This window comes from Grus americana, chromosome 8 (genome assembly GCF_028858705.1).
Source record: "Grus americana isolate bGruAme1 chromosome 8, bGruAme1.mat, whole genome shotgun sequence".
Lineage (NCBI taxonomy): Eukaryota > Metazoa > Chordata > Aves > Gruiformes > Gruidae > Grus > Grus americana.
In genome coordinates, this window is record NC_072859.1 from 29647563 (window position 1) to 29863466 (window position 215904).

A 215904-nucleotide genomic window follows, 5' to 3' on the forward strand; every position below is an offset into this window, starting at 1 on the left:
GGTTCGGCCCCATGCAGCCAGTGCACGCCTGGCTCTCCTCACCAGGACTGGTTTGTTGAGTAAGCCTCACCACTGGTGGCCTGAAGTCCGAGAGTGAATGGACTGGTGGTAATGTTTGCCTTTTTGCTCTTTCTTTGGGGAACTGCTGAGAGAAAGGAAATGGCCAGAGACATGGCCTTTTGTAAAATATTCCCTTCTGAAAGGAAAATTTAGAAATAGGGTGGGTTTTGCATTGATCCCTAGAAGGGGCACTTTTTATTGAGGACGCTGAATGGGGGAGGACATTTTGTACTGTGGTAGTACCGAAAATGGATTTTACAATGATGAATTTGATGTCATTTAGGTGGTGCTGTGTCACATCCCAGGTGTAGGCAGTTAGTGCAGGTCTAATGAAGTTCACTCAGCTTACTTTAGAGTTACAGCAAGATTAAGTCTGGCAATATTTACTATTATGAACTGCTTCCAGGTTGAATTGGTCCATGGAAATAACATAGTCTTTGGTATGGTAATGTGTAAACGAGCAAATACACCTTTTGATCTCAGTTAATTCTGCATGGAGGAAAGCCCTAGGTGTCCACATCTGGACATCATTCATACATAAACTGACTAACCCCCCCCTCCATGATAGGTCAGATTTGGCTGTAGTTTGTATTTCAGGAGCACTGTTTGTTTTGTGATCTTGCTTCCTCTTCTGACTACGTACTGTCTCAGCTTTCACTAGCACGATCAAAACCAAAAGATGTTGGGATTGATGGTTGATTTCATTTAACATAAATTATTGCAGTGAGAGGCAATACAGTAATTTTCTGGAAGAATACAAATGTTTAAATGTAGGCACTCACAAATTAGGGTTAATGAACTACTTTCGATATATTTTAGGACTTCATTGGATTAAAATAATGGAGCAAAGAAATTGCATCTTTGTCTCATTTAACTTAATTTACTATTTGCTTGGACCTAAAGACAGTATTCACTGGACACACACAAAATAAAGAACAATTTATTATACACTCACCAAGAGTGAGAGAATAAAATAAAAAGCTAGGTATAGGAAGACGAAGTATTTAAGGCTCACTCTTGAACAGATCATGGGACTCCTAGTGTCATTCACTGTGTGGTAATAGGTCAAACTCCTTCTCCTCTGCATCAGTTAGACAGCTTCTCTTATGTTCTTTTCCCAAGGGAATTGGAGGGTGTTGAGGGACAATGATTAGTAGTCTGGAGAAATCTATTTATTAATAAAGATTAAAAACTAAATATGTACAGCTCAGCTACATGATGAAGTTGAGCACTTTTTCTTAAGTCTAATGTGGAAGTACTCATTGCATTTGTATTGGAGTTTGATTGTTCTGTATGATGTGGCATGTGACATGCTATGTTGTACTGTGTTTATTCAGAGTAAATTTAGTCCTTACCTGCAGTTAAAAGTTAATACAACGATATCTTCAGAGTTCTGCCAGATGTCATTACAAAAGCGAAGACATCTTTTGACGCTAAAGTTTTTTCTGTTTCTATGGTTCATTTTGAAGTAAACTCCACAGAAACACCTCAGAAGGTGTTAACAAAACAAGACAGAAGTTCGGCAAACTGAAATAGCATTAGGTTAAAGATGTTCACTAAAGAAACTGTAAAGGGTTGGGTTTTTTTGAAGTTTCACAATATATAAAGGGAGATTTGAGTGTAAATTTTAAAATAAATGCTAAATCACTTTTCTTCTTGCATTTTACATTACAGTTAGGAATACTGGAAATATTAAATCTGGCCGGGTTTGACTGGAAGATATATTTGACGTCAGAATGTACGTGAGTCTTTTCTGTTCACAGCAGAGATGCTGGGAGGCAAAGTCAGAACTGTAAAGGAAAGCTGACCTGCACGAGGAAGTTACATTGCCTGACTTTATGTCTAGTTTACTTCAGTTTAGCTTCTCATGGTTGACTGGCATATGTAAAAGATATTCACATAGTGCACTCACTCCTCTTTAACAAAGACTGATGTTACACTAATCTAATTAAATGGCTTTCTGTAAGGCTCATAGACTTCTCTGGTTTACAGCTTCCTAACATTTAGTCTCTTTGGGTGTCATAGTCCCACTAGAGCAGTTATGGTAAGGAAGACCTCAACTTCTGTGAATTAAAAAAAATAGTACTTAGCCTGTTCTGCATATTTGCCCTAAGTGTATGCATAAGAAGAGGTTCAGTGTTTTGCAGGAAATGTTGAAATTCCTTTTTTGCTGTTAAAAGTAAGTTGGACTTGCAGTCTCTCACAGCATTTAAGGATCAAACAAATGCCTTTTCATTCCATTTCTTCTTCCTGAGTTTTTCTATGTAAAAAAGATGTAATGTGGTTATATTGCCTTATTCTGTTACTGTCTGTCTACTTCTAGCACTGACAGGAAGTTGATGCGGTTCATTGCTGTTGCGTCTATCCAGTCAGAAGCACTTTCAGTGTCACTCCATGTACGGTGTGAATCTTTGTTTAAATAGGATTGTCCTTTTCTAGGAATATTGTCTTGAAACTGATCACTTAACACAGTTCTAATTCTTTAAAACTAACAGAGTACCAGCTAGCAAAGCCCTCTGATGCAAACAGATGGGAGCTGCTGCTAGGAAGCCTTGCCAGACCTGGGCGTCTGATGAGAGATCTTTTCTGGGGTGAGTTCTGTCTAAATGACTGGGACAAAGTCATGCCTGTCCTGCTGGGCTTAGTAGCTTGGGCTATTGAATCAAAGGTCCCCATATCTTTCCATCACAATAAACCTATCCGTCTGTCATTCTGTCACTTAGGGCACCTTTCTGGTAAAATTTTTGAGTTTTTCTCCGGTCCTCTCACAATTTAACTGGCTATAGATAGTATCCAAAGTGTTTTCATTCAAGATAAGTGTGTTCTTTTGGAATCTCAAAGGGCTGTTTATAATTAAAATAGGTGGTTTAAAATTACTGATTTATTTGCCATAGTTTCACGGGTTTAGGCAGACTCTTGGTAATAGCTATATAAACGTGAAGAAGGATTCATTATTTTTCATATCTTTGGGCTTGAATATTCACAGTTGCATTCTGCATTCTTTTTGAATTTCCATTCTACAAAATATGTAAAAGTTGGGCTTGAGTAGAAGAGTCCTACTGATACAGAAATAGCTAACCATGGCTTTCTAATGTTTACAGGTAGTGCAAAGAAATTAGAACATGAGCCTAAAAAAAGTAACATTCATATTTACACTAGGTTGAAGGACTTTTGGCAGAACTATTACCCTGCTCATTATATGAACTCGGTTGTCTGATCTAAAGGTAATACCAAGTACAAACTTTGTATGTTGCTCAAGTGCTGTCTGGTTTGACTTCAAGTTCAGATTTTTTTGTGAGAGAATGACTCCACTGTCATTGTCTAAATTGTTTTATAAACCTTTTTAGGAATATCGGTGCTTAATGCGTTGTTCTTTAAATTACTGTGTTGGAAGGAAGATTAATCTGGAATATGAGTTATCCTGAGAACCTGCATTTTAATTCATCTGGGAGGTGTCAACTGTCTTTGAGTTCTGTATACTAATTCTAACATATTTTTTGATGAATGCATATTATGGGTGAGATAAAAATGTTTTTTGCTGTGTGTGTATTTTTTTTTTGTCTTCTTAAAATAAATGTCATGTTTGATGGCATTACAATAGATAGTGTATTGCTACGACAGTGGTGTTTGGGTTATCTTGACACATTTATGATCAAAAGGCATGCTATGCTTGAATGCATTGGCTTAGGGTTGTATTTGTGAAAGAGAAATGTGTGCATATACAAACAGTAATTGTTCTGTCTCTGAAGAAAATATCTCTATAAATACACATTTTTAGCATATTTAGATACAATAGAAGGACTGTAATATAACAATGTGCATATCAAATCTTGATACTGGTTTATTAGGTTTTTGGGTTTTTTTGTTGTTGTTTTAAGAAGAGCAAAATTTACATGATTTTCACTTCTGACCTGTGGGGAGCAGGTATCTATGGGACTTGGCAAAATGGGAGAAATCAGATAATCATGCTCTGAATATTTCTGTTGTGTTGTTTGTTTGTTTCTTTCTTTCTTTATTTTCACATATCAGCGAAAGCTGGCAGAAAGCTCTAATAAATCAACCTACTTTGGATCTCTAATTTAGGGATCCAAAAACAGTTTTAAGGTTGCAAGATTTGCAAATTGTTTGTATTTTCCTGAAATCTTGCTCATGCCATTGAAATAGTTGTATTTCTGCTATTTTTTTCTCTTCACAAGAAATGTTGAACCCTTTGGAGAAATGAGTGACAAATTTTTTTTCCACAGATTCCAAATAAGTCTGGTTCTTTTCTGATATTTTTCATGCCTGTAAGCTGTGAAACTATGTTCTAAACAGGCAGAATTTTATGCAGTTGGTTTCCTTATATCTACAGAAGCTTTAATTCTTATTGATTCCCTTATCAAAGAAACTACTTTCACTGACTAAATTAAGACAGTATAGTCTTTGGAAGTTAATAAATTCATAAAATGTTTATTTAAAATATATTTGATAGCATTTAATGTGTTCCAGGGTGTGGATCTTGACTTTACACATAGATCCCTGTTATACCTGTTACTTCTTTAGTTGCTGGGAAGAGAATTATATTCTAGCTTTGAAGAATGTTAATTTGTATGCCTCTGCATTGTGTGAAAGATAATTAGTATCAAAATAGAGCTGAGTCAGCAGTCTGTTGTGGCCATTAGAGACAAACTGAGTGTGGGTTTCTATGTTAATACTAAGCTATTCATTGTAATCTGCTGTTTAGAAAGGATGTCCCTTTTTGTATCTTGAAACTGCAATATGGATAAGTTTTATCTACTTGGTTAAAAATATAGCTCTGTAAGAAGTAACATCTACTGTTTTGGTGCCAAGTAAAATGACTTTATTACTCTCTGAGTTCAGGTTTTTCTCTGCTGTGCTATGCTGCTGTTGCCAGCTATTGACTGAAAGATATTCTTTGCAAATGCACATCCTTGCTTACAAAACAATACTCCCTGAGTAAAAAAAAAAGCAGTGTATCGACAGCCATATTAGAAGAACAAAAATCCTAAGCCTAGCATGAACTCAGATGTGTAAGTGAGTGTTTGAAAAGGCAAAAGATTAGTGGAAATTATTATAAAACAAGACTGGAAGGGACTGTCATAGTTGCGACGTTCATCCCTCTGTCCTCAGCCAAGATCAGCTGTCTCTCATGTGAATCTTTTTGTGAATTATAATGAAGCTTTTTGATTGATTCTGATTCTGCTTTTTCTATAGGTTGTTTTTGTGGTAAATGCAAGTATCATGTAATTTGCTTTCTCATTTGAAAAGTCAGGACCCATATGAATCTGTTTGGTTCTACCCTGTTTGGTTTGGCAATGCTAGAAGTTGGTGTACTAGAACTGCTATCTGTAAAGAGTAACAGGGGTGTGGTCCAGATGAATCCACCTCATTATAGTTTATTTCCACAGATAATTAAAAAATAAGTATTATTTAAATTGGCTTTTCTCATGGTAGAACTGAGGCTTCAACATACACAAAATATTATTTGCTCTTACTTTAAAATAGATGTGTGTTAATTGTCACTTCAAAATTTTACAGAGATATTTACAAGGGCTAACATGGGGAAACTTGTCTGCAGTGGTTTCTTCTGAGATGCAGAAAGAATCTGGCATATCTTGACTGAAGTTAGTCTTTGTTTATTGTCCTCTAAGTAGTTCCCCCAAAATGTTGGTGTTACATAAGAAAGAGTATCTTACGTCACTGCATGTTTCAAGCTCTTCTTTAGAAATTATCCAAGTGCTGTATTCTATTAATGTATTTCTGTGGAAGCTGATTTTTTTAAAATAAATCTGCCAAACTGTTTGAAGGTTCCCCAAGTGGAAGGGATCAAAGGTATTTAACCGTTAGCCCACGACCTTCCTATAGGGACAGGTTATGTCTACAAAAGGGCTGTATGTCTGTGGAAATAATCAAAGGGTTGAACATTTTACCCCTTTAATTGGAATGTCTAGGTTCTAGTCCATGTCACTTGAAACAATACCTTACTTGTGTCAAGCTGCTCCAGATGATGCTTCAGATCTGGGCTATTAAGCAGCTGTTGTTTGCTTCCATGTGGCCTTGCTTTGTGTTCAGTAAACATTGTGCTAATTTTTTTTCTTTTATTTGAAGTGGTTTGCCAAATCTGAGTTTTGATCATCTGAAAGAGCCTGTTGACACAGAAGAATTTCACAAACTTTACAGAGGTGACAGACGTGGGGTAGTGTGTATAAAAGAGAAACTTTTAAATTTTACCTTTAGAGACGTGCTTATGCTGCTCTGAGTGGACCTCATGTTCTCTGTTATGCTTTGACATGAAGTTGAATTGAATGTTATTTCTTTCTACCATTTTAACCTGTGTTTCTGCATACTTTTAAATTGTTTTTGCATTTCCTTTTTCCTCATGCTTGTCATCTCTAAAAAACACATTCTTCCAACATCTTTGATATTTGGTTCTTTCCTTTTCCCTTATTCTATAAAGAAGGAAACTAATCTAGTAGGTCAGGAAATCCAAACATAAGTCTTCATTAGCAAAAAGGTAGAGACCTCTGGCATGTCCTGTCTTCTCTCAGAAAACTGCCAGACCTTACTTGTCCCCTGCATGCATTGAATTTTCCAATGTCTACGGCCATTTGAAAACTTATGTTAAGAAAAATACATTGCTTTCCTCATGCATAGATAATTGTACCTTTGAGCAGTCTTAGATCTGGTGAATGCAGATGTACTATCCATTTCCTGTGCAATCCTTGTTTGTAAAACCTTTATATAATTTTCAGGGATCTCTAGCAAGAAGCAGGCAAACCCTCAACTTTCAAGAGAGCCCTTGCAGATAGACTTTATGTGCAGGTGATGTGCTGAATTCATTCAGCGTTGCCATGGCAACCCTTTTCTTCTTTATCCAGAAAGACTGCTTTCTCAGTAAACGTACCCTTTCACAGTAGCCTGTTACTTTTGTTCAGGGGTCTTATAGCTCTTAGAAGTAATAGATAGGTGGGCCCTGAAATTAGCAGTGCTCTTTATTCATCAGCTTTAATTATACCAGTATTTATTCCCTCTGCCTTCTCTATGGTTTTTGGCAAGACTGTCCCTTCCATACTGCATGGGGGCATATATTTTCAGATTCTGGGTTTTGAGCACTATTATTTTATAGCTAGGAGATACAATGCTCAGTCCTGCTGTTCTCCTGTCCACTTTCCCTGATCTCAAAGAGTTCTTGGTCATGTTTTCAAAGAGTCTACTTTGTTGTGCACAACTGCTTTCCTGCCCCTAGGAGCCATCAGATTAGTTCTGTTTCATGTCACTGCAAATGTTTTTTCAGAGATAAAAAAGAAAATAGGAGGATGGAAACCCAAACTGAGATGAAAATGATGATACTGACTGTAATAAACTAATCCTCTTCCAGAAGCAAGGGAGAGTTTTCTCTGCATGTAGATCTCATAATAAAGTGATTTGACTCTCACAGAAAATTATTCTTGATTTCCAGTCAGTCAGGATTACTGTGACTATAAGTCTATCCTGTTAAACCATGGGGATGGTGCATAAGCAGGACCTTATTGACAATGGTTTAACAGAGTGGTGATGGCAGCTGAATGAATTAATGTATATATTCTTATATATTTCCAAGTCCATATGCATATGGGTTTTTCTACATCAAATATCTTGCCCACAGATGACTCTTGGGATCAGAAGGATTGGAAACAATAACACATTTCTATTTTCAATCAATAAACCTATTTTGCAGTTATCGCAGTCAGCAACATCCATCTGTTGAATGTTACTTGGGCACTGCACCCACAAGAGAAGAAATACAGGTAAAATGATGTTTAAACTATCATTACATTAATTATGTAATTATAATTCATTTGCATTATATTTTTATTTCATACTGTTTATAAAACAGTTTGTGCAGAGAATCAAATAAATGATCAAGACCTCATCTTGTGGTAATACCACGGAAAAGGATAATTTCAGGAAATATATTTTGTGCTTCTGATTCTTTGAGAATAGCATACACAATGGTATCAGTATTAGGTCTAATATCTCAGTGCTGACATAATACATATAATATCCCATAGACGTCTCTCACTTTTAATGATCTTCATTGTACAGGCCATGAACTGGTAGTTGTGTGTTGTAGGATCCTGAGGAGGTACAGGGCTGGTATGGATGGCCAGCCATAGCTCAGCCTTCATTGCTTTTGGCCTCTGGGCCCCCAGCCCAAATACCCACTCCTATTTCAGCACCAGCTTTTGTGGCTTGTTAGCCTGTGTGGTCTTTCACCCAACTTTGAAGGAGATCTTACAGATGTCTAATCGTACTACAGAAGCTCCTGTGTTGAGGTTAGGGAAGGTGTGCACTTTTTTTTCTCTGTGGTGACAAAACCCTCTGATTTAGGAAGAACAAAAGAGCTTAAATGCTTGCCCAGTCACTTTGCATCCTGCAGTGGAATAAGAAAGGTCAGGCAATAACTTATGTTCAAAAAGAAGACTTCAGTAGAATGGATTTGGTTTATTTAATAGTAAAGAAAAGGTCATGTCTTTTGTTCTTTTATTCTCACATAAATTGATTTTGTAAAGTTGAAGTTGGTTTATCACCATTTGTGTTCTATGGCTTTGTTATTTCAGTACTGGAGAAAAGGTCATTTTCTTAGTGGGTACCTGATATTCCATGGTCCATTAAAACTGCATTATTTCTGCTGAAGCTTAAGGGTTTTTTTCTTGCATTTTTTTTTCTCTTTTCTTTTTTCCCCCCTAACTTCACCAGTCCCAAGTCAGCCCAGCTCCAACTGGGTACTTTGTCATGCAGTCTGGTTTATCAGAGGTGCCTGCTTATGATTATATCTTTGTTTTATTTGGGTTATAGAAACTGGAATGTCTTTGGTGTGCTAGCCTGATACGCCATTTAGATTCACATAGACTTTTTTTCATGTTTTATTCACTGTGCAAGAGCTAGAAGAGATTCTGTAGTATCTTTCCTTAGGGGAGTGAATCGCATTATCTGACTCAAAATGACGTGTCAGTAGAAGACAGTGACTGAGTATTGGCATTCTTATTGTTTCATTGACCTCTAACTTCTTAAGATGAAGCTGCTCCAAGAACTGAAAGCTGTTCTAAGAACTCAATCTATTTCCTCTTTTTTTTTTTTAATACACTCACACACCCCACCTCCTGATTTCTAGATGAGATCTAACTAAGAAAATATGAGGACATATCATATTTTAAGCACCTGGGAGGAAGGAACCAGTTTGGGGCTTGCAAGACTGGTAGTAGTTAAACAAAACCAAACCAAGAAAGTCAGAACCCCCAACCCAAAACCTTGTGACCCTTCCGTCTCCTCAAACCTTCATATTTTCTCTGTATACTCAGAAAATACTACCTGGAATCACAGAGACAAAATACAAAATAAAACTCTATTACCATTGTTAGTATAATGATATTCTGTAGGATGACACTTTAGTTCTTATTGAGAGACTTTTTGATGTAGCATTTATATATGGTAAGAAAATTTTTTGTTACTGTTTTAGAGGCCGTTTTATTGCTTTTGACATAGAAGGGCAACACTATCATCTGTAAAGATAATGGAAACAGATAAAGACATTATGTCAGTCTTGAGCAGTTTACAAACTGAGTAAACATTAAATCTTTTTTCACCAGAAGGGTGGCTTTTTCTGTTCTTAATGCAGTGACTACAATTCTAAGTTCTCTTTAGTTTTAAATGTAGTTCAAAGTACACAAGTCGGTGTAAAAACAAGTCTAGAGGAAAAGTATTTGTGTACTGGGATTGAAGATGACAGTATTTATGCAGCCTTTTTGCTTTTTCCTTTCCCTTTTCCTTCTCCTTCTCCTTCTGCTTCCCTTTTTCTCTCTCTTTTCCCCCCCTTCCCCTCGGCTTATGTACATTTCCACCTGATTTCTTCACAGGTCTGCAGAGAGGTAAGAGTATCTCTCTATAATCTGCCTTGCGGACCAAGACAGGAAAAAAAGTCTGTGATAAAGTAATACCAATTAAAATGTCCAGTGCAGGTTAAAATAAAGACTTCCCTTCTTTCATTTAATTTTCTCTGTATCTTGGTAGTTATCTTCTGAGGAGGTAGGCCATTGCATACTTTTGCAGGAGAAAGGAAATGCATATTAGGTGTTAGTGCAACTGGTTCAATAGGAAAGTAATTTATAACCCTTATGGTAATCAGAATAATCTGCTAGAACAGAAAGCTATCAGAGCCTCTGCTGGAACAGGCCATCAACCATGGGCAGCACTTTCAACAAACAGTGTGTAGCTGTGGAAGAAACTGATACAGACCTGTGGTAAAGTGTGTGTATATTGCATAGTCTTCTGCTTGTAACTCTATGAATATATTACACACACACACACCCCCCCCCCATGTAGCATGCCTGCTAACCTTTGATCCAGACTGTCTGTTGTAAAGAATTGGATAGTAGTTATACTGTAAGATCACTAAAGAGCTTTATGCAAGGGAGAATAATGTATTTGAAATATCTGTATTTCACCAGGCCTTAACAATATAGGTGTTGAATTTTAAATAGAAATGCTTGATTTTCATACTCTGGGGTATTTCACAATTTTTAAGGAAAGATTCCTTCAAGCGATAAAATGCATTTGTACTTACTTTGACTTTATCACGACCACTTCCATTTCAGATAAAGTTATGAATCTTCCAAATGTCTTCTCTGCAGCTACCTCTAACATAATTTTTTAGCATTGTTAATATATAGCAAACACATTTTACTGAGAGTTAATGTAATCCTTGAAACTTAATTCTTTATTCAAGGTAGGTGTTATCCCTGTATACTCTCGAGAATGCTGCTGGTAATCATACACTGATACCTTTTTTTTTTCCCTTTTACTCTGGCATGCAAAATTTCTAAGTGTTGTGCCAGAAAAACTACATTCTTGTGTATCCCCTGAATGAAAAAAGTAAGATGAGACTAGGTGTTTCAAGGTCTTAGCCTGAACAACTTCTTATTCTTAGAACTAGTGACTTGAATGTTTGTTTCTTTTCTATGTTGATTCCCACTCTCACATCCTTTTTCGTTCATGTAGTGTAGTCCTTCTAAATGCTTTTGTACGCATCCTGTCTCTGAATCTGTCAGAACCAGCATATGGAGCTGATACTGCTAAACTGGAGAACAAACTGGTGGCTGGAGAGCATGGTTTGGTCGTCAAAGTGAACAGATTAAATCATAAGATACCTGTAAGTACTAACAGCAGATCGTCCTTAATAGAGTTCAACAAATTGTATGTTGAACATTATTTTCTACATTAGTCAGAAGCCTGAAATGCTTAGGTTTATGTTGCAACTCATTAATTCATAAACATGGTTTTAAAGACTACAGAGGGATAATGGTTTTTGCATATAATAAAGAACCATGTGCATTTTTTGCGAAGTACGTCAAAAACTAAAGTTAGTGAGGTGAAGACTTATGGTTTAGGGTGGAGACTTTATGACATAAATTAGAATGAGTGTGGAGTAAAGGCGGCTAAATACAAAGCAATTGGTCTTTGACTAAGGCAATGTTTTTTGCATGGAGTTAGAAATAAAAACAAATGAAAACGTTTAAAAATACTGAGGTCTGATGTGAAATTTATGATGTGACTCTTCTACAAAGGAAATAGCATTTTCTTTACAGCTGGCTCATCATTGACCGTTTGTCTGACTTCTTCAGTTTTACTCCAGCAGTCTTTGAGGTGAATAAAGAGGAACTAAAAAAGACTTACTTCAATATGCTTATCAAATCAGAGGTGTTAGCCAAATGAGCGTCACTGGGGAAAGGCTTAATTTTAGGGTAGTGGCAGAAAGAAAGCAATCATCTTTGTTCTTCCTGTGTTGTCATAGTAGCGTAAAGTAGTGGCTTGAGGAGTTGCCTGTCTTTTTATCAGAAATTACCATGCAGTTCTTTACATAGTCTTGTTGAATATAGAAAATGCCAGCACAATAATTATATGTGAGCACAATTTTCAAACTGCCAAATATTTTTGCTTTATACTAAGTACTAGTACTAATGATCAGGTGCCAAAGGCTGACATGAATTCACATATAAAAAGTTATCCTGTGTATTTTTTTCTTACAGTTGCCTGCGTTTCTTCTGTCAGCAGCACCTGTGTGTGTGCCCTTGGAGGTTAAAATTCCTTGTTAGAGAATTATCAAATCTTCTGAATAAGTGTCAGCTGGGGTCATTCCCCTCCCAGAGTTCCAGCCCAGCTGCCCGTTACTTCTTTCTAATTGCCATTGGTCTCAGATCACTCACATTTCATGCTCTTATCAGTTCCTCTGATCCTCTCTGAAAGCAAACTTTATTTATACTTTGATAATAATTTAGATTGTTTTTATTTCCTTTCTTTTTAAAAATTCTGGTAGAGAAGAGGAGATGCTTGAGGCCTGCTGCTGCAGAGGTAGGGGTAAGTAGACAAAACTGATATTGCATAAAATCGGTATCAACCAGCAAAATTTCTCCTTGATTCAGAAGGGATGATTTACTGGGGTCACAGCCTTTCTGCAGCCCAAAAGAGCAAGAGATACCTAGAATTTTCTTCAACAGGCCGTGAGAAACTACACTGCTAAGTCTCGAGAAAAGACAGTAGCTAGCATTGTATGAATATAATCTGACATTTTATTTGATATTCATTGGATCTGATGACATAAATATTCTGATAGCACAGTGTTGATTTTTCACAAAGGAGAAGATGTCAATCAAAATAATATATAGCTGTAGACTCCTGATCTGCAGGAGCAGCTGCAGTTTGCTCCTCTTTGGCCTTATTCTTGTTACGAAGGTAGAGCACACCCCAAAAGGGAGACATTAAATCAAAGCTCAGTGTGTTCTGTAGCCTTCATAGCAGTAATAGCTATTGACGCTACAAATTATGTTGTCTTCATTAGGATTTTGGCTTGAATTGACTCACTGAAATTAAAAGACTTCTGTATACCTGCAGATTAGAAGGCACTGCTCCAGTATTTAGGATTAAATTGAGCCTTTTGTGGCCTGCTGTTTAGGTAGCACAAACAGTGCATAGGTCCCTCAGGAAAGAGGGAGATAACTGTGCATCAAATAAAGATATATACTAATATATATTTGGTTTTGGCTAAGATGTGAGCAGGTGTTTGACACTTTGCTGTTTGGGCTCCCTGCAGAAGGCTCTAGTTCGCTCCTCTGGCCCATCCCTGCCCTGTTCAGTTCCGGGTGGTGGATTTGCCAAATACGCGTCTGCTCTGTAAGGTGAAAACTCTCAACAAGGGTGATGCCAGCTGTGAAGTGACATTGTATTACCCGGTATATTACTAGAGATTTGCATGTAATTGCTGGATTTGTTTGTTTGTTTGAGGCTGGTGTGAGGCATTTAAGAGAATGTGTTCTGACCTTTCCTAACAAATGTTAAATGCTTATTGGGATGTGTATAGGCTGCATTTACATACTATGCAATGCTTGGTGCTTAGGAAAAATAATGGTTAATGTTAAGATAAGGTCATAACTTTGACATACACACTTGTTATAGATTACTAGCATTTTTAAGGTGCAAGTATCTGGGACTGTCCTGATATGGTACTTCAAACAATGTATTCTTTCTCTTAAGAATGAATAAATATTTTTATTATAAAACATAAGTGGGTTTTTTTTGTGAACAATTAGTCCCATATACCTTGTTGCTATGGGAAATCATAACTGTAGCTAAAGCCTGGAACAGCGTAGCTGAGAGTCTGGAGTAATGTACTACAAACAAATGCAGCATTATCACTAGATGCTTCTGTCACAGCTTCTCAATTAATTTATCTAGGTCTACAGATGGGCCCAGGTCTTATCTTTGGTCGTGTATAAATCAGGCTTGGGGTCCATCCCTATCTGTGTATATTTGTATTACTTACAGTCTGAATCTAGGCTAGTGATCACACTTTGAATATCATACCTTCTTTAATTTAATTGTTTTGGTGTCCTATATATTGAAGTTATATGAGCTTCTGTAACTATGAGTGCAGAAAAAACCCACAATGTTCTGTATTTGGTGGTTGTCCACGTAAGTTGTAACGCTTAAGACCTTAGTGTTCATTTGTATTATGTTCTGGGCAAAGAGTGATAACTAAGGCAAAGGAACAACCTTAACTGTTGTTTGGGATTGCGAGCCAAAGCCCTGTGTTTTTGTCTCTTAGGCTGCAAGAGATAAAGTAGGTATTCATGATCAGAGTCTGTATTGATAGTTCTTAATGGGTAGTTCTTAAATCACCAACAGAGAGGAAGAAAAAAAAAAAAAGAAACAAAGATGTAGTTTGGAGAGTTCATGCTTCACCACACTGGGATGGAGCTCACATCTACTCAACCCCAAAAGGGCAAAAGGATTTGAAATTTGGCCTGTCCTGCAAAAAGACCAGTGCTCGTAGACGACAGTCTGTCGACGCATCTCATATGGCTGAGAGAATGAACTTATTCTCAGAATGAGTTTATCCAGCTAGCTGCTCTATTTAAAATTTCTTGTTCTTACAATGCTTGTATTTATGGTACAATGATACAGATCTTGGAAGCTCATGTTTATCTGTCAGTTTTGGAAATGAAAATAATTTTACACAGTTCTGTAAAATCTCTGCTGTGCATACTCAACCATGTTTTGTAATGTTGAGATTGCACAGACTGCAAGTGACTGTCTTTTTTATTCCTTTTAGTAAACAGATGTTCTTTTTTTCTCAAGTTTGTTGCCCTTAAAATTTTGCTGTTCCCCTTTACTCTGTTAAGATTCTAATATTGATTATAAAAAGACCTGTGTGAACAACAAAACTTCCTAAAATAACTATTTTGAAATTATTACCATTGAATTTTTTTTTTAAATTATTTGTTTGTTAAGCACAGTCAGTTTTAGTGCCTGAGCAACTCTGCAGGTGTCTTTTTGGGTGATGATACTTCTGTTTTGAAGACTGCTCTTATTTCATAAATGAGTTTTGCAGTTTCACAGGACTGTCTTAAAGGAAGAGAGGAAGTTAAACATCCCAGCTGGAATATCTTTCTCATTCAGCTCACAGGGGTAGGATTAGCAATACTATGTGACCAGAGTGACTCCACTGATACTGCCTTTTAAAAAAGGGATATTAGGTATTTATTGGAGAAGGGTGCTCCAAAAGAACAACAAGAGGCAATTGAGAGGAACCGAAAGGCAGACATAGGTGTAGAAGTGCTACTGTCACCTTAATAGCAGCCTAGAGATAATGACCTTTGGTCAGGTGTTGCCTGAAAGCAGTACACTGTGAAGGTTTTCTTTCCTTCTCCTACAAATACTAAGGAATAAAGGAAGGAAAAGTGTGTAATTGTCTGGTCTGGCTCCACATGAAATCAGAGCTGCCTTTGAGGTCCATGAACTGCTTTGTTCATATGGGCAATATGTCTGTTCAGCTTCAGTTATTTTCTTTTCTAAAAAATATTTTCCATGATCTATGGTAAATATGGCAATGATAAAAAAGAAAAGCAAATATGAGAAATTACTCATCTGATCATCAGGACTGTCATATTGGGTCAGACTAATTCCATTTACCCCATGACCTATCTGATAGTAGCTAGTAAGGGATGCTTAGGAAAATAATTACACCCTAGTGCTTTCTCTGCACCATGAATGGTTTATTATACATAGGTACTGTACATCCTCTCAGTTGTGTCTTTCCATATTGAAGCTTTGAAACATGTAAAATCCTTCTCACTTATCCTTGTTGACCTTCTCAGTGTCTTTTCTAGCTGCATTAGGACTTTTTTAAGATGGGAAGATCAAGGTTGTATGCAAAATTAAAAATAGATAGTCACCATGAGTTTTCTCTACAGCAACAGACTCTAAACCTCAGCTGCTCTTTTGCAGGCTTCCAGCCTCTGATGCATTTGAAAAAGTTTTTTTTTTTTTATTAACTTTTTCACAACTTTTATTGCTACTGATGCTTTTGGCATCAAAGTAATATGAAGTCAATTCATGAGGTCGGGCTTTTAAGTGTGGTGCACGTTTCAGATATTGCTAATAATAATTTAATGTAAATTTCCAGTAATTTCATGTCAGTTTTTCATTATTACAGGAAGTCTAAACCTCAGCTTAGCCTTTGTCAGAAAATTCCTGTCATCAAAGCTTAGACCTAAAGATTACTTTCCAAGTATTGTTTGTCTTCTAAGCATTATTGCAAGGTATTTTCTTTGCTTAGCTTTTGTTTAGGTCTGTGCCTTATTAGCAAAATACATAGATTCGAGGATTTTTCTTGAATGTTTGGTCATAAGGCTTTCCATTATCCTTTATGTGTAATGGCTTGAATTAAACGAATGTATGTGCTTTCAGCTAAGTCCCAGTGGGGGAATGTATGCATGAAAATAAATTACTACAGTTGGAACTAATTAATTCCTTGATTGGCAGACTCAGCAGATATCTCACACTGCCTTGTGCAGGATTTTGCCTTTGTTATTTGGCCTCGGTTGTACCTGGCCAAGAACTGTAGTTGTAACCTCTACTTTTCCACTGGACTCCGTAGCCTGTAGGTGAGGACTGAAGAACTGAACTGCTGTGAAGACAAGGAGAAAAGTATCGGTTCAGCCTCTCTCTGCTGTAATCCTGTGTAAGCCATCCATGTAACCAGGCTAGGGCCCATCAGCATGTCAGGGAGATATGGTTATTACACTATCATTCAGCTCCCTGTTCAGCTGGCTGCCTGGTCATGATTGAAAAGACTACAATGTTTTCCTTAATAGTATGGAGAAGTTAGCAGGCAGCTGTGGCTTAAGAAAATGTTCTCTCACTGAGATACACAGTGAAATTTGAATAATACAAATAATTTGAAAAAGATTATTTTAAAAATCATGTTAATGCTCATTCTGCTTGTTGTACAGATAGATGTTAGCATTACTAACCTCCTGTAAGAGCTAAGAACATAGCCTTAACTAGTGCTTGTTGGTTTCTTCTGGTAGATGCTATGACTGTGGGTATGAGAAACCTAAGTTCAGTGTCCTGAGGCAGATGGCCTCACTTCTGGGGACAGTTAGGAGGGAATATTTTGTAAAGCTCGTCTTTTGTGTTACTGTGCCTGCTGCCATGGTATCAAAAGCCAAAAGTTGATCTTTATCTGTGTAAAATTTGATTCTGTGAGACTTGCTTAGGCTGGGGAGCCCATGCGTGTAGCCATACACGTAAAACAAGGTGTGCTAGCTCAGTGCATTTCCTACTGAGCAAGATGCCACAAGCTCGGCAAACTATTCGCTAAGCACATTTAACCTAGCTGAGCCTAGCCAGTTCGGTCTCTGTCACTACCCTGAAGAATGTCAAGCTCCCATTTTCTCTTACAGGCACTTCAGATTATTTACTTAAGTGCACAACCCTGCGTATTTGGGGGCCTGTGACTAGGATGCCCAGTGTATGCCTTTCCTCCAGCTCAGTGTAGGAGGTTAGGGTTCAGTCTTGCTCTTTATGTGCCATCCCTGGCACAGCCTTTGAGAGCCTGGATTTACCGCACTTCACCTCATCATGAAATGCCAGTCTGGGCTAGGACACACTTGTTGCCATTCCATGGGGATGATAATTTGCAAATTGTTGCAGAAACATAGCTGCAAAGCTGTGGCCCCAACTTTTGTCTTGAGGACAATTGACAACAACCCTCAAATTATGATTGCAAACAACTCTGGCACCTAGGGCTGTACCAATACCTTAATCAACCAGTGTATTGTTTCAGGGCATCCTGGGTCAGTGAAACTGTTACAAACAGTGCTCTTGTTATAGGAGCTGTTTGAGTAAAGGGCACCAGGACCTGCAAAGTAAGAGCGAGGGAGCATGAGTGTGGGCATTTTGTTAATGAGTGTTTTGAGCTGGCCACCGAGCAGCCAGCATGTTAATGTGCAAATGTACTGTGGCTGGAATCTAAAAGGTGGGTTACATATCCTACATCTAAATTCACTGTCTCTGCTGCCATCTCGGTGTTTCTGCTGCTTCTTCATCCTCAGGGGGAGGACTCCTCTCATCGTTCCCCTGCTCCAGCATGGAGTCCCTCTCACGGGGTGCAGACCTTCAGGAGCAAACTGCTCCAGCGTGGGGTCCCCCACGGGGTCACAAGTCCTGCCAGCAAACCTGCCCTGGCGTGGGCTCCCCTCTTCACGGGTCCACCGGTCCAGCCTGGAACTTGCTCCAGCATGGGCTTCCCACGGGCCGCAGCCTCCTTCAGGTGCCTCCACCTGCTCCGGCGTGGGGTCCTCCACGGGCTGCAGGTGGAATCGCTACACCCCCTCATCCTTCCTCCATGGGCTGCAGGGGGACAGCCTGCTTCACCATGGTCTTCACCACGGGCTGCAGGGGGATCTCTGCTCCGGTGCCTGGAGCACCTCCTGCCCCTCCTTCTTCACTGACCTTGGTGTCTGCAGAGTTTCTTACATCTTCTCACTCCTCTCTCCGGCTGCAAAAGCTCTCTCTCTAAGTGTTTTTCTTCTTCTTAACTATGTTATCACAGAGGCGCTGATTGGCTTGGCCTTGGCCAGCGGCGGGCCCGTCTTGGAGCCGGCTGGCATTGGCTCTGTCAGACACAGGGGGAGCTTCTAGCAGCTTCTCACAGAAGCCACCCCTGTAGCCCCCCCCGCTACCAAAACCCTGCCATGCAAACCCAACACACCATCTTTCTCCCTTTGAACCCTTCCAGTGTTGACACTGTGCATTTAAAAGACAACTGAAATTGGCACTGTTCAGTAAACTGCACTGAAGCAGTGAGAAGGCTTGCAACAGAGCATGGCCGTAGCGCCCTTCTTGAAGGCTACAGTGCCAATTAGGAAGACAGATTTAAAACTGTTTCTCAAAGTTAAAGGACTGCTTTCCTGGAGAACAAACTCAGTGTGAAGACAAGACATGTACATACTGCTGCAGAGGGCAGAGAGGTAACCACATTACATAAATCCCTTTAGTGTTTATAAGAGTATGTGTAGTTGTACAGCATCTTAATCAAAGTAGCAGCATAGTATTAGTATGGCTTATCTCATACTGTACAGTTACTATGTGTAAAAAGTGAAACAAAAAAAATTGTTTTATTGCTAATTTTTAAGAACTTTTATTGCTAATACAGCATAGAGACAAAAAAAAAAGGAAAACAAGATAGTTGTTTTGGCAGGCATACCTGAAACCTCAGTGCCCCAGATAGGTCTTGGGCTCCTTTATGAGGCTCTGCTGCTTCTTTTCATTTGTGCTGTCCTCTCTGTTTAGACCTGGAGAGATTTTTTGTTGTTGGTTATTCTACTTGCTACCATATTATTCTGCTAAAATGTTTAACTTAAATGAGGATGTACTTTAAAGTAACAAAACCCTCTTTTCAGTTAAATAGAAAATTAAACCACCAATATTTGCCAGTACATAAGTCTGTATTAGTTTGGTAATAACTATTTGTGTCTGAGAAGTGCTAGCTGCTTAGCAGTGTTCCTTTAGGGAGGAAAAAGTGACTAAAAGATCCGTTCAATAAATGCACTGCTTCAAAAGTTTTTGGAAGTGAAAGGTGGCATTGTCTTCAGAGCTCTGATTTCTAATGCTCAAGTGTATCCTGCAAATTACCTGGGGTAGGAAAACAAACAGTCATTTGAAGCCAATTTGGTTGTCTTGGTACGTATCAATGGATATTGGTATTTATGGCTACTTTATCCCATGGCTGATTACGTGAATGTTAAGTGAAGTTATGCAGTAGATTTCCCACAAAGACAGACCACAGGGGACGTACAGCAATAGCTAAAAGGAGAAAAGTCTTCAAGCATTTGAGCACCTGCTCAGGGAAACATCGTAGGTAAGTTTGTGTAGGAGCCAAACTGCCCATCCATTTCAGAAAATGGCTCCAGTCCTCCCTCCTTGTTCACAGTAGCCTTGTTTCTTACGTAGGATTTCACTTTCACAAGAGAAGGGGAAGAGCGAGCGAGCTACCGGCACATTTAGTTCTGACACACTTGCATCTCCAACTAAAGCTGTCATTGTACTTCTAGTACAGCGGATCTCATTTCGGCTTTATTTCCACAGAAGAGATTGTTTGTATGCTTAAGAAAGAAAATGTAAGACTGCCTGTTGTCACTCCAAGAATAGCAGCATTTCTGCCTTTTTCTCAGGATTGCAGAAGACTGCGTATTTGGCTGTAACGAGTTTTTCAGTTTCTGTAGATCTGCTTTACCAAAAACTGTACAAAGAAATTGAGTAGTTTGCAGCTAGCCCTTGAACACATGTAATAATGTAATAACATGTAATAGTTTGGACAACTAAGAGTAAAGGAAAACTCAGACCAAAATGATACTGTCCCAGGTCTAGGCCAGTGTTTTAAGCACTATAATTAGTTCAGTAGTCCCAGATAAAAAAATTTAATCTTTCTATAGAAACAGTGCACTGTTTTACAAATGTGTTCATTTGGTTTTCAGTAACCCCTATTGATGTAAGTACAGCAAGTGTTACACAGAGCAGATCCCTCCCCCGCCCCTCCCTGGTCCTGTCTGTAACATAAAAACTGAAACACAAAAGGCACCAAGCAAGAACTTACTCTAACAGAACTTCAATATGACAAGACAGATCAGAAATGATTACAATGTTAAATATCATCCTAACAATCTGAACCATTATTTAAAATAATTAATTTCTTAAAAAACAAATTTGGTGTTTAACTTCTCAGTAGTTACAAATCTGTAAAGGTTGAAATCAGCACTGCACATTGGGTTCATTTACAATGGTTTGAAAAAAACTGCAGCCTTTTGTACATGGTTTATACAGGTTTGTTTGTGTGTATGTGTTCTTAAAAAAGTATCAAAACTGTAGAACTTTCAAATATATTTACATTCCTCTGTTAGTTACAGTGTTATCACATACAGCCTTTCTCAGTTTTTTTTCTTCATGCACACAGTGCATGGATTTGTAGAAACAGAGCTTCAAACCTTAAAACAATAACTGGGTATCTCAATTTTTTCACTGCCTTAAAATCTAAAATTGGAATAGAAGGATGCTTGATTATTTCTGTATTGTCTATGCAGGCCACAAAGTATTGGAGAGTATGTATTATGTTTGTGATGCGTACTAGGTCTTTAGACACTTTCTTCCTTTTCTCAGTCAAGAATCAACTTCCAGCTCACATTACACTGAATTTATTCTAAAAGAAAGAAAAACAAAAGGAAAAAAAGTAAACCCCAAACCTATTCAGGCTGAGTTTCTTCTACTCACTTGAATACAAAACCTTGGACTGATGTAAGAATGCTGGGAAGATTTCTCTAGGTTTTGGTACAGTTCAGGAGGTACTAGCCTGTTATGCAGTGATAGGTAAGTGCATTTGCTTCCCGTGGAGTTCCCCGAGAATCTTACTGAATGAGATGAGACAAGACTGTTTTTTCTGCAGGACACAGGATGGCCCAGCCACAGGCACTGTTCCTACAGCTGTGGATTTTTACCTCCTTTAACCTCCTTGCCTAGTGCTCTGGGGCATGGGAGATCTACCATGGTGCAGAGTGTTCCTTTGGCAGTAATTTGGAAGAGAAGTGCTGTGCTTCAAAGGAGTCAATGTACAGGGAATTAAGATGTTGCCCCATAGCATCTCCTAAATCTGGGCTCTTAATCAATATGTGTAGGGGAAAAGGGCAAGGAGGGAAGGAATTAACTTCTGTTACTGTGTTGGGTTTGTTTTCCTGATGAGCCAGGTGAGAGCGCTCACTTTGGGCGTATGGAAGTATACGGCTAAATCTTTGTTTCTACTCATTCTAAGCTAATTTGAGAGGTGCAAGATTCCCAGTGGGGAAAAACATTTAGATTTACATTTAGAAACAACCAAAAAACCTAAATCAAATTTGTTCCAAGCTGTAAAAAGCAATGATACGAACAAAAAAAATTGGGCACTGTAGGAGTTTCTCCTGACAGCAATGCTCTAAAGCAATAGCTCTTTAGTTACAAGCACTGCAGGTGAATCGTTCTGGGTAGACTGGAAAATGGAAAAACCACCTCTACGAGCAAGTTTGGAAGAGGAGGTCTGTTAGGGGAGTGCTTCAGCAGTCAGCTCTCTTACAGTACAGCTCACTCTTACTCAGTGTCTTTAGATTTCAAAGCAAACTTCTCAAAAATCCTGTAAAATTCAATTATCCTTAATTTTCATAAACGTAGGCTAGTAGATTTAAAATATATGTATATATTTATAGATATGTATATATTTATATTCCTATATATCTATCTAGACTAGATAGATATATACACAGATAATCTATGCACAGCAAGCCAAACATACAAAAAATAAATACTCTCACCCCTCTACTATATTTACAGAACAGATCTTATAATCCAGATTTTGTTAATAAATATTTCTAACCTGCCTGTACAAAATTTGTTTTACTTATGTTGATGGATAGCCACAAAGCATATTCAACATATTTACAAAATATCTATAAATATAGTCTTAAAATAAAGCAATAGCTACTGAACCTTCAGCCTGGCTGGTTATGTACATTGAGTTAGTAGCTCAGCTGTCGCTTATTCACTATCACAAAGGGGTAGTGCAGCAAGTTAAAATGTGTATAAAAGATTATACATACAAAACTCTCACATCCTTTGGATGTTTGCAGTTCATTATAACTTTGTGGTTACCCTTCTGCAACATAAATAATGATTAAAAAGAAGTAAGTTCGGCGATCCAGAGCAAATCTGTTCAGTGTGTTGTTTGGAGCAGCAACTTCATCCTCATGGCAACCCATCATCTTCTAAGCTTAATGCCACACGCTGGGAAGGAAGAAAAACACATTTGAGGAGAACGTTTGTGACTTGCAAATTTTGATGCATTAGAACCAAATTCTGATACTGTTACTAACTTGCATTTCCGGTTAAAAATCTCATTGTTTTCCCTTGTGTAATGGTGACAGAAATCGGTTTTTGATCTGATTCTTTTCCCCAAATGGGGTCGCTCACTCAAGTGTTCCTGAAGAGGTGTTGGAAACTTTACTTCACTTGTGTATTACATGGATGCAGTTCCTTGTAAGGGATGACACCTTGAGAGAGAGGTCTTTAGCCGGATCTTTTGTTAATGCAGGGCATTAACTCTGTGCCTGCCTGCCTAGAGGAGCTACATTGCCTTCACTCATTGCTTACTGATCTTTATGCTCTCCTCTAAAATACAATGCAGTTGTAACTGCCAGTGCTTCATGTCACCAGGGCTGCTGCTTCACAGACAGCCTGCAATGCAGAACACAGCTTGACTTTCTTCTGCATATGCAAGACTTGCTATCAAAATGAGTGTTGCTCTTTGTAAAGCTTAATCTTGCCAAGGCAAATTTCCTTAACTTCTCACAGAATGTTACTCACGCCTCCCTGTGAGGAATCTGACTCTTCTGTACACTGTTATAGTATACAGAAAATATTCTCCTTGGTTTGTAGAGAAACTCAAGTTATCCTTAAGATACTTTAGACACTTGGTAGCCATCTGAGCCCAGCAACATGGAATCTAGTAGACGGTAAGTAATCAGCTTCTCACATACTGAGCTTTACACTTGCCAGCTTACTAGGTGTATCAATTTAGGACAATTATTCTTCATTTGAACAGAATATCATATTATATAGACCACTATATTCTAAGACAACTGCATGTGCTGCCTACAAGTTCAGGCTTCTACCTATTCAATGATTATTAGAGATGTTCTGGGCTTGGTCATTATATGGCAAATAAGCAACACTGGAACTGGCTGGGGATAATTCTGTATCTAAACTCTCCACAAAATTAATCTTCTCCATCAGCAATTTCCTCAGATACTTACCGCTGGGTAGACATGTCCAATTTGGGCAGTCCGCCCAATGTGGATCTCGTCTTCATCTTCCTCTTCCGTTGTCTTCCTATACACTGGATTATCAAAATTCATGCTTTTAGTATTCTTCCGTTTCCAGTTTCTCCAGATGAGGTATCCCCCCATGCACAGCAAGCCAATGACCACTGAGGAAAGGGGAAAGAAAGGGCTGTTAGCCATTTTTTTGGGGCAGGCATTACTCTGCTGGGATGTTCCCGTGTAGATATCCACCCTTGTGTGATTTTCTCAAAGCCAGGCTGCTTTTCCCCATTTCAACAGTTCCTGTTCTCTTTCCTACCCCCAACCCTGAAAGACAGAAGAGTGTATTTACACTAGCATTTTGGTATGAGCTCCTTCAAAGGTTAAATCAAATTGGCTTACCAACAGGAATGACAATTCCAATAACAGCTGCTGTCACAGTTGAATCAAAGCCTTGGTCATTATTTGCATCTGTAATTACAGAAATTGTTCTGATCATTTAACTAATTTGCTGGTTTTAAAGCCACATCTAAAGAATGTTTTATGTTAGTAACCATGTTGTTCTGCCCATCAGAAAGCATTTGTAATCAAAGAGTTTACGAAAAGTTTTGCAATAACATTATTATGGAGAAGATAAAGAGCATGTACACACAAATCTGGGCTAAGCTGAGCTGTTTCTTCTTAGGAGTGATGAACAGCCTGGCCGTAGAGCATTGCTGCCTCGCAGTGTGGCCAGTTAAGGTACAGTGTTGCCAGAGGGAGCAGCCTTAACCAGAAATGAGTAAGTGACTGTGCTTATGCCTCTAATTTTCAAGCACAAAAAAGGAGGCCAGTTTTAAACCCTGTGACATTTACTGGAAATTCCATGCATGGATCAGGGGATGGTGAATAGTACTCTTAAAAATCCACAGTAGAACACTTTCTAGTACTGACACAATTAATGATTTATTGAGCTGTCAGAAGAAGAATGTAGTTCAAAGCCACGTGCACAGCTTTTCTTTTTAATTATTTTTAAAATTTATTTACAGCTAAGGAGTTAGTGAACACATATGTCACTCATTGCTGCAGTCTGTCTCAGCATGCAAGAACGACCCCAAAACTTGACATTGTATTTACAAGAGAAAAAAACAATTATAGGAAAAAAATAATTTAAAAAAATAAAGTTATATACTTAATGTTTGCTCTGAGCTCTTATAATAGGGGATGAGCTCGGAAAATTTAGTTTTGCTAAAATATCAGGAATTGAGAGAGGGGGAACTAACTGTAGTTTGTCTTTTAATACACCAATTCATGGAACTTAAAAAGCAATTTATCCTTTTAAATAGCTCCCTGTGGTGAGTTCCCTGATTATGTAGTTATTTACTTAATAATAAACCAGACTATTTTGAATGTGGACAATTAAAGTACCTTGCTTCCATTGCTTATTAAAAAATTAATTATTGCATTTGACAGAAATTTGCACAAAAAGAACTTACAAGAGTGAATTTTAGAAACTGGATTCTGGAGGACATGCAGTACCGAGTGCTCTGCACCTCTACTACTGCAAAAAGGCACCCTCGTCAAACAGGGACGGTTTATTTTTGCTTTCCAGATGCAATGGGAACTGCCTATTCTGCTCAGTGAAACATTTAGTAAAAAAAGTATTTTACTCTTTTTAAGAGAGCCTCATAGTGCTCTCCATTGGGATACTTCCCTGATATTGTAATGCAAAACTTCCAAGGTATGGCATGGATCAGGCCACATTACTGTGCAAAGCACAGCCACACAAAACAGATGCAGCTTGGCTTGGGCTGTTGTAATCTCAAATGCCCAGCAGGGCTAAAGCTAGACAGGAGGCATCTATCTCCCACAACTTGTGCTGGATCACATTAATAATTAATTAAAACAGGTGAAGCGCCTGTAGAATCATCCATATTACGGTATGCAGCACTACAAACAGCACTGAAGCTGGGATGAACTACTATTAGGCACAAGGCAAGGACTAGTATGAACTCTCAGGGCCTCATCTTGAGTCAGCTTCATGTGTGTTGGATGAAAACCCTATGTAAGTTCCTTAACATCCTGAGCAGCTGGAATGACATCAGCGATCATAACAGAGGTGTCTGCAGGAAGAGCACCTGATTTCTCCCACTAAACAATAGCATGTGCCTGCATCTGACCTGTGTATAACTCCGATGTTACGTCAGGTCTCCCATCAATGCCTGAGTTTTTGTGATACTCTCTCTATATATATAAAAAAGAGGAATCTCATTCTCTTACAGTGCTGTGATAAATTGCTGTTTCCAGTGGTTATCTCAGTATCTATAAGGATGGATGTGGTTGAAGGTAAATGAAAACTTGGGGTGGTGATTGTAGCTTCTGATACAGCTTTGAGGATGACTTCAGCAGTGTTATTGGCACTGCCGATTACAGTTGCAATGGTCGTGGTACTGGCAGTACGGGATGCTGCAGTTGTAGATGCCAGAACAGTAGTTGAAGTAGTTGGAAGATCTGAAAAGCAAGAGCAAACGTGAAATTTGGTAAAAGTAAGTACACAAAGCAAATCACAAATGGTGATATAAATCTAGGGAGGATTGTTATGTTTACTGATTAGAACCAGAAATCAAATTCCAGTTCTATTTACCAGGTAGTCAGACTATTGATAGTTCTCTGCCTAAAGCTAGAGAAATGATTTCCTGAAGTCAAGCTTTATTTATTAACAGTAACAAAGCACTCTGGATGGAAGGTAGTTAAGAAGTTCAAAAACTTAGGGTTTTTTTCAGTACCTATCCTGAATTTGTACCAGGAACTATTTACATGTTAGGGACAACTACACTGAAACCACTCCTCTCTTCAGGATATTATCAGCAACAACTGTGGCCTCTCCAGATCCAGAATCTATAGGCAATAACATGGCAAATTTTAATGATTTATTGACCACTCACACTTTCAGTGCTGGGCATTATCCCTTTCTTGTTATGCTTTCAAAAATGGGCAAGTTTTCAATAAAGGACACCACAATGCAGCAACTATGTGGAATACACCCTAAGTATGATTTTGTTGGAATAGCAGAACAGTGACATGATTGTATTTACCTTTGTAGCATTTTTTCATGTCAGGACCCAGCCACATATTGTCAGGACAGGCACATGTATACTTAGGAGAATGGGGGGAGATCTGAGGTGCAGGAAGACACAAATACTCGCAGCCTCCATTTGGTTGGGGGCTGAGCTCACAGGAATCTGGAGCTGTTCAAGGATGGAGGAAAAAACAAGTTATTTTTCTAATTATTTATTTCTTGTTCTTGGCAAAGAAATATCAAGTCCTGTAACATGACGCTCTTCCACTTCCTACCTCAATTAATCAGGCTGCTTAAGTATCTTTACAGTAGTGAAACATTACACACTACTATAAAAACTGCCCAAATATATAATGAATGGCAAACATCATAGTGACAAGAGTAACTCACTGTTATCAAAGATGCTAATTAAACAGCTATTAACAAATTGCAGACTTGTCAATAAATCTGCTGCTGAATGAATTATGCAGGAACTTCAAACATGAGACATTGATTTCACATTATTACCTGTGCTTTTCTCTCTCATCAAGAACCATCAGGAAGCAATTTACTAACTAAATAAACCTGATTTAGGGCCATAGTACCCCGAGGACATGTCTTACCTTTGGGCTGCTTTAATTCATGAAATACCACGATGTCATGAGGATTATTGAGATTTTCTGCCAAAACGGAGATGTCCAAGCCATTCAGCCTGTTTGCGCTGAAGATTGCTTCATTCTCCAGGTCAGTCCAGAACACTCTGTCCTGCAGGAAATGCATCAGATTTCTGACCTGGCCCTGCTCAAATCCAACTCCAGTTGGATTAAACTCCAGTAGTCACAAAGTCAACGCACTGTGTTCCTACCTTGGGGCACCTTTGGTTCACGCTACTTTTATCTGCAGCTTTTTTCTTGGATACTGTCATTTCTAATGGTTAAAAGCACAGCAATCTGACACGTTTATAAAGTGCATAGTAATTCTGAGTAGCTGTGAGACTCAGACAAGGGAGCAGAAATTTGGGTAAGTACAGGAGAGTTGCATCCATTTGGTTCTGAACCTTTTTTTTTTTTAAAGTCAGGGTGGATCATGGGCAGAACTAAAGGGCCATACCAGAAACTTGTTATCTCTGCTGATTTTTTTCTCCTTTCCAAAGATAAAACCTGCATTAAGCAGGTATCTACAAAGAGGCCAGTGCCTACGGCACACCTGGAAGATAAGTATCTACTTCTTTTTTTATTAATATTTTTGCATGGTATACTATGATAGAATCTACAAGATAACTGGTCAAGGAGGTACACGGGAATTGCAGTTATCAAACAGTATTTAGTTGCTTGGTCAGCTAGGTATGCTGCTGCCTGCTAAAAACCACAGGTATTTCAGTAAGGAAAGCCACATTGCTGGAGAACAAGGGCAAATTATCAAAAGCAAAAGGGTTGTCTGTTATGCTAACCAGCCATTCACCTAAGGAGGGTGTACAGAGGTTAAATAACCCAAGAGATCCTTCCAAAAATTGCTGATGAGGCTAAAACTAAAGAGCAGCAATGTCTTGGGGAAACCTGCACCCAAAGTTAGATGCCTAGATATCACACACGTTGCATGGCAGGAATAAGGATTTTAAGGAAGAGGGATTTGCTGAGTCAAAAGCCAACGTAGTTAAGCGAAAGGAAAAGAAAGGAGGCTGTGACCCACGCCTTGACAGGGAGGCAACCAGACACCTGTGCTATAGCTTACCAAGACTGAGGTGCCAAAGTTGAAGCTTTTGTTCCCATTAATCATTTAAATAATCACAGAAAGGAGCTTAGCTACAAGACAGAAGACTTCACTGCCCCAGGCTAGGGATACATAGTCATCCTCTACCAGGGGAGCAAGAGCTGGATTGTGTCTCTGCTTCCACCCAGGCAAAGCGAGGATTTGAATTATGTCTTCCATGGAGTACTCCTGAGATAGGATGGGGAATGCAGAGTTTCGAATGCATGCTTAGCATGAGGTACAAACTGGAAGGAAGCCATTAGCCCTGGGCCCTGCCACTGGGTAACTGCGTATACACTAATGGCAGAAAAGTGGATGCCCACTTACATAGTAATTTTGGCAGATCTCAGCAGGTCTTAGTTCTTCCTTGACATTTGAGGATCTGAACAGTACCACTTAATTAATTATTGCACTGCTCTTAGTAAGGCTACAGTGTGACACTGAATGGTACAAGAGTACTGAATCTACAAGACTAACAGGGTTTTCAATAGAACATACTCAAGTAGGAGTTGGAAACCCAACACCTTTGTGAAAATAGACTTATGTTTTTGTAGGATCACAGCTCTATTTTTTTTGGACAAGGAAGTTTCTCTGATGTGTGGCAGGGTTTATGTGTCATAACTGGAGCAGCTCAGCCTGAAAAAGAATTATCTGACCCTTTCAGGACTAGGTGAACAAGCACCTTTTCCATGCCAAGTCCCCAACCTCAGCAATGCACTGGTGCACAGTGACTGCAGGGGGAGCCCCATGAGTGCCTTGCTGGCACTGATGCTCCCAGCTGGAGCCTTGAGACTCCTGAGACAAGTGAAAGTGTTTCTGACGATACTTCTGCAGATGCTGGGGTGGGCAACAGCAACAACTAGCCAATACAGCAAAATTTAAGGGGCTGTCCTCCCCTGAGGGTTCCGTTGGCACCAGAAAATGCAACACAGGGATGCAAAGATGGTGTGAAACAAAGCTGCTGAGAGCAGCAGAGTGCTCTGCTGCAGGCTGAGAGGTTGCTCTGAGCCCAGGCAGCTCCCCTCAAAATACAACTTTCAAAGACATGTTGCAGTGTCACTCAGTGAACGGTTGTCCCACCTGCTGATCACAGGAAGTGGCTTCTTCCTTTCCCTTGCCTATAGTTTTGGCCTTTGCATGGACAGTGGGCTCAATTCAAATCAAGGAAAACCCATTTACCCATTTTCCAATTGGTGTTAACTGGGCACCACCTGCCCCTCACGGACACACTGGTACTACATCAGGTAAAAGCCTGAAACAACGCATTGCTCCTGATTAAGGGCTTTAGAAAACAATTTTCCCTGCTGAACCCACACCAGGTTAATCGGTTTCTATAGCAGCAAACACCCTTGCTGAGCTTTCTGTGCTATGCAAAAGGCAGAGCTTTCAATCAAGAAGAGCTTTGAGACCTCTTGCAGTCTCCAGTCTGTTCTGCATCCGTTTTTGACTCTTACCTCAAACACTGCTAAGCCGAAAGGATGGCTCAGATCGTCAACAGAAGAGATTAGAACTTTTCTGTTGCTGCCATTGAAATCAATGCAGGACAGTGAATGCAATTTGGAGTCTACCCAGTAGAGACGCTGATTCAGCAAATCTGAGAAGTGAAACACAATGAAGCAAAATTACACACAGCTCCTGCAACTCTTTTTCTCTTGCCCAGCATGTTTTTCCTGCTGGCAGCATGACTAATCTCTTTATTACTGGGCCTTTTTTTTTTTTTTTAACACTAGTTCTGATTTTGAATCAGTGCCCAGATATGCTGGGATAAGACCCTATAAATAAGATTAAAAAGGAGGAACATTCTGTTGTGTGTGTGTGGGGAATGCCTGACTGACAGCTTTGTACAATGAGGTTCTTTTGTTACCAGGAGGAGCAGGCCAGCAGCAGTTTGGGCTTCCCAGAGTCACTCCATCAGTGCCTGAGCGAGAAGCTTCATCCCTTCTCAAGGCTATTCAGTCCTTGGCCTCTTGCTGGAGAATAACTGTGATTCAAATGAAACACCTCTCCAAAGGAGCAGTGCGATTTACATGTTTTCAGTGAAGAATTCTGGGTCCAGAAAGCTGCCTTGTGCTGCAGGCTGGGGGAACGCTGGTGGTGGGGACACCCCTACCACAACCAGCTGGGTTTTGGGGAGGGTGCAGGTAAGAGTGGGAGGGATGGATCCAATGTTAGTTAGAATGCTAGGCACTGAATTTCTCTCCTGGAGCAAATTCACTCATTTTGGATGAGATTCACTAAACAGAATGTGAGTGGATGAGTGCCAACACAAAACAAGTTCTGTAATTAAACAAGTCATTAATTAATTTCTTAATTACTAAAGGATAACATTATTTGTTCACAGCAGCAGCACTTCAACACTATGCAATGGTAGCAGCATTTTCTCCTACATCCTTGTCATGGCCAGAATTTTCAAATATAAAACCAAGCAACGAATCTCACATCAGTTGTAGGCTGTAACTCCAGAGGAGGGTGTTCCCTGCTGCCCCATGAGGGCAGGGAACCTCCTTTCCACTCCTGCAACTTGGTGTGGCAGTGAGAACGACCACAGCCTTCGGTGGGCCAGCAGGATACGGGCCAGAGCAGTTGGGCAGACGTGTGGATGGGTAATGGGCTTTGCAGGCTGTGTCTCTTTCCTTGATGTGCATTAATCAGTCCAATGAAGTATCTTGACACTGCTGCTGAGACAGGTCCAGAAACACTAGCACCAAGCACTCTCTGATGCTTCCTGGACTTCCGAATGGTTGTTGCAGCTTTGCATCCTCCCCCAATATTTCCCTTTGCCTTAAGGCACACCTAAAAGCAACTCAAAGCTCCTGCAGTATGAGGTTCTGACTGTGGCAAGACTTACTGCCTACGCTTGCTACTGAAATAATATCACTCATGTTGATGAGCAGTAAGTGACAGTATTTCCAGGATTTTTGTGTGCAGGCGTCTTTGCACATTTACAGTTTTGTTTTCCTATTTAACAATAAAAATTTAAGTTAGCCACGGTGGATGCTGTAGCTCTAACCTGGGCACTTACCAAGTGTGATGCCATTTGGCCACTCAATGTTGTCAGTCACCAGCACTCGCCGCCCCACGCCATTCAGGCCAGCTTTCTCGATCTTAGCTTTGTCTCCCCAGTCAGACCAGTACATGAACCTGAAAGAGACAGATGCAAGAAAACGGTAAATTGGACTCCAGTGTAAGAAATCTGCACTACTAATTAGAGTAGGAGGTGCCCTGTTCTCTCATTATAGCAACGCCCCTCAGCCACTTCAGTTAGTTCTGATATGCACCTAGAGGAGCCACATACTGTCCCAACAGGATACTCTGCCACAAAACTTGCACCAGAATGCAAAATCTCACCTTAGTAACCCCATGCAAACTATCTCCTGGTGTGTCTGCTGGGTATGTGGACTTCACTTATCCAAGCAGCCTATATACATGTCAGACGGACTACTTCATTTCCCAGCACAACCTATGTGCCTGGACAAGCTCAGGCCCATTGAACGTATGACTTGACCATGATTTTCAGAACTTTAACAGCAGTGGCCTTGCAAAGATCTTAAAGGGCATCTGAAGTCTTGATGAGATGAAATCCACCCACAAAATTGTGAGAGAGGCAGAAAGACGACTAGAATGTCTCTGTTGGCAAAGGGAGTGTTTGTGGTCTTTACACCTACCTCCGTGTGGGATCAACAGCAATGGCTCTTGGCTCACTGAGGTCACTGTTGAAAAGTGTCCTCCTTCTGCTTCCATCTGCAGTGGCCACTGAGATGGTCTTGTTTCCAGAGTCCGTCCAATAGATATTCTTATGAACCCAGTCTATTGCCAGTCCTTCAGGAGAGTTCAGTTGGCTGTCTATCAGAATCACCTGCTCAGCTGTGTCACTCGCTTTGTCTATGTAGGCACTGCAAAGACAGGACTTGTCACTGGACTCACACATGGCACAGAGAGCGCTGTGCACATGTGCGTGGGGTTGGGCCTCAGACAGCTGAATGCCAGGTAGCACCGCTGCAACCCCGCGGAAAGAAAGTGTGCATGCAGCAGCACGATTGACATAGAAACCCCTATGGCTGCATGCTGTAACCTTCTGCTTTCTCCTACAACTTGTTCTTCTTTCCCTGTATCTGGATGGCAGGTGTTTCCAGAATAGGGAACTGTCATTTTATTTTTCTACCTGCTTCCTGCTGTAACTGCACAATTCAGCAAAACATTTGACTTGAGGCATGTTAACTTCAATAGCATCAATTCATGGGATTCATGGACATTAGAGATGTAATCTCCAGTGCTCTGCTGAATAGAGTTGAACTTAGCATGCAAATAAACATGCTTAAATATATTGCAGAATTATGACCTGTGTAACTAATCATGATTCATCAAAGGAATTCATGGAGCTGTACTAATTTGGCAAGCGATCTTGTTACATACAAAGAAAATGTTCACTAAGTATCAGTGGCAGCCTCAAAATGTTTGAAAACGCTACTGAAAGGCAGCAAACTCCACATGGGTGTTTCATAAATAACTCAATGTTGCTCCTACAAGCGCACAGGCTGATTCTGCTCTGTTGCCCCTGCATCAGTATCAATTGCACTGGGTGAACTGAAATGGAGTCATTCGGAGATCTTGTTTCCAAGATCTTAGTCTGGCTCTTAGAATAACTTGGTACATCTTTAAAAAAGTTACAGAACAGCAGAAACTGGGATTTACTGCCAGCAATTGCCTCATGTACCATAGTTTTCACCTTGCAATAGACTGTCAACTACAGACTGCTTTTCCCCAGAGGACTCCTGTTCTCTGCTAAAAGAACATGGTGGCCTTTTATTTAGAAGCATTTGATGTTAGTGATAGTAGTAGTATCTTAAACAGGAACATTAATTGTTAAGAAGTTATTGCACAGCTTGCTCTGCAGAAAAGATGGCACTTACAACAAAGCTAATGATTTCTCTGCCTCAGTCTTCACTGGCAAATGCTTGAGCCACACTGCCCAGGTCGCAGAAGGCAGGGACTGGGAGAATGCAGAACTGCCCACTGTAGGAGAAGATCAGGTTCGAGAATATCTAAGGAACCTGAAGGCGCACAAGTCCGTGGGACCTGATGAGATGCATCCGTGGGTCTTGAGGGAACTGGCGGATGAAGGGGCCAGGCCACTCTCCATCATATTTGAGAAGTCCTGGCAGTCTGGCGAAGTTCCCGCCAACTGGAAGAAGGGGAACATAACCCCATTTTTAAGAAGGGTAAAAAGGAAGACCCAAGGAACTACAGGCCGGTCGGTCTCACCTCCGTGCCTGGCAAGATTATGGAGCAGACCCTCCTGGAGACTATGCTCAGGCACATGGAAGATAAGGAGGTGATTGGTGACAGCCAACACGGCTTCACTAAGGGCAAATTGTGCCTGACAAACTTGGTGGCCTTCTATGATGGGGTTACAGCATCGGTGGATAAGGGAAGGGCAGCTGACGTCATCTACCTGGACTTGTGCAAGGCATTTGACACTGTCCCGCACAACATCCTTGTCTCTAAATTGGAGAGACATGGATTCGATGGATGGACCACGCGGTGGATACGGAATGGGCTGGATGGTCGCACTCAAAGCATTGTGGTCAACAGCTCAATGTCCAAGTGGAGAACGGTGACAAGTGGTGTTCCTCAGGGGTCAGTACTGGGACCGGCACCGTTCAACATCTTTGTCAGTGACATGGACAATGGGATTGAGTGCACTCTCAGCAAGTTTGCCAATGACACCAAGCTGTATGGTGTGGTCGACACACTAGAGGGAAGGGATGCCATCCAGAGGGACCTTGACAGGCTGGAGAGGTGGGCCTGTGCGAACCACATGAAGTTCAACAAGGCCAAGTGCAAGGTCCTGCACATGGGTCGGCGCAATCCCAAGCACGACTATAGGCTGGGCGAGGAATGGATTGAAAGCAACCCCGAGGAGAAGGACTTGGGGGTATTGATTGACAAGAAGCTCAACATGAGCCGGCAGTGTGCGCTTGCAGCCCAGAAAGCCAACCGTGTCCTGGGCTGCATCAAAAGAGGCGTGACCAGCAGGATGAGGGAGGCGATCCTGCCCCTCTACTCTGCTCTTGTGAGACCCCACCTGGAGTACTGCGTCCAGCTCTGGGGGCCCCAGTACAGGAGAGACATGGAGCTGTTGGAGCAAGTCCAGAGGAGGCCATGAAGCTGATCGGAGGGCTGGAGCACCTCTCCTGTGAGGAGAGGCTGAGAGAGTTGGGATCGTTCAGCCTGGAGAAAAGGCGGCTCTGGGGAGATCTAATTGCAGCTTACCAGTACCTGAAGGGGGCCTACAGGAAAGATGGTGAGGGACTGTTTATCAGGGAGTGTAGTGACAGGACAAGGGGTAATGGGTTTAAGCTGAAGGAGGGTCGATTTAGATTAGATGTTAGGAGGAAATTCTTTACTGTTGCAGTGGTGAGGCAGTGGCACAGGTTGCCCAGAGAGGTTGTGGATGCCCCATCCCTGGAAGTGTTTAAGGCCAGGTTGGATGAGGCTTTGGGCAACGTGGTCTAGTGGAGACCCATGGCAGGGGGGGTGGAACTAGATGATCTTCATCGTTCAGTGCCCCCCAGCGCCCCAGGGCATTCACTGTCAGAGAGCTGCAGAAGGAGCAGTGTGTCTTGAATAATTCTCTGTGTATGAACGCGAAGCCCTTACCCACCTGGGCCTGTGCTTACAGAATCAGACACAATGAAAGCAGCCAGTTTCTTCTGAACCATCTCCCCATTTTCAGAGCCCCACAGGCCCACCCAGGGTACCTGCCTAGCTACTTGAGTGTTTAATACTCAGCACAGCCTGGGCAAATTTCCCTGCCAATGGCATGGGAGCTACCGCAGCCTGCAGAAACCCTGGCTGGGCTCCCACCCACTGAAACCAATCAACCTTTGCCTGATCATCAGCTAAAATCCAGAACAATCACTGTAGAAGCTGCAATAGGGTGAAATAACTATGCAAATCGGAATATACATGGGGGATTTTCAGCACATAAATGAAATGCATTTTTGACTAGGCACACTCACAAGCCCTGGTACATAATACTGTGATGCATGCCATAAAAACAGCTGAAGGAGGAGGGAGAATGAGAATTACAGAATGTGAATTACAGAATGTGTACTGTGGTCAAGTGCTGTAAATTTAAATCCAGTCTACCAGGGACTACAGTATTTGTGTTGCTACCTCCTTGCTCCCACCATTTGCCCTCCTTTGTGCTTTCAGATGCCAAGTCCTTTGTGGTTTCATGTACAGCAAGCACACAGCACAGCAGCGGTCTCACACAGCATTGCTTAGCAATACTATGATTCAGTAAATGAGTCTATGTGTAATTGCACACATGCAGCAGGATCTATTATTGACGAAAAGCCTTCCTGTATTATCAAACCAGATAACTGCACAAGCCCCTGATTTCTTTATCAATTTCTAAAAAAGCTTACAAAGTCTGGGCCACAACAGATAGTCTAGTAAGGGAAGAAAAGCCCTCAGGTTCACTGTACCCTGCATTGTTCTCTGCAGAGTGTCCTAAAGGGGTACAGACTGAACCACAGCTTTGGAAAGGTATCAAACCACACAATCTCTCTTGCCCCTTACCTGTAGATTTTTCGGTAGAACAAATCACACCAATATATTCTGTTTGTTGACACCTCCACATCCAGCGCCACGACATTCTTCAGCATGGGAATGATGCGAGAGTAGTCCCTCTTCACCAGGTCTATCTTACGGACTTCGTGGCGATTGGTGAAGATTAGGTATGGACTCTTGCCTACCACAGAAAATAAGCACATTTGTCATTTTAGCAGCTAACCCAAGGGCTGGCTTTGGCTTTCGTTTCTCAAACAACAACAGAATGATCAGTCACTGATAGTTCTGCTTCATAAGAAAGCTTTACACCACACCAGAAGCAAGCGTAAATGGCTTCCAGAGGCAGAGCTATCACACGTGGACATGGAGGACCGCAGCAACTCTGTGGTCACTAGATGTGCATGGCCCTTGGTCTGCCCATTCTGCTAAGCCGCAAGCAAAACTCTAGGGAATGTCCTCACCTTCAATTACATATTTCAGATACAAAATACTTGGGCCAGATTTTGGTGACTCATGGCCAGGGCAAGGAAGAGACAGCCCTCTGGGCTGGCTGGAGGAAGGGAAGCAGCCAGACTTGAGGTATGATAGGGTCACAATGAATCCAGCAAAGCCAGGACTGGTTGCCAGGGAGGAATTCTAGACTGTCACCTACATGCAGAACTCACACAGTTCACCTGACACTTGGGCTCAGACAGTTTACATCTCTCTTTTTGTGGGTGCTGGTGGTACTGCTACTGCAGTCGTGATCTCAGGCCAGCCCAGGCTAGAGCCTCTCAAGAAGGATAAAGTTGACCTGAATTTTCCGAAAGACAGGAAAGCAAGACACACAGAAACCCAATACTTATTTTGTTTAGAAGACCATAGGCAGCACCTTAGCCTCCACAGTTATTCACAGTGGGCCCCATGGAGGCCGGTTTCCTGCTGTAGGAGGCAGACACTTATGTCTCCAGGTTCAGACCAAAGGTGCACTTCCTTGCCCCCTGCAAGCAGCAGAGCATGCGATTCACTGTGTTCTTAAGTGTCACTAAAATGAGCTGCGAGTCAAACAGCGAAAGCTTTAGTTGGCTCTTTGTGCACCTTCCTGTTTGAGGTAGGGACAGGATGGGAAGCTCAGAATGAGCTGTAGTGGGTTAGACTGGTTTGTCCCCAACAGTGGCCAGTAAAAGATCCTAGCGAAGACCATCATTCTACTGGGAAGGACAAAAGGGGATTGAGGAACACGATACTGAAAGGGAAGAGCTGGGACAAGTTGTGCTGCATGGCTCTCAGCACAGGCTCTCACGCATAACAGAACTTTTCTACCTAACAAGCAGATAAGTGTCCCAGGATTTGGGTCAGTCCTAACTCACTGCAGGTGTGAGACTAGCAGACTTTATGAGGACAGCAGGACACTGTGCATACCATATAGAACCTGTGATGAAAGAGGCCACATGGGTATGCAGGATAATAGTAGAGAAGCAATTTTGTACTGCAGATAACCCACCCTTCTCCAAGAGACCCACCATTTCCATTAAAGAAAACCCCAGCATGGCTAATGCTCAGTCTCGCACAATTCAACTTTCTATCCCTCTGAGATTAACATTGATTTTTGCAATAAAGTCGAGCAACCTGCTGGTGTTCACGTTGGTATTTGTGTAAGAGTCTGGGAGGGTGGAGAGGCGACTAACCTACAGTGTTTTAACTGGGATGTCGTCTTCCTTTTAATATAACTACCACAATATTTTTGCTGCACTGTTTTTAATAACACCTGTCAAGAGACCTTCTTTTCTAGTTTCAGCTTCAAACAGCCAACTAGCGACTGTAATCTTGCTCTGTACACTGTTAAAATATTCTGATCTGCATGATCAGTAGTTCTTGCCTAGAGATGCATCTGCTATCACTGCAGCAGTTCTGTGCTGCTTGAAATGAAATATCTTTGCTTACTTGCTTTGCTAGTTTCCTTTTGTTTCTGTTCCCCTAGCCTCAGCCCTGCAAGCATGTTTTCTTATCAGAATTGTGATGTTGAGCAAGCAGAGTTTAAGTGCCTGTGGCGTTGTCTTACCTACAGCTTTGCAGTTCTTGGACAGGGTGTCCATCTCATATCCCTCGTAGCACTCGCATTTGTAGTCCCCCTTGTAATTAATGCAGATCTGGCTACAAGCGTCTGGATTCTCACATTCATCTATGTCTGAAAGGAGTGTTTGAAACCCATCAATAACTTGAAATCAAACCATCTGTGATGGAGCAATGCTGAAGTGAATATAATCACATCTCTGTATGGTGAAACACAAGGGACTGCTGTTTGCATGTAAATTACCTCCACACGTTTTTTTATCCAGAAGCTTGTATCCGGGCGGGCATTCACATTCATAACCAATCTTCAAGTCTTTGCATATGTGTGAGCAACCACCGTTGTTCATAGAGCATTCATTAATACCTGGAAGGGATATACAGATTATCTATGACAAAGGAGGGCTTTAAGAGGGGTCGTCAGAAGTTTTCCCATATCTATCAGCTTTTGGTAGTCAGGAACTGGCTTCACAGATAGGAAGCCAACACCGTATCGCTTTCTTGCTCTTTATTATTCCAAACCAACACTGTAGGATCATTTGGACTGAAAGCTAGCTGCTAAATGAACAGGGAGCCCTGGGGATACAGCGCATGTGAATCTCTGCATCTCATCCCATCAGGGAGCTGCTGCTTTGAGTATGTTCTGCCACATGTGAGAAACTTCCAAGGGACCTAAGGGGTCTCTCCAGGAGATGACTCCTTCCCTGTGCGCTGGTTCATGTTGACTTTTCTGAACAGTCTCTCTGAGCTGTAATAATTCATGCTGGGGGAGTCTCATCTCTCAGGGGCCAGCTATTTTGAAATACTGTACTATTTTCCCACCTAGCTCCAAAATGATCTATGTAAAAATTCCAGAAAACACCAAAGTACAGTCTGTCAGAGAGGTTCCATTAGCACTGAGATACAGTCCTCCCACAACTACCTCCCACATGACAGTCTCTGCTGGCAGCTTGCATCAGCCCAAGTGTGCGGCTTATGAAGCAACAGCCCCCATCCTCTCCTGGGTCCCTGACTAGTCCAAGGCCACCTCTCTGATCCTGCTTTCAAGTGCTGAAATGAAAAACAGACTAAATGGATCCTTGTAACTAGAACTGAATGAGAGGACGAGGAAAGCTGGTTTCCTGTCAGAAATAACATTTCTTCTTGTTGTAATTAACCTACACAAGGTGAAGAGAAAGTCCTCTCCCTAAGTAAGACTGCTGAACAGATGCTGTGGGATTTCAGGGATAGTGGGCTCACTAGAACAAGCAAAACTGATCTGCTTCAATCTATAATGCAATTTAAAGGCAAACTTTTCATTTATCTTTTATTTCTTGCTTCCTTGCACACTGCAGGTGAGCAGCAGAGCAATGCCATTAAACCAGTGCTCTTGGAAGAAAATGAAACCAACGGCAAGCCAGTTAAATCAGTAAGACTAGGAAAATACCATGCCAGAAGGAACCCCATCTCAGCTCTGGGATGCTTTCACCTTCCTACCAATGACGCACACATATACGTTTCAATATGTTATTAACAGAGCAAGTTCACCAGGCTCCAAGAAGGTGTTCACAGAGTCACATTGTGTGATGTCACTGTTCAATGATGTTTATTAACAGATATCACCTATTCTTACACTTGCATAAGCCTTTAGCAAATTGGGTCATAAACATGCACAACTGCTCTCTGCAAAATACTACAAAGGCTGTTTCGACTAACGAGCAAACCCCCACTCTGATGATTCCCATGGTTTCAGAGGTGCTTTGTGGAATGGATTTAGAGACGGTAAATCAAGAGCTGGTTCACTTGCTGCACTTCTCAATAGGAGCTGAGGAGGAGCCCAGCAGAGACAGCCTGTTCTCTTTCTGCTGGGCAGCTGCTGCCCATTACCCAAACTTCAGCAGTGTATATTCACTGCCTACCTAAAATAAGACAAGTGATGTTCTGTCTTCTGTCGCGCTTTTCTGGGGAATCTCAGAGGGCACTGCAGTGTCTAGCACACAGCTAGACAGACACGCCAAGATGAGGAGCATGTCCTGCACCTCCTGCTTTCTGCGTGGACTACTTGTGTTACGTTCACAGCAAGCCACATCATTCTGCACTCTTAAAGAAACATGTTTCCTTTGGGGGCTATTCTCTGCTCAGCTTCCTAACTTAAACAACACTTCACTGCCAGCCTGGGGCTGCACCAAGTCAGCCATGGCACCACTGTAAGGCTGAGCACCAAGCCCAGCTGTGCCGTGCCACTGCCCAGTCTCCTAAGACAAACTGGGCTGCCAGCTTTGTTGGGAGATGTCCACAGACAGACAAGTTGCAACACCCACTCAGAAAGACAGGGAGATGTGGATTAGTGCGGAAGAAAGCAAGGGCATACTGAAAGCACAAGTTAAGAGCATCCTCGCTAAGCATGCACACACATTCTTGTCTGATATAGAGGAGAGACTGACAGTTCTTCCTGAATGTGAGTTATTTTAGAGGCAGGCACTGAGCTCCGTGCTACTGGTGCTCCATGTCATGGAAAGGGATGCCTGTCTGAGACATTTCTGCACTGGGGAAAAAAAAACACATGTGTTTGAGTAATGCTCCAGATTGGGGCTGGTGCCCACAATGCCTGGTGGGAAAGGTGAGAGAGGGGCTGCCCTAGGGAGAGCGGCACAGTTCTGCTGACTCTGACAGCCCTGCTCTTGTGGCTTGTGCATCCTTGCTAGCCCAGAGCTGGCAGGATGCTGCAGAGAGCAACCTGCTGTCATTTCTAAGGGAAGCTGCAACAACATGTAAAACCCAGAAATAGCTGAAGTCATCTCTCAGTGATTGCTGCCACTTTATGTGTTTTCACCTTCAAAACATGTTCCCAATGCTAAATTTTTATGATGTTATCATGATCTTACAATTCAAAGATAATTTAGGCAATGAGGTTAAATAAATCGGTCTGTGCTGTGGAGGACACTAGTATCTGGGGAGAGGGAAATTCCTGGTTCCTAGTCCCGTGCTCAGTTCCTACATCCCTCCAAGAATAAAAACTGAGCTGAGAAGGGCACAGTTCAAATTTACAGATGATCAGACTAGGCTACTAATTATATTCATATGAAGGGTGACGAGAGAATAAAGGCAAGGAAAGAGGAGCAGAGTGAGAAATAGCATTAGCAGCTACATGTGGTTACACTCAAAGCTGTGAGCACCAGATGGAGGAGAGGGGAAGCAGTTACAACAGGAGCAACACATAGAAGGCAAGTACTGTACCACATTCTTTCAGAGGCTCGTCAGACCAGTCCCTGCAGTCTCTATGTGAATCGCACACTTTGCCTCCGTCAATGCACTCTCCACTCTTACACTGAAACTTGCTGGGACTTTCACATGCTGACTCTGTCACGTCGGGCAAGAGAGGAAAGCAACTAAGTTAGACGAGGCTCATGACAACAAAAAGCCTGACATACAGCTTCAAGAGTGTATCATTAGCAGAAATGGGATGGGATTAAGCAAATGAACATTAAGCCTGAGTATCATGCCAAGGAACTTTTCAAGTCATGCAGTCTGCCTGGTCACCACAATCATCTCTCCCAAGCAACCTCACTGCTACAGTAGCTTAAAACTCTCTACAGGAAGCAGCTTGCCATGGCCCAGGGGAGCAGCACGGGCCTCTTCCCTTTCCAATGGCCACACAGCTCTTGCAGGCTTACACCATGGAGCATAAGGAGTGCAGAGCTGTCTGTACCTACCTTGGACGCAGCCTGCCTCGTCACTGTTGTCAGGACAGTCGTGCACTTTGTCACATTGCTTTGCTCCGTGGATACAGGTCCCATCGCCACACTGGAATTCATCCGGTCTGCAGGTCACCAGAGCTTTAAGACAATACATTCAAGCATTAGCTACGCAGGACTTGAATCTTTTGTGTGGTACCTTTTAGTCACATACCTCTGACACTGCTGGAGTTTTGCACCCTCTGTCAGCAAATGTCACAGAGCATTGGCTACTCCCACCAAACCAACAGAGGCAGCAGCTGCCTCAGCCACTGTCCTCCTGTTCTCCTCTGCCATCCCAGATCACCCCCTACATCCTTGGGAAAAGAGCCCCAAAGCCCATATGAGCAGATCTAGTCAAAACAGAATCAGTGCAGGCAGTAAAGCTTCTTGGGTGAGACTCAAGAAAGCAAGCAGGCAGCAAAACTATCAGCAGTGGAGTCCCTCTGGGGTCTTCAGTTTATGTGAGAGGCCAGGCTGCTTTCCAGCTAGGAGTGCAGAGTCGCACTAGGTAGGCAAAGGCTCTCCTTTACTTCAGAAAAAAATATATTTAACATATATTTCAAAATATGTTCAGATTAAGGGCATGGGCAAGAGGCATGTATTGACTGTCTCTGCCAAAGCCAAAGTAGTCACATTAGGGACGAAGCTAGCAACACAGACACGATCATTTGGGTTACTAAATGCCCATGCGTGAACAGACCACTGGAAGGCAGAAGAGCTCTGCTGCATTGCGGCTTGGTGTTTCTTGGGGTTACAGGCCAAAAACACCTCCACTGTGCCACGCCAGGTTTCAAGCCTGAAGCTCATTTGCCCAGGTCACATTATTACAGACTCAAAACAGATCTGATGAACAGCAAAGTTGGGAAAAAAAAATAAAACAGCTGCACTGACCATATTAAAAGAGGTCATGTTTCCCTCCCAAAAGGTTAGACTAAGTGAGAGACCTCCCTAGCTGGGACCAGACTTGCACTGACAAAGGGTACAGGCACTCGCTAGCCAGCAAAGGGCTGCAGCCTGTAGTTCACTGGCAAAACAGGCTCCTCATTCCTGAGGAGCTAACTTCTGAGGGGACTGTCTTACAGATGTTTTCTTAAAATCCTATTAAGGCAGCGCATCCTGGAGAGCTCTTGATTCTAGCCTTTCCGTCTTGCTGATTGCGTCCTGGTATCATATGACAGAAAATCACTGCCTCTGAATAGCTAGAGGAGGTCAGCACTGATGTTACTACATGGGAGGCAAGAGCTACGTGGCAGACCTTCCTTGACAATTTGACAACCTGGTTCTAATAAAAAAATTACTACTTTCAGATATCCAGGAAGAGCCACAGACATGAAGTGAGCTAGCATTGATACCATAAAGTATTAGTTGCACAAAGGCTTAGCATTATTGGTGATTGCAGGATCTAGATTCATGACTGCCTCACTGAACATAGCTCTAGTGCATCTTCAGCTGGCGAAGGGCACAAGAGACAGGAAAAGCCACAACTGCAGGGCTGCTGGGGGAAGGGAGAGATCCTGCCTTTAGAAATACACAGTATTCACATGAGGAAAGTTTGGAAATAGCACTGCTCCTTGGAGAGGAAAGCCATATGCACTATATTCATAAAAAGCTGCAAAGTGAGAAAAAAACCCCAAGCAATAAACATAGTTATGGGACCAGCTGTGTCGCCACATTTCAGCTAATAAACCCAGGCACAGAAATCGGAAACCCCAGTGGGACATCTGGGACAGCAGCTCCAAAGTAAGCATGTGGGAACTGCTGCTCTAAATAGAGAAAAATGAAGGAGAGGAAGAAACAAAGCTGTGGTCTGGAAGAATCACAGACCACAGATCTGGAAGTTGCACTGAGAGCTCCTGCAAGGGAGGCAGAGGCACTTCTGCTTGAACCGTTCCTGCTGTATACAACCACCTGCCTGCAGAAGCCCTGAGGATGGAGACCACCTTCCTCCTAGGCAAACATGACCTCTGCCAATCTAAAACTTAGCCATTGCAAAGTTTTTCCTACTGTCTGATCAAAAATTCCCTTGCCACATTTATTTCTTGTCTTCATCCCCAACATGGAAAACAGTTTACTTCACCTTTACTGTAGCAACTTCTATATGTAGAGACAGGAAAGGATGGTCCTCCGACTATAAGTATTAAGCCCGCACAGAAGTGTAACGTAATTAAAGCCAATGGCTATCTCCAAGTTCCTGAAGCAGGAACAGGCTCCAGTTTATGAAGTTAATCTGCATGACAACAGCTACAGATTTGGAAGGCAGTTGTTATACAACCTACTAATTGTCTTCAACTGTAATCTTCAAAGCTCTTCTAAAAAGCAGTTATAGCTAGATGCTAAGAACAGAAATGTTTCTAATCCTAAAACAAATTAAAATGAAGGAGAATTTTGCAGGAACTGCAAAGACAATGTTACACAAGCACCACAAGACTGAGAGAAAAATGACAGCACAGCTCTTAGCTCGGTTTCTACAGGGACTGCAAAACACAGATGTGGGACTGTACAACATCACTGCACAAAGCTTTTGCTTCAACAAGAACAGACAGAAGTTTGGAGACCAGGCTTCGTTTCCTGGCTCACTTCTCACTCCAGTAGAGTTGTGGAAGTTCAGACCTTTGAGGAATGGCCCCTCAGCCTCTTAACAGACATCTAAAAAGAGCAGATACAGTAACAACTCTTACTGATCAGAAAGATATTAAAATGCATATACAGCATTTCTATTTTTTGGGGCGGTTTTCAGTAGGAGGAGAGAAAATGCTAAGTTTATACCCGGCCTGGAGAACATAAGTTTGAGGGGAGAGGGCCAGTAACTTTGTTATCCTGAAGCCAGGACACAAACCCATCTCAGCACCACTGGCAGAGCTGACAGCAGGTTCACATCAGGGCCATTCCCAAAGCACAGCAATATCCCAAGAAGAGGGAAGAGCTGTGCTGTTTATTTGCACAAGATGTTCAGAAAATTGCTGTGCTATTTTGGAAGGTTTAAATCAGTGAAATCTCAGCAGTTTTATAGCCATCTCCTCTGCTCTGCAAATCAATTATGAAACAATTTACCAAAGCTCTACTAAATTAACAGGTGCACTCAGACACACTTCCCATTTGCAAATACAGGGCACAAAGCTCTATTGCTCAAATTCAGCAGACATATTCCTGATTCCAAGTCTAAGCCTGTGTTTCTTCTGTCTTCTATTGTTTCTTTTTCCCCCAAAATGAACTTAATCTCAAGAAAACTCCAGCATTTGCTAAATGCATCAATCCCATTTTACAGATGGGGAGACAGAGGCACAAAAGTGTGAGGTGAGGTCTCAGGGAATCTGTTTTCTAGCTGTCTGTTGTAATCATTATTTATTCCTCCCTCCTGGATGCCCTAATGTGAGTTGCAAAGGACATTTTAAAATATAACCATTCCAGATTTGGAGACTATTAAATCTAACCTAACATTCATTTTATAAATATATATACATATCTGAATATATATGCTAGGGAAAAAACCCCAACCACTCAATGTTCTCACAGAGCTTTCCTGAAATGACTCATTCCCTCCTATTTATTTGCTGTCTTGCTGCCAAGACCTGTTCACCAATTGTCACCCTTCATTTCTGCTCTACTTGTTTATCATCCCAAAATGATTATAACAAATGACTGGTGATGGCCACATTTTTTTAAAAAGCATTAGCTCCCATCCCTCTATTTTATACTATGCAACCCCCATACGATTCCCATTTGCAAGAGATGATGTAGTGTTGGTATCTGCAGTTTTAATCAAGTCAAACCTAGTGGTACTTGTGCCATCCCTGTTGCTAAGGGAATGGAGCAGTGTCATACACCTGTAACTCCATCTGCCACGTGACATTGATCTCAAAAAGAATTTCTGGGGGAGAAAAAAAAAGGTCAATCTCTAAACTCTTCAGTCCACCAGATGAACAGTGATGCTGAGTTTCCAGAGCTCTCAAATGTCACTTTTTTACCCCAGGCATGTTCACCCAAGGAAGAGCTGCATTTAGGATGGGGAAGCAAGATTAGTTTTGACTCTGACCCAGTTGACACATCAGCTACACAAGCACTCAAGCGCCACAGGTCCTCTCCGGGCTACTGCCTTAGAGATTGCCCTCCCCATGGTGTAAACAGCAGCAGGCTTATGCACCTCTGTGGCACTGGGGTGACTCGTAGTTTGCACGGGTGTAAAGGACAGAACCAGGCACTCCGTACGGAGAAGCACTGCAGTAGCTAAAACATTGGGCTTTGAATCCCATTGTCTCCTGGCCCACAGGACTGAAAGCAGCAAAAGCAGCTCACATGCTCTTTTCTCCTGGGTCAATAAGCTGCATGTTGTGCTGTACTGAGACTTACTGGGAAAAAAACCTTGGGTGCTAAATCTCCACTAGTCAGAGATATAATTGCCTCAAGTCACTTGTGCCACATTTCCTCCTTCCTCCACTGGTTGTCATCACTGTGTTGTGCTGCAGAGGTGTCCAGCTGTGCCCTCTGCCCCAGGGAGGCTGCCCTTGACATATCTGGATGTGCTACTTGGTGAGGCTGCTCTGTAGCTGAGGGATTGCTGTCAGAGCCATGCTCCTCTTGGGCCTCACATCTCGGCAGTTTGAGCTCAGCTGGATATTGCTGGTGTCTGTCAGATCAAGGAAAGAATTTGGGGAACAGAGCGCTCCCTTTGCCTCAGCAAGGTACATGGGCACAGTACCACTCCTCTCACCCAGCAGAGTGTCAAAGCAAATGGGGCCTGCGAAAGACTTGAAAAAAAATCCTTTCAAGTTGAACAACGGGGATTGAAATTTTAAAGACTTTTCATTGGAAAACACCATGTGTAAGCTGTTCCCCCCTTTTACCACTTGGAAATAGAAGGGACCTCACCTTTCCCTCTCCTGAGTTGTCTAAACTCAGCAATCCTGTCAGGTTGCCATCACTGCAGGGAATGCAACCTGTGGGACAAAGATCAGTTCTGCTGGGAGTCCCCTGCACCAGATACCAGTTCTTCATCTGTGTTGGCAATGTGGGCCTAGCCACTGCCCCCTGATTTGGAGGGGATACAAGTGTAGGATTGTCTGCAGGAGGTCTCAGAATTAAAACAGGCACCAAATAACACAGGCTGTCCCAGCTAGCAGTGCACATCTCCAACGGACACGCTCCTGTCTGGCTTTCTTACAGTCACTTCATACTGAGATGGATGCCAGGAACCAGCTTTGTCTCTTGACTCCACTGTTCTTGTGACACTTTAGACACTGGAAGTACTGCCTGGGTACCTGCTGCCCAAGAGCTCTGTCAGCTTCTGTATCACCTTCTTGAAGATGATGGAAAAGACATCCTACCTAATCCATCCCTACTCGGAAGGGAGTTGACAGCGATGATATCCTCGTACCCAGCCGTCAAAGCTACTCTCTTCCTAACAAAACTTACTTGGCTTCTCCTACTCTGCTCTCACCTCTTTTTTAAAAGAGTCCTTGGCTCTTTTAAAGACACAGCAGTCCCAGTGTTTCCTGTGGCTCATCCACCTGCTCTCCTGCAGTGTAAACAGTGGTGTCCAGGACTTCCTACACCCTCCTCCTCTTGCTAAAGAAGCCACTGAATTTACATCTACCTCTCTCTGCCTGGGAGAGAGGAGCCTGATCCCCTGCTCCTTGAAGGGCTCTCCCATGCAGCTGCTCTGAGCTCACCAGCCTGGACTCAGTGTTGCCATGGATATGAAAAGATGGTGCTGGCAAAAATGGTAAATTTTCTTAGGTACCTTTGCAAAAATGTCTGGTTTCTGCAGCTGGTTGCTGCCTTCCTCCCCAGAGGTGGCCCAGTGTCAGAGCTGCTAAATATATACAGCTATGTAAATATTTTATTTTATTTCAATCTTGTGATTATGAATATTTTAGCAAAACATTTTGCTCATATTTTCTTGTCTCTCTCTCTCTCCCTCCTCAGGTAAGTGACCAGCTTGAACAGTTTAGTGGCTAAAAATGGATGAAACATGCAAAATACCATGCACACCAACAACTCGCCATATTAAATGCATAAAGCCAGCAGAAAAGAAATCCATTATTTATTAGCTCTGTGCCTTTATCAAGCCAAGCTCAAAGTGCATTTCAAACTAGATTCTTCAGAGGTGCTGCTCTTGACTGGCTTGTTCAGTATACTCTAACTTCAGAGGCAGAAAATTAATTATTTTTTTTCTGCTGATCATATATTCCCTTTAGCATTGTGGCTTCTAACCTCCAGGCTGTGACTCCACCATGCAGCCTGAGGGCTTTGAACATTTTTCCCATTTTCCATTCCTTGTCTTTCTAGTGAAACAGATCTCTTCTGAGGCACAGAACCATCCAACAGCTCTTGCACCTCCTCTCTGAATCCTCAAGGAAAAAGCATAAAAGGAGTCTGGAATATATGTGACCCTGCTGGGTTGCACACCCAGCCATGCCATTAGGGACACAAACGCTCCTTGTCAGGCACACAGTTGCCACACAGACATCAAAGACTTGCCTTAAAACACAGCTCACAGCAGCCTTCTGGCCCCTCTCCCCCACAAAGGAGAGCCCTCAGCCCTTCCCTACCCCTCAGACACTCACGGCAATCCTGCTCATCAGACTTGTCCTTGCAGTCTTCATCCCCGTCACACTTCCAGTTCAGGTGGATGCATTCACCATTGCCGCACTGGAACTCATGAGCTGCACAGGTGTTGAGGGCCTTAGCATCGTAGCCACACTTCTCTATGGACTCGTCCGACTGATCCTCACAGTCCGGCTGGTTATCGCAGACCCACAGTTCTGGGATGCACACGCTGTTGTTACACTGGAACTCATTGGGGTTGCAGGTCAGAGGGGAGCATTTTCTTTCATCACTGCCATCCCCGCAGTCATTGTCACCGTCACACACAAAGATGATGGAGATGCATGACTTGTTACTGCACTGGAACTCATTGGGAGAACAGGCTTGGGAATAAAAACAAACAGGTGAGCTGTGAGGTCTCCAACCTACCCCTCACTACTGTGCCAGCTTTAGCACATTAGGAATGTCTGAGACAGGGAGAGGGCGAGGGCACAAAAGCATTATCTTGGCTGTCCTAACCCAAAACATTTTTCCCAACGGTAAACTACATGGCAAGGAGCAAGTGAAGACACAGTGGTCATCTCCCCAGCTGTGCTATAGGATGCATCCTCTATGGGCCATGGGCAGCCCTGAAGAAGAAGGGGTAACAGGGCTGTGAGAATTGCATGTAAGAAAAGCAGGGGGCCATCTGCAGTGCTGCCCTGGTGTTGGGGCAAGAGCAGCCAGGCAAGCCCCAGTGTATGGGGTGACAGCACAGAAAGAGTAGGGAGATAGCAGGGTGTGCTGGAGGTCTGCTGGCACACGGTGGTGGACTCACACAGCGCTTTGCTTTGCTCTGCGCTGACATTACCAGCTTCCTGACTTTCACAAGCACAGAATCAGGTTTCAGGATTTCACAGTGTGCCTGGTTTTGGACATATTAAGTGGGATGTGTAGGGTAAATATTTAGTGAGTCGAGCATCAATTTAGCTGCAATCTGCCAGTAAGGCCCTTTACAACACACTGAATGCCTTCCCTGGAAATCACAACTCAACATTAACATACAAATGAGGCGTTTGTCAGATAGGAAGCTGAGTGGAGTACTCTCCTCTGCAAGCCTAATGGACAGCTGAACCAGAGAAGCCTGCTCAAATTAAACTTTCAGGTACTCCAACAATGTGCAGGTCACAGTCACTTTATTTCATCAAGGCATGGGGGAACCAAAACCCTGGAAGAAATTCTCCATAAACACTTTTAGTTAGTTACTTAAAAAAGAATTCTGCTTCTGCAGTTTCAGTTATCTGAAGGAAAGTTATGGTTTTGGTAAATTAGAAGTACAATAAACATACAAATAAATTACTTTTTTTTTTTTTTTTACATTGCAATTGGAAGTCTTTTTGTCTTCAGAAGCAGAACTATTTACTGCCATATCTGCAGAGCCCCTGTGATAAACCACACAGTTCAGATGGTACCCATCGCTGCAATGGCACGTGCATCTGGAAAGCAGGAGAATCTCTGTTAAGGAGTTGTCATATCCCAGCTTTCAGCCAATGACAGTAACCCTGTGGTATTCCACTGAAATATTATGTCTGTTTTAAACCTGGTAACGAAACTCTATTTATCTAGCAATTAAGAACATATTCACTTGTACATGGATACTTATTTACATTCTAGCTTGCAAACTTGCTGGGGTCTGTCTGATAAACTAAGCAGCCTGTAGTTTTACATCAGAGCATGACAATACATATACTTCTCCTCTCCTGCCCTGTGCTCTGCCCCATTTAGTCCCAGATTTTCCACACGTTATTGTGTCTACCACAGTAGCAATCTGCCTAATTAGAAGAAAAAGAGGTTTGCCTTCCTTGGTGCAATACTATCATGCACTGGCTATGACCCAAGCTCCTTCCAACAGGGATAAATGTTAAAGAGAACCTCAGCTGCACACTGCTCTGTGCCTAACTTGACATCAATAATTAAATGCAACAGAGTGTGGTCACCAGAGCAGCCCCTAGCAAAGACATCAAAGTATCATCTGGTCCAAGCGGGTTGCTCAGTCTCCTTCTGTACTTGGTAGAGTATTTTGCATAGAGAGACGTCCTCAACAGGCAACTCCTGCCACCTACTTTGGGATAAGAACTGTCCCTTGGAGGGGCTAACATTTATCCTCTCCAGAGGGACCTGAGATGAGACAACTAATATTAGGAGATGAATCCCTCTTATAAGGGGCCTGAAATATGAGCACAGTCTGGTGGAGAAGCATCTAAAAAAACTCTTTTACATGGCAGAAATGAGACCATTTAAATGCTCCGGTTTTCACTCAAATTCTGCTCTTTTTCTTCCATGAGCATACTTTTGTATCCTTATCCCATAACTAGAAATAAAATAATCTGTTAACTGTACTGATCAGTACACAGCTGTATAACCTAACAGTCTCTTCGGATGATGCGCAATACGGAACTGCCAAGTGGAAATTTAAAGCAATAGTTGTAGTCTTACCAATCTATCTAAAAAAGGAAGTGAGAAATATGAATATTTCCAAGGCTAGGTACAGTTTCTGTAACAGATCAAGGCTGAGAAGAAATTGCTTTTCTGGCATTATTTTGATGAATCTCAGAAACAGATCAGTGAACAAAATGTTGCGTAGTCCTTTGATCCCTAATTTTTGGGGAAGGTTGTGATGATTTGCACACTCCAAATGTGCATTAATTTCCTTTCCCCGAACTGTAATGAGCCCATCTTTTTTTCCCTTGTTGTTTTCCTGGTCTCCCACCTCCACCCCTCCTTCTGTCTGTACGCATTTCCCTTCAGAAATCTGCTGCATTGGCAAATTAGCAACCGATAAACATATGCGTGGGATACAGACAATGGAAGTTTGCACAAAAGCTCCTCCTCTGCACCTATAAATCCCAGTACAGATATAAAATTACTGATAATCGCAACCAGAAAATAGAAGCAGTTCAGCTTTTATAACCTCTCACGAGGACTTTTTCAGTGAAGCTTGTGAATTACGAGCTAGAAAAATTGCATGGTCATGATTATTTTATTTCTTTTTAAAAATTAAATTTAGTGCGATGACAGCACTAGAGACTACAAGTTCTCCCTCCACTGAACAAGCACAGCAGTTGGGCTGTTGCTAACTCCCCCTTCTCACCATGGCAGTCCTTACGTGGGGATCAATCTCTGCAACTCACTCACGCAGCCAAAGCCAGGGGCAGTAGCACCAGCACTGACAAGGCATCATCTGCCCTGGGACAAAGCTTAGGAGGCAGAAGAGCAGCACTTCGTGCTCTGGTCTTCCTGCCGGCAATTACAGCAGCCTTATGCTGCTAGGACAACCAGTAAGACTGATGGGCTGCTACCAGTGTGCCATGACAAGGAGGCTGCTGGACAGCAACCAGAGCTGTCACAGGGGCCACCGCAGTGCACGCGCTGGCAGCCAGTGGCAGTGCCGAATGGGAGCACATGGTCCCTTGCTACAGAAGGCTGCTCTATGCACCTCCTCGTGAACTCAAAAAATAAAAATGCCCTTTTCTTCATTTATGGACCTAATGACCATCTTCAGGCCAGCTCAAATGGGACAGTTCCTTCTGGGTCACACGTGCCTCCAGCAGAGACCTCCATCCTCGTGTGCAGCCGGCTCTCCTGCTGGCCATGGGAAGGCAGATAACGTCCCAATTCCTCTCACCCTTCCATTATCCTCTCTGACAGCTACAATCTGCAGGTCATGCCAGGATAAAGCAAAGTCTGCGGCTTCCAGCCACTCAAGGACTTGCTCTGGCACAAACAGGCAACAGAGGAGAAAAGCTGCTTACAATCCCTCTGTACCTAGGCAAGAGCCAACACGCTCATGCTCTTCAGGGTCCCGGCTGCATGGTTTGGTGCTGGTTTGACAAACCTAATAAAAAGCAGCACTACAAATTATTTTACATAGCACCTGGAGAGATGAGAATGGGGAAGTGAAATTCCAGGGACAGTTTACTTTACATCTCCTTTCATAAATCTGTCATTGTACCTAGGTAGTCCCATCACTACAGCATTTCACTGCCTCCAGAGCATTTCAATGGAAAATGTGCGAATAGTAATTACACAATCACTGAGGTATTTTTTCTTTGACTTGAGCAATTTGTTTGCATTCTCTGATTTTGCTACCTGTCCTATGGTAAGCTTATTCATGTAAAACAAAGGAAACAAGTATTAGCTTGCTTTCCTTAGTGCCAAAGAAATTATTAAATGTCATACTCTAAGGTGCAAAACCTACTACAAATATGAAGTGATCCCAGTAGAAATCTTGGAAATGTTTGTCAAGAAGTGTTTAACCAACAGGCTTCAAAGCAGTAAACAAGCATAATTACAAAAGCAGTTTTGTAGAGCATTGTAATCCGTTAAGGTTCTTCACAGTTTTAGGAAGCAAAATAATCACATCTAAATGATAGTGTACATGTGCTTTGGCCTATAGACAATATATACCAGAGGTGTTCTGCGTTAATTTCTGCCTTGTACTATATGCCAATACATAGAGCACAACTGTCACAGTTTTTGCCTCACAGTGTCCAGCTGCAGTCTCGTCACATCTCTTGAGGAGAGTGGAGCAGAAGCAGTCTTTGGATAGAGGAAGTTAAAAAAAAGAGAGATTGCAGTTGTGGAGTTAAGTGTTTCAGTACTGGCTAGTTCTTTTTTGCCTGGAGCCAGGATTTAACCACAGGCTTTAGTGAATAGTCTGGTGCAGCGGGGACAATCTTAGCTCAGGCGCTGCACCAAAAAATTAACATAATTCTACTACATGCTTTTTAAGTGCTTATAGAGAAAAGTAGAACACTCTAAAGATACAGGGCACTCCTTGAGAACTGTAATTTCAAAAAAATATATATATTTGTACATAGCAATATTTCTACAATGGACATGTCTACCAAGCATGGATCCTCAAATCTGGATAAAACTCAAAATATGAAATAAACAAGCTATCCATCATTAATAGGAGCTGGGAATTACGTACAATGGACTGTAACTGCTGCCATTGTTAATCTTTAATTAAAGATTTTCTAGCTTTTCAGCAAGAGTCAGATATTTAATTCATCTCTCTCCTCCAAAAAAGTCAGTTCCACTTGAAATTACATGAATGGCTTAAAGAAAGATAATTATTTGGTAAAATTTGTGGTAACGTGGATAACAGCAATTACTGAAGCTGAAGACAAGAAAATAAGATGAATTATTGCATTGCATTTTTCTGACACTCTCCCCAAAGCAAATTAAAAAAAGCATGGCTCAAAATTTGTTTGCTTAGATCTGATAACGGATCTTCTAAAGAAGGCAAAGGATGATTTGTGCATACTAACGTTTGCATTGGGGAAGCAGAGTTCTGCTGTTCATTTATCACCACTTCAACACTGGCAGGAGAGGCTGGTGGACTTCAGAACCTCTCCTAAGCTGTGAGGTTTAGGATCTGAGCTCCACATGGCTGCAGGAGTGGAATGCCTGGGGCTCCATCTGCCCAGGTATTCTGAGCAAAGTGCAAACCCAGCTACTACAGCCCACATAAATTAATCTCTGAGCTGGACCATGCATAAGGAGGTGACAGAGTCCAGACAGGCTAAATTAAGTTGGAACTCCCAGGCCAGTTATCAATGCTGCCATCATGTTAGTTTTATTTAACTAGTATTTATTTTCAGGCTTAATTGTATCTAAATTATTTGGTTTTGTCTGCAGACAATTGGTGTGCTTACCAAATATCTGAATATTTCATACAGATCTTCGGTCAAATGCCAGTCATTAAAGCACGGATTCATGCCTAGAAGGACAAGTTTCCCACAGAAAGCTGCCCTCCAGGAAGGGCAGCAAAAGAGATGGAAGTAAATGAAGATGACCTTGAAGCGCATTGCTCTGAAAAAATGACAGGCCTCCCATGGAGGGAATAATGCAGCTGAATTGCAGTCTCACTACTAACGGTGGTTGTTGCTATGGTGATTGATACCGAAAAGCCTATATAGACGAAGACTGCTGAAGGAATAGTAATTCCTGATATTGTTCAAATCACTAATGTAGCTAAGGAGCCATCTCACGCACTCTTGCAAATTAATATTTGCATGTGCTCACTGCCTTTGCCACACTGCTCCCCTCAAACACAAATGAGTTATTTTTCCATTCTCTGCAGCAGTATTTGCATAGTATTAGTTAATTATAATGGAGCAACCAGATGCCAAAGCCCCTGCTGATAAATAATAGTTGGTTCAAAAATATATTTACTGATTCAGAATATATTTCCTGAGAATCATACATTCATTCAAAGTGGTTTAATTTTCTGAAAATAGAATTAATTATGACCCCACAATTTAGGGAGAGAAGCAGCTTACGTACAAAAGGCATACACATTCTGAATTTCTTCCCTGTCTTATCTTTCTTACGTGCAATAAGGTTGCCAACTCATACTTGCAGTCTCCTCAATTTTACATCATACCAGGAAAGTGTTAGGAAGTTTATCACAAGTTCTTCTGGTTAAATGACTGAAAATGACCTCAAAATAAGAACGAGTCCAGTGTAGAGTGTTTAGGGGTAAAATAATGCAGCTTGGGAGAATGAAAAGTGTGATGAGAATGCCTATGGTTGATACTCAAATCACTGTATGATTCTACTCCCTCAGACATGACTTGCTTATTAAAATGGCAATTTTACAAATTACACCAATTTGGCAAATCCCTCAGAAACATCCGATAATATTCATGAAACTAACAGCTGCGCTAATATTATCACACAAAATTCTGTATTTCTGAGGAATATATAAATGTTCTTCCAGCAACCAGAATAGAGCATTACTGAACAGGGCCTTGCTCCTATGACAGTACACACAAAAACCACATTGCTGCATATGCAGACCTCTTGGATTCAGCAGGACTCCCTGTGGTTATGAGGATTGTCTGCACAGAACTTTCTGCATGACCAGGAGTTAATTTTGCCATTGTAGAATTAAATCACAGACGCTTTGCTGGGAAAAGCCTACTCCATAGATCTCACCTTCCATTGGGCAAACTTCCACTCTTTGCTCATCTGCTAATAAAGTGACACAAACTGCCTTATTATATACCTGCCTGTTTTCTCCATTGTTTTCTGGTTTCTTACATTCAGCTCAGGAGAGAGACTTCATCAGAATCTTAAAAGCTACATTTTAGTCACATTGGCAAATGACGGCATAATTTGTTTTATTCTCAGAAAATCTGCAAGCTCTGTTTTTTTTTCTGACTGGGAAAGGCAAGGAATTCAAACTTGTATCTGTTGGTCCACAGCTATGTCACTGGCCTGCCACTTCCTCCTTACCCACACGCTCCCAAGCACAGGCATGCCGCCAGTTGGAAAACTGAACCATTCCACCAGAATCAATAGAGTCTTTTACACTGCCATAACTAAGAAGGGAATCCTGGAGGTATGTAACAATCTTCAATATTTATCTTTATTGAACACAGATAAGGAACAAGGGAGCAGCAACTGACACTACAAAGCCACATGCACTGCTAATGCTTGTGCAGCTACTCTCACGTCATGAAAATTGCACACCACAAAAGCATTTGTAGAGAAAGAAAAAAAAAATTCTTAGGTAGAATTCTTTGTTGATGGAATCACTGTGCAGGCCTATGTGTGAAAAACAGAGCAAAGAAAAGCCACCTTGGCCACCCTCAGGATACATTTCTGAACCAATGGACCAAACAGGTAGGGCAGAGAGAAAAGCCTGGCTTCAGCATGATAATCTGGTAGCTACAGCAGCTGAGGGCTCACAGGTTTTAACTCAGGTGAGTAATGTCGGACAAAGCAATGCTCACGTTGCAAGCAATGAGTTCACTGCCCCATAAAATCTCCACTTCCACTAATTTACTTTGCTTGATGGGAATTCTGTGTAAGAGGAGATATTTCTTCTTGTTGCAGTTTGCTTCACTATTAGACTTAAGTATTCATTGCATTTAGAACATGGCACTATTAACTCTTCTGGAGCACAGACAAAACAAGGAAACACTGAGAGTTGTCACATCTCAACCCCTCCAGTTTACCCAACTGCCTTTCACAGTTCTCTAGCAATAGCGATCCAAAGCAAGTTTGAAAGTACATTCAATAATAATTAAAAAGATGCTTTTAAAATAAAACAGCTTGCAAGGCAACTGATCTGAAGGGAAGAGTACCTTAAAAAAGAAGCATTGAGGATACAATTGGCAGAATTCCGTGAGTGTAACCAGATTCAAGATTATGAATATAAGCACATTCTATATTGACCAAGTCTATAGAGACAAGACCACTGTGGTGGTTTTGGGAGGGGGAGAGATTGACAGACTTTTCAGGAAACAACCAGCCCCTAATTATTTTCAATTATGTGATATCAGGGGGCACAGCTTTTATTTGATATAAACAAGTACCCTCATAATGTACCCACAATTCCACAAAAGAACAGCAATAATTTTAAGAAAAAATGTCTTACATTTTCTGCTCAAATGGAAAATTTAAGCACTGAGTGACACTCACTGCAATTAAAAGTGTAAGGGTCGTGTGCTAACTGCACGCATTTTAATAGCAGGGAGATTTCTATGGCATTAGGATTTGTGCTTCAATTTCTACAGCTCTGAAATAAAAGGCAGCGCTTTGCTGGATTTGGGCTGAGATGAAGAATCAATTGTAGAACATGCGCAATTATTTTAAACTCGTTGGTAAAAAGAAGTATATCAAAGTGTATTTTATTGTGAGCTAAACCTTCCCAGTTATATTTTATCAAATAAACAAATTTCTTTGCAAAATATAAGCAAAGTTTATCCAACCATTATGTCTTCCTCTGTATGAAAACAGTGTATTTCGTTCACTAAGATAACTTTCAGATGTTGTTTTATCCATTAACATGACTCATAAACCAGTTTTTTGGTTTTGCATCAAACATTATGTAGTCCTCTCCTGCGTAGGACTGTACTGAGTTCAAGCTGATTTTGATTCAGTCTTCAGATCATATGCTCAGGAAGCAGAACGGTTAAGCACTCGTTAATTAGCGTAACGCATATGTACCCATGGCCACTGAAGGAAGGAACTCCTACCCACGTATCTGCCATCGTAACAGGATCGTTGGCACTGACAGCTACAGAAGATTTCCCTTAATAAAACTAAACAGATTCTCGCCTTTTGGATGAATAGGCTCAGAATTATAGCTCCATTCTTATGAAGAAAGCACTTTAGGGACATGAAATACAGTCATATTTGGCAATAAGAGATGCAATTTCTGGGCTATTTCAATTCCAAGAGCTCTAACTGTTGAAAGATAGACTGCCCAGAAGATAAACATAACTACAGACCAATTTTTGCTCCTGCGACAGTACGACATGTGAGATTGGAAAGAAGAATCAGAGATAACTTCTCCTGCTAAAGTACAGAAAGAGCAGCAGGACAAAGCTTTTGTGTGTGCACACAGGTAACGTGCAGTCCAGTAGTACTAGGATTTCGTTTTAATTATGCACAAATCTTTGTATAAATCCTGTTTCTTTCATACCACTCTTCCACAATTCTGTGAAACATTATCATTTGGGGTGTGTAGGACTTGTGTGTGTGTGCTGCAGTGTGTTCTTTGCATGTCTTTTTTCCTAGTGTACCTGCAGGGAAACAACGCAAAAGTACCAAATTCTAAATTGTCTTGTTTTCATATTGTGTTTTCGTCTATTAAGCTTTAAAGAATAAATTATTCATGGAACATACTGATACGGACAATTTATCTGTAACTGAGGGATCAGCACAGAGCAAATCTACAGAGAACACCACCAAAGGCTGCTGTCATGAGCGAGGCACCACTCAGTACTGGGAAACTCCATTTGCTGAATGTTACGCGTCTCTGTTCTTTTTTAAACCTAAGCTCAAGAGACAGCAGTAGGGAAAACAAAGCCATTTTGCCCTAACCTTCTGAAGGTCAAGCCCTGGCACAGCTTTGGCCATGGCTTTAGGGTTTAATTCTTGACTTACGCAATGACTATCTTACCTCTAACCTAAGTTCATGCAGTTTTTATATTTAATTACAGGCATCCAATATATTAAAAATGCAACTACCTTCGTTTTTCCTGTAAGAGTGCAAATTAAAGGTAACTACCAATCTCATTTTTCTTGCTGTTTTGTTCTAAAGGAACTCAGGACAAATATGATTATGGGCTGAGATTTTTCCGAAACAACAATGGGGATTTTTCTGCAATTACTACTGCTTTTGAAGGAGCTCTAATACTTTAAGCAGTGATAAAGTGGCAGCTGTACATGTTTAATTTCTGAGAGCCAGGGCATAATGCACCAAGCATTAAACCCTCCAGCTGTCCAGTAATTAAACATCATGTAAAGCCCAGAGGATATCATTGCTGTGCTACCTTATTTATGAAGGACTTTCATTTGTTAAATCTATAGTCATTTTCTTTCCATTCTTGGAAATAATTGTAGATTTCTCCACCATGGCAAGTGTACTCAAGTTACAACTACCTTCTATAAAATGACAAGAATTTCATGTCTCTCTTCATCACATGCTGAAATAATAGTGAATAGTGATAGTAGATAAATATTTTCTCTATAGGCACGAATCCAATACTATGGGCTTTAACCTCATTAAACTTGGTGGGTTTCTCGGGAGAATATATGGCAAAATCTGATCCTTTGGGTTTGATTTCTGTCTGACCTGACTGAGGAACAGTACATCACTGTGCACCTGGCCTGTAAATGAAGATAATGAATGGAATTCGTACCTTTGATGAAAGCATGTATTAATCAGGCTGCAAAAGAAGATAAAATTAGTGCTACATTATCATCAAGTAAAAAATTCCCAGTAGGATCTGTGGAGGTTTGGAATTAACAGAATCAGTATGGTCAAATCCCCCTGGGTAGCACTGGAAGCGTGACTCAGATGCAAACCACAGGTACCTTTTATTGCATGAAGAAGAATATGATGCTAAGATGACATGATGCTCCTTATTGCTACAGGACAATGGTAAAAGATGATAAAACAATTTAACTGTCAACAGAAAGGTCAGCATGTGAGTGTAGGTGCAGGAGCAGTGTGGAGGAAGGTGGCTTTAAATCAGCTTTGTAATTTCTCCGCTTCAGCTGGCTCATCAGCAGGTGGATCTGCTGGAGGGATCAGACCAGCTTTAGCCTGCTTTAAATTCTGCCTTCTGCCACTGGTTCTCAGGTGACTTGAGGGCTATTAAGCAGGGCATTGGAAGGAGTTGACTCAAAGTTTTCTGCACTTGGACCTTCCAAGAAAAGGACCCCTCACTTGTAAGCACTGCTGCTTTTTATGGAGAATCACACATGTGCCTGGACCTTTGCCAGGAAAGAGTAAGCGAAAAGCTCCTGCCCTGAGGATCTTGTGAGTGATATATATACCACGGAAATGTGAAGGCTGTGAGCTACCATGGCCAGGACATGTGGCTTACAGCTGAGCAAGACCGTGCTTACTGTTGTTTCCCTTACTAATTTAAAAAATTTTACCAAGTTTGTTCACTTTTAATCTGGCATATGGTATCATACGGCTGAAAATCTAGAACTAATTCTGAGGTATGGTCAGCAATGAAAAGCCAGAAGACCAGGATCCAAAAGATGCTCTTGGTAGTGAGGTTGTCATTGTCATGAGACTCCTGCAGAAATTACTGGCTCTCACTCTTGGACAACTTTATAAGTATGTCTGTCACCTGCACAAGTTCCCATGGATCACTGTCTCTGTACTATAGTTAAGCAGAGTAACTCATGGTATGGAAAAACAGCTTATTATGCTATCACTATATCAACAAATACATTATTTCACTGCATCTGACTATTTGGAAAGGGGGAAACTGTACACTTCCAACTCCTCATCTGCAATACAAAATTTCCATACTGGGTACAAGAAGTGGTCCAGGTGAGAACCAGTAACACAATCAGAAGAGATGGGGCCAGAGCCTTGCTCTTGACCATCCCAGAATCCTGTCAGGAGGAACAAGTGATGTGTGCATTAAAGGGGTGCAATGCCCATTTCAGCTGTTACAGAATGTTCTAAAGCCATGCTGAAATGCTCTCTGCATTCCTGAGCAGCTGACAAAACACTGGTTAATATATCTCTTAGCAGAGATTTAACAAGTTCTGCAGTAGTTAGTAAAGTCCAGACTGACCCTGAGTTGTGATGCTTTAATTACAGTCTCTCATATTTAATTTGTCTTTTTAGTCTAAGTAAATGCATTCCTAAGCTTGCCCAGTCAATTATGACAAAGGTTAGGTATGCTGGGAGCAGAAAACCTCAACCAGGGAAATAAGAGAGAGGAAGCCAGCACCTTCAAGCCAGTAAATTCAAGACTTCTCTTACATTATTAACTGTTGATGTCTATTTTAGAGGACTGAACCTGACCTATGACTACAGCACACTTAGTATTGTAAAGACACAAATTGCTTCTGCTCCAAAGAACTGAAAAATAAGGGTTTTTTTGTTTATATACTCTCTTATTTTAAAAAGGCAGATATTTCCATTTTCAAAAATTGTTTGTGCACTGGAAGTTAGCAGTGGACTTAAAGTCTACCTGCTGGAAGCAAATTATTTAGGCAGACAGGCACTTAGCTACCTACATGCAAGGATTAATAGCCGCAATTAATCCCTGGTGAAATTACAGCCTGTGTAGACACAAATCTGGATCCTTAATCACTGGTGCTTTATCCACTGCACATTAAATAATTCACAGCTTCCATTGCTTCCTTGGGAAGTTCTTCCACAGGGTGGAAATCACACCATTTTTCCTCCTTGTTAATGGGTGAACAACAACAATAAAATGCCTTACCATCCATTGATAATGGCTTCCAAACAGTATGTTGGGGTCAGTGCCTGGACTGCTTATGAGTATAACTGCTTTCCTAATGCTGATACCAGACCAGGCCTAACAGGCCAGCAAAGGCTATTTTACGCATCTTTCTGGAAGTTTTTACTTTAATGAATTTCACCCATCAGATTGTTGTTTCTCACTCCAGACATGGCAAACAGGATCCTTATTTCAGATGAATACAGTCTGCTTTGCTTACTCCTAAGGCTAGCTTTTTATGGGGCTAGACTGTACAGGAAGAGATCCTACACTGAGAGTGCCTACACTGACTACGCTGGATAAATTTCACATTGATTCAAAAAGCAATTGCACAATTCTGAGAAGAAAAATCCATCAAGAATTATCAAATCCAGAATATTATCTGAAAAGCAAGGAGGCCAGAAGCAGACATAGGAGAAAGAACTATAATACACTTGCACTGTTCTTAGTTTTGGATGATTCTACTACCATAATCATTGCTTTCCTCTCCTGTAGTAGATCCTCCCTTAACTCGGACTGTGAACATTTTGACATAGGGAAAGGGCTTGCACAGCCTCAGCACAACCAACCCTGCTCCTGTATCTGGATACCAGCAGAATATTGCTAGTGGTACAAATTACCAATGCAGAAGTGCAGGCTCAAGTAATGTTCATAAACTCTGTATTAAGTTCTTTTGAAGAATTATAATAATAAATGCCAGTTATTCCTATCAAGAAATAGGAATATCCATAGTTAAAATATATTTAAACTGTCACATTAGCTTGAAGTAGTAGCTTTATTAACATGGATTTAGAAAGAGCTTAGGGCTTTTCTTCTGGATGCCCTCACTCACAAGTCATCTTCTACTTCATGCACGTGCAGGCTCTCACCATAGAAATTATCCTGAGCACAAATAAACTCCCTTCCAAACATTTATCCAGAAAGATGTGTTATTTATAGACAAGTTGGTCAGCTCTGAGAGAGGTGCAGCCTTAGCTATGACAGGGTGCTCTGCTCCAAGGGGCTGCACGTGACAGTCAGCACTGAAACTTCTTTTAAAATGAGAACAAAAATGTGAGTGCAGCACTTAAAAAAAAAATCTGAACATAGGAACAGACTTTTTTTTTTGTCAGGATACTGTGTGCTGCTGAGATAAGAAAAAAACTGATTCTAAACAGAGAAGAAATGGGAATGTTAACAGAGTATCAGTGGATAGACTTAGTGAGGTTTATCAGATTTGGATAAAGGAGAGGATAGCTATCAATTCTCCACAAGCTCTCAGAGTTTAAACAGCTAACACATTCTCATCCATGAGGAAAACACCTTAACTTGACAAGCAACCTCACTGAAAATGCTCCCACTACAGCCATTCAGCAGTGCTTCCTGTTTCCTTCTCCAAGTGACTTTAATGCCTCTGAAAGGTACTGAGTCGACAGATCTTAGGATTGAAAGCTGCTGACATTTGCACCCACCCAGGAAGCTCCAAGTTTGCCTGTCAGGGCCTTCCTGCCTAATTCCCTGGCCAGAGAATGACCCATCCCACATTCAGATTCAGCAGCAACCCCTTGGCAGAGATTGCCAATGTGCTCCCACCGAGGTGGCACGGGGACAACACTCAATCCATAAGGAACTAAATGGAAATCACCAATTCATTTCATGTGAGTTACCCAACAACCATCAGAAGATGGTAATCTGTCCTTGGATTAAATTTCCATTTTAAGAACCTGCATATGCACTAAAAACGTGGAAGATAAGCAAGACTAGAGATGCTGAAACATCCAGAAGAGAAACACTCAGCTATTTCTAAATCCATTAACAGCATCATTATGCTGAAATTATGTGACATTCAGAACATATTTACATTCTTTTGGGGGGTTACCTAGAGCCTTGAAAAACAGAAGTTCAAAGCTCTTTCAAGAAGATTTTTATTATAAATAAAAGACTCCATGAGACAACTCCTACTGGTGTAAGCAGCAGCATTAACTAAGTGGAGGCAGCCACCAGTGTAAAAATTGTTTTAATTTCATTAACTCCTATTGGGAAAAGAATAATTTTTCACTAGCAGTTACAATTCTCTTCTAAACTTGCCTCTAATTCAAGCCTCCCATTCAACGGGGAAAAAAAGGTATATGCTATAGAGAGAACACTGAGTTTCATACAGAAAACAAGGAAGACTTTTGAAAACTGCCAAAACATCATTAGCTTAAAGGACATGGGACCAGGGGTCTAAGCACATCACCAACTTACCACATCATAACAAGTTGTAACAAAAGAAAAAGTAAAAAAGGACAAAGGAAATATATTTTTACAATGAGTGGCTAAACACTGAAACAGGTTGCTCAAACAGTACAATCTTTGGTAATACTAGATTTTGTTTGATAAAGCTGACTGCAAAGAAAGAAATTTATCCACAGTGTTTTACTCAGAACCACAAAATGTTCACATAAAACATATTTCATTACACAACTTCAATAAGAAAATATAATGGGGATTATGAACTGGCTAGGTATTAGAGGCCAAAATTCAGTTTTCAAATGAAGAAACACCAATGTGTGCTTGCATAAGCTTTCAACCCTTTCAGCAGTAATCCGGAAGTAAAAATAACATTGCTGATATCACTCGCAACACCAGAAATATTGATAGATGGATAACTACACAGAGCATAAGATAGCTTCTTAACAGCTCGGGACCATTTGCACACAAAAAATTTAATAACGACAAACAAAGTTATATAAGAACAGTATTAGAAAGGTGATTTTACTTCTGCACAGACTGGTAAGACTGATATTTCTTAAGTTCTGGCGGTCTGTACAAAAAGAAAGTTGGAAAATCAGCTGGGATACCAAAGGGAACCACAAAAATGAGTCAAGCATTCATTCAAAAGAAAATACTTGACAACAAGAAGCATAAAGAACTAAACATGTTTAGTCTATCAAAAAGACAGTTTGAGAAATGGCTTGATTACACAGTGTAGGAGTTTTCACAGAGGGAAAATGCTGTTAAAGAGCTCTTTCATTCAGCAGAGAAAGGCATAATAAAAGGCAATGGCCATTTAGGGACTGAATTTAAAACTGTTACAGTAAATAGTATATCATTCTCTCTGTGTCCAGTGAAACCAATAAGCTATTAATAAAGAAATGTCCAGGCCTATCTATTATATCCCGGCAGAAGCTAGCCTTAGTCTATAGGGCTGCATTCTGCAGGAGGAAGGACGTGGTGGGAAGCTGCTGAGCTATCACAGAGGAAGGTTTGAACATTGTTATTTAAGTCCTTACCACATCATCTAGGTATTAACCCTGATAATCATGTTCCAAACTAACTATATTGTACTACGGTAGTAAAAGAATACTTAATTCTCCATAGAGTTCACTTTATATTCTCCAGCCAGCTCCAACTGGAGAATCCTTCTTTCCTCTCTTTTTCTAAAATTAACTACTTAGCATTGCAAATGTAGAGTGGATGAATTTGTTGGCAGGAAAAGTCATCCCTTCACATGCAATTTGTAATAGTCATTCTAGGACTTTTATAGTCCTAAAGGGAGATGTTGCATACATATTAAAGTATTACTCTAACTCACCAGGAGTGCAACCAGCCTCGTCAATACCACTTTCACAATCCTTCTGCCCATCACATCTCCAGGACGACGGGATACATTTGTTGCTTAAGTCTCCACAGCTAATTTTTTCAGCTGGACATACTTGCTTGGCTGGAAGAATAAAATAAAGAAAAAAACCAAACATAATTCTAGACATTGCTAACATTGTTTGCATTTTTAAAGTTACTTTTATTTCGCATGGCTCAATCTTGAGACACACTCTGATGAAATCCCAAGTCAACACTGATTTTTGAGGCATGGCTGCTTACATGTCCCATATGTGTTCCCCAAAAGAGATCACAATACTTCCGCAGGAAAGAAAAAAAAAAAAAAAAAAAGGAGGCGGCAAAAAAGCACCACTGTTTATTTCAACAGAATCCCAGAAACTTAACTTTAAACTCAAAGGAATTAGGGGAGAGGAGCAGAAGCCAGATTCGTATGCAACTTCTACTACCTAGCATTTCTTTGCAGGTAGGCTCTTGCTTCCGGCCAACCCAGTCATGCCGAGTTGCAACAAACTGCACGTAAGCCCCATAGCTCTTCACACATTCTTGGTGCCTGGTTGCCCTTTCTCACCTTCCCCTTGCCATCTCAGTCAGCACGTGGGCTAGAAGTGCCCAGCTTTGTGCTGTGACCTTCCTCCCTGCAACATTCTGCTGCCTCTTGAATCAGGTCTCCTTGCACAGGCTTCTCCAAAGACAAGGACTTTCCCATCCTTCCAGCCTGTACCTGACCCAGCCAAAGAGTCCCAGTACTGGATAAACTAGTCTGAAAATACTACCTCAAATTAAGTCAGAAAAAACAAATTGCCTAATTTTACTCTAAGGGTTTACTTATATGTTCGGTATTGCAAGGCAATTTCTAAATTTAATGATCTAGGAAGATAATGGTCAGTAAACCTGGGAACAAAGTGGCAAGCACAAGCATAAACTCACACATGTCAAACAAACTTAACTGTAACTACCTAAATTAAAGGTGACTGTGATCTAAGACATGGAAACACAGGAAGACCTGCAGAAGCAAAATCCCCAGTACATGCAAGAATACAGCTACGAAAAAAATTCTGCCAAATTTATCTGGAAGCAAGCAAGCTGTGAAAGCTCATACTCTTACAACTACTTTGCATTGCCAAAATTCCTTTTTTTTTTCTTTCTTTTCTTCATACTAGTGTAAAGAGCAACAGACCTACATTTATTGTGACAAGGCTGCTTGAATGCATAATGTTCCACAGTTTAAACAATTGTTTAGTATTCTGGAATCATCACCCAGTTTGGCAAGATTTGCTTATGAAACAGACAAATTTATCTCTTTAAAAAATTACATGTTTTCAAATAGTTCTTCCATTGGTATTAACGATGATAACGCTATATATAGCTGCAGGTCTACTGAAAAGGTAGGAACCTAAATTCTGAATTAAAACTATCTGTCACATTACCCTGCCCTGGTAAAGGTATTTATGCAAAGTCAATCAGCTTCCCAAGGACTGAGCAAGAGAGGATGAAAATTGTACCTCTTCCTTTCCACCTGCACAAGAAGGCTGTAGAGGGGCATCTTATAGCCCCAAAACATCAGTCAGCCACTTAAAAAGCAATGCCATTTAATCCCAGGACTTCTCTGTCTTAGCACCTTGAAGTGCTATAAGAAGCAGTTTCTAGAGTCTGGGGGCAACCAATATATCAAAAAAAATTAGGTCCTGCAACAGTCAGTCAGTTAATAACAGATGTAATGAAGTTTTATAACCCTGAAGCAAGACAGCACTTTTGTTGAAATGTGCTCACTGCATACCTAAATAACATTCATAAATGTTGCATGATCCACAGAGTGGGGGGAAAAAAGGGATCTTTACTTAGGCTTTTAATTATTTTACCAGCAGGTCAGTAATAAAAATCACCTGACACTGGAAACGCTCACCAACAATACCACCCTGGGGTCAACACGTCTGCCAGCTCAGACTGGTGCCCTGCCACAGGCCAGTAACCATGTCCCAGATTTTCCTCACAGCCCTGGTCCCTCTAAGCTGCAGGTTTATAATGCACGACTGTAGGAACGCTCGGTGGTGCTGAGCACTCGCATCCTTCCACAGAAGTCAGACGGCACATCTGAAAAACAGGTCACTTGCCAACTGTGCAAAATGGCGTCAAACAAGGTGCTTGCCCTCACCCTTGAGGAAGCTGGCATGCCTCACCACAGCCAAGGGCTCCGGACATCGTCCCCAGAGCTGTATGCCAGGGCACACTATCTTTAAACATGCCTAAATAATTCATAGATACAGAAGGAAAAACAAATTCTGTGACAGCTGATTGGCAACCAGCAGCCTCCTCAAAGAAGAAAAAAATGGAGCTAAAATGGTCCATTTGGCCTAGAAGCACCACAGCCCTTCAGTGCAGAGGGCTTGCACCTCAAAAATACCACTTCTGCTGGCCTTACCCAGCCCTCACGTGCATAGGTGTGGAAAAATAAAAGTGTGCAGCCAAGTCACTATAACTTCCCCCCCCGCCAAACCTCTGAGGAGAGCCACACAAGGATTACAGACTGCACTCTGGCAGGAGGAGCCTGCGGGAGCCAGGGAGGGAAGGTGCCGGAGGCCTCACCTTACTGCCACTGGCCCCTCTGAGGAGAAAGTGGCAACTCTGAGGAGAAACGGAGAGGGATGGCCACAGGCTACACACAAGGCAGCACAGGAGGCCTGGGGGTCCAGAGCGGCACAACGCCTGACTGCAGGGAAGGGACCCCAACCCCAACAGCAGGGCTGCCTTGTCTTCCGAGGGACCTACCAAACAGTGTTGGTGAAAACAGGGTGCTTTACCACAAATACTGTAGAGAGGGATTCCATGACTGGGGTCTCCAGCAGCTACCTGGGCTTTGCATTCCTCTATCAAGGCCTCCAAAGCCTCTCAGCTCTGAGGTGCGCAGCTCCACGGCCACCGAAACCCAGCTGCCCCCTCCCAAATGTCTTCACCACCAAACCCCAGCTGCTGAGGAGCTGCCTCAGAGGACTAGACAGATGGGAGTTTGCTGCCGGGACAAGGAAGTCACAGCTCCCCTAAGCCTGCACAAGACAGAGCACTTGTACCCACTGAGCCCCTCTTCTCCCTCCATTCAATTCAAGGTTGGGCCCTGCAGTGAGGTTTGCTTCTAGGCCGCCCCATGCTCTAAACCAAGTTTTTACTGTAAGCAAACACATGTTTAGAGATAAAAATCACTTTCTTTGCTAGATTTATTATTCCAAATGGATTCCCATGCTTTTTCACTTTGAAAGCTTGTCTCCTGCATATGTGCAGTGCATTCAAGAATAAGATTTGCATACTGGGAAAACCGGGAGACCAAAAAAAGTCACAAAGACATTTGTTAATCAGGTTATTGGTCCACATCCCAAAAAATTGTTCTAGTTCTTCTTGCTATGGTGACAGAAAGGAAAATTTGTTCTGATGCCAAGTAGAAGCAGCTTTTTCCTCATAGTAAATCTCCATTGAGAACTAAAGTGGGTCAGAACAGATGAGAACACTTTCCACACACCTGATTTTGAAGAAGGTGAAATATAATTATAAAATGGTATAACACACTGGGATCATTAACCAGCAAAAAGATTATTTATTGGTCACAGTTTAAGTATGGGTATTACTTTTGCTTGGCTACTGTGGGCAGATGCTTAATAGCTTTAGGAAGCTGAAAGGTTTGGAAAGGTATGGACAGAAGACTTCTATTTATGGAAAGCAATCTCTGTGTTAATCATCTTGCTGACAGAGTGATTACAGACATTTAAAAAATTTAAATCAAAGCTTGAACTTGCAGGGATGCAGCAACAGAAGCTGCTTTTGGTCACAGTTCATCAAATCTCTGCATTCCAATGGTTTCTGCACCCCAGCAATTGTTGCATGGAAGCCACCAACTTGTAAGCACTGGCAGGTACCTGGGGATCTTGAATAAAACTCAAAGCAAAGTTTTGACGAAAATACTTCTGCATTTTTTCAGCAATTTGTTGGGGTCTTTTTTCTTCTCCCCTCGAGATGCTGCAGCAGTGTAAGTGGACTCAATATTGTTGTCCACTCTATGAAACAGGCTTTTAGCAACTGCAATCCAGACTTCATGTTTCTGCATACCGCTTACACAAACCCAGGCCTTTTGGACTTACGTGACCAAAATATTTACTTCCTACTTTCCTCTTCATCCACCCAGAAAGGAAAGGGTTAGTGCTGTACGTGATGGTGGCTGCTCCTACCCTGGATGTATTCTGGACCAATGCATGTTATAGCAAGATCTGCCTTTTCAGAAAAGCACCATTAAACAACTTGGTTGAAATGTCAGACACATCAAGACCAATTTATCACAATGAACTGCAAATGCCAAGGATGGACAACAATGGTTTATTTATAAGGAGACAAGAGCAAAGAAGACAAGAAGGTTCCATTTACTCACTACCGCCAATGGCACATTCTTCTTTTTCTTTACAGGAGGCTACAAAGTCTTTCAGAGAACCATAGAGCCTAACTGGCGCCCCACTGTTTGCTTCCTCTTGTGCCACTGCTGTGCTTTTCAGGCTCCGGACATCATGTATATTCAAGAAAGCCCAAGAAAACAGAATTGATTTACTTTCAGAAGACCATTTGTCAGGTTCTCACCAAACAGGTACTCTAAGAGCATACACAAAATATAATTAAGCAGCTTCTACTGGTGGGAAACCCACAAGACTTTTCATCAGCAGACTGAAAAGAACACCCTTTGTGAAAACACATCATCTTACAGGTCTGAACGGTTTCTCTATATCTGCTGAAAAAACTCCCCATCCTCTCCAGACTGCCCCCTGTGTTTTTCCCAGGTTCTTCAGAAGAAAAATCCCAAAACTTCATTCTGCAACAGAGAAAATACCATACTAAAATGGTTTAATTAATTTCTGACATGCCAATAAGTCGTTCTTGCAAAACATCCACTACTACCTTTATTACGGAACTTAAAATTCCTACCTCTCTCTTTCCTCCAGCAATGGTTTAGTTGTCAGCTTTTTTTTTTAAAGGAATAGTTTTTAATAAGGACCTCCCCTCCTCAAATATTGCCCTTAAATCTTCTTTTGTCATAGCTGGCAGTCCTATCTCAGAGACGTACGAAGAACAAAATAAATGTCCATACTCACCATACACAGGATTAGCACCTCTGTTTTCCAGCCCAAGCAAGCACAATTGTTAAATGAGCAAAGAAGAGAGGAAGGGAGCTGACAGGTAGAGATTGCTTAGGGAAATGCACCAGTGTTCCCAGTTCCTGGAGATTTACGATTCAGAAAAACATCTCAGTAACAAGTCTGCATATATAGTCAGGCTTTTTATGTATATATGTGTGTGTGTGTATATATATATATATGAATGTATAGCCCAGTCTATGCCCACTGCTGACTTGCACCCATTGAAGTATTTAGGGTGTATAAGAAACACTTCAAAATCCATCTTGTGACTATTACTATCACAGCTGAAGGTGTGTCTGCACTGGTACTTTCTTTCCCTTGCCTCTTCACCCACCTGAATGTGGGTGCTAGGAACACTGGCTCCTACCCTATTCACCCATTAGTTCACTCCATAGCTCAGAACAGGTTGCTGTTGCCTTAGTTTACTTCACCCTGCAAGACACATCAGATTTTCTGCTAAAGAGTGTCATATAATCATATATGTTATATTTAGTTAATCTCCCTTATCTCCTCCTTGTGCCAAGCTGGGTCCAAACTAAACAATATCAAACAAGAGCTTCACTTACAGTGAGAAGTATTTGTGTGGGGGCAGCAACATCCACAGCGGATGTGTCTCAGGAACTCCTTTAGCATTGGTATACAGAGCACACACACTGTGCCTACACAGGAACTCCCCTGAACCCACAGCTTCACTGGGTGCCCCTGTTTGGATCTATGCATTAGCAGTACACAAAGATGGAACACTTTATGGGGAATGTTAATCAAAGGATTGTTTCCACAAAGGTTAGGACTCTGCAGTGAACTTCCCTTTCTGGCATGTAAAGCAACACACTATGAGCATCAGCCTGCTGGGATGGGCAAGCTGTACATCAACTTGCAACTTCTAAAGCTGGTGCAACTGCATCCAGTAGCAGTATTTGGTTTGCTCACTGTATCTGTATTATGCGTACACTTAAGATCACTGAGAAAATAAAGGCAACTTTACATTTCCAGTTGAAACCAGCCCAGGCCATAACAACTGTCACGGTTAGTGGCTTAAGTGAATTAAGATTACAGCACTTGGAGGCTTGGAGTGAGACCAAACCACCACCACAATTGATGCCTTTGTTGACAGAGGAAGCCGACCCATTTATCTGTGAGCACAGGATGGTCTGTTCAGATCAGAACCGGGGCATGCTGACAACACTGATTCCCAGGACCTGGGAACTTGGAATGCTGCTACCTGACTCTACAATTTGGAGTATCTAAGAACACACTTATGTGCAATAACCCTTGTGGGAGCACGCAAAGGCAGAGAAATAGTGAAAACATATGCTTTCTGCACAAAGTATAATTAACTTATGGCTGTTACCTTTAAACTCTGAACATAAATTACTATGAGTGACTTAAAAGACAGATTAGGAAACGCTACTAAAACTATCCTATAAAGGTCAAGAAATCATACCATAAACAGCATTAACAGTTGATACACCTGATAAAAAGTTAGATTCTGTGGTGTGATTTGTTTGATGGTGACTTATGTTCAGAAGTTCCCAGGGGAATGGAAAAGGATTTACACAGATTTAACTCCATTCCACCACATAGTACAGCCCTTAAGTCCATTCTTGTGTTCTTGTAAGAAAGGCTTCTTTACAACAGCATGGGTTAGGTATCAATGAATCTCCAACTCCTTCTCTACCTAGAAACTGGAGGGATAAAATAAGCTTAGCATACAAAGGGGTCAGCATGTCTAAAATAGATAGCATGTACCTTGCTTTTGTGCAGATTATCACATTGGTGATTATCACCTCTGAGATCAAAGTGAAATAATCAAGAATTCAAAATCCCAGGATTAATCCTAATTACTGAAATATAGACTCACTGTCAGAATAAGAGTGAAGTAACTTTTACAGGAAAAGCATGTTTCAAATACAGACACTACAAACAACCTCAATGAAGAAAATGATTCTCAAGAGTAGTGCCAGTAGTTTTAATAGGTAATATAAACTGTGTTTGAGCACAGTGTGAAGAGGTAAAATATTTTTATAGTAGGCTGAAAAGACAAATGGCACCAGGTTTTAGAGTAATGAATAACTAAGCTTCATGTCCCACAACTTGAGTCATCTGCATGGGTCAGGAAGGGATTTTTTACCCAAGTTCAGAGCTATCCCGGCACGCTTACGGTTTGGTTTTAAACCTTTCCCAGAATACTAAATATTAGCACAGCTCAAGATAGTATGCTGGACAAAGTACTAGTACTCTTGGGTTTACAGCACATCATTTTTCTTAGATTCCTGATTGCTATGTCTTACTGGCCCACTTTAAAAATCAAAACTACCATCAAACTTGGATAAGAAAAGCATTTCCTTCCCTCAGTAAGACTGGCAGGACTTCAGCTGATTTTGTTTTTCTGTAAACATAGCAAACGCTCACTTGCTGCGATGCATCTGAACATGTCTCACCTAATTAATTTCATAGCTTTGCATGATATTGTTTTGATGGCACTTCTGTTCTCTACCTGATATGCCTAACAGGCCCTGCTGCTGAGAACTGAAGTCCTTTGACTCAAGTCATTTGGGTCATTTCGGGTAAATCCAAGTCATGAACCACGGATTTACCAGTGTTTTGGCTACTGCTGAGCAGTGCTGGCACAGCACCAAGGCTGTGTCTCCAACATTCCCTACCACCACCAGTAGGCTGGGGGTGGGTGAGATCTTGGGAGGGGACACAGCTAGGAGAGCTGACCAAACTGACCAAAAGGTTATTCCATACCATATGATGTCTGCTCAACAATAAATGCTGAAAGAAAGAAGGGGGGCATTCATTATTACAACGTTTGTCTTCTGGAGCAACTGCTACACAAACTGAAGCCCTGCTTCCTGGGAAGTGGCTGGACATCATCTGCTGATGGTAAGTAGAGAATAAATCTTTTGTTTTTCCTTTGTTTCTGTGCATAGCCTTTTGCTTTATTAAACTGCCTTTATCTTGACCCATGAGTTGTTCTGCCCCCCCCCCCCATTTTCTCCCCTTCCCTGTCCTGCAGAGGAGGGGAGTGATAGAGCAGCTTAGTAGGCACCTGGCATCAGGCCAAGGTCAGCACACCATGAGAATTCAAGAACATATTGTAAAGGCTCATTCCCTACAGCAGCTTTTGTGCCCAAGCAACTTGTTACAAAAAAAGTTCCCTTCCCAGGGGACACACCATCTCTACACAGAGGGTTACCAATTCCTTAACAAGGTCAGTCCTTGGACTGTCTTGGCCTTTCTACTCCACCTAGCTCATTCACCCCAGCTTCTTAGGATCGATAGAACTTAGATCTCTCTTAGATATTAGGTAAATGTCTCTAAGCATTGATTTGGTCAGAGATGCATGAATCCTTTAATAAACTTGAATGAGACGTAACATAACGCAGGAATTCCAATCCGTAGTACCATTTTCTATCAATTCTGAACAGTAACATACAAAACAACTATGACTACCACCTACTTGTGGTGTGAGAAGGTGTTGATCCTATTGCAGAGCTGAGCATGAAGGGTAAGACTCCATGTGGCAAGGCAGAAGAGGTGTGCAATAGAAACAAGGTTGGTGTAGTCCAACTCCATCTGAGTAAAACACTGTTACAGTGTGTGTAGCCATATGAGATACCATGAACCACTTGCCACTTCAAAATGCTAGAGTTCTACATCTTTCCTGACACCACAGCCATATGGCCACTAGAAACACTTACTCAGATTAATCCAGAGGAGAAATTAATACAGCCCTGTAATGACAGGCTAGTGCTTAGCTTAATTACTATGAAGCACAGCCCTCGTTTAGGGGTACAAAAAGGGGATTTCAACAAACTGAAGTCTGAGGTCATCTGCCAACTTTTCTCTCTACTTCTACCAACTTTGGTCCTTTGCATTTCTTCTCTATGGATGAGACAAATCCATGATTTACCCTGGTCTTAAAATGGAGAAATGTTCAAGCACGTATGGAAAAATCCTGGCCCAAGAAATTTGCTACTGAATTCAACTGAATCAGGAATCAAGTCACAGATCATGTTGAAAATTTGCCAAAATGGGTCCAGTGACTGCTCCATCCCAGTCAGTCTCCTGATGGAAGCCAATCAAAATATATCCTTGCCAATTGTGCCATTTTCTTCCTTATATTAAGTCACAAAAGGATATTACTGCTACACTGATTTTTAAGAGAAGACTAGCTATACAGATGATTTAGTTTTGTCCTTGTATTAGCAGCAGTCATAAGGCAGACCAGCCCTTTTAAACTCAAGAGGGATAAAATCTTAACTTGTATCTGCTTACAGGAAGAGTTCAAAGTACAAATTTAAATCAGCACAAAAGTAGACTCTGTTGGTATTTATGGGTAAAAAGTGCAATGTCAGAGACTTCAAACAGGTGGGTGCTACAAATGCCACTGAAGCCCATCGTGCAGCCAAGCAGGTGGAATGGGCACGGAGTCAGAGTGGCTGGATCCTTCACCCTGCCCTGCTGAAACCCTAACATGGTCCCTCCCTGTGAAACCACCAAACCTTCTTGCCTTCTCTCTATTCCACCTCTAAGCCAGGGCAGAACTTGTCTTCAAGAAGAGTTGTGACACTAAGACATTATTCTGGCTACTGAAAACCTGAGTTTCCATGTTAGAATTCTCCAGATCATTTTGCACTACTTAAAATTTTATTTTCTCTTCACCGATGAGCATCTCTGACCTCAGGGATCAGCTGGTCACATCCTTAGCATGGCACCAAGGAAAGGAGAGAAGATACTAGTAATAAACCCAGGAAAAAACTTAGACGTAACAGTAAGAAACAAGAACAGCTGAAGAACAACCTGGTTTTGGTGTACCTAAAGTAGCAAAGTGCACTGCTGATCTCAAACAGTTTAATAATTTAATAAACTGCCAGTTGACTTTGTTAGTTAGCAAACACATAGGCCCGTCTGCAAAACCCAGGACTCAGTTTTCTTTAGAGATAGCTTTCTAATAGCAAAGCTATCAAATATTCCCTTTTGTCAGAGGCATTTTTAATGCTCAAAAGATTAAAAAAAAAATCCAACAAAGAAATAGCTTTAAGAAGGTCAGTTAAAATACTCCCGTTTTTTCTATCCTGAACATAACATCTTCTTTAAACTCTATTGTTTTTAGAGCCAGTTTGAAAGTGAGTGATGTACAACATTGTTCTGTCAAACCTCCCATCCCAGCACTGTCTACATCAGTAATTACCCTGTCAGTCTGTGCACACATTGCCAGCTGTAATGCAGTTTAGTCTCCCCTCCTTTTTGTATTAATGGTGATGGGTGAGGTTGGGGGCAGGGGGGAAATTAAATTATTTTTTATAATTATTTGCCTTTCCTATAGCCCAGAAATCAAACTGAACTCCAGTCTCTGGCATGGTTGAGAGCAGAGCTCTGTTCCTCAACGCAGATCCTCTACCTCTGCTTATATCCAAGGATGCCTACTGTGAAAACCTAAGTCTGGCTACAGATAGCCTTTAAAATCTATGATCATCCACTGTGTTCCCCCATGATTTGTGATGCATGATGCTTTCAAGGCAATTCTGATTCAGATAAGCCTCAGGAGAATAAAACATTCGAAGGTAACAGCTGACCCAGCACAGAGTGGTAGCAACGTAGCTGGGAATCAGCAAGTTCAAACACAGACATGCTATGGGAAGAAAGGAAAGTGTCAAGGAAGAAATGAGAGTCAGGAGGTTAAGGCGGCACCAGCAAGGCATGAATCGAAGTCAGCTAATTAACCCTGAGAAATGCAACTTTTGAAAGGAAAACTTGTTCACTGCCCTAGATCAGTGATTTTGAAGCCTTATGGGCAAATAGATTTTTGAACAACTTTCCAACTTTCTCACGCAGCCACACAGCTGACAAATTGATGCATTTAGCTGGTGAATATAGCTCTCGGGGCCTGCAATGGCCTTGCTGAGCAAAGGTGCACAACGGGGGAATGACAGCCTTAGCCTTCCTCCACTGAAGTGTGACTTATTACAAGTCTTTTGTCATCTATTCAGGTATCAGCCTGGTTGTGTCAGCTGTGTGCCTAAGTAGCACAGCCTAATGCCCATTACCTGGGCATCCCATGGGCACACCAGACCCAACTCTGTGGCCTTGACTTATGAAGCCTATCCCTCATGGCCTGACTTAGCAGAGACCACCAACAGAGCTATTCTCTACAGAAACACAGGTAAATAACTATATTCTCCTGATCTGTAGTAATATAGTAGCGCTTCTTTCTTTATTCCTAGAGGCTTTTTGATCTAAATACATTGCAGCTTTATTAATGTCAACCTTCTTCACTAAAGATTCAGTGATAAAATACTCCAGATTGCAGCACACATTAAATCAATCATACCTCCCCATGTGATTTGTAACTCAACAGTTTGAAAGCATCTTGGAACAATTTCTGCACAGATACTTTTAGACAAGAGACACATTTACTTTTTATTGTATCAGACATTATTTGACTGGTTTTGGTTTACAGATACAAACGACAGAGTTTTCTAGACTCTCTTCAAATCTGTGGCACTGTGACCCTAAACTGTTAAAAACTAGTTTCTAAAAAGACTTCATTCTTTTCACTAGCAATAATCTTGCTTAGTACAGGCCTACCAGCCACAATCGCCTTGGTCACTTGTCAAATTCTTATAGAAGCAGCTGAGCAGAGCACCAGGACCAATTTATCTATTTCTCTTATTAATTTCTAGAATTCCCCATAATATGCATACCAGAGTGCTCCATTCCTATTACAGCAAATCTAGAAACATATTCCAGAAGAAGGCTTATTTCATACACATTCTAGCACATTTAAGCTATCGACTTCTCCACTTCTTCTGAAGCAAATTAGTGCTCAACAATAGGTTTTTAAGCACAATTTAAAAACCAGTTCACCAGACTGTATCACACAATTAAAAAAATCAGTTTCCAGATGTCAGTCTGAACTTGAAGATAGAAGAAATATCATTATTTTTTAAGTACTGAAAATAATTACAAAAATCACTGAAGTTAGAGAAATGCCTATGTAAAGGTGGCTCTCTTTTAGGGGGCCAGTAAATGGACTGGAATTGAGAGTACTAAACAGATCAAAGCAAACATCTAGAACAATACTAGGATGAACCCGCTGGCCAGCTACCTTGGTAAAAGGGGTGTTGTGGGAACAAAAGATACAAAAAACCCTCTTGTAATGATCCTTACAGTAAGTGGCTATACACTGTGCCCATTTAGCAGCCCTGTAAGCCAAAAAATACGTGCAACCAACTTCCATCTCTGGTTCTTCCACAAAACCCCACTTCCACAGGAAGGAAACAGGAGAGTACTTAGCCTGTAAACTGAGATCATAGAATCATAGGATGGTTTGGGTTGGAAGGGACCTTAAAGATCATCTAGTTCCAACCCCCCTGCTGAGGGCAGGGACACCCTCCACCAGACCACGTTGCCCAAAGCCTCATCCAACCTGGCCTTAAACACTTCCAGGGATGGGGCATCCACAACCTCTCTGGGCAACCTGTGCCACTGCCTCACCACTCCAACAGTAAAGAATTTCCTCCTAACATCTAATCTAAATCGACCCTCCCTCAGCTTAAACCCATTACCCCTTGTCCTGTCACTGCACTCCCTGATAAACAGTCCCTCACCATCTTTCCTGTAGGCCCCTTCAGGTACTGGTAAGCCGCAATTAGATCTCCCCAGAGCCGCCTTTTCTCCAGGCTGAACGATCCCAACTCTCTCAGCCTCTCCTCACAGGAGAGGTGCTCCAGCCCTCTGATCAGCTTCATGGCCCTCCTCTGGACTCTCTCCAACAGCTCGATGCCTCTCCTGTACTGGGGCCCCCCAGAGCTGGATGCAGTACTCCAGGTGGGGTCTCACAAGAGCAGAGTAGAGGGGCAGGATCGCCTCCCTCATCCTGCTGGTCACGCCTCTTTTGATGCAGCCCAGGACACGGTTGGCTTTCTGGGCTACAAGCGCACACTGCCGGCTCATGTTGAGCTTCTTGTCAATCAATACCCCCAAGTCCTTCTCCTCGGGGTTGCTTTCAATCCATTCCTCACCCAGCCTATAGTTGTGCTTGGGATTGCGCCGACCCACGTGCAGGACCTTGCACTTGGCCTTGTTGAACTTCATGTGGTTCGCACGGGCCCACCTCTCCAGCCTGTCAAGGTCCCTCTGGATGGCATCCTTTCCCTCCAGCGTGTTGACCACACCACACAGCTTACATCTCTTACAGAGATGTAAGTTAATATATGTGTGTGTATATATATATAAAAACTGGCAGATAACAGATATGTAAACTGTATTATATAAATTTTCCTGTGGCAGTTCCTGTCTCTCGCTTTTATCGCTTAAACAACAACTAGGAAATTGTCAGATATTCTAGTACTATCTTGAAGATAAGTGTAGTTTGATAACTGATCAACTCCTAATGAATATACTGTTAATTGCATAACCTTCCTTCAGTACAGGAACTTTTCTGTTCATCAAGGCCATGGATTAAACAACTTCTCTGCTTTAGAGCATCCTTGTAATTAATAATATATTCTTCCCACTTCTAAATATAACCTATAATGAGATGCTTTAAAGAATCCAAGCTGCACCTTTCACCAAGTACTTTTGATCAGAAGAAAATGAGCCAGAGTTTGCTCAAGACAGCAGAGCCTGCTTTAACTGTGACTGTCAGCTTCCCAGCAGGCCCAATCCTGAAAGGCAGCAAGCCTACTTCAAGCAGGTGACGGCAACAAGACCTGCCAATGCCAGAAAACACATTCACTCTACCTAAAACATAGCATCTCTACCTCTGGGGATATTCTGTGCAGATCAGAGATGAAAAGAAGTATATAGAGATCTATTAGATGTAGATAGTAGATATAAGATAGTATATATAGATATCTATTAGATAATTTTTCTTCACTAAGCAGAAGTTAACTCCATGAAAACTCTGCCATCAATGTGCCTATCAGGCAGTAAGCTAATACACTGTGTAAAATCTCACCAATTACAGTTTCCATCCATATGACATGTCCCCTCTCAAAGGTTTTTCCTGGTTTCCATGGGTTGAGGAAAGACAGGTCTCCAAGGATCACAGAACAGAAAAAAGGTTTCTTGATACCTATGACTGCCTTTGGAGACAGACGAATGATGATTCACTGTTGGGGAGGGGGAAGGAGAGTGGCTCTCCCCTGCCTATGAACAAACCATTTTCCCTTAACCAAACAAGACTATTTTTGCCCTGAAAGTTCCTTTCCAGTGATCTGGATGCCCGACTAATTCCCAGATTGAGTACCTCCCGATGGCAGAACTCACTGCGGCTTGCGGCAGCTGGGCCAAATGTCTTTATGGATAAACCGCACAGTCTCAGTGACGTCTACTTGCACTGGCTGAGAGAGCTTCCCATGTTTAAAAGCTACAGGACCATTAAAATCAGCTGAATGTTTGCACAGCAAAAGGTTGTCATTTCTACATCAAGACGCCACTGAAATGGCAGCATATCTTTAAGAGGTATCTATTTTGATTTAAAGACTTCAATTGGTAAAGATTTCTGAACAAGTGAATCCACTTGTTTATTTACTGCTACTGTTAAGAGCTTTATCTTATCTCTAGTTCTAGTCCTTATCTCCAGTTCTCTCATCTAGTTTCGGCTTCTGTTCACCAGATCAAATTACACTGTTTCTTGCTAAGCTGAAGAAACAATTGTGTGATGAAACCTCTTCTCTAAGGAGACAGGTGTAAATTGATAAAGGCAACTCTCAACCCTCTCCAGTAAATCAAATACCCTACTAATAAAGCATATGTTCCAACTCTATAATCACGTGAACCTTGTAAGATTGTCCACAACCCCTTCTCTAATAACCTTTCCACTTTATAGCACCTACCCAGATCTTCTACCACCTCTCAATAACCTGTTCTTCAGTTTAATATGGCCTCTAATTATTTTGTAAACTACATTTTTATAACCTTTATGCTATCACATACATATCACAAAATACACATAGTAGCTTATTAACACACACAGTAGCTTATTAACAAGGTCATGACTCAATCAAGAAAATGAAAAGTGAGACAATTCCTGTTTTCCCTAACATGTTAACACAGATTTTTATTTTTTTAAATCTTGATGTATTCTATTCCATTATCAGCCTTTCTATGGGTTTGTCCAAAACTAACAACAGCACAATCAGCACATACAGCTCTTGGAACTGAATAGTGTACTGCTGTGGCAGTTAGGAACTCAAGTCTTGAACTGCAGACCTTCCACAGCAGGTTCTGTACAGTGCTCTGTTTAACTTTTAAAACTACCATGAAAATACCAGCTTTTACTAACTTACTGAAACTTCCCCAATATTCCAACATCTGTAAAAAATTAGTAACAGAAGTTTCTTAAAAAAGAAAAATCAAAATACAGATCAGAAAACTCATTTGTCTTTCAATGAGACTTTGCCAGTACTTCTGTTTTAAAGACACAAAAATATAATAGCTGCTGTTTAGTAGCAGGCATGTTGTTAAATGTGCAGATATATCTTCATCTGTCTGAACAGAAATTAGAAATAGCATTTTCTCCCACTGCAGCTTACTGTTTCACTCTCACTGACCAGTATCACATTATATGGATTGGCTTTTCATACAGCTAAAGAATTCATTTCAATCCTTAATAAACCTGGCCATAAATTTTTCATGCATACTTCTGGATTTCCTTATTCAATGTCTTTATCCAACTACCCCTTGCATCCAGACTGTAATTCAACTTCCAATACAATAGGTTCTTATGCTGATTTCTATGAAACAAAATTTCCATATATGATTACCACCCCCCCCAGAATCTATTTCTCTGCCCTCATAAATTCTAAATGCAGTGACCAAATCAACAAAAATAACAAAAAAGACAAGAGGTCTCAAAGAGAGTTCCTGTGAGGTCAATGAAAATACACACCTGGGCAGAATACTCCGACAGAACAAAAGGCTGCCACATAAGCTCAACCTATATTGGAAGACAAAGAATCCATGCAGGAGGAAACTGGAGAAAACTTTTAATTGGAATTATTATCCTCTTCTGCACCAAAAAGTCAATCATGTCCAGGACATAAATGAATGGGGAGGTGGGTAGGAGGGGAAAAAAAACCCAAACCAACCAACCAAACTCCCCCCCCCCCCCCCAAAAAAAAAAAACCCCCGAACCAAAACCAACCCCAAACCAAAAACCAAATGAAAAAACCTCCACATCAAACTTCACTAGTTCTGGTGCTCTGGAAGCTATTTGCTAACCCAGTGATTGAATTATCTCTATTTGCAAGAATCTGACCCATGTAGCAAGGGGGGGAAAAGCTCACAGAAATAGAGTATAATGCACTGGTTCTTACAGGATGGTACATGGCTTGTTAACATTTTCAGCAGGAAGACTTTCTTCCCGCCCTAGCGTAATTAAAAGAGGTAGCATAGATCTCTGAGACAAAGATCTGCAGCCTACATAGTAGGTAGAATTGCACTTGATCTAGATAAGTAATTTTTATGACTTTCAAGTTGAAAGTACACCTCATTTCCTATGCAGGTCAGCTATAATTTCCTATGCACCCAAGACTTGCAGGAGTCTGATGTCAGAACTTTAAATAACTTGCCACACTTGCAGCGTCTAACCTTTCCAAAACCTTCTCTGACGACAAGACTGAATTGTCTTTATGTAGGTTTTTCCACTTGCCAACTGCAGGAGAGAAAACACACAGAGCTCAAGGGGAAAGGGTCTAGCAGACTGCAAGAGCTTCACAGTAGGAGTGACAGCACCTACCCAGTCCTGCTTCAGACTAAAGTCAAGAATAGCAAGAAGCCACCATCCCTCTCTGCTAACATCAGGGACATGGGATGACTGGCAAGCACACGCACACCTTCCATTAATCATCCTACGCCTTGCAGAAAAGTCAGCTATACTGCTGTGAGTCACCTCCTCTGCAGTATGGGCATCTGCACCATCTTCCCCGAAGAAAACAGATGCTAGTCTGCTAATCTGCTTTTAGAAGAGGGAAAGGATAGCTTGGCAGAGATTTTGATCTGTGTCACAATTACAGTCTAGTCCTGGAACAACATACACTTCTAATGATCCCAGGCTGGAGTTAATAGCAAAGGCTGAGCTGAACCAGTATAACCTTCAAAATGGAAAGGAAATAATCTCTTACATTCCCCCCAGAAAGCAACTGAAAGTAGGAAAACTGTCTAAAAGAATTCTTCATTCTGTTTGGTTAAAAAAACCCCCCACAAACCAAACAAGAGTAGCCATGTGAAATCAGCAAAATCAAACAGCATTTCACACTGTTTGAAATAACACCAATATCCTGATTGACTATAACGGTAGAAGTGTGCTCATAACCACGTTCAAATGTGTTAATTACATCAGCCTTTTCAATAGAGGCAATACTGTGAGGTCATACAAAAGAATAAAACCAGCCTACAAGTTGCCCCAGCATCCAAATTCCAGCACTATTTTGAAATAATGCCTAGTCTCAATGAACCAGGGTATATAGAAAGAAAATCAAATGTAAATTCTGTGAGAATATTCAAGAAAAGGATATAACATGCTATTGTTATCAATAGAACAACCTGACTTGCTCTGTCCAGTCTCTCTGCTGTCTAGGTATAGTTCATAATATGGTTTTAGCTGACAAAACCTACATACTACATGATGTACAGGAGCTCCATGCATAGTATATGTTTTTTAAAAGACAGATTTGTGCATCCATGTATTGTGTGTATTGGCATGTGTCATCCATGGCTATCCTAACTGTGCATTGAATCATCGCACTGAAGGACTGCATGCTGCTCTTCCTCCTTCTCTTCTCAAGCCTCTCTATTCTCTCCATTCAGGCAGTTTTGATCTCTGAAGACCTCTAGCATTTGGGAAAGCGCTTAAGTAATTACAGTACAGAGGAAGTAAGTCAGGACATGTGCAGCTTTGAACTATCAAAATTTTTCCTTTGGCTCAGTAGGAGAGAAAAATCTTGAAAACCAGAAACATCAGCCCCAGTTCTCATAATATTTGATGAGCAAATAGAGATGTATTCACTCCTTCTGGAATGTATGTTACACAACAGCTTCCAATGGCAGCTGCTTTACACTCTTTGGAAAAAAACACTTCTTCCAAGCCAGGACCATAAGAGATGAATGAAAAAAATCCATGTGAAGGTGAAGAATATGGAGAATTGTTAGTCTATGAAAAGGTAAGAACTGATTCCACAGCTGTGAAGTTCCTGATTTTGCATAATCATTGAACACACTTTTCTCAGGAACCTGAATGCCAGACTTTTTTTTTTTTTTAAATACTTTTGCACAATTTTAGAGATCTCTCCTCCATTTATTATGTATAACAGGGATTACTTTTTTTAATTTAGTTTAAATTGGCCTTTTCTAAACATCATTCTATAGCTTCAAGGTATTTCCCTTTGAATTTTTTTCACGGTGGTCATCTCCCTGGTATTTAGAAATCTCCATGACTAACTCCTCATAGCTTCTTAAATATATGCAAAAACAAAAGGACTGTGATTTATGTTACTAAATGCCACCACATCACAGACTGTCTCCTGAAGCCAACCTTTAAAAACAGTAATAAATATTTTATACCATATGATGAAAACATTACCGGCTCCCATCTTATAAAGAAAAGAGTCACACATGAAAACTCCTTGCTCACTAGTCTGTGGAAAGAAACCATAATGCAGAACTTGGACGTGTGTATAGCAGTTGGTATGCATAAGCACAATGCAATGGCCACTATTAGGTAAACAGAAAATCTTGCACATTAGGACTCAAACTGTGCTCAGAATTCAGGCCACCAGCGATCTGAGGCCACCAACAGTTTAGATCTGTTACTTTTTCTGTTTTTTATTGCAAGTATCATTTAAAAGGATAATTCTACATTTCAAATGAAACAAGGTGTGATGTTTACAGCAGCACAGTCTGGCAATGAAAGGAAGGGAAAAAACCAATCAAAATTCTGCTTTTTCTCTGTAATCCTGACATATAACATTGCTTAAACATTTCTCCTTAAACTGGCTGATTAAAAGTAACAAGGAATAGTTCAAAACACACTAAACAATGGAGGGTGACTGGTACAGAGACAGTGTCATATAGCTATTCTGCAAACGTGCCGATTTCTAGACAACCCAAAAATCCATGCTCCCAGTCCAACAGCAGCTGGAAGTAATAATAGTGACCTTTACATTTCAGAACAATAAAGTCCAGCTACAGCACACATTAGAACAGCACGATGCAAAATCTGAGTGCATGTATGGAAGCGATGATCTGTGCCTGAAGGCTACACAGATTCAAAACTTCCACTTTAAAAAAAATAACAAAACAAAAAACAACAACACCCCCCACCCTCCCCCCCAAAAAATCCCTTTCACATGGATAGTTTTGAAGAAGTTGCTTAAGCTCAGTTTTTGTCAGAACCTGTGCATCTCACTGCCCTCACTAAACTACTGATGCATGTACACATGATATTAAAGCATGGACATGGCCAGATGCCCTCCCCTTCCCACTAGCACTACAGAAGTAAAGTCTGCAAAAGAAATTGCTTCCTAGAAGCCATTAATTTAGGGCATTCAGCTTAAAAGAACTGCCTACGCTAAAGTATCCCAAAAAGGTGCATTTAAATGTTGGAAACCTTTTTCAAAGGTCTCAGCTCAGAGCCTATGGTTATTTCCTCGGGCGCTTCTCAAAGTCTAGGCTTTACTCCTTGACTTCACTTAGAAAATACCTTACTAAAGAGGTGTGAAGAAAATGTAAGTAAGGGATTGTGAAAGAATAACATTCAACTTAAAATGTCTCCATGTTCTCATCTTTCACTCAGTTAATAAAAAAAAAAAAAACACTGGCAAGAAATTAGACCAAGACTGAAGTTAAGAGCTTTGAACCCCATGGTAAAATTGAACCACAATTCATAGCCCTATTATTTACTGGTGTCTGTCAAAGAGGAATGTAGTCAACAGACTTACTCCTACCACCTAGTAAGATGCAGTGGTACTAGCGTGAGCAGCTTTGACAAAATTACACCACTCCACTTTTGCGGATGGTGATCTTTGAACCACTTCTTCACTCACCTATGGTCCCACCACGAGGCAGCAGAGCCAAAACCCAAACCCAGGTTTCTTGACTGCCAGACCTGCATCTCGACAACTTTCCTGAGCAATGTCATGCAATTCCCCTGAGAAACATGTACCAGCATCTTAATTTCCTACCACTATGTGGAAAGCAGAAGCAGCTGTGCTTCACCACTGGGACCAGACTCCTGTTTCTCCCAGCCCTTCCTTTCACCCTCCTACCTTAACTGCTGCTCGCCCTGCCCTTTGCACAGAGCATCATCTCATACTTCTTGCTCACGCTCTTTCTCTTACTCAAATCTGCCCTTACAGGCTGCTTTTGCCAAATCTGTAATAATATTGTTAATAGAATTATATATATATATATATGGGTGTATATATATAAAATAGATACATATGGGTAACAGTCAAGCCATGCTTGGCATCAGATGAGGGACCCTTTGATCTTATTACTATAATCTTTGTTTCACTCCTGCTGCTATTCCTCTGTCTCATTAGTCTTGCTAACTGAGTCTGTTCTCCTATCAAACCAACTCTGCAAGCCCCCAGCATGAGTAACTTCACCACAGCCGTAAGCTCTGTGCTAGATGACAGTTGCACAGGCCTGGGCAGAACCCCACTGGCTTCAGAAATGCTCCGTTGCAAACACAATTACTTAATTATAAAGGCAATGGTGAATGCTAATACAGGACCCACATTTGATCTGCTTTTCTGAAGCACCCTCAAGCACCTTTTGGTGCTAAAATAACCACTGAGTTTAATCACAGTTTGTAAAGTACTTGGTGGTTATCGGATAGAAGTACGATATAGAAAGGGTTTGCAGTAGTTAAGCGCAAAAAGGATTTTAAAATGTGATTTTAAAGTTTACAATTTTTCTTTAATCCCTTTAAAGCAGTTTATTTTACTGTCTGGCTTGAACATAATGGGTCAGGAACTGTTTCTCTGAGTTTCCCATCAGATAAGCAGTTAGGTAATTACGGAAACAGAATGGAACTTTAATTATAAAAAACCCCATAGATTGTTCTATTGTGATTTTCCACAGCATTGCTGTTTCTTATAAATGAACATATTGTGCAAGCTGGGAAGACATCATTGATTAAAATAATCAAAAGCCCTACTAGAAACTTAGACATGTTTTCCTTTGTGAAAAAACAAAACACTGTATCTGACTGGTTGAGAGATTTGAATTACCTCTTCTAAAGCCCACTTTAATTTTTCCTCACAGATTAATTTAATTAAATCTATTATTACAGGGTAGGCTTTTTTTATTTTTACATAAACTATATGAAAGCTTGGTGTACTCTGATAAATCTAGAAGATTAGAAAATTTTACCAGTAGCTTTTTATCTTGATTTCCTACCAGTCATTTTCAGCTGAAGCAATTTGTTTGACTAACATGCTGTTTCCATCATGCCAGCAATCAAATAGAAGTGAAACATCAGTAGTTGCACTTACAGGTACCTGATAAGCAGAACAACTTTTCAGTTCCTGCTCTGAAAAGCTGGAATATCATTAAACACATGGTCAAAGAGGTCAGTCGTAGGGAGGAGTCTATATTGGAGTTATCAACCATGTCAGGCTACTAATTGAATAGTCACCACCTTTTCCCCAAATGACTGTTTTGTCAGTGGAGCGGGTGCTCTGCAGTTGACGCCAACCCAGGATAGCCACATACGTCCCAATATTTCAGGGAAGATCAAGGTCCAGTGGAGGCAGCACCACTTCTGCAGGTGCTCAAGAACAAATGAGACTGGGAGGGTTCATGTACAAGTGCACATGTGCACGCTGGGCTCCTTCCCTTTATTTCTCTGGTTAATCAAGACACAATTCTGTACCCTGGGCACTGGGAAGAAGGAACGCTGACAGACTGCATGCTAGGCTCCATTGAGAACCTGCTGGTTACAAACGGCGATAAAAACACAGCCTCTTCAGAAGTCTCTCAACTGTGGCTAAGAGTCCAGCACGCACCCGTGGGGCGCTCTGAGCCTCTGTATCAGCAGCTGCTCTTTCATTTTCCCTCTTCCCAGGCTCATTTTCCTTCTCTCGTTCACAGAGATTACTCCTATTCTAATCAAAACAGGGAAGAAAAAGCCCCACAGAACACTAGGGGGACAAAATTATACAAAGGATAAAGGAATTGAGTAGCATTGAGACCATACCCATTTGTAAAAGAGATTATGGTCACAAAAGTGCTTCTTATCAATAGGGAAAATAAAGCCACAAAAGGTCCCTAGATGAGCAAACATAATGAAAGCTGCCAAGATGAGTGATAAAAATTATAGAAAGAAAAGTTATACAGGTCTCCAGGAAACTGCCAGAATTAATCATAAAACACTTTTCCCTGCTACCTGAAGTCTGCACCTTTTTTAATCCACATGAAAAGCTGACCTAAGTATGTTGCAACATTGGTATTTCACCTTGTATCTGCCATTACAGTATAACCTCTCTTCTATCAAAGGATTGAGTATACCAAACAGCATCCAGGACTTTTTAAAAATTCATACTGCAGAGGAAAAAAAAAAATTGAGTGCAGCGTCCCACTCCATGTTAGACCATCTCTGGCGGCTGAAAGGAAGCCATCCTGCACCGTTGCTGGTAATATCTGCACGGCCACAAAGAGGCAATTGCTTCATCACGATCCGAGCTCACACCAAGTGAAGACGTTGCTTTTTCATGCTAAGGTGACAACGCTTCTGAGGTGTGTTAAAGGTATCAACAAAGGAATTGCTGCTCAAAGGGACCAATGGAACATGAAGAACTTGTGGCAAAAAAAAAGGATTTGGTAGACAAACATAGACTTAATAACTTGTAATATGTCCTCGCTCTTATATGTGCAAAAGAAAGGAAGTCTGAAAAGGCTCTGCTGCTATTAAATAATTGTGTTTCTTATCTCGGAGTGAACATTTCATCTTTTATATACATAAAAAGAAACCTCCACCTGTTTTCTTTTTCAGAGGATAGAACAGGCAGCTTAGATAGCAATTTTAATTGAATGTGTTCAGGCTGTTGCACAAGAATAGTGGTGTGTAGACCTGTGGCTGAGAAGAAAAGGCTTTCCCCTACCACCTACACCTTTACTTCATTACAAATATCCCTGCTGGTTCACACAACTCAGCTCCAAGTTTGACACTTGCAACATGTCTAGAGACAGGAACTGAAGCAGAAACATACACATTCTAGTGGAATTCAGTATGTTAATCACTATTTCTCATTTCACATTCCATACAGGGCCAATATACCTGCTGAAATGCTTGAATGGCATACCACCATAATTTTTTTGTGTATGTGCATATGTACATTTCTAAATACACATGTGTAATTTTACCCATATAAATGCACGCACAATGAATAGAAATGAAATTGTTGACTGTCAAACATGCTAGACATGCTTCTCCCTGCAAAAAAAAGGGGGGCGGGGAGGGAGAAGCATGGTTATGTTTGTGCTGAATGTCTAGTGTTTGCAACCTCTATGCCAAAATACAGAACTAAGAGTCTCCATACAATAACTGGAGTCTTGCACAACAGTACACTTAAAGAACTCAAATGACACATTAAGATGACTACCCTAGCAGTATAACCAGAAAAATGGTGCAATAAGTAGCATGAGTCCATTCATATAGGAATGTGTAAGCATGCAAGGTCTAATAAAGCTACTAAGTCCTCTGTATTTCAATGCAAAGGATTCTTTACATGTAAAATACAAGACAGAAAGGGTGAGCTGAAATCTGTCACTCGGAATATAGCCACTGAATAGAGCATCCCTAGAAAGGAGGCTAGAAGCTATTGCTAAAGCAAAGTCCTGATTAAGGCTCTCGGCACCTATGGAAGCTCATTGCACCCCAAAGGCACAGGTGAAGATCGCCATCACCCTCACACATGCAGACAGCACTGTCAGCAACCATGCCTTACCCCAGAGCACTATCTGACTGGAAGCATTTCAGAGAATTAAAAATCTCCAGTGCAAGGTTTAAATTACATAAATTATCTACCAAAGCACACGGAGACTGCATATTAAACCAGTCTTAATCATGATCCTAATCCTCAAGGAAGCAGGATGGAATATCATGAGGCCCTTATTAAAACTGCAAATTATTTCAGTGGGAGTTTGTCCTGAATGAAAACATGATCCTGCAATTGTAGAAATGGAGAAAGAGAGGGGAAAAATATCTATCAAGGAAAAGTGGTGGAACTAGGGATCACAGCTACAACATACTAAAACACAGAAACTATTCAAATGTGAAAAATGTTAAAATAATGTCATTTGATATTCACTTATTTTCCTCATACCATAATTCATCCACTAAAGGAGAAAAGGTTTGCTTTCTGTGCTTTTGCAATGCACTACTGCTTCACTCACTTAGCAAAACATTTCAACTTTCAAATTATTCCCAGAAATTATTTCCTTTTCACATCAGCCACGGTAAGTAAACCAACCATGATTCCCCCCACCAATAAAATAACAAAAATATAAATATAAAAATCAGGTAATCTGAATTTCAGAAAGCAAGCGGCAAGAGAATAGGAAAAATGAAAGCACTAGGCACTGAAAAGCTGCTTGAGTATTTCTGAAAATCTCTTCAGTTTTCACTAGTTCAATATTTATGACCTGTTAAATAATTACACATACAAGAGCTTCACATGCTCAACTTACATATTCCTGCTATTCTCTCCTATTGAAATAACTAGGAGATTAATTGTAGCCATAAAAAGGCAGCATCAAACCCTTTTATGATCATTCCTGTTTATGAACTGCATGAACGCATTAGACCAATAGGAAAAATATTTAAATGCCAGTGTTTAAATCTTCGTAGCAGTCAACTAGCAAAAGCTCAAAGTCTATCTGAGGTACGGGAACACAGCAAATGTCAAAGCTTGCAATGCTACCTGAAAAAGTGACTTTCTTGTAAAATAACATTGCTTAAGAAAAGAACAATAAAAACATCAGAAAAGACCCAATAGATATTTTCTGTTGGTTTTCCTACAGGACTCAGCCCTCTGAAAAGGTCGCAGCATCTGAGATATAAGCTCTAAAAACCTTCCTTTAAAAGGAAAACCACATTTTGTTTTGAACAGGTATTACTTAAAAGTCTTTAGCACTGGTAGAATTGGAGCACAATCATTACATACCCTAAATTCATTTACATCTCTAGGTACATAAAATGCTGAGTCCACCAAACGCATGTAATCATCAAAAAGAAGATGTAATTCACTGCCCATGAGCCACAGATAAAGTTATCCCACTACTAGGGAAAAACAGCTGGGCTTTGAGTTTGTTGAATTTCCTTTGATGTAAAAAGGATAATTTCACACATCAAGAAAAGGAACAGGATGCAGGAAAAACTGGATTTGGTTCCTTACCCTGTCAAAGGCTTGTTGTGTTAGTTCCTACAGTTTTGTGGGATATTGAGGTCAACGTGGGGTTGGCTCAATAAGGACACACCCGGAGACATTCAAAGCCGTTACAGTGGGTAAGGAACCAGAGGCACTTGGGAAGCAAGTATACACTGGTTGAGACAGGACAATTACATCAGGAGTAAAGGTACATTCATGAGAATTTGAGGAGTTACATACACTTAGGATAAAAAGGACTTCTAAAAATCTGCACTGGACTACAAACCACAGTCCATATGAAACTACTAGTCTGCTAACAGGCCTTAACAAGTCTTGTCCATCTCTAGTGTACTGTTACACACTTCCATGGAAATGAGTTTTCAAGAGTCTGGAACCCTTTGCTAAGTAGACCTGGAAGCTAAGTAACATACTAAAGACATAAAAATTATTATTAATAAAGTTATATTTTGGATGTGGTAAAGCTTTGACAGGTGAGTGGACAATGCAAAAACTGTATCCTCGTCGTAGAATTGTGTCATTTCTAATTATCTGACAAAAAAAATCTGAAATGAGAGACTACATACAAGGAGAGGCTGAAGGAACAGCATTTGTTCAGCCATCAAAAAAGATGACTAAAGGGAAGATTTTATTGCTGCCTTCAACTACAAAATGGGAGGGACTAGAGAACATGGAGCCAGACTGTTCTCAGAGGTGCACAGTGACGGGATTGGAGGTGACAGACACATGCTGTGACAAAAAGGAAGCCTGGTGAGATATAGGGATTTTTTTTTTTCATTAATAAGGGTGGTCAAACATGAGGACAGGGGTCCATTTTGAACAGGAGATTGGACTCTTCTTTCCTAAATTATTCTATGACTTCATGGAGAGATGATCATGGGCTGTTTTCATTTTTTTCTGTCTCAATAAATAATCTGATCGCATTGACAAATCAAAGCTTTCATCATTAGCCTTACAAACTAGTCTGGGCATCCAGAAAATGAGACTGCCTCTTCGCTACCTTGTCACTGGGAAGATCCTGTAGCTCTGGAAGCATTCCATATCCTCCATCTTGTCCTATATTTGTTTTACAGATGCAGTCCTCAGCTGCTATACTTCAGCAGTGCTCCCAAGGGTCCATGAGGGACAGTGACAGGGGAACAATTGCAGGGGGACAGTGACAAGACTATCAAAGCTGTTGTTTTTTATTTTGGCAATAGCCACTTAGTGTAGTGAGAGTGTTGTTAAAATGTACACTTGTACACCTGACTTTAACATCATCTTATTCAATTTCCTGAATGATCTGTAACAAATTAATCCAACAGAATGGTCTTTCATTTACATGTTCCACTGCATTAAAAAGTCCCCCACCATCTTATTGCATAGATACAGACAGATCTGCTCTTAATTTTTGGGGGAAGAAATAAAAATAAAAAATTCTCTGTGTTACTGCACTAGGTCCTAAAACCTGGTATCAGGCTGTTCCTGGCTGCTTTGGCCTAGTTTTTTTGTTTGCTACTTGAAGTTCAATGGCCCAGTGTATGTGTTGCCCTGAATGAGACAGTCTACCCTTCTCCAGGATAAATTCTCCAAGGGCAGGGAACAGTTTAAGTCACTTTCCACAAAAGCGCAGTAATATCACCAAACTCAGTCATGCAGGAGATCTGGATCAAAGAAGAATAATAAAGACATAATATCTTTTGGGGTGAACAGAGAGCTAGGAGAGGACTGTGCATTTGGGGGTGAGCAATACCATCAGCACTACCAACAGCTACAGAATTTTGCATTTGGGCAACCTATCAGAAAATGAGGACAGAACTGATCACCACTGTGAGAGATCAGCATACACAGCAGCAGCACATAAAGTGCCTAGGACCATGGAAAATACCCATTAAAAATATAACTGCCAAGTTTGGATACATCTCCCTGAACGACTCATGACATGTACTTCAAAATAAAAGGAACTGCACGAACTGGTACTGTATTTCAAACCAACATCCAGGGTTTGATTTTATATTCCATTTAAAAATCTATTTCCAGGACTGCTGCTTATTAAACTTGTCCTATTAAATCATTCCCTATTACACACAATATGAATTCAGATCTCCCCTTTTTCTTCCTCGTAACACCCTACTATACCTTTCCATATAATAATTTCTGCTCTTAACTAGGAGAATGTCACACATCTGATGAAGAAATAAGTGGTGAGTTTATGCTGCCTGCATTCCTCGATCTCATTATATATATAACGTCCTAAGGCAAGAGTTTGTCAGCTTAGATTTTCACTTGCTCTATCCCTTTAATTTGTGTTCCCATCAGTGCTGCTACTGTTTGTTAGCATTCGTTTTTATTTTCCCTCTAGAGATTTTTCATTTAAAGTCACTGGGTTAAATAATCAAAATACTTCTGAGGGAAATTTAAAATTTCTTTCTTGTAAAAAAGCAGAATGATTCAGTACCTGCGCTGGAGCAACATTAGGTGGATAACATTCATTTTGCTGGAGGTCTCCATTAGCTCAGTAAGAAAAATTACTTCCCTTCCCCCTCTCTCAGCTTCAAGAAACTGCACAGAAAAATAATGAGGAATCTTTTCATACGCACAAGCAAAGCCTGTGCATATCAGCAGCGGCCGCACCACAGCTCTAGGGTGATCACTGAGCCACACTGGGTTGCTCTTAGGGAGAGCAATGAAAAATAAGTCCAGGGCTCTGGCGATGGTGGGCTCCCCAATGGGAGAGTATGTGTAGGCTACCAAAGATATCCTGCAGTTAGCAAAGGCATGCTGCTTTATAACCTTGCAGCAAATTGTAAGATCCTCAGCATTCGAGCCTACTCTGAGGTCAAAAATATTTTCTGTATTTCAAAACAGCTGCTGGTGAGGTACGTGGGAGTTGCAGGCGTTGGGCTGACAAAGGCACTAACTCTACTCCCACTACTTCCAGATACTCTGCTATCCTTTATGGTGATTTGTGGGGAGCTCCTTGCAAACTAACAAGCCGGTACAACAAAGATGAAATCCATTATCATTTCAGAGCACCTTCCAACGATGGCAGTGTTGCACCCACTGCAGGGTCTCCCTTGTGGCAGGCGGGGAGAAGCAGCAATGGCTGATGTCAAACAGGAGGACAAGCCTGCTCCTCCTCCAGCGATTTTCTTAGCATGTATCCTGCAAGGCCACAGTGATTCATTTGCTTTACATACAAGCAGCCAACCTTTGAACAGAGACCTAGTTCAGGCAATTGAGGAACCTAAAGAGGCTTTGTAAAGGAAGACAAGGCTGGAAGTTGGCATGCCCAAGTACCAACTCTTCCCCTTCCCCACCAGGAGCACTTCTGCAGCACAGCTAAATGATGTTTCTTTGTTCCCTCTCACCCACCATCTCATTTCTTTTCATTTAAGTGTGTTTCTCAAAATAACTTTCTTCTCTTCAATATTAAATTCCTCCTCCCTCTCCTCCTGCCTTCCCCAGCCTCAATCAACTCAACTTCTTAAAACTATGATTTCAGTTCTTTCTGCCCCTTGTGGACAGCACTAATTCCTGAATTCACATGGATTTGCTTCTCCTGATTTAGAGGCTCATTCTGCTTCCACACAGAAACAAAAAATATAATAAAACCTCCCCCCCCAAACTGACAATATTTCTGATGATGACTTCAGAGAGAACAGATCCAGCCCACAAGATGCCCCTGAATAGATTAGCTCACAGAAAAGGGGGACACATTTCTTTGAAACCTTAATATAAGTTCAGACAAAATAAATTCAGCAGCCAGATAATAGCACTGAAAACTGACAGATGGCAGAATACTGAGTTTTAGTGGTTACACTCACGTGACATGAATAATTCACTTGGTCAAACCTATGGATGCGAGAGTCTGTTTAGGTTAAGGATCTGGCTCAAAGAAAAATGAAGAAATAGAAGCAATTTCTTCTTTGTAGTGACCCATTTCAAACCAAAATCCTGGATAACCATCTTCTCCAAAACCAGCCTATTCTAGAAATTAATCAACTTTCAACTAGCACCAAAATTCACAACAGGGAGAAGTCCAATAGATCTCATCATTTGAGAATTCAATGGGACTCAAAAGATACCCTTACAGCTACTGCTCCTTGCCGCATTCAGTGGCTTGAAGAAAACGCAGTTTAAAAAAATAATTGCATGAAGGCCCCAGACATCATGGGTCCAACAGAAGTCAGGACAGCTGTGATGCTGTTTTACCTATCTGACAGGAGACAGGTCATGCTGTCCTGAACACCTGCAGATGGGTAACATCCCTATAGAGGATATGGTTAGATACAAAGATGAGCAACTTCAGCAATCTGGGAAACAGAAAAAGCAAAGCGCTGTTTTGGTTTTGCAGCAGAGTTATCAAAAAAAAAAAAAAAAAGACAAACTATTACCTTTAACTGAGCATTTAGAGATAGGGACACAACATCCCTAACTACCAATAAGTGAGCACAAAATGTATTTAAAAACATAGTCACAAAAGCATTCAGAAAATAAAAAGGCATTTAGCAGGTGGCTAAATGCTGAGAGGAATTGGCTTGTTTTCATCACGTTCTAAGCTGGAAATACTCCTAAAATGCAACAGTCAGCATTATCAATGCTCCTAACCTCCCTATCTTGAATGGACTATGGAGAATGTCCCAGCATTGCATTAATTGAGGAATAACTCTAGATACTGGCAGAGGTGCTGGCAATTATGTGGCCTGTCTGAAAGCAATTGATTTTATAAAGCAGTTTGATCTTGCCAGAGGTGAGAAATCTCCGTTTCCCAACCTGCCCCTTTTCCCTAGGGAAACTCTGCAGCGCAGGCTCCTCCAAAGGGCTGTGTTGCATTTCTAAACAGGAGATGGTCGTAGGGTCATTACAGCCTCTTCTTTGCCCTTAAATAACATTTTCACATACAAAGAGCTAGGGTACAAATTTTATGTACCCTTTTATGTGAAGGGTACAAATTAAAAGCAAAGCCTAACACTCCAGTTTCTTGTTTAATAGTCCACCAGGTTTATAACTCACTGCTGTCTTGACTAGTGGTGGAAGGAAGATCTGCAAACATATGTGAATTAACCCCACAACCAGCACTGCACTTATGCATTACCAGGTTGATTCCATTTCCTCACAGAGTAGATCAGATCTGCCTTTGAGATGACACATACTTTGACAAGAATACAAAGTATCTGGAAAGAATGTCCTTACCATGCAAATTAAAGCCTATAGCTATCAACAGTCATAAGATTAAAACTACTTGATCTTCATCTGATTAAGTGTGAACTTCAGATCTGAATAATCCTATAGAACAATGGAAGTTCCAAAATTCTAATTGCAGATATTTTTAAGATTCGAAGGCAAGCTTTTAATTGGTGCAGACAGACATTGGCTTCTCTTGTGAGCTAGCCACAAGTCAGACATAGGCTTGTATCATATCAAATATCCTGTGAATGCTGAGATACAAGTTCACACATCCATCACACAAAAATTGATCTGTTTTGGCTAAAGCTCATAACAAAACTTAAATATCTTATGCTGAGGCAAAGCATGGCAAATCTGCTTGAGACCACTATAAACATATAAAATATGGCATAGTTATATGCCATAGTCTTTGACCTGGTTTCAAAGCCCTAGTATTTAAAAAATAAATTAAGAATTGGTCCATACAGGTACTGCTAGTTTCACAAGGAAGCCCTGATTCATCTGTTAGGCATGTACTACGGGATGGGAACAAACGTCTCCCTGTGTCGAGGTGACACTGGCCCACTCCCATTAGCACCAGAGAGACATTTGAGGGCCATCTATTTTTCTGAACCACCACAGAAATGCAGACTTCAGTCTCTTAGAAGTTTTCAAGCAGAAAAATCACACAAAACTGAACAAATTACTTTCCTCTCAGGATGGCAGTTCTGTACTGTAACAATCAGAAGCTCAGGTCAAGTCTCTTAAGATACGTAAGTTTTAAGGCCGATTTCCCCAGAGGATGAACGTAAGTGGGGGAAAAATGGAAGGTGAAACGGCTAGAAAAGGAATAGAAGATGATTAAGACAAATTGTAAGGGATCTGAGCGCTGCATGGTCCAGGCTACAGCCTCTGACAAGAGATTTACAGACACAGACTGCAGGGAATGGAGCTGCTTAGTTATTCAGCCCTCCTCCAGGCAATCAGGTAGTGGAAGCAGCATTAATAAGATAGTTTTTGACTAAGGAGGATGCAGGGTGAAAGACCAACACATACAATACATAAATATGTTAATGCAGTTACTGAAGTAATTTTTTCTGTAGCCTGTATATGGCTGCAAAAATTATTTCATTCATTTTATGCAAGAGAAGCGCATTCATCTTTCTTAATTAGGGAGAAAGTAGGACTGATACTAGGCTTAAAAATGAAAGTATGGTTAATTTTGAAGTGCTCTGTGTGCCCCATTCTGGTGAAATCCAATAAAATACTTCCTCCAACACTGCTGCTCATTCACGGGAATATATTCGTCCGGTACATGACTGGAAATTCAATAGAATGGCTTGTACTAGTTTCTTGGTCTGTCCAAGAACAAATCCACAGACTTAAGTAAGCACGCAAATAGAAGTCTACATATTAGTTAATGTTTTCATTAAAATATCCCTGGGATTCCCTTCAACTCAACATCCCACGACCCTTTGCAGTTCTGGAACAATGGAGCACAAATGGACCTCCTCAGAAAATCAAAAGAACAAGATTAAATGCACTACACAAAAATCAAGCATGTCCTTTCACTGACCAAATCAATGGGTTTTTAAAAGGTGTTACCTGCAGCTAACATCTGTCACACTTACTCTCAGCTTTAGTTATTTTACATTCCTCATCTTTCATCTGCTACCTTTTTCTTCATTTGTTCTTGAAGGCAAAAAAAAAATGAAAAATAATTGAGCAACACTCTAACATTGCAAAGTTCCTCTGTAATGACAGAAGTGCTGTCTGCAGTGATGATAAATCCCAATACGCTACCATGCAAAATGCTGCAAATCTGCACGTCCAAAAGGCCTGATCCTAGGTGAGTGTGAATCTTCATGCACTGCTGCTGATCATGAGCTTTGCAACCAGATAGACTGTAACAGAGCTAGAGATGTTTTCAATTCCATTACAGACAGAAATACACACTAGATAGCACTGCCTGTATCATAGTCTGGAAAATTGGTACATTTGAAAGTTTGGAAACCATCTGATTTGAATGACCTAAATCTTTATGTCTTTAATTTCTGCTCTAACAGAAGCAAAAGTTGACAGATCACCCCGTAAGTGCTGGGAATAGCACCTCCAGTTTCTCTATGCTTTGATAAGACATGTCTGAGAAACACCACTTTTTGTGCTACTCACTGCATGCTGCTTCTGATTCATCTGACCCATCAGGACATTCTTCTTCACCATCACATTTCCACCTCGCTGGGATGCAGTGGCCATTGTCACAAGTGAAATCTGACTCGGCACAAGTTTTCTTTGCTACAAGAAAAAAAAGAAAGAAGTGCTTGACATGAATATAAGCAGTGCAGAAGACCTCCATTGCATCCAATCCCACTACGGATGATACTGATTGCCCTGTATTGAGAGGATTCATTTCACATTAAACATTGCTTCTTCATGACAGGGTCAAACAGGTACCAAAGATGGGCTTTTCTTCTCGCTAGAACTCTTCTCTCTCCATTATTTAACACAGATTCACTCTTTCATGTCTTTTTCCAGACATTCAAAAACCAGGGATGTTCGTTTCAAAATAATTTTCTAAGGCTTTTACTCAAAATGCTGCTGCCTACATGGAACTGAAAGCGTGCTGCATGATTTACAGACAGGTAAGACAAATAAGTCTCACCTTTGGAGTACTATAATCTAAGTAATAATGTTTTTATCTATGCAATCTATTCACGGCTTTTTAGTACATCTGTCAGCATAGTAATGCTCATAAAGCACTCCTCCAAACACTCAAAATCATTTCATTAAATGTCAACCACTCCACACAATTTGCTTTGCTTGCATTAATCTAGGGCTTGAAAAAGATGCAAGACATGAACTCAAGTAATTAATTGGTCTATTCCTATCTGCCAGTGGCGCAGCACAACCAGTGCCCTGTAATACAAATTAGCATCTTCTCACTGCAGCAGAAAGAAATCTACAGATATCTGGCCCCTTCAGCAACGTCACCAGTCACTCACTGCTTTTGCAATAGTGACATTAGTGGCTTTTCTGCTAGGAACTGAAAAGCCACTCCACAAGAATCTTAAGCAACGGCTCAGGCTCAGTGTTTCCACCCTCGAAGTGCAAGACTCATCTACCTTTGTTAGGGATCAATTTACATAGCAAGTGGTGGCGGGAGAAGATTTGTTTCCTCCCTCTGCAAAGCTGCTCACAACCTAATAGGATCACAGGAAAATTCAGGTAGTAAAGGACCTCAGGAGGTCATCAAGTCCAACCTCCTGCTCAAGACAGGGTCAGCTCTGAGGTCAGACGAGGTTACTCTGGGTTTTACCCAGTCTGGACTTAAAAACTCTCAAGCTAGAGACAGCACAACCTCCTCGGGCAATCTGTTCCATTGCTTAGCCGCCCTCATAGTGAGGTTTGAGCTTGATAGCTATTCCCTGATAAAAGTCATGCACACACATCATTGCTACATCAATATTTCTTCCAGTAAACATTTTCAAAGCATTAAACACAACAAATAAGCCTCCAGAGTTTGATTCCCCCCCTTCTGTTTTTCTTACACAAGCTCCTGTCAGGGAGGGAGCCATGTTGAATATAGGTCACACAGGTAACACTGAGCATTACTGTGTGAGGTACTGGAGAGGTCTACATGGCTGAAATCAAGCACTCCTAATACACAAAACAGGCAGCTTCCCTGAACAGGCATCCAGCAGGAAAACACTGCGAAGCATCACTAAGCAGCTGTACAATGTCTGAGGACGCACTTTACAAAGAGAACATACATTTACGCCCCTTCTGTTGCTAAATGAGCCAGATTCGGGGGGCAGGGGGAGACAATTTTCTCTTTGGTCATTCAGAACCAGATATTACGAACTAATATAGGAAAAAACCAACCCTATATAGACCAAGAGTTTTACAAGAGATGAGCCATACTAATAATCCAGCCTGATCTTCCAAAGACATTGCACATCCATTACCAGAGGGAACAACCCTTCTCCTGAACACCTCTGGTTAGAAACCTGAAACTTGTGAAACTATCGAGTGTCACTTCTGATTTAATGTAAGTTTGATTTAATTAATCTGATGTATTTAATGGTCGGAAACTCTGACCAGATACAGATGGGATATGAATGGACAAGCAAAGTCAGAGCCCTCCCCTGCTCGCTGTGAAGCTGACTAGGTAAAACGTTGGTATCTGCTGTTAGGTGAAGGTTATGGCATCTACAAATCACATGTTCATCCAGAGAGCGGAGACTAGTATAATACTGGAGACATTAGAATCTTAATTTTTAAACTGTATTTAGTTTTATACTAGCTCTCTCAATGTCCTAATGTCTTGCATCCCATAGGAAAACTGTCCTTAGACTCATTTTCTAGAGATCCAGACAGCAACACAACTACTTTTCCACCTCAAACTAAACGTCCCCTTTTTCCATCAGTCTAACACTCTGATCACTGTTATTTCTGGGACATGTGGACGCAAGTGCGAGCAAGGGGGTCAGCCACAGAGAGGAGCGTAACAGGCATTCCCTTCAACATGGCCAACCTGCTCACAGCAGATGGTGGCACTGATTGCTTTGTTCCCCTGACGCTGCTCTTCGGCAGCGCAATTAATAGATTGCCAGGATTCACAAAAGGGGGAGAAAAGCATTACTGACAGTCCCGGAGTGTCATTTGGAAGGTGTTAATGTGCTCTCCGAGTGCGCCTAGTCTTTACAAAATGAAGTTGGGCACAACCACTCATCAGTGGTGGCCTAACCAAAAAGCGTCATCCCTGTCCACACGCACACCCAAAGGTCCAACAGTCCGGTGCCAGATAAATCAGCAGGATACAAATGTATTTGGTCCTTTGTTTGAATCTAAGCTGTCTAATCTCTTAAAGGAGCTGGATTAAGAGAGGGGGAGCTCAAACCTTTCTATGATGATTATATTTACTTTATTATTTCTTTGGTTTTGGTGTTTCTGCTTTTTATTATTTATATTTTATATACTATATTTTATTTGCTATTACTTTTCACTACTGTTACTCTCCAACACATTGGGTGACAGCTCTGCAGACTGTCTTATTTCCAATAAACTCTGCTTTGTCTTACAAACAGCAACCAGATTTGAACTGCAAGAATACTGAAGCACTGTCTCATTTCTCACCTCTAATGCAAGACTGGAATCACTTTATTTCCAGATTCACCTTCTGGCATTCAATCGTCATGTCTCTGGGATCACAACACAAGCAGGGAGAAGTTAATTAAAATATCAGCTCTCTGTCTTTTTCTTTTTCAAGTTCGATAACCTTTTCTATTAAGCCCCCATGTTATACACCTTTATTCTATCAATTCTCTATTAAAAATTCATTGAGGCTCACAACATAAATTGTCAGTGGTGCATTAAAATGTAAAATAAATAAATACATCCCTTTTAGACAATGGGGATGACACAGGTTCATTTTATGGTTTCACCTGGCTCAGAAATAGCCAAGCAAAATTAATTGTTCCCCTGAGATCCATTTCCTTTGCCGTAAGCAGCCCTGGCAGCTCCGCTCACATGTCTCTTCAAAATGAACATAAACAAACAAGAGTAAGTAGTCACAGCATCCCTGCGCCTCTGCTCCTCGGGGGGCAAACCGATACCTGGAACAAGAAAAGAGGCGGCTAGCACAGAGCCTTTCATCTCCTCCACTGCTTGGATGCAGAGAGTGACACCAAAGAGACTACCTTTCTTTTGACTCTTGCTTGATTTGCCTTTGGTACCTGCTTTTCCTTTCTCATGTTTGCAGCCGGACAGATATGTCAGAAACTCCAGGGTGGAAGCTGGCGCCTGTGCGACCACAGGGCTCAGCCTCCACGGGGAACGAGCCCTGGCCAGGGCAACTTTCCAGAAGAAGGCTTGGTCAAAGGAAGCAATTCCTGCTTCTCTTCACCCAGGAAGAAAGGCAAGGGAGAAAAAGGTTTCAACTTTATCCAGCTATGACAGAAAAATACCCTAACACACTGAATTTTAAACTGAACTGCATCAAACCAATGTGGTCCCTCATTTCACAAAATACCCTTTTCCTTTCCATTACTCACATCTTTTATCGTGAACTGCAAGTAAGGATTCAGGGTTCATCCCTGCAGCAAATTAAAAGAAGAGAACCCAGGGTGATTGGTTTAGAATATGAATTTATAGGGGGAATTAATAACAAAAGCAATCATTGGGGATATGTATAATTAGACTGGAAGGAAGAAATAAATATATACTGAAAGGAACAAATCTTGTACTAGGTAGGAGCAGGGACTGAATGATCTAAATGTGACTTCTAATTTCCAAAAAAACCCCTCTCTGAAAGGTCAAATCCCTGACCCTAAAGCCAAATAGGTATCTGAATCTAATTGAAAGGTCCAGGATTTTTTCTTTCTTCTTCTTTCTAATAAAACCCAACATCCTCCCACCACCCTCACAAGCCCTCAGTCACTTCATTTAACCTCACTTAACTTTTGCCTCAGTTCTAGACGCTTTTTGGGGCAGGAACATCTTTACAGTTACTCTTTATAAGATACCAGACCCTCTGTGATTCAATTTCCAATTCATGCCTCTTGTTTATTCCTATTTTGCACATCTATAATCTAAACAATGCACCACTCTACAATAGTTTCATTTTTTGCTACTCCTAATTTTCCTAAACACAGCTGAAGAGCAGAGTGAATATATTTCCTCTCTTATCATCAACAGTTCTGTGATCAAAGCTGTAGTTGTTCAACAGCAATAGTGATGTAAAAGCACACACAAAAAGCACATTTTCTGATTACAGCTTGCCTGTAAAGGACAGTTAATACAAAGATTCCCCCCTCCAAGAGAATGAACCCCTATGCAGTAATAACAGGCTATAAACATAGGATTTTTAGATTATGGGTTTTGTTCACTCTCTGGGTTGTATATTGTGGTGGCCAATTTCCACCAATTCTGAAAGGAGGGAAAGATGTGAAAAATAAGTCTACTCCTACAAGTTTCATAAAATGGGTAGCTGAATAGAGAACAATCAAAATTACAGCTCCGCAGAGGGAGATGAGGGCAGAAAGTAGCCATTCGGCTGGTATTCGGCATGTGCTGCCAGCCAGCCCAGGCCGCGTAGCTTCTGTATCTCATACCCAAGATAGGTTTTTATTGCAGAGAGGAGGCAGCAGCTAGGGATTAAAAAAACCAAATGAGCAAAACCCCCAGACACTAAAACCTTTGAAAACTTTGGTTTCATTTGTTCTACTACCCTCATTCCTTTACACAGATCCTGCTCTTATTTTAACTTCTGAATCAACACCAGACCTCCAGTCAAACTGTGTATCTGTTCTCATTTGCAGCCAGTATTCAGCTTTCTTGCAGAAACTAGTTTCACCCAAGCTGCTGTAAAAATAAAATAAAGTAAAAGGCCACACAATGAAAGTTTTGCTGTGATCCTTCTGCAGCAGTAAAATAGCAGAACCCTGTAGGACGTGAGAATTGGAAGATGATGGTAGGCCAGAAAGAAAAATTGAAATTCATAAAACGGTTTCATTTCATGCTAGGAAACTTCAATGGCAACTTTGATCACTGGCTTATCAGAGCCACTGACAAGACTCCATATGAGAAGAAAAGCAGCATCACAGGAGTTCAGGAGCTTAACACAGACTATCACCATCACTCAGCCCCAAGAGGTGCCAATGGCAGCTTGGAGTGTAACACAGGACACAAGTTAGCTCTTCCCAGAACAAAATACATCATTATTATGGCTCACTCTGCACTTCTTGAGGACCTCAATTAATCCAGTCTCACAGTGAGCAAAATTCACTCCAGTTGAACCATTTGCTTGGTCCAATGAGTTTTGTAGGGGCTTGAGAGAGATTCCGGGCTATACAAACCTTGACAGCAAACGCCTTCAGCTTATAACCTCAGTCCACTCCTGATCGCGGAGTCACCGTGACATTGCAAATGCCACTCCCAATCAAAAATTCCCAGCAACAAGCAATATTTTTTTTTTTTATTTGAAGTTTTGTTCACTGCAAACTTGATATATACTCCCAAACACAGCAAATTCTTGGAGCAGGAGACTGAGCCCCAACCACTAAGTTTGTCAGAATCCCTGCCCTTCAAAAGAAGTCTGTGGTATTCATCCCAAATCCTTTGGCCAGGTTACATAACCAAAGGATGAAAATGGAAATCCCAGGAATGTGTTGTTTTGCAGCTACAAAATGGCAACAGATAAGATCTGAGAGTTGAAATGTCAGGAAATCCTAGTGGATGCGGACTGTCGAGTCCTTTTAATTTTCAGGCAACTAAGGACACCCTGAAGTAATGGAAGGGATTATTAACCACTCTCTGAATCTGGCCACTTTTTTTGATGCTGCCATCTCAGCAGGCAATTACATTTATAAAGCAAGATTAATCAGATCACCTCAAACAGCCAGTGTTCAGACATAGACCACAGTCCCTTTGATACTCCACCAGAAATATATTTTTAAAAAACTTCTCCCCAAGACCCCCTGACCCAGCTCCAGAAAACAATGCCTGACTGAGAAGTCTAGTCAGAGGGTTCAGGACTGCCTGAAGCTGCTATTACAGTAACCAAAACATCGACATGCAGCTACTGAGCCTAAGCTAGCCCTTTCTGATCAATCAAAATCAAATCAATTAAAAGGAGAAAAAGAGCTGTCACCTGTGATTTTCATTAGTAGCAAAGGTATCCACCTTTGAGCATTTTAAATAGTAATATGTGTAAGCCCCCTATTTAGAATTATTTAAATACATTTTCATGTATAATGTTGAGTTTAATGTGAGGAAAATGTCAGCACCCAATTGCAAGCTACGGAAACCTATGGAAAACACAGAACCATGAAACAGCATTTCGTTCGCATGTATGAAATTAAAGTGACTTCAACTAACAATGCATACCTTCATTGCTAAATTTACTCATGTAATCAAGGCAAAAATGAATAATTTTTTTCCCCAACCTGTCTTCAGGTTGCTGCTGTCATTTCAGACTTTACAGGGATGTACACTCAAAAGTAGCTCTATTTTTTTCCAAATATACAAATTGGTCTAATGAATGCAGCGTTTATTCCTGCAAACCATGCTTCACCAGTAGGAAAAGCAGGAATCCCAGAAGAACATCCAAGGACAAAATGACCCACTTGGACTGGCATGTTCCTTCAAGGGCATTGGAGATCTGTAAAATGTACTACCTGGGTATTCAAGACAAGTTCTCCTTTGGAGTTCACAGGCTTTGGAAGAGCTCTGGAGCTTTGTCTTGGGGAGCTTCGCAGCTGGGAACAGCCTGGGCAGAGACCTGAAGCGCTGCCTTGCGTCAGAGGAACATGCTCCACACTCCTTCAGGCAAGGCTCTCTCCAACATCTGCTCCCTCCATTTCTCCTTTAGCTTTCGCAGTTGCTGGTTTTTTGGTTGCTTTTGTGTTTGTTTTGGGTTTGAGGTTTTTTTTTAAGATTCGCTCATAAAGCATGTCACCTTTCAAGCTGTACAAAAACAGGTTTTGTGGCAATCTTCTCATTGCTATTCTCCAGGAATCCACATCACCTCAGTGTCTGAGTCTCTTGAGTTTAAAAAAAACCCAAACAAACCCAACCTAAAAAACGAACCCACAAGAAAACCAACCTCCCACTTCCAATTTTGTAAACTGGAAAATCACGTCCTTCTGCAGAGGAAGGGACAAATTTTCCTACGAGCATCTTAAATACACCCCCGGCTTTGCTCAGAAATAGGCTGACAACCCTGTTCAGCCTGCAGTCACTTCTGGATGCTACCGATCAACCTCACTGAAATGTGGCAATTTGGCAGGCACAAAAAGTACCTGCCATTTAGTGTCAAAACAAGCCCACCGTCAAAATCTCACTGATGCTCATTCTCATGCAGCAGCAACAGTGACAAGGAGGCTGGCAAGCGTACAGACAGGGTCAGGCTTCAGAAAATGTAATTTTTATTACAGCAAAGATTATATGAGTACAAAAGTACAGGACAAAAGGATTATTAGAAAGCTTGCTCCTCTTACTTAAGAGATCTGAGGACTTGAAAGGCACAAGTCATGCATGTCCGCAGTTACAGGTACATGGACACAGAGACATTAAATGATGTGCCAAAAGTCATGCAGCAAATCTGTGGCACAGGGGAGGATGTGACCCACACCTTTCAGCCACAGCTGCTAGTGAGGTATCTTAAGCTCAAGTCAAAATTTCCTCTTTACGGAAAAGAGCAGCCATCACTCTGCCGTGGAAGCTGAACGTGTTTCCAGAACTCCATATTGCTGCAGTCACAACCCCTTCAAAGAATTTGGTATGCTCCGAGTTTCCAGTTTGTTTCTAAATATTTCTTTGACTAAAGCTCATCCCCACTGACTTTTGCTGACAGAATTGCCAGCTTTGTCTGTCTGCTCTGGGTTTTGTTTTGCTTTCTTTTAACAAGCAGCAAGACATTGTTGCAAGACACAAGCTCTTGGGTGGCACCTACATGTACATTATTTCACAATGAAAGACGGCTGCAAATTCCCCAGGAGGCACTTGATGTTATTCTGTCTTTCTATTTCTGGGAATTAAACACTAGGGGCCATATTTTATCCTGATGAAACACAACCAAAGCCCATGAATAATTATTGGCCTCAGTAGTCTCTGTGCAAAATTGGATGCAGATGTTTTCATGACACTATGACGTCTGTTTTCAATGTAGGTTTTATAACCCTCGCCTAAGTCAGAGCTCTGTGCCTCGAGGAGGCACCTATAAATACTGCTGTTCAACAGGACGGTCACAGAGATATGAAAATGTTCCTGGGCAGATGTGAAAAGAGTGAAAATCTCCCCAGACTCTGAAACTTGGGAGGGATCACAAGCATCAGACTCTTCAGCCAGGCTGATACTGTGCTGCAGTCCATGGAGCTTGAAAACTCTTGATACCCCCAAATTATTAATGGTTATCCTTCTCCACAGAGAAGTTAATTAATCAAACCCTGATGAAAAAAGCCAGGCTTCCTGAGGACAAAACATACTGAAGGCCATTTCTGTGAAAAACTACATTAAGACAGAAAATCCAAAGTTTTAATTTTAGTTTATGGAGCAATTTTGGTTCCCACCTACAAACATGCCTATAGCTTGTAGGTAAGCACCAGGAAAACAGAACAGCCATACTTTTAAGGCTGAATTTGCCTTCAGTTATTCAGAAAAGGAGGGAAAGGAGGAGACCAAGACACGTGAACACAGATCCTTTCACTAAGTAATACTGAGAAGGGATACAAGGAAAAGGAGGGCCTCCCTTAAGAGGAGATTTCTGCTCTATTTGATGTTTTTAAAGTATTATTCCTTTTTCATAGGTGGTGATAACAAAATCTCCAAGACCAGTGGAGAGGATTGCAAAGAACATCCCCAAAGCCTGAAGGGTAACTAGTTCTTGCCTGGGTTATGCCATTGCATGGAAGCATTACAACACTGGAATTCACAGGGGAGACACCATCTTGTGGAAGTTGCCTTTCGCAGCTTGGACACAACATTTAAGTTCTCATCACCTGAATTCAGTATACATACTTGTAAGGTCAAAGTACATCAAAGCAAAACATGGCACCTTCAGCGGAATTTCAAGCCAAGTTTGCTGAAACTCAAGTTTACACGCGGGAGGTAAATCCAGGAGCCCCAAACTCTGCGCGGACCCAGTTACGACAATTCCGTTATGCCCCAGCTGTAGTTGCACGATGATATATGCTGTGTTTGGGGTTAAAATCAGCAGGAGGCATTTCTGGCAATCCTCCGCCCCTGGCAGCACGTTTGCCATTTTGCTGCTAGCGTCTGCCCTTGCACACACAGCTGCGTGCGCATTTTGCGGCCCAGGTCACTCGGCCGACACAGGCTGTGAGAGAATGAAACATCTGCTTGGGAAGCAGCAGCAATTTCACCAGTCACCTTTGCCACCAAAAGCAGAGCAGTGTGATTACACACTGGGAGTCCCAAAAATTGCAGGCAAAGTCACTTCCTCTGCAACTCAGCCTTAAAACAGACAGAAGAGAAATCTATACCATTTAAGCCTTGTTTTGCAGAATTTGGCATGGGTCCAGGTTGCATACTGTTACTACAACTGTGTGGAAAAACAGTAACCTGATATTTACACCTGCAAGCTCTGTGTTTGTAAGCACGGTAAAACACACACACCATTCCCATGAACAAGCATTATACGTTCCCAAAAATGTGTTAGTTGCTAACAGTCCAGGTATCTCTGACCTGTAATATAAATTACCCAAGTCTAATGACACACTGGAAACCCAGCAGAACTCAACACAAAACTCACAGTCCCTTACAAAATAAAGGGGGAAAAAAAAAAGGGAAAAAAGCAAAGGCTCTTGAAGGAGTCAGGATCAATGACCTATATCACATACTTGAAGACTCAATCCTCTGGATGCCTTCTGTTGGTAGGAAACAGGGAGAGGAGACGAGAGAAGCGTAACAGATCTGGGATGACTGAGAAGGTGTTGCAGGTCCCATGCACAAATCCGCCTGGGTGGCCAGTAAGGAAAGGCGACGTGGGTCTGTGCTCCCAATTAGGGAATTACATGTGTAGTAACACACCTGAGCATTCTGTTTGGCAGCCAACAGCAGGGGAAATGAAGCTGTTACTTTGCTTGGGTCTGCTGCATTTATTTTTTTTTATTAGACACAACACTGCATTTTATGTCACTTCTATACACGGTCCAGTTGCTTAATATTGAATCAATGTTTGCTCTTTTTCTCCTCTTCCTACTTTAATCAGTAAGTTGTAGGGTGAAAAATGCAAGAAATTCTCTATCAGTTAAAAAAATCCCCACGTGCCATGTTTTACTTTTCTGGGAGGCTAAAATACTACAATTAAAACACCCACTGCGTCTTGGAAGAATGAAGAGTCAATAGCAATGAAAGGAGTGGGGATTTTTCTAAAAACTTAATCCACCGGTTTTAGCTTTATCCTCTTTTTCCATTTGCTTTGTTTTTAGCAAAATTATGGCACTTTCTGGAGTAAAAATGTATTTCTAGGAGTATTTTAAAAGAAGTTCCCCTTTCTGACCATGCATTCACTGTCCTGAATTCTTTAACTGCTTCAGACACCAAAAATAGAAATGGAAAATGTAAAGTAAGAAGTGGTATGCCACAGAAGAAAAAAAATATACACAGAAACCCCTGTGCTATAATAAACACTACTGAAAAGCATTCTTATACCAATATGTATGGTGTAGGAATTTGCATTGAATTAATTGGGTAGCAACACATCAGGAACATCCAAGATGATTAAAAAAAAAGAGACCCTGGTTTTTAATGATCTTTAGACAGACCAGTGCCACAGATGTCCCTGTGTATGTACCTGTGAAGATACCTTTTCTACAGCTCTGTTAGCTGCTCTGTAAAGACAACATGAATTGCATCCAATGACTAATTTACCAGGAATCTTGCTTTTTAAGACCACTGAATCAGAGCTCTGGGAATTGTAAGGGATCACACACAAAAGCATTTTCAAAAACGTCTCCAAAGCCGGCATTATTTCAGACTGAACAGCAGGTTCATCCTCTGATCCAAGTCTGTTACAGCGGAACAGCGCCAAACAAACGTCTATTAATATTCTGCCAGGACGCACGAGCGGATGGGCTCTTGCATTACATTAAGTGAAGTGGTCAGGTTAAGAGTTAGGCATCAGTCACGCGGTTCCTCCATTCAAGCACAAACCTCTTCACCCATCATCATGTGTTGTCAAATGCTTTTGTGCACTGCAATATTAAATACTAGTACCCTGGGGATGGGAAATGAATAGGCACAACATGGAAATTATGATCCATGCAACAATACCCTTTAACCTATTAACAAGTATGACCAAGCTTACTTATTCTGAGCTCTACAATCATCAAGACAAGAAGACATCAACAGCCACTGTGTCACACTGACAGGGCCCTCAATGGCAAGCGTGGTTCAAAGGTCCATAGGCAACATAAAGAGGCTTTCTCTTTTGATGTAAAGAACAAAGCTACCATGTGGCACAGCATCACACATGCAATTAGCCAGGAAAGTTAATACAGTAGAAGCAGATGGTGGAACCATGTCAACATTTTTAGCGGGCACATTGCCCCTTACTCTCAAGTTGCTGTGAACTGAGGTCATGGGGGAGCAGCAGGCAGATTGTCAATACGCCGGACCACACCAGGGATCAACATTACCCTTTTATCTACTCGCGTGAGGTACCCGCGTGCTCCCACCTCTACTGGAATAGCTCCCATCTTTCAGACACCTCCTTTCCACCACATCCCCATGCCACAGGGCAGCGCCATTAACCTCACTGCATACAGAGGAAAACCGAGGCAGAGAGACAAACAGTCTCTAACCCTGGCTGTGCTGGGAGATGCTGACAGGGAAAGGCATTAAAAAAAAATACACCTTCGGTGGCCCTTACGCTGCTCGTTCTGCTCATTTCTGCAGCAGAATGAGTTACCAAATGCTATACGATTCACTCATACAGCGCAGCCACAGCACACGTCACTCCAAAGTACTTTATACGTTTGCAAAGAGTGACTGCTCCTCTGATGCTTCTCACCCACCAGCCCTAAAGCTCAGCTAACACAGGACAGGAATGAAAGGTTTCTTGTCCACCACCAATTGCACTGGATGCACAGAAAATGTAAAACCCAAACCAGAAGGATCACACAAAGAAATACAATACAGGAAACACTGAGATTTGTATCACTTTGAAGTAACAGCCCTGCCGAGCCTTCAGACAAAGCCTGCTCTGCTGTTATTGTCAACCAGTTCTGCCCAATTCCCCAGCTCCATACCTCATGGATTTCAATGGTACCCAGGTGAGGATGGCAGGAGCTTTCAGGTCCTTAAGTCATTTAATTAAAATAAAATGAACAACCAGCAGTTAGTCAAACTGCACGTATGCTCCAGCCACTACAGCTGCAGAATTCTGCAACCCTCAGTCCAATCTGATTTCCTTTAAAGCTCCTGGCAACCCGTTAATTAAAACACATTATTTACAGCTTCCAGGGGCTTGAAACCATGGGATGCACTTGATGGAATTTATGCAATTACGTACAGTCAGTCCTAGTGACAGGCTCCATTCTTGCCCTTGCTCTTGGCCGTTTCTTTCCCTGCGGCTTGTCCACACGGCGCCGTTCAGCCCGGGCCTGCCACGGTGCGATCGGCTGCCATGGAAATAGGCAGGAGGCAACAAAAGAACTGCAAGTCTCTCACTGGAGATGGAGGAGTTGCAAGGCGATAGCGCGGGAAGGCCAAGACAAAGAGAAACCAATTTGCCTGCTGCCTCTAAACACAAACAACCCTCCCCCTTTGTGCAAGGAGATGTTGATGAATAAGGTTTTCCCCTAATTTAAGAAACCAAGCCCCTTCCAGCCAAACGCAACCAGGCTGAGTGGATAGAGCATTCTGCCTTCAGTCCTACCCAGCAGTCCATCTGTTAGTGCTTTGTGGCAAACATCAGTAACAAGGTGATCCCTAAGCAAACCTGGAGGATGTGTAGTTTAACTTAATAAGCAATCCCCATGTCACTCGTATGGCAGCATCAGCTGCAGACAGATCTCTACTTTCAGAAGGAGTTTTTCTTTTTTTACTCCATTATTAAGTAGTCACGCTCATCAGCAATTCCCTTGACTTTGTAAGAAAAAAGCATCTTAAAACATACATTAGAAGGTATGACTGACAAGCATAACAAAGTCTACTGTGTCTTTGAACTGATTTCCAAAGGTGTTTTATGAGAATAAAGGGAACATAAAGTTCTATGGAACCATGAACTTTTTACTGCTTAAGGAGTCCCACATGAACACTGCTCAAAGATCAAGTACCATAAGACCAAGACATCCGTACATATAATTCTCCCAATGATTATTACCTTTTTTTCCTCTCTCTGTGTTTCTCCCTTTTTCTTCGTGAGGCCAGTGGCTTATCTATGTAAAACCTATGAAACCATATTTAATGAGACATAAAAGGGAGAAAACTGTCAAAATAAGCTGCTATCAAAGCCTAATAGCTTTCTTCCAGCAATACAAAAGTAGATTTTGGCCTTATTCTCCTGTGGTTCATTCACAATAGGAAAGAAAGCAAAAAGTAGAGAAAGCATTTCTTGCATGATGTAGGAACAGCTCCGCAGATTTCAGTCTGTAATTCCAAATACTCAACCTGCCTGCACCATGCCCTCAGATGGAGTGAGAAATAGCTTATCTGCTCTGAAGTCACTGTAGCCACTCCAATTCAGATTAGCTCTAAAAGCCTCTTTCAACAGGATGCACTGCAACAGTGTATTGGTATTATTTAAGTCCAGATTTAAATACGTACTAGAGAAGAGGCATTTTTTACCAAAAGAAGCCCCGAAACACAGGAGTTTGTGTCAATAGTTGACTCCTGATTAAGTCTTTTGTCACTGTGATTTTCATAAGTACAGCTACGAACGGATTTATAGATCAGTGACCATAACAATGTCTCCAAGATGACTGTCGTATTATGTTTTCTCTCTTTTCCAGCATTGCCCATTCTGTACTGGGTCCTTGTATGTGATAAAGTACCAGCATCTTCTATCCAGGGCAGCCAGAATGAAATGCCAGACGCTTTTTAACAAGAAAGTCAGCAATATCTTTTTAGACTGTTCAAAAGAGGAGTTTGTAAAAACCCAGCCATTACAGTATGGAGTCCTAAACTTGCAATGGTTCAGTAATTTTCTGGGTCCCCAGCATTAACATACACTAAAAACACTAATCTATGTGTACAATTTTAATTCAACAGGATTTTTTTTTTTTTAAGTTATCTTTTAAGTATGTTACATCACATATACTGGCAATACTGTGTGGTTACCACCTTAGTGCAGGGAATGATCTGTAGCCCCCAGCTAATCAGCACCCTCTAGAAACTAAAAAGTAGCATCAGAACCAGGGGTGAGAATTCTGTCTCCAGCAGGAGGGACAGCATCCCCACACTCATCATGCCAGAAATTAAAGAACAAGCAGAGGAATCATTTTCATATATTCTTCCAAATTCTTTTCTCAATAGCAGCATAGGTAAGACCCTATGAAGAGTATAACTACAAGGTTTCATTACTACTAAACACCGTCCAGCCTGTCACCACGAGAATTGGGACCGGTGAGCAATATCAGAATGAAACTTCCCCTCTGCAAATGGTTTCCAGTCACCTAAGTGTTACCAAGACAACTCCAGCAATCAGAATACAAATTACCTTTGGGGTACCACGGTAAACTCTGAGCACTTACCAACTCTGCATGCAAATTTAAATCACAGCAATTTAAATGACAAGTGTGTAAACAGCAGAAACTATCACAGGAGTCAATGGTACTATAGTCAGGAAAAATGTTACTGGATGCAGCAACAAAATGGAACAGAAGGAGGAGGAGACACACATAAAAAAGTTCAGCCTTGTAATTCACGAGTGCCAGGCAAGGGCTTCTCATTCCCTAGGAAACATGACTTTTTCTTTGACTTCTTCTTGTCTTGGATATCAACTATAAATAAGTCCTGATGTTGGGGCAAAACTTTACATATAAGAAAGCCAGGCAGCTTTGGGTGCCGAGAGATGCCCGGTTATAAACAACCCTGGGGCTGTGCATTTCAATTGTTTTATTTCTGACAACTGCAAAAAAAAGGAAGAAAAAAGAAATACACTTTCTTTTGCCTTTGGCACTGATGTGTGAGGCAAACTTAAAACTCAGAGAGCTAAAGAAATGCTCTGGATGCACAAACTGTACTGCAAAAATGCTGATAAACCAAGCACAGCGGTAGTTATGTTACTGGCCTGAAAAATTAAGTTAGTAAACAGCTTCAGCAAGTGTAACTAAGGACTTAGATAACATAATTTCAAGAATTTTAAGATGCATGACAAGCTCAGAGACCAAAATCTGAGAAGGAAGGAGGGGTGATAAACACTGAAAGCTGCACTCCCCATTAAAGCTAACACAGTAATTTTTTTATCCTGTCAGAACATTTTTCACTGGAAAGTCCCAGACACTTTACGACCAGAACAATTAGAGCAAGATTTTCAGGAGAAAACTGCCAGTGCCCTCAATTTTAGGCTTCTACCAGGAGGTAACTTCACTTGAAGCTTCTCATGACCAGCAAGAGCCAAGAGACTTCTGGCCAAACTCCTTCCTCACTCTGCCATCCCATCTTCATGCAGACTGTAACAAAAGACCCAACAACAACCAACCAAGCAAGCAAACAAAAAACCCCCCAAAACCCCAAAGCCCTGCATTTTGGTGGGAGAATGAGAAACTGGATCCCTTGAGAGCAAGCAGTGGGACAATAAGAGTGAAAAAGATAAAAAGGTAAGTGAAATAAACCACTCAGCCACCAGAGCATCAACAGCCATTTAAGTTGTTACTTGTTACATTAGATATATAAATAAGTAAAATTTATTATTAGGTTCCATATTCCTCTAGCAAGACTCTTGAAATATTCCTGACAGGAGGTCTGGACCCTCTGGCAGCTTTACAGATCCCCCCTCACAAATGAAAGCCAGCACAGAAGTCCTGTTGTCCACAGTCACATAGCTGGTTGGGTGCTGCTGAAGTGTTCACACGCCTTTATTTTTCCTCTTACAGCGATGCTTTATCAATTGCTCGGCTACAAGAGGATTTACTGATTAAAGTACGAAGTGCAAGCAGCTCAACTGTGGAAAGGCAAAAGCAAGGCAATGTGAGTTTGACTGCTTTGTTCCACCTTTCCTTTTGCTAAGGTGAAGTCCTTTCTATCAGATTAATAAAGTGCAGCTTTTAAATAGATATTCTCCTTCTCCTGCCAGGTTAAATTACTGTTGGATAGTCTGTGTGACCAACTTGCCTGGTGGGACTCTCGGTGCAGCTACAATCACTTGAGATGTTGATCATTCCACAGAAGACGACGTGGGATATGATCTGTTATTAGGCCTTTCCTTGCCTAGCTGGGAGCAATTGATTAAATCCCAGAAGAGTTTATTTCAAAAATGAAGAGAACTCTCTTCGTGTCTGCGTGTTAGAAAACCCTCACATTTTATAGCATACGAGCACTCAGAAAAATATTTTGTAGGGCCTACCACAGATATTGGCTGGCTGGCCCAAAGATAATGAAGTATGCTAATGAGAGAGGACTCCAAGGGGTCACGGCACATAGTCATCAGAAAGTCTGTGATGCTTTGGATCAAATAGATGTCACAGAGACTGAAAAAAAATTGGTTTTCAATTAAAATCCAACTCATTGGATGCTCAACTTGACAGTAAAAGAAGTAGACTATATTTGCTCAAATTCTGTAAACTCTTTGCTGTTTGTGGAAGGAGCCAGGCAGCACACAGCGGTCATCATGACAGTAAGGCTGGATCTGATGGAAACCTAGGTTTTTAGTGACAACTCAAGAGAAGATAAAAATGGGATTGAACTGCTATGTTGGGCTACATGAACCCACTATTACTTGGATGGTAAGCGCAACTGGGGAAGAGGAGTACAACAGAGTATGATAGTCATCAGTTCTAATGACAATGTGCTGAACTGGCTGCGCCATGCAGGCTTTCCTCTGCAAATCCCACAGTTACTCCAGTCTGTGGCTTATTTCGAGTGATCACCAGAGCTAGGAGAGGTGAATGGAGGTTTCAGGGCAAATTTGCTGAGCAATCACCCATTCCTTGATGGCAACATTATAATTAAAACTAATAAAAAACCTGGAGATACTGAACTCCAATTTCCCAAAAGATCACTCCCAACTATTCGTCACTGTCAGAAGCTGCCCACTGAATGGACAAGCCCTACCAGAACCATCTGCAGGGCTTTCAAGGGGCTGAATATCTAGATCAGTAGGATATTCAGAACTTGCCAATCATTCTCACCATCTTTTCATCCTCAAATGAATCTGGCAGCTGACTGAGGTGATAAACCTCAGAATTTCCCTCAGTCTTTCCATCTCATAAACAACTTATCGGCTCCTTCTCCCTCCTTTCCCATTTCAAATCAAGTTGTAAGTTTTAGCCCAAGCAATACAGTCTGGCCACATCTCACACCTGCATTGATCATCTCACTTCTGCCTGGTTTCATGAGACACTACATTTTACAGCAGAACTGAGTCTAAATAGAAAGCTCTTAACTCCCAACCAGATGCAGCTCAGTACTCTGCTCTGCTGTGGTTCCTGGCCAGCCGAGCAAAATGAGACTTCCTGAAACCTTTTGGTCACCTAGAACACGGGAGAAGCAGCTTGAAACAGGTCCAAGGATCAAGCTGCATTCAGAAATGCTTTACTACTGGAGTGGTTGGCCACTGTGAGCAAGCAAGAGCAGGGGAGCTCAAGGGCACTGAAAAGCGACCAACTCAGAAGAGAAAACGCAGTTTGATGAACAATAATTCCCACCAGACTCCTTAGGCCTGACGCACATCCACTGTAACTCTAACTTCACTAAAAACACAGCAAGACTTAGATCTAGCCCTATCTACGCCATCCCCTCAACAATGATACGTGCAGAAACAACTGCTAAAGACTGGCAGCTTATTAGTGAATTCCCAACACTTAGCTTCCTTAGAATTTTTCTTAGCTCCTTCACTCTCAATTACAGGCATTTACAGTTTGAGGTTCTGCGCACTTTCCCGCTTGCTTGTTCAAGAGCCTCAGATCATAAAATCTTAAGTGTCTGTAGCTCTGAGGATAAAACATACTGCTCTTCAATAATTAGCTAGAGTCCTTCATAAAGTTACTGAAGCACTAAAACCAAAATAAAAAATAATGGTTTCAGCATCATCTTGAATGCAAGAATAAAACGAGATCTGTTTTCACAGTACTTGTCATATTCCAGGAGGCTGAGTGCATGCTGGCAGCTGGCGCTGAAGTCACAGCAATGCAGTAATTAAACGCTCAGTGGTGTGTGATACAGGGACATGGAAGTTTAACGAGAGGAATTGCCTCTTCCCCCTATGCTGGCGAGTCCTTCATTCTCAGACTGGAGGCATGATGGAGACAGGAGGCACCTCTGTTGCACATTCTCTCTGCAAGTCAGTACACGAAAACAATACAGAGTCCCTCATTTCTCTGTCAGTCCTTAAAAACTACAATAATCAAAGCCAAGTGGGAAGATGAAAGAGCACTATGCTCAGCCATAACTTCCCTGCTCACCAGCCATTACCTGAAGGCCACAGCCCCCTCTAATTATTCTGAGAGGGGAGAGGGAAGGATTTTTCCAATACATGCTGCTTCACATCATGGGAAGAAGATGCTGTTTCTGCACATGCACAAACCAAAGACACTTCTAACTCACTGGGAGGCGAACGTGGCTATGACATGGTGTAACACATTAACCTGGCCCTGCTCATAAGCTCGCAGCAAGAACATGACTAACTTTAGTACCAACTGGAATTGATGTACAAAGCACCAGTGGTTTCCTGCAAACTAAGAAATAATGGCAAGACTTAACAGAATCAATTAAAATCTTCATTCTGAAAAGAAAAATAAAGAGAGCATAAAAAGATCTTCATGATTCCCTACTCTGCAACAGCTACAAGGAACAGCTGTTAGGAAGAAGCTGTGTGATGTGGTTCATCTCATCCCTCCATTACCAAGTACTTGTTTTCCCAAAAGCAGAAAATGGGAATAAAGAAAAACAAATCCCTCAGCCTAAAGAAGTCAAGAACCACAAACTACTATTGTTAGAAATAATTTTGTTCTAATGACTCTGTCCTACAGTAAGTACTCGGCATTAGGAATTTCAATCCCAACATCGTTACTCAGCGGGTGACTTCTCCCTTTTCAGCTATGTGCACATTTCGCCATTAGGTGACTCCAGCAAAGGAAAGGGAACTGGTAAAGGAACATAGAGGGAAGGGTCTATCTGCACGGAGGGGAAATAACCGCACACTGGCTTTGATGCTCTTTGCTTCTCACACATTTCTTTGGCTGTTATGGGCAAAAAATAAGCAAAATAATGAATATGAAGTTAAACCCATTGCCAAGTCAATAGCAGCTCAATTCCAGGTCAGGTAATCACCTAACAGGTATCCCTGGACATGCACGTAGCAATTCATTATGAAATGAATTATTAATGAAAACAGATCTCTAAAAACAACCACTTCCCTCCCCAGCAAACAAAAAACCCAAACCCCAACTGACATCAAACATGGAGCAAATGCAGCTGCAAAATTTAGAGGGCAGAAGTTTCTCCAAATGGCCATATGCTTAACAGTCCTGTTCCTTGAGACTACAGCCACTGGCCAGTGGGCATTTCCCTTCTGATGGACAGAGTCATTCACATGCCCAGCACAAGCAGGTAACACACAGCCTGACCCATCCTCCCTCCTCTGCCTTCGGCTCGTTATTGGGAGAGAGGAAGAAAGCAGGAGTGGGTTGGCAGAATAATTAAAGAAGGAAAGGGGCCTATGCACGGATGTACACCAACTTGCAAACTTCCTTTCTCATGAAAGGATAAATGATTCAAGGATGTGAAGGTGCCAACGGATAGCAGAACAAAACCACTTACAATATTTTAGTAAGAAAGCCCCTATTCCCTGTCTTGTGAAAAGACATTTTGTTTCTCACAAAGCTGATTCTACTCTTTCCCTTTTTTTCTTCTCAGCTCCCATTCCATGGCAGTTCATTACAAGATATGAACATTTCACTTTGTTCCTGGGTCAACTAGGTCCTGTCATACAATTCAATTGGCAGGTGAATTTTAAATGGGTCAGAACTGATAGTAAGCTGTTAAAATAAGTTGATTGTCCCTGGGAATAGAAAAGAACAGAGGGGACTTTCAGAGTATCTGTGTCTTCAGATAACCTTTGTTATGTAATGGAGCTGCCTTACACTGATTTTTTTTTCTTTTTCCATGGAAGCCACTATGTCAAGGTTTGCCAACAGTGGAATTAGCTGTTTATCAAGGAGGAACTTGGTAAATGCATACAATGCCTGGAAACCCTGCAGGACTCTCAGGCTGTGAGAATCACAACCTCTGAATTATGCACCCAACTCAGACCCCCCGCAGGGGTTGTGCTCCTTGCACGTGCAGGACAGGGGCCTCTCACATCCCTACAAGGCTGCTGCATAGTGAAGAAGGACAAGCCACAGGTCTAAGGCTACAACACACAGCAGTGCCCAAATCCAAATTAAGGACTGCTAGCAGTCACCAGTCCTGTGTAGCAAAAATTTACTGGTTTGCTGGCAGTCTCCTGAAGACTAAATTTGACTCTCCCCTAAAGCCAGATGCACTATGTACAAGGGTACAAAGTTATTTTGGAGACGGATGAATTTATAAATAGTTGCTTAGAAGTCTTCAGGCTCATGACAGTTTTCTGTGAAAGCACAGAGTCCCTTGCTAATTCAATTCAAACACAGGCTCATGATTTAGATCAAACTCTCATTGTCCTCTCCAAAAGTCATCCAAGGCCAAACGGAGACCAGCCGCTAATATTTAAAACTTAACTGATGATGGCTACTGGCTGCTTAGAGGCCACTGTTCAAAAATTGTATTGTCTCAAGAAATCCTCACGGATCAAAATCCAAGTCAGAAGACAAAAACCTCCTGCTTCCCGAGTCATGCTGTGCTTTCAAACATAGCCTGGAAGAGCTCTCCTAACGGGTTAATCTGAATTTACGTAAGCTCAAATGGAGAACAAAATCTGGTCTTCTGTGTTTTAGCTGCAGTAAAACAAGAAGAAAAGTGGAAAGCCATAGATACTTGCTGTTGCCCTCGCAGTCACAGTCCATTTTTCTCTGGACCTTTTTTTTTTGCTTTGAGACCAGAATGGTTAACAAGTTTTTAAATAGCAGAGCAATAGAAAATCTGCAATTATTTCAGCTTCAGGCCTGTCCTTAGAGATTCAATATTATCTAAAAATTAATAAAAACATTCAGAACACACACACACAACAAAATTACAATTTGAAATATTTTTCCATAGTCAGCAATAAGAGACTAAATTTGATTTATGTAAACATAAAATTGTGGAAAATATAGAGCCTGCAGTGATATTTCCATCCCCTTCCCAATCACCACCTTGAAAAGTACGTATTGTTTTCTGCTTTATTTGAATTCATTCTTAAAACTGGATGTTAATGTCAGTTTTTATTAGTTGTTTTCACTGCTGTTTCTCAGTGTGATTTTACTGTACAACTTGCCACACTGCAGAATCTTTTTTTATTCATGCAGCAGACGCTGCCAGGATGAAGCTCTAGTTTGTAGTTTAGTCCTTTTATTATTAGTCTACATTTTTGTGATGATCTTTTATAAATCAATAAAATATTTTATAATAACGAAAGTGAAAAAGAAACAAAAAATGAAAACCACCCTCTAAACTTGCAAGGACACAGCAGAGTCCTGAATGAGTGGCAGCTGAGGTGCATCACATTCGGCCCAACCCCCCTTCTGTGGCTGCACTGCCCCATGGCTTGCTTCCTTCTCTGGGCCCCACGTGTCCCCAGGAATAACTCCCAACAAGGTGGAACAAGTATGTGAGTGAGCACACACACACCCACCAGTCCACAACCTCTGCTCTTCAGGAGCAATGTGTTGCCAGCTCCAAAATAAGCTGGAAGAGGTGGCAAAGAAAAGAAGTCAGGCTAGTCTCCACATTCCCCCCACATCTTTCCTTGCCAGGATTCATGTGTCACCTGTGGGATATAAAATCTGCTCTCTGCAGGGGCAAACCTCATCTGGAGCAGCTGCATCCTACATGTCTCGAAGCTGGCCATTCTGCCAACAGCCACAGCCACGCTCAGCTGCTCTCCCATCCCAACCAAATGCTCTGTGGTGCTGGATGGAAGCAGGGTGAGATGCCATTCCCACACTGTAGCACTTCGCAATCTATATTATGACAAGATAATAAATCAAGAGCGTCATAACATCGCATTCAAACAGTGACAATGCTCTCAACCTGCCCCCAGGGCACCTATAAATCACAACCCCTTTTCCAGAATGCATGCATCTATAATTCTACAGATTCAAAAGGTCAAAACTCTACCTGCATTTACTTTAATGCTATTCATACATTATTAAAACCTTTTAGGAATCACTTGCTTGCTCTAGGCCCTCCCACAGGGCTGGGCAGCAAGGGCATGCTAGCTAGGGAATTATTATATATTCCATGTCAAGGACAACAACTCAAAATCGAGCACATACGAGAAAGAGGCTAAAAATGGTAATATCTTAATATTTCTAATTTAGCTCCAAAATAACCATTTTTATTTAAACTTCTGTGCATTACACAACTAACACCAGACTCTCTCATTTGAGCACATACAGCCCTTTACCCGAAAGTAGTAAGATGCTCTAGAAACCTTCTCACATGAATTGTAAGGAGCAAGAAAGAAATCAATCTACCTGCACAAGAAATTCAGCTGCTTCTAATGTATTTATGAGAGGTCAAAGCACCAAACAGCCTGTGGAGATGGAATAATACCACATTCATCTGAAACTCTGAGAAAAGATCGATCCCAAATATTCAGTCCTCCTTCCTCCTCCCGCTGTATGTATCAGAGAGCCAACACCTGCCACAGCTTACACCCCCTTCCCAGAAGGAAGGAATATTGATATTTGCCCAGGGGAAAGGATGAGAAAAACAGAAACACATAAACAATGTTTAACAGCATTTCCTAAAGACTTTTGTTTTAAGACTCCCTTTGAAGATCAAGTACCTAGTTCATTCCTGATTAGTTTGAAAGATTTAATTCAAAACATGGCAGAAGGTGGCATGGCAAATCAGATGTTGATTTTAAACAAAAAAAACCCCAAACAAAAAAATATGCCAACTTTTCAGGCAATGTCTTATCCAAATAGCATTATACACTTGCTAACAGGTACTAAATGCTGCAAACTTTAGCACAGAGGATGGTCACCGTTTTGTGCAACAGCACTGCCTACACCTTATAAGGGGAACAACCCATTAACAGAAAACAAAACTTCCTGCGGAGTTTTAACCTGCTTGCTGGAAATCAATCTTCTAGCATGCGTATGTGTGCATGCGCAAACAACATAGTTGTTATGGCCTTAACTATCCATCCTCAGTTATTCAGAAAGTATGCAACTCTTCAACTGCTACAACCACCTATCCAGCAGAAATACACCTTTCCAAGCATCCTCAAACTCAGAAACATTACTTATGTGGTTATATCTCCTTGTGTTCCAGGAGATACAATTTACTTACAAGCCAATAAACACATAGGCGGTCACTGTTTATAATGCTCAATTACCTGTTACTGCCTATTGATTCAAAGATTGAACGGACAAGAAGTGCAACCTTATGACCAAAGGACGGAGACAGGATACACAGAGAACCTCCCCACTACCCCGCAGCTCCCAAGCTTCGGAAGACCCTCCTAGCCACTTCTGCAATATCATTCTCTAACAGAAACCTGTGCTCCACTTTGAGTTTTCAAAACTCACTCAAACAGCTGCACACAAAACAAGTCAGGACTCGGCATGTAGGAATATTCAGTCTTTGTGACAGCCCATTAGAAACTTTGCTGGGGTCTTATGAGCCCTGCTGGCAGGCCATCCTTCTGCAGCACTGAAGGCAGTGAACAGCCTGATTTTTAACAACACAAATGAACCCAAGTGACACATCGCATTTTTAAGAGCTGCCAGAAGCCTCAGTCTACTGCTAACGGCAGTAGGTATTTGAGCACCAAAGAAATCAGATTTCACTGCAAATCTGGCGAATTCAGGGAGACCTGAGGTTAGTGCTTCCTCCTCCCTCGTTCCCGTCAATGGACATACACTCAGTGCTGAGGGCAAGGACTGCCAAGCCCAGCTGTAGCTGTGGGCAGTGCTTTATGAAAACAAGTAATATCTGAAGCAAGTTTCAGACCATGTACTGCATTTTGACCACCCTCTCATCCATTTGAAATTGCAGATGGTAATCCTGCTCCTTAGTAAGAAAAATCTTTTTGACAATGATGAGGAACTGGGAAGCATCTGGTCTGCCTTCCCCTATCCTAATCTCATGGGAACAGTAGCTACCACTCAGTAGTCTGACCTTTAGACTGGGTTGTGCTTGAATTATTCTGGTAGGCTTACCCTTTCAACCCATCTCCTGCTTTCACTTCATCTTAATTTATTGCCTGTTTCCATAATGTGCTCCTTTGGTGACCTGTGTATAAACAACAGTCGCTTATACAAATCAACATTTTTTTCATTTGGTTCAAATGCTTTCATATTTATCTGGCATCTACTCAGTATTTTGAACTAAAAATCTCTCACTTCAGCTATCCCAGGTTTCATCCTAATGTTGTATTTCCTTCTCATTTGCCTTGTAACATTCACAAGAATGAATCATGAAATACATAAAACTGTTAAGTTACAACGCTGCTTATGTTACTGTGCTTGGAATAAACAAACTTTATCATCACAACATACTGAGCCATCCTAGCAGTCATCAAGACCATCATAAACTCACCACACTGCAGTATCACACATCCATTCCTAAGTGTACAGGCTGAGGCTTCTCCAAAGCCTGAAAATTCCAAATACACTTTATTTTTTAACGTCCCTTGAGACGTCATTGTCCTGGAAACACTTCCTATGAACAGTCAATACCAATAGCAAAGCCAAACAGGTTTAACTGCACTCCCAAGCAGTTCTCCCCTTTTAAGATGTTAATTGAAAACATTTACCGAACTGCTCCCTGTAACTCACAGGATGTTCTGAGTAATGGTTTGATGGACACATCGTCAGCAATGGATGCTGCTAGCAGAAATGAGTGATGTTTAGACTTTCATGTTCTACTAACATCAATTATGAGTTCTTGTACACAACGTATCATGTTCTTGCACTTGTCAATCCATAAATTGATCATTAATGTAGCACCAAGGCCACATTCATATCTTTGCTGTAGAGAAGGACAGCACAGCATCTCATATGAAAATCTTAATGAAATCAAGTAGATAAACGTGTTTCACAGACAGTATCAGAACCCCCCATGATCCAGCCTTATCGATGCACATGAGCTCAAGTTTGGAGCCACTCACCTCTCCCTCCTACCCCCTTGCCACACAGCACATACAGTATACACTTGTACACAGGCATCAGGAGCTTTATGATACTGTACATGGCAATGAGCATGAGTTTAAACTACAGCTGAGTTTAAAATATAACCACAAGAATCTATAACAAATAAACTACAATGAAATTCTGGGTCTGTCAGGGTGAGCATGCAGATTGTCTCAGGTTGTAGAGTGAAGCACACAGGAAGCTTCTGTGGTTTACCTTCTTTCCAACAGGTAGAAAGCTTCTTGTCTGCATTTTATTACCTACCCTTGAATAATTAAGACTATTTGCTCAATGGTGCAGCACCACAGCACATGAGTAAGACTAAAAAAAAAAAAGTTATTCCTAGTGAATCTCCACTGACTTTACTAAGTTTTATTATAACTAGATGTCAGACTGGCAGAAGTGTGAACAAGCATGAATCTCATGTTCTAGGTCCAGGCAGCCCAGAGAGTCTCCACTCTAAGCTGGCTCTGATCCCAACAACTTTATCACTTAACCTCTCTTCTTGGTTTCCCATCTTTCATCTGGAACATTAATACATACTTCACAGCCCTGATAAAAACAATTCCACTATTTCAAGTTTGCACAGTGCTTTGAAGATGAAAAGGGCTATGTTTTGTCACTAGCACAACTTCAGAGAGATGTGGTTTATTTTTGCTCAGGAAATTTCTGCCATTTAGTTCTGTTTGAAGAATGTATTTATCTGGAAAAAAAATCTACTTTATATGATTATAAAGTATTGTATTTAATAACATGTCTGCAAAAAAAAAAAAAAAAAAAGGAGGAAACATGGCACAACAGGAAAAGATCCTGACATTAAATGTTGGCTGGATCAGAAAGCTGCATTGTCTCTCCAAAGCACCCTGGAGATTTTGGGGATCGCTGGAGTGATTCTACGTGTCCATGACACAAGCCAGAGCAAGCAATTGTATTGCATCAAAACTCTGAAGGTCCTAAGCTTCAAGAACGGTTTGCCTTTTGCTTATATCCCCTAACTTCACGCTTAAGATAACAACGTAGTAGACCCTTCCCTGTGAAGTCAGAACCTCATCTGTTGGTGTCAACAGAGATTTTTTTTGTCTGGATGAGCAGTTCTTGCTCCTTAAGTAGGTTCCACTTCATCAAAGCTGCATCAGTACATATTGCCATAATAAAGTGCATGTTGCAGAACGTGACCTAAAGGAACATCTTATATGCTTCCTTGACTTCTTGCTGGTCAGAGTCATATGACAGCTGGGGCCTGAAGCAAGGAGACCACATGGATCTAGACTTGCCTGTTGTTTCCACACACTGACCCAGTCCTGCTGCACAAACTGCCAAGTTCACACTACTTTCACAAAATATGATATCATGTGATTTCCCCCCCCTTTCTTTCAAAGAGGGGAGGATTGCTTTTGTTTTGTTTAATTTGTTGTAGCTGCTGGCATGTGTGAGGAGAACAGCATCCCAGTTACAATAGTTTTGGAAGCTGGATTCATTGTGTTGTGACGGGTTGCTCAGGGCTCTCTCTACATTTTTCCATTTCCTTGGCAGAGCTGCAAGCAGTACAATGTCAGGAGACAAATTACAGAGGCATTTACCCAGTTCTGGGGCTTGTCATTTCCTATTCAGCCTTGACCGAACTGGCATGATGTACTGAGTGCGCTCCAATGCTTGTGGGACAATTTTCTTGGCACTGCAAAGAGACTCATCATCATATTTTTTTGGACAAATGCACTGTGCTAAACATACCTAAGTATTTTAGGCTGTAACCCCAGTCAGTGTAAACCAGCATAGCTTTACAGAAATCAACACAGCTGTTTACATTCACTGCTGCTAAGAATCCAGTCCTTTAATATTGTATCAGTTTGAGAACAGGGACTTTACAACATACAGCACTATGGGATTTGTGTAGGTTTATTGGTGTACAAGCTTTAAAATGATCATAAAAGCTTCCAATACAATCATCAGCCAACATCATTCATGCAAAAGCAGTATGTGAACTTTGCCAGCTTATAGATAACAAGCACGTGTAATAATAATTGCTGTTACCAGATATTTTTGTAAAATCGTCCACAGCTCAGCAATGGTAAAAGTCACACCAGGGCAAGTTTACCAGAGAAGCCCACTTCATTCCCAGTAACCTGAGTTGCTCTCGCATCTCACAGGGTGTTAATTCTCCTTCAGTAGTCTTCTTGCCCCTAACACACTTTCCTCTTTCCCCCCAGAGCATTTTTCCTCTATCACAACAGTCATTTCAGCCTCTGACTTCTGTGTTACTTTGCAAGCTTCTTTTAATGCTCCAGTTCCTGGCTATCTGAGGTACAGGCAGGTACCTGCGTATTTTATGCATAACCAGCCTGGTCACCTCTCAGGTCTCATGCTCCATCCTGAGTTTCAGAGAGATTCACTGAAATATTAGCCAAAGTGCTTCAGCTTGTTCATGGACTCACAGCTGCGTAGCAAGACCATTAAAGCAAAAAGGAACCTATTTTTCATGTTTAAATGAAATAATGTGAGAAGTGAGACAGTAGAAACAAAGGGTCAAATTCTTCACCCTTCCACATATCTCCTCCAGTTTGACCTGTCCTGCACAATCAAGGTAATGCTGTATCTAATGTTGGGACAAGATACCAAGCATTGGAACCAGGATTTAACTCACTCTCAAAGTACAATGGAGCTATGGAATATCTCTAGGTAGATACTGTTATTTTAGGATTCAGCTCTTTTATCCCTAAAACCATTCAAAAGCAAGGAGAAAATAAATCACAGCTGTTCTCTCAGGGAAGAGAGGATTCCTCCTCTTCTACTGCTGTGGAGTCTCCCCTAATCCAGAAAGTGGTGGTTGGGCTGCTTGAGAAAGGAAAAGCCCAAGCAAAATCCCTTCCTCTTTAGAACAGAAGAGCAGGAAAATGTAAGTGAACTTCAGTCTAGATACCAGGGCCCCTTCCAGCACTAAAAAAATGCTTTTGAGAACTAGACATACTTCTAGAACAATAACAAGGTACCTGGTGGAGCCCTGAATGCCACTCCAAGGAAAGGTTTGGGTGAGAAACAAAACAAAAAGCACATTTATGGAGGTGTAATGGATCAGATCCACTGTGGCAGGTGCAGTTCTACAAATGTAAGTTGAGGTACGTTCCCTTAGAGCAGTCCTGTGTTCATACCCACATCAAGCAACCCCATCAAGCATGCAGCCCCGATGCAAGGAAAATATATTTTCTCAAATATGCAGCACTATTATGCATTTCAAAGCCTTTCCTAATATGCTATAAGGTTCTGGAAATTATTCCTTGAACAGGTTAATTTATTAAGTGGTTGGAATGCTTTCCATTCTTTGCTTACATAAAGAGTTTATCCTGTGGTTTTGTTTTAATGATTATTTGTATAATGTATTAAATTGACAGGTAACAAACAATTTAAAGAAAAAAAATGTATTGGCTAAATCTATTTAACTTAAACTAGGTTTCTGCACCAACCACAAAAACATAACACAATTCTGTTTCCTTTCGCCACCACTTTGATGGATGGTGATATTATGTAATAGGGATATTATGGAGGAGACGACTTGCATTAATGCATTACAGGAGTGCATAAAGGCTTCAAAAATGGCCACATTGCTCAATCTGGAAGTGAAGAGGAAGAGCTGATCTTAGAAGGAAAAGCTATTACAGGTTATAAAAAGGAACAATCTAGCTGGGGATTCAAAGCAAGGATAACAGCCACCTGGTTCATCTTCCCGGCTGCTTCCTTCACATGGAAAGGCTCAAAATTAGCAATGTCTGCACTATCTTTAAAGCCCTCTGTCATACCAATATAGAAACACACGGATTAGGAGAAAACTCTGTTTTAATGTGAGCCTCCCATTCTCTGTTCTCTTCTGTTCCTCCTCCACCATTGCCTGAATCATTCGGTCCCTACACCCTCTCCCACCCCAGCACACTCATGGCTCTGGGACAAAGATTACCCTTATTGCATCTCTGCGGGAAGCCCTGAACTACAGGGTCCTCATATTTCATGACAGTTCCCTTGCAGGCTGCCTCCATAAAAATTAACAGTTATTATCACCAACTAATCTATTAGGCTTCTAGATCCCATGCGTATGGGCACACACATGTGTGTGTACATCAGAAAGAAAGACTTTAAGAAAAACATTTCCTGATTTTGTTCTTTGCTGAGACATAGCCACTGGAGACATTTCTGTTTGGGAAGCACTAAGATGAAAGATCAAGTAATGCAAACATGCTGACTCTTCTTAGTTTTAATCCTTTTCCCAATTCTTTCTTCTAATATATAGTGTCACTCTGCAGCTAAGTGAACCCTAGCAATGTCATGGAGTCTTTCTTGCAGAAAATGTTAAAATAGTCTAAATCATAGATTTTAGGAAGGAAGTGCTAAAGATCAACAGATAGAAAACTGCACTACTGACTCAGAGCCCAGAAAATGGTTCCTGAGACTTCAGCAAGCCTGAGGGGATCTCAACAGAGTAACACTAATAGGGATGCTTTCTGAATTATCTGAACAAAACCAACTGGAAAACAGAAGTATGGAGGCACTGAGTCATTATCTGAACAAGTCTAACATTGGGGATGTCTCCTCATCCCATGAAGAAAGCAGAAGAAAAAAATAATTCTACTTTCTAGGAAATAACAGCTGGAAACTGCAATGGGAATTACGTTGTTTACTGTCTCAAATGCTTTATTTTCACACAGAAGAGTTTGCTTCTACACAAACTCTTTCCTATGCCAGGGATCTTCCAGTCTTTCAGGGACCATCTACATTGTCCCTGCCATAAGACAGGGACCATCACTTCTGTGTCATGCATATCCACAGTGAATAATAACTGGAGCCAGCCAGTCTCCCCCCATCAGACTGTGTGCACATATCCCAGGTTGAAAGTCTCATTTTCTTATCAGAGTCTATTTTCCTTCAGGCTAAATCCTTCACCATCTTTTCTCTGACTCCTGCCATATGCAAGTGTCAAAGGGTCATATACAAAACAGAGAGATGGAAAGGAACAAGGACAGAAACATCTACTAACCAGGGTGGTGCTGCCTGCAGACTCTCAGTCCCGGACCAGAGGGGTTTTCCTCCTTGCTGTCTTTCAGCATAAAGCAATAAGCACTGTGGAAATAAACAGTAATAAAGGAGATCCCAAGATGCAAAAGGATTTTAATGACTGACTTTCACTAGGATCCTGATTATGCTTTGCTTGCAGTGTTCGCTTGTTTGGAGTAATGTTGCATCACTTCCCTAACAGAGAGAAGGAAGACTTTCGATCTTCTGGATTCGCTGAATCTCAGAAAATGCAGATTGTTCCTTTCAGTTCAGAGAAGTGGCAGTGACAAATTTTCTAACAGCTATTCAGGGACTTAAAAGAGCAGTTAAGCTTCCACACTCAAATATATCCCTTTCCCTAAAAAGATTTTGTAGACCCCCATACCATTTGTGTATTTGGAATGGATTTCCATACTTTTGAACTGAAACAGATGGAGATTAAGTGACATGCATAAAGGGCCCAGAAAATTTTCATTTAGCAATCATAGATTGAAGAGTTTTGAGGACTAATTCAGAAAGTACTACAGAAGCCATGACAAGGCAACGCTTTTGCTGTTTGCGCTGGGTCACGACAGAGCTCACTGCTCAAAGTCAAACATCCTCCATGAGGCTGAACTTTCCAATGTCAAAACCCAGGATGGTTTTTCCTCCTGGAATTCTCCCTTTCCTTTTTACTTCAAACATATACATGTTTGCACATCAGACATAAACAAATGAGACAAAGGTTCTGTAAATTAACAGTCATGCCTTCTGGAAGTTTGAAAGGACAGAAATAAAGAACAATGATATTGATAACTGCTCAGACACTGTGGTGTCATGGGCTGAGACACAGGCTTTTTTTGCTGCATTTTATGCTGGAGCATTTCTGTACCTAGCTGGACGGGCCGAATTAGCATAGAGATGCCATGTCTGCTCATCAGATGAGCAACAGCCTGTTTAGCCAATATAACTTCACCTTGTTTCACTGTGATCCTACAACAGCTTCATTAGTTCTAGCGGATCTCCATGAACACCACTTCTGGAGACCCAAATCTGGAGGCTAAATCATTCCCTGGCTTCCTACTTCAATGTCTTTTCTGCCAACCTTCATGCTTCAGATGAGCAGGCTTTACACCAGCAGCAACCACCAGCAGCCTGGGAGCATCTGTTGCCTCCTCTCTCCAGTGCCACGTTATAAGACCTCTCAGGAACAAAATGTAAAGGCCCAGAGAAAGATCCTGTGCTGCAACAGGGTAGGAGTTTCCCACGAGTGCTGGCTGCAATCACCATAAAAAGAAGTCATCCTCTTATTTGAGATGAAGTTGCATGAAGAAACACAACTTCGGTAAAAGCTGCCTGGGGCTATATAAAAGGCCTTTGAAAAACATTCAAATATCCTCATGAAAATTACCCATCATATATGCAGCTCCAGCTAACATACAGCACCTGTCCTAATGTACTGAAACTCACTGTGGGTGCTTAGGGCTCCTTCTGACACTTAAGCCAATGTTTTATTACAAATTTGTTGCAGAGTAGTGTACACACACTAGGAGTCATCCCACAGCACTGACACGCAGATTCCCAATACCAGTGACACACTCATACCCTTGCATCCTCGAAGTCTCCAAAGAGAGAAAAACACGGCCAGGCTCTAGTACCTGCATCCTTATGGAGTAACAAGGAAACCTGTACATCCTCCAGACCCTCACAGGAATCCCAGGCACAGAAAAGCACTCCCAAACAGAGGGATGCAGAGATGGCTACCTCTCACGGCTGCCCAGGATGACCTTAACCCCCATGCCACTGGCTCTGAATAACAGAACTGGATCTTTGAAAGAGTCTCCACAAGTTTAAGAGCAAGTTAGGCAGAGAGCAACTGTAGAGAAGAACAGAAAAAGGTCTATTTCTCAGGAAGATCAGCCTCCTGTACAGGAAGGACAGGGTGCCCATTGTGCCAGAGATGTGTTCTTTGCCAAAACACCAAAAAGAAGCAATAGAAAGCTGTACATCAGTCTGCCAATTCCACAAGCACAAACTGACTTCCAAAGCTAACACTGGATTACAAAGAATTACTTTTTTGTTTGTGTTAAGCAACCCTCTCCCACAACACCGAAAAGAGCTCACTATTTAAGCAGTGAGTGTTGAGACCACAATAGTTAAAATAAAAACCAAGTATAATTAAGAAGAGGCAAGCACTTTGGTTACAAGTTCTGTACTCCCCCCCCGCGCCGCCCCCCACCCCACCCCGAAATAGTTAGTTTTCTACATAGAGAAACAAGTGTTCTGGTTATGGCATGCATTAAGCACCCTGGGAAAGAATAAAAATAACCAGAGCACGGAAATCACAAAGCAGGTTAAAACAAAAGCAAAGAATTTTCAACATCCTGACACACAAAAAAATATTTAGACGTTTAATTAGCACTGACCACCATACATTAGGGTTGCTATTTCCCAAGGGGCTTGACATTTTGGATACTGCGAGAACACTGAGAAATATCAGCTCTTGCAGAAAGAACTGTTGTTAAAAATCTAAAACCCACTTGGAAATACAAAGACTAATGCACAACATTAAAATAATAGCTGGAACTGTCAGTCTGGGCTCAGTGAGAGCAGAACTACTCAGAGGAAGCACGTGAACCTGCCAAGTGATGTACTGCGGAGGTTTTTGCAAAATGTTGCCTCACATCCTTGTGCCTACAGCTGAGGCCATCGACGAGCAGAAAAAACTGCATCTGCTCCAGGGCAGCCAGTACTAACTGACTTGTGTTTCTCCATCTACCTTCAGAAAGTCACCTCTGCAATGCAGTTGACCACTTCTGACCAATAAAAACTTAAAATCTCCTGCAAATCCCACGCACAAAACTGTTCCTGCAGGTCTTCTTCCATTAATGTCTCCTACAGAGTCATCGCTACAGGGTAAACCAACCACCCCACAAGCCGCAACACAGTCACAGCTGGTCTATAGGCAGGCAAGGCACACAGAGCTGCTGCTGCCAAATTTAGAGAGGAAATTTCCAAAGGCTTTCCTTTGGAGGGCAGCGGAATTACCGACACTGAAGCCAAACTCTGCAACAACAGATATTTCCTTGAAGCACTCATGACAAATTATATCGCCTTCTGAAATAAACATGGCATCAGTCATGACAAATGCAGTGACAGTGACTGGTTGCTGTATTTTCAGGTAAATAAAAAGGGGGTTTGATCTGCTTAAGGTCAATTCCCATATCAGTTTATGTTTGCATCGTCTTTATTGTCTTATTCATTTATTTCATTTGCTTTACATTCCTAGAATCCAAGGTCTTCACAACAAAGACCTCAATGTCTTTTTTTGCTACAGAAACAAATAATAGCGCCCAATTCTGCTGATGCAATCACAAAGCCATAGGCACATCCACCCAGGAGAATTTTTCCATGCCATACAGCTCCCCAATGTCACAGGGGGTCTGGATACAGTCACTACTCCTGTTGATCTTTAGGATCCAGAGATCAAGAACCAACTTTATCATTCTACTTTTTGATGAGCCTAGATATCATGGCCCCTGGAACTGATGACGACCATCTTTGTTTGCCTACAGTTATTACAGAGTCACACTGTATGAATCAGAGATCACTGGAAAGGTTCACTGACTTCAGAGCTTGTGTCAACATACACCAGGTGAGAATTTGACTCTTTCTTTGCCCAAAGGAAAGACAAAAAGCACAGAGCTTCTGCTTCTGAGCCCGTGAGACAAAGATTTGTGCACCTTGGCTCTCCTGATATTTCCACTTGGCTGAATGAGCTGAATTTGTGCTTAAAAACAACCAACTCTCCCTTGAAAACCAGTATTTGTCACATTTATCATAGAAAAAAAGGACAAGTTATAAACACATACCTCTGTTCAGACAGCACCAGTGACAGCAATAGAAACACATGCATTTAATTCATTACGTAAAGTGTCGTGCAATTTTTGTACAAAATTCTGACCTGGGCCAACTGCAGACCCAAAATAGGTGAACGAAATCTGCATGGAAGTGATACCGCTTTGAAACTTTAAATGTTTTCTGAAAGCAGAATATGTCAGTGTAAATCCACCCTGCACATCAGCAGACAGAGCCCTATTAAACTTTGAGGAGATGTGAGAGGCTGCGTTTATTTACACTGCAGCATCCCAGAGATTTCCAGATTTCTCTCAGAGCACCAGATCACTGGGAACTATCACCATGCAGTCCCTCCCTCTTGATTGTGCATTACTTAGCAGGGAGGGAAGAAACAAGCTTGCCATAAGCAACAGCAAGTAATTAAAGATATAAATAAAGATATGTATGTGCAAGAGTACTTTAAATGGCTGGTTAGAAAGCTGGATGGTTTTCAGCCCATCTGACTGCCAGCAAGTCTTCATAAGTTAAGACATTCTGAAACCAAAGGGAGTTCTTTTCTCATTTCCTCCAATATTATAAAATCATAGAACAGTTTCAGTTGGAAGGGACCTTTGAAGGTCATCTAGTACAGCTATCTCTGGTGTAGGAAAAGGGTGTGCTGCCCACGTGGGTTTGACCTGCCTCCAGAAGAGCCTGCGTGGCTTCCCAGCTCTGGGATAAGCTCTGTTGCTGAAAGCTTTCAGGGTGATGTTGGAGCTCCCAACCTCAGCCCCTTCTGGCAGCCCCCAGCTGCCAGCCCTCCAGTTTGATCCCAAATGAGTCTTTTTGGTCCAAAAACATTTTGCCCATGGTTCCAAATGAACTCTCCCCCTACCCATCTATCTTTAAGATCAAGTTAAGTTATATCTGCTACAAAGAAATCTAGCTAAATCAAACCTGTATTACAGCTCTTAAATCACTTGAAGACAAACTAAACTGCAAGGTGCATTCAAAGGGTTAAAACACGTGCCTAGCTCTCGTGCTAGTGCTGTAATTTTGATTATTTTTAGAGTACATATTTTTTGTAATTTATAAAAGCAACTTAACCAGAAGTTATTGGTTTATAGCTTTTTTTATTACACTGTAATAAAAATATGAAAGCATAATTTTTTACCATCTCAGCATATCGATGCCTTGCAATGATCCAGTACATTACATTAAGACCAAGAGAATAAAAAGGCAATAGCACACTTGTGTCAAAAGCTAATATAGACATCTGCATGTACTAAGTACTGTTATATTTAAGTGGTCTTCACAAGAGCAGCCAAATTTTCTTTTATACGCAGTACAACCCTTGTTTACATGTCTGCTCAGAGCGGCATGATTAACTTGACCGGGCTTGGTAACAGAGCAGTACTCTTTAGCTCAAAGAGTGAGATACAATATAATTACCCTCCCAGGAGAAGGCTAAAGGCAAGCCTCAGAGCTAACCTTCTCAGACACTCACGTACAATTGTCTCTTGGCATTTAATTAGTCTGATCTGACCTGAAAACATTTGCTGTCACATCAGCTCTGTGAAGAAACGCGCAGCACAAAGCCAAAGTGGCAGTGACTCAAAACAAACCCAACTTACCACTGTAAAACAGAATTAAAAACAAAAATATTATAATCAGTGTCTTAATATTTTTAAAATCACTAAGTGTTGTCAAATATTCATCTCTGACAAGGATCAGCAGCGCTGAGCAGAAGACACTGAACTACCTCTGGTCCCACCAACTGTAGAAGAGCTCATTAAAAATGCATCCAATAAACAATTTTCTCATGCTGCAAGTCAAGTTTTATTTAAACAAACTAAAAGCCAGACAACTAAGAAACCACAGGGAACCAGGCACCACACACATCTCAGAATCTGTGCGGCTTTGTGCTAGAGAGCAATCACTCAGCCTTGAATGCCTGGGCTGGACTCTCCATGAGAATGCAAAGAGCTTTCCACTTCCCTCACGAATCCTTAATTCCTCAATCTGAGACAATGCTGTTAGGAGGTTAAACGATTGGCATTCGAAGCCAAATGCAAGTTATTAAACACAAAGAAAATAAAGGTTTCTAATACTTGGGTTTCTGTCTTAGTTCATACTTTGCTTCCACAGTGTCATGGTTTAACCTCAGCTGGCAACTAAGCTCCACACAACTGCTTGCTCACCCCCCCAGGGAGGATGGAGAGAATCGGGTAAAATACTCATGGGTTGAGATACAGTTGAATAGGTAAAGCAAAAACCGCCCATGCAAGCAAAGCAAGGAATTCATCCACCACTTCCCATCGGCAGGCAGGTATTCAGCCGTCCCCAGGAAAGCAGGGCTCCATCACACATAATGGTGACTTGGGAAGACAAATGCCATCGCTTCAAATGTCCCCCCTTTCCTCCTTCTTGCCCCAGCTTTAAATGCTGAGCCTGACATCGTACAGTATGGAATATATCCCTTTGGCCAGTCTGGGTCAGCTGTCCCGGCTGTGTCTCCTCCCAACTCCTTGTGTACCCCCAGCCTACTGACTGGTGGGATGGTGTGAGGAGCAGAAATGGCCTTGACTCTGTGTAAGTGCTGCTTAGCCATAATGAAAACAGCCCTGTGTTATCAACACTGTTTTCAGCATAAATCCAAACCATAGCCCCATACCAGCTACCATGAAGAAAAGTGACTCTAACCCAGCCAAAACCAGCACACGCAGATATCAGCAGGTATCAGTACCTTGTACTCAGAGTCCAGCATTGGATGGCATGAACCTAGTGCCACATGTCACCCAGGATGTATTATCTCTTGAAATTCCACAGCTCCTCAGATTTTCCTCCATCTGCTGCCAGCACTCACCTCCTAAGATGTGGCCCTTCAAGCACTCATCCTAAATGCTCAACGACCCCAATTTGAAATCCCCTGGTCTTGTTCTTTCAACTCCCTAGGTTTGCTCCTCACCATAGAGCTTTGTGTAGTTTATTTTGGAGGCAGCTTTATTACAGTTCTTCTCATGCAGCCTGAGAGCTAGACTGAATGCTGACCAGTGAGTGAACAGGGTGGGAAGTGGAGCAAGGGAGGCATGAGTGTGGGGATGGAGGAATCACAAAGCTTCCTATGGTGAAGAGGAATCAGCTTCCTTCTTGGTTGCTCCTTGCAGATCTTTGGGTTTTCACCAGAGTCTGTATGTCCAAAACAAAATTCTGATCTTCACTCCAAACTCCCCATAAACTCATTCCTCAGTCAGCAACTACCTTCACATTATCCTACTTACCTGTAGTCCATGCCCATTTTTTGACTGATACCTTTTTCTATTTTTCCCCATGCAAATAACAGCTTGCACACCCTGGGCTCACCTCCACTTACAGGTACAGGTCTTGTCTCATCAGTCCAGGTCATTGCAAGATCCTTTTCTCTGTCCTTGAATAGATGCAGACTTCTGTTTTGGCTACCTACCTCCAGCCAAGGACTCGTACAAACGACATGAAAAATTGACCAGCACTTTGACCCATCAGCCCTCTCTGTGCATCCCTCCACTGATGAATTAACACTCCTCTCATCTTGCAGCAAGGGACAAACTTTCACCTTTTCTCCAGCCTATTTTCAAAGCAGTCTCTTTCTTTGCTTTCCTTCACACAGTCACTAACATTTCAGAGGAGCTGCCATAATTGTAAGGAACTGTATTACTGTTTTCAAATACTTCCTTGAAGCTGCCACTTGCCACAACACCTAAGAAAAACTAAATACAGGTAAGTTTGTAACGTGTTCTTTCTAGCAGTTATTACACTGACCTCAGCAGAGTAGCATCTCCTTACACTTCCTCTTCTGGGGGGAAAGCCCTTCTGGGCTTCAGAAATAGCCTTTTTGTTCTGCAGTAATACAACAGCAAATACAACAGTCCCAACCACACTAACAACAAAAAACCCCAAGTAACATAAGTTATGTTACCATAGTCAAGCTAGTTCTTATGTCTCTCATGCAACACATTGGCCCATCTACCTACCCATTTCTAATACTACTCCAAAAATTACAAGTAATATCTTTTTGACTAGCTAAAATAAATATGCTTGTCAGCCCTACTATGTTTGCATCCACCGTAAGTTTCCAGAAGCAACAGATCAGGCCCGGACTGACAGAAGTCCCATACAGTGGAGCATGAAAGCCCAGGTAAGTTTCATTTTGCTTTTACTTTCACATCCTCATTTTGGTAGGACAATCTCCAGAGACGTCTATTCATATGCAATGTGAGGTCTCCTCTTCCTTCCCTGTGCCAAAAATAATGCATTACCATCTGTTCACAACTAACAGACATGAACTGCTTTCACAATGATCTTGTGTAAGAGCTGGAAAACTCACGCCAGTCTCTGCCCAACACAAACACACACTGAGACAAAACCGATGAAAACACAACAATGCCATCCCCTTAACCATGCACGTCCATCCCCCCTCTCGTGTCACCAGCAGAAAGACGAGAATTAATAAGAATGCTGCTTCCCAAGAGCTTTGCTGAACTGAACAAGGAATAGATCTGTCTCGTTCTGTTTTATTATTTATAACACCCCAAATCTCTCTCGTAACCAGTCAGTGCAAAGGCAGTGACAAGAAGGGAATATGAATGGAAAGCTTCATAAACATACAAGAAATAATGCCAAAAACCCCACAATACATTTCTTAGAAATGAGAACTCAGAACTTCAAAGTCAAGTCAACCGAAAAGCAACCTGTCAGGGCAGTAACAAAGGCAGTCGGTGCCACATGCACGGCAATTACTCCATCTGCAAATTCTGTTGAAGAGCAGAATTGACTATAAAAAGAATCACATGCAGCAATGAAGGCCTTCCCCACTAGTCAAATGAAGAAAATACATCCTTCCAAAGACAACATAAGCAAATGAGGGGAGAAAGCTAAGTGAACAGAACAAAAGGGACATCCCAAAATATTTGTTAGAGTCCACTTTAGGATTTTACATGCGTAATTGAGAGCTCCTGCAACTGCAGAGTCACTATTCCTGCATGGTTATCATTAGCTCAAAATGTTTCTTAAGTTACTTGGCTCAGAGGGAAGAAAAAGATCAAGGACACATAGTTGTGCTGCTGGCATCAAAATGTTGAAATAGGAGTAATGTATAATGAGAATTTCTCTTGGTATACTTAACACTGCTGCATATGGAAATAAAAAGGAATTCTGCCTAGAGTTTGGATTACCTATTGATTTTAAGGCCTAGACCAAATAATGACAATTGTTTTGAACTGACTTGTACAGAAGCACATGCTCCAGCATAGGCCTAAGCCCATATTAATACAAAAAATAGCTTTTTTTCCTAGGATCTAAAAATATTCTGCAATTCCCATACACAATCATAGAACTATCCAGTAAGATTTGTGGTTCAGAGCACTGATAATCTACACACACATCCCCTCATATTAAAAAAAGATGGAGCTAAAATGATTTGATCCTATCCCAGAAACAGGAGGATGCTTGTAGTACTTGTAAGGCTGCCAGCTGGCCTCTGCAGGTTTCCACTACAGATAGCCTGCAATTTCAACTTCAAGGAGTTATCTGACATTCACTTGTGAAAAAAGTATAGAAAGAGATATAGTGGTTTCAGTGACCAACCTTACAGGTCCTTCTTACTGCTCAGACAGTGGCTGACCAAGTAGGCACCCTAGTCTGTTTTTACTGCTTATGTTGGTGCTCCTATTCCAGGCTGAACTTCCAAATGCACCCTCAGAATGGAAGAGAAAGAACATTGCCTCTTCAGCTCTCACTCGTACCTCTGGCCACGTGGAAGACAGATCAGCAGAAGAGGCAGACAAGTGCTCTTGAAGAGTAATTGCAATTTACTACATTGCTGCTCTTTATACTTACCTCAATGTTCAAAACAACTCTTCTTCAGGAACCTGCCTGACTTTGGATGCTGGTATATGAAGGTTTTCCTTATTGTTTCCTATCCTGGGGAATCACTAGCAAACACCAAATAGTTCATGGATAAGAGATGCATGATGCCACTTGCTCTGTTTTTAAACCACCTTAGGGAGAATTATTACAAGATTTACAAGTTAGCTAACTCACAGGGAAGATCAACTGCGTGTTTCTCAGATGCCATTACGTCCAAATAAAATAAGACCATTTTCCAGATTAAACTGACAAATTCATATCCCTGACAATGCAAGTTAAATCACTCCTGTTTACTTCAGCCCTCTCAAGGTTTTACCTTAATATATTCATGCTTCCATCACCATTTTAGCTTAACAAGTATGACTTTGATTAGGAAGCTCACATCTTTTTGGAAAGGCAATGGAGGGGAGATTTCCACTTAACCCTGCACATATTGAGGCAGAAATTAGTTCTTTTGCTCCATTAAAATGAAGCCTAAAAATATATATTTTTTTTAAATTATTCCTGCTGTTGCAGAACTACCAGCACATATGTCACTGGAACAGAAAGATCACTCTTGTAGGTAATAAGTTTTATTGAGTTCTCAGAACCATATCATCCGTCCACAAGACTTTTTAATTTGCCACATGAATAGTTCGGTGTAACGTCAGCTCTTAGAGTATTTGGGTAGGATAGAGTTCATGCTGAGTGCTTTCCTGAGCCAAACAGAAGTATTCTCCAATGTGTACACAGATTAGAGAATACTTTTTTTTTTTCCCTCCACAGCAGTATTTACATGACTTTTTATCACTTTAGGAGCAGATATCTAATTTATATATGGTTATTTTCATGCAAACTTTACCTGCATCTTGTTTGACTACACTAAAAATAAATGGAAAATCTCCAGGGCTGACATTCCATAGCATGAGAGGAAAAAAAAAAAATCTTCCATATTGGTAACTGAGACCAATTACTGGGGAGTTCACACCACAGCCTTGTAAAAACCACAGTCCACTTGAATGGAGAGTACTCAGGGCTGAGGACCAAACGTTTTACTTACTTAGCTTAAACGAAAAAAGGTAACCTATCAAGGAGTTAAAATCGGTCAAAATTAAAACAGAATGAATCACAGAACTCCACAGAGTTTGACAGACGTGAGCCCTTGCAAAAGCCTTCAGCATTTTCCTTTTTACCTGCTCGTATGAATCAATACTGCACAATCAGAACAAATTCCTGCTTAGTGTTCCACAGGTGTCTCAGAACCAGAAGTGGTCCTGGGGTGAGACAGTACAGCAGGCAATGGGACAAGAGGACAATAATTAGTGGCAGTTCTGACAAGCTGTGATACCTCTGGAAGTGATAATTCCTGGGGCTTGCACATGTCTCATATTATTAAGAAAAGCCAAGCATCCTCAGACTCGAGCAACATTTGAAATCCATGTGTGGTTTCAATGGCCATTGCTTAGCTTTACTGTCTTACCACCCCACTCCTCCCAAAATTTTACCCTAAAAATATAACCAAACATGAAGTTTGGGGGAGTGGAGGGGGGAAGAGTACTTAGTCAATCTGTCCTTCCCACCATCAGTAAAGTCAGTCCATTCAAAACACCCAAAATATTCAAATAGTAGCAGGTACTCAAAACCTAGGTAAGAGCATCTTTCTTTGCATGAGTAGATTCCTTATCCCTCCTCCTCCCATCCCCATCATCTTCAGTTTCACCGAAGGTTCTTGCCTTTTCGCTGTCTTAACACATTTGAAAAGTTTAAATGAATCTAGTATCAATATCTCAGTATAAAAGTGGTGGTGGGGAAATCACTTGACTGGACATTCATAATCTTGATTTTGCAGTATTTTAATTATGTTCAGTGAGGAAATTATTTAAACTCAATCAATATAAGCCACATTTAACTCAAATTAAGGACAAACACAAAATTCTATAGCAATTGGCTAGAAGGATTTAATTGAAATTGATGTGACTTCTGCCTATGCATAAGCCTAGGGTAAATAGAATACCTGCATACTAAGCAAAATATTTATCTGCAAAAAGGGATACATTGAGTAGTATTAATCCTAAATAGATGACAGTATTGTAATTGGTTTTGTGGAGGAAAGAAAAAGGCAATTAATTCAACTTACATTGAACAAGATACATCAGGGTAAAATATTGACAAAGCAGATGATTCTGTTCTCCTATGCAGAATGCCAACTGGCATCCAGTTTCAAAATGCCAGTTTAAAGAACCAAACCAAAATAAGAATAAAGAAATCAACCATTTGAAAGACTACATTGCACATAACTGGATCACAAGCAAATTACTTCTCTCTGCAGGAATATGAGAGGAGAAAAACTCTACTGTAGTTAAGGGAAGCAACCATCTACTTTTTCAAAACACACATGTATAAACATGTAAATATTTACATGTGTGTATGTACTTTCCCTTTGTGGCCAAGACCTATGTGACCTCAGAGACTGGGTACCAAAGGCAGGAATCTGGACAATTTGGTCATCCTGTCTCCAAAAGACAATAGCACAGTACTTGGTGGTGTGATACTTTTATGGTATTCTGTATAGTTCTACGATAACAGAACTCTGTGTTATTAACGATTTGAATGGTATCACCTCTCACTACCCTTCCAGTTAACAGGTGAAGGAAACCCATAAGAAGAGGGCAGGGTCACCTTTAAACAACCCACACAATTGCAACTATCACAGACATAGCCCAACATACCTGTCACTGCAGAGCCTTGGAAAACAAACCAGAGTCCTCATTCACTGCCTAGAGACACTCCTACGGGGAAGCTGGAGCCAACTGTCATGCGTACAGATCCTCTGGGCCGTACCCAGACATGTTTTGCCAAAGCTGCGGCATTAAGAGTGCCTTAAACTGCTGCCTTCATACAGGCAGCGACGATCCAGGCCTCCATTTTTCATCTACATAAGGTTTTTAAACATCCCCTGGACGGAGCAGGGGTAGCAGCAGCAGTGGCTGGACTACTCTAACCATCTGATTGCTGCCACCACCAAAGGTCTACACAGCAAGTCCCTTTCACATCCACTTTCCACTCCCCATACTGCCTACGAAACACAGGCTTCTAAAAAACAATGACATGCCTGAATAAATTCAGTGCCGAGATTTCTCCACTCAGCAGGAAACAGGTATGATCAAAGACCACATGACGGGTCCTCTCCCAACAGCCAGAGACCTGCATACATCAGTGTTGACTTTGGACACACTGGCCTCCAGCACAACTCAGACTTCTCTGTTAGCAACATCAGCATTTTGTGAAAGCAGTCCTCATATGAGCTGACTATCTCACAATTCTTGCTTGCAGGTATACTATACCTGCTTCAGGGGGAACATTTCTTTAGAAAACAGTAATTTAGAAACCACTGTTCTAAAAGAGCATTAAGTTTATAAAAATCACACATTCAAAGCAAACTGTCAAGCAACAGTTCCTCAACCTTAATTGAGCTCCCTTGTGTATTTACAGTATAATACAGACTTATATATTCCTGGGCTATTTTCCTTCCCTACCAGCTGTGCCTCATTTATGGAGCAGGGAGTTACTGAATATTTCTCTTCACCATTTTAATTCTATATCTGGTTATTCGATCTCCAGTAAACATTATCCAGCCTCTCCACTGAATGTAAAGCTGGCAATTCCCTTGTGACATTTTATAGTGCTCTCCCAAACAGCCTCTAACTCATTTAAACCCCAAATGTGTATGTAATAAATAAATAATAAACTGCTTGAAAAAACACATCAACCGCACACAGAAAAGGTCAGACTAAAAGGTCACAGTTTGGCAAATGTTAAAAAAAGCCCAAAAAACCACCCCAACAACTTGTCGTATAAATGGGAAGTTTCAGAGAAATCCTTGCTATAAAACTACTACCAGCTATGTGTAATTTTAAAAAATGATGACCTGAGGCTTGAGCTATTAATCATTCAAGGCAGAGAATTTCAACTGTTGCTGCAGATGCCTCCTGGGCACCCCTTGCCTGGCTGAGACGGCTGTGCCCCCTGCGACAGGAGGTGCTCAGGGACTCTCACTCTACCTTCAAACCTAAGAGGCTCTCAGTGTCACACAACAAGAGAATCCCAAAATGCACCAAACATGATGTTTCCAGGCAATACAGTGTCAGCAGTTCCTACAATCACTTGGGATTTGTTCTTCTCTTACTGTCTGGGTTGCAAATAAATTTCTTTCTGTGCTATTTTTTTTTTCTGAAGTCAGCAGTATGGTAATCCTTGGAGAGTTACCAAGCTGCTCTTTAGGGATGTAGTTAAAAAACCTACTGTTTGGCAAACAATATTATTGCTATAGGACTCTAAAAAACTTAAAAAATCAGAAAGCAAATTTCTGTAATAAAGAGTGTTTTGAAAAATATAATCACATTAACTGTGCATAGATTTGCAAGTATTTTTCATACATTCTGCCTTAAGATGAGCTGTAAAAGGAAGAAAATTTATTACTGCACCCTTTTTCTCCCTCTTCGTGGTTTTATGAAGTGCAAAGGAAGTTTTCCCACACAAACCCCATTTTTTTCTGCCTTTCTTCATAAAATTAAACATTCAAGTCTCATCTCCCTCTGAACATGTCAGAGCTAGCAAGCTTATGCTATCATGGGTAGCAAACGAAATCTGATTAACTGAAATGGAGGGGATTTCTTTTTAATAGTATTTAAACCTATTAGATGGCGACAAGAAACTTCTGATTCATTAAAAACACTTGAGAGAAAAAGCTTGTTGCTAAGTATTCAGCAACACTGCTCTGTCAGTAATGCACAGAAAGCTCTTAATCCATAACCATGGATCCCGCAAAGAAAAGATGAACCAGCAACAGCCCTGCTAGTTCAGGCGACATGTGGGGGGGAAAAGCCGCATAAAGTCAGACAATGAAAAGAAAAAAGAAAACACATAAAATATTCAAAGGGTTGGTGTGTTTTTTTTCTCCAATCACAAGCAGAAGTAAACTAATTTCTATTCTCTAATGTGCTTTCCTTTACAAAAAGTGTTCCAACTTTATCTGTTTTCAACAGAAGTGCTAATAGGCTGTGTACAGAGTGGAAGTGCACATGTAATTTAGATATAATTTAGCAGCTAAATTATCTTTGTAGTAAAGGTCTGTTACTAAATCACTTCACTGGAAAATTAGTAACAATGAAATAGTTATTAGCATCCCTTGGACATATATGCCATCCTCAGCATGTTTTTGATAATAAAGTGGTCCTTAGCCCTATGCCAGCTAATGCAGTAAATGCATATTAACTTGCTTTAGAACACACAGGACCCTTTGCTTGAAAACTAGCTAGAAACCAAAGATGAACTGAAATCTTTGCCTCACACTTAAAGGCTACAACATTTTGTCTGATGCTCATTCCATAGTCAATAAAAATGCAGACTGAATTTTTAAAGAAAAAAATCCAATATCTACAGAAGAGAGGAAAACCAGAAAGCAAATTGATAGCACTAAGTACAGGGCAGGAACTCTTGAAAGCAACGTTCAGACTAGATGATACAAGAAGAAAATCTCCAGGCAGCAAAACTAAAGACTAAAGACATTTTAAAATACACTAAAAGTGACAGTAATAATGTAGAAAGCACTCAAAAATAGTTTCCATTCTGCAGCAGAAGATAACAAAATGCTTCAATTTTAACAAGTAACACAGGGGTGTTAAAAAGTCTAAATTTAATAACTGCTGTTTAAGGCAAGTAACCTGCACTCAAGAGTTTAAAAGAGCTGGCTGAGGGGAGGCAATAAACACCACCCCCCACCCCCCTACCCCCCACCCCCGTTTATTTTCATTAAATCTTAGAATACTCATGTCATTCCAGGAGACTAAAAGAAAGTTAATGTTATGTCAGAATTTAAATACAGTGAGTGAGTGCTTATCAACCTGTCAATGTAATATCGGTTCTAGCTAATCTAAGGAAATGAATTACATTTGTCTTAAAATTAAAGACAATCAACATAAACTTATAAAAACGAGATCTTGTCAAATTAACCAGTTGTCTTCCTCAGCACACTACAAGCCTTACAAAAATATCAGGTTTTGTAGCTTATTAAAGCAGATGGGAAGAGCTATTTGATTATTGACTGGGAGCACCTACCTAGCAAACAAAAATGAGGTATTAGAAGGTTCATTTAGCCTAGAAGGAAAGTACTGTGCTCCAGTGACTTTAGGTTGAAGGTAAGTTCAGACTTGAAGTGTAACATCACTTCTAGGAGGTAATAAATCTCTGAACAGCATTGCAGAGCCCACTGCCGGTTCTGCAGCAATAAACTGTTAAATGAAATTCTGATTTTTGAAGGGATGAAAAAAAGAAAGGGGAACTACCTGTCCATGAAGCAAAGAGCAAATCCTGGGCAATCACACAGATGACAGCTCTGCTCTCACCTGTGCCCAAACTCATTTCAAAACATAAGAATAAATGCTCAAGAAAGATTTATACTTCCACATGCACTTCCTCTGCAGGCTGCTCACACTCTGACTCAGGGCAAGAACAGCCCCTCGCAGACAGAAAGACACGCGTTTCAATGAGGAACAGATGTTAATGCACCACTAGTGCTGCCAGACTACTGGTATTAACCTTCTAGAACAATTATTAAAGCAATAAAATGAAAATGAATAGTTACCTAGCTACTGCAAATTGATATTATGAAGATGAGTCCTGAAGTTATTACAAAATTTTGCGTGCTTCATAAGCCATTAAATACTGAGATGTAACAAAGTAGTCAGGAAACGATCACTGGAAAATAAACTAACCAACTGTTTAGCCCAGGCCCCAGTTACACAAAGCAGTAGCCAGCTAGCCTCATGAAGCAAAAGTCATCATCTATTGCATCAAAACGCCCAGGAAACATGAGCTGGAAAATAAATAGGTGAAAACGCATCTCCATGAGCATCACACATGACAGTCGTGACTGCCATACTTTCCATCAAACATTATCAAGCAGAGCAGCACTGATACACCCTGTGATGTTTAGAAAGGCAGAAGGGACCAAGCTGGAGTTATGTTAGGCTGGGCAGGAGGCAGAAAGCCCCCGCAGCAGACCATAAACCATAAAACCAACGGAGTGAATCAGGCTCAAGAAGCATTGCATCCCAAGTGAAATGAAATCTCTTAAGATACTTGCAGGCTAATGCAAAGGGAGCAATACAGCAAGAGTGTTAACATCTGACAGTAATTCAAGAGATGATGCATTTAGTTTAGTTACACTTTCCTGATTATCCTTAAAGAACACAAGTTTCCAAAGGATTGGCCCATTTTTGCTTCCACTGAAGCCACTATGGTATTTGCCATCGATTCCAGTGGGAAAAGGCTCACAATCACTATCGGTGAGTGTTATATGCCTTCTGCCTACTTACAAAGAAGACAATAAGCACGTCTTTGGGTTAGACACAAGCAAGATGTATTGTCTCTATACCACCTCTCAGCTGCTTCACTGCCCCTCTTTCAGCTTCAGACTACTTGAATTCCTCCAGAATATTTGTCTATTCACCAGGTATGCTGCAAAATTTCCTCAGACACCAATCCTAGCAAAATTCAGGGGGTTTTTTTGGCAGAACAAGGCCACACAGCTCTAGAACAAAGACCAAACAGCCTTTGTAAACTACTAGCCAGGTAACCTGTGAAGAGTTTTTGGGGAAAGACCAAATAAATAAAACTACCCATAGGTATCAAGAGTGCCCAGATATACAGAAATACAGCCAGAGGCATGTTTGAGGCTTTGATAGCTTTAGGTTACATTTTGCCTCATCTTTCAATGTATTTGGAACATTAAGGCAGTTTCTCTGTAATATATATATATAAAAAAAACTTGTGAACACAAGTGTGTATGTTACAGTATAGAGTTATTTTTACTTGAACGTGTTTGAAATGGCCTACATAACTTATGGCTAATGTATTAACTATTATAACTCTCCCAAAGGCATGTTGATAAAACCTTGATGTTTCATCATGTGCAGCGTGTATATAGCAGTTTGGACATTCTATCATTTACAACTTTTCCAAACAAATAATTTTAACTAAAGTGTCCTACATGTGGTCTATAGCACAGGCTGCACATTTTATTCCCCCACTTTGAAGTCAGACAACAGAAATATAAGCTACAACAGTCTGCAAAGTCAGAGGAAGTGTGGTTCTCCCAATGTAAAAAAAAAAAAGTTTTAAAATTAACATTTAAAATCCAATTTTAACAACTGTTTTCTTTGGGTTTACAATTACTTATGAACCAACAAAGGAGGAAAATCAGATTTTCTTGCTTCTACTCCTCTCCTTGCAGTAGTGAGGAGCTGATTCAGGAGATGTTACAATATACACAATTAGGGTCACAAATATTTGCATAATCTAAAAGGGCAGAGTTCAGCATGCAATAGTCACTCATGTTCCATTATTCATAAATGCTCTGATAGCATTTTCACAAATGCCCAGTAGTTAATGAATCCTGAAAGCTTTTATTCAAACAATTATTCCTCATGAAAATGTGTACCAAAGCATATTATTTGTTACTCTATTTGCTTCTCCCCATTTAAATTTCAATTGCTGGGCGGGAAGCAGAAACAAAACCTTCACTGTTGGGTGACAGACACAGTAGAACAAATTATGAAGGTGAAGGAGCTGATGAGCATACACTAAATAAAAATAAGTCCTTCAAAGTACATCATTGTGAACAACACTACAAAATAAGGGTCAGCTTACAAATTATTTATCAGCCAAAAGGGGGATACAACTGATGAACATTATTTGCTATTTTCAGTTCAAAACAGCTGCAATTAACTCTGCCTTTGCTATTACCTGAACAGTTAATCTACAAAGTACTGACACTAGGGAACAATGCAGCGATGCCCAGTTCCAACTGATAACTATGGGAATTGCATTACAAGAGCCACTTTCAACAGCGTCTCTAATCCTGCCTCCTACAAGAAAGGGATATTTTCTGGGAATGCTGGAGCTCAGGGCTAGCAGCAGCCACGTAACCTCACAGCCCTCCACGCTGCACCGGCCAGCAGCAAAGAAAGGTGTTCAGGAACGCTGAAGGCAGATGCTCTACATCCTCCCAGTCGCTCACAGGGGAAGCAAGTCATGGCTTGAAAAGAAACATGTTTTATGCACAGAACTTGGATTGAAAGAAGAGTGGAGAGGGGCAAGTCAGTCCGACTGGCTTTGAAGTCTGACCTGCCTGATAAAGCAGTTTCTGCCATGCCGAATAACGGTCTGCGCTCCCCCAGGAGATAGGCCAATCTTCATGCATCACAAGGGAGAAAAATCTGGTCGTTGTGCTTGCAGTCCTATCCGCGCCACGGGTGAAAGGTGCATCAGGAGACGTTACAATCTGTTTCCATCTGAATTACTTGAACTGATAAGCATTTTCAAGTGCCTGAGTTTCGCCTCCCAGGGAGGCTGGATCTGGGAGCTGCCCCATTATATCTGCATGCTCTCTCACACACATACATCCTCCCTCTATGGAAGAAACATTTGTTGTAAACATATGGAGAGGCCCTGCTGGAGGCCAGCATTTAATGCTCTAGTTAATAATATTTTTGAAGGAAAAAAAAAAAAAAAGAGAGGGAGAGAAAAAACTAAATTCAGTAGGATGTGAACACAAACGGGGCGCTCAGGTGTAACAGGATTTGCCAAGGTTTGAGGAAGCAAGCTTGAAGACATCCTAGGGCTCTAATATATAAGGGACATGGCCCCCATACAATACACAAGACAACTGTCTGCCTACATGTATACACACAGAGGAAAGGGGGATTCATCCTATTTGTGGTCATTTTGAGGCATGCTGACAGCAATTTGCATTCTCAAATACAACAGAACAGTTGTTTTTAAATGTCAGACAACATTTAGCTGACTTATCTTGCATGGTCCTCCTCTTCTGTACAGGGAGTAGCAGCCGTCTGGCTGATGCTCTGGGTTGTTTTCCTCCTGGCTGAATTTTTCACTTTAGCTGCCAGCATTTTTGTTCTTTGATGACTGGGTTTTTAAGCTGGTACCCACTGCTAATGATAATGGCTAGTCAGGTCTATTACAGTGCAGTGTAATACCGACAGCCTACATCCCAGAATGGGGAAAAAACCAAGAGGGTTGGATCACAGAGAGGCAGAATGTGTGGGTATAGATTTCGCTCCAGGATCAGCTGCGTCTTCCTTGACTAATTAATCTGTAAAATCTGAACAGTCGGTACAATGGAAAAAATGGGTCAAGTTGGCAGCATGGGACTTAAATAAATAAAAATGAGGCATTAACTTAGACTGTGTCTGTGCTTTGTTCAGGTTTGAAAACAACACAATATAAAATAGAGTCTTAGAAAATGCAATGAACTGATGACAAATTAGATGTGGGCTCACTCTGCGAGGCAGCTTGTTCTACACACAGGGAAAACATCATCAGTACCCTTACAAGAGACTGGACCGTGACACTGTTAGGATGCAGAGATGGACAATGCATGCTTAATGTATGAAAATGAAACAGGCTTCTGGCACGGAAGGGTATTGCATAAAAGATAAAGGCAGATATAATCCATATAGCTACAGTTTTACTTCAAAATTTATATTTAGCATGTGTTTCTTTTCCAAAGTCTGGGAAGCTCAGACAGACATTCCCAAAGAAGGAAGCCCAGTATTCCATCCTGTGTGTTACTACTTGTTTTGCTCATTCAGTTTGTGATTTGTGGAAGCAGAGCTGAAGGACTGACCACCATGGTGAATCTCATCATTCCTTACTGCAAAATGAGCTGGTGTCTGACTGAGGTAAAGCTGACTGCTCACCACTGGGACATGGATCACTGCTCAGGAAGAACAACTTTGGTTTTGGTTGTGGAAAGCAAATTAGTTTCCTGCACTTCAAGCTCAGTTTTCAATGGATTTTGTGTAAAAGATGTTCAAGAGATGAACAAAGTGGTTTTTGAGACTGGAACATGACTCCTCTGTGCAGATTTTGTAATGTCCTATACAGTTACATAAGATCCTTTCTCCAATTCCCTAAAAAACCCAAGAAATTTAAAAGGCAGGAGACCTACTTCCTTACAGCTTTGAGACCTCCATCACTCACTCAAACACCGTTAAAATCAGTCCACAACTAAAAGAAGCCAGACACCTATATGCTAAGAATGAGCATACACAAGTCTTGTTTTTACAGGAAAATGAAGTTAGGCAGCTGAACATACCTTGTGACAAACTGGACCTAATCCTAATCAGATTCATAGTTGATAGACCACTTCTCCCAAGAAGGGAAGCTGTAGCGTATATTGAGTCACTCAGATGATGCCAGCTATGTTAATGTCTGGCCACTGAGTTCTTCTACCTCTCTGAAATAAAGCACTGATTTAATCTAAGCAGGTTTACAGAAAATAACTTGTTCTCGCCTTTCTTCACAGTGTGCCTCTTTTCCCACTTGCCTCTGCCCACTCCCTTCCTACCCTTAGAGCACGAGCAGACTTAACTCGATCTGTTACCAACTCTCATTTGGGAGAAATCTTGCCTTGCACAAGGTATCACAGAGTAAGAGCTGGGGGCTCAAGAACATTTTAAAAGGATCACTGAGCAAGACAACACTGCAACACAAATTCTGGCTCCCAGCCGTGCACACAGACAACTGAGCCACCTGCCAACATTTAAAGCAAACGAGTAGAACAAATTTCTTTGTGAATTTACTGACCAACTTCCCTCCTCCTCCACAAAGGGAATGCTGTGCTCCACCCCTGCCCTCTTTGGGCAGCTCACTCCCATCCTCTGCCCAGGATTTTATTTCGGTCATGTAACTGTTGTCTGCTACAGAAGTTACTTACAGCTACAGAAGACAAATGGCAGGCAAAAGGAGCTAAGAACCACTGAATTTGTCCAAAAGCATTACATGGTATATATTTCATTCTGTAACTTAACTAGGAAGCCACAATAAAAGCCCCAGACTTCTCTCCTTGTCCAGAAGCAATTCAAGCCCTGGGGAATGATCATGAATAGTGGCTAATGTGGGTGATGCCATCTCTAACGCAACAAGGTCAAAATATATAATTAGCATTTTTCTCTTAGGGTTTCTTTTTCTTGCTATAGTTTTTGCTCAGCTTGCTTTCCTGGGCTGGGAGCCATTCTCACTTGCTGCAGGGTAAATCAACAACACGCTCCAGTGAGGACAATAGTGATACCCCAACGAAGGAGAAATCCAGCTCTCAGTTTTTAAGGGTACTCAGCATTCACTAGTGCCAGCTCAAATGTTACAATGAAAACTCAACTCATCCACCCAAGAAGCTGGTCTCCCATTCATAGCTGATATTATCAGATCAAAATTTACAGGAAGAAAAACACCCCATGCAACCTTGATCCACATTAAAACAAAAGCTAAGAGCAGAGCATGTGAACTGGGTGAAAGGAACCTCACAAGAGCTGTTAGCATACCGGGAACACAGCAATGAACTTTGACTGGGATCTCTGCACTTCTAATGGAGTCTTACAGATACTAAAAGAGGAAAGAGTTGCCATGACAATGAAACAGAAAGATGTATCTATGAGGCAGGGCTTTACCAGCTTGGATGGAGGGTACTTGCTGCTGTTCTATGGGACAATGACTGTCTTCACCTCCCTGTTTAAAACCACTGCCCTCCTTTCTGCACACAGCATTGGTAATAACTGGTCATTTATATATTTCACAGGCATCACCAAAGGACAGATTCCAAAGGGAGGGTGCTGGGGAGGCAACCAACACTTTATATCACAATCTAGATTTGTTCTTTATACGGAGGCCTGCTATTGTCTTTAGTAGGCTCATGCCCTCCTCTCCCAGAGCATACATTGCAGCGCTGCAATTTTATCTCACCCACCCGCAGATCTGCTGCGCCCCTTTCAGTGGGGTCAGCCTGCTGGGTGCATTCTGCTGTTAGTTCCTTGGCAGGAAGGGGGCAGTTGGGAGGAGAAAAGGGTCACTGGCTGTGGCACAAGAGTCTGTAATGCATTAAGACAAGTCTTCCACACTGTCACCTGAAGCAAAGAGCACATCTTTAATTCTGTCTCTCAGTAACCACCACAACCTGTGATGTCTCCTTGATTCATATATGTCTCCCCACATTTCCCTCCCTGGCAGCTTTCTGCTCTTTTCCTCTACCTAAAACTCACAGCACACTTAATCTGTCAAATGGTTTCCATTTGTATCCAGGAATCTCAGTATTAATAATACATTTTTACCCTATTATTTCTACTTTCAGTGAAACTTCATAGCAAGCTGACAATTTCTACCTTATAAAACACTCCCATGACATGATTTCGTGAAGTCTGGATGGCACCTAATGCAACAACAGGAACTGCAATTCAGCCACACAAGTCTCTGCTTTGAGGAGGGATGCTCACATCCTTCATTGTGGTACCTGGGGTTTGTTGTCATCAAGTCATTTAAAGTAGTGTGAAAGGTACACATTTCAAAGCCCAGCTACTGGGGAAAGGCAAGTCCAGCCTTCCTCTGCACTAAGAGGCAAGGAATGGAAAGCAGAAGCCACCTGCTCTATTCTCCATATAACAAACAAGGCAATAAAACAGGAGAATATTTCTCAAGAGCTAAGCAAGAAAATCACTCTCCCTTTCTTTCCAGCCCCCCAAAAGAGAATCAAAGTAGCAAAAGCAAGAACCAGCAGACAAACTTGCAGAGCAGTGTAAGGGAGACATTACATGACAGGAGACCCTAAGGAGGGTACTGATTAGACATTACAGCCCAAATAATGCTGGGATTCTGCAGCGGGCACAGGGGACAGCTTTGCATGACACAACACACAACCTGGTGGTTTCTCTGAGGAAAAGAGAATTGATTGTATTCAGTCTAAAGCCAAGGGATCATAAAAAGTGAGCCTCAAAGTCTAGAAGGCTGGTTTCAGATTAAATTCAATGTTCAAAAGATTACCATTCCTTTTCAAGTTGTTGTTTTTTCCTGCTCTTTCACAAAGCCCCTCGAGCTCCACAACATATCCCTCTGTGCCTTCCTACAAATCACAGTGATTCAAGTTCACCCACATCCCCATCTTTCTTATTGCTCCACTCCAGCCCTCTAGCCCTCCACAATCCTGCTTGATAGGGACATGCAAAAATGCCACCCCCTTCTCTCCTCCTCACCTTCCAGAGTGTTATCTTTGATAATACTAAATTTGGGTTACACAACCTGTATTCACTCTGATCCTGGCAACATTTCCTTGGCTGTTCCTGCACTGAGCTGCTCACTTCCACTTGCATAAACTGCATTCTCCTCTCCAAGTTCACCTGAGTCCTTCCTGTACCACACACTTCCAGCAGCTCAAAAGGCACACCAGCCCCACAGGCATGTGATCCATGACTCACAATTCAAGTCAGCACTTAAGCTGCTTTCCCAAATCCAAATCATCTGACCAAGCATTCTGCAGAGTACAAACACAATCCACCTTAGAAATCAAGTTCTGTGACCAGGCATCGTTTGCTGAAGGAAATTTCTCCCTGGCTACTTCAGATTGTCTAGAAATTCTGCTGTGTTCCAAGTGCTACAAAAATGCCTCTGTAGTCTGCTACCGCTCCAGCTCTCCTGCCATGGACATGCTTCTCTTGGCAAGATTTTTTACTTCTAGTACCCCATGTGAAAATGAAATGCAGTGTGAAACAAATTAATAATAATAGTAGATAAGATATACAAATTAACTTGTTACTGACATTAGAACTAAAAAAGACAAAGCCAATTGTTGCTGGCAGCCAGATTTGACATTTAAGTATGCATCACACATAGCTAGAGTTGCTCCTTTAATATGAGTGCAGATGAGAAATCCTCATCGTCTGACAGACATGTTCATAGAATCATAGAATGGTTTGGGTTGGAAGGGACCTTAGAAATCATCTAGTTTCAACTCCCCTGCTGCGGGCAGGGACACCCTCCAGCAGACCATGTTGCCCAAAGCCTTATCTCCCGGGGCAGATGCAACTGTGAAGTGGATTTTGGTGCGGTCCAGTCCCCCAGTATGGCAACAACAGGGGATGCTCAGAAACACATGCTAAAGCAATGGGAATTCCTAAACAACTGGAATATGGGTAACTGTGGGTATACCAGCAGAGCTAAAGAGCTGTATTCTGGAATCATTATTTCATCAGTAAACACAGGGGGCCTAATTTTGTTCTCAACTACAGTGATATAAAAAGTTACAGTGAATCAGAGTAATCACACTGCAAGTAAAAAGTGTTCATAACAGAATTAGGTTTGTGCCACCTGTGAATCAATGGGCAACAACATCTGTGCTGCTCTATCTTATTTTGCTTCAAGATTTGTAGCAGTCCCTACACTTACAATGGGAGGTAGAGCAAACAATCGCTTCTGTTGGTAGTAAATGATACCTTCTAGCAGGTGTTGCAAAAATCTTATGAATAGCTGTCTCAGTGCTTCTCAAAAAGAAAACAGATATTGTACTTAAAAAAAAATAAAGCCAAATAACACAATAGCTTTGTTTAGACATACCCTTCATAAACAATTACCAGCCAAAATTATATGAAGGTGATGTTCAATGTGTTCTCTACTTGAGCTTTTAAATAACATCATCCATTATTAAAAAGCAAAGACATTTACTGAATTGCTAAAGTTTCTTTACAACTCTGACCCACTCACAAGATTTTGGACTCTGAGCCCATCTCATTACCAGGCCAGAGACACGAGCAGCTTCTTGGTTCCCAACACATGCTACCACAAGCTAGAGGTATGTTTCCTTTTACAGTGTAGTTTTTTTAAGTAAATGTCACCAAAATTTTCTAACTGTCTAACTGTATGTTTTTCCCCCTCTAAATCATCTGTCATATTTTCTCTATTGTAGCAAAGTACAATGCCTTTTAAGGAGCCAGAAATTGCGGAACTCTGTCTCCAGGTTCAGATCACATCTAAGATATTTAATGTGCAGATAAAGAGTCAGATTAAAATAGTATTAGAGGTTGCAAAACCCAGCTCCTATTGTCAATTCTGACAATATCTAATTTTTAAGTGCTTGACTATGCCTTCAACGTTCTTTTAATAGAAATGCTTTAAGATTATTCTCAGGTTTTGGAAAGAAAAGAAGAAAAAAATCAGACAGAAAAATTACAATTCCAGGATGGAAGCTAAAATGCCTCTACAGAGATGTGCACAAAGGTTCATGCCCAGCTGAATTTTAATCGGGCTATTAAAAGCACATCCTGAACACAAACGCATGACAGATTTCAAGTCTTTAATGACTCAAGTTCTTCAGTGAAGACCAAACACACACACATAAGTGAAACTATTTTCCTTAAGTCTCTCCAATAAATAGCTCATCGTTCGCTTTATCAACAAAACCTGTCTGAAGCAGATGCAGAGTATATTTGGGTCTAGATAGCTGAACTAGGACAACTGAAAGCAGGGGTTTAAGCTTCTGCTAGATCCATTTTATTCCAATACAGTTCCCACAGCAGTGATACGCAGTTTCCAAGCCAAACCCTACAAAAGGGAAAGGGAATATATGGCTTTGTTAAACAATCTGTGAGAAAAGAAAGAATAAATTGAAAGGTAAACAGTTCCTATACCTTTTGTGAATTACCACTGCAAAATGCTGTGAATAAGAATAGAGCATCCAGCTACTTTCATTACACTCATTCTCATCATTCCCTTCCTGTGAGGGCACGCAAGGAGAGCTGTATGCAGATTGCATATAAAAACCTCAGACTTACACAGGCAGCTGTGCATTTTGTGAGCTTCTGTAAATATCCAGCAGGATAACTGGATAGACAATACCTCTATGTATAAGCATACACCACCTAGGAAAAGTCACCATCCCTGTGAAGAAAGAAACGTATCAATATAACAAATGCTTGTATTCCTTTACTCTCAGACCACAAACTACAACTCCTAAATACTACCTCTCCACTTACCTTAGCCTATTAAACCAATGTTTGTTGCAGTACTGGATGATCACTTCATTTACACAACATACAGTCCACAAAATACCGTTATCAGAGATCTCACGTAAACTCATGCAGCAAAGGATATGGTCTTGCATTACATTATTATATTTTCTCCAGTGCTGTTTCTTTAAAAAGCAAAAAAAACCCAACCAAAAATCCCAACCACAAAACCCCAAACACACAATCATTGTGATGATCCAGTTAGAACACTGCTCCTTGCAGCAGCCACAGGGAGGGTGCTGTGGACCAAGGTGTGGGGTTAGCACAGTGGGTGGGAACCTGGGAGGACAGGAACTTCTGAAGGTAATTTTTTCCACCTCTGAAAATGTAACATTTAATTTGCCCATAAATCAAGTAGCCTCCAGTGTATTACACACAGAGAATATCCATTACCTCAAGTCCTAAACAACATCTCCCAAATTAGGGGAAATAAACTCCCACAACCACATCTAAACCAATCAAATCTAAAAACCATTAGAGAAATGTCTTTCCACCCTCCTTGTTTCAATTTAGTTAGTGTCAAAAGAGTAACAAGTAATCAGGAAAATTCCTGTTAGGCTTATCTCTTGGTCCAGTAGGATCTCTAAATCCTCTATCAGCATTCACAATGAAAAATAAGATAACACCCACACTTGTTTAGCCCAGATTACGACATACTCTGATACGCATTCACCGAGTGACTGGAATTTACATCTTGTAGGAACCCAGTTTCCCAAGAATCTTCCTGCACCCTCACTGTGCTGAATTTTGTGTGTAAGCATCCAATGGAGCAACAGCATCTCACAGTTTCCAGAGACCTTCTATGACCCTTTTTATATCTGCATTTCAACCACTGGTGTATGACCCCCTCACCTCAAGATAAATGTCTTACTGGTCTCTAACTTGAGAAACACAAAGTGCCAAGGCCATGGGGGCTTTATGGTAATATTTGTATTCTGGAAGAACCCTTGTGCCACTTAAACTCGCATAAGACTGTAACTTTTACAGGCGTCACCAATTTCTCTTGGAGAGGTATCAGAATTACTGCGACTCCTTTGCTGACAACAGCTGCATCTGTACCAAAGGCTGCCTGGGCTCCAGCTGATGAGTCATTTGGACTCTACAGAGCTGTGGTCTGAGGCTCCCAGATGGCCACAGATTAAAATTTATTATACAGACTGGTATTCACATGCTCAGTAACCTCTGTGAATGAAATTTTGAGACCTCTTGACTCTCAGTGAGTTTACCATTATTGCTAACACCAATATAGCTGAATGGGCAAGCCTTCCATACGGCCGGAGACAGACTTGGAGAAAATCAAAATTCAGTGGACTAGGATCCTCCAACATCATGTGGCAATAGCTGCTTCACACCTTTCTTTCTGTATAGGAGGAAGGCAGAAGAGTCACAATGCCCCCCATCACACACCATCCACATGGTGGAGCATCCCTTGCATGGATATTGCCACCAGGAAGAATGCTTTGCTCTCTTCATACTTGTCATAGTCATCTACTCAGAGAGACCACACAGCACATCCCACATGAACCAAACCACAGTTTTAGTTTACCATTTTACACATCTCTAGATCAGAACTGTACAATTAGGTGCCAGCAGTCAATGCCTAATTAAATCGAAAGTGAAAATAATACGAAAAAACCTAACAACCTAAAATTACTAGCAAAACTTGCAAGATTGATTTGCATGAGGAATATTCATAAGGTAAGAAGGAAAGAGTACCAGGAGCATAAATACTCTGGAAGCTCACCACTTGGTCACCTATCGAATGAATTTCCACCAGGCACAAGAAAGCACTGAAAGATCTGGAAAAACCACAAACTTCAGGAAATTCTGCAGAGACCAAGTCTCCTGTTAAAGCCGGGGGGAAAAAAATTAAAAAATAAAAGACCTCATTCATCTTACATACTTTGCCTAGAAAACACAAAATATAAAGTCCCTGGGTTAACCTGAACCACAGCAGAGTGAAAGGGTTCACAGAGGAAGAATTACTCTTGTAGACACAAACTGGCTTCAACAAAGCAAGAGGGGAAATTTTCCTGTAACAGCCTGTGCATATTACTCTGAGGGAAAAAGAAATATGTTATGAAGTAATATATCCAGCACTGGCTACTGCTGGAGGCAGGATGTCAGCCACAAAGGGCCAATAGTCTGATCCCATATGATGATCCTGTATTTCTGTGTATTTAACCATATAATTAAAACCTGCTGCTGCTACACATACTAATTAGATGGACAGCATTTATTTCACCATTTATTTCAGCAGTCAGCATCCCCTTGACTGACAGCATGGCAGCACCAGGTGACTACAGCAGCTAGGCAAACGCTTTGCTGTTTGGAGATGTCAGCACTGGCTCATCAGAGGACACCCTGGTAGTGCTGGATGGGGAGTTAACATGTATCTCCACTGGACTGTGTAACTATCCTTAAAATCACCAAAGATTTAATTGCTTCAAGCATAAGAGACACTGCCCGTGACCATCTTGCACAGAACCAGTGACAAAACCAGATCCCAGGGAACATTCACTGGGGCCTCAGCAGAGGATGCTCAACAGTAAGCCTGAGAAGCCCTAACTCAGGACTGTAGCTAACTAAAGCTTCAAGTACCTGCTTCCAGTCACAGTGCAGTGTCCAGTTCTGATCATTCCTATAGACAGTGCCATTTGCAGTTTGGTAATACATCCTAGAGCAGATTAATCAGTGCATAGGAAAATCTGTACTGAGGAAAAATATATCAGCTTAAGTCATGTTCTATCTACCCCCCTCCAACAGCGCCGGTGACATATCTGCAACCAAATGCAGAAAAAAATTCAATCTTGCCTCCAGGTGCACCTTACTAAGCACGCCCCCCACGACCCACTGCACAGCCTCAGCACCAAGTGCAAGACTCTCCTGCAGACCTTCAGCTGGTTTTCAGACTTCTAATGGCCACTAATGTTTACAATTAACCCTTTCAGTTCCCAAGAAAAAAGACACTTCCACATAAGAAACAGCAGCCACAAACCATACAAGAGCAGCATTCTCTGGGTTGCAGAACAACACAAGCATCGAAGGCCAGGGAAACTTCACCACTCCTGCATGCATAGAAGCTCACAAGGTAGTAACTGGCCTGAATAAATAGTTACATTAACCACACACATTCATTTACACATCATCCTGTGCTGTTAACCTAATTGCTTTCTGCATACATTAACCATTTTCCCCTTGAATTTCTCTCATACCTCAACTCATCACAGCAAGAGACTGATCACCACAAACCCTGTGGGCTCAGGCCAGCGCTGGTCTGACTGCTGAGGAGGTAAGTCAGCTCCACACTGCAGTACAACCTTTGGTCATTAAACGTAGTACAGTTGCCTCCCTCTTGTTAATCCCTGCTACTCAGCTGCCTTCAAGGAAATGAATGGCTGTAATCATCACGCTGCCTTTTAACTGAGAAGACAGCATTAGATTTCATCAGCAATTTCACTGTCACACTGCATTGTCCGCAAAGGATAATGAGCCCAAAGGCTCTGCCACTCCAACTGCTTTGGTTTGATAGCGAACATATTACTTCATGGCACATAGTGACAGGAGCACAGGAAGAGCCTGCAGACACTTGTAGAGACAAGGCACACCTGCGTCTTCGCTCCTGTATTTTCTCTTGCAGATTTGTACTGATGCTTGGGCTTGAGTTTTTCCAGTTCTCACAGCAGAAACTTGCAACCCTCATGGAAACAAAGACATAGCAACATTCCCTAAGGGTTTCTCTGGCTAAATAAATAAATAATGATAAAGTATTCCTTGAGGAAAAGAAATTCTTTGTTGTGTTTAGTAGGAACTTCTGGGTATCTGTAAGGGAGGTGATTTTTAGTTTTTACTTACCTGACCACATCTTCCAGTCTTTTTGGTTCATCCTGGATATTACAAAATTGTATTGTTTATACTCTACGCATTTTCACATCCCTAAAACATGCTAACAGGTGGGCTATAAGCACTGCAATGAAGCATTAACTGAATTTTTCCAGCACCTCTCCACCTTTCCACTCTCCACTGACAAAAATCTTTTCCAGCTGAGTTCAGCAAACATGCATTTCTGAGCAAAGGCAGCAAGACCCCACAGAGTCACAGCAAGCTTAAGTACAAACAGTTCCAAAGTGGAATTAAAGCAAACGAACAAAGCCAACAACAAAATCTCAGATGCTTATTTAAAGCTACAAACTGTTGATCTAAAAGGTTGGTGCTGACTAGGAAGAAAATAGAGTCAAAACATTTTTAATTTGTGAAATATTAGCAAAATTTACTGATAGGGGATACCAAATTAAGGTATGCACAATCACAAGGCACTGATAAACACCAGTACAATGAGCTAGGCTCAGAGCTCAGTGACACTGGGATAAATTCAGTCTCAATTTACAGTGGCATCACTAGGTAAGCTCTGTCCTCCCAAATCTATCCAACACACAGCAGGAAGAATTTTAGTTGCAGAGAACACAAGTCAAGGAGGACTCAATCCATCTGTACCCTGTACCACTCCTGCCTGGATGCGGTTTAAATGGAAGCATCATTCGCATGCTGCCATCACCCCCCCTTTTTGCACCGCAACATAGTATTACAATTATTTAATCCTACATTATGTCATCTTGAGCTCCCTGCCTACACATGGCTTCTAGAAAGCAACTTACACATAAGCCATACAGCAACTATTAGTCCATACATTATGTAAGTACTACTCTGAAGAGAAAAAAAACCCAAAACAACCAAAAACCCCACAAAACCATAACATCAGTATGATGGCTAAGCGTCCCATTTCCAAATAAGTGAATGTTAATTTGCTGGTTACCTGAACAGCTCAGGGATTACAGATTTCACCCATGCTGAGAGATAGTATTTTATAGTTTTGATCCATGACACATTTAAAGGAATGCATTTGTGAAGCAAGACACATGAGTAAAGGATCTGAAACAGGAAAAAATGGACTGTATTAAGCATGCAAGATTTAAGCATGCAAGGTTTCACTCCAGGACTGATCCCATTAACATCCACGGGGACAGGCCAGACTTACTTAATTGTAAACAATCAAAATGAGGCCTGTGGATCGAGTCCAACAGAGCACTTCATTTAAGCATGAAACCTGCCATCGGGGCCATACCCCCACTTATAGCCAGGCACGTACTGCAGAGATTTGCTAGAGCAAGCTGTGGTGTGCTCAGAGAGGACATCAGCGCCACAGTAGAGCTCCCACATTGACCAGGCTAATCCTGCTTTCACTTTATCCAGTTCCTTATCAGAAGTATTATAGGACAAATAAGGTAACTTTACTTATGATGTGGGAGCAATTAACCAGCACTGGATCCAAGTTACCCAGCACACTGGTTAAACAAACATAAACCCCCTAAGGATCAGCATAAATATGACAGCATATCTTACTGTTCCCTAAGCAATCAAATATCATCCTGAGAATTGTTTCTATCCAGAGGTGAGTGTGCAAGGGCAGACAGAAAATACAGCATCATTAAGGATAAGGTAAAAATACATTAATTAAAAGCATGCTACTAAATATCACGTCCTTACATGACAAGGAAAATTTCCAAGGTTCCTGTTTGAAGTCTAAACAAAACACACCCTTATTTACACTTAATTTCACTGTCTCCCCTTCCTCTGTATTCCCAATGACTGTCAAAAGCTTCTGGCTAGAAACTCTCTGCTCTCATGCCCACATTTCACTTATTGGCTTTCACAATAGTTTAAAATTTTGTCAATTAGTTTTACATAAGCCACAGCGATCAATAACGAAGTAAAGGATATGAAGTAAAAATGCAACAAACATTATTGCTGGTCAGCTGCAAGACTATGCGAGACTAGCTGATGGCATTACTCCAGGATCTAACAGAGAAGTGTATACCTTCACATCAACATTAATCGGCATCCTTAACAGCAGCACGAGCAAAGAGGCCAAGGACCAAATGGGCCAGGAAAATCCAGCAAACCACTCCTCCCTCGGTCGAGGGGGAGGCAGACAGGCAGCCTGCAGCAAAGAAACTTCTTTGTTATTCCCAGGCAGAGGCAGATACACACAGAGTGCCCTGACAGGTCTCTGCAGAGGGTGTCAGATGATTTCATAGACAATGAAGTTTTAAACAAAACAAATAACAATAATATAAAAGACAAAGAGAGCAGATTGCCTCTGATGTGACCAGAGACATCCTTTGAGGATGCTAATGGAGTAGAGAATTGATTTTAAAGCTTGCCTTTTTTGCACCACACACAGTAAGAACAAGTGCTTGAATCAAACATGAGCATGCATAAAGATCTCTTTCCCTGGAAGACGGTTTTAGACTCTGAATTTTTGGCAACAAGATGTGCAAAACAATAAAATATTTATCAAGCAATTTTAGGCCAAAGACCCAGGCACAGGCTCTGCACTATTTTGACATGGGTCTCTTGTGGCAGGCCAGGGAGCTCTCAGTACATCTGAAAAGATTAGCTCCTTGCAGATTGGGCTCTCTTTGTTAATCCAAAACTACAGATTTTATTTGTCCTTGCTGACAGGATTCATTGTAAATGCAGCTGTTAGGAAGCTAACAACATCAGTGACTTCTACTCTGTTTATTTGGAGTTACCAGGGGTTTTTTGTTTGGGTTCCTCTCAGAAAATTCTGGTAACTTTCTCATCTGGACAGGAGGCAGCACAGCAATATGTGGTCTTGTGCATCAACACCCGGGCATCACACAGGATTTTGGAGAAAGTAAGATCATCTCATGCAAAAACCTGCCACCCTCCCGCATATGCACAATACGCTTGTTAATACATCAACTTGTTAAAAAAAAAAAAGTTGCAGATCTCCTTAAGCTCTCAGGATCCAGCTCCCAGAAAAACTGTCTATCACATAATTTCCCAGCCCCTGACATGTCAGCATTTAAATGCTCACGGCAGGAGCCTGCTTGTGCCTGCTGCTTTCCCCTCTCCCCTTTGCCCCCTCGCCATCCCAGAGGCAGCACTGGATTAGGCACTGTGACACAGAAGCAAAAAGCACCTTTTCCTTGGAGCCAGCACTGTGCCACTGCTGGATATGAACAGGAAAAGCTGTTAGCGATATAGTCACAAACAGGGTTTGCACTTCACAAATTAAGTTGGAACTATGAATTCAGACATATGACTCACTGTATTTTAGACTAGACATTTTTTACATAACGTGTTCCCTGCAAAGGCCGCTGAGTGCAGGCAGAGGCAGCACAGTAGGCACCTGCTCCCCTCCGTACCTTCCTGTGGTCAAGCTTGTACTGCCACATAAAACACAAAGAAAAAGGCTGTCAAAAACAGGGTGTTGAACTTGGAGCAAGTTTATCACAAGACTTGCCACTGATTCACATGTCATTCAGATGATCCCATGATGTTTTCAGTTTGGTAACAATGGGATATCTTAAAGAGAGTCTTGGGCTCAGTGAAGGCAAGAAGCATCAAGCGGCTGTTTCTAAGTGTAATAAATGGTCTGGGGAAGGACCTCAGGAACTCTCAAGCTGCACAAGCAACACCATCTCAGCCACCACCTCATGGTGTCCTGGTCTTTTTGGGAACAAGATCCCACTGTGTAGGTACAAAGCTGCAACACAGGCAACTAAGAGCCCACAACATGGACATAACTTATGACCAACATAAAAGTGATCCTCATTACCTAAGAAGCCAGGCTATGCTTGTCAATTCAATCAAAAAAAAAAAAAACCCCAAAACAAAACGCTGGCGAAGAATCATTCTCTAAGAACTACTTCGCATGCAAGTGTGTATCAGGATCCAATTAATTGAGGAGATGGAATATACTTTGCTAAGAAAGCAGTCCCATGGGTAATGATGCCTGTACCAAGAGATCGGCAGGGTATGTGGGAGAAGGAAAGAGGTTAGGGAGACTCGCCAGGCTGCAGTTCAAGGAAGAAGCTTTGATCTAAGACAGAAGATAAAAAATAAAATTTAAGAATCCTTTAGACTATATCAGCATGGTTTATTTATCAAGGTAGAACCTGTTATGACTGTACTGATTACTTTGAAGTTCTGTGGCCTGTGTCAATTGTTTATTTATGATTCCATAATTGAATTATGTCAGAAGTGCCAGCCTGGGAATTAGAGTGCTTCCTAAGGGACAATGAACACGAGTACGTTTTAACTCCACAGTGCTTCAAATGTGTGCTGTCAGGATGCACAGGTTTCTGTTCCAAACTGGGCTCCTCTTCCCTAAGGGCTGATGTTGAGTGCTTCATGACAATGACACTAATAACTTGATCGAGAGAGGAAAAGACTGCCATTGTAAAAACCAGCATCTGTCAGACCGTACAAAATTAGGAATGCTCATTTCACCCATGATATCAGAAACATATGGAGGCTGATGCTGCTAGTCAAGGGTGGGAACTGAGCTCCACTGGAGTCATGATACCAAGCAGTGGCAGTTGGAAGTGAAATTTTTATTTTTTTTTAAAAAAAGTTGCCTGGATTTTCTCCTCCTACCATACTCTAGCCACAGGGAAAACAAACAAGGAAAACCCCAACCCACAAAACCAAACCCCATCCCACTCAACCCACAGCAACAGTGATCTAAACTGAGCCCACAAAAGATCTGTTTCTACAGGTGATCTATTTCCACCAGTGCTAGGCAGCTCCCCTACAACACATCCTAGGGCTTTTTACACTTCAGCTGCTGGCTGAATATTTTTAAAATCCATGAGAACAGCCTACTTTATTTCCCAACTTCTGTTCTGTTTCTTCTTGGCAATATATTTATCAAATATAACTCGGTCATTAACAGTCTAATGCTCTTTCCCACTTTGCAGTAGTCTTTCACAGCATTATAGCCACTCCTTCCCTCCTCACAACATATGTTAACACTGGCATTTTCTATTCCTCCTAACATTCCTCTTCCTTCCTTCAGCTTTCATGCTGCAATCTGCCTCCATTGTTTCTCTTTCTTCCCCTTTGGAGTCTCAAAGTACAGAAAACAAGTACTCCACTTTGCAAAGCCATCATTACCCCCTTCTTTTCTTCATCATACTCTGGAGATGTTGAATATTACCAATAGGCCCCAATTTTATTTGTTTTTTTAAAATTCTGCTCTCTTCCTTATCCAGTAAATTTTGCAGTTCTCAAAGTATAGTACCTTTTCTGTTTTAAGCGTGACACAATTTCCCATTGAGTTTTAGAAGCCTAGTTAGTTCTATTAGAGGTCATTATCAACAAGGTATGAGGGATTCACAAACACTAGTGACTGTGCCCCAAAGCGCTCCTGTGACACAGGGGCAATGCATTCAGTTTCTACATGAGAAACTGGGGCTCAGGGACCAAGGTACCTGATTCATGTCTCACACACAGGAAGGAGCCCAGGTTTGTAGCATGAAAATAATGTTTAAAAAACACACACACGCCCCTCCCCCCCCCAAAGAAACCAAAACACATGATAATTTTCCTCTCAAGTACTTTGTGTTCACTTATGAGACATCTGTTGAAATACCTGAATTCTAACTAAATCCACAACATTCACTAATTTTAATTCATTTCTTCCTTCAGTGAGAGGATGGTTTCTGCTCCACCTGGGTCCTGTTTCCAAGGTACAACATGACCAGGGGCATTTAAGAGTCACTGGGTATCACACTAGTGAGGGAAGCTGGACATGTTAAATGCAGCTCTTTTACTGGTGTCTCATTCGGTCTTCAAAGTCCACATCAGCTGCCAAATGAAATTTCTTCTGAGCTTTGAAGTACTTATACCCTAATTTCAAAAATATCTCTGCCACAATCCCTCACTGTCAAATCATGACTCACCAGCAACAAATGTCATTAACCTGGCCCTCCCCTTCTCTTCTTCAGATGGCATGGCTTGACACCATGCTTGGTTTTAACTATGCCCACTAAAATCTCATATTGTAGATTTGAAAGTATTTCAAATTCTTATCATTCACTTTTTCCATATACCTTCCATTACCATACAAAATTTCAGTACATCAACACTTTTCTAACTCATTCTTCATTAAAAAATAACTCCATCTTCAGTCTATCTTTCTGTACAGGAGGAAGCTGCCAGAATTTAAAAGTACTCTCTCCTCTCAGCCAATTTAAGAGTATATTTGATGAGCAGTGGCATGTCCAAACCCAGCATAATGCTTTGAGCTTGAGACATTCTGCATATTCTAGAGCATAACCTTGAGTCCCACAACACTGGGCACCCTAAACCTCATGTTTTCTGCACTGGGTCTGCAGTATTCGTCACCTCCTTTCTTCCTTTATCTTTGGCACTAGAAACATGTCTGAGAAAACTGCCTTTTTTTAACCATCTGGATGACATCCCATTGTTTATTTCCACAAGCAATCAAGGGAAGTCCCACCCAACCATCTCTCCCTTTCCCAGGCTCATGAGTGGCTCTGTGCTGCTTCTGAACGCTGAGAGAGCAATTGGTTCTTCTGTTTGTGATAGAATGCTGAGAAATGGCTTTGCTCTCTGGGGCAGTCTTGCAGAGTAGAAATAGCGATGAACCAGAATTCAATTATGTAATGAGAAATTGCTTTAATTAGCCAGTTAATTGACTCCTCAATTGCAATAAGTAAAATCACTCGTTTTTACAAGGCACAATATTTTTTTTCCTAAGGGCTCCCAGGAATCGGCTCTGCATCTTGCTTTCCCCCAAGCCCAACTAAAACTAAAAAGGATCCAAGAGCACTGGCATGCTGCTGGAGGATCGCACATTTGATTACTGTTTCAGAGCAGCCCAGAGAAAAAAATACAGAAGAGGTAGGCAGAGGTGCAGAGACTTCCACTAGGGTAATGAACTAGTCTTCCTTTGATGGAAAGAAGCCTGAATTTGAGGCAGGATGAAATGTAAATGAATTGAGCTGCTTTAATGCTGCTGTCTTTTTATTTTTGTCGAAAGTATCCCAACTCAGAAGGAGGTAGACTTTTCAACACAAGTGAGATCCAAGATCCATACACACAATGAAGCAATCTGATCAAATGTCAAAGAAGGGGTACATAGTGCCTTGGCAGATCTCCCAAAGACACAGTTCAGGGCCAGTTAAGCAATGATGTAGTTCCAGTTATCTCAAAGATAAGCAGAAGAGGTAATCTAGGCCACTTCTGCAGCACACTGAACCCTAGCACCTAGTCTAGGATTAGGATACTGCAAGTCAAGACCCAAGATCAATGGCAGAATTTAGCCAAAGAAAACCAGCTTCAGTTTACTGCAAGTTTGAATTTGGCAACCCATTTAATGAGCATGTAAAATTCTACTCTAAAAGAAAGAAAGAAAAAAAAAGAACATGACTCATGAGTCAAACAATGTATTAGCACAAGGGAATTCCCTGATCTGGAATAGGAGGTATTGCTGGTGCAACTAGTCACTGGACTTCACACAGCAATGACAATCAAGAAGAGATAAAGGGTCAGACTGGAACGAACCACCAATCTCTCTGTCCCAGGACCCTGCACTCTGGTTATCACCTGGAGAGCTACAAGGGCTTAAGAAGAATGCTTCTTGTAGCAAGCACCACCACCACACTGGCAGTTCCTGAAGTCTTTACCTTCTTTCCCCCTCTATCCTGACTGATAAAGCTTCTGTGACAAGGTTTCCTGGTGTCCCACAACATACGCCTCTGCCTGGATGTCTTACCCATGATGAATCTTCACAGGACAAGCCTCTGGCCTTAGGGTCAGTCTGCCCTGAGGCAGTCTTCCTTTTCACCGAGACAACTGCAGACAAGCCTTCGTGCTAGCAGGGTTCTCCAGCAGCTCCCATCAGTAAGTCTCTCAATGCTCTCGCTGTGCTAGTGACCTTCCATCTGGGAGGTGACCTTAGGCCTCATGCAATTCACCCACTTCCCATTCTCTCCAGTCTTGCAGCAGGTCATCACCAGGAGGCAAATGAATAATCATAAATGAACTGTGCAAGAGGCAGGCTGGTAAGTTCCATGACATTTTAAACATCTGTTTAAGAGCAAGGGATAGAACCCTGAATGTCTAACAAAGCAGCAGAACACATTGCCTGGATGGAGGACTGAGTCTGACAGCACTTTTTAAAAAAAACAGAGAAAGCATGTTACCTTGGTGAAAGGGAAAGTTAACAGAATCAGTGGTGTTGTATCTTCACTGGAGTTCACACAGGACTTGCAAATATTGTTTATAAATAAACTCCTCTTGTAGGAAACCTTAGATATAGTCAACAAGGAACATCTGAGTGTTTGATTAGGACTGACATTTTAAACTAAAGCCAAACACTCTGTAATAACACTAAAATCAGCAGAGTAGCAAATAAGTCCCTGCTTTCGATGCAGACATGCCAGGAATGATTTTGGACCAGCATTCTGCATCTAAAGCAAGATTAAGTATCACCAAAAGAACGCCTTTCAAGATTTGAGCAGCAGCAGCAGCTCCTGCTGGAGCCTGCAGAAAGCAACACACTTTTATGAGTATCTAGGCAAGCAGCTCCCCAGATGGGGGGCAAGAATCCCAGGTGGGATCACAAGTTGGATGAAATTCAGCTGCAGAAGAAGAGTTTGCAACAGAAAATGGGGACATAAGCAAAGAAGTTTGAGAGCCGCTTCTGTACAAACCTTCCACTGAAAAAACTAACATTATAGCTCAATTAAAAAAAGCAAAATCCATCAGCTTTTGAAACATATTTCACTGCAAAAAGCCTGGAGAACTGGCTTCCCAACAAAGCCTTGGATTTTAAATGAACCAGTCAGCTTAGGGAAGCACATGTTGAAATGGATGGCACACCAAACCAGATATTTACAGGACCAGCACAGACTGGGCAAATGGACCCTAGATACAGAAATGTCCAGAATCTGCCCGGTTCCCTCTCTTACACCACTGTCTGGGGGTACCTAACACATCTGGCTGGCACCAAAGAACAAGAAGCTTTTTCTTCCCAAGAGACACTGTCACCAAACACCCAAAATACATTATATAGCACTGAACTGAGTAAAAACAGGTTTAATTACAAATTACTATTAAAATATGTGGCAGATCTTAGATATTTTTCCCTTTTGCCTGATGGCATTCCTCTGTTTGACAAGAACACCACAGAATTTCCATGACAGAATTACAGTCATTATGGTTTTCCTTCAATTGAGAATATACTGTCAGGACCCATTCTGCACTAAGTCAGTTCTTTAACCTTTATAACGCCAGATACTCAAGGATGGACTGCAGCAGCCTTTAAAAACAGTACAGACTTTGCCATAGAAGAGTTAGAGACAGCAATAAGCGTCATGTCTGAGGTGGTTGCATGGAAATTTAAAATAGGCAAAATTAAATTACCCATGAGAAATCCAACCTGAAACTCTGACCTGAATTTGGTCAGAAAACTTGCTTTGTCTAACTTAGTCAAATCAGGAGCTAGGCATTCAGTGCAAGACTGAAAAGTATGAAGGTTAAGAGGACACAAGTGACAAAGCATGCAGGGTAATATGCAGAAAGCACTGTGCCAAAATGCAGAAGGTGCAATACTGCACACACTAAAGTCTACCACAGGATCTCTACAAGAGAAGGGTGTTTGTAAGAACCCCTGCAATAACCTGGGAGACCAATGCATCCAAAAAAATTGAGATTCACTGAGCGACCAGCAAGGGATTAACAAAACCGTTGCAATCTAACAGAAGTGATAATGGAAGAATAATCTTGAGAATCTCAAACATGGTCAGATTTCTTCAGTAAAAAGTGTATGCCTGTATCAAATCAAGCCGTAACCTACAATAAAACAGCACTGGTACTTTTATGAGAAAAAAACCAAAACTATTAGATGATATGAGTCTGACCTGATTAATGGCTCTGTGGTACAGCCAGCACGTGAAGCAGGCCAATCCCCACCATGCTACTTTATTAAGTAGAGGTCCATCAGTTGTGGGACAAGCCACGGTGTTTGAATATGCATGGCCAAAGGCCTCCATCCTCCCTTGGTAAAACCCTACATGCCATTTTGTACAGAGCACACAATCTCTCCCCACACATAAGCTTCTGTGTGTGTGCACGTGTTCATAGGCAGCCAGCCTGCACTGGGGCGGCTCAGTCATCCATCCTGCCTCTGGCACTAGGGCACAAGTGGGCAGCAGCAGAGGAACCGAGTGTTGAAGAAGAGGAATAAGTATGTGTCCAGTTTTCAATGAGCATTTCTAAAGGAGCAAAGATGCTGGGTGCACAGACGGCGCTTTACACTTCACAGCAAAGCCCTCATCTGGGAAAGGAGAGCTGACAGACGGCATTGTATGTACTGCAAGGGGCTACATTCATGGAAACAAGGGAAGAGAAGCAAGCGACCCCTCCAGAGCCAGCAGAGCCGTCTGTTCCTTTCCCTGTTTGTTTGCTCTTTCAGACTTAAATGCTTGAGCAGATTTACACAAGTAAGTGCACTCAAGAAGTGGGCAAACTGAATATGAACACTAGGCCAACTGGCTGCAGTGTCCAAGAAACAGAAAGTGGTATTAATCCTCTGAATTGGATACCAAAGCACCGCCTGTGCCCCATGGAGCTTCCCAGTGGGGTCCCCTCCCCATCCTTCTGCAGAGCTGCACAGCAGGGAGCTGCGGGGCACAGCAGCCGGACAGGCTGGCTGCAATGCCGACCAGATCTGTGCACTGTCCGTCCCCTCCACCCCCACCTGTCCTTCCATATGCAAGGGATGGGCAATTGTTAGCAGGAGCCTACGGCAATTAGTGGAGAAGGAAAATAAGGTACTTAGAAGTAATCTGCACTTGGAAGTTTACCAAAACAGCGCTCCCAAAACACTTACACCAGAAGAATTACTGCAATGATTTTTTTAAAACACAATCTGCCCCTTAGCTGGGCAAACTCTAGGTTACCTAGAAAACTTGCCTCTTCTAGCAGCAGCAGTCAAGAGATACCCCTCCGGGCACATTGTTGCTTTGTGTACCCCATGCTACAGCAAATCTGATATTGTTTGAAACACCAACAGCACAATTTTAGACTTCTACACCATCAAAGTTGAAAACTAGTTTGCAATGGGAACGCTGCCTTCATGAGTATTTGTGCATGTGCACACAAAAGACGACTGAGAGTCCAGAAATGAAAATGAGATTTCAAAAATGCTGAAATCCTGCAGCTTGCATGTCCTCCCCTGTCTGTCAAACCCAGTTTCTTAGGAATATATTTACAATGCCTAGACAACTGCTCATCAAACCCAGCGCATGTTTTTGCAATTTTTGACAGTTAGAAGAGCATGTATTTGTTCAAGTTTATTTTTATGGTGTTCAACACTATATACCAAAGACTTGATAGTATGGAAGCCAACATCATTTTCTTCTACCCAGCTGTAATTTTTACCCTGCCTCAAGCCTGCACAGGAGGATAGAGAAAAAGATACCTATTCACATCTTCACATCCTTCTGCCTTCCTCATGCAGTTTTCACACCAACAGAGAACAGAACTTCTCCTGTCCAACCAGAGACCACTAGTGAAAGACGAGCTGTTCTTCAAAAAAGAACCATCTACAGCTTTCTCTTAGACCAATGAAGTTACATGATAGATACTCATCACTGACAGAAGCAACTGCTTGATGTTAATCATTAATTAATGTAAAACTGAATTTAACTAGAAGATAAAGCACCCGTTACTCACCTCTAACCCCAGGCTTCCTCATAATTCACCAGCATCTTCCAGATCTGCCAGTGGCAGTGACGTTTGCCCATTCTGTCATTCCCGGCAAGGATGCAGTAACTTTTCCCTTTCGCACGTGACTGCTTTCAAGTACCAATTTCAAGGGATATCAGGTTCCACCCCTATCTTGTCCCTATAATTTTCAGCTCTCTGTGCCAGCAATGAAGCTTCCCTTAAGTGTAATAGATATAACTGTATCTTCTACCTTTGCATACTATAATCTGCAAATTCTAGTAAGCCTTCCTGCTGTCATTGCTCCAGGCATAATCTTGAAATATTTGTGTTACCATAAATAGTACACATTGCATTATCTAGAGAATATATTTTTAAAAAATAGTTATGTAGCAGCATCAAACACATAGAAGAGTTGTACAATCTTAGTTCTGCCCTCTTATGCATCCAACACATTCACCAGTGAACAGAGGAATTTTATGGGGCAGATCAAGACGCATCATATAACTGAAGAACATAGTCCCAGAAGAGGAGAACATGCAATTGCAAGCAGTATTCACAGGCGCACAGACACTCTTGCATATGTTTTTGTTCCTTTGGCAGTAACATAGGCCAGCATTTTTGAAACATCCTGCTAGTCTTATAAAACAACCCAACAAAAGGAAAATACAACTTTTATCTCAACAAAACCTGAAAAGAATTTTATAGTTGGACTTTCTTGGTCTACAGGCTTTCTTCCTGTTAGATTTCAAATGCCTGCCACAAACGGAGGAAGAGGGAAAGGTCATTAGCACCCTTCCCACAAACCCCAGGAATCCTTTAAATTGAGTTGAAAAGCATTAGGCATTCAGAACACAGGAACTACTGCTGGCTTTCCGCGGACTTGCGGTGTTCTGTAGCCTTTCTGTCCAGCAGCCACAATAGTTTCTCCATCTTTGCTCTTACAGTTTAGTACTATACAGCTCTCCGTAGGCCACAGCTTGAGATGTATTACTCCAGGCAATCCAAAGTTATCAGGTGTTTCACACTGTCACTGCTACTGCCTTCACCTGTCTGCATTTTCCTGGAATAAACTCCTTTCAGTAAATCCTAAGGCTGGACTGCAATCCAACAGTGAACAGTAAGTAACTCAGTCCCAGAAACTCAACAGCAAGCAGGTTCCCTTTGGCCTTTAACAGCTAACTTAACATTTCCAAGGGTTTTTTCAAATTTTGGTCAAGAGTTGTACCAAATGCACAGTACTACAAACACAATTTTTCTAATTCTCAAAGAACTTCACAAGAAGGTGGAACATCAAGATGCCTAACTAGAGCTGCAGACACCATAGTGCTCTACCCATTCCCTCCTCTCCAATGTGAAACACCCTCTGCCCTTTCCCCAGCTCCTGTCTTGCTGTGTCTGTCTCCTCAGATTTCTTTCTGGTTGCCAAAACAGTCTCCTGACACAGCCAACTTCCATTCACTCCATCTGTCACCAATCCAACGTGACAGAGTCCGTGAACCGAAACCAAGGTGTCCTCTTAACTTTTAACCAAGCTGCACTTTATGCCCTCTCATGCTGCTCTTCCAAAACCATCATTATCCCATTTCCAGCCAACTAGGCTCTGCCAAAACAGTCAAACACCAGGTTGCATCCTAGGGATGCCCAGAAAGCTGCTGCTCACTCCAGAAGCAGCAGCTGGTGAACAAGGACATGAAATTCCCTCAGTATTTCTCACGACTCCAATTATCATGACAGGTGTATGTTCACCCTCCCTGAAAGGGCAAAGAGTAGGACAGCCAAGGGAAAGAATACCTAATAGAGACCAGCAATCCTGCAAACAGACTATATTTATAGTTTGCAATACAGACTATAAAACTCTGACCGTCCTAAAGCAACACTTCAGTAGAGTTATGCCAACTTATCCCAGCATGGCCTGAAGATACAGGATTGTCTTAAAGCCTGAGAGTTCATACCTTGCACACCCACGTTTCTGTGCAGCTGCAAGCACAGGGTTGCTTGCACAGCAGTAAGGCTTTCATGCCCTTCAGCCAAGTACATTCAAACCAGCAGGGTTTGAAACTCCATGGCTTGTTTTTCCTCAACAAACAAAAACTCTTGGCTTGACTACAGTCTCAACAATACACATCAAAAATGACTCAACTGAATTAAACATATTTCAGGGGAATACAGGATATACAATATAAGTATGAAGATCTGGCCAGAGAAGGTATGATAAAAAAAGGAATAAAATAAACAGGGCACCTTTTAATAATTCTTTTGAAGCCAAATTCAGTAGTTACTGGCTTGTTTTGAAGCACTCACAAAAGGCAATGAGATGCCAAAGGACACTGCTTCCAAGACCTACACAGCCTCTAAATTCATACAGTAAATGAGTAGGTATATGTCTGAGACTGGGGGGGTGAAGCCTGAAACTGAAAAGTCATTCTTCTGGATACGCGAAAATATTTGAGAAGCAGTATAAAATCTAGTAGGATTCCAGTCTCTTACTAAAAGCTATTCATTTTTTCTAGTAGCTGCCCCTATTAAACGCTTTTTAGAACAAGAATGTGTTTTGCAGTGTCCACAGAGAGTTATGCATCATACAGTATGTTCCCGGAACTTAAGCAGAAGTTTTTCTGCCTAACAGTCAGGAAACAATCTAGTTGCTAAAAGTTGTCTTTTCCGTTAACAGAAATAAGTAGAACACAGAAAAGACAGACCACAGGACACACTGTGCATTGGGGTCCAAGAAAGGACTCTCCTCCCAGGATCTCAGTCACTGGAGATTTCAGACAAATTATTTTTCCAGCTCTCCTGGTTGCTTGCCAGATACAGACTGGGAGGCACCTTTACCCTCGAGTCAGGGTGGGCTTTCCCAAAAGCATCAGTTTACTTCACAGAAAAGAAAAACTAAAAACTGTTTGGGGATCTCAAGATTCACTGGGGATTCCTGCAGTGCCCCACTCACATGGCATTCCTCTACTAAGCTATAAACTCAGTCTGCTGTGTTAATGAGCAACATCATTATATGTCTCCGTTGTAGAATTCAAGCATTTTTACAAAGAAAAAAGAAAAAACCCACAACAACAAAAAATATTTTTAAACATACTGAGCCTACAGGCAGCAGTAAGGGCTCCTGGTAAAAGAGCACTAGATACAGTGCCTAACCTGAGAAAGCTGCTGAAAACAATCCCTCAAGCTACCTTGCTTTTATTATTGCTAAAAAGAAAGAAGAAAGAAAAAGCAAAAAAAGCACAATGAACTAAGACCACCTAAGATGAACAGATTTCTGTCTTTTAAACATGATGACTCATCAGAAAAGGCTCATGACTGTTCATGCCCCACTCTCTTGCAACAAAGATATACACCCACAAGCTCCTTCTTTTCAAGAATTACCAAAATTGTGGGCTTGCCTTTTCAGGATCTGATTTTCTATGTATCAATTGTAAAAGCTTCAGTTCCACCTTCAAATAAGAAGTCAATCACAGTTTGATCCCAGAAAGGCACAGACCATCAGGGGGCTATACAATTTAGAGCCATCTGTTCCCACTCCCTCTTCCTTTTGCTTACAACCAGGGAGAAGCCATCCCCCTCATCTTATTTCCATTTGGCTTTTCCACCCGTCTCCAGCTTACCTGACTCCATGGCTCCTCAGGCTCCTCCATGAGCCTCCTATGCCTGTGGGCTTTTTTTCCCCTCTCTCTCTACCCCCTCCCACTGATCTATTTTATGAAACACACCTGTCTGCCCCTTCATCCAACTGTTATTTCCCTTTATATTCATACAAATACCCAGGCACACATGCTGCTAGTTAATGCTAACTATATTAAACCACTACTGGTAGATGCACCTGTCAAAAACTGATGAGTAGGAAAGAAAATAACATTGTCTAGCTGGGATAACACTTGCTAACCAAGTACTTTGAAAGCAGTGCATCAACACTGCATTCACAAGACACCCCTGGGAATCTGGGTCACCCCATCACTGCATGCTGAAAGCAGAGCCTCAAACAAGACAGGAGCAGCAAAATGGGATTCAGCTCCTCACCACCACCAGAGATGAAGGCAGCTTGAAATGAAGCAAGAGGCATAAATTATAAAGTCAACTGCATAGTGATGCATCCACAGAAGTTTTTCTTTCCTAGATGTTTTCAAATGTGAATATGTTCTCTCTCCATGACGCATTGACAGCTTATGCCCTAAGGTAAAGAAATCTGAGCATGACACAGAACCTGGTGAGACGCTTGTTCAGAGATTTCGCAGACCCTCCAATCTTCTCTTTACCACAAAGTGTGTAATAAAATTCTATCTAAAGAGCGGATTTCTCTCCGCCATATATTTGCCTTTGCTTCCCATTATTTTAAACCACACTTCCCTTCATAGGCTTAAATAAAACTGGGAAACTTTGTGCAATTTGCTGTCAACAACTGTTCAAAATTCCATGTTAGTAATGTTGAGAGCCTTAGTGTACCAGCTCCCTCTTAATATTTTAAGCATCAAGCAGCAAGATTAAGTAAGTGGTATAATACAAACAGCAGGTACATAAAAATTCCCAGTTTCAGGAGAAGCTGATGGAGCTGAACTGGTCTTAAAAACCTGGAAAAATCTGCAAAATAAACTTAATGAGCAAACACTCATTTGTTCATCTTTCTTTTCACAGTTCTTTTTAAAAATAATTCAATGATCAGTGTGCTGCTGCCATTCTCTTTATAACTGCTCTTAGGAAAATCAAAATAATGAAAAAATCACAGTAAAGATGAATATCCAGAAGAAAACACAAACTAAATGAAAGCAAAACAAAGAAAAGCACATGTTCAAAATCACTCTGAAAACAGACTGATTAGGTAATTAGTACCTGTATATGTATGTATATATATATATGGATAGTCTTCTCCCTCATAAAGGGAGAATGGACAGAGTTTGATATCAGTATTTGAAGTACGTCACACAACCCTTCAGTTTTAGCGAAACAGTGGAACACAAAGTTAAGCCTAAATCGGAATTTAATCCACACCATAAATACAATAAAAAATCTGAAGTAAAGGTGAGATGGTTGGAATATTTTTTCCTTGCAACGCAAGATGGTAAATAGATGAAACGTTTCATTGTAAAATTTGGAAGGGCTTGTTTTCCTGTGAGCTAGATTAATTGCATGTATACATAAAGCTTCCCTATAAAAATGAATCGTGCCTTCTTGCATTTAAAAAAATCCAAACCCAAAAGACTACAAAAAAAAAAATCACACTTTTCTGCAGCTGTGATGCAGCCATGGAGTAAAAGACAGCACAAAGTTGTTATCTGCCTCAAAGGAAACTCAGGGAGGACTACTTGGGCAGGTTGCTTATAAGTGAGCTAACAGCATGCGCTAGTTCATCCAACAAAGCAGCAGCATACTGCTCAAAAACAGCGAACACTAGAAGCGTATAAATCTCTGGCTATACTACATTAAATTTGTGTAAAGACTGGAAATTAAGTTATACATAAGGTCTTGGAATAACATTGTTGAGTTCTCAAATTTGCATTTTGTTATATTCAAAGTTTAAGATTTATTTTGTTAGATACAATTTTTTTAAACTTCTTTAGTTTTAAATTAATTCTTTACTTTAAAATATTTTCCTGAAACTACTGCAGTACATTTACAACATAAGCATCAATTTTATACAATTTTTCCAAATCTGTTTCTAGACATTTTTAATATTTACTTGATGCTTAGTGATTCAAATACACATTACTGGTTTGAAGGATTAAGTGTGTTTATTCCCATTACATTTTTAATGGTATAATCCACTGCAGAATCCATGAAGGATTTCAAAACTCCATTTTGAAGACTGCGAAGTCTGTAGTAGTTCTGTAGCGCTAATGAGCACTGCCGTTGTGTGAGGCATCGAGTGGTTACTGACTACCCTCAGTGCAGAATAGCCCATTACTCTGAACTCAGGTCCCCTCTGATAGCTTCCAACTTATGTATCGAAAGAGATTTTCAAAACTTTCAATTTATCATCAGAAGGCTAAAAATTTTATATATTCCTTTTGGTAAAGTTGCCACCATACCTGAAATTTATTCTGTATCTTTTGGCATATTTTGATCATTTCTTTCTATTACCAGCATTAAAGACATTTGCACATCTTTGAATGTAAAGGAGATCTTGTCTGCACGCATCTCTCTTGCCCACAAACTCCCATGTTACAAGTGTGAATACAGCTGAGGGACACTTGCCAGTCAAAACAGATGCTCAATTCCTTTACCAGGGAATGGAGTACAAATACAGGATTTGATTTAATGTATTCACAGTGCATCCAGCCCCAACTACTTCTGAGACTTTTCAGTATAAATTGCAGCAGAAACTGGCTTAGAAATAAAGTTCCCATTTGGAAGCTAGCATAAAGCAAGGTACTTGGGAGGCAAAAATCTGCCCACTTAAATGCAAACCATGTTCTGAGCTAAAACAAATATCTAGGTAGGTAAACAATTTTTCACAGTGACAGTTTACTCTGCTAAACTTTACAGATTAAACTAGACTGAGTCACAGAAAACAAGTATTACATCTCAAAACTGGTCATGTCCAAGCACAGCTCAATGATTTTCAGGCTGATGCATACTATGGCAATGGCTGTAGAGTCCCCTCAGGAGCAGGGGACCAGCTGGAGAAGGAAACGAGAAGACCAGGTACACCACAGATGTGCAAGAGTGACATTAGATAGCACTACAGTGATTTCTGGCCAGCGGACTGACTTTTCTAGATGCCACAGAGCAGAGCAGCCCTCACCGTAAAGGCATGCCAGGAGCCAGCCAGGCTCTGGTGCCACTTGAAGATCAGCATAACAAAGTCTAAACCCTCCCTTCCCAGAGCCTGAACAAAAGTGCTGTAAGTCAAATCCAACTTCTGCACCCTGTGCTGAAGGCACTCAGTGAAATGCTCTGAGAGGTTAGAATTCAAAAAACAAATCCCACAATAACTTCTAATAAGCACCTTCTGCTCATCAGCGAGCCATGTCAGCCTGAGCCCAACTATTTTAAAACTGGCATTTCTAGAATAAAGGATTGTTATCCTTTCCAGATAAGATGATTATTTTCCTCAGAATTTATGGCACATTCCCTAAATTATAACTAAGGTTAATAACTGTTATGTTTATCATTCTATGCTTTGTCCTCAAACTGGTGAATACGCTACAAAATCTTATACTATACTAATACTACTATTGCTGGGGGGGGATGTGGAGGGATTGTTCTTTTGGACAGCTCTAAACACTAGCTAGGATTACCCCTTTTCCAGTCATGTTCGCAGCTCCAGGATGCTAACATTTGCTTTGTCTCCGAGCACAACTTTACAACAAGCTTTATCTTACAAAGCACAGCAGCCAGCGCCTAGCTGATGCTTTATGTAAAACCCTTATCATTAACATTTGAGAGCTGTACTAACAATGCGAGCTAAGTCATAAGGAAAAAAAATAAAGTCTTTTGATTCTAGCAAAAAACTTGCAATAAAAAACAAACACTTGATTCACAAGTGCTATAGTTGGAGAGGGAGAGAGTCAAGGACTAATCTACCATAGTAATTGGATTGAAAGATTCTGAGTTGGTGGAATTTAGTGGCTGTATTAAAAAGCCATCTCCTCTTCAAGGCAAGGAGCCAATATAATGAAGAAAAGACAGGAAACAAGTTAGGGAGTGCCATCCAAGGTTAAAAGAAGACCCTGTTATCTTGAAAATGGAAGTGCAGCCTATTTCCATGAAACTGAGTTTCTCTGTCTTTTGCAATCTAAGGCTGGTTTTTATTACCAAAATCAGCAACTGGAAAATACATTTACCAGAGAATTATTCCCGTCATTATAATAATAAAAGGGTCAATTAAAACTCAGTTAAGTGGTAAATCTGTTGTGTAGTGGACTGACTTTAAAAGAGAATTTCAGTTGCTTCAATTAAAACTGAGTAACACTGGGCATAGCGCTGGTTACCTTTCCAAATTCTGATTCTCTACTGCTGAAGAAAGTCAAATACTTTTTAATATCCTTTTCCTCCCCCCCCCCCCCTCCGAATGACCAAGCCATTCTGAACCATTTCTCAGTTCAACAGTGGTATAAATTTCCAGAAAGAACTGGTTTTCCAGTATAATTAAATAGAACTTAAAAAAGCAATTTCATATTTACAACAGGAAATAACCAAACTTGTCTCTGGTTACCAAAAAAGAAGAAATAAGATTAATTTAATGAATTGGTGTTCATATTACATCTATTAAATGGGATTCAACAGTTCTAAGAATCCATTGCACAGCAAAAAAAGCAGTGAGGGCCCAATTTTTGCACAAATAGATTACATTATAATATGCTAGTCGCTGCTGCAATGTGCAAACAAACCTGAATTCATGCTACATCCAAGCTGTATCTGGAGCTCAGCTTTGTACACTCAACTTTGTACACCAACAAGCTTTGTACACCCAACTGTCTAAATGAAATCAAAGGGAAATTTTGTGCATTACAAGAACTTGTCCCTTTAGCTGCTCCAACATAACATGACTTTCATACCCAGGTCTATGTACATATTTTTCAGTATAGTTTTTTCTTTCATTTTCTACTAAAAAAGGATGAGAAAATGAGCTTTGCAGGGTTAGAGAAGGGTAGATCACATCTTAGCTCCTTACAAGACAGGATAATGACACAGCAAGTATTAAGAACAGTGACAGAAATAAAACTTCTCTTGATAACTTAGACTAAAAGGTTAATAATAATGTATTTCACATCTTACCACCAAACAGGTGCTTTACAATTCTTACCAGGAAGAGTCTGCAATACCATTTACATTTGAGAGTTCCCTAGTAGGAAGTAAAATTTCCTGTAAATTTTATTTCATCACTTCTCTTTCTTCTCTGTTTCAACATTAGCACTGCTCATTGGCCAAAACCCAAGAGCTCAATACTGCCAGTTTCAGGAGGACTTAAAATACACACACAAAACACCCTCTCAACCCAGGCCTGCATTCTGCAACGTGGGTCCACTTTTAATTAAAAGCAGAAGCTCAGATTATCCCACCCAACCATTAAGCAGTGTAACGAGTTTTCTTAGTGCCACTTTAATAGCCTGCTTTTTTAAGCAGCTTTTAGTTCTGTATTCAGCTTCAAGACACCAAATGCTGCCAGCACTCTCTGATCTCAGCATGACAGGGAAAAGTACCACTAGGTCTCTGCTCCAGTATTTCTAACAAACATGGCTGAAGAAAATTATTTGCCTGGATTATGAGGCTAACAAGTTGTCCTGGTTTTAGCTGAGAGGGTTGATTTTCTTCATAGTAGCTAGTGTGAGGATATGTTTTGGATTTGTGCTGGAGACAGCGTTGATAATATAGAGATGTTTTTGTTCTATGGACTTATTGTTGAGCAGTGTTTACACAGGGCCAAGGCCTTTTCTGCTTCTTGCACTGCCCTGCCAGCGGGATGGCTGGGAGTGCACAAGAAGTTGGGAGGAGACAGACAGGACAGGTGACCCAAACTGACCAAAGGGATATTCCATACCATATGACGTCATGCTCAGTTTATAAGGAGCTTGGGGGGAAGAGAAGGGGGGGCGGTGGCGTTCAGAGTGATGGCGTTTGTCTTCCCAAGTAACCGTTACGCGTCACAGGGCCCTGCTTCCCTGGAGATGGCTGAACACCTGCCTGCCCATGGGGAGTGGTGAATGAATTCCTTGCTTTGCTTTGCTTGTGCGCGCGGCTTTTGCTTTACCTATTAAAATGTCTTTATCTCAACCTATGAGTTTTCTCACTTTAACTTTTTCAATTCTCTCCCCCATCCCGATGGGGGGGGGAGCGAATGAGCGGCTGCATGGTGCTTAGCTGCCGGCTGGGGTAAAACCACGACACAAGTATTCCCCAAATCAATGATGAACTGCATTGGTTTTATTTTTCACTCTCGCTGGTAAGAAACCACCAAAGCTTTCTTCTAAAAACTCTGCTTCAGCCACAGCAGGGATGACTAATTATAAGCACCCTGTCTGGGGTAGAAAGAAAAAGAAAGAAAGAGTTTGTCTAAGCTTATGGAAATGTGGCTGTGTTCTTCACTTTCTGCCTTTTCTTCTTGTCAAGCAAACAAAGCAGAAGGGTGCGAGTGGGAATGGCAGCACAAGCAATTAAACAGCCTCAGAAATTCAAAGCTGAAAAGATGTTCCAACTGATGAAAGGCAACAAGAGGAGGCTGCTCAGTTCTTACTCCGCTGCACCAGATAAGAGAACTTAGGACAGGCAAAATCTGTTCCCTAAGCAGGGTTCATCAGGGCATATCAAGGCTTCAGAAACGTTATTGCATTTTTAATAGTTCAGGAATCTGCCTGTGTCCCTCTTGATTAATGTCTATGTAGCAATTGTCCAAGCTTCACCAAGGTTGTCATTTTGCTGTCTGGAAATATCTGTAATTGCTTATACCAGCTGAAATGGTTATTTCAGCTTTCCAGTGTCTTTTAAAGTTGGCATCTTAATGAAGGGGCAAATTTTTTGACAGCAGATGCCAAAATATGCCTGGAAAAAAAAAATCAGGAGAGGAGAAACAAGGAGAAAACAGAAAAAGTCATCTGTATACATGGAAATGCACATTGTACAGAAGCCTTTGAGAGTATACACTGGCCTCTTTAGACCTATAACCACCTGCTTGCAAGAGAGTATCCACAGGCAAGAATTTGCACAACTGTTATGGGTAGCTCAGCAGTAACCAGTATACGCATATGCAGCTTCCACTGAAACCACAGAAGAGGAATGGATGTCCTAGAACCAGGACTCATTCCAGATTTTTTTAATGGCTGCAAAAAAGTGATAAAGATTATTACATACCACAATTAGCAGGGGAAGGGAGCCCATTCATTTTTCTAATAAAATCTGCTGGTCTAAGCCATACATATGTTACAGTCTTCAGATCTGTTTCAGTTTATGTGTCTAGATATGCCAGGACACTTTCTGCCACATTGTATTTCACTGCTGAACTATTTATTTAGCTTTGAACCAAATTCTTCTGTTAACTAAGGTCTGACAACTGAACTGAACAGCGGTCCAAATCCAGAACAATTAACTTAATTAACTAATTTCTGACACTCTTTAGAGATCTCCCTAATAGCTCTTATATTCATTTAGAATAGGTGATCAAGTTCTTCTGCTCACTGCATCAAAATTGTTTGGTTTACACTTAAATGAGACTATAGAGCAACTTCGTTACTCTAAATAATATATTTTCCTAAGACTGACAGGTAATCAACACTTTTTTTTCATGGCAGCCCAAACAAGCCAAGACTTGGAGTCACAAAAATATCAGACACAGAGATAGTAGGTAAGACAGCCTCCAGATCAGGAAGGACAAACACCATCTATCTTCAGCAGTCTGGAAAAAAAAATTTAAAAAAAAAATTCTTTTGTATAGACTACAGCAGTCTAATCTGCCCTGCACCATGAGGGGTGTGACAAGGTCCCTGCATTCTTACCAAGAAACCTAGGAGGTCTTGGAGTCTCCCAGGAAAAAAGGATTCACGTTCAGCTGAAAACTGCACAATGAGAACAGGAGCAAGAGGTGTGGTAAGCAAGTTCCCCATGATACTAGTCCTTTGCATTCTCCTGAATCCTTCTGATTACTAAGGGGGAGACCATGACAACAGCAGAAAAGCCATTCACTGCTGACACTGGAGACACAATGGCCAACTAGTACTTTGGGTGAAATAAATCACCCACTAGCTATTTTATTAGTGACCCAGCCAGAAAGCTCATACTTTATTGCAGAAGATGAAAGGGACAAGTAAACCAAGCTGCTAGTTGACAGGAAGGCATTAATATTCATTTAGCTTCTTATATGCTGCCAGTCAGATCAGGAGAAGAGCTGGGCATTGCTGCTATGTCAGCTCTTAGCAGGTTTTAGGTCTTGATTATATATTGAATTCCCATTTAAATTCAAGATAAACAGTGAAGCCAGAAAAAAGACGGACACTGAAAACCACATACATACCAGACTGATTGCTATCTGCTAATTAACACAAGAATAAGAGTCAACACAGGCATCCTGAAATTCTACTGTCTGCTCTTGAATGTGAGCAGTAATGGGAAGCTGATACTTCTGAAAGGAAGCCCTACTATCAGTGAGTACATATATACTTTAATGAGCTTTTCTCTAGGAAGCAAACTTTCAGAGATACACATGAGGATGTGGACCAGGCTATCTGTACACACACGAAGACTTTGCCCTCCCTGAGAATTTATTCCTGCAGCTGTTCACCCATAACCAAATTCTCATTTCACTTCTCCCCAGTATGAGTGCAAAACAGAGGACAGGGAAGAAAAATGAAGCAAAAATGTCACTATGGCTTCATTATTTTTTTCCCTTTCGTGCTTTATAGCAATGCTTTCACAGGTACTCTACAAACACTCTTCAGTCCATGTACATTACTTTTCTCTCCCAAAGTATAAGTCAGCATCAGAAATTCACCATACATAAAATGAAAGCGTTATCATTATGACTTCAGACAGTATCAAACATATCATGTTACCCATCTATAACTCCAGGACTCAAAATATCAATGGCTCAGACATCACCAAGTCTGTCAATGATGAAAAATCAATATTGCAGTAACACATAACTTAATTACCTGTCATACAAAGGCACACACACACCTAGCGCTGTTCTTTACTTTTGAGTGTGTGTACATGTTTAAAGAAAACCTACCACCTTTGATTTCAAGCTCTTCAGGACAGAAGCTTCCTAGAAACTCAGTAAGCTTTGCACTGGACAAGGTTACACATGCAGATTTGCAAGTCATTACAGTGCAACACTACTGGGGCACAGGTTCATTCCACTTCTATTAGGAGGCTATTCCTGTTTTCAAAAAAGAAAAAAAAAATTGTGCAGTGTTCTGCATGCTCAGAAGAGCCTCACCTGGCTTTTTTTTTTTTTTTTAAAAGAAATATGATACTGAGACCCACATGAGATTTTTCTGAGAAATAACATACAAGAATCAGTATGTTCCAAAAATTGTGTATAAAGAGGTGAAATCTTTTTCCTTTACATTTACACACCCTTATTTATGCATTGCTCATGAAAGGTACCAGAACAAAGGCTTTGAAAGTTGAAGTTCACAGGCTAAGTACACCTCAGACAACAGCAATTCATATATCTTCCCATTTCCTCCAGCAAGCCTGAACTGTTTAATGTAGAGAGGAGATGAAGAAGAGAAAGCATGGGAAAGTATTTTAATAAAGTAAATGGCACAGGAAAAAAAGGAAATTAGGAACTCTGCAGGCTCTTACAATGGATGGATCACGACAGACTATGAAGCTGAAGAGCTACAAATGAATCAGTGAAAGATTTTAAATACCATATAGATTTCCAGTAGAAATCATGACCACATATCCCTGAGATTTGGGGTGAGAGGAAGGAGGAGGTTTCTGTGGAAAGGGAGAAAAGAAGTTAGACAATTATTTTGACCATACGTACATTCATAAGGTTTTTTTAACGGGAATTCTAGTTTTAATGGGATATAATGTCTTCAGTTTCAGAGCCTAAAATAATCAATGAAGGAGATTATGTAGCAACTTTCACGGATGGTTTTCTAACTGGCTTCTGGCACCATCCCTTTAAGCCCACCATACTGGGTTCTTCACAAGACAGAATAATGAGGATGGGCCCCTGTGGCAGACTTGCTGTGACAGGTCCTGCATGTCCTGCACCACTCCTAGAATGACCCACTAATGGCTAATTTCTGTGAGCACCACTTTTCCACCACTAAAGAAAAAAAAAAGATAATGACAATAATAATTGGAAAATAAGATTAACAAGGATACATTAAATTTCAAATATTGGTATACTTTGTTTTCAGTTTAAAAATAATTTCTATGCATTGAAAAGTAAAAAAGATTGTTGTGAAAGAGGCCTGTTTGATTTGTCCTCCATGCAGTTCTCACCACTCTATTTAAAACCACTCATCCAAACACAAGGTATTCTCAGAGGCACTATTGATAAAACACTGCACAGAAGCCAAGCGCCGCAAGCAGCTATTTTTAATTATCCAAACTGTGCACTGAAAACATGCACAGCTTTACCAGCGAACTTAAGGTTGGAGAGGGAAACAAGGGTTAAAAAACCCCAAAAAAACCAAAACCACAGCAACAAGCTACACACTAAGAAAAATCTCCCTATGGAACCTCCCTGTCTGGCCTAGGACTGTATACCAATCCAGGTGAAACATTTTGGGCTATTGTAAATGAAGATAAAACATGTTGGCATCTGTGTGACAGACATGGCCACAAATAAATCAAGCAATAAACAGCACAGCATGCTATTTCTGGCTTTGTGCCTCCTTTTTGTCACATTAGGGTAAAAAGTTGCATTCAAAGACCACTACTGTCTCTGAAACAAGAAGCCTCCCAACAACCCCCCCACCACCACCATCTAGGCAGAAAGACAAATTCAAGTGTCTGAAGGGATTACAGGATAACAGGGAAGCTTGCTAACAAAAGCAGACAGCCGTTGTGGCTTAAAGAATCAAAATGAACACCCCAATGTCTTCCTCCTAGCTTAGTGCAAGGGTTTTGCAATGACAGTTCTTGGCCTAAGACAACACTGCTGGCTACTGAGTCTTTCCTGCACCAACTCTTCCCTGTTATTCTTCTCTGAGTCCTAGGCAAACCTCAATAAGCTTTTGAGGGACAATCCGAGACAGCCGTTGCCGATCACAGCTCGAGTCACACTACATTTGCCACACAAAGTTTTTCCAGCAGTGAGAAAACGTGATCCTACCAGTACGTCCAAGAGGTTTGAAGAAGAAATAGCAAAGGGTCATGCAGACAAGGAGATGGACTGAGACTCAAAGGCATTTGTTCTGCCCTTACTATACTCTCCTCCTACAAGACACTGTAGCTTTGTGCTGCTTCTCACTTCTCAGCTATCAGCACTTAGCTGAGAATTAAAAACCTCAGAGCCAGGTCTTTGCTATGTGTTTGTAAAGTGCCTAACACCATGGTGCCCTGGATCTGTGCAGAACTGCCAAGTGGTACCGTACGAGCCAGATTTCTCAGATGCGTTGCCCCGACAAGTGCTTACTACTCTCCCCAACTGGGTCCTTATTTCCATGGGCTGTTTTGGCTGAGAACAGCTGACAGCCACAGGCCATGTATTTTTCCAGTGTAACTGTGCCCCAGAAAAATGCTGTGAGATTTTTCAAGTCACTCTGAAATAGCGACTGTCTGATATAGGAGGATGTGTCTGAACAGCACAGCAAACAACCATTTCAATACAAATTCTGTAGACATGAAACAACCTGGCAGCAAAACTTACTGCTTCCAAGAACTGTCCAAGGGCTGAACATCAATCAGCTCAGGGACTGAAACAGCACAGCAGTAAGCAGGAGGATCAGGTGATGATTCCACAACAGCAAAGCAAGAGGATAGTGTTACATACAAGAAAAACAGGGTATGGGGCACCCTCAGAAACAAGGAAGTCCGATGGACAGGGTTCAGTGTGGACTACTAATTTTAAGCACACACGTGCATAAAGAAATATGTCATCTTGAACAGAATCCCAGATTACTCCCCCCTCCTTTCTTAAGGATCTAAATCTAAATATTGTCTTAAATTTGCATGTTGGAGGTGGGGAAAAGCAACACCTTATCATCAGGAAATGCTAGCACATCAAGTGATCTTCAGTACCTGCCCATGTGTATGCCGTTCCTCCTACATGGAGGACTCTGAATTACCTCCCTTTAAAACACTTTTTCTTTCTTTGTGACAATTTGCCACTTTTCATATTAAGGCTCTTTTTCTCCGTAGAGGCAGCTAAGTAGTTAGATACTATTTATTATACTTATTGTCATTTTAAATATTGTAATTATAATGAAAATGCACAGGAAAAGTTTCCTTAAAAACAGGAGGCTAAAGACAAAGATCCAAGGAATTAAACGAATAAAGCAGAAGGTTGGTTATTTGGAAGTATGACAATTTATTTTCTATCCCTCTGCCTACCCAGGTTTGCTCATGATGGCTATGGTTGTCAGTGTCAGTGTTGTCTTCCTAAAGTTTTGAAAGCATGGAACTCAAAGAGTCCATTAGAGAAAGTGGAGTTCTGCACTACATCAAACTTCAAACACTAAATAAAACCTATTAAAAATAAGTTTCTAAACCAATCTCAAGCATTTATAGGTAATCTTAGTTTTGGAGCTATCTTGACTCAGGCAAACATGGTAGGCCCCCTCTCACTTTTGGCAGTTGTGACACTTCAAGGTAGCCCAGCTGCTTTGCAAGTAAACGAGATAAAATACATCATAAATGATGCTTACATTTTATACAGCAATTTTTATCCATTAATCCAGTGATAGCTCACAAAGGTTGGCAAGAATATTGACATTTCCATTTTAGGCAACGATGCCCAGAGAGGTTAAGTGATTTGTCTGATGTCACATAAAAATGCAGCTGAATCCAAGGACAGACCAGTTTCTGAAAAGCAGCGAAGCACAGACACCTTGCCTCAACTCACTCTGCCATCACATCACAGCCATTCCCACTCAGTTGGAGTCACGCTTCTTCCAAAAGCTAGTAGATACAGACTTTGCAAGTGATTTACACCTCTACGTCTCACTGTACATACTGCTACTTATTATCTTTCCCTGGTATGCAGACCTGTTACAGGACAGTGAGTTATACAACCATCAATCCTATCCACTTGTGTACACACCAAGTCCTGTTGATTTTTGTCATTGATTACATGGACATATCACAATTTTGTGAACACAGCCCAGTCCAGCAGAGCTTCAACTGCTGGATAGCTCAGGCCGAGCCATGGGCTACTATAGGTTGCATATCCTAAATCCCACTGTGGGATTTTTCCTGGAGCAGCCATATTCAGCACAAGGATACAGTGCCACACCAACCTCCTAAATTCTACCCAAATTTGTGACAGAGGTTGCACTTTGCATGATTTTGTGAACTAGTTGAAACCTCAGGCAAAGAGAACATGTAAAAGACTGGACAGAGTCACATATTGGATTGGTTCACCAGAAGCTCATGAACAGATTTGTTTCCTGTAAGGCCACAGACTGGCTGCACACTACTCAGGAGGCAGTTGTCTTCAGCTATTTTTAGGGCTGAGTGTCCAGATTTTCTTTAGGAAACGCATGCCAATCTTCAGCAAAAAAAAAAAAATCAATAAAAGAACTAATCTTTGCAGAATAACCAGACTGTGACAACCCTGCATGTGGACGTCTGACACCAGCACCATCTCCTTTAATGAACACATTTCAGCACTGACAGACACCAGAAAATCCTAGCATGGAGTTACCAGCCCCCTTTGATGGAGCCTAGCAGCAGGCAGGCACAGCCCTGGACCCAAGCTACCAAACACTACTACCAATCCGGCCTTTTTTTTCCGAGACTAAATTAGAGTTTACAGTCTTTAATTGCCAGGGCCTCTGTCTCAGATTCAAATACAATTGGATTTTCTGTTCAATGAGCAGACTGGACTTTTACATTTTTAATCTGAAATCAGAGTCCTATGTATACTTATTTTCTGAGTTTACTACAATTTTACCATCCTTGCACTTTTCTCCCCTTTGCTTTGATGAGCAGGTATTCCTAACACATCTGTGTCACAGAAACCAAGTGTCAAAACACCCCATACCCCTGAATTGCATTTACTGTGGGAGACACAGACTTGTCCTGCAGATTCCTGGAGAAGAAAAGGCTCCATCAGACCAACATGAAAGGAGGAAGTGTTCAGCAATTTACACAATCAGAACCAAAAAAAATATAAAACATGCCAAATTATATTTTTTGAAATAAGTACATACACATTCCAAGATTTTGCTCATAAAGAGTATTTTATAGTCCTCTGTTCCAGCCTTTCAACTCGATATCAAAGTGTAAGAAAAACTGCTGGTTGCCTATTTCAAAGTCAAACAATGTTTCCAAGTTTCATTGTAGCTACGGAATATTAGGAAAGAAAATAAAACAGCCTTTAGAATTAGAATTCTCACCTACACTAAAGCTTTGATGAATTTACTGTATTTTAAACCATCCACGTACTGTCATCATCGTTAGTAGGTAGGTGGGAATCCTAGAAAACACTTAAACTACCAGGTCAGCATGTTCAATTCCCTGCTGTGACTGGTTAGAGATGTTCTCTACCTACAGCTGACGCATCCTGGCCAGCATTGTGGCTTCATTACCAAAGGCTGCACTTTTGAAGGCCCCCAGGGCTGGGGAAGAAGTGGAATAGTGAGGCCTCTAGCAAACATCCACCAAACCGAGCACAGGGGAGAGCAGATGATGACTGGTTTTTGTACAGTAAAGAGAAGGAAAAACAGCTTGAAGAAGTCACATTGCCATAAGAAAATCCAGATCAACAGAATCAAAAGAAAATAAATTAGATCTTTACAGTGGAATAAATGTAGATCAAGGGAACAGTCACTAGCCTGAGACTTGGTACCAATGAAATGGTACCAATTTCACAGCCGTGTCAAGACCTCTGCTGCCAGAGGTGTGTCACAGGCATCAAGTCTGAGCCTCAGGGCAAATGTTCCAGGATTAAGGGCCAGAAACTGCCTAAAAGCTGCTCTATCCAAACTTGAACAAAGTCAAGTCTGGATCACCTCACAGCAGTCTGACAAGTGACCCTTGGGCCAATATGTGACAACTGCACTTTAGGAATAAGTAAAATTTCATCCAAATGTACATTAAAAGTATCTATTATGAAGATAAAATATAATATAAAATCAAATCAGAGGGAGAAAAATGTCTGTGGTTTACAGAAAGATGAACAATAAAGGGATATCTGCAGCACTGTGTAAACCAATTAATATCCCATGCCAAAACATCATCACCTTCCTCCAATTCTGAACTGCATTTCTTATAGCGACCTTAAGCCCTGAACTTAACCTGTCTACTTCTCTATAACAAAGACCAACAATGTAAGCAATAAATCTGCTCTCATTGGCAATCTACCAGCTTCATGGGTATTACAGGGGATTTCTGCATTGATTCCCACTCTGCGGAGTGCAACCAACTGCACCCATGAAGCAGGTCCAATTTTTCATTATTCTGGAGTTGTGAGCATTGATAGGTCTTATATTTTGGAAGTATCTTTCCTGTATGGCATCCACACAGAGCCAGGACCTGCCAGTGGCACCTCTATTCGCAGTATGGTATTCAGCCACTAGATGTCTGTGTTAGATATCTGTAACTTACCCCTGGTACTGGCAGAGACAAAGCTGGAACTCCAATGAAGTAGAAGTCTAGTCTGTTTGTAGACTGGTATGATTCTGTGATCATGCTGGTTTTCTGTCTAATCAAACCAGTTGATTAATTTCAATCAAGTCTGAAAACAAAGTATAGGTCTCAAAGATGATTATCTTTACAGGAACTTTACTAAAGATTCAGAAAATGACAGCCTGTGTGAGATAGCTCTGAATTAGCATCCTCACTGAAGGAAAGCAAATCTCGGCTTGTGCACACATCCCGTTTGGTGCCAGTCAGTGATGCACTGAAAACCCAATCCAAGTATCCATAACTTCACACAGAGTAACTGGCTTTTTCTGCTCTCTTCAGAGCAGGACACAGAAATCAGGCTGATTGCTGGGGACTAGGAGGGTGAAAACGCAGGTAAGACATATAGGACAAAAATATGTAGCTCAGATTTTGTTAAGATGAGTGCTTATGGAAGATACTGTGCTGTATGTCTAACTGCAATTGTCTTTAATAAATACCTCCTGATTAAGAAAAACCCTAACCTCGCTGATCTTGGCAACTATGAGCTAACAGAATAAATGGCCAAACCAACCAAACCAAGCAAAACTAGGGACTGACTTATAAACCGAGTATAGAAGATTCAGCACTGAATTTCAAAGATACAGTGAGAGTAAGTACTCAAACAGACAATTTCTTTTTCAGTTTGCAAAATGGAAAAGATTCACTCTGTGTTGATGTGTGGCATAAAGACTTTATGCTTCCAGCCGGGACCAGGGTGCTCACAGACCTAAAGAAAAGACAACAATTGTCTATGGCCAAACTTTGAAACATTAAATTTTAAAACAATAAAAATATAAAAAGCAATAAAAACTGAGCAGTAGCCTGAAACATTGCTAGGCTGGTTCGGATTTGCTTGTGAGAATGCTTCAAAAAACACTCATTAGCCATAATTAGTGGCATTAATGTCATGGATTGGTTGTGCTTTTCAGGTACTCATCTCAGAAAAATACAGAACAGGAGGTAATCAGATGAGGCACCAGATCAAACTTTTGTATAATTTATTGCAAAATACAAAAATGAAATGGAAGAGAAAGCCATTAGAAATCTTAAAAGCAACCTTGCTGTGAGTGATACAACTTGGACTGGAAAGATGGGGCACATATTGAAGACTTAAGAAAACACCCCAAAGGGATAGCTGGATAGCTCTGGTTCGGTAACTACCTGTGAAATTTTTCACATTTAAATCCCTGCTTCATCTCAAGTCAACATAAGCAGTGACCAAAAAATAGTATTCCTACCTGGGAGAGGAACGGTCAGAGCCTGAACTCACCCAACAGCTGTTCGCTTCATAAGTTCTGCCACCACACTTGCACCCTTTCTGCAGGAGGATTTTAAAGGCAAAGAAAACAAACCACATTTTTCCCTCTGGTTTTGGTGCTGCCAAAATAAGTCTGTAGAGAAGATTTTGTCACCACTCTATTTGACATCAAGACAAAGATGGCACAAAGGCCAGACAATTCTAAATGTAAGAATTAAGCAGGGAACAGGAACACAGCTGTCCTTCCTCAGGCTACTCATTATCTTTTCTGGTCTGCCTACACCTGGGACTACCAGCACAAATCACACTGGGCCACCTGACCTGTATTCCTGGCAGGTGTGCAAGCTTGCTAGGTTGCTGAGTCACCACTAAACCACAGGGTAAGAGGCGAGCTTTTCCTTTGTCATTTCTACAAAATATGAAAAGCATTTAAAAAAAAATTCAGACCAGACATTCAACATAACCACCAAATAGTACCCACCATGATGAAATGGAAAAACTAAATTAAAAATGTCCCCTGAGTACAGGAAAGTCATAAGCCAAAGAGCAATGACTTGATAGGAATGCAGTACCATGCCAAAAACCTTGGGGAGAGAGAAAAGCGTGAGCATTTGCCACATGTTAATGGAAAAAACTAATGTCCTCACAGCTCCTGCATAAACTCCCACCAGATGATCCCACAGGAGTAACAGCGCTGACTTTAAAACAGGAAAGCCACAGAAGTTCAAATTCTGACTGAGGATTAAATTGGACTTATTATACTGACCAATAACACATCAACACAACAGCAGACATTTTAGAAGGCCCAGGGGTTAAATCAAGGTCTTGTCTACCCTTAAGATTAATGAACTTGCATCTGGAAACATCCCAATGCCTTCAAAATCACTGTGTTAGCCTCAGACACCTTTGGCTGCATCAGATTTAAGGTTCAGCTCTCAGTGCTGATGATCAGCCACTGAGTTTCCAAATTGTAAGTGCCATACAGCTTGGTGAGACTTTTCTGCCTCAGAGATAAAAAAAATAAACTGTCCCAGCAGGTACTAAAATACTACAGTGCCCCTTACAAGATATTCCTGCTGTTGCTAGCAGAAGGGAGCAGTGCACTGTTCCCTCTCCTTCTTGCAGCAGCTGCCGTTGCATACGGGAAACACTGACTGTAGCACTTTAGGTTTTGACAGTTCATCTAGCATCCTTGGAGCACAGCCCTGACAAGATATCAGAACAATTTGGAGGGATTCTTTCGAAAGAATCAAGGGAAAATTGAAACAAACTTTGCCAGCAACAGAAATTGTATATGCATAGCAACCTCTGCCATATTTATTGCTTCCTCTCTCGCATACACGGCAGCTGATAGATCACTGCATAAACTACTGGAGGTAATTGAGAGGAAGGAATTGAACCTTCCTGTGCATCAGGCATGAGGAGGATTCTTCCTGTACTGAGGAAGAGAGGAGAGTCACTCAGATGACTCAGTTGTCAGGATGTCTTCCTAATTACTGCAGTATTTAAAGAGGAGAAACGTGCAGCTCTCAAACGTGATTCTGCCAAAAGTGATATGAAAATTAAAATCCTCAGAAGAGTGCCATGACAATGTGACCTCTGGAGAAAGAAAAAAATTCTCCGACCAGAATTTGGCAGAGACACAGATTTCAGGTGACTCTTAAAATTGTGACTGCTGTTGCAAGATCAGCATTAATTGTGAAAATTAACTAGCTCTTCTGTGATTTTATTCTATACGTGCCAAGTAAAGAACAAAATATTGATTGAGTGAGCTGCAAGATTTATTTACATAAGGATCTGATTGCCAGGTTCATTCTTATGCAAAGCAGAGAGAGAAAGCTCTTTCAGCACGCATTTCTAAAAATCAGATCTAAAAATAATGTTATGCTTTAGCTTTACATGTACAATGCCTGACAGTGCATGCCCATGATTCTTTCTTCAGTAGTCACTATGAAACGCAAGAACTAGATCGAGGAAATCCCTGCAATTTCCATTGATTTCAAAGTGGAGATGAGTTTGCTCAGAATTACTATGTAACTGACCCCAGCTCAGTAGCAGTAAGATGGAAACAAGAAACTAGTGTCCATTTCTGATTCTCAGTTGAAAACATACCCCCCAAAACATCTCCCACTGTATCGCTTTGAATGTGTAGTATTTTTTCCCCATATATACCCTCCTGTGAAGCTTTGAAAGCTTTTATTTTTAGTGCTGTGTCTCCAGGTCCTTCCTTGAAGCTATTGTTGTTTCTCATACCACATCTTTTTGAAGTTGTAAAAACAAACGTGCGCGCTGTATTGGACTAATGCCAGAAAGAATGACCTAGCAAAGTAACTTTTGAGAGACTTGTGTCTGAAACGGAATCAAATTGGTGGCCTTTGAAAGGCAGAAGATCAGCTGCCTAAGCCCTTGTCTATGATAAACAGGAATACATGATGGAATGATGAGGGAAATCGCAGCTGCGTATAAATATTATCTGTTCAGTAAAGAGTCAGATGTAACTTCTTGATAAAAAAGGCTATCCCCAGTTAAGAGGTTTTTTGCATTTAATGCTTTTCAAAAACAGAACACTGCCTTTTTTGTAACAGCTACGTCGGGAGAAGCATGCAACCTTGTGTGATGTGATAAAACTGAACGAAACCACATCTCCAGACCAAAAAGTGCCATGGAGAACATTTTGTATTTTATAAAGCTAGTCCTAGGTCACTCTTGGCATACACCCATATTCACAAGTCATATCCTTGTTCCTCTCTGGCTATGTACAAAATCCCATTTCTTCCTCCAACAGGCAGTACAGCACAATGTAGTACACAACAGAATGCAATTCTGGGATAATGGTATAATTCTATTTTCCCTGGGGGCTTTTTTTTTTTTTTTAATTGTTATGCCTCAGGAGAACAGAGTGAAAAATCTCACCATCATTAGTTCTCTGGAAACACTTCTGCTCATTTTGAAAAAGGCATAACACATTTCAGTGCAGAGTAAAAACTCAGTACTAAACAGCTAAAATAAAGTCTTGGGAGCAAAACTGTTCCTTTCCAAAGCTTTTAGTGAAGCATTTACTGATTAAATCTGGTATGAGATCTTGAAGTCCTTACTGGATACAGAAGACTGTTAGGGAATTTGCCGTTCTCCTACATAAAAAGGAAACAAGTGCACCCAGGAGTAAATCTTTGTAGCCAGAAACAGCCAGGCATACTGCAGTGCAGGCTTCCAGAACATCTGCTCTACAAACCTAATTATCCCTCATTGCATAGATGCAAAAGCCATCTGAAATGTTAGCACCTGAGACATGGAGATGATTTTAAGTCCCTTTAAAATGGACTTAAAAAAAAAAAAAAGCCATGCAGATATATTCCTGTAAGCTGATGCACATTCTGTAAGTCAACAAAGCCTGATCCCATTTCATTCCAGTATCAGATAAGTCACATTCCCGCAGCTGTCCCATAATGGGTGTTTACTCTTACTGCTCTTTAGACTCAGTTCTCAGTGGGATGATATGAAACCGAGGTACTACAATCTACTATAATGCAATGCTTTTTCAGGGATTTGGCAGCTCCTTTTGAGTCCAGAGTGCAACAACTTCATTTAGTCTTAACGTGCAATACAAATACCCAAGTCCTGAAGTCTAGATAAGAACATCATTTCCAGAAGGAAACGTTAAATTAAGCTCACCTTCTAATAGCTACAAGGGCACTGGTCCAGCTATTGGAGACCCTTTTATTTGCAGTTTCCTTCCTGAGAACAAGTTACATGTGAAATTTGAGAGAAGTTTTAAATGGGTTTGTTTATACAAATGTGGCAAAGAAATGTATATAAATGAGGCTGAGATACATGGCTGTACAAGAGCAGACAGCTTAAATCATTTAGGAAACAGTATCCACAAATCTCTTTTATCAAGTGAAGACATCTTTCTCTTTGTCTCTCAGGAACTCTATTTCATCTCATTGCTCTTAAATTTTCACTAACAGTCAAGTGGCAAGCTGCCAAATAACTCACAGTTGGCTAGAAGCATGGTCACCTGCAAGCTAATTGATGCCACAAAACTTCCCTCCAGGATGCCATCTGGGTTGCATTCAATATTCTTACTGGATTCAGAAGTTTGTCCCTCTAAACTTGAAAGCTGCTTCTCTTGACCAAATGCCAATTTGCTGATTTTGTTTGCAAGCACACACATTTAACTAAATAGCAATACCAAGCTCCTATTCCACTCTTTTGACCATATATCAACTGCACTATTTTACAAAAAGAAAGACAAACCATTTCCCCATCTCACAAGTAGGTAAATTTGGAAAATGAGAGCTGAAGGGGCTTGTCAATGCAAACTGAGAATGACACCAATATAAGACAAAAAGGTATTTTATACCAGGTCCCTGCCCCTGCCTGAATAAATAGTCCACATTTTAATAGAGCTAAGTACCCTGCATCTCTTGATGGCTATAATGAGACTTCTTGTTTTCATTTTAAAAAATAGGCCATTTACTGGGTAACCTAAATATTACTTTGGGGGCCTATCTACCCCACTAATAGTCAAACAGGTAAGACAGGCATTTTTATTTTCCTATTGCTACTTATTGCAGCAGAAAAACACCTTACTGACATGCAGTTGCACCCTTCCAGTTCTCTGCACTGACAGCAATAGTTTTCTGTATGCAAAGCCAGTTCCACAGCAAATAGCAACAACAAATCAACACAAAGGTCTCCTGCTTTCCTCTTTTGTATCTGTTGCTCGGCAAGTTTCAGTAACTGTGCTGTCACCCCATCACACTTGGTCATGAGATGGGCAAAGCCACTCACGTTCACAGCATGACAGCTGGGATCAAACTAGCATCATCTGATGCTGGAAGGGAACTATCCACTCCCAAAGAACTGGTGAGGTCTATGTGATGCAGAACACACCATCACAATTATTGTCAGCAATCTGAGGCTAAGGAATGAACAAGCCTGAGCATAAACAGCTCTTCATTTCCAGATGAGGACTTCCTCTGATGACATTTGAGGTTAAGTTTACAGAGTTTCTTTGGGTGAGGAGGGGAGAGCCTGCCAGAGAGCCTGCTGAAACAGGGACAAGATTTGTCAAGCTTTCAGTCTGCCTCTCCCATCACATCCTCTTTCTGCCCTTTATGGCTTCTCCACATTGGGCATATTTTCTCAACAATCACACGAGCTCCATTTATTAAAACCACAAAGTTCAAGCATGGCCGAGTTCCCAGCTGGCTCACCAGACCTTGCACAGAGGTTTCATTCTCAGCCCTGGTGACATTCTATTTCTCTTCAGATTTCCCTTGTCTTCCAGTGTCTGATCCCGATCAGGCAAACTTACAGTACAAGCTCTCTGCACAGGGATGCACCTTTCCAGTGGAGAATTGCAGGCATAACTGTCCAAAGCACCCAGATCACCCTTCAGCAGGCCTGGCTCTCACCTGCATGTTCCCTCAGAACACAGCCCCTAAACATTGTCCCCAGAGGGGCTGCACGAAGCCTTTGTAAGCAAGGATCCTTGCCAAGAGCAGTACAATTTTACTCTATAGCCACTTTCCTAGAAAAACTTTGTAATACAGTAGATTTGGCAGGAGTGAACCACGGTTACCTGTTCTGCATCTGCAGGAGAGACAGCATGCTGGAAAATGCAAAGGCAGTTTGACTCATTTATTCAGACATAATGCTGTTTGAACAGAAGTCCAACCTGGCAAAAGCTCATCAGAACAGATCTCCATCAAGTTCATACACTTATAAACAAGTGCACATCAGGGACAGAAATGTTGAGTGCCTACTCACATTTGGCAATTCTTGCTGGCCATTTTCTGCAGTCAAACTAAAAATCTAATACTCTGCAGGTGTTTTAGTATCTATACATTACAGGAAAATCCTATTAATATTAGCTGAGGAATGGGTATGTAAAAAGCCGGATGTAAGTTACAATACTGACGTAACAGAATTAGAGAGGTTTACAGTGACTCACTAAACGCTCACACAGCAACAATAAACTCACTTTGAACTCAACAAGAGTTCTGCTATGCAATCTAATAGCTTGCGGCTTAGCAGGAGAAACCACCTCTCCAAATGGTTCAGGGTTGGGTTGTTTTGGGGGTTTTTTTTGTCAGTTGAATATATTGCACAATATCCAAAACAGAACATGAACTTAAAAATTTTTTTATAAGCAAGTGGATTAAAGCAATACTATTGAGGCTTTGCAAGCCATATTCAGGCCAGGATACAAGACTGTCAGGCAGGAGAAGGAATTTCAACTGAGGATACTCAACCCAAGCGGTGGTAGGAGCATAGTCTGCACACCACTTTGTGGGACTGAGAAACGCCACTTATTTCCCTCGGGTCTATCCCTGCTATGACAGATAAGGCTGCAAACTGTGGGCCAAGCCTGGAGAAACCTTAGCTACAGCTATGCTCATTGTCTCAGGCAGAGTGAACACCAGAGGCACTAGCAAGTCAAAGCAACTCTGAGGATTTTACTGTCACAAGCAGGCTCTCAATACAACGTAAATATTATGTCAAGCCTTGCGATTTCCTGCTCTTCTAGCCTTCCTGTGTTAAACTTCAGACCTACACACTACACCTATACTACACTGAGAACTCTGGGTCCTTCTGCTCCAAAAAGCAGACACACCTGAAGTTTAGCACACGGAGAACCTGCTTTAGCTGTAGGAATAACACACCATCTGTTGGAGTGAGCTTGGCCCCTTCCACAAAAGAGCAGAGCTGTAAATGCAGACTATACAGCCTACCAGCAGGTGACAGGGCAATTTTACAATCTCCAAATTAAAAGCAAGACCATTCTTCAACTAGGGATATGCCTGTGATCTTCTCTTCAGCAGGACACTGGAGAACACAGGCAAAATAAGTACTGGATACAGACTGAATGGTCAACAAAATATGGATGGTTTCTATTTTCATGGCTTGCCTATGGCAAGGCCATACACAACGATGTAGCTGGGGGATGCATGAGATCAGGAACAGAATGAAACTGTATTTTCTTTTCCAAGACAGAATTACAGAAGAGTTAATCCTCACTTGGAACAAAACAGTGGTCCAAGCCCAGAAATTACTGCCAAGTCTACTCTGCACATAACTAGGTGGGAACTGATCAAGGAGTAGTCATCAAACATGGTATCTCCCCAGCAAGCCTGCTCTTCTTCCTGCATGCCAATTACTCCTGTCTGCAGTACTGCAAAAACCACTTCAATCTGTACCATTACAAAGCATGCATCATGGACCAGGATTGGACCTTGATTTTTTTTGTAGGTCCATGATGATGCTCCATGCCCTTCTGGAGGAAAAAAAAAAAAAAAAAAAAAAAAAAAAAAAGAGGTAAAGGGGTAATACCCTAGTGAAAACTGCTACAGAAAACATTTTCGTGAACAAAATAGGACTGAAACCACTGATTTTTGAGTTCGAAAAGGTTCCACATTGTCAGCTGTGACTTTTAACTGTAGAGGACAAAAGATCCCTTGAAACATCACTTAAAAATGTGATGTTTTATCCAGTATATTCCCCTGACAACATTGCTCCTCTCACCGTTATTTCACAAGGCTCACCTCAGAGACAAAACCTACCCGAGGTGAAACTTTGCCTGGCCAGGAGACAGTGGCCCTGCATGCACTGGAGGAGCCCCTGCCAGCACGGCTACGTGGGTACAGCCCCGCAGGCACAGTGAGGCCAACCAGGGCTCTTCTCACAGCAGCACCTCACAGACCACACAAACCCATCTCCTTTCAGCCTTTCTGGGCCCACAGCAGCAGTTGTTCCAGCTAAGAGACATCAATCTCAACAGAGCTACGCCAGCAGGGAGAAGGGTCAGGCCTGCACTATGAAGCTATAGGGCCAAGTTGTTAGTCAGCAATCTCAAATAACGGATCGGCATTTCCTCAGAGACTTCTGCAGCAGCAAGATCAGGCTGAGACATCATACAGGTAAGATGTTTTCTTTCTTCAAATTTCAACATCAGGGAATGGTGCTGTCCATAGATTAAAGTAATAAGGAAACCCCACCAAACGCCATAATTAATTAGAGCAGAATACACTGCAAGTATCTTCCCCAAATCCCAAGATACTCAACCCTTAATATTTTTATTTTTGACAATTCAGAATGAAATGAGATCCTTGATCTTCCAATTCATATCCAATGAGAAATATTCTCTTTCACACACACAGAGCACTAACAGGTATGAATCTTCTCTTTTGCATCTATTGACGAGAAATTATCCAATGTAAGACAGTAAAACCTGCATCATTCTTATATATCAAACTGCTGTAAAAATCTCTGCTATTATAAAAGCAGAGAAAAAAACCCAACACAGTAACAGATAATCCCAACTGATTACTGTAGAAAAATGACATTTACACATGCCTTTTTTCTATGGTAAAGGTCAAGCTGATGCACCAAAAGACTTCCTCTACAGGAAATTCACCCCCAACCAGCTCAAGGAGAGATGACACCAGCTTTCAAGTGTACCACAGTCACAAAAAAGTTGCCATAATTTTTAAAGAAAAGCTTTAGGGAATTTCAGTTTGTTGTTCTAGGTCTCATCAGGCTTGTGCTTTCCCTCAAGAATACCTAAGAATTCCACAAGACTTCAGCAAAAACAACTAGCAGGGAGAAAACACTATTCAAAAATGATACAGCAAGATTCTGCCTTAAACCAGTCATTGAATATGTTTCTAATGCCACATTCAAACTCACACTCCCCCACAGAAAGAAAAAAAAATTCTTGTGGGAAGGGGGCAAATTAGGTCCTGTACTTGGCTGCCTTCCTCCCCCTCTGTGGTTTTCACTGCCAGAGAAGCATCTTCTTTGCACTCTAAAATTAACCCTGTGATATGATAATGAAGTCTGCACAACACGGTACAGAAAAGAAACCTGTTAGTAACAAAGATCACTGCTCAACCCTTACTATTATGGACAACTCACTGACAGCTATCCAGCTTGCATGGAGAAGGAAGGAAAGAAAACACAGTCTCCTAAAAGGATATTTTGGTTTCGAGTTTGTTTTTTTTCAAACACTCCTACAGTGTGCTGAGCAGGCAACAGCCCTGTAAGCTGAGGACCCTGTAAACCCCAGCACAAATCTGATTCACTGTAGGAATGCAACATTCCCCATGGTGCTGAATAACTCAGTCCTGACCTTGAAAGCTGGAGGATCAGAACTGCTCAGTGACAGGTGATGGCTTTTGTTCTGTGAACACACATCTTCTGGGTTATTGTTTGCCAATACACTTCATAGTATGGCCCAACAATTTGGTGCAAAACTGCCCCAAACTGAATTGAAGTCAACAGTAGGTAGGTGTGAAGCTCCACGTCAGCTCCGGTCTCTCCAGCACCATCACCCTAGCAGCCTCAACGGGGATTTCAGTCTCAAAGTTTAAAAATACTGTAAATGAACTAAACAGATCCAGGCAGGGTGAACTTAGCAGCTTCTAGCCAGCTGAAGTACAGCATTTGTGCAGGAGCTATTAATCCTTTCAACACGTATTTGCACAAAATAAGGCTGGCAGCATTCACACAATTGTGAGCATTATCAAACTTGAAGAAATGCCTGCTGCTCCCAGCCAAGCTTTGCAGAGTCTTCTTCAATGCCTGAGCGAGAGAATGTGTTAACAAAGGCTTTGTGCGTTGCTGTTGAGGACAGGCACTCTGCAAAACAAGGCCATGAGAAGTAATGGCTAAACTCATGTGCAAGGACTTGAAGGAAAAAAACTCTCGCAAGGCAATGAGATGCTGCGCGCAAGCCTCGGCAGGGCTCCACATTGCCGCACATGCTCATCCACAACCATGAAGAAAAATTAACTACATTACTTATCATTTCCCTCTAGAAGAGGGTGCCTGGATTTATACCACAGGCCCCTGGATTCTTCCCCTGCTCTGCACTCACACTCTTTGAAGTGCCATGCCACAATCAGAATCCCTCCAGTCAAGAACTGGATGGATGCGATTCTTTTCGGCACCTGTCAACACACCTCCTTAATCCTTATTTAACTCAAGGGATCAACATGCACCGGCACCTTGGGCAAACATACATAACACATTATTTTATAAAAAATAGGACAAAATTCTGTGTTAAAGAGCTCTTGTGTAGAGGGAAACAGAAATCACCCAGTAAAGAGCAATTCCTTGAAGTAAAGCATGCAATGTCAATACACCAATGTGATCCTAGCAGAGATTGTTCCAGAGCATCCCTTTGAAACTCATTATTTATCATCCACCAAACAATTGTGCCCATATAGGTTACCCCTTCTAAACTGTATAACGAGCCCAACAGGATCACCCAATAGGGCCCAGCTAATTTAAATGCTACCTGTTATTGCCACCAAGGTAAGGATGCAACCCTGCTTATCAAGCTAGCAGAAATGAGTATCTGTATCTTTATTGTTTTACACAAGAAGAAGAAAAAGAGAGGCAGCAATAAAATATATAATAGCAAGCTAAACATCCCTAATCATCTTGGTTGTTGCCAGCCAAGGAGATGTTACAAATAATTTATCAAGGCAAGGTTGCACTAACAATAAATTACTTCAATTATAAGCGCTCAGGTAACAGCAAGGTGTGGGCATGGAGGTAAAGGAGAGGCAGTGTCCCCATGTGAAACGGAAAGAGCCTCTTTAGCCCTGAAAAAAATCCGTCACATGCAGTTTCAAAATGGGGACTTTTGGCCAGCTGAAGAGGTGGCTGCAGTGATGACTGCCTGTAGACAGGCTGCACTCTGTTGTTCTTTAGCATATGTTACTCTGTTACAAACAGAAGTCAATTTTGAAAAGCAAAGCTAATACCTCCTCAAGCGCCTGTATTTTATGTGTCTTTATACTAACTACAAGAAGTGATTCATTTGAAGTATTTCTTGCACTTGACCCAACGCTAAAATTTTGAAACAGTGAGTTATCTAAATGTTGGGATTTTTCTGAGTATTTTACAAACTGTATATGACAAAGGCCAAGCAAGCCCTTGAGCAGTCATTTAATCCAAGCAACACGATTATCTGTGTAAAACAATGCGATAATGGACCAGAAAACAAGAAATTGGGAACATTCTTCATGAGTCACTAATGTTCACAATGAGTTGCTGAATCACTCTACAGCCTTGGGCAAAGGATAACTTGTCTAAGCATCAGTTTTCACATCCATAAGGATAATATTTAGTCCACCGGTATGGTGAAGATTTACAGAAAGCTAAACCGCTAACCAGCCACTGGATGACAAATGTGTAATCAGCATAACACAACTACACTAACAATGGAACCACTCAGTTACAGAGACAGAAGGTGTATTTCTTGGCCTATATCAGTCAACACTGACATTTGTTATCAAAGAAACTGGGGCATTTCTCTCTGTTTATAAAGTAGGTGCATAGATGCAATTGTGATTCAGGATGAGAAGACTACAGGAACAGTTGTAAGTTTACATCTAAAACAGCCATCATCTGTCACTTCTTATTCTCAGTGCAGGTATATTCACTACTCCTGCTATTGCTGATTTTTATGCTACTACTCCCCGGATCAGACCAAGTAGCATCATATCTGGACAGCATAGGTCCAGCAAGATTTACTGATATACAATCACTGCTAAATCAGCAAGCTAAGCAGCTGGTATTGTTGGAAACCCATGCAACGCATCTGCAAAGATACCTACAACCTTACTCATCTAGATCAACAAAAATAGAAAAAGCCTGAAAAGTCACCAAAGAAATTAAATGCAGTAACTTTATACATGGAAAGCAAAGACAGACTGAAAACCTCTACTGCGTAATGCAGAGCTGAACAAAGACGTGGGATCAAAAGAAAATTTTAATTCACCCTTTGACATGAAGTAAAATGTCACCTCAATGTACACCGTACAACACATTACGTCTCTAGGAAGGAAGCATGAAAAAAGTACAAAACAAGGCCAGTTAAATACAAAAACAAAAAAGTTAAAACCTGGAATTGAAGCAGTTATCTAAATGAGGAGAAAAGTACAGCTAAGAGTTTACTGTCAGTTGTACACACTAGTTTCTTTAACAATCTTTTTTTAAATGGATAAAACTGTGCTATAGGCTACTTGGAAAGGGAGAGGAGTCTACAACAACATAACATATTCCAAATTTAATCAAAATCAAGAGGAAATTTCCATCCATTTCAATGGATTTTAAACACACTCTTTTTCCCCCCTTTCAGTGTTTTGCAAGTAAAAGAAATTACACCCCCAGAAGCTACAGAAATCAAGCTAGAACTCCCGAAAAAGATAAAGGAACTTACAGCAGGCAAAATTCTCACCCAGGATGGACAAGATTCTGCAGCACTAATGAATTAGATTTTAAATTATATATATCTAGCTTTAAAAAGAAAAAGTAATCACAGCAGAGAGCAGTTGCCAAAAAGAGCCCTTCTGGTTCTGCAAGTACAGGACTCTGCTCCTGCTGCCATGGAAACTGAGTCCCTGACTACTCTGGTCCTGGTACAGTGCCACACATGCTCTCAAGCATTTAATAAATATTAGTAATGCAAAAATAATATTGATGTATCAAGAACAGAACATCTCAGAAAAAAAAAAAATGGCACTAAAGCTCGCTTTACATGGCTGCAGCCCAAAGGCTATTAGCCTTACTCTAAGCCAACTATAAATCCTGTTCTCTCTTAGTTTCTAACACTTGCTCTTGGCATTAACTGTAAGGTTAAACTGACCGCCAGGCCTTAGCTTAGACTGGAAAAAGCCAGGAAACCTGGAGGAAAAATTGAAACACTTCCACTAGTCCGACAGGTACCTCTGCAGTAAGCAATATGGTTGAGCGTATTGAGCACTGGACTGGTAGGTGGGAGACCTCATTTCTGTTCTTGGCTCTGCTGCTGACTGCTTGTACAACCACAAGTCACTCAGGGCCAGCTCCTGCCTGCAGAAGAGCTCTAACACTGTTTATTCACCTCTTCATGGGGAGCAAGGCATAGGGCTGCCAGATCAGCTTCAGCTCTGGAGAAAAAGTCATGGTGCTTGCCAGGAACAGAGCCACAGTCTATCAGGGCATGGTTATTAGGGCAAGACACAGAGTATATCTCACCCTGAGAGACCATTAGTGATAGAGCTCACATCCCCACTTCAAAAGTCTTCTGGCTTCTCCTAGGTTAAAATCTGGCTTTTGAAAATATTTCAGTTTGGATGGGTTTAGTTTTATTTTTCAACTAGCTTACAGCATTATTATAACTTTTAAAGTCTAATCAGTTTGCTATCTCTTGTATTTTAGCCACAATTTTTCGCAGAGCAGAAAATCTGCATTAATTTTATCACAGGGCCTTTTACCTCCTTCCCTTCCCTTGTGGCTTCTAAATATTAATAATTTTAACAGGAAATAGAGAGTTAGAAAAACTACACTTGACATTTTCAACACTTCCCGCACACGCACTGTAAAATAGCGGAGGCTTCCCTTTGGCTAGAACCAGCTGTCTGCACTGGAAGCAGAGCACGCTGGAGCAGGCATTCTGTTTTTCTATCAAGGCCGTGCCACTGCATAAGAAAACAAGCAGCAACACAAATCTTCATTCCCATCACTCAACTTCATCTTACTGATTTATTTTCCTGGGCAAAGCAGAGAAAGAAAAATTGACATCTTACCGCATTTTATAAGGCATGTAATGACACCGAATAGCAGAGCTGAGCAGTAACATGCTTTGGGAATATCCTTGGAATTACTGGGGAAAAGCTGCAGGTAAATGGTAAAGTTGTATAGAGGAAAACACCATCAGAGAAGTAACAGCACAAGGAGCAGGAGAACTTCATGCCAAATCAAGCCCACAACAAACACATCTCTAATACAACACCAGAGTCTCTCAAGCACACCAAAGACAGGGTAAATTTGCCAAGGAATTAAAAAAGCTGGTGCCATTAAAAAAACTAGCAGAAACAAAAGCTGGGTGTCTGCTGTATTAGAAACAGCTAAGAGAATCAATTGTCAGATATTTTCAAGCCTTACAGAGTGTTTAACGGTCCTTTAGGTGGACAATGGAGTCAAGAAAACTCATTATTTCTAGCACTGGCAATCTCTTAGTCTAGGTGTGTCAGATTAATGTGTTCACCACCACATTACATTTAGTTCTTCCAGTCTCATCACTGTAATTTGTTTTAGTTAATCTCTAAACATTTTCTGATTAATATTAAATTTTCCTAAGTATCTTCCACTCTAACATCAACCAATAAGAAATCACATCTCAAACCTGTGCTAATCCTGGGTCTGTAACACTGCAGACAAAAGAGAACTGGTCTACGTTGACTTTTGTTTTATCTTTTTATACATTAAAATGCTCTGGATTAAGCTTGCCTACCTTGGCTCAAAATGTAGAATATGTTCATATCGTCTGAAATGAGAGGTCTGACCTCTTTGATTAATAAACCAAATCACTGTCGGTTTTGACTGAACTTTCGTCATTTCCTTCTTAATCATTATTTTCGGTCTTCCCATTCTCCCTGACCTGAGGAAAGCTTTTCAGATTACACCTTGTTCCTGTAACCGTATCTAAAGCAATCCATGTGCTTTCTTGCTACAGCACAGCAGCACTCCATAAGATCAAGTTCTCTTCCCTCTGTAGCCATAATGCCCCCAGTGGCTACCCCATGCACCCAAGTTCCCTCTTCTGTCTTTTCAGCAGTCCTATTCATATTCTATCTCTGTTTCCCAGACCATTAGCAGGAGTGATAGAAAAACACCACCTCCTGGAAAGCAGTTTGTATCTAGAGATGATAAAACTCCTCAAGCAAATGTGAAATGAGAAGGGCATGTTTCCCATATGTACTTAATTCTTAGTTTTCTACATAAAGGATGCAGCACAGGGAAGATAACCCCAACCCAAAAAAATACGTGTTAGTTTTCTCAGAACAAACAATAAGAATATAATGGAAAAGGGAGGACAAGCGAATAACAACATTCACTGTGGAACACAAGAGAACAGTAAACTGGTTTTGAGCCTAACTTGCACATGAACACAGTACAGACCAGGACAAGCAGGCAGCAGGCACACAGGCAAGCAAATGAGCCCTGCCTCTCTGTAGCACTCTTCCCAGTGCTTCCAGTTTTGGGATGAGCATGCAAGCTGGCCACGCAGTTCAGCTAAACTACCACTGACATAATCAAGAGCACATGAGCGTGCATATGTCAAGGAAACTGATACCTGTGAATATTGAAATATTAAGATCAATTCAAGCAATTAGAGCCATTGCTCAATAGATGTAACCAAACAAAAGGGAAACCATTGTAACTTAGAAAATAATTAGTTGTAAGATAAGCAGCTCTGGAACAATCTCATTTTAAACAGCTCGGCCTTGGAAGAACAGATACGCAAAGATAAGAAAGTTACAAGGTGATCACAAAACCAGCCTTGAGGGATAAGGTATAGGTGATACCAGGACTGACTCTGAAGACCCCCGACCACCACCCGGAGGTGCCAACAAACATGCGCGAAAGACATTAGCATATGCTAACGAGTTCCTGGAAAATCCATGAATGTGATAAGCACTACTCGAAATATACTGAATATGTATATTAACATAGTATAAATACTTGCTAGTTTTGTCTTTTGGGTGCACGTTAGGTGGAGTTATCCCCCGTGCACCCAAGCGCTGCAATAAAGAATGCCTGCTTTCTAAAACTTCAAAATAAGTCTTAGAGAGTGAGTTATTTTGCCGCTTTCTGGTAACAAAACCTAAAACTCTCCACATGGTGACGTGCACACATCAAAAAGACACAGGCATCTCCAGAGTAACATGCAGCTATCACTCAGCACAGAGAATACTGCCTCAACACTGAACATGAAGAAAAATTGGAGCAACAGATAACAGAGGACAAAGTTACAGAATGTATTTGGCAGTTGTGACTGCCTGCTGTCTCACTTTGTCATGTCCCAAAACCTGCAAGCATGGCACACCATTATACTCCTGCATTTCAAAGCCACTCAGGCAATATTTAACTCTTCACAGCATCCAGATTTTAGTTCTCAAATAGTCTTTTGATATATTTTTACTCCCAAATTCCATCTCCAGTGAAATTTGAACTGAAAAGCAAGGAGAATATTAGGCTGCCTCCAGGACTTTCCACATAGGCATCAGGAGTCAAACTCTGCACAAAGCCAGCAGGAGAACAGGAGTCCATCTTCCTCCAGAAAGCAAGGAAGTGTGTCTCAGCTATACAGTCACATACTGTGGCCCCAAGGCAGGGGGAAGTTTGCTGACACCACATGTTTACCCTGAATTTTGGGCACATAGGAACAGTCTTTGAAACAGTAACTCCTTTCAGACTGCATCTCATACCTGAGGCAGCCTCAATCCTGTCCAGTATAAAATATCCCTATGAACAGTACTCACCAGAAAGCAACACCACAGAAAGGATCCCAACACAAAGATGGAAAACCGAGCTTTAAAAGAGAAATAGTAATTCTGCATTTGGCTGTGTCCCCCTGCAAGCAGGTATTACAAAGCTGAAGTGGCCTTGCAGCTTGTTTCATTTTAGGAAACTGGTTAAGGTACTGCTTACTTTTTGCCACTACATTCCTTGCCACATTTAAGGATTAATTGACAGCGGAACACTTAAGCAGAGGTCTTCCAGTCTCTTTTACCCACTCTCAGGTCTGGGTTAAGATAATGTGAACCCTACTTGCAGCAGAAAAAGAAAATCCTATCAAACACAAGCATCAAACTAAGAGCTTTTATTTTGTGTTAAATATATCATGTCTGGCTGCAATTTGCAAGTTATTCCTTGTTTTCTGCTGGCTGCAGTGGCAAGCAAGAAGAAACTTGCAAAACTAGGCAAAAAGTCTCCAAGAGCCACTCCCCCATCAAAGCAGCTCTCTAGGATTTTCCATTCTGGGTGACATGTCACACAGCAGCGGACACCCTGGGCACACAGCTTGTGGGCCCCTGACCTGGCCCTGCAGCATCCACCTATCCTCAGGGAGACAGAACAAACCCCAGTATCCTCCATTCTGAGTATCTCAGCAAGGAGCAATCCTTTGCCAAAACACTGTGCCTCAGAAAACGGACATTTTTCCCACTATAAAAACAGCTTTGATGTTTTAGAATGTTGCTGCTAAACCGTTAGGGAAAAGTCTTGATGACTGTGTATCTGCAAACATTCTCTGAAATAGGTTATAAAATTCAGTCTTGACTTTCCAGAGTTTCCTGAGAGAAAAAAGCATCACTTGCTTGTACAGGGGAGGAGTAAAATGCATCTAAAAAAATCATGTTCAGAACTGCCCTGGAGCCCTGTCCGCATTGTGTGGATCACACATAGTGCGGACCATGACAGTGCAAGCTGTAAATTGTGACTGGGTTTTTGTCCTGTCAGGCCTATGCAGACTGGATCGAGCTCAAGCAAATAATTTTGCATAGAGCAGAGTCAACAGTCTTTTACAGATTTAAACTCTGTAACAGGTACCCAAGATTTCTAATTCCAGAGCTCAAAAATTTATTTCCCCAGCAGTCCAAACACTGTAACTTTCACTATTTTTCTCTTGGGAGTTTAGTTACCTTCTAGTAGATACAAAGGAACATTTTAAGGAACTTCTCCCTTTTTCTTTTCTTTCCCATAAACTGCTATAATTTTCTGAAAACATGACAGGAAAAAGGCATCCTCATAATTAAGCAATCTACATACAGCTTTATATATTTCCACCATGCACACAAATTAGTATCTCCTCCTCTCGTTAACTCTTCACAGGCCACACACCTACAGACAAATGAGCACTGTCTCCTTTCTTTCTGGAAGCCTCCTTTGCTATAGTTCTTTGCTACCAGGATTTGTTTCCTTTTACTTCTTGAAAGGCAGTAACTATATTAGTATTTACTTGCTACCTACACCTATTTGGTTCTTTTTTTACCTTTCCCCAACAGGCAAGGCACTTTCCGCAATCCCTGTTTTCCTGCTCTTCCCTAATTCCTCAGCACTTTGTCTTGATACTGCGAGAGTCATCTATTTTTTGTTTTAAATCATCAACATTACTAAAAGGACTTGATAAAATTGAAATATGTGATATGAAATATGTACCATATGCAGAACTGACACTTGCTCATGAGGAAGACCAAAGAGGCACTAAGTTTCAACTCTAAAGATGCTTCTTGGAGTATGCTAAAATTGTAAAAGTAATTTAAATTGAACCAAAGTGATATACACAGTCTAGTCTGTACTGCAGTGGGTATCTTACAAAACCAACCAATGCATGATAATCCAAATAGTATGAGCAACAAATCCCATTTCTCTAATACACATCTAGTCTCTACTGACTGCTATCACAAGTGAACATGTGGCCAGTGAGCTCATAAATTCATCAGCAACATCAGTTAAAATTTAAAAAAAAAAATTGTGTTAAACCACTTTTTTTTCCCTTTTTTTTTTTTCCCCTAAAGAAAACCAAACCGGATTCCTTTCATTTCATTCATTTCCCACAAGTAAAACCTCTAAAGTCAACTGCCACATACCGAGAAAGAATATGACCCTATGATATACAAGAGGTTATAGAGCAACCTAGGATAAACTTAACACACCTCACAAACCAGTGCTGGGTAATCTGATTTGTGTAAGAGTGGAGATCACTACTTTTTCATGCTTCAGTTCCTACATTTGCCATATTCACTCACACATCAATCCTATGGCAGATAACTTGAACTACCAACCACAACAGAAAAGAATTACTGAACAGAAAGCAAATTCCAAGGAGATGATACAGGATGATTACTGAGATGTTCTCCTTAGAGTCACAACTCCTTTTAAAAAGCCAACATTATACCAGCAAAGCTCTAGAGGAAGGGAGGGGGGGAAAAAGAAACGAACAAAAAACGCCACGAAACCCCAATGTCAGTCTTTATGACAAGATGGCTTCTAGTAGGAAGCACACAGTATTGCCAGGTCATCAAGTCCCTGTTTTGCACAAACAAAATAAAAATTATCTCCTTCCAGAACTGTTTAAGATACTCTTGGTTACAAAATCTTCCAGTGTATATAAACTGTCTACCACAAGGACAAGCTTGTTTCATAAACCAATTCTTAACGCAGATGAAGATCATCCTGTCTCTTCAACAAGGGAGGATATATACAAGCAGCAATGAGCTATTACAAACATGTTACCAACTCTGGAAAAAGCATTAGCAAGTAATCACAGGGGTTATCGGGGTCCGTATCAGTACTCATTACCAGCAGGCTACCTGAATTTTCTTTTCCCTCTCCATCACCGCTCCAGCACGCTGAGTTTCCCAGAACAGTTTCTTCCACCGCCTACATACGTAAATAGGGGTTTTTTTACCACCCCCAAACCCCACAACTGTAAAAACCCTCTGAAATAAAACTGTCAGGTGCAATTGTCCATCTAACCATTCTAACACAGCACAATTCACACAGAGCTGATAATTCAACAGGATGTTGTTTCACACTCTCTTTTCTGACATAGTGCTTAGAGGGTGGATCACAACAAAAAGAGAAAGATAAAAAAGGAGGCCAGATACTGACCCACTCACTCGTGCTAGGCAAGGAGCTCAGGCCACAAACATACTCTTCAATGTGGAGTGTGGGGTTCCTCAGGATGCTACTCCAGCCATGATCCCAGCCTCTGAAACAGCAGTTCCCAAAGCACAGCTCAGATCACCTGCAGCTCACCAAGACTTTGTACAACAGCACGCAGAGGTACTTTTAAATAGAAGGATTCAAGAACACCATTATCAGTCTACTCAGATATTGCCACTGCTTCCACAGGTTAATGTCTCTGAAACTCATTCACTTCTGAGAAAACTTGCCCAGTTATGACTACACACAAGTCCAAGCTAGTTCTCAGTCAGCCATGGTTCCCTGAGTCTTTTGTAATTTGAAACATTTCAAGTCTAAGTTACCTCTAACTAGTGCAAATATAACTCCTGCATAAGCCATTTGTATATCTGAACTAAGTAATGCTGCTAACTCCCCACATGATAAACTTAGGCATATATAAAGCCTATCAAGTCTTCTGAATACAAAAGCACCAGAAATCAATGTTATGTTCTGTTACAACATCAAGATGTTTCCCATGAAGAGTATGGGGATCACTGCTCTCCTTAAACTCCTTAGACTTCACTCTGAGTATCACCTGACACAGATTTATAGGTGCAGCTGTTAACAGGATAGTCACACACTGAAACACACATAACCAATGACTCTTCTTTTCTTGATACATCCCGCTGGTCTATGAACTTATAACCTGATGCACATTCAATGTCTATTATCCTACAGAGATAATTCAATAGACGTGATACTTGCTACAATATTTTCAACTTTAAACTCCAAATTCAAGATACTTCTCTTTAAGGCTTAGGCATCATAACGTCTTTTACAGATGCTTCTTACACTCCATGGTTGAGACAAATTCTCCTAGGCTGTCAGAAGCTGCAAGCAAAATATCAGAGAGGTAATAACAGCACAACCCTACAAACTACCCAAAGTTTACTGGGTGCTACTCACATGCACCAGAGCCACGCCACAGGAGACGGCAAAACTGCCATCTTCCCAGAATTAAAAGTACATATCTCCTTGCTCTCTCTTCCCTTACACTACCAGGGAAACAGTGTTACGTGGCTGACACTGCCAAGCAGTGCTACTTGTTCATCTCCCTTCTCCTCACCATGACTGCAACCATATATTTAAATGCAAAACCCACACCAATCCTACATCTTGTGGTCATGCTTAAAAGTAAGCAGTGTTTCACATGAGGACCTGTCACTAGCCCTGAACACGGACCTCCACCGGGGTCAAACATCTCTCCCAGCTCCCCTGAGAGCACAAACTGCGCCGCTCCCTTTAAACACTCAGAGCAGAAACGCTGCTGGAGGCGAGGGCGGAACCTCACGGCGGGCTTGAAGCGGGCAGGGAGCTGCCAGGTGCGCACTTCCATCGGACTCGCGCTGCCGCACGACCCTTCGGGTGTCCTGGCCGAGTCAGCCCGGCCACGGCCGGCAACGAGAAGGCGGCGCTACCCCGCGGCGCGGAGTACAGCCCGCGGCGGGCCCGGCCGCCGCGTCACGGATCTGCTGCTCCCAGCAGCCAATCGGCGCCGGAGCCGGGGACGGCGCGACTTCATTCATTCATTCATAAAAAAAAAAAGAGGCGCAGAGCAGCTGGGAAACGCGCCCTTCTAGGCTCGGCGCGGGGAGGGCCCCCGTCCCCGGCTCCCCGCCCCACCGTGCCAGCGGACGGACACTCACGGCAATCCGCCTCGTCGCTGTTATCCGAGCAGTCGTCGTCCTCATCGCATTTCCAGACGGCGGGGATGCATCGCTCGTTCCGGCACTGGAACTGGTTCTCCTCGCACTCCTTGACGGCGCCTGCGAGATACGGGGCCGCGCCTGGGTCAGCGGGGCGCGCTCCCCCGACGGGCGACGGGGGCATCCTGGGGCCGCCTCCCCGCTGCGCACAGGCCGGGCTGGGCGCCGGGAGCCGCCGGCCGAGGGTGGGGGCTGGGGCTGGCTCGCCAGGGCAGAGGGGCTCAGTGCGGGGCTGGGGTAGATGCGCCTCCGCGGGAGGACGGCGGTGATCCCGAAGCTGCTTTGTGCAGGGATAAAAGGGACCATTTCCGTGCTTCCCCGCATTGTTTTAACAGCGAGGGGAAAGAAGCCTGGAAATAGAAGATGGTTAAACCCGAAAAGACAAAGAAAAATTATAAAGCACACCGATGCTGGGACCTCTCGCGTGTCCGTTATCGGGGCAATACGCACAGATACCCGGGGACGCGGGGGGGAACAGGCACCACGCGGTCCCAGGAAAAAGGGAACTGACTCAACTAAAGTTGAAGGCGAGGGGGGGACACGGAGCAAATCTGCTTTGCAGACACGGTGCAGCGCTGCTTTCATGAGCCACAAATCTCCTCAGAAAGGGATTAAAGGTGGCAGCTCCTGTCACCAGCGGTCGGGTTGCATTCGCCCACTGAAGAGCGTGCCCGGCCCTCCGCAGGTCCCAACCCTCGCGCGGGGCACCGCGACAAGCGGGTGCCTGTGGCCGCACACCCCTGGGTGCCCGGGCAGGCAGGACGCTCGCCCTCCTCCCCAGGAGCGCCGAGGCGAGGCGCGTACTTGCTGCACGCCCCGGCGCTGAAGGAGAAGCCGCCGGGCCGCGCCGGACTCACCTTTGCCGAGATGCACCTTCAGCAGCAGCAGCTGGAAGAGCAGCAGCCGGGCGAGCGCTGGCCGGCACATGGTGCTCGCTCCCTCCGTGGCAGCGCGCCGTGTGCAGGGTGCGCGCAGCCAGCGCGCCACTCGCTGCCCCGTGCTGACTGCGGCCGGCACCGCCCCCGCCTCGCCGCGCGCCGCCGCCGCGCCGTGACGCGCCCCGCTGGGCGGGCCCCGCGCGCCGCCGCTCGGCACGGCCCCCGCCCCTCCCGCCGAGCGCCACCGCAGGGACGAGCACCGAAGGGGCAGGAAGGACACCTGGGGGAGACCTCCCTCGGCGCGCCCGCGCAGCGGCGGCCCGCGGAAGCCCCGCAGATGGCACACGCGGCGCTCGGGCACGCATTTCCAGGCCTGTCTGCGGAGGATCGTGGCCTTCGCCGCGGCGGCAGCCGGGCTCACCTGCTGCCGCTTGGCGAGGGGCGAAGCCCCGCCATAGCTGCGGGAGATGACGGCACTTCCTGGCAGACGGGCCGGCGGGTGCTGGGCAGCCAGCAGTGAAAGGGCCCCAGGAGAGCTGGTCAGGCCCGGGCCCCGCTGCCGTGACCCTAGAGCTCTTACTGGAATAAATTGGCCTGCGCCGCTCTCAACAACGCGCACAGGGTCGGGCCCTCCGGTCATGAGCCACTCTCCGGATGCCCGGTTACAATGACGGCCTCATTCATGACCTTAATTTTATTAAGTCAATTAAACACGTGGACTCTTTTAAATGGCCTTGAGTCACAAACTGTGTGCTCTCCTTATTACTTCAGGCATCCCACTGAGGGATTTCATTATGACCATACTGATGTGGTCATCTCCACTTAATCGTGTTCAAATTAGTGAAACAAGAAACAAGTATGCTAAAGTGGCAACCTCCCGTCACAGGAATGGCTTGCCCTTGCTACTGCTTAAACACATGGAGTTTGATCAGTAAGTACAAAGGAAATGTTTTACAAGCTATCAGGGGCTGTGTTTATCACTTTGTTTGCACAGTGCTGATGAGAAAGTGGTTGACTGTCTTTTAATTAACACTGCCGTGTTGTTCATACAGTCAGGATTAGGAGCATTTCAGTAATCATATTATGAAAAGATATTTTTCAGGAGTAGCTTGAATCTAACATCACAACAGTATTAACATGATTATATGTGGAGTGTTATTTTTTTTAAAAAATCCACTAATTTTATATAAACTTATGTAATGAAACTTTTCTGTTTCAAACCCTGAAATGCCATTGACTTCAGAACTGGTCCGCCATTTAAAAATGCACCTGTGCCTTTAACAAAAATTTTGCAAGTCATTAGTCAGTAGTGTCACTAATGCGTTTGAATCATGTGAAGAGGAGAAGAGCTAATCACTGAGGTATTTCACTAGCAGCTTATAGAGTATTAACAATTTATTCAAGCCTTTTTGAACAATTTTTTAGCATGCAAAACATAGCACATGTTTGTTTTGGCTGGATCAGTGTGATAGATTACAATAATTGCTTAAAGCAAATGAGGTATTTATAATATATCAGGTCAAATTTCTCTTTTTTAAATGTGCCAAAACACAGATTCATAAAGTTACTCTAATTCCTGGCCTCATTCTTCTCTTTCCTAAATTAGTATAAATTGAAAGTGGCTCCAAAGGCTATAACAAAGCTGTCTGGTATGAAGCTGGTGTGAGTGTGCAGAGCATCAGTCACAGCAATGATGTTACAATTCTTATCAGAAATTTGTTTTATTAAAAAAACCCAAACAAGTATTTTGGCCTGAATGCCTCTCACAGAAAACAACATTAATAAGCTTTTTTTGAGTGGTTTGCTCTGATGACACCTGACCAACAGCAATATCAACAGCCTTCACCGACCAGCCATTGTAGGGGCTACTTGTAGCCTAGTACCCTCTTGTGGACATGTGTGTCTCCAAGGAATTGTAGAGGCAAGAATGAAACTAGAAGTGCTAAATAAGTAAATTGGGCAAGGGAAACCATTTGGTATGTGAGAGAAATTAAATCTAGTTTTATCCACTATGTTCCAATAGTTAATTAAGACTGTTAATTTACCTCCCAAAGTGTGTCTCTTCCAGGAGCTCACCTCTTGAGTCAGAAACTGGAACAGGAACTCACGGTTCTTTTATCCAGACTCTCTGGAAATCTGTAAAGCAACAGCACAGACATATTTGGCCAAACAGGCTCCAACAGCTAATATGCAACATTTAGTAACTATCATATACAAAATACATTCTAATATACTGCATTTGCTAGTTGGCAACTGAGTTTGCTTATACAAGTGTGTGAAGTACCTCTGCTTCATATTGCTCTGCCCCTGCTTGGTCCTTACTGGCTGCAGGTGTATAGCACAGTATGTGTGCTCTTGGCATGCATGGAAATATGTCAGCTTAAAAGTAACGTACGAAAACTTAGGAACACAGTGCCATTCCAGGGATTTTATAGAAGACCAGCACAGAGCAGAACTGCATGTTCCTTATTTTTGGTTGATTTGTAGCATAAGGGTGACCCAGCTTTATTCAACGCTTCTCAGGCTCCTGCTGTAGCACACTTGTTATCTGCTGGCTGTTACGTACAGTTTTTATTTAGGAATTAGGCTCAGGCTGCTGTGTCAATTCTTTTTTCTC

General features: G+C 41.5%; 1 protein-coding gene across 3 annotated transcripts; it reads right to left on the bottom strand.

Annotated features, from left to right (window-relative positions):
- Positions 1–19118: 19118 nt before the first annotated feature.
- LRP8 (LDL receptor related protein 8) lies at positions 19119–213998 on the bottom strand. 3 transcript variants are annotated; one of them, XM_054834205.1, is made up of 19 exons: positions 213267–213998; positions 212350–212469; positions 97701–97823; positions 64782–64910; positions 48467–48829; positions 41880–42002; positions 41404–41526; positions 38435–38554; positions 38180–38305; positions 36148–36319; positions 32226–32453; positions 31583–31701; positions 30015–30154; positions 27435–27576; positions 26849–27001; positions 26034–26264; positions 24177–24245; positions 23769–23941; positions 19119–22740 (listed from the first exon to the last, which is right to left on the bottom strand). In XM_054834205.1, exons 1-19 carry the CDS (start codon positions 213925–213927, stop codon positions 22702–22704), a joined length of 3354 nt encoding a protein of 1117 aa, XP_054690180.1. In that variant the 5' UTR covers positions 213928–213998; the 3' UTR covers positions 19119–22701. The 3 variants fall into 3 exon arrangements, with proteins under 3 accessions (XP_054690180.1, XP_054690181.1, XP_054690182.1); XM_054834206.1 differs by lacking the exon at positions 41404–41526; XM_054834207.1 differs by lacking the exons at positions 212350–212469; positions 213267–213998 and adding an exon at positions 170692–170748.
- Positions 213999–215904: the final 1906 nt, after the last annotated feature.

Bases quoted from the DNA above. Each gene is read 5' to 3' on its own strand.
- LRP8 (XM_054834205.1), bottom strand. From the start codon at position 213,927: ATGACCGGAGGGCCCGACCCTGTGCGCGTTGTTGAGAGCGGCGCAGGC. The intron at 42,003-48,466 runs GTGAGTGTCTGA...ATTGTCTTAAAG, and splicing joins GTCTGATGAGCAGGATTGCC to CTCTGGTGACCTGCAGACCG. The intron at 30,155-31,582 runs GTAAGTGCCCAG...TTCACTTCTCAG, and splicing joins GCCAAATGGCATCACACTTG to ATTTGCTGAATCAGCGTCTC.